Raw genomic sequence first — 288,358 nt, forward strand, 5'->3', positions numbered from 1 at the left:
AAGGTCTCTCGATTTCCCCTTTGGTTTATCTTTCTCAACACTTCTAGTACAGGTCTTCATTGCCCTGGACTACTGTAATAACTGGCTGCTGATGGACTTATCTACCTCAAGTCTCTCCCCACTCCAATCCATCCTCCGTTCAGCCACTAGAAAGATTTTTTTAAAAATATGTAGGTCTGACTGTGTCATCACCCCTATTAAATATACTCTAGTGGCTCCTTTTTTCCAGGAGCAAATACAAAATTCTCTGTGGTATTCAAAGACCTTCACAACCTATCTTTCTCCAATCTTTCCAGTCTTCTTACACCTTAATCCCCAAAATTTTCAATCTTTGAGACTGATTCAGTGACAGAGGCCTTCTGAAGTTCCACTAACAAGACCCTCTCTCTCTTGCCTCGGAGCATTCCCCCATACCTGGATTGCTCTCCTTCATCTCTCCCAGCAGCTTCTCTGGCTTCTTTTAAGTCCCAACTAAAATGCTAGTGCCTTCCCTCTCTTACTTGCTTCCTATCTGGCCTGTAGATTCTTTGTATATGTTTGAGGCTAGTGAGCAAACATTTAATATGTTCCTACTATGTGTCAGGCACTGTGTTAATGCTGAGGATACAAACACAAAAGGAAAACTTGCTTTAGAAGTTCAGTCCAAATAACTAGGTACAAACAAGTTATACACAAGATCACTTGGAAATAATCACCAAAGAAAGTTACTAGAATTCAGAGTGACTGGGAAAGGCTTCTGGTAAGTAGGATTATATCTTGAAGGAAGGCTGGAAAGTCAAGAGATGGAATGAAGGGAGAGAACATCCTATGAATGGAGAACAGACAGTGAAAATGCCCAGAGTCAAGAGATGGGGTGTCTCGTCCAAGAACAACCGAGAGGTCAATGTTGTTCATTCATCCTTCATCTTCAAAGAGGAGAAATGACATCAGAGGAGGATGTCTTGACAATGACCAATGATTAAGAAGTAAATGGCAGAGGATGAGTACGTATTCTGTAACAAAACTAGAAAGGTAGAGGGGCATTAGTTAAAAGGTCCTTGAATGCCAAAAAGAATCTTATTTTTCATCCTGGAGGTAATAGGGAGGCCAGTGGCATTTATACATACATAGACCTGAGTGTTTAATTTTAATGCCAAATGAGTAAAAGATGGACTTGGTTTGGGAGAGATTAGTGTCATTTATTAAGTGCCAATTACATGCCAGGTACCATGCTAAGGACTGGAGATACAAAGAAAGGCAAAAGATAGCTCCTGTTCCACAGGAGCTCAGTCTAATGGGGGACACAATACACAGATTATGTATGAACCAGATATGGACAGGATAAATTAGAGGGAATTTTAGAGGGAAATCAGGGAGATTAAGAGAGAGTGAGAAGGGCTCCTTGCAGAAGATGGGATGTTAACTGAGACTTGAAGGAAGCCAGGAGGCAGAGATAATGGGGAGAGAGAATACTAGGCATGGGGAGCAGCCAGAGAAAATGGCTAGCCTCGGGAAAGGGGGTATTATGTGGAAGAAGCAGCAAGGTCGCCATGTCACTGGATCTCAATGGCATTGTGACGAAATAGCAACTGGCCACCCCAGGGGCATTAGACTCTGAAATGGGTGGCATAGTTATCTTGGTCAGCAAAATCAGTCAAATATTTATTAAATAGGGACTCGGTTTAAGTGTTGAAAGGAAAAAGAAAATCCCTGTCCTCAATGAGCTAATAGTGTTGGATTAAATGGTCTCTAAATTCCCTGGATCAGAATATTGGGAAGTCAAGTTTGGTAGATTCAAGTCTTAAAGTTCTTAGAAAGTCCCTGGGAGACAAGCTTATTGTGAGAGCTTTACAAGAGGTTTAAGCTCTCACTGTTTTCAATGAATGATGTCTCCCTTTAGGCAGAATGTCCTCCATTTTCTTCTAGCAACAGTTTCACTAAGATCATTTTGCCTCAGCCTTGTCAGATAAAGGAGCAATCAACCACCAATTTTTTATTGAATATCTCCCAATTCCTACATTTGAGATACACACCTAAAACCTTTTCCATTATCTTAAAAAAAAAAAGTGACATTATGCATTGCTATGACAACATATAACTCCTCCCACCCCCAACATCTTAAGGGTGATTATAGAACCAGTGATTATAGAATGGAGGGGGGGACCTTGCATTTATAGAGTTTTAAAATTTCCAAAGTGAATGACAGCTATGATCTTATTTGATCACAACAGTCCTGTGACAAAGGTTCTTTTACTGTCCTCATTTATAGAGTCCTTATGGGGCTTAACATAGATATATGAGGCAGGATTCTTATACTTTACTGACTCCAAATGGAAGGCTTCCTTTACCTTATGCTAAGCTACTAACTGAGCTTCCTTTCCTGGGCAGGATTCCACTGGAGCATATCCCTTATAAGATGACCACCCAGTTTCCTTTTAAATACTTCCAGCAACAAGTTCACTACCTCACTTGTGGTTTCATCTGTGTAATCTGCTTTTTTGTAACTTCTGTCCTCTGCTCTAAGACACTCTGGAGCCACACAGAATAAATTTAATCCATCTTCCACAAGTCTTCCCTTTTTTTAGGCTAAACACTTCCAACAATTCTTTATATGATGGTTTCCAGACTACTCACCATCCTGTATGCACTCCATTTTATGCTACTGTCCCTCTTAAAATGTGTTATTATATTTTACATACACACACACATTCACATACATAACACATGGATTGCATACAAAAGAAATGGGTTGTGACCAGGAAGAGATTTGTCACCATGTTGCTATTAACAAAGTCTAAGAGACTTAACTTTTTTGACTTAAACATTAGGCTGACAGGCTGATAAAATCCCTAGGTCTTTTGTGTATATAAATATCTAATCATGTTTTTCCCCATCCTGCACTTCTACTGTTGACTTATTCAACCTAAGGGCAGGCCATTATATGAATTCTATTTCATTATCTTAGTTTTTATTCATCAGGGGGTCTGCTGAGATATTTTTTAATCTTCTCATTCAGTGTATTAGATATTCTTCTCAGTCATGTAATCTGAAGATGTGAGAAACATGTTTACTTTGACTTTCTTAAAATTTGACAAAAATATTGCCAGACCCCAGAATAAGCCATGAACAACCACCTTCAAGGTTGACATCATAGAATCATAAATTTGGAGTTGGAAGGTATGTTAGAAATCATCTAGTCTAAGCCTTTATTTTGAGAGACTGAGAATACAGAGAAAGTAAGTGTTTTGCCCAAAGTTCGGTGGCAGAGATAGGATTCAGGACCTGTGACTCCCATTTCAGCATTCTTACAAACTGTAATCAGCCAAAGTACATACAGTGTAAAAACTCTATCTGTCAGGCAATGATCTAAGCTCCAAGAATATTTTAAAAAGGGAAAAACATCCCCCCTCTGAAAGAGTTTACATTCTAATGGAGAAAGTTCTGTAAATAATTAATATGCTACATGTAATATATACACCTGTAAATGCATATTCATAGACACGTGTTTTTGCATATATATATATATATATATATATATATATATATATATATATATATATATATATATAAAACTTATTTATGGGAAAGGACAGGGAAGGAAAGTAAGAAAGAAAAATACTTTGGAGAGAGGGAACTTCCTAAAAAGTGGGATCTAAGGGTCTTTTCAAAAAAATAATGTTTTATTATTTTTTCTTTTCACATGGTTAAAATTTCTCCCACTATTCATTCCTCTCCACCTTGATAGTCATCCCATATAACAAAGAATATTTTTTAACAGACAAAATATCAGCAAAACTGATTACAAATATATTTCTTCCATATCCACTGACCTCTCACTCTCTATGTTGAAGCCATATTTGTTCTTTGTAATTCTCCAACATTTGATTTTTTGTGTTGGTTTTCTCCATTTATATTGTTGAAGTTACTATGTATATTGTTTTCATGTCTCTGCTTACTTCATTCTGTATCATTCCATGTAAATCCTTCTGTGCTTCTCTATATTCAATGTGACAGCTGTTTTTATAGCACAGTGACACAAGATAGTTAAGCCATTCCATCCAATCTTTGGATGTTTATTCCCAGTTCTTTGCTATCTTTGCTATATGTAGAGAAGTACTCTACATATTTTGGTATATACAGAGACTCTCTTCATATCAGTGATCTACTTAGCATATGCAATTAATAGTGAACCTTTGGGTCAAAGGGAATGGATATTTTTTTATGCTGATTCTTTTAGAAACAAAATTAGGTTCTCCCCATCTTCCCCAAGCTGGAAGTATAGGGGCTTTTTCTGGGCCCAATTCCACCACTATTCAACATGGGAATTTTGACCTGATCCATTTCTGACCTGGGCTAATTTGCCCCTCTTCAAGCCACTTATGATCTTCTACTTTCAGAAGATCACTATATTGTTGCTGGATTTAGTAAAGATACTGGTTGACATAGCCCATTGAAGCTCAAAACTGCAGAGCTCAAGAATCTGCTAGCCTCAATCTCACTGGTTATAGGGATTATAGGAGTGTGCTCTTGTGACTGGCTTTTAAACTAAGTCAAAGTAAGCCTGAGATTTGTAAGAGGTGGAGTTGAGAGAAGAGAACGTTACTGGCAAGAATAGTCAGTACAAAGAAATGGAAACTGGATGATTGTGTGAGGGAAAAGTAAGTCAGTATAACTGGACTGGAGACTGAGAAAGAGTGAGTGTGTGTGTATTGAGTGAAATAAAGCACAAAAAAAACATATGAGCGAGTTTGAAGGTCCCAGGTTGCAATGGCAAATGGGAGCCTTTATATTTGATTCTGGAGTTAATAAGGAGACAGTGAAATTTAATGTGATAGTTGACATTGTCAAGCTTACTTTAGATAAATGACTTTGGCAGCTGAGTAGAAATGAATTTGAAAAGACTTGAAGTAAGGAGACTGATTAGCAGGCTATTACAGTAGCGCAAATATATGGTGAACAAGGGAGGCGGCTTGAGCACATGGAAGAGCACCCACAAGAGATGTTGGGAAACAAGGCAAAAACAAAATTTGGCAGTGGACTAGCTGTGGACTGAGGAGAGCTGGGAGAACACTGAAGGTATGAGCTTTGGGGACCGGGGGTGGCAGTAACATCCTGATAGGAACACAGAGTCTGGAAAAGTGAAGGAGCTTGTGGAGGAAGGAGAAGAGGCAGAGAGCCCTCCTTTGGATATTCTGTGATGGAGCTACCCCCCAGTCTTAGATGTTACAGGGCAGACAGCAAGGGAGAACTACAAAAACTTTCTAGAATTCATCAGCAGAGAGATGCCAACTGAATCCACTGAAGTTGATGAGATCACTATCCCACACTGCCTCCCATCAATTCATGAATTAATGTTCTTTGGATACAGTTGCTTAACTATGAACTCACCAGACTACTCCATTTTTCTCTCTACTCTTCACATACCAAGAAAGACTGCAACGTTGAGATCAAAATATACTCTCTCATATCCCATTACAAAACATAGAATCAAACTGAGAGGCCATCGTTTCATGTTGCTATATAATAGTCCTCTGCTTCTGAAGTACTACCGAATTTTGATTCTGTTGTCCTCCTCCCCCATCTTTGATTGTTCATAGCCTTTGCTGCCATCTTGAATTATCTTGTATCTTCTATTTATGATAGTTTCATGTGAATGTCCTTTTCTTATCCCCCAAAGTTTTAAGTTTCTTGAGAGTATAAATTCTATCATTTACTTCTTTTGTAATCCCCCATAATGCTTGGCATCTAAGTACTTGATCTCTATTCAAGAGAACTGTAATTGATAGTCCTCTCCCCCATCTCAAACTGATTGCTGTATGATTAAATTTAATCTAACAGAGATAATGCCCAGTCCCCTTTGGGCAATCATTCAGATAAGATAGAATATTCACCATGCATCATAAACCATCATCTATCACAAAAGAGAATGCTAACTTCAAAGAAAATAGACCTTCACAACTCCCATTTTTCCTCTCCTCTAGGAGGGAAGCATTTTGTGCCCCCCTTCACCCAAAGCCCTGGAGATAATATCTTTGCAGCTGGTTATTATTCTGACATTTGGGCAGCACTCCTGGCCAAAGATGAATTTGAGGCTTTCACAGCAGTTGGTTTACAAAACTGTGAACAAGCTGACAGGGTCTAAGGCAAGTACTGAAACAAGGGTGTGAAATTAAGCACCTCCACAGAGCCAGTGTGAAGAATTTCACACTTGGAAGTAACAGGAAAAATAATAGCTATGTGACAACACATGAGCCTCTAGTAAGGTTTCTATAATAAAACAAAAATATTCACTCAAGATGAAATTCTTTGATTTTAAAAAAAAATCACATTTAACTTTGATTAAACTAATAAGGAAGACTTTGATAATAGCAATGATTCTAATTTTTGAGGACTGATATCTAGAACAATATTAAAGAGAACCATGTTGTCTTTGATGTACCTTTCAGGAAAAATTTTAGGCTTTCTGATTAATTCTGTTCTTAACTAAAATCAAAGTTAAAATTTCATATAGTTACCAACTAACAAGTACTTTCTTTTAGCCCAAAGTTGCTAGAGCAGGAAGGGTAAGAACCATCTCCAAATAAAAACTGAATTCATTTTCTTCAACATTAAATTATAAGTTCCTTGAGGACAAGGATTCTTAAAAAAAAAAAAAATCTGTATCTCTAGCACTTAGTATAAAGTATGACCCATAATAGGTACTTAATATTTAGTACTGACTTTTACAAAAATAACCATGAAAATTCTGCTATCTTCCCTGAAGTTATAGGAAAAAAATATTAGTCTTAGGGTCTGACTAAGGTAATGGTGCATACTACTAGAGCTATGTCTTCTCCTTTAGAAACAGAGATAAAGTTCTGGGCTTAGGTGGAAGTATTCCCTTACAAAAAGTGTTCAGCAAGCTTGGAGGCTGGGAAATATGTCCAGATGCATTTCTGTGTTTTCATGGTCTTCTCTAAATCTCAAATCATCCATTATACCACAAAGCAAATGTTTCAGCTAACATATAAGAAATGACCTAAGCAGATTGTGAAACCAAACTTAACTTGTTTCAAAACAAGCTACACAGTCATATAGTTTTCAAATAAAATTTATTTTGTTTAAAAAATAAGACATTTCTTTACCTGTGAAATCTAAAGATTTTATAGCTTGAAATTTGCTCTGTGTGTGTATGTTGAGAGAGAGACAGACAGACAGAGAGGGAGAGAGAGAGGAGAGAGCAGAGGGAGAGAGAGAGAGAGAGAGAGGGAAAAGGAGAGGGAGAGGGAGGGAAGGCGAGAAAGAGAGAGGGAGAGAGAAAATGATAGAATATGTGTCTGTTTAGTCCTCCTCTGTCAAATGGTTTGCCTTCTTCAGGTAGGCTTTAAGCTACAGCCTGATTTAAACAGGATCTTCGGATAACTCATGTGCAGAAACAAGTCACTGAGCCTGCTCTTGGCCACACAATCTCAAGGAATTGCTACTGTCCAGGAGACCTCAAGGTAAGCTATATGTTCACCTCTTGCATAACCTTACAGAGAAGCTGTTTCTCAGTTTTGGGATATGCTATTTCCTGCTGAATTAGTAGCAGTCAGCTTCGTTTTCTTCCAGGATTCCTACTGTAGCCAGTATGTCCTGCAAGAGTGACTGAGGGCTTTTCTCAATGTGGTCACTACTCTTAGCTAATGTCCCTCGAAGTCCCTCCAAATCTACTGACCTTAGGACTTGTAGCACATCATTAGGCTCTTGGCAACCATCTCTGTCTGCAACCTCACTGGGCTGACCCTGGTCCCTTTCCTTCCACTTCCTTAGAGTTGTTTCCAACCATGCAGTGTTTTGGGTTCCTAAGGATGCAGTACAAGATTCCCCACTCCCCTGAAGGCTGCCATGATAAGCCAGTTTGGCTTTCAAATACAGGAGGATATCACAGGACTTACGGGCCACTGGCCTGTCACAGTCACATAAGGCGCTAAATATAAAGTCAAACAGTTTCATATGGCAAAGCATCTGCAATGATTCAGTAAGCTGGGTAGACTGAGTCACTGAGGACATTTCTACAGCATAGGGGCACTCAGTCCCATGCTGCCCAAGGGTCTGAACAAGAAATACCAAAGCCAGTTCTAATCCTTGAACTCTGACTTCCCAATCTAAGTCACAACTCACAACCTGGAGCACTTTGGTTACAAATTGCCCCTTATCCTTTGACACATCTGTGTGACCTTCCCTCAGCCACTCAGTGAAAACCTGGATCACAGTTCTCCGAGGGAAGCCTTCTGAGTCAGTAGAGAGGATTTCTAGAAGTTCCAAGAACAGGCTTTTCTAGAGAGAGCAAATACAAGGAATAAGAAGGGCAAGACTGAGGCAAAGTATTGAATTGGATAGATAATAGAAATACACATTATCTTAATGTTAAAACTCTGTGGTGCTGAACCACTCAACTTGCCTAAAAGCAGTGAAAATTAATGCTCTTGGATTAACTCTCACTGCCACAATGTACTATCTTTTGTCAGATAAATCAGATTAACAAAATAACTACAAACAAACTGCATTCACCTAAGGTGAAGAAGTAAGGTTTCCTCCTGTCTCCTACCTTTTCATCATTTTTGCTCTCGGTGCCAATGGGGTTTGAACACAGGCCTCTGCTGGACAACTGTCCCATGGCAGTCACGGCACTTGCTCGGACGTAACTCTCTGGATCTCGGAGGAGATCCTCTGCAAGCTCTGGCACCTCCGAAGAGAGGAGAGCTTGTCTGAATCCAGCCCGCCCTGGAGACATATATTCAGCCACAAAAACAAGGCTTAATGGTTTATGCAGCCACACAGTTTCCAATGCAAACACCTTTCTGTCCTATTAACTCCCAGCTGACAGCATCCCCCATAGCCAAAGAGCCACACTGCTTCATGCTGGATCCCACCACTCAGGGTGGCCAGAACCCCCCGAGCAGCTTCATTTTCCAAACACTGAGCGAGAGGGAGTTGAGTCTTCAGGCTGAGGCAGCTGCCACACCCTGGAAGGGGTTTGTTAGGACTGGAGACCAGCCTGGTGTGCATCACAGGTTCTGTAAGGGAGCCCTGCTCAGGCGCTGCCAGGTTGAGTTTCCCTTGACACTTACCTCCCCAGTGTTTCGTTAGCTGCATAAGGAATTCCAGGGCTGAATCCCTTACTTCCCAGCAAGGGCTACACAAACGCTTCTGCAGTATTGGGAAGAGATCTGTCCAAAAATGAAAGGAAGGACACAAACCCAAAGTCAGGGTTGAAGCCCTGGGCTCCTGGGCCAATGTCCACATCTACCTCTCTTGAACACCGTTGCACAGATTATTCTTGAGTGTCCCTGGCCAATTACAATTAATGGAGAATTCATATGGGGGTGGGACAAGCCTACCAAAGATCAGTCACTCACTAAACCACTCAGTAGCTGTGGTTCCTTTTCAGCTTACACCAATAGCGACTGTTTAATTACCTCTAAGGAAATGCTGGGTTTGTGGGCAGAGGTCACTGGAGGTAGAGGTTTTGGACAAACTCAGCAGCCATTTGAGTGTGGCCTGAAATGCCTTCTTCAGAACCTGGAATAGGGCAAAGAAGACTGTAAAAATCAGGGGGGGATGCTGTACTTCCAGCCCAACTGCTAGTTAATATTGCTCCTTTAATATCTGCTACACAATGAGTTCTCAACAATGACTTAAGGATAGAGTGGGTTCCCACTCTACAAGGCAGAAGCAGTTGGATTTGCTCCTCTCCCTTAAATCATTGTGTGCTGGTCTCTTGTGTCAGACTCTGGTCCATCTAGAAGAGCTAGTTTATGGTACAGGAATATAGGGAACATACTCTATGAAATTCATCTCTAATGCCCTCATGATCATTGTATTGTAGAGTCAAGGAAAGCTAAGGTGAAAAGCTAATAATTTATAACTTGTTAACAAAAATTGGAGCCACTTTTTTCCCCCTTTTTTCCTCCATTCTGTACTTACTGTAGGACTAGAATCTGGGCTCTTGAGGTACACCAGAAGGATCTCAACTACTCCTCTTACCAATTCACTGGGGCCTAAAACAGAGACATGAGTATGAAACACAACAATACCACCTGTTCATACTTATTATTTAGCATTCTGAAGTTTACACAGGACCTTACACATAATGATTCACAAACTATTAGAGTGAGAAGTATTCTTCTACAGCATCTAATCCAACCTGTTCATTTTACATAGAAATTAACTGAGATTCACATTATTTGAACAAAGTAAAAAAATTATTAGGTAATGGGCTCCCAAAATAATGACTTCCAATCCAGTATTCCTTCTATCCAATTATTATCTCACACCAAATCAGTACCAAGAGACTCTATGTCACGCTGGTAAAATGTAAGTCTTCAGAAGAAAATTAGACTAAACATAAACCAATTCCTTAAAAGATTACAAATGGCAGAACAGAAAGAAACAAACAAAAATTTTTAAGGGGCTGCCTCGAGTCCCTTTTACAGGGAAAAGATAAAAAATTAAAAACTTTAATTTGGACTTGTGGAGCTTAGGAAAAAAGGAAACAAAATCTTACTTACTTGGCCCTTGAGAAAGGGTCCCTAAGAAATCAAGTGCTGATCTCTGAACTCTGAAGCAGCCAATCAATATCCCACAGAGCCTATCTCCAACACTGGAAGCTGGGGTAGCCAGACCACTGCAGAACCGCAATATGGTCATTACAGCACTGAGCAAAGGAACATGTGGCCAATCTATCAGTAAATGACTCTGAAAGACAAAGAAGAAAAACTCAATGACAAGTTTCTAGCACAAATACAATGATTGTCAGGGCATTAGGGATGAATTTCATAAAGCAAATTCCCTATGTTCCCATACTATAGGTTGCAGCTCTTCCAGATGGGCCAAAGTTTGACACAAGAGACCAGCACATGATGATTTAGAGGAGAGGAGGATATCAGTGATCACAGAGTCATTCACAGATTCATCCAGCAAACCTTGAGAGACAAACAAAAAATGTTTCATAAGGCAATAAAGACCACAGGAAGAGCAACATTCATAAACAAAGAAAAGTCCATGAAAAAGTCACAACATCTTCTATGCCTTCCTATACTAGTGATAACCAACCTATATCAGACCACATTTTTAAGAAGCTCCAAGTATGCTTCAGACATCATATAGTTTGAGAAACACAAATAGTTAACTACTTTACAAGTATAACAAATCAAATTGTTGAGTATGACCCATAAAAGGTCCAAGAATTAGGACCCTACTTACTCATCAGGTCCATGTACTGTTCAAGAATATTGAAATGATCAACTGTATAAGGACCAAAAACATATCAATCTTTTGAACAATGAGAGCTGCCCATCTTATTAGATGCTCACTAGTGAAGTTGATGTCATTTTAATATCAATGATATATGATACCAATACCCCATGGAACAACCTTCCCACTTCCAAAGTAGCCATTTGGGTCACTTATTAGAAACTCTTATCTTATTCAATATTATCTCTATTCAAAAACAAATGCTTCAGGGATATACCAGCACCAAGTAAAGAGGATATATATATATATGTGAAAGCCATTACCGATCCTCATTCCCATTGTTATGTTTACCCAGATAGCTGATATATTCTATAATTAAATCTTCCACATTGCCCTCCTGGACTCACAAAACCTTAATTTTCCTAGTCTTGTCCTATTCATAGTAGCATACCTGGAGATCCAGTAGGTTGAGAGGCAGCTTGCAGAACACAAGCTAGTGGCTGAAGCAGGATGTTAAAAGCCTTAGTCCTTAATGTCTGTGGGCTTTTAAAATAGAAAGAAAGAACATATATTTCCCTTCTTAACATTAAAGTGGCCTACCAACAATCCACAGAATAATAAAACTGAAAAGAACCTTAAATAGTCATCTCTTTCTTCATTCTGCCTCTAAGAAGGTGAAGGTGAACACCTTACTATCCTAAGATGAATGATTATCTAGTCTATTTTTAAAGTCTTATGGGGACAACAAATTCACAACTTCTATTGGTAGCCTATTCATGTTTTCAAGTCATGCTTAAAAGACTCAAAAAGTTTTTCTTTAAATTGAATTAAAAAATATTTTGGCATAATTTAAGTAATACTCTTCAAATGGTTCCCAGAAGGAACAAGATTCATATCCTTACAAAAGTCTTTTATAAATTTTAAGACTATTTATTATTCTTTAGCTTTATCTTATGCTAACTACTCAAATTCCTATTTTCTCTCTACAGAGGGCTTACTTTCCATCCCTTTAGTATTTCTGGGGCTCTTCTATCAATCCTCTCCAGTTTGAACCTGGCAAAAATCAAGGGACAGAATAGGAATAGGGGTTAGATCTGTGACTTCATTGATATAAGGAATTTCCCAAATGAAGAAATCCTCTACCAATGCAGATTAGCCCTTTCTCTGCAATTTATGGTCTTAGAGAAATGCCTAAAGCACAAAGTTTAACTGTTGTGTCAAGTAGTGTCAGAGATGGGACTTGAACCTAGGTCTTCCTCAATTCAAGACTAGCTCTCTCCTCACTATGTCATTTTGCTTCTGCTGGCAAAAATCAAGCTGGATGTAAAAAACAAATTTTCTTTTTTTTTTCTTCAATAGTGTTTTTCCAAGTACACATATAGTTTTTAACATTCATCTCTGTAAGACTTTGTGTTCCAAAGTTTTTCTCTCTCTCTCCTTCCCCCCTCCCCAAGATTGCAAGCAATATGATATAACACATATCTCCATATTTGTCATGTTTTGCAAGAAATGTTAGGCCCAAAGGGAAAAAAACAAAAGAAAAAAAGCGAGCAAGCAAACAAAAAAAGGTGAAAATAGTAAGCTTTGATCCACAATCAATCTCCACAGTTCTCTCTCTGGATGAGGATGGCATTTTTCTATCTCAAGTCTACTGGAATTGTTTTGGATCATTGTTTTGCTAAGTCTGTCACAGTTAATTATCCTATAATCCTGTCACTATATGCAATTTTCTCCTGGTTCTGTTTACTTCACTTAGAATCAGTTCATGCAAGTCTTTCCAGGCTTTTCACATTCATAACCATAACTTATTCAACCATTCCCCAATTAAGGGGTATCCACTCAGTTTCCATTTTCTTGCCATCATAGAAAGAACTGCTACAAACAGTTTTGTACATGTGGGCACTTTTCCCTCTTTAATGATCTCTTTGAGATAAAAGCCCATTAAAGACATTGCTGGATCAAAAGGTATGCACAGTTTTATATCCTCGTGGGCACAAAGAATAAATTTTCTAAGTTATTCTAAGCCACAGGAAATTTTGTCATTTTTCCAAACTCTAGCCTTTGCTAGTCAAGCTGATCTTGTTTCCTTAACTCTGTGTTCTAACTCACACCACTTTCCTGCCTGACCTTTCTCCCTGCCCAGCTAAATCTACCCAATCTTTCAGACCCATTCTTAGCCCTGACCAATCATGATGATTTCTCCCCTAAACTTCTGCAAAACTTCTGCAATACTTGTTTTCATTACCATTTATTTGGTCAGCATGTGATTGCCTTATAATAACTCAAATAATAATCCAATTAAAAATTCAATAAATTCAATTAAATAAAATTATATCTTACATTGTGATTTAAATTTTTTTGTCCCAATGTCTTATTTTCCCAATCAGTTTCTCAAGGGGAAGGTGTATGTTTTAGACTTCCTACATGTAATTAATAAGTATCTGACTTAAATAATATTTTTGATTGATCAAATGATAAAAATAAACCAGAATCCATACCAGTCCTTGAGATTGAGAATTCCTAAAGCTAAGGGCCCTGATTGGGTCGGGCTTAGGCGATTCAGAGCCCGTGTTGATAATATCCACAGATCACATTCCAGATGGCTGAACACAGGAGAGCTGTAAAGACAGAGAAGCAAAGAGAGGTAGTAACATCCTGCCCTACAGAGATCCCATGGATGCAGAAATAGCATAGGCAATCCCCTCTGTAATTTTATCCCCAATTTGTATCAGCGAAACATACTTTCTTTGATGCCAGGATTTTTTAAAAAACATTTTGTTTTTAATCTGTGCCTTCAATCCTTTTTCTCATTTAAAGGGAAATTCTAAGGGCAAGCTCTCTCATTCTGCAGTCTCTCACAAAGCACTTCCATAGGGAATTATTCTTTACTAATGATTCAGCCAGGGCAAAACAATCATTATCTTTATAACTTTACCGTGCCATACTAAGGAAGAGATCCACTAGTGAATGTGCAGCCAAGAGGGGTTCTTTCTCCAGTAGTGATCCCACAAATGGATTCATCCGCATCCAAAGAACTTCAGTCCAAGATTCATGGCAACGTCCAAATAATGTGGTCAGTACATTCAATGCCTGTGTGATCTGAGGGACTGTCCCTGAGCGAAGGGATTCTTCTATATGCCCTACAATCATTCGAGCACACACTGGCCAGTCACAGTCCTGAGTAGTGAGAGGCACAGCTCTCCTGGAATGCATGGTGAATCCCAAAATGTGCACAAGCAGCTGACTAGCTGTTGAAGCAACAAACAGGCTTGGATCTCCTTGTAAAGAGAAGATTACCTCAATAGCACCTGGTAAAAGTAGAGAGAAGAAAAAGACAATTCAATTTTTGAACTACAATTCAAATTTATATTTTATATATTACATTTATATTACATATAAATTCAATTCAATAAATATTTTTAAAAGGGTCTACTATGTATGGAACTGGAAGAGAAAAAAAGTTTAGATAATGAAAGGAAAAATCAAAATTTTAAGCACCTATGATGGGTCAGGCACTGTTGATACTTTTCAAATATCACATTTGACCTCCAAAATAGCCCTGGAAGGTAGGTGTTATGATGATCCCCTTTTTAAAATTGAGGAAACTGAAGTAAACTAAGGTCATATTGCTAGTATCTGAAGCTAGACTGGAACTCAGGTTTTCCTGATCCTTGTTTCAGTGCACTATCCACTGAGCAATCTGGGTTTACTGTCCAAATATGGGGAATATGACATTAAGACAGATAACTATAACAACTCTAGGTTGAAAAATAAGAGACATGACTGTCATCTATTATTTCTTCATATATGAAAATATTGGAATTTCCCTTATCAACACCCACAAATCTTGTTCAAGATCACACAATCGGTGTCAAAGACAAGATGTGAATTGAGATTTTCATGACTTAAGCTTAGCTTCATCTACAATATTGATTGCCTCTATGAAAAATTAAATATTATTATTAAAAATGAAAATGAGACAAGAACCAATATGGTAGAGTAGCAAGAAACAAGTGAACTCTTCCTACAAATAACAGTAACAACAATTAAAAATACAATTCCTTCAAAATATATCTGGAAAAAAGCAACAGTTCTAATCCTGATAGGACATCCTGTCCAGGCCAGATAATCATAGGGAGAGACAGAGAAGTCTGCAGACAATGGGGATGGGGTATGACTGCATGTATGACTATAACATATAAAACAATGCAGCAAGGACATGGGGCAAAGGAAGGCACAGATCTACACTGGGATATCACTTAAAGCGAGCAGGAATGGGTGCCAACTGGCAGCTTTGCTGATCTATTCAGTTCCAGTTTACAGATCCAGCCAAGGAGGGACTGAGAAAGGGACTGACTTCCACCCTAGATAGTGTTCCCAGTTAGAGAAGTTCCAGGTGAAAAACCAAGAAAGGAGCAGATTCAGAAACCAGTTTGTGTCTGATGTGGCTCAGACCTCAGGAGCAGAGCAGAGTCTCAGTTCCAGGTTCTAGACTAGTCTGAAGCCTGTCTTATTACCAAAGCAAAAATCCCAAACCTTGGGAAGCCTTTACTTGTGTTACTCTGAATCAGTAAGCTTTCTACCTGGCTGATAAGGACTGAGTCAAACAGAAGTCTGCTGTTGTTCATACTAAGACAGGAACTTAGAGAGCTCAGACCAGGATGGGTAGCAAGAAATTTGTCCTGGATTAAGCCATTTTAGCAGCACTGAAAGCTTACAGGTCATCAGCTTGTCCCTGAGATCTTGGAAAAATACAACACGCAATATGGAAAAAATATTAACAAGACAAAATCAGATCTTCCCTTAGAAGTGTGTGGAGCTCAGCACTAACATAAAATTAAAAGTCACAATGTAGACTGGAAGAATAAGAACACAGAACAAAATTCCACCATAAAGGAATATTGTGGTAGTGGGGTCACTTAATTAACAAACGTTGAAAAGAATGACTTAAAAATACCTACAAGCAAAGAAAGCATCAAAGAAAAATATAGTTTGGTCATATATTCTACTAGAATTCTTAGAAGAGATGAAAAAAAGTTTTTTAAAATATTTAAAATATTTTTTTATAAATGAGAGTTCTTGAGAGGAAAAAAAATGAAAAAGAAAGGAAAACCATTAAAGAAAGTATTGGAAAGGAAATAGTAAAGCAAAAGAGATATAAAACTTTGCCCAACCAACAAACTCCCAAAAGATCTGAATAGCCCAAATAGAAGTTAGTAACTTCATATGACAATGAGAAATATTAAAGTAAAATAAAGACAATAAAAGAATAGCAGAAAATGTAAAGTATCTCACAACAAAACCAACTGATCTGGAAAGTTGGTAGAGGAGAAAAAATTTGTAAAAATCACTAAATTACATAAAATACCAAGATTACCCTCCACCTCTATCACAAAAAAGAGTTTAGACATTCTATTTCTAAAAAACTGCCCAAATTTTAGAATCAGAAGGCAAAGTGAAAATAGAATATACTAGTTTTTCTTGAAAGAAATCCCAAAATGAAAACTCCCAGGAACATGATAGCCAAAAGTCAGATGTTCCATGTGAAAGAAAAATAACTGCAAGAAGCAGAAAGAAAAAAATTCAAGAATGAAGGAAACACAGTAAAGGATCACTCATGATTTAGTAGCCACTACTATAAAGCAGAAGAGGAACAAGATACTTTAAAAGACAAGACAGACTTATGGCCAAGAATAATTTACCCAGAAAAAACAGTATAATCAAAGGGGAAAATGAACTTTTATTAAAATAGAGGTCTTCTACACATTCCTCTTGAAAAGACCAAAGCTGAGTAAAAGCCTTGAAGTTCAAACACAGAAGTGGAAAGATACATTAAAAAGTAAACAAATAATCACTGGGATGAAACAAGGACAGATTGCTTACTTTCAAACATAGGGAAGATGGTACATGTGTCTCTCCTCAACTATAAAATCATCAGGGATCATGGAAGGAGTCTAATTTGACAATATCTAAAAGTTCTGGGGGCAGCTGGGTGGAGCACAGCCCTGAAGTCAAGAGGACCTGAGTTCAAATGTGACCTCAGCTACTTAACACTTCCTAGCTGTGTGACCCTGGGCAAGTCACTCAATCCCAATTGCCTCAGGGAAGAAAAAAGTGATTCTTCTGAATTATCCTAATGATCTTAAGAATGGAAAAGAGAGGAAGAGAAATATACTTGGGGGTGGGAAGAGTAGGGAAAATTATTTGACATAATTGGAGTGTTGAAGTAGATATCTATACAAATAAGAAAAATAAGAGGGAAAGAAGAGAAGGGGGAAGGAAATATGAGAGGGAGGACAGATTAATGAAGGAATTAGTCCTAAGCAAAACAAACTTTAGGTATGTACAAAAATATTTATTAGTTGTTTTTTTTTTTGAAGTGAAAAAGAATGGAAATTTGAGGGGTTGTCCATAAATTAGGGAATGCCAAACAAGTTATGGGGGATGTGTGTGTGTGTGTGTGTGTGTGTGTGTGTGTGTGTGTGTTGGAATGTTAATTACATGCTATATGAAATAATGAAGGGTACGGTTTCAGAGAAACCCTTGAAGATTTTGTATGACCTGATTCAGAGTGAATAGGCCTAATAAAATTATTAATACACAATGATAACAATAAAGACAACTCTGAAAAAATTAGGAACTCTAATTACCAAGCACAATTGCAGAGGACTAATGATGAAGCTTGATATTGAATGAAATGAATTGTGAAAGCTGTCTCACAAGATGGAGACAGTGTTCTAAAGACTAGGTGAAAGTTGGCTGGGCCCCAGGGCCAGGTTTCTTTCTCCAGAAATTAAATGGTTTACAAGGAGTGGACCTTTGTGAGACTAAGTTGGGGCCACCTTGGCACTGGAACTCCTGTATAGTAATAATCCTAAAGATGTGGTTGGGTTAAGTATTTCTTCATTTGTGACTTAGGATGTGAGGTCATTTGTCCTGGCTAATCAGGGCAAAGACCCAGTCTATAGGGAGTGTTAGCCCAGGCCCCCATATAATTCTTGTCTGTTCCCTGGGCCTCCCCTTTCCTTGCCTAACTGCTTGGGGGTGAGGGAGAGAGATGCCCTTTCTCTAGAGACTAATAAAATTCTTTTCTGCTTTTGCCTTGAGAAATCTCCTTAATTTATTTGATTTATTTGAGCTGGTGGTCTTGTCCCACACAGTACTGACTCTCCCGATAGAGATGAAGGACAAGATAAAATATAGAACAAGAAATATTTTTTAGACATGACTAATACAGAAATTTATTTTGCTTGACTATATATACGTGTGTATATAAAGATAGGTAGACAGATTTTTTTTTTTTAAATAAGGGTCTTTTTCTCCTTAGTCAACCAGGAGGATGAGAAGGCAAATTTTTGCTGATTGAAAATATATACACACACATGTAATTTTTTTTAAATGATAAGGTGAGAGTTCAAATAGTAGAAGGCATGTTTAAAATTTACAAAATTAAAAAAAAAATGGCAATTGAAACCTACCCCTTAGAAAAAGCATCATCCTCATCATCTCATACTTGGATCATTACAATAGTCTTCTGACATAAGCCTCTCCCAACTCCAGTCCACCCAGTTGTCAAAATGATTTTCAAAGTATAGATCTGACCATGTCATCTAGTTACACTCAATAAATTCTAGTAGCTCCTTATTACCTACAACAGGGATAGGGAATATCCACTTCAGGCAATATAAGGACCAAAATCATTTGCCAAGGCAATTGTAAGTAATGATGAGCTGAAAGCTAAGTACAACAACCTCCCTCTGCTCGAGTTTTTTAAGTTGTTAATTTCTGTATGGCATATGAATGATGTTACAACTATCCAAATGGTTCTTGGCAGGAAAAAGGTTCCTCACCTTGACCTACAGGATCAAATGTAAAAGTCCTTTGTAATTTGCCTCCCTCTTACATTTCCAGCCTTCTTAGCTCTTACTCTGCCTTCCTACCTGTACATCTTGCAATTCAAAGACATTGGCTTCTTTGCTATTTTTCACACAATCACACCCTGATTCCTGCATTTTCTCTGGCTGACCCATACGCCTAAAACTCACTCTCCAAATCTGTCTCCTTGGCTTCCTTTTCAAGCCTCAATTAAAATTCCACTTCCTGCACATGTAGCTTTTCTTGATCCCCTTTAATACCTTCCATCTGAATTTATATCCAATTTATCATAAGTTTGTACATATTTATTTGTGTTGTTTCTTTCATTTAGTCAATACTAAGTTCCTTGAGGGCAGGGTCTGTTTCTGCCTTTCTTTGTATCTCCAATGCTTAGGATTATACTTAGTACAAAAGGTGTTTAATAAAGACTGGTTGACTTGCCTTTTCTACTTCTGCATGTGACACATTAGGGATTAAGAGCTTAGAATTAAAATTAAAATTAGTGGTAGTTTCACTATTATTAGTATCCATTATCCTAACAGATGTTAAGGAACTGGTGATACTTTTTTTTTTTTCTTCCACTCTTTGTCTGATATCCTTTCAATTTCATCCTGAAATACTCTTAAGATAATTTTTGTATGGCATATGAATGATGTTACAAATATCCAAAAGGCCCTTGGCAGAAAAAAGTTTCTTTAATGGGCTTAACTGAATCAATCCCATGTCAAATTTTCTGCAAAGTGTTTTTGTTTGTTTGTTTGTTTCTACTATTTCCTACTGTTTTATGAGGCAATACTGTCTACACCAAGAAGTCTTACAAATGAGTTTATACTCTAAAATTACATTATGCTTGGCAGCTACATTTTACTGCTTGAAAAGAATATAAAAGAATTTGCTGATTGGGATGATTTCTTTCCTCTTTTAGTCTACTTATACAAGCAACTGCTTTACATCAGATGAATTTCTATAGAAAATAGTGATCATCTGTATAATATCTGATGCTTTATTTTCCATTTTTAAAAAGAACTTGTCAAAATGGGTTAGGATGGAACTATTTTTATTTGCATAGAATATCTTCTCATCTTTATCCTTTCTTCAAAAATGTGAAAAAAGGTACAGATTTTAATCTCCAATTTAACAAATTGATATGTATACAAATTAGGTAATTATACACAATCAGATAATTCAGACATGTCTGTCACATCACTAATAGTTGTTTCCTATCTGTTAAGAGAGTCAATTTCACATTTTTGTTAAATCTGACTCTCTTAAGAAGAAGAAAGGGCCAAAATTAGTAGAATTATGGGTAGGCCTAAAAGGGGACACCAAAAAAAAAAAAAAAAGTATTTTCTTTATTTATTCATTCTTTTAGTTTTATCTTGCCAAAGGCAAGGGATGGGGGAATAAGATTTTGCATGTTTCCTTGATAGTTATTAAATTTATAATAAAAATATATCATTTCCTGACCCACAGGATGATTTCAGCGAGGCCTGGAGAGACTTATATGAACTGATGTTGAGTGAAATGAGCATTATACATTATACATGGCAACAATAAGACTATAAAATGACCAATTCTGATGGACGTGGCTCTCTTCAACAATGAGATGATTCAAACCAATTCCAAATGTTCCGTAATGAAGAGAGCCATCTACACCCAGAGAAAGGACTGTGGGAACCAAGTGTGAATCACAACATGAAATTTTCACTCTTTCTGTTATTGTTTGCTTGCATTTTTGTTTTCCTTCTCTAGTAATTTTTTTTCTTTCTAGATCTGATTTTTCTTGTGCAGCAAGGTAACTATATAAACATGTATACATATATTGGATCTAACATATTTTCACATAGTTAAATGTATTGGACTACCTGCCATGTTGGGGAGGGGATGAGGGAAAGAAGGGGAAACTGGGAACAGAAGATTTTGTAAGTGTCAATGAAAAAATTACCCATGCATTATGTTTTATAAGTAAAAAGCTATAATTTTAAAAAGTTGTTTTACACACACACACACAAAATTTCCATTGATAATTAAGTTCTTAATTTTTTTAAAAAAGAAGTATTTATATGTAGGGATAAACCTTCTGCATGGCCTAAATTTTTGGCCTCTCCTGTATCAATTCTCCATATGACCTTCCAGTATACTTTTCCCCTCTGTCCACTTTTGGACTGAAGTCATCAAATATTAAAGCATATGTTGATATGGAAGGTCTGATATGACAATCTTTGTAGAATTTCTCTACATCATTTTCTGTAGCATATGTTGGCACATAAAGTTCAATCCTGTTATTAGTTATTGTTTTTGCTAATGCTCATACTCAGGCAAAATGACTCAGCATCCCAGAAAATGATACTACTTGTTTTCTTTCGATAAATAACACATTCAATTCCAAGGAGAACCTATAAAGCATCCTTCTTTAAAACTTTTAGTTTTGATTTGTAATAATAATGTCAATAGTGACATGATTCAGTTTCTCCACTCTTAAATTAGACAAAGATTAGTGGGTCAACAGATTAATGTTTACACATTCATGATTGTTTTAGTATCCTTCCCCTTTAACCACTGTCATAGTGTCTGTAGAAACATAAGTTGACAAGATTGAGGACCATTTGGTATTTTTCTTGGTTTCATAAATAGCTGTAGTCAAAGAACTACTGAGTCGGTGACAAGCTCCAAACTCTTTCCACTTAACTGGACCTCTGGTATAACAGACACAGCTGGGTACTGGATCCTTATTGGCACAGCCTTCAAGAACATGCGATAATTTCCATGTCACAAGACAGCAATGTAAACAGGATTTTTGTGGAAGGTTATTCTTTTAAGTGAAAAAAAATTTAATGTATAGGTATGGAAGGGAATTTAACACTGGGCAGTTCCCTGGACAGCTTATCTTGTAATCTTTTCAGGGTCTAAGCACTTATGATTTAATTTTTCAAAAACTGGGAAATTTCTCTATTATGCCAGATTAAATGAGATGATTGTTATTTCTATGCTTCTACGGATTCACATACTAATTTTTTAGTGGAACTATAGTCAATTTTTCTATAATACTTATTTTGAAAACTTGGAATTTATTCCAATGCAACTGATATATTAAAAAAATTTTTGAACCCAGCATAAATTTCAGTACATAATTTTTTTCCAAGAAACAGGGAGAATATAGAAAATAGTGCCTCTTCACAATAATTAAAAAGTTACAATTCTTCCAAGGTCCACTCCCACAAGCAAATTTCAGATCTTTTTAAAGATAAAAGGTTGTCTTTATTGGATATTTGCTGGTACAACAAGACAGTGGGCATAAGAGGGATAGTCCAAACACCACCTCACATACACCCAGATTCTGGCTATGAAGTCGAGGATTGTCAGTTTGACCACCAACTTGCCTAAAACCATCACTATTTATTTTAGTATTTATGTATTTCTAAATCCCTTAACATGTATATTGTGCTATATTTTTATGGATTTATATCTTCTATGTCATTGAAATGTTTCAGCTTTGTGCCCCTCATCCCAGTTTTCCCATAAACATTGTGGTTTTTATTGTATGATTTTGTATAACTTGGTGCTTTTGGGGAGTACAAATTATAAATTACAATAGAATTTACTATCCCAATATTAATTTAAAAGATATTTCCAAAACCACCAGCAAGCCCAGTGTTAAGTATCTTTTGGCTTATTCTATAACCTCTTGGCACTTCTGTCACTACCCAGCAACCTGTCTGTTAAGGCTTTATGGGACAGTGCTCTAAATGGAATTTCTCTTTCCTTTTATCTCCATCAAGCCAAAGCCAAAGCCAAAAAGCCAAAACTCCTGAGAAAGTTACTATCTAAGTTAGCTCTAAGGTAACTATCCAGTTAGAAAGGCTATGACTTACTAATTCATACTAAGATCACAAAAGCTGGTAAGGCTTAATGGATTATCCTCCTGAAGTTTCCACATATTATCGGAAGTCCTTATTTTTGCCTATAAGGTAAACCATCACAATGGGCTTTCTCTGAACTTGGCATGGGTGAGATGAAGAATTCCCAGCACCATCACTCCCCTACTTGCCCTGTCTCCATCTAAGATAGCCAATGGCGGAGGGCCTGAAAGCTGCTTCCTGGGAAGCTGGAGGTGCTGATACTCACCACAGTCACATAGGAACTGCACGGCCCTTTCATGCTGTACCATGCTGCCCACACCTTGGATCCAGCCGCTGCGCACAGAGGGATCCTCCCAGGCGGGCCTGCTGAGGGGCCCCGTTTCACTGAAAAGGCTGAGCAACACCTCCCCCTGCTGACTCAACAAAAAAGAAGCAGCACCGTGAGAAACTGCCAGTCAACATTTCCTACATATTAGCTGAGAGAGTAATAGCTGACATTTATATAACATTTTAAGGTTTGCAAAATGTTTCCAACATAATGTCTCATGATGATATCTTAACATCCTGCTGCTTAAATCCAATCTGAGGACTTTTTCTAGATACTATGATTTAGATGTTTTAATCAAGGTGACTGCCACTGAGAAAATCACTCTGTCGTTCTATATGTCTGAGCAAAAACACATATTTATGTCCACTTGTTCAAGGCAGCAGTTTTTTTCCCCCATAAAGTCTTAATAAAAACAGCTCCATTAGTGTTCTCTCTACCTTTAACAGAGGAAGACAAGTTTTTGTAGAAGAAACACTTCAGACTACCACATCCACAAAAAAACTATTACCTAATTAGTACATTTCCTAAAGTAATGTACTACACCAAGCCCCTCACCCAAAACTTCCAGTGGTTCTCCATGCCCAGTGGACAAGTATACACCACTAAGCCTGGAATTCAAAACCTTCCATCATCAGACTTTCCTGGACAGCTTTATTTTCTAGGACACATCCTTCCTTAAGTCACACACTTCAGTAAAACCTACTACTTTCCAATTCCTATACATGGTGCCTACCTGTCCTCATGCCTTTTCTGGCTGCTCCCTGATGAAATACTGCTTATTTCTTAAGTACTAACTCAAAATGTTGATATTTCACGAAGCCTTCACTCAATCACCTTAGAATTCTCTCTTCCTCTCCTTCACTAGTTATCTTCTGCCTAACCTTCAATCTTCAGTCTCTTCGTCTCAATTCAATTCAATAAACACTAACTGCTTTTTTCTGATACTGTAGATACAAAAACGAAAAAGGACACAGTCATTACTCTCAAAGAACTTTAAAAAAAAATAGAGGGATGAGACATGTAATGAGTTTAATATGTTTTAAAATTGGCAAGAATATACAGAGTGATCTGAGAAATGTCAAGGTATAAGAAAACACTTCTAATTGGGGGGAAAGATAGCAGGGTACAGTCCACACAAGAGTAGCACCTAATCTGGATCTCAAAGGCAGGGAAAGATATCAATAGATGAAGATGGGAAACAGTCTGCAAAGAGATAGAAGAGGGCAGAATGAGAAAGGGGAAGAGTGAGCTATCTAGACCTTCTGAAGTCTAAGTACATAAAAGAAACTATAAGAAATAAAACTGAAGTGGTATGCTGAAGCAGATGTGGAGGGCCCTGAGACAAGGCTTAGCAATTTATATTTTATTTGGCATGAGATAATAATAGTCCCCACCTCCCAGGGTTGTTGTGAGGATCAGGGAGGTAATAAATAAATAAAGTGCTAAGCATGGTGCCTGGCACAAAGTAGAAACTATACAAATGCTATCTATTACAACTGTACCTACCACTACACCTCCTCCTTCCAAAAGCAATAAAGAGACTAAAGAAGAAATGACTCTAAGAGCTATGAATCAAACAATGAAAGTCTAGAGTAGATAGAAAGGGAAGAGAGTAAGGAAAAAAAAATCCAGAAACAAAGTCCTGAAAATCAAAAACAAATCAAGCTAAAGTAAAAGATGCAAAGGAGAAATTAAGTTGACTTCTAACTAAGAAGAAAAAACAAAGGGAACAGTTTATTTTGCATTGGGTACTTCTAAAAAACAAACCCCCAAACCCAGGAATTGCAATGATGCCATCACACAAAACAAAACAAAAATATACATTTACATTGTTAGCATGAGTACATTAGGTTTTTTTATTTGTATATTTAACTTCGCTCTATATCAATTTATATCACTAGTTTTTCAGAATTACTCATATTATTTCTTATTGCACAATAATATTCCAAATACATAGTTTTTCTGGCCATTCACCAATCAATGAGTAATTATCTAATTTCTAATTCTTTGCCACTACAAAGAATTTTGGTATTTTCTGGACCCTTCTTTTTCTGTCTTTGATAAATGATCTATTTGGTTTTTAAAGTCCTTTATAACCTAGTTCCTTCTTATGCCTTTCTCTCCATGTACTGCAGCTAGGTGGTTCAGTGAATAGAGCTCTGGATCTAATAAGGAGACTTGAATTGAAAGGTGGCCTCAAGCACTTATTTATCAGCTGGGTGACCCTGGAAAATCCTGTTTAAGAGCTTGGAATTTTCCATTTTCATACTATTTTTAATTTGTCCATAGAGTTAAAAACATGAATGGAAATGACATATTGCAAGGTAAAGGTTTTCTAAGGTCAAGGGGCTCATTTATCCAGAACTATGATTACTTTGATGTAAAGAATTTCACATGAGGAGATCCCCTCTACCAGTGTAGAGCAGCACCTGTTCTAGAGCACATAGTTCTAGAGACTATAGAATCTGAGACTTGAGGCACCAGAGATAAATGACATGCCAAAGTTGCAAGGCTAATTTGGGTCAGAGGCAGGATGAGAAATTTTCCTGACTTGCTAATAATCCCCCATTGTCCACTCCTTGACCTGAATACTCCTTCTCTAGGTTATAAAATACTTATTATGAGTGACTGATACTCCTTAAAATTTTTTTTTAAATTTATAATAGCATAAACTATTGCTCAGGAACTTTAAATTTATAAAACACTTTCCCCACAACAAATCTCTGAGGTGAATAGTTTACTATCCCCTTCTATAAGAAAACTGAAGTTCAAATTGAATTTACTTGCCCAAAGTTCATACAAGTTAATAATTGGTGGGTCTGGGATTTAAAAAAACAAAACAAAACACTAAACCATTTCCTTTAAACCACACTCCCTTTAGGACCTAGCAGTCCTTCGGTGTCCATTCATAGAATCACAGTCTGGGAAGGGATTCAGAGTTTATTTAATTCAGGCCATAGTTGAACAAGAGCTCCCTCTACTTCAAAAACAACAAAGTGATATTCAGGGTTTGCTCAAAGACTTTCAGCGAAGAAGACTCCCCCCACTTCTACAATAGCCCATTCTACTTTTAGGTAATTAATTATAAACTTTGATTTTATTCAGTAAGCCTAAATTTATCTCTTTGAAGCATCTATTCTTTGTTTCTGGTTCTATCCTTTAAGGTCACAAGGTCTAACTTGAAAATATCTATCATATGGCCCCCTAAGATTTCTCATTGCCAAATTAAACATCACTAGTCCCTTTAACTGATTTCCATATGGAATATCTCAAAACCCTTCATTATCCTGGATGTTCCACTCTTAGCAATCTCTAATTTAAGAGCAATCTTCCTACAATGTGGTTCCCCCAGAACTTAAGATGTAGTCTGATCAAAACATATTCCATTATTTCTCCAGTCCAGGATTCTTTGCCTATCAATACAGTCTGTATTGTATTCTCCTTGGCTCCATTACTGATTTATACAGAGCATGCAATTCACAAAAACCCTTAAAAATCATTTTAGATGAACTGCTATCTAACCACAACTTTTCAATTTTATACTGGTGAAAATTACTTTCTCAATACCAGTGTAAGATTTTACTGTGTATTCCTATTTCATTCCATTTGATCTGACCCACTATTCTGGCCTGTTGAAATCTGTCTGAATCCTGACTTTGTTTTCCACCATTAGTCATCTATCCCAGCTTTATGTTAACTAAAACTCAATAAACATGTCACTTATACATTCATCTAATTCTTTGGTAAGAATGTTAAATAGTACATGGCTTCCTAGGACACTCCACTGGAGAACTCTCCATGTTGATATAAAATCAATAATGATTACTGGGTATTGCCATGTATCCAGGTTCAGGTCCATCTAATGATCTGTACCACCATCTAGTTTCCATCTCTACATTTTTCCCCAAGGATTTTGTCAAATGTTTTGATGTACCATCAGTCTAGGAACCAAATCTAAAGTCATGTTTTTGTAAATTATTCATAAAGTATATATAAAGTAGTAGAAGTCTCCCTTTTGGTCTTAAAATATTTTATGAATGCTAGTGCAGATACCTATAAAACAATTTTTAATCACTGTGTCATTCTCTAAAGAAAAGAAGAGAGACCAAGTTATAATTTTATAATTATAAATTTTCAAAGAGAAAACTCCCTCTATTAACCCAAGGCTGGCACTTCATCTGAGTTTATTTGACTATTGTATAGTACAGGATTGTATAGTATGTATGAGTCAGGGACTTGAACCTGGGTTAAGTGGCTTCAAATCTGCCCCTCTAGCCACACCACACATTTTAAATCAAATACAATCAATTCACTTTTGAAGAATGACAAGTTTTAAACCATACTCCAAGATAATTTATACTGAACCCAGCTAGAGGATTGAGTTTCACACAAAATCTCACTCTACTATAAAAGATACACAATAATAACTACAACTAAAGAGGTCTTTGAGTTATGTACATGCATGAATGTATATATACATTTGTATATGCATGTATGTTTTTTGTGTGTGTGTATATATATATATATATATATATATATATATATATATATATATATTCAAGGTGTTCTAAAACTCTGAATCAGTTTGAAGCTATAAAACAGCACTCAGACTTTGGGAGGCATATGTCTCAAATGAACGGCCAAAACTCTGCTTCAATCAATGTAAGAAATTTTAAAACTGAAGCTGGGCCAGCACTGCTTTAGTGACTCTCTGCTAAAGAACTTAAAGGAAAACAAAAAAGAAATGGACAAGAATTACATAGAATGAAAAGACATAGATGGGTTGAAATCTTTGTCAATGGAAGCTGTATCCATATAAATGAGAATGTATTTACTCAAGAGGGTATGTATTTTTTACATATTTTTTAACATATATTTTCAATATATGGTACACATGTCCACATATGTATTCCTGTAAATAAAACCCCACATAATTACACTAACTATCAGCCAAGTTGAATTTTATGAGCCATCATAGCATTGAAGAGATCAACACTTAACTCACCTGGAGATACTGAAAGCTGTTTTCATGGGCTGCAAATATTCCTGCAAGTCGTAGTGCAAAAGACAGGATATTGGAATTCACATCCTGTAGTTTCACCACATGAAAGAGAAGCTCTGTAAGGCAGGGATTCTCCTGTAACACCAGCAGACTAGACTCTGTGAAATAAGCATGCATCAGAAAAGAATAATTATTCCTTTATCATTTTAGAAAACAGTGGGAAATTATTTTGTATCATCTTCAGTATTAAGGTACCCATTTCCCTCAAGAAATTGTCATCCTTCCTCTTCTAAAAGCCCATCTATATTTATAACAATCATCTATTATAAACTGAAGATTCTCTTTAATTTTACTTAAACTGGAATTTAAAATACAAATAACCCTTACAATTCCCCCAATCCAACTTGCCTTCACTTCCTTAGAATCTGTTGTAAAGTATGATGGATACCAAATCCATTTATTTAGACATGTGGAGCACTGTTGAGTCATCATGTACCATGTCATAATTCTCTAAATACATCCATCAGCCTATGGGTAAACAGGGAGCATACACTACCACAATTACCTGCTTCAGTTACTGTCTTAAACCAGTCTAGTAGTTTTTCCAAACAGGTATCATCAGCCACAAACTGCTTTGGGTCTACCAAAACTGCACAGACAGAAGGTAGGAGCCGTGAACATTCAATGTCCATAGTGAATCCAGTGGGTCCTGTTAATGAAATGTGGAAAAAAAAAAAAAAAAAAAAAACCAAGAAAAAAAAACAACACTTAGAACCCAGTATTAAAAGCCAAGTAGTCACAGCAGTGTTTTGGTAGCCCCTTCAAATTATGGGATTTGGTATACTTGGCTAGAATTACTTCATCTCTTGTTTCTTCAAATATCTATAAATGCAATGGCCAGTTTGGGTAATGAGCCAGAGCTATTAACCAGTCTATGGCTGGAGTCCTGTGATTTACTTAGCTTTCCCTAATAAAATAGTGACTTGAAGCCAGGGACTGGCTAGCTTTGGTATATGTATCTTGAGGTCCTAGTACTAATATGGCACATAGTAGGCTCTTAAATAAATGTTTGCTTAATCATAATCCTAAATAGGTAGTTCCTAAGGATCATAATAAAATTTATCAAGAAAATAATATTATGGACTGACCTGGTGGAGAGGGGATATAAAACCTCTGTAACTAGTTTTATAAGGACTCTATAACTTTTTGACTATTAGTCCTTCTTTTTATCCCAGGTTGGTTTTTCCTTGTTTTTTCTTTCTTTTGGAGGAAAGAAGAGATAGAAGTATGAGGAGATAAGAATAAGCTGATTTCAAGCTTTATATTTCACAGGATCATAGATTTCCATTAGTTGGAAGAAAATTCATAAGTCCATGTATTTCAATCCTTTGCTTTAAAAATTAAGGGAACTGAGGCTCCGGGAAGTTAAGTGGTTAAACTGAAGCCTCCTAGATTACCCCACTCCTTCCGCCGTGTTAAGCATCAGAGGTGGTTCCGTGAGTCTCTTTATGTGTGCCCAGTTTCCGGGGATATTTGTGGGGTCTGTAACAGAGTCAAGTGTACGAATGGGCCAGGGGCACTTCCTATAGAGGGCAGGGATAGCCCGTTTGCCCGCGAGCACGAGATCTATCAAGATCTTAAAGTGGTATCTCTGAACTGGAGGGGGGGGGGGGAGTGCTCGGCGAAGGGAAGGTGAATGGAGAGCAGGAAGGGGGGGGGGGGAGGTGTCTACCAAACTCAGGGAGGCTTTGGATCTCCGGGCAGAGGAGGCCACTCCGAGGTCGAGCCGTCCCCAGTTATGGCTCCTCTCAAGCCTGGTTTGGGCTGAGGCCCACCCACATTCAACCCACCAGCCCCACCGCTCCCGGGAAGGAGCAACCCGTCCATTAGAGTGTGGAGCCCACCCCCGAGCCCCTCACCAGCTCGGTTACACTCCGCTCCTTCGGCACCGCCTCGCCCCGCCCCTTCCCTCGCGCTCGGTCCTCCGGCTCAGACCACCTTAGAGAGCGGTGGGGGGGAGAATAAGGAAAAAAGAAACTTCGTTGTCGAGCAAACATATCAAGATTTTTAAAATGAATATTTCGGGAAAAAAGATCTTCTTGTCTTCTGATATAGTTGGTTCTCCTCATATCTTTGCAATGACACGCAAAGAAAGAGGCATTTCACCGGACTCCCCCATCTACGCATCTAATAGTTGATGCCAAAGCTATGCGCAGTAGGCGGGACCACGTTTTAGGAAGTGGGCGTGGTTACGTGAAACGGGGGCGGGGCTTTGTCTGTCTAGGAAAGCGTGTGTCTCACCGAATCCTCAAATTGTGAGGAGGGAGAACCAAGCAAAATTCGGGGGTCAAAGAATTTAAAGCTGTAAGGGACCTTAGAGACCAGAGAATTCAACTCCGCAATTGAAATAAAAGTGGGTAAGGGAATTGTTTTTTGTGGTGTAATGGGAAGAATGCTGGGTCTGCAGGCACCAGTTTGCAGAATTTTGAGAGTTGTGGCCATATGGTCTATTCCATACAGGAAAGATGTGCCCAGCACCATTACCTCGGATGGGGATCTCATCACTTTGCGGAGGAAGGGAGGGCAATAGGAAGAAATAGCATATTCCTCTCGCAGAAAGATCCAATTGTTGGTAAATTTCTTCCGACATCAAGCCCAAATAGTGACCTCTTTGAAATAACCCTCCACTCTGACCTTTGAGATCAAACAGCAAATGAACTAGAACTAATGTCTTCCACAAATTGAAGTCCTTCAAATATTTGAACAATAAGTAGCTAGTTATGTCTCCTACTCTTTCTGTCCTCATACCCTTAGTCATTTCTTACCCAGGGTAAACAACTTCAGATTCTTCAACTGATTCTCACAAGATGGTAGATTTAGAAGATGAAATAATTTGGAGTTTATAAACCATCAAATTCAACAACTATTTTATAGATGAGGAAACTGAGGCAAATTAAAACTTGTCCAACCGCACATAGGGGATCAGAAGGCTAGCCCCCTGACTCCAGAGCGAGCCACTCTCCGACTTAATTCCTTAAACATATAATGCAATATTGCAGAAAATGTCTGATTAGGGAAGAGAAGATACAAATACTCTCTGTTCCTAGAAACTCTGCCCCTCATGATGCAGCCTAGGATTCCTATTAGCCCACTGATATTGAGCTTGGAATCCAACATCTTTTTCAGAACTGTTACCTAATTATACTACTTTACATTTATCCCTAATGAATTATAGACCTAATATTGTAGTCTGGCAAAATCCTTTGGCGTCTTGGCTCTGTCTTGCAATGTATTAGGCATCCTTCTTTTTTGATGTCGGCTGTAAATTTGATGAGCATCTCATCTCACTTATGCCTTTACCAAAGTCATTGATAAAAATGTTAAACAGGGCCAAGCACAGGTGTCTTGGTCTTGTGTTCAGTAGATCTGAACCAAAATCTAGATTGCATCATTTAGGTGATCAATAGTAACTCACTTATCCTCACTGAGCCTCAGTTTTTCCACCTGTAAAATCTTAATACATGCCTGTCTTCCTTTCTCATCTGGTTTATGAAGAATGTTCTTTTACTCATTGTTTCAATCTTAAGAAGTCTTTTTTAAAATCACATATCAGATTGCAGCTGTGGAAATTTTTAGAACTGTTAACTAGAACAGTTCAATCTTAAGAAGTCTTTTTTAAAATCACATATCAGATTGCAGCTGTGGAAATTTTTAGAACTGTTAACTAGAACAGTTTGGGAAAAAATCCTTCTGAAGAACCAACCGAAATATTTTGGGTTTTGGGTTTTTTTTTTTCAGCCCAGTAGTTTTATGGGTTTGTCTGATTGAACAGGCTTTCCTTCATATAATAAGGAAATGCAGTAACTTGTACCAAAAATATCACTTTGAAATATTTGAGACTTGTTCCAGTTGTGTCCAGTTCATGACCCATAAACCATAGCATGTTGGGCTTTTCTATCCTCCACTGTCTCCTTAACTGCAATCTCATATTAATTGCTTCCATAGTTATCTATCCACTTTGTCCTCTACCAAAGAGATATGACCAAGAATTTCTAATTTTCTTAACTATCTGCTTGTTTATGGATCCTTGGATTTTAATGTGACAATGATTTATAGTTATCATAGTAATTTTACTATAATCTTGAAAGGAATATGAATGACATTTTAAATGTAGGAATTTACGAGATTAGGGCAATCCTACAACACAAGTCAACATCTTTTCTGAAATTTGTAATAGGTATGGTGCTAGTAAAGGGAACTGTGGAATTTTTTATCCCAAGTACCTAATTCAGATTTTTGAGTTATTTGTGATCTGGGTGACCGTTAGCAAATTGTTCAACTTTTCTGGGGCTCTGAGTTTTCTCATATAAAATTTTGAGTTAAACTTTCTTTCCAACTCTAAATCTTTATTTCTCTGCTATATACTAAATAGAATGAGGGTTTTTGAAAGCAAAGACTTATTTTTTAGTTTTCATTTCCAATACCCAGTGGAATGCCTTGCTTTTAATAGTATATGACTTGAATGTTTGTTGAATTGTTGAATAGAAGTGCTTAATAAATCCCAAGAAAAATCTGAAATTTTTACAAAATAAGGAAATGACCACTGGGTGGTGCTATTATTCAATTGTCAAAGGGACCCTCATTTGTACTAAAAGATAAAGGTCTTGAGTTTAATTAACCCAATTCAACTGATTGGGTTTAATGTGATCTCTCAATAGTTTTGACACTGTTGATCACACTTTTCTGATGTTCTCCATCCTCTTTGTGTTTGTGATCTTGTCCATTCCTGGTTTTCCTATGTAGCTGATCACTTCTACTTGACTTTCTATACTGTATAATAATGTTAGCTGACTATTACATCTTGCTTATAGTTTACAAAACACACATCTTATCCTGAGGAAGTTTGGCTTTCTTACAGGGGCCTAGGGTACTTTGTGTTCTGTCCCTAGGTATGCGGTTTGGACTGTTTAGTCCTGGAGGACTCTAATGAGAGGGGGTTAGGTTTCCTTTTCTCACATTCTTCCACTTATTAAATCCCCTATCCTGGCACCCCAGAATTGATTTACTTGTATCTCAGGGTATACTTGTATCTAGGTTTTGCCAAAAGTTGTAAAACTACTCAATTTATAAGACCTGAGTATGGAATAGGTAATTTATTCCTATATATGCAAGAAATGCTAAGCAGATATATGTATATATCACAAACACAAGTTAGAACAAAATTCAGTAACTTAACTTTTATATACTGGTACAGTTAGCAGGGAGGGTAATACTCAAATATCATCAGAATATAAATCAGTCTGCAGGACTACTAATAGGTTTACATTTCTTCTTGGCACTGTCCAAACAAACTATTTTCAGTGTGTTTGCTGGTAAAACAGCCAGGTTTGGGCCAGTACTTTTGTCAGTGGCCATGCCCTCTAAAGACTAAAGTGTACTTGCTATTAGTCATCTCTAATTCCATGAGAACACAGGACCTTCAGGACCAGAGAGATAGCTCTTAAAAAAGAAAAAAAAATTGACAAAACTGAAGTGAAACATGATTATTCAGTGTTCTCCAAACAAGAGCCCTCCCATTTTTGCCAAAGCTCCATAAGTCATATCTCAATCCTGGATACATCCAACTTGAGTATGCGGATTAAGTCACCAATTTAATGAAAGGAAATAAAAAGGACAACTTAAGTAGTCTCAGCAAGGTAGTGAACTTTCACTGAGATATGCTTGTGGTCTCACCATAACTGGGTTTCCTTTCTCACTGGGATCTGACATTGCAAAGCTGGAGAAGGGAGAGGTGAGTGGGCAGGCTGTTCTCTTTTATAATATCCATTGAGTCATGTTCAGCAATTCTGGCTGCACGGTACAGCTGGAAACAGTCTCAGTCCTACTCCCTAGTCATTGCCCTTCCTCCATTTTCCATATAATCATACAGTTCTAGAAATAACAATTGAACATGTTCCATGGGGGGAAGGGATAAAGGGAGGCACACATACTTATCTTCTATGAACTTTTTAATAGCCTTGTAAGATGACAACTACAGATATCTTCATTTAACAGATGAAGAATCTTTTGTCTTTAGTCACATTATTAGTAATAACTATCAGAAACAGAATTTGTTATATAGTGAAAATAGTGCTGAATCTGTTAGTCAGGACTAGGACCTGGATTATAATCCTGCACTCGACACATACCAACTATATTGTTTTTGGCAAGTCACTTCACCTCTCTGAGCCTCTCTTTCTCACCTGTAAAATGAGTATAACAATAGTACCTATCTCTTAGGGTTGTAAGGATCAAATGAAATAAGAGGATTTTTAAAGAACTTTGAAAAAAATGCTACACAAATATTAGCTATTAAATAGAGGTTAAATTTCTATTTTCAGGAACATGCCTTAAACCAAAATCAATCTGATTCTCATTAGCCACCATTAAATAGGTGCTAGGCCAACTTCCATTTGGTCCTTGTGGGGTTATGATTCAGATTGAATGTAAATAGCAACCATTTCTGCTTTGTCTGAAAACAGAGGGTCTTCTCTCGATTTTTTGGGGGGGATTAGGTGAAATAGTTGATTCCTTGCCTCAACTGCTACCTAGCCTTAATCACTGAATGGGTGTGACCTCAGTCAAACTGAGACTTAATGAAGACTTAAACTCAAAAAGGCCAAGGTTTCCCTTTTCATCCAAGACTACCTCTATTGGTCCTGATGTAGATCTTGCCACTGGACCCAGAAGGCTCTGGAGCAGAAAGTGAGGCAGGTGACCTTGCACAGCCCTCCCTCACTTAAATCCAATTTACTTGCACATCATGGCATTACCTCCCTGATGTCATGGTCCTCTTCCAGAATGAAGGACAAACAACATCCTGACACCAAATATAGCAATCTATTTGCCACTCCATACTACTTCTCAACTTGGCACTGTTTGTTTTGAAATTAATTTTATTGCTATATTTTTTATATTATCTACATTTCTTAGTGTATCTGCTCTTCCTTCTCCTCCTATCTCTTAAAAGAAAAAAAAATTCCACAAAACTAAGGTGGATGAGTATTCAGTGTTTTCTACCGATAGCCCTCCACCTCTGCAAATAAGAGTGGAAGGTGCCTTCTCATATCTCTTTACAATTATACATGGTCATAAGGTTGAAGTATTCAGTTTCAATGGTTTATTGCTGCTGTTCTTTCCAATTTATATTACTATAATCATTGTATATATTATTTTCTTGGTTGCACATTTTTCAGTTTGCATCCATTCTTATGTCTTCCCATACTTCTCCATATTTATCATGTGGCAGCACATTTTGGCAAGGCCTAAAGAACTGGAAACAAAAAAATGCCTGTTGATGGAGGTATGGTTAAGCAAATTATGAAACATGAGTATGATGAATTTCTATTTCTTTTGCCCGTCTTTCTTACTAACTTCTCAACTTGGCTTCTCTTTTATTGAACTGCTAGCATTTTCAAAGCAGGGAAAATAGATATCCCTGATTTACTCCCATATTTATCAGAAAAGTTTTTAATAGTTTCCCCTTAAATGAAATGCTTTAGTAAACAAAAAATGCTTGGCTTTATAGATACTTGTAATATTAAAATATTCTATTCTTATTGGTAGTTTTTAAGCATGTTATATTTTGTCAAAGGCTTATTCTGAATCTTAATATAATCATGTGGTTTTGGCTATTTTTGTTTTTTAATATGATTGTATTATTTTCCCAATGTTGAATTATCCTTGGATAACTAGTATAAATTTAACCTGATGAGAGTGAATGATTTTTTGACAAGTTATTGATAGTCTTATTAGGATTTTAGGTAAAATTTTTGAATATTCATTAATGATATTGGTTTCTTAGAAAATAAGCCTTTCCCAACCAGCGAGGAAGGAAGGAACGAATCCCCAGTCTTAAGTCTCTTTCTTTGGATGATCTCAGTAAGATAGGACTTGCCCAGACAGGATTCATGAGCAGCACTGTTGACATCATTGACGTTATCTCATTTTCACTTCCTTAATGAGGATCTGCTTTCCCAGTGTCCTAATTCAGCTTCCCAAAGAATCATCTGCAGTTTCCCTCCTGTTCATCTCTCTTCCCCATTTTAGATGCTCAGAGGCAATAGTTTCTGCCCTTCCTTCCCTTCACCATAGGAAGTCTCATCTTTCAATCATGTCTGCTCCTAAAAGTCCATAGCAGACCTAATCTCTTAAGAGTTGAAAGAAACATAATGGGATTTATATCCAGACTAGCAGACATCACCACTGTGCATATCTTCTCTTTACCTGAAAAGACATTATGACAGGAAAGAATGCCCTTTTAGACAAGAATTGCTAGGAAAATAAGGAAGCAATCTAACAGAAATTAGATTTAGACCAACATCTTATACAAGATACCACAATAAACTCAAAATGGATATCTGAATATTAAATGTCACATCATTTAATAAAAATGATCAAGTAACTTTCAAATAATAATAATAAAAAGAGCTAGAAAGTGAATTCTTACTCAAATAAGAAACAGAGTCAACAAAAATAAAGTGTAATATCAATTACATAAAATTGAAAACTTTTGTATGAACAAAATAAATGCAACTTGGATAAAATACAAAGGAAGTGACTGGGAAAAATCTTTGTTACCAACTAACTTTTGATAAAGGGCTCATATAAAAGATTTATGAGCAACTAACAAAAATATATGAGGTATTTCCCAATATTGTCAAAGTATATGAACCAATAGTTTTCAAGAAAATTTCAAATTATTAACAATTATATAAAAGAATGTTCCAAATCAGTAGATTTGTGTATAATAGATGACTGTATATTATGAATAACTGTGTAATAGAATAACTTAAGAAAGCTGGCCAACAAGGGCCCAAGCAATACCTAGAACACCAATTCATTTACTTGTTCTGTTAAGTTACTTGGAGAATTTATATTATCTCCTTGCCTTGTTTCAACCTAACATATGATTAAATGTTAAAGCCCGTAGGCTGAGGAGATGAGATGCTTTGTGAAGTTTACCAATTGGCTTTAAAGCTCTGAAATTCAGTTCAGCTGGATGAGGACAGAGCCACAAGTTCTATCTCCTACTAGACCAACATGTGTATGTGAATGCATGGTGCCTATATTTCTTTTTGTCTTTTTTGTGTTTATTCTTTCCAGGTCTTAGGTGATTAACTATCTGGAAATAAAAGTTCAATGGGTTCTGACCTTGGAAGTTTTAAAAAGTTTTAAAACTATCCAAAGTCTCAACAACAACCAGAGTTGATAGCAGAAACCATTGGAAATGGGGACAGTAGTTGAGTGCAGAGAAAGAACCAATTCTAAAAAGTAACATGCTTGATCCAGCTCAAGTTGATTGACCAAGACATTGAGAAACCAATTCTTAAAGGAGCTAACCCAGTTAAGTAAGGGAGTGTGATTCAATCATCAAAAAAAATTAACATTGAGAAGCAAACTTGGTGGAGACTCCAAGAAGAGAAAATTCCCAGTGCCTTACATATGTTCTGTACCTGTTCCTCACTTAGTGTTTTTTTTAAAAAACTGTGGACTAAATTACCTTTATCAGATAGACTATTAATGCTTTTTAATAAATTTTTTATTTTTAAAAATTAATGTTCCACTTTTTTCAATTGCATTTTTTCAATGGAAAACCAAAATTTAACATTAATTTTTTAAAAATGTTGAGTTCCATTTCTTGCCCCCCTCTACTTAATCATTGAGAAGGCAAGCATTTTGATTTAGGTTATAGGCGATATATGTGAAGTTATACAAACAGTTCTACATTAATCATATTGTGAAAGAAAACACAAAAACAGTATTTGCCCATAATTTCCAGAGACCTTATTTGTATGTTCAAGGAGAGAAGGCACCCTTAAGTTTGTGAAGATTGTCTTGTAATTATCATTCTTGCAATATGTTCTTGGTATAAATTCCTTTTATAATAACTAATTGATATCAGCTAGTTGTTCTAAATTGAAGGAAGCATACTAGGAGGGGACTCAAAAAAAAAAAAAAAAGCATCAAAGATGAACCCAAAAACTTGGAGGGAAACAGTAGACACTGCCTTCTGAGAATCCAATCTATTCGTTCTATTTGGAGTTGGAAGAACATGGCAATAACTGAAATGCAAAACAAAATAATTTCATCTTCTTGGAGTTCAGAAGACCTCAAAAAGGTTGGAGTTCTACACTGGCATGGTAAAGGTATCTCAAAAGAATTTGCAGGCTTAGGTCCATCTCCAAGACAAAGGGCAAAGTTTATTATAATTGTAATGCCAATTAAAGCAGGCTACGTTCCAAAAGAAGCTAGCAAAGAATCAGGAGCCAAAGATAAAGATAACTATGAAGATAAAGTTATCTTCATAGGGAAAAACTGAGACTAGGTGCATCATGTCACTGATATGCTAATTTTAAGCTGAGAAGTAGAGCTGAGGAGTAGTCTGGTTCTGACTTTGTGGACAGGTGCAATACCCATAATTTCCTGGGCAGAACCCTGGGAGGACCTTCTGAACTTTTTTTTTTTTTAAGTTTTTTTATTTTCAAAATATATGCACAGTTTTCAATATTCACTCTTGTAAAAACCTTTCAACATTCACTCTTGTAAAACCTTGTGTTCCAAACTTTTTTTCTCCTCCCTTCCTTTTACCTGATCCCTTAGTTGATAAGTAATCCAATATATGTTAAATATATTCAATTCTTCTATACATATTTCCACAATTATCATGATGTACAAGAAAAATCAGATTAAAGAGGGAAAAATGAGGAAGAAAACAAAATGCAGCAAACAACAACAAAAAGAGTTTAAATACTATCTTGTGATCCATACTAAGTCGCCACCAGTCCTCTCTCTGGGTGCAAATGGTTCTCTCCATCACAAGATCACTGGAATTGGATTGAATCACCTCAATGTTGAAAAGAGCCATGTCCATAAGAATTGATCATTGTATAATCTTCTTGTTGTTGTGTACAATGTTATCTTGGTTCTATTCACTTCACTTAGCATCAGTTCAGGAAAGCCTCTCCAGGTCTTCTGAAATCAGCAGGATGCCATTTCTTATAGAACAATAATATTCCATAGCATTCATGTACTATAACTTATTCAGCCATCTCCCAACTGATGGGTATCCACTCACTTTCCAGTTCTTTGCCACTACAAAAAAGGCTGCCATAAATATTTTTGCACATGTCAGTCCTTTTCCCTTTTTCATGATCTCTTTGGGCATAGTTCCATATTTCCTGGAGGTGTGTTTTTAGGCCTGAAAAATCACTAGATCATGTGGTAGACATCCAATTTTGTTCTGTGCCTGCATCAACTTTAAGTACCTCTTTATCGTTGCTCATTAGTATCAGAAACTGTTATCACTCACCAACATGATGATATCTGACAGTCAGCAGTATTTGTAGCCTGGTCATATAGAATAAACTGGGACAGAATAATATGGGAAGAAATATATCATTTCCAACTACATCACTGCCAAGGCTAAGTGGCCTTAGGGTTATTGCTACATCTTCCCTAGAAGTTTAACATGTCAATTTCATACCAAGCAAATTGGCAAAATTGACAAAAGGATGAGAAGTCAAAATTTGGAGAAGTTATGGAAAGATGGGAGTAATTAATGCTTTGTTGTCGATGAAAATTGATACAATCAATGTGGGAAGAAAAAGTATATGAATAAAGTGACTAAAACATTCACAGAAAGATACTCTGACCCAGAGAGTCAATTGCTAAGCATATGTTCTAGAGAGGTCAGTAATAAAAAGAAAGATCTCATTTGCACTAAAATATTTCTAGCAGCTTTTTTCTTTATATTCATAAAGAATTGACACAAAGTCGATGCCTATCAATTGTAGAAGAACTAAGCATCTTATGTTAAAGAAATATAATGGAATATTATTGTGCTGTAAAACATGATTAATATGATTAAAGAAACATGGGAAAATATATGAACTGATGAAAAAATGAAATTAGCAAAAGCAAGAATTACTACTTTCCAAATATCTATGGCAGTATATATAAAAAAAAACAAAGCAATTGAAAATGAAGGTTGTGAAGTTACAAAGACCAAGCTTGGTGCCCCTAAAGAGATATATGGTTGTCTTTTTTTTTTTTTTTTCCTTTCTTTTTGCTGAGCTAGAAGATGACATCAGAGTCCTGAATTTCTAAAGACTCTCTGGGTGTAACCTCAGTTGCTATCATGCCCCACTTATCTTTTGATTGATACTTTGGAGCTGGGCCCTGCCTCTCATTCCTCTGGGTTATCCTACATTTAGAGGCCCAGTGAAAGCCTTGGTTACATTTTGGACATGGGGTTTGGGTTTTCTCTCACCCTGTCTTCTCATTGTATCTCTGTTTCTACATTGGGTTCTTAGATGTGCAACTTTTCCACACTAAAAATACAGGAGAAGCTGACTATGTTTCTGCCTCTCTCCCTCCCCCTTGTTCCATTCATGAAGGGTTAATTGAGGGGGGAGGGTCATGAGATGTGGAATCACCTAATTCCTCCTGCTGTGAAGTATCATACTCAGAATTGTACTTAACTCCATTGTTATCTGATTCTTGCTCTCTCTCCTGGTGTTTTTTTCTTTTTCCTTATTTTAATACTTATAAAATTTCCTAATGCCAGTTGTACTAAATTATATGTATTAAGTATGTCTTTGGAAATTGAGTTAGGCCCATTTTTATTATAGAATTGACAAAGATCCTCTCCTACCAATTTCCATTCGTTTAGATCTAATTCCTTTTCCAAAGAGAAACAAGGACATATGTGCTTTACAGTTTGTAAAAGTTCAGTGATCTGCTGTAAAATTTTAATTAAACCTTGGCTTTCCATAACTTTAACAATGCTCTCCAAACATTTTCCTTGAACAGAAACAGGCTGTTTTCTAAACATCTGTCCCATCTTAGCTGAAATTCTACTTTAACTCTTTTAACAAAATTTCTTTGTTGCACTCACCCTAATTTCTGGGTTGAAGAGTCTTTTCCACTGGATCAGGATCAGAGGCTTTTCCACTGGAATCAGGATTTTGTCATCCCTGTTCGTGCGCCAAAATGTGATCTTCTTCTTTTAAAATAAGTAGAATAGTTCTCTCTGGGAGAAAGAGCAGGTTTCTCGGGGGAGGTTTTCTGGAGGCAGCCTTAATACCAGTTCAGATCAATAATTACCCCAAATACAGCCAGCTGGTAAAAATACAAATGTTTATTTCTCCTTCCAAGTCTTGTCTCTTTCCTTGGGCCACTTACAGGCCTATCGCTCTGCTTGGTTCCAAGAGCTCCCTCCAAATGTCTCCAAATCCAAAGGTTTGTCCTTCAGGTTCTGCCTCTGATTTATTCAGCCTCCAGCCAGCTCCACTCTTCATATAATTCCGGTGAAATCTGAGAGCCTCTGTCTGTTTCTTTTATACGAGAGAGAGGAATTGTGGAATACGAGAGAGAGGGATTATGGGTTTTCTCCCATAGTGCTCTCTGGCCCCAAGAGCTTCAAGGGATGTGTGAATTCACAAAGTTACAAAGTTTACTTTGTGACTGTCCCATACTTGTGAACTCCAATGAGTAAAGGTGTAAACACAAGTATTGTATCAATTAGTTCTACTTAGTACCTTGTTTCAGGTTCTGGCCCAAAACATCTTCTTGTAAGATCAGATCAATAATCTATCAACTCTAATAAGTTAGCAGTTTGTAAAGATTCCAACATATATACATTTCATAATATTCTCTGCCTTCTCACCTTTCTTATAATAAAAACAGTAAATAAAGCTAACTGGTCAAGAAAGCAGTATTTATCTATCCATCTATCTACTTAAATCTCCATACATTTTCTACAATGAACATGTATAATTCCTGCTCTATCTACTAACAGAAAGGAGTATTTTATAACCTGGCCTCTGGAATCAGTGTTCTTCGCATTTAGCTAAGTTAAGCAACCTATTTAGGTTGTTTTCATTTATTTAACTGTTGTCATTGTGTATACAGTATTCTAGTTGTGCTTACTTCATTATTCACATCCATCGATATCTATGGGTTTCCAATTTATAGCTAGTTTTCTGACTAGTGTTCTGTTCATGCAAAAGTTTTTTATATAATAAAAGTGTTTGGGTTTTTTTGTGTGTGAGATTTGGTTAGGAAATCTCAACCTAACCATAGATCTAATTAGTTATTTAATTATTGTGATGTTTCCTTCATCTTGTGGTCTTTCATCCATTTGGAGTTTTATTTTCTGCCAAACTACTTTCCAGTTTTCCCAGCATTTCTTTTGTAATAAATTATTTCTCCAATAGTTTGTGTGGGATTGACTGAATATCATGCTGTTTTCATTTGTCTCTATACTTTGTTTAGCCTATCTCCACATTTAGTTTAGCTAGTCAATTCCACGGATTTACTTCTGTATAAATTCATTTTAGTATTTTCATTGTTATAATTAATCATGTTTTTTCCAATGTCAACATTATTTTGTCCAATTCCATAAAGTAGTCCTTCAGTAATAAGACTCAAATCTGTAAATTAAATTAGGATGTTTTGTGCATTTTTATTATATTATTTCAGTGTAGCCATGAACAATGAATATCTCTGTGTGCTTGTTGGTTTACTTCAGGTGTTTGAGCATTTTGTAATTATTTTGTATAGATTTTAAAAAATGTTTCTCCTACCTTTTACTGTTAATATACATATTTTGATATATATTGATATACAAAAAGGGCTACTGGTTTTATTTTTTAATTCTGCTTCTTTACTGAAATTATTGTTTTGACCGTGTTGAGTCTCTTAGACAGCTTAAGTAAATCAAGAAATTATTAACATTGATTAAGTACTTCTTAGGTGCTAGTGACTATGCTATTCTAAATATGCCGCCATATTATTAACAAAGGTAATATTGTTTCTTCTCTTTTAGTATATATGCTTATTATTAATATAAAATACTTAAATCTTAAATCCTTAAAATGCAAATACTATTATATTGAACATATCCTAAATACTCAAAATACATGTAAACATTTTAGTATATAATTTATATTACATCTTACACTACTTTTGTTGTTGTTCATTAGTTTTTGATTATGACCCCATTTGTGGTTTTCTTGGCAAAGATACCGGAGTAATTTGCCATTTTTTTCTATAGATAAGGAAATGGAGGCAAACAGCCAATTACTTGGCTGGGGTCACAAACCTAGTGTCTGAAGCCAAATTTGAACTCAGGTCTTCCTGACTCCAGCCCCAGCACTCTACTGACTGTGATACCTAGCTGCTCATACATGCTACACACAATAAAAATATAATAGCTCACATAATACATTATGTGTGCTATACAGAATATATCTGCCCCAACTGCCATGAAGAGTTACAGTAGGAGTTGTAGAGGGCTTGGATCTTGGGGTCAGACATCTAAGATGCCAGGTTCGTTCACGCATCCAGGGCCATGACCAGTAAGTGTTGACTTTTGTACTGGGTCTGGCCGACTCTGAAGAGATTTGAGGCTGAAGACTTGGGCAGCTCAGTCTCACTTGAATCCAATTTAAGAGCAAGTGAAGACATCATCTCGCGATAGGACCGGTCCTCTTGGGAAAGGAAGAACCAACAATATGAACATATCCATACTAGAAATACACACATTATAAACTTTGTACATTCATCAATCTGCCTACCATATAAGCATACCTAACATACTTAATCGTGTCCCACAGTCCTTTCCCTCCTCTCTCTCACCTTTCTCTCCTTTTCCCCATTTTCCAGAACCCTAGTCAATGGACAGAACTAAGAGCCTCTCTGAAGGCATTTCTTCCAGGACATTTCCTCTTCCAGTTCAAGGATGCAAACTGTGAGCGCGCTCTCAGTCAATCTAACGGCAAGCTGTTTCGCCTACATCAATTTCCTTTTTCCCAGGGAGCCCTGCGGCTCTCCTCCGGAAAGTCGCTCTTTGCTTCCGGAGCTTTTGGAGGCGGGCTTGTTGGAGCTGCGTTGGGTTGCGCCTTGCTGTTGTCATGGAGACAGCCCTCCGGAAGTGCTGGGGCCGGCCCGGGTCGTGCGCTGTTGCCTGCAGCCTACGCGGCGGGCGGCTGCGGCGGCTGCGGCGGGGGTGGGGGGCATGGCGGGCATGTGGCGCTGGGGCCCACCGATTCCGTGAACCTCTTATAGCGGGGAACCCGCCATTCCCGGCTCCCGAGAGCCCCCCACCCGGCCGCCGCTATGTTACAGGAAATCAGTGAGCAGGGCTCGGAAGCGGTAAGGGAAGGAAGCGGGCCCACTCTGAGGGGGCCTCTCCCAACATGCTCAACTGCCACCCTCTGCTCCGTGTTGCGATGCATGGTGGGCCCATGAGGAGAATGGGTGCAAAGTGGGGCATTCCGAGGACCTAGGTTTAAATTCTGCCTCTGATGCTTACTCCCTTGCTTCACTTATTTGACCTCCCAAGGCCGCCGTTTCCTCCTCTGTACGATGAAGAGGGGAGTTGAATAACCCCTGAGGGTTCTTCCAGATTTTATAATTAGAAGAAGCGGAATGTCCCAAAAGTTTTACTGTAGTTGTAAATGATTAACGTTAAGCTATGAAAGCTTGAAAAGGCACAGAATCTTTTTGGGACATGTTTTTATTTACATAAGAGTTTTTATCTTTGGTCTTGGCAAAGGAAGTGGCTCTTTCATCTATTCTTCCTTTGAAGTTATTTAAAAAAAAAAAAAGAAAGAAAAAGAATTTAGAGCTGGACAGGACCTTGGGGATCTATTGGCCTATCCAAATCTTTTATTTTTCAGAAGAGGACATTGGGGAGGGTGGCAGGGTGAGAAATGATTTTTCCCAAGGAAATAAATGGCAAAACTGAAACTTTCTGATTCAAACTGAGAACCTGGTAATCTTTCACCTCCTGTCCATATTCTAATCCAGTCCCTTCATTTTGTAAAAGCTGGTACCCAAAGTCAAGCAACCAAAAAAGTGTTAGAACCTAACATTTTAACTAGAGTTTTCACTATACCATAAGACCTCCTATTGCTTATTTTATTTAATACTGCATTATATTCTCTTTTTTATAAGTTTGTTTTGGATCTAGCCTATTCTCCTTGAGGTTAGAAATTGTATTTTAGGACTGTATTGTCAACACACGTCCCTCTCTTTTACTAAGCGTTCCATGACATTTAACTCATGTGTTTACTAAATACTTATTAGATTCTAAACTTTAGATCACTAGAGGATGATCTAGCATTTAGAAAAGACATATCTCTGTCTTCTTACTTGTACAACTTATGCACAGCATAAGTATTTTTTGTTCGGGCATTTTCAGATCTGTCTGACTCTTTGTAATCCAGTTTGGTGTTTCCTTGGCCAAGATATTGGAGTGATTTGCCATTTCCTTCTACTTATTTTACAGATGAGAAAACTGAGGCAAACAGGATTAAGTGATTTGCCCACAGTCATACAGCTACTAAGTATCTGAGGTCAGATTTGAACATTGGAAAAAGAGTCTTCCTGATTCCAGGCCCAGCACCTAGCCATTGCAATTTTAGAAAATGTTTTTAAAAAATCTCTGAGACCCCACAGATAAAGGCTTCTTCTGAGTTGCTTTTAAAGATTCAAGAGGAATTCAGTAGAAGACTATAGCTCAAGAAGATACTGTGTTTCAGAAAGTAGGAAACATTAGTTCAGATTGATTGGCATATAGGGTACCAAGAGAAGGACAGGATAAGGTAGTTCAAGATTCTGTAGGACTTTGAATGCCTAAAAAGTTTGTTTAAACTTTATTCCATTTATAATGGGGAGTCCCTGAAGGTTTTTGATCTAAGTAGTGACAAGATTTCTCACTATTTAATCTGGTAGAATGAAGAGAGAGGACTAATTAGGAGAATGAGGAAAGCTTTCTATGAGTAACTTATAGAGACTTACATTCAATGGCTTCTAAGCTGATTGAAGATTCAAAGGCTTGATTCAGCCAGAATACTCTTTCACCACCAAAGAGAGACCCAGAATAGTCTGGCCATGAGGCTATATAGTGGCACAGTACCATCTCTCTTCTGCCACCAAGACAGTTGTGATAGAAAAAGTCCTACTTCTTTATAGTTAACTAACTTCCATTTCTCTCTCTCCCTCTCTCTCCCTCTCTCTCCTTCTCTTTCCCTGTCTTTCCCTCTCTCTCCCTCTCTTTCCCTCTCTCTACTTTTCCCTCTCTCTCCCTCTCCCTCTCTCTCCCTCGCTTTCCCTCCCTCTCCCTCCTTGGTTCTGAAAGCTTGAGGTCGTGCCTGCCTTCTCTGGCTTCTGAATCTCTCCAAATGTCTCTGAATCTCTCTGGCTGAGGCTTCTAGTTTATATGCTGCACTCTGAGTATAAACCAAATCATTGTTTCACTACGAAACCATTATTTGTTGTAGGAGTAAATCAATGCTAAACTAGATTTAACTATTGTCTCCTCAATTCCACTTAGTACCTTGTTTCAAGTTCTGGCCCATAACTTCTCCTTGTAGGATTAAATCAATCATACTGAACCATCCTAAATTAGATAACTATTGTCTCTGTCAATTCCAATTAGTACCTCATAAGATTCCTTTGTTTCAATAGAGTTCTGGCCCATAACAATCATCCTTTCCAAACTCTACTATTCTCTTATTCTCCACCCTCCATTTCCCATTTCATAACTAAAAGAGCTTCCTCTTTCTACCTTCTGCAATTCTCAGAGTCGGCTTCCCTGAGATGTTACATCTGTGGCCATCTTTTCCTTTACTGGTCGCATTGCCTCTCATTTCTTCCAACACATTGGTCTTTGAGGAGAAATTGAAATACTGTTTCCTTCCCATTGCTATTTCCATACTTTCCCTCCAGTCCCATGATTTAACAACTTCTCTTTGGAAATTCACTCTTATCTAAATTCATTATCCAATGTACAATCTAGTGGTTCCCATATCATTCTTCTTCTCAAGAAAGTCAGTACTTGGCTCAAAGACTTTCTCACTGTCTCAACCCCTTCTTCTCTTATGTAAGAGGACTTAATGATTAGTTAATTAATGATATTCAAACACCTCAGATACCCAGTTTCCCAATTTCTTCCAACTCCCATTCCTCTACTTCCCCTTCCAGAATCCCCTAGGCAACCCAGCCTTCATCTCACCATCATTTCTGAGTGTTTTACTTCAGTGATAAAGAACAAGTATGCTACAAGAGAAAATTCTTTTTATCAAATCATAATCTTCTGTTATTTGCTTTGCCTTACTACTCCTAAACTGTTACCTTCACTGTGAAGGTAAACATTTTACTCCTCAGTTTATCACTTTTGCTTCAAATTTCCTTCTTTAATAATCTTGATCGTTTAAATTAAGTCTAACTCTCTACTATTCTTTCCTTCCTAGATCTTTGCTTTCGTGTCTTATGACTCTCACACCTTTGTCAAATCCCATCCTTAAATTACTTCTATCTTCTCTCTCCTCAGTACATTCTCCAGTTAGCTGCCAAAGTGCTCTTCCTAAACCACAGATGATGCTGAGTAACTATGAAATATGGAGATATGGAGAGGGCATTATGTCATTAGTCTTTTCTTTCCTTAAAAAAAATTTTTTTTGGCCCTAGTCTTTTCAATGAAGTAAGAGGTTATAATTTCCTATAAATATTAAGGATGGGGATACAGTTCATAGGATAATAGATAAGAGCTGAAAAGGATTTTAATTAGGTTGGAAGCTTGAAAGAAGAAAACATTTGGAACAATCACTGGAGAGTGTTCTAGGGGATTGAAATTGTAGCTCAAAAGATTTGTCAAGAAAGGATTAAGTTTAAGTTGTCTTGATATGTGATCTGTGATTTCATCAGTATAGAAACTCTCTCTACTAATATAGATCAGTAATGTAATACTTACAGTTGTCTGAAAACATTGAGAAGAGAAGTAACTTGTCCATTCTTCCATAACTAGTCCATGTTAGAGGCAGAATTTGAATCCAGGTCTTCCTCAGGGCTGGCTCTAACAACCACTAAACCTATTTCCTAAAATTACCTTTTATAACCATAAATTTTTAGTGGGTAAAATCAACTTAATTTAATGGTGTTTTAATAATGAAAGCTCAAGGGAGAAAGAAATGAATACGATGTGTCTGAATCATAGAATCATAGATTTAGATCTGGAACAGACTTTAGAGGCTGTTGAGTTAAACCCCTTCCTCATGTTACAGATGAAGAAATGGGCTGAGGGGTTAAATAACAGAGGACATTCTCTTAATATAGTTAACTTTCAAGCCTGCTAGGAGTTGCAGCACCAGTTTGAAATCTTGTAGTATGCATACATCCTCCAACCAATCCCCTTCTGTCCAGTTATGTTCCAGGAGAATTAAGAGGTGTCTAGTTACTTGTGTAAGGGTATATTTGTGGAGTTTCATATGTCTCACTGAATTTCTAGTTAGGAGTTTATATTTTATGTTCCTTCTTTTTATCCAGTAGTTTAAATTAAAAAGGGTTGATTAGAGTAGTTAAGTCTTGAAGTTATCTCTAGGTTAGATTGCAAAATAATGTAACTTCACAATAATGAGGTTGAGCCTTTAATTTGAACATCAAAAGGATTATTAACAGTGAAGCTGGCTTGCTTCACTGACGTCAGATTTTTTTACTCATCTTTTCTGCAAAACTGTCAAGTAAAGCTTCCAGAAATTGAAAGTAAGGGTGTAGAAATACTGTAACAGTATGCAAATACACTGGTTTTTTTTTTTTGTTTGTTTTTTGTTTTTTTTTTTTTTGGTCTTTTGTCTTCCTCCTATGAAACAACCCATCATGTCCCTGTTTAGGCATTGTGCATAGAGTTATCACAGCAGGGAGAAGAATGATTAACTGAAGAGATGTAGTAATATGTTAATAAAGGAGCTGAGTAATAACATGACAGGCATGCTACAAGGAATTCTTCCTTTGGGAAATTAAACACTGTATGTAGTACTTGTCCTTCTTCCATCTGAAATTGTGTCAATAAATGATGTCTTCCATTCTCCTCTTTTATCTCTATCCAGTAACATTTCCCTGATTCACCAGGTTCTCATTTTCATCCTTTTTAAAAAAAAACACTCTTCTAATCAAGTAGAGATGATGACCAAAAAAGACCATGAAAAGAACAGAAACACTGAAATTGACTGCAAAAGCAATAAACATAGCCTTTTATTTAGAATGTTGGAATCAGTCAGTCAATGGAAGTTTATTAAGTGTCAAGGATCTGTATTAGGTGATAAATATAATGACAAAAGATTAAACAGTCTCTGCCCTCAAGAAGCTTATTCTACTGGAATAACTTAAATATGAGATTGAGGAATCTTCTCAGCCCATTGCAGGTGCTTTCCTTTGAATAATTTGGAGTGTAGTGCATCTAGAGTCAGAAGACTTAGGTTCACATCCCGTTTTCACTTACTACTTTCAGTGTGAATAAGGAGCAGATACATTCACCTTCTTGGCCCTGGTTTTCTTCAGCTGTAAAATGAAAGAATTGAACTAGATAATCTCAGAGGTTTAGCTCTAAACCTTATGATTTGGAATCACAAAGGAAGAAGATCGTTAGAGTTATTATATTGTATCTGGAACTATTACAGCACTATGAAACATATCATAGTGTTTGATATTTGGTAACTGTTAATTAAATTTTGAACAGAAACAAGCTTTCAGAAATTATTGGGCAGATCAAAAAAAATATAATAGTTCTTAACATAATGTTTTACCTCAAAATAACTTAAATCCTCATCACATGTGAATATTTTAATACTACTCCTAGTTTCAAGCCAACTAAGTGACCATCATTCTTTCCTTGTTGGCATATGGCCACTATGAGATTTCTTTCTTATCAATTAAGGTGTAGAATTTTTAGGGATACTAGACCAAAAGCTGGGAACAGATGGATGCCCCTAGTAGATATTGTAATTACCTTATATTCTTTTCTTTGTTGAAATGTTTATACTTTATATTCTTTCCTTTGTGGAAATGTTTATGCATAATCTTCCAATCAAACATTTGCTTGGCATGGGCTGAACATTTTGACTGTTTAAGGTCAGCACTTAGTGCTGAAGATCAGATTTTACAGCAGATGTTTTTATTTCTGGACATTATCCAAATTCAAGTAATAATGAAGTGATAAAAAGTACCATTACGAATTTTTTTTTTAAAGGCACCAGGATAAATAAATTTGGGAGGGTAATAGTTGTAAAAGAATATTTTATAAAAATAGCATAATAGAGATTCAGTTTGTGGCATAAAGAAATTGTCACAGACATCCATCACAGGTTATAAAGGATTGTTATTCTAGTTACATGAAAATAGCTTCACAGGCTCAAGCAATTACAACCCAGAAGACAGTCATACTCAATGAGCAAATTGATTTGGGAAAATGCAATTTTTTAACAGTGAGTAAAGAAGTAGCTGCAAGATCTGTGGTGTAATGGGGAGAAACCAAAGGAGAGTTGGGAAGATAAAAGCAGGATAAAGGAAGAGCCAGGTCACTTCCACTTGACTGACCATGTCCAAGACCTGTCTAAAGATAAACCAATCAAATCTCAAAGGTTGTGACTGTTTTTAAAGATACTAACTAGACAGTTTCAGAGTTTGAGTTCTAGGCATTGGAGAACATAGGAGCCTATTAAAGAGTTTTGATCTCATATATTGAGTTTCACCTCTTTAGAAACAGAATAATCTAGGAGAACTAGCTTCCTTTTTGTACTTAATTATGATTGACAATAGCATGATGGGCTCCTTTTAGCATAGTTTAGGATATACATCAATAACATAATTGTCAGAAATATATAGCAACTATAAAATTGATCAGCTATAACAATTGCCACACACATCTGAATAACTTTTATAGGAAGAATAAAATTATTGTATTGTGCATGAAATATCAATAGTTAACTTAGTTGATGATTTTTTTTATCAGCTTACATACATCTGAAATGCATTAGTACTCTAATAGTATGTTATTACCTGGACTTGAATAGTACACATAAGACAAAGCATGTCTCTTGAAATATGAAAATCTATTGTAAAATCTGAATATAACATTGTTAGTCTTAAAATATAGTTGTTCTAATCTTCAGCACTTGGTGATAAAGCAATCTATTATATTCAAAAGGGATTGAAAATGTTCCATCTTCTCTATTTCTGAGAGACTGAATTAGTAGTGGGTTTATTGGCATATTCTTCCATGTGAAAAATCAGTTTTTTTTTTCCGACTTGGCAACCCAGTCTTGACAACATACTCAGCTAATATGTAATCTCTAAAGATTAGGAATGGAAAAGGACCTTCATAAATAGAAGTCTCTTGTTAAACAATGTGCTAATGTCAGTGAGTTTTTAAGAAAGAATTTTCAACAAGTATTTTAACAGAAGAGGTTCATTTGTGGCTTATCTCATCACCAAGTTCATTGAAGGAGAAAATAAGAGCAACTCTTGTTTAAAACAAAACATTTTTATTTAGAAGTAATTTAAAATCAGAACTATAAAGACTTCTAGGGTTTTCATAGACAGTTATTAGTTTATTTCATTGCCATTAAATTGCTACATGAAGCAGTTTTCTTTTTCTCTATATGATAGCAAGATTGAACAAGCTAGCAGATATTTGGCCTATGAGATTTTCTTCTTTTCAGATCAGTGTTTTGAGAGTGTGAGAGCAGAAAGAGACTGCTTTTAGAATCAGGAAGATGAACTGAGTTCAAGTCCTTTCTACCTTTAACATAGATGGCTTCTGAAACTCAAGAGGTTAATTTACTGCTCTGGGGAACTTTCTTTGCCTTTAGGATACAAATCTGTTGAATGAATGAAAAGACATTTATTTAGGGTTTATTTTTTTGAGTGCATTATACAGATATGGAAATAGTTCATCATTCTCTTAAGAAGCTTATATTCTGTTATTCACTCTTTGCAGTTGTCTTTTAGACATGTAAGACTCATTGTAACCCCATTTGGGATTTTCTTGATAGTGATTCTCAAGTGATTTGCCATTTTCTTCTTTACCTCATTTTATAGATTTTGCAGAAATCGAGGCAAAGAGACTTTTAAGTGACTTGCCCAGGATCATAGCTAGTCTGAGGCCTGATTTGAATTTAGAAAAGATGTCTTCCTGACTTCAGGCCCAGACTCTTCCATAATGCCACCTAGCTGCCCAATTTATCTTCTGATAGATAGCAATTAGAGTGGTCACCAGGAAAGGGAGTTTGACCTTGGGACACCTAGACCAGTGAGAGTCATTTCATTTCCGTATCATTTCCTGGAGAAATGGTAGTACTGATTCTCTTATTCTTCCCAGAGCAGTTTGTGGAAAGGGGAAAAGACTACTGATATCAAGAAAGGCCGGTTAGCCAGATGCATAAAGCAGAAAGTACCTTGGGATATTAAGTATGACCTGGGGCTGGCTAGTTGTATTGGGTTAGATGAGTTAAATGCAGTCTTTTATCAATCAAGATCAGCCACAGGGTGGGAATTCTTAAAAAACTGAGTATATTAGTTCTTCTTGGGAGGAGAGGGGAAAAGGGGTCTCTGGATTTCCACTCTGGATTGTGTTATTCCAGGTGAGATAGGGGTAAGGAGTGTCAGGGCCTATGGCAGGATATCAGGAATGGGTGGATGGATGGATGGATGAATGGATAACATTGGAAGAGGGAATTTGCTTATTGAAAGTTTCCTGGATTAGTGTGTGTATTCCCAGGTCTGGTTCCTTCTTTTAGTATAGTTAAGTAAACTGTTGCTAGCTTAGGAGATTTTATGAGATGGGTGCATTAGGAGCCAAGTTGGATTCATAAAATGATGGTGTACACATCTCTTTTTTCTAGGGAGATGACAGTCTATCTGCGATTACCTACGAATCAGACTTAGAGATGGTAAGTGTACACTTTCCAATCAGCTGTATGCTTCAGTACCCTGGCAAATTCACTTTTGCAAACATCTTAGACAGTTCTTTGTTCCCATTTTTTACTATGTATAGGTCAGGTTCTAAAGTAGAAATTTAAAATATTCCCTTTGAGTTTGGAAAAAAAAAATCAAGTTTGAGATGCTAAGAGGAATAATTTTTACAAATTGAATGAATAAAATTGTCAACATTTCATCTATAAGGATGAATACTTTTCATTGGCAGAGTTCAAATAAATGATAAAAGTTCATTGTCTATTAGAAAATAAGAACATTCAAATTTCAGGCAAGAAAGACTGATGTTCTCATGTCTTCATTTCTACAGCTATAGCGGGCCACTTTATTACGTTGGAAATAAAGTCTCAGAATACATTTTTTTTTTTTGCTTTTGTTGCTTCTTCATTAATAGGGCTTACACTTGCTTATAGTGGTAGTAGCTTGCTACATCAAGAGCAGTAGGAGAAGCTGCCAATTATAACTACTTAGTTATTGTGGACAAGGAGTTGTGGAGTTGTTGAGATCCTTTTTTTGGATAGCATTCTAATCTGACTTAATTCTTTTTAAGTTGTCATGCTTTCTACTTTTCCTTTGTATTATTATATATGTGTCTTTGAATTCCCATTTAGTTTTAGGATTAGGTGAGAGAACTAAATCTGATCTCCTTTTGATAGATCATTGTGTTGTAAGCCTTCTCTTTTGCTCAGTCATCTCCTTTAGGTCAGATATATCAATTGCCCATATTTTTGCAATGAGACTTCTTCTGACATATTACTGCAACTTATTCTGAACTCTTTTACAGGCCACATATTAAGTGGTTCAGTAGTGGTACTGTTTTTGTAAAAGAAAAACACATGTTTTCACATCATTTCTTCTGCCTTTCAGAAATCAAAAAAGAAAACTTTTCACAAATATCCACCAAGATCACCAAGTAAGTATGATACAGTTCTTTTCCTCTGATCATATATGTATAGAGATACCCATAAAATGTTTTACATTGGAAGTGTTGTGTGGTTTTTCTTTAAACTGTCCTTCACTAGTGATCTAGGTAGTAGATCAAAATAATTTATTTCTGCAGATAAGTGAAATCAGACAGCTCAATTAGCTGACTTATCTTCATAGTATACTCTGGAGTGAGACTTAGGCATTCATTGAATTGTATCATTTTAGAGTTTGAAGCAGTGTCAAAAGTCATCTAGTCCAACTTCTCTGGAAATCCTGATTTCCTTAACTGATTCTCCTTACCTGCTGCTATCGCATAATTCATGCTTTCATCACCCATCTCTTAAATGACTTCAATAACCTCCTTTCCCCATTCTGTCCCATTTTTTCACTTCATCTTTCCCATAGCTTTCACAATGATCTTTCCTCCTAAAGTGATGTGTTGGTCATGTCACTCCCATGTTTAGAAACATCAACGGCTACTTTGTGCCTCTAGGATGAAAATAGATACTCTTCAGCCTAGCAGTTGAGGTTATCCATGGTTTGGCCTCAGCCAACCTTTCAAATTTTATTTCATGATATTCCCCTTCACCTCATTTGTATAGTAGTTATAGAAATATAGCTACTGTATTTGTAGTAGGTTTCTGACAGAAAAATATTCTGTAACTACTGTTTCTGTGAGTACATGCTGTTACTGAGAGCTAATCTCATCTCCTGACTGCCTGTTAAAGACTAACACTTGAGTGTAGGAAACTGTGGTTATAAGTATCTTAAAACCTGTAGAAGTATTAGCTGTATTTTAGGGGCCCAAATTATGAATGTGGTTGCAAATTGTGGGAATAACCCGAGGGCATGCTATGTGTAATGTATGTAATAATTATATGTATGTGTCCATTTTGCCTGTCCCTACAGAATAGCAATTCCTTGAGGGCAGAGAATATTTTAATTGTCTTTGTATTCCAATTCCTCAGGGACAGTGCCAAAGTAATTCACCATTTGGTGGCTATATGAGCTTGTCTAATCTTGGGTAACTGGCATAACTTTTGAAAATCTTTGTATTATGATGAAGAATGATACTTTAGTATAAAATTTCCTGTCATTGAAAATTTTTTTTTAAATACTGCATTAGTGACTTTTTTCTTCACATTTTATTATTTTTCCCAGTTTACAACTAAAAATAATTTTTAATTTAATTTAAATTTAATTTAATTTAAAAATAATTCATTTTTAAAAAATTAAATTGCAAATGCTCTTCTTTCCCTTGCTGAGAAGGCAAAGCATTTTTATATAGGTCATACATGTGCAGTCATGAAAAACATTATCTTATTAATTATATTGTAAAAGGAAACACAAAACAAAAAAACATTTTTTAAAGTTTTGAAAAGTGTGTTTTGATCTGTTCTTTCTCTAGATTTTGATAGCATTTTTCTTCATAAGTCCTTTGAAATTGTCTTGAATATTAGTGTTGTTGAGGATAGCTAAGTCCTTTGATCCAGCAGTGTTTCTACTGGCCTATATTCTAAAGAGATCTTAAAGGGAGGAAAGGATCCATATGTACAAAAATGTTTGTGGCAGCTCTTTTTGTAGGGGCAAGAAACTGGAAACTCACTGGATACCCATCAGTTGGAGAATGGATGAATAAGTTGTGGCATATGAATGTTATGGAATATTATTGTTTTATAAGAAATAATCAGCAGGATTATTTCAGAGAGGCCTGGAGAGACTTACAGGAACTGATGCTAAATGAAATGAGCAGAATCAGGAGATCATTGTATACAACAAGAAGATTATACAATGATCAATTCTGATGGACATGTCTCTTTCCAACAATGAGATGATTTAGACCAGTTCCAATGATCTTGTGATGAAGAAAGCCATCTATATCCAAAGAGAGGCCTGTGGGAACTGAATGTGGATCATAACATAACATTCTCACTCTATTTGATGTTTTTAGCTTGCATCTTCTTTTCTTACTCATTTTCTTTCCTTTTTGATCTGATTTGTCTTGTGCAGCAAGATAATTGTATAAATGTTTATACATATTGGAGTTAACATTTTAACATGTATAACATATATTGGATTGCTTGCCATCTATAGGAGTGAGGGGGTGGGAAGAAGGAGAAAATCTGAAACACACGGTTTTGCCAAGGGGTCAATGTTGAAAAATTATCTGTGCATATGTTTTAAAAATAAAAAGCTTTAAAAGTTAAAAGAGAATAACTAAGTCATTTATAGTTGATCATCGTATAGTATTGCTGTTACTGTGTACATTGTTCTCCTAGTTCTGTTCATTTCACTTTGCATTATCTGTTCACATAAGTCTTTCCAGGTCATTTTTTATAGCATGTTAGTATTCCATTACAATCAGTTAGCCCAACTTGGTATTTCCTCAATTTCCAATTCTTTGCCACCACGGAAAGAACAATCACAAATATTTCTTTATATATAAAGGTTCCTGTCCATTTTTGTTTTTAATTTCTTAGGAATATAGAACTAATAGAGACATTGCTAGGTCAAAGGGTATGCATGACTTTATGGTCCTTTGGGCATAGTTCCTAATTGCTCTCCAGAATGATTGAGCTATTTGACAATTTCACCAATAAATTAGTCTCTGAGTTTTCCCACATCCTCTTCAACATTTGTCATTTGTTTTCTGTCATATTAGCTAATCTGATAGGTATGGAGTAGCACCTCTGAGTTGCTTTTCTTTGCATTTCTTCAATTGATAGTGATTTTGAGCATTTTCCCCCCAATAACTATAGATAACTTTGATTACTTCATATGAAAACTGTTTATATACTATGACCATTGACCAAATGGGGAGTGATTTGTTTTCTTATAAATTTGATTCAATACATATTTGAGAAATGAGGCGTTTATCTGGGAAACTTGCTATAAATTTTTTTTCACTGTTTTAAGTTACTAACTATATTTCCCATTATCCTATGTTTCCTTCTGTTTATCCAAATTTTCTTTCTTCTTTCACCTTGTCCATCCTTAAAGTGTTTTGCTTCTGATTATTAACCATTATAATCCACCCTCCTTTCTGTCAGCACCCTATCCTCCTCTTATCCCCTTTCCTTCTTACTTTCCTGTAGGGTAAGATAGATTTCTGTATCCAACTAAGAATGTTTGTTATTTTCAGCCATTTCCAATGAGAGTAAGATTCAAGCTCTCTGCCCTTCCCCTGAACTCTTCCCTCTTTTCTCCTTCACTGTAAAAACTCTTTTTGTGCCTCCTTTATGTGAGATAATTTACCCCATTCTATCCCTAACTACTTTCCTTCTCCCAGTGAATTCTTCTTTCTCACTCCTTAATTTAAGTTAACATTTTAAAGGTATTATCCCATCATATTCAATTCATGACCTCTGTCTGTGTATAATACTACTTGTCTATGTGTAATACTCCTTCTGACTGCCCTAATAATGATAATGTTCTTAGGAATTACAAATATCTTCCCATGGAGGAATGTAGCTTAACCTTACTGAATCCTTTTATGATTTCTCTTTCCTAGTTATCTTTTTATGCTTTTCTTGAGTTATGTATTTGAAAGTAAAATTTTCTATTTAGCTCTGATCTTTTTAATCAAGAATGTTTGAAAGTCTTCTATTTCATTAAATATAAATTTTTACTCCTGACGGATTATATGCAATTTTGCTGGGTAAATCTTGTTTGTTAGTTGTAATCCTAGTTCCTTTGCCTCTGGAGTATCAGAATTCAAGTCTTCCAGTCTTAAAATATAGAAGTTACTAAATCTTGGATTATCCTGCCTGTGACTCCATAGAATTTTTGACTGTTTGCAATATTTTCTCCTTGACTTGAGAGTTCTGGAACTTGGAATTTTCATTTTGTTAACTCTTTCAGAGATGATTGGTGGACATCTACTCAATTTCTTTCCATTTCTATTTTACCCTCTGGTTTTAGACTATCAGGATAGTTTTTCTTAATTTCTTGAAAGGTAAGCTTTAGGCTTTTTTTTTTTTTTTTTTGATCATGGCTTTTAGATAGTCCAATGTTTCTTAAATTCTTCTGAAACAATAATATAGTAACAGCAAAATTATGTGATGCTTTTCTCAGTAATACAATCATCCAAGACAATTACAAGAAACTCATAGTGGAAAATGAGCTCCATATCCAAAAAAAAAGAATAATGGTTTCTGAATGTAGCTTGAAGCATACTCTTCATGTTTTTTTGAATTTTTATGTTTTGTTTGTTTGGTTGTTTGTTTGTTTACTCATATTTTTCCCCCTTATGATCTATTTCTTCTTTCACAATATAACTAATGTGGAAATATGTTTAGCACAGTTGTACACATATAATCTATATTAGATTGCATGACATTTTGGGGGGGAGGGAGAAAATTGGAATTCTAACTCTTATTAAAAGTGATTTTGCATGTAATTGGAAAAAAAATAAAATACTGTGTGTTTTGTTTTATTTTTTTAATTATTTTTCCTGAATCTATGTTACAAATCAGTTAACTGTTTAATCCAATAAGGTATTTCACAGAGGTTTTTTTCTTTTTCTTTTTCTTTTTTTTTTTTTTAACTTTATTTTATTGTTTCTTGAAGTGTCATGGAGTCATTAGCTTAACTTACTCGGTTCTAGTTTTTAAGGAATTATTTTCCTCATTGAGCTTTTGTACTGCCTTTTCTGTTTGTCCAGTTCTACTTTTTAAGGAGTAATTTTCTTGAGTGAATTTTTGTTCATCTTTTTCCATTTGGGAAATTCTGCTTTTAAAATAGTATTCTCTTCAGTAAATTTTGTGCCTCTTTTAGCATTTGGTGTACTCTGGTTTTTTTTGAGGAGTTCTTTTCGTGTGTGTGTGTGTGTGTGTGTGTGTGTGTGTGTGTGTGTGTGTATTTGTGTATGTACCAAACTGTTAGCTTTTTTCATGATTTTCTTTACATCACTCTCATTTCTTTTCTCAGTTTTTCCTCTTCCTCCCTTTTATTTGAGATTTAAAATACTTTTTGAGTTCTTCCAGAAATTTTCTTTGAAACTGACATCAATTCACATTTTTCTTTGGGAAATGGGGTGGAAGGGATGAAGACTTTTGATATAGCAATTTTGACTCAAATATAGCAACAATTTGGATATAGTAAAATTTGACTTTCTTTACTAGCAAAAGATAAACTTTTTTCTATACTTTTTACAGCTGGGTGCGTTATCCTGCAGGAATAGAAGCCTTTTAAGGATAAAAAGGGCAAGTTAAGAAGTTGATACACTCTTTTTACCCTAAAGTTCTAGTGAATAAATTGAAGGTTGTGGAAAGAATTGTTTATTCAAAGTTGGGACTCGAATCTCTCTCTCTTACCATTCCTTTTTAAGTCTCACTGATTTGGGTCCTCACCCTCACCTCTTCTCTGTATGTCATATTTTCCTTGTCTGGGTCACTTTTTCTCTTTTTCTTTTTTTATTTCTTTGGCTTCTTCTTTTCCCCTCAGATGATAATCATTTTCCCTTTCATTCTTTTCTTTTTAAAATTTCTACTTGTAATTGTTCAAAATATGGAAGAGAATTATAGTTTTAAGTATTTGTTTTATTTTCCACATTCTTAATTTTTAAAATCAAATAAATAATTATAACTCAGATTTTAAAAAATTAAAATTAAAAAAAGCATTTTTCCACTTAGCATGCAAAGATTTTAACACTCACCCCCTGTAAGATCTTGAGTTCTTCTTTCCCCCTACTTCCCTTACCTTCTCCCTCTCCAAGACAGCAAGCAGTCTGATATAGATTATACATGTACAACCATTCCAAACATACTCCTATATTAATCATGTTGTAAAAGAAAAATCAAAAGGGAAAAACCATGAGGGAAAAAAAGCAAAAAAAAAAATAAATAAAAGGTGAAAGTAGTTTGCTTCAATCCACATTTAGTGACATTTCTCTATCTGGATGTGAATGCTATTTTTCCCCCTAAGTCTATTGGAATTGCCTTGGGTTGCTGAATTGCTGAGAAGAATTAAGTTTTATCATAGTTGATCATCACATAATCTTATTACTGTGTACAATGTTCTCCTGGTTCTGCTCACTTTACTTAGCATCTCTTCATGTATTTCCAGGCTTTTCGGAAATCAGCCTGCTCATCATTTCTTACATAATAATAATATTCTATTACAATCATATACCATAACTTATTTACTCATTCCCCAATAAATGGACATCTACTCAATTTCTAATTCTTGGCCACCACAAAAAAAGCTGCTGCAAACAGCATATGTGGGTCCTTTTCCCTCTCTTAGGATCTTTTTAGGATATAGATCCAGTAGTGACACTGCTAGATCAAAAAATATGCACAGTTTTATAGCCCTTTGTGTATAATTCTAAATTGTTCTCCAGAATAGGCGAATCATTTCACAATTCTACCCACATCCCCTCCAATATTTATCATCTTTTCCTGTCATCTTAGTCATTCTGATAGGTGTGAAATGGTACCTCAGAATTGTTTTGATTTGAATTTTTCTAATTAATAGTGATTTATAGCATTTTTTCATAAGATTTTAGATGACTTTAATTTTTTTTTTATTTTTTACAAGATATATACATAGGTAATTTTTCAGGATTGACAGTTGCAAATCCTTTTGTTCCAACTTTTTCCCTCCTTCCCTCCACCCCTTCCCCCAGATGGCAGGTTGACTAATACATGTTAAGTATATTAAAGTATAAGTTAAATACAATATATGTATACATGTCCAAACAGTTACTTTGCTGTATAAAAAGAGTCAGACTTTGAAATAGTGTACAATTAGCCTGTGAAGGAAATCAAAAATGCAGGCGGACAAAAATAGAGGAATTGGGAATTCTATGTAATGGTTCATAGTCATCTCCCAGAGCTGTTTCCCTGGGAAACAGTTCATTACTGGTTCAGTTCATTACTGATCTATTGGAACCGATTTGGTTCTAAATGACTTAAATTTTGAAGATAGTTTTCAACATTCATTTTTGCAAGATTTTAAATTCCAAATTTTTACTCTTTCCTTCCATATTGCCCTCTTTCCCAAGACATTAAACAATCTGATATGATCTATATGTACAATCATTTTAAACATAGTTTCATATTAGTCATGTTATGAAAGAAAAACCAGAGCTAAAGGGGAAATCCATAAGAACAAAAAAGTGAAAAGTGTATGGTTTAAGCCTCATTCAGTCTCCATAGTTCTTTCTCTGGATGCAGATGTCATTTTCCATTCCAAGTCTATTAGAATTGCCTTGGATCACTCTAGTGCTGAAAAGAGCTATAAGTCTGTCCTATACAGAGTCTGAGAAAAAAAAAAGGATACTAAGGGACAAATATTAAGAGGAGTACATACTTGGCATGGGGAGTAGCAGTTAAAATAGGATTGAGTGTCAGGTGTTACCAGTCACCTCGTAGTCTAATTTGGTGGGAGTACAGAGTTTATAAAAGGTGGTATGAAATGAGGCTGTGAAAGGTAAGTGGGAGTCAGATTGTAGAGAGCCTTAAAATGCCAGGCATTATATTTTGGTTCCCTAATTGTATTATGCTAACTCTAATTAGCCAAAAGTAAGTTAAAAGTTAAAAATAACTTCAGCTTCTATCACTATTTTGCCATTTCAAAAAGTGTTATAATCATCTCTTCCTAATTTCCCTGTTTTGGTTGAGGTCCACTCAGTCATCCATTTAAAATCTTGTAGTAGTCTTTGAGTTTTCCTTCTCCTTCACCCCTTCTATCAAATTAGTCATCTATTTGTGTTCTGCCTCTGAACTTTCACGTTTAGGCTTCCTTCCACTTTTACCACTACCATCTTAATTAGGGTTCTTTTTACCTTTTATCTATATTTTTGTAGTAGTTCCTAATTAACTGTTCTGCATGCCTCTAGTTTCCCTCCTTTATAGATCATATAGATCATTAATAATCTTCCTAATGTACATTTTTTATTCCGTTATTTTTCTCTTTAAAACTTTGTCTAGTGATTTTCCATTGCAAACAGTTCAGCTGTTTTCAAAACCTTCTATAATTTAGCTTTAGTCTCCTTTTCCATTATTTTTCACAATACTTCCCTTCAAGTATTCTTATGCTCCAGCTAAATGGACAGTTGACACTTTTTTAATCTCCTATTTTTATTTTTTTCTCCTAGCTCTAAGAATTTTTTCCCCATTTCTGAAGCAGACACTCTTACACATTTTGATATCTTTCTTTTGAAGGCCTAGCCCTGGACAGCTATCTCTATGAATGAAGCTTTTCCTGATTCTTTTAGCTAGAAATGTTTTCTTCTGTATTTCACAGAATCTCAAAGTTGAAAGAGACCTAGTCCAATTATTTATGAAAGGGATCTTTTATACAACTACCACTAATGCTTAACCAGTACCTGCTTAGAGTATTCTTATGTGGAGCAACCTGCTAGTTCTGGCAGTGCATTCTGCTTTTGGATAACTTTGTTCGGATTTTTTACATTATTTGAAGCCTAAATTTTCCTCCTTTCAACTTATGCCCACTACAGCACCTTGTTTGTCCTTTCATATTCATTTAATCATTTTTTGCCTTTTATCATAGTTATATATATACTTATTTGTTCCCTTCCCTGACCCTTTCTTTAGATAAGTTCTTTAAGGGGTAAGGACAAGTGTTATTTTTCATCTTTGTGTCTCCAGCACTTAATGTTGAACAATTAGTATATATAATGTGAATTGGTGATGTTTCTCTCTGTGTAGACCTCAATTGGTTTTCTCCCCACAGTGGGTCAGCCTTTAGAAGAAGAACGGGTTTCCCAATTCTTTCTGAAACTTAATATTTCTTTAACTATATTTTAATATCTAATTCTCTGACTTAAATTTTATTTTCATATATAAATAGCTTATTTTTCATGTACACATGGTGTGAATAATATTATTGGTTGTCTTAAAGCACAGCTAATCAGATAATTAGTCAGATTAATAATAGCTTCTTTATTCTCGTTCATAGCCTCTATATCATTACTGAAATAACTTGATATGCTAAAACTGTCATTCGCATATAAGTAAAAGATGTTTTTATAATCAAATTTAGAATAATATTTATGAATACATGTGATATATATTTGTCCTATTTTATATTTAATATTATCGTAAAATGCATACTACCAACTCAGTTATCTGTTTATGAATCACATACTTTGGAGTTATCTATAGTACAATTTAAATTATATTTTCACTTCCTTTTGCATCATGGTAAATTCTGTCTGGTGTGTACTTGGGGAGTACAGATTCATTTTCATATTAGCCTAAGCCAGACTTAATTAAAAAGGTAAACTACTCCCTAAAAATATGTTACATTTTAGAATCAATTTTATTTTCTTTTTTTTTTTAAATTTTATTTTCTATTATTATTTTGCATTATTCTCCATTAGCATGAATAATAAATCTGAGAGTTCTCTGTATCATTAAATAAAAAGCACATGTGAGTATGGATTTAAAATGTGCAAATATTCACATTTTTAAACTGTCTCAGTTTTGAATCATCTCTCTGAATGGTCTTTCAGCTAAAATGTTCATTTTTCTCATTATTATCCCTGAAAGAGTAAGCATTTGAGAGTGTTATGAATATTGAAGCTGGATCAAACTAGCTTTATTTGATTAGACACTACTTTTGGCTTTTGTATTTGGTCTTTATAAACATCCAAATGCAGGTTTTCAAAAGCAGTCACCTTATTGAAGATATAAAATATACTTGGTCTCTTTGAATTATGGCACTTGATATTTGACATGTAGAAAATAAAGGAAAAAAATAAGCAAACTTTTTTTTTGCTTTTTGAAGGGAAAATTGTTTTTCTGAATTTTTCTTAGCTTATTTATACATTTATAGTTCTAAATTCATATAACTATTTTGAGTAGAATAATTTTTCCTGAAGGTATTATCTTTATACAAATTTTATTTTATGCAAAACTTTTATTCCACAGCAAATTTATTGAGGGGGAAACATGGTATTTTATCACTCCAACATCATATTGTGTTTTTTAGAGTCTCCCTATCATACTAAGCCTAAACAGATTGCGTCTTGGAGATATTTAAAGGCAACAGGGACAATGCCTCTCAGTGGCAGAATGGCTTTAACCCCACAGAAACTATGGCTTGGACCCTCAAAACAAGGTATGTGACTGCTTCAGTCCATTTCTTCCCTGCTGAGAAATTCCCCTAGAGTAATTTCTGAAAATTTGGAAAATGATCTAAAAATGCAATTTATTATTAGAGGATGCAGTTCATCCTAATGGTGTAAACATTAGTTAACTTTTATTTACTCGTAAAGCATTTAGCATGTCATGACTTGTAAGATGTGATGTTCTCTCAAACTAGATGACTATACACTTTGCTTTGGGATAATATGAATTTAGGAGAATTGACACAGCTTCCCTTAACCCAGAAATTGATTGGTTAATATAGAGTAAAAGCTTGACCTATGTTGTCCTGATAGTATCACATTAAATTCATGGTGTTGTCTTCTCAGGAAAGTTGACTTGGCCTATGAAATCAAACTTAGACTTAGGACATATGTGGACTAACTTCCTTAGAATATTTGAAAAAAGTACTAGGAATTAAAAGTCAAAAGTACAAACATTCTTTAACAGTGGTGAGCTTGTCGGTGAAGATAAAAGTCACTTTTCATGAGTTAATAGAAACTTTAGATTTATTATGACCTTTGGCAAGATGAGATTTTGGCAAATAAATAATGGATACAAAAGCATGATATATCTCTGTTAAAACTTATAGGATAAGACAGGATAAACAAGAGACTACTAGTGAATGTTAAGAACAACATAAAAGATTTTTTAAGCCATTTTTTGGGGGTGAGAGAATGACTAAAGAAGGGATAGACCACTCCTCTGGGTGAATAGGAAAATAACACAATGGAGAGAAGACAGAATTATTCAACTTTTGTGTTGCTTTCATTTACTCTGCCAAGTACTATGATCTTTGGTCAATTCAAAGATTGAAAATAGTTGAAAATTGAGAGATAAAAATAATTTGTTTAATTATTTCAGCTATATCATTCTTGTGACCCCATTTGGGCAGAACTACTGGAATAGTTGGCCGTTTCTTTCTCTAGCTCATTTTACAGATGAGGAAGCTGAGGCAAACAGGGTAAAATGACTTGCTCTGTGTCCTTCAGCTAGTATCTGACTGGATTTAACTTATGAAGATGAATCTTCCTGACTTTCAGACCAAGCATTCTATCCGCTATGCCATCTAGCTGCCCTTATACATATATTGTACATACATATACATTTTTAAACAGAGAATTGAAATACAGGATAAATAAAAAGTTAATAACTCTTGAGGAGTTCAAATTACCAGCCCCAGACAAAACTATCTCCTAGAGTACTGAAAAGAACTAGTTTTTTTAAAAGTGAAAAAGATAGAAAGTATAGAAAGTAGAACTGTGAGTGACTACAATTTTTTGCAAATTCTGGAAATAGGTTTTTTTTTTTAAGTGAAAAGGATAGAATCTATAGAAAATAGAATTGTGAGTGAATATAATTTTCAACAAATTCTGGAATACTTTTTTTTTTTTTTTTTTTTTTTGCTGAGGCGTTGGGGTTAAGTGACCTGCAATTTGCCCAGGGTCACATAGCTAGGAAGCATTGCCTGAGGTCACATTTGAATTCTGGTCCTCCTGTCTTCAGGGACTGGTGCTCTATCTACTGCACCATCTAGCTGCCCCCTGGAATACTTTATTAAAAGGATGGTTTGTGAACATCTGCAAAGGGAAACCGTGATCTCAAAGAGTTAGCATGGTCTTGATCAAACACCATGCCAAATCTCATTTTCTTTTTTGGCAGCATTACTAGATTAGTAGAGAATTCTATAAAATAATCACAAGAACAATGATAGCTGATTTTATATAACACTTTGAATTCTTCAAAGTATTTTATATGCACCATTTCATATGACCCTAACAATAACTCTGTGAAGTAGGTACTACAGGTATTATTTTCCCCATTTTACAAATGAGAATACTGAGACTCAGAGATTGTAACTTTCCTGTAGTTACATGGTTAGCCCATGGCAGATGCCAAGGTGGAGATTTGACCCCAAATTCTTATGACTCTAAATTGAGCATTCTAACCACCATAGCAGTATCTTTTGTGTTCTTACTTCTGGAGTAGATGGAGAGAGAGATAGAGTAGAAGACTTCAGAGTGACACCTACTGAGAGCCAGTGAAGTAATGAAGACCAAAGAATACCCATTCATGACTTAAAGTCAAGGAAGAGGAAATTCCTGCCTTGAATAGATAGAAAATCTGTCCTCAACTCTGTTTTGTTTAAGATTTTTAACTGAGCTAAACAAATTTGCAGATGACACGTGAAGCTTAGATACATTGGTTGAGAGTAAGAATATCAAACTATTTTAACAGATGGAAATCATAGGCTGAATCTAATTAAGATGAAAAGTAAATGAAAAATCTTGTTTAGTTTGGAAAAAAATTCACAAATACAAGATTGGGGAGGCTAGTTCTTGTGAAAATAATCTGGGGTTTTTATTAGACTGAAAACTCAAGATGAATTCACAGTTCAACATAGAAGTTTAAAAAAACTCCATTAAGCCTTAAGGTGCATTAAGAGGCTTAGTACTTATGACATGGAAGATAGTAATCTTGTACTGTACATATGCAGGATGGTGCTCAGTTTGGAGCACTGTAGTAACAACCTAGAGTTCATCTAGTAGAAAGCAATCAGGATGGAGAGGTGATCATGCCAGATGAAAATGGATTGAAGAAACTGGGATGGTACACACTCAATTGGGTATAGAAATCTATCTTACCATAAAGGTAAGTAGGAGAGGAAGGGGATCTGAGAAGGGAGGAGGGTGATAAAAGGAAGGGAAGACTGTGGAAAGGAGAAGAAGTTTGAAACAAAACACTCTTGAGAAGGGACAGAATGAAAGAAGAGAAAATAGAATAACCAGAGGGGAAATAGGGTTAGCAGTAGTAATTGTGAAAAGAATTTTGAGCAAGTTTTTCTGATAAAGGCCTCAGTTATCAAACATATAGAAAACTGGGTCATATTTATAAAAAGTAAGAGCCATTCCCCAATTGACAATTAATCAAAGATATGAACAGTTTTCAGATTACGTGATCAAAGTTTTTTATAATGATATAAAAAAAATTATGTAACTCTGTTGATTGGAGAAATGGAAATTAAAACAATTCTGAAGTAATATCTCATATCTTAGATTGGCTAGTAGGCCAGAAAAGGAAAATGACAAATGTTAAAGAGAATATAGGAAAAATGAGACATTAATGGATTATTGATGGAATTACAAATTGATTCAACCATTCTATAAAGTAATTTGAAACTATGTCCAAACTAGCTATAAAAACATAAAAACCATTTCTCCTAACAATACTACTATTAAGCATATATCTTAAAAGATATTTTGTTTAAAAAGGGAAAAGTACCTATATGTACAAAAATATTTATAGCAGCTCTTTTCTCAGGGCAAAGAATTGGAAATTGAGGGGACGTCTATCAATTGGGGAATGGCTGGACAAATTGTGGTATGTGATTATGATAGAATACTATTGAGCTATAAGAAATGATGACCAGCAAAAGAAACAAATAGACAATTTTCAGATGAAGAAATTAAAACCATTTCTAATCATATGAGAAGATGCTCTAAATCACTATTGATCAGAGAAATGCAAATTAAGACAACTCTGAGATAACACTACATACCTCTCAGATTGTCTAAGATGACAGGAAAAAATAATGACAGATGTTGGAGGGGATGTGGGAAAACTGGGACACCAATGCATTGTTGGTGGAATTGTGAACAGATCCAGCCATTCTGGAGAGAATGGAGAGAGTTCTCTGGAGAGAACTATGTTTAAATAATTTTCAAATTGTGCATACCCTTTGACCCAGCAGTGTTTCTATTGGGCCTGTATCCCAAAGAGATCTTGAAGAAGGGACTCACATGTGCAAAAATGGTTGTGGTCAGTTGGAGAATGGCTGAACAAGTTTTGGTATATGAATGTTATGGAATGTTATTGTTTCTTAAGAAATGATCAGCAGTATGATTTCAGAGAGGCTAGAGAGATTTACATGAACTGATGCCAAGTGAAACGAGCAGAACTAGGAGATCATTGTACACAGCAACATCAATATTATACGACAATCAATTCTGATGAATGTGACTCTTTCCAACATTGAGATGATTGATGCTAGTTCCAATGATCTTGTGATGAAGAGAGCCATTTACATCCAGAGAGAGGACTGTGGGAACTGAATGTGGATCACAAAATAACATTCTCTTTTTGTTGTTGTTTGCTTGCATTTTGTTTTCTTACTCATTTATTTTTTTTGATCTGAATTTTCTTGTATAACAAGAGAATTATATAAATATGTTTATACATATTGGATTTAACATATTTTAACATGTTTAACATATTTTGGATTGCTTGCCATCTAGGGGAGAGAGTGGGGGGAAGGAGGAGAAAATCTGAAACAAAAGGCTATGCAAGGGTCAATGTTGTCAAATTATCCGTACATATATCTTAAAAATAAAAAAAAAAAAACTTTAAAAAAAGAAGAAAAAAAAAAGAAATGATGACCAGGATGCTCTCAGAAAAGCCTGAAAAGACTTCCATGAGCTGATGCAAGGGGAAATGTGCTGTGGACAAAGTAACGGCAATATTGTAATTGTGAATGACTTGACTATTCTTAGCAATACTGATGGTGTCTGAATACAAATTGAAGCATACTTTTTTTTTAAACTTTATTTTATTATATATTTTGGAGGATGTCGGGAGAGTTCTTATGTTTTTTCCCACATAATGACTTTTTTTTTTTTTTCCTTGCAGGAAGTTCATTTATTACATAGCACACAAATCATTTTTTTCTTAAACCAACACTCAATAAATTTACATTGACCTAATTTCGTATTATATCTGGTATCACATTGTCCAATCTTATCATTTAACTGAAAATTAGAATCAACTTTCCAGGTCCACATAATGACTTTTATGAAAATGTTTTGCTTGACTTCACATGTGCCTTCTCAGTGGAGTGGGGTGAAGAAGGAAGGGACAGAATCTGGAACTTAAAATGTTAAAAACAAATGTTAAAAATTATTTTACATGTTTTACATGTTACTAGGGGAAATAAACTACTAAGCAATGAAAGAAAAAAAAGAAATTGAAATGGTTAGCCTTAGAAGAAAAGGAAGAAAGGAAACCACCATTTATTAAGTATGTGCTAGGTGACAAGTACTGTCTTAAGTGCTTCATAATTATCTTTTTGTTTGTTTTTTGCTGAGACAATTGGGGTTAAGTGACTTGCCCAGGGTCACACAGCTAGGAAGTGTTAAGTATCTGAGACCGGATTTGAGCTCAAGTCCTTCTGACTTCAGGGCCGGGGCTCTATCTATTGGGCCACCTAGCTGCATTCTGAGGGGTAGGTACTATAATTGTCCTCATTTTACAGTTGAAAAAACTGAGACAAACAGAATAAGTTTCTGAGGTCAGATTTGAACTCAAATCTTCCTGACTCTAGGCCCAGTGTTCTACCATTGTATCATCTATTTATATGGATATGTGATGCTTGTCTTAAGTTGAAGAGTTGACATGTTAAAAAAAGAATAGAGCAAATCTAGGAGCAGTGGGTGGAGTAGGAGAACAATGTAGTTTTGATGCAAGAAAAAACTTTATAGCAGCTAATAAATAGTATATATAAAATAGTCTGTGATAGTAGAATGGGCTGCCATCAGGAGATTGTGTGTTTTCCTTCATTAGAGGTCTTCTAGAAAAGATTAAAAGATATCACTCTTGGGAAATGTTGTAAAGATATCCTTTTTCAGGTACAGGTTGGAGTAGATGGACTTTCAGGGCCCCTTACAATTATGATAGTGAAATTTTTTATTTCAGGTATTCATGTTATTCTATAGCAAATTGAAAGTAGGATATGATATGGGGTCACTGCTCACTTAGCAATTAAAGTGATTCCTGCCCAATAGAAGCTAAATTAACTATAGAGTCTTCTAGATTTATTGAGGAAAGACTTTTAATATAGTTAGTAAAATCCTTACTGAGTTTATATTTGCCTACTTCCTCAAACTTTTAATTTTTTCATTTTTTTAAATCACCACAGAATAATCACTTCAGTTTTTAAAACCTTATATAAATTCTAATTCCTCTTTATTATGTCTCATACATGAGTTACTTATTTTTTTTGGCTGTGGTAATTATATTTTAAGCTTAAATATTTTGAATATCAGCATATTATCCTGTAGAAATAAGGATTTGGGAAGCTGGATGGCATAGTAGATAAGAGTGGCCAGGTCTGAAGTCAGGAAGATTTGTCTTCCTAATCTCAGATCTTTCCTCAGATACTGTATGACCGTGGGCAAGCCACTTAATTTTGTTTGCCTCACTTTCCTTATTTATAAAATGAGCTGAAGAAGGAAGTAGCAAGCCACTAAAAATGTATTTGTCAAGAAAATCCCAAATAGGTCACAAAGAGTTGGATATGACTGAAATGACTAAACAACAAAGAAATAAGGATTCACAGTCTTTATCTTGGGAGCTTCAAATAGCAGTTTAAATTTTAAAATGTTAAACAGAGTCTAAATGTTTCATTCCTATTATAGTTTATTCTATCTTGGCTATAAATTATATATTTACATCCTCATTTTTCTTGAATTTCACTTTTTCTTTCTGTCTCTAGGAATTTGTATAATTGGTTATATGATATAATATTGATTATTTATAAAATCCTATGAATTGCTTATATTATATGAGAGAAAAAACTTTTTTCTTCTGTCTCTGAAGTATTGTGATCTTTGAAATGCTGGTTATATTAAAATTAAAGATTGTAATTCCTTTCCAAGTATTTTATAATTAATTTGCTTTTTATCTTTTTGTAGGTCATAGTCCTGGGGCCCCTGTTTATAGAGAGAAGGAAGATATGTATGATGAGATTATTGAATTGAAGAAGGTAGTATTTCTTTTTGTTCTCTACCGTTTTTGAACAATGAAAGTTTCTGGCAATGGATAAAAAAAGTTAATTCTTAATGGAACTCTTGATGGATCAGATGTAAAGTAATTTTCCATTTAAAGCTCCTAACCTTATACCTTACTCCCCTCCAGACATCTACAGTGTGGGCATACTGGTCTACTTACTGTTCCTCACAGATGACATTGCATAGTCATTTTATGTGCCTTTACATTGGCTGCTCTCCCTATACTTCAAAAACACTTCCACCTCCCTTCAATCTCTTAGAATCTCTGGTTTTCTTCAAAACTTTAGCTTTTACTAGGCAGAAATCCCCTTAAGTTCTTTAGTAGCCAGGAATCCCATTTTATATCATACATCTTTATCTGCTATGGCATAATGTACTATCTTCAACATGGGGGTTTCATTCCCCCCCGTTACCTTCCATCTACTCAGTATGTATCTCTTGGTACTTGTTTTCATACATGTCTCTTCCATTCAAATGAAATTCTAATCTACAGGAAAAGGACTGGTTTTTGCCTTGGTTTTTTATCCTCGGCATATAGCACAATGTCTAGCACAGAGTAGTGCTTAATAAATGCTTATTGGTTGATATATAATACACAAAGTGTATATTGATCCAGGAACAGACCGGAATTTTCAACTTATAGTCACCAGTAGCCACATGAGTTCATTTAGCTAAGGTGTGTATTCACTGAAATGTATTATTGATAAATTTTTTTGATAAGTTTGATAGATAATTTGATTAACATTTCACATTTTTGATAAATATATTCGTATACGAGTTAAGTGGGACTGTGAATATAGTGCCAGCTGAAATCAGGAAGACTCATCATCCTGAGTTCAAATCTGGCCTCAGACATCTGCAAGCTCTGTGATTCTAGCCAAGCCACTTTACCCTGTTTACTTTGGTTTCTTCATCTATAAAATGAGCTGGAGAAGGATATAGCACATCACTCCAGTATCTTTGCCAAGACAATCCCAAATCAGTTTACAAAGAGTCAAACATGATCAAATAACAATAAGAAAATCCCATATATTCAGAGAAGGTAGATGATGCAGTATGTAGCTTGCCAAGTCTGGAGTCATAAAGACTTATTTCCTTGAGTTCAGGGCAGCTAGATGGCACAACAACAGGTAGATGGTACAGTGGAGTAGAGTGGCACCTGGAGTCATGAAGACCTGAATTCAGCTTCAGTCTTGGACACTCCCTGTGAGACTCTGAGCACATCAGTTAATCCTGTTTGTCTCAGTTTCCTTATCTATAAAATGTGCTGGAGAAGGAAATGGCAAACTACTTTTGGTATTCTTGCTAAGAAAATTCCAAATGGAGTCATGAAGATTTGGATACAACTGAAACAATTAAAGACATATCTTAAGTTTCAGGAAAAGTAATAGTAGTAGTCCTTCTTGTCCATAATAATCCTACTTGTCCCTTTTATCTTCTCCACTTCCATCTGTAGATACTACAATCATTCTCTTTTTAAAATTTTCAGTTATTCAGTTTTTTATTAATAATAATATTAATATTATTAAAATATTCAATTATTTATGCACTGGATTTTTTTCTGTTATCTATAAACAAGTCCACATCTCTTCATCCTTTATTTGACCCTGCCATGCTCTCATAACGTCTCCCATAGTTCTCTCTTTTACAGCTGAATGCCTGTATAAAATTGTCTGAACTTATTAACTCTGCCTTGAACATATCATAGATCATAGATAAAAAGCTGAAAGGGAGATTAAAGGTAATTTAGTTCAACACCTTATTTTATTGAATATTTGAATTGAATTGAATTTGAATTGAAATATTTGAAAGAAACTAATCCAGAAAAGTTAAATGACTTGCTCAAGGTAGTATGTGGCAGAGTGAGAACTCAAATGAAGGTCTTCTAACTTCAGAGTCATTGTTATTACTATTGTATCACACTTATTTTCTTATTCCACTTCTTAACTCTTTGTATTCATAGCTTTTGTTCCTGCCACTCAATTGATATTATACTCTCCAAGATGACCAAAAAACTCTTAATAAATTCAAAGACTTTTACTCAGTTCTCATTTTTCTTGAATTTCCCTGAGGCATTTGATGTTAATTATCACTCCTTTTTAATGCTGTCATCTCTGAATGTTCCTGCCCCTACTGTCTCGTAGTTCTCTTGTCTTCCATTCCTTTTCTCTATTCTATTCTGGATCATCATCTCTGCCTTATCCACTGTGAACCCAATAGGATTCATTCCTCTGACACTATCCTGGATGGATCGAAAACTGGAATTAAGATTGCTGGGAGAAATATCTATATTCTGATATGCAGGCAATACCACTCTTATGGCAGAAATGAAGAAGAATTGATGAGGGTGAAAGAGAAAAGTATAAAATTTGGTTTGAAGTTTAATATTAAAAAACAAACAAAGATTATGGCAATCAATCTCATCGCTTCCTGGAAAATAGAGGAGAAGAAATGGAAGTAGTATCAGATTTTGTGTTCTTTAGTTCAAAGATCACTGCAAACAGTGACCGCAGCAATGAAATTAAAAGACTCTTATTATTTGGAAGGAAAGCTATGAAAAATCTGGACAACATAATAAAGAACAGAGACATAATTGTGCTGACTTATAGTCGGAGTTTTGATTTTTCCATTGAGCAGTGCATGGCTATGAGAATTAGACTGTAAGGAAAGTTGAGCACTGCAGAATCTACATTTTTGAATTGTGCTAGAGAAGGCTTTTCAGTCTTTGGGACAACAAGGAGATTAAATCAGTATTTAAAAATAATTCAGACTACTTATTTGATAAGTACTGAAGCTAAAACTTAAAAACTTTGGCTACATAGGGAGCAGACAGGACTTATTGTCCCTAACGTTGGAAAAGATGGAAGGGAAAAAGGAAAAAGGAAAAACAGAATGATATGAAGAGAGTGTCATGGAAGCAATAAATATAAGCTTGGGCAAACTTTAGGAGTTAATGGAGAGGAGAAAGAATAAGGCACACTATGGTCTAAGGGGTCATAAACAGTTAGACACATCTGAATAAATTAATGCAATTAGTGTGTTCAACATAAATATAAGATCCTTTGAGAAGAAGTGCACTAACATCTGTGAAGAAGAAAAGTTTCATGTATGAGCTACTGCTCTTGAACTCAGGTTGTGAGGATCCCCTGTATAGTGTGAAAAATATTATGTTAGTACTGGGAACCACATTTTAGGAAGAAGATTGACAAGGTGGAATATATCCAAAGGAAGATTACCAGGTGAGGAACCTTGAGACCGAGCCTTACAAGAATTATTTGAGGAAAGGGGCAGCATTTATCCTTTAAAGAGTAGATTTAAGAGGGATGTGATAATTGGCTTCATATATTTGAAGGATTGTCATGGAGAAGAGAGTTTATACTTGTCATTCTAGGCTTAGAGGGCAGAATTAGAAGCAACAAGGAAAATAAAATTCACACAGACTTCTTATTTTGCATAAAAGAATTCTTTTTCAGATGTTTTCGATTGGACATTAGAGCATCAATGCAAAATTTTTATTGTTGAACATTTTTTAAAAATAGTTATTTTAAATTTATCATCATTTATATCAGTGATGTCCAAATCAAATGGAAACATTGAGACTGCACATTTATTGACTTTGAAAACTACATATTAACATTATCTACATTGTATTATATTTTTATTCATTTTGCTAAACATTTCTTAAATACATTTCTGTTGGAATCCTTACAAACTGCTAACTAATTAAGAGTTGATCTAATCTTACAAGAAGATGTTTTGGGCAGAACCTGAAACAAGGTACTAAGTAGAACTAATTAGTACAATGCTTGTGTTTGCACCTTTACTCATTGGAGTTCACAAGTATGCTAGCTTCACAAGTATGCCTTGCCTCTGTCTCTGCTTTCTTTAGCCTCCAACCAGCACAGAGATGGAATGAATCTCTTGTCTCTTCACTTGGGGCTCGGCAGCTTTCTGGTGAGTCTTTCAGACCAGCTTGGTCTCAGTGGGGGAAGTGCAGGAGCCCAGCCACCAACTACAGTGGGGTGAGATGAAGATGAATCTGGTTGTCCACTGAACTCTCGACTCGTAGCTTTTTCCTCTGAAAACTCTTCTTCTGCCACCAGCCAGCCAAGTGGAAAATATTCTCTCTTGCCTTGCCTCGGAGAGAGGGCTTCTGGCGTAATTCCGCTGAAATCTGACCGAGAGCCTCTGTCTGTTTCTTTTATACAAGAGGGATGAATTGTGGGATACGAGAGAGAGGGATTATGGGTTTTCTCCCATAGTGCTCTCTGGCCCAAAGAGCTTCAAGGGAGGTGTGGACTCATAAAGTTACAAAGTTTACTTTGTGAAGCTGGCATACTTGTGAACTCCAATGAGTAAAGGTGCAAACACAAGCATTGTACTAATTAGTTCTACTTAGTACCTTGTTTCAGGTTCTGCCCAAAACATCTTCTTGTAAGATTAGATCAACTCTAATTAGTTAGCAGTTTGTAAGGATTCCAACACATTTCAGTCTCATTCAGATAACTATGGATAACTAGTTTGATATCTCTTATTTACTTCACCTCTGCAATTATTTGCATATAATCCTACTATCTTATCATTTTTAGCATTCTGTTTAAAAACATTGAAGATCATCCTTTTGGCTGAGTGTTCATAGGTTATGGCTTCTCAATTATCTTTCCAATGACTATGATAAATTATATTGAGCCTTCTCAATTTATTATTCAACCTCTTTTTGACACACTATCATCACTAACCAAATTTTCTGTTTTTAGGTAATTTGATAGGAGGTAAGTAAGATAGAATGGGAATGATTCTAGTTCACACCCTCATTGTCTCTCATCAATACAATTTAATAAGCCTCCTGATTGATCTCTTTGCTTCAAGTATAGCTCTGATTGTGTTATTCTTCTGATCAATAAATACCAGGAGTTCTCTTTTACCTGTAGGATCAAATGCAAATGCCTCTTTTTGACAGTTAGAGCCCTTTCCACCTAGATGCAGGAGTGTATTGGAGCTAGTTTATACAGATTCATGAGAGCTATTTGTTAAATTTTCACTGTAAATACATTTCAGAAATAGGCAAATGCTACAAATCAAGGATTTTTGTGGCTATTAATTGCCTAAAATTAAGAAAGTGATGGGAAAAAATATTTTGATAATATAGATTAAATTTAAAAGTATCTTGTGGACATTTTTTTCCCAAAAAAACTTGGTTGTTAAACCAAGCATTTCCCTACCCATATCCACCTTATCATTCAGAGTTATCATACAAGCATTCTCTTTACAAATTCCACAGTCCACTCAAACTGTTCATCTTTACATTCATCTTTCCATCTTCTATTTCTTTGTTTATGCCCAAGCTATCCCCTTAAGTTGAAGATACACTCCCTCTTTATTCCTCCTTCATGAACAAGTCATATGCATTTATGAGACCTTTCCTTATTCTCCCAACTATTGACCCAAATTATCCCTTATAAATTTATTTTATATATATCTTGTGTGTGTATATGTATGTATATATATACATATATGTATGTCTTTATATAGATATAAAGTATGTGTGTTTATATGTGTACATATTATTTTTCTCAATAGAATGTAAGTTCCTTAAGGATAGTGACTTTCATTTTTGTCTTCGTGTTGCCAGTGCCTACCAGAGTGCCTCTCACATAGTGGGCACTTAGTAAATGCTTACTTAATTGGATCAAATTCAAATTTGACTTCCTGAGCACTAGATGACTGAGCTATCTAGCCCCAAACTAGGACTGTGGGTAAGGATTAAAAACAGTATATCTTTGTATTTGATTGTGGGGTGTATTGCAACCAAAAAAAAAAAAAAAAAAGCCAAACCTGTACATTTTTTTCCTTTTAGTCATTACACTCTCAAAAAGGTGATGTGGATTTTATGAAAACAAAACTTCGACGATTAGAAGAAGAAAACAGCAGAAAGGATCGGCAGATTGAACACCTCCTGGATCCTAATCGAGTAAGTTATATAGTTTTTATTATTATAATCCCCCGGTAAGGAGTCGGTATTCACACAGATCAAAACTTGAGAGTATTGAGATCTATAGATCAAGATTAAGTTAGATTAGGTTAGTATTTTTGTGGCTACTGTCATTGAAATGCCTAAACAGACATAGTTATATGGATGTTTTGGGCAGATTGCCATTTATAATCCTCTTTGATCTATAACCTATCCATTCTGCCAGATATTGAACTTGGCCACAGAGCCATCATGAAGCCTCTTAATCATGTACCCTTACCAAGGCAGCTAGGGAGCAGGTAGATGAATGCTCATGTCCTGGAATTTTTGGAATGATATCTGCATTTATTTAGGTAGAATCAGCCATAAGGAAGCAAATTCTTCAGCCTCCCTCTTGGATTTCCCCAGGGGCTTATTTAGAATTGGAAGAGACCTTGGAGGCTGTTCTGTCTAACCCCTTCATTTTATAGATGTGGAATCTGAGGTCCTGTGACTAGTTTAAGGTTATATAGCTATTTAAGTATCAGAGGCAGGATTTGAGCTCAGTTTCTCTTGGATTTAAAATCAATACTTTTAACCATTATCTAGTACTACTTCTAGGATGTCTACTACCATCATAACGAAGACCAGGTCTTGGAATGGGCAGATCTATGATGAAATCCAAGAACATTTGTCAGTCATGATTGGGGAAGTATACAAAGGAATTTCAAAAAATTCCATTGCAGGATCCAAGCTCCACAGTTTTTCCAACCAGGTTCTTGGCTTCAGCCTTGGACCTGTTATTAATCCATATTAGGTGATATTATGGGAAACCTGAGATTTCCTTGATATCCTCTTTGTCTTTTCTCAGTGTCTTGCACAGAGTAGATTCTTTGTAAAAGAAGTTTATTAGTTGAATTGAGGTTTGGCCACCAAAAGACCTGGGTAGCCAGGTGAAAGATTTTCCATATCTTCCTGTTTAGTCAACCCATTATGGCAGAGGCAGAGGAAACAGATGACAGAAGTGAATGTACATAACCCATCAGGGATAGATTCTCTCTTTGACTTGCTAGAGGGGCTCTGGAATGGGGTAGACAAATATTCCTGAGCATCCAGAAGGACTTCCTAGATTGCTTTATCTAGGAACTCTGTGGTTTACAACTGGAGATTCTTCCTACCAAATCTCATTTTTGTCAGTACTACTAGATCTAATGGTTTGCAACCTTAGACAATGGTGACCTCTTAAAACTTTATGGGATCTTTGTCATACCATCATTGAACCTCTTTAGCAGGTCACTATTTCCAATCAAGAATACCAAGCAGCATGACCAGTAACCATAGAGTGGGAATCAAACTTTCATTTGGTTGGTGAGAAAGTCCTGTGGCTTCAGCCATAAGGAAGCAAATTCTTCAGCCTCCCTCTTGGATTTCCCCAGGGGCTTATTTGGCTGGGCAGATACTTTGGGCATGCTCAGTGTTTCCCTTTTAATATTGCCATCTCACCTTGTAAATGGTAATTTTCAAATTTTATTTCATCTAGTTGCACTTAGAAACTATTCGTTCTTTCTTTTGGAATCACCACTTTGACCAATTCAAAACCAAATCTATCATCCTTGGAAATTGTCTGCCCATGGTCCTAAGTGACTTGGCTTTCTCCATTGTTATCCTAGAATTAGGAGGAAGGGAGGTAATTATGGGATGATTCATATAAAAATGGCGCTTTTGATGAGTAGAATTACTGAGAGTTCATAATTTATCCATAATGTAATCCATAATCCATAATGTAAGCAAGCTGAATAGTATAGCCAGTGGAATCAGTTGTGGATCAGGTCTAAAGGTTACTGCACACACTTTAAGATCAGTTTAGGAATTAGATTGAGTCTCAGTAAAAATAGGATAATCTATAGTTATAACCAAGTATAAGGGTCAGCAGTTAGTTGGTGTCCTGTAGGACTAATATTACTATATTGGAGACATAGCTTATAAATGCCCAGGCCTGTTTTTAAATGCCCCTTTGCATCTATCAATACTGTATGACTTGCCCAGGGGCAACAGTAATTGGGTATATTCACTTAACTCATGGTTCAATTCTTCATTTGAAGTGTCAATCCCTAAAACTGAGGGAGCAGTAAATTTCAATTCTTCAGATTAGGTGAAATAAAAAAATAATAAAATTTGAATTGCAAAGACTATTTTTAAAAAATATTATTTTTTTGCTACAGGGCTGTGAATTTGCCCGGAGTATGGTTGACAAAAGGCCTGGTACTGGCTGGGTAAGTGTGATCTTCAGGAAGGTAAATAACTTTCCTATTGAAACCTTATTAAAATGCCAATCAACATTCAGATGAGAGCTATTCTTTCCTTAAAGAGATTACAATGATAGATGTGGAGGAAGAACAGTGAGGTACTCATTCAGAATGTGTGTGAACAGACTTTGCCCAATGAAGACTTTCTTGCTACAATTTATGAAGAGAATTAATTTCACAGTACCAGGGGTTCTGGACCCTGTTGCTTCCTTGTGGGCTGTGAGTTCATCATTCCTTAATCACTACCTAGAAGTTGGTTGTAGAATGGTCAGAAACTCCAGGATAACTTGTAGTAAATTCAGGAGATAGCACTTTTAACCAGATGATGTTTCCCACTGCTCCTGCATGATTTTGAGAACCGTTATGTTGAGAATTATTATAGGCCTTAATCTTGTCACAGGAGAAGATTTTTAGGCCTGACAATAATAATTGTATATCTGAACTACAATCAGAACCCTGAGGAAAGACAGATGGAAAGGTGTCAAAGGGACACTCCTTCCAGAGTCTTTCTGGACTATTCTTTACAGTTTGTGGTAAAGTGGATTTCTCTGAGGTACTTAATAAGAGATTAGTCAGTACCCTCCTAATATAATATATATATAATATAATATAATAATGTGTGACAGGCTGTTGAAAGGATATTGTTTAAGGAAAAGCAGTTGCTATTTCCAAAATTGATACTAACAGTGCATGGTGTACACATAGTTGCACGTTATATTTTTAATATTTAAGGCAAGTGAGGAAAAAGGTGGGGTCCTACTAGAGTATTATATATTATCAGACACAATTATTGTGTCCATTGGTTTTCTTTGACTGTTTTTCTTTGTAATTAAATGAAGGGCTTGTTTGGGGATGGGGAGTGGGGAGGGTGGTGGAGGAAATGTTAAAGAAGTATATTCAGAAATGATTGTGATTTAAAAATCAGAGGCATCAGTAACACTTACTCTTAAAATATTTAAGGCAACAGGGCTTTACCCAGCACTCTTTCAGGGAATACTTTTCAGGTAAACTAATATCTGTTATGTCTTCCCTTCCAACTCTGAAAATTGTGAATAAATTATAAAGGGTTGTTCTTTTTATTTGGCAACTGTGAACAGGATTATCCAATAAATGATTTCTAAAGAGCTGTTGCTAACTTTAAAATGTTTTAAATCTATTATCCTGTTCCTACATATTTTCTTAGAAATAATGATAAACCTGTTAAGGATTTCATTCCTATTTTGCTGTGCTGATGGCTGTCTGTAATGTTTTTTTAAATGTAACAATAGATAGAATGAAAAAGACCAAATTTCAGGAGGAGACTGATGGAATAGATATATCAGAAACCTCCAGGCTTGATATGTTTATATTCTTTTGGCAGGTCATTAATGGATTAAAACAAAGAATTATAAAGTTGGAACAGCAGTGCAAAGAAAAGGACAATACTATCACGTATGGAGACTTTTGCATTGGGCTTTTGTGTGGGTTGGTAAAAATCTTGAGAATCATCTATATCATTAGCAGAGGCTGTATTTATTTTTAAAGTTGTCATCTATCGATTTTTCTCAGACTCCAGTTTAATTTTGCATCCTCAGAATCTCTGACTCTGATTGCAGTTCTGTTGTTATCCTCCTGTTGTTATCCTCACCCAGTACTTCTCTGGGTACTATATGAATGCACTGACCTTCACCAATGTCCCTGTGTAGTATTCTACCACTTGGTTTTCACGGTTCTTTTTAAAAGTAGCCTTCCTTTTGCTAGTACCCTGAGAGTCCCCTTCACACAAACATAAATGAATATTCAAACTGAAGGAAAGGGAGGGAAAAGAATAAACATGCCTACTATGTGCCAGGCACTAAGTGCTTTACAGATTTCTCATTTGATCTTCACAAGAACTGTGCAAAGTAGATGCTGTTATCCCTATTTTACAGTTGAAGAAATTGAATCAGACGAGTTAAGAGACTTGCTCACTGTGACAGCAGGAGTTTCTTGGGCTAGATTTGAACTCATATCTTTCCAATTCCAAGCCCAATACTATCTACTCAGCTACTTAGGTTATCTAAAAATATGTAATCCATTCCATTATACCTAATACATGTCCCATTTATAGATACAAACTCTGTGGGTCACAGAGTTATATTTAATTAATGAAGATTTCGATCATGAGGCATCTCATATTATGCAATCCTTGAGTCACACTATAGTAACTCCATCCCCTTTTTTTTCTGTGTGCCATCCTCCACCCAGTATTATATTGCTCTGTACCAGCAAATGTCAAAGGATGACATGCTTATTCCTCATCTCTAGAACATTGTACTTTAGCCAGATAACTGAACAAATTATCTGGGCACTGGTGTTGACTTATTATCACTTCTGAACATTCATTCTTCCTATCTTCCGTTGGGCTACAGAAGTTCTTGGATAACTGACTTTTTAAGTCCCACTTCTAGTCTATGGATAACCTAAGGCTAATGAAATATCCTTGCCCCTAAGGGTTAGACCCTATAATTGATCTCTGTTGCCTTCAAAAATTGCCAAAGCTGGAGTTTACTAGATGTAAACCGCTCTATGACGAGGTAAAAGTCTTTCTCAGATTAAAGAAGCCCTAGCATCTTTTCCTTAATGCTTATAGTTGCTCTTAAATTCATTTGGCTTTTTATCTGAATCTTTCTTATATAGACTTTTCTCTGTCTATGGATAAATCTTCCTGGGACCTAATTTTCATGCTTTCCCACATTTCCCATTCTTTTCACTAACCTGAGTAGCTCCCTTATGGGCAGCTAATGAGTATGATACATTTCCTTTTTAGGGGTTTAATCTTTTATTGGGTCAATTCTGTAATGTAGGATTTCTAATCTCTTGAACAGCCGTATGTGGAATCATGATTTCTCCTCTAGCTGGGTTGCATAGTGGATAGAACACTAGGCCTGGAATCAGAATCAAATTTAAATCCCACCTTAGCCACTTACTAGCTGTGTGGTTCTTGAGAAAGTTACTTATCCCTGTTTTCCTCCATTTCCTCATCTATAAAATGAGCTGGAGAAGGAAATGGCAAGCTACTTCAAAGTCTTTACCAGGAAAACCCCTGATGGGGGTCTCAAAGAATTAGATATGACTGAATTGACTGAACAGTAATAAACTTTCCATTGGATCTGTTACCTTGTATTTTCTTAGGAGGGCAAGATTTCAGAGAAGAAATTTACCCCCTACTATTGCTTACTTCTCTTTCCTCAAGGAAGTAGTAGAGAAATAGCTATTCAGAAATGTTTAACCCAAAACTATATTTTAATATATCCTAGCTTTTTTCTTGTTCAAGATTTCTATAAATGTTAACTGTTTACTTCTAGTGAGAGAATGATATCTGAGGCCATAGAGTCAGGGGAAAAGAACTGTGCCAGATTGGACAGTTCTCTCTCTGGCTTAGAAATGCTTAAATGTTAGGTGAATGAAATAAAATTGTTTCTGGTAGTTGTACCTAAAACCCAGAGTATACTATTAATGTAGAGGTTTTTGGACAGCACAACTATGTAAGTCTCCTCCCTTAAAATTTGTAAGCTCTATAAGAGCATCATTTTTGATTTTGTATCAGCACAGGAGGAATTTAATAAATGCTTGTTGATTGGTCTATTCTAAGCTTCTCACATTAATTGTGAATGGTTAGAATATTCAGCTCATTCCTTCCCCTTACTGCCTGAGGTACTTTGATAGTACTCTGAACAGTCTGAGATTAATTCCAGTAAATACAAAAGCCCTAGAAATGTTGTCTATATCTAGACACACCAGGGTCCATGGTGCCTACCTTTTCAGTGATAGTGCACAGTTCTTGTGAAGATCAAATGAGAAATCTGTAAAGCACTTAGTGCCTGGCATATAATAGGCATGTTTATTCTTTTCCCTCCCTTTCCTTCAATTTGAATATTAATTTATGTTTGTGTGAAGGGGACTCTCCGGGTATTAGAAAAAAGGGGGCTACTTTTAAAAAGTGGCGACTTTTCTGGGAAATTCCAAATATATTATGCTGTAACTCTGATATGAATAGCTCTTCTCACTCATAGTGCAGAGTCTGTAGAGGGACATGCCTCAGATTTTCTTGATGAAATACCTAGTATATAATTGTTATCTGTGGATCCATTGTCTAGCATTGTGAGAAACTGTTTGTTATTGTCATCACTGTACAGGTATCCCATGTGTCTAGGTAGAAATGATCTGAGAATGCTTGCCAGGGCAGGAGTTAATTTCCTATGAGCTCTAAGAAATCCAGGCTCTGGCTCCACCTTGGCTTCCCAGTGCCAACCTGCTAGATTACTTCTGCTAATGATTATTTCTGTGCTTGAATGGGGGCATTGTATATATTCTGAAATTGTAGTAAAAATGTTGTCCAGCCCTTTTGGGGTCAAAATTAAGTAGCCATCCCCTGGTCAGCATCCTTAAACACAAGACGTGGGTCTACTAGATTTGCAGGGAAGAGTGATACCAAACAGTGGTTTAACAGATAATGCTTAATTCAGACTTCATTGGTGAGCTCTATCACGTCTTGTTTAAATCACTCTTGGTTTTGGCATATATTTGAATAAATAGCTCAGAGACCTGCAGACAAGTTGTTATATCTTCTACTAATCTCTATCTTTATACTCTACCTTTATCTCCTTTATTAACCAGATTAATTTCAAATCACTTGGAAGCTTTTGCCAGAATAATAGTTTATCATGTAGAATTCCCCTGACACTTTGGTCAACCTTGTATGGTTTATGTGTTTCCCAGTCACTATATCTTTAGTCACTGTACTTTGAAGTAATTTAAAATAAAAGAAGTAAGTAAAGAAAGATTTGGGCAAGAGAGTGGAATGATCAAATTATCTTGGCAACCGGTTAGAAGCTGGGTTGAAGAGAGAGAATCTGAGAAGTTTGGAGAGGCCAATTAGGATGTAGTTGGGTAGTCAGAAGGACTTAGCAATACAAATATCCTTTTTAAGAATAGGGAAGTTTATAGAAGAGATGGCTTTTGAGGAAAAGTAATGAGTTCCCTTTTGGATGAGTTCCATGTTGAGTTTGAGATACCTATAGTACATTTAGGTAGAGAGGGTCCAATGGACAGTTAACAAACAATATAAGGCTGAAAAACTCAGGAAGGAGATTTGTGCTAGAGACCTAGAATGATTATTGAATCTATGGGAACTGAAGAGATTGTTGAGAGAGGATATAAGAATAGAAAACACTAAAACAGAACTTTTTTAGGGGGTTAGGAGGCAGAATATGAATGTTGAACCAACAAAGAAGACAGACATAGTGGTCAGACAAGTAAGAGAACCAAGACAAAGCATTTTTTTCTTCTCTCTCTCTCTCTCTCTCTCTCTCTCCTCTTTCTCTTTTTGATTAAAGCTTTTTATTTTCAAAACATATGTATAGATAATTTTCAGCATTCATCTTTGCAAAACCTTGTGTTCCAATTTTTTTCCTTCCCTTCCTCCCACCTTCTTCCTAGATGACAAGTAATCCAATATATCTGCATTTCTTCTATACATGTTTCCACAATTATCATGCTGCACTAGAAAAATCAGATCAAAAGGAAAAAATGAAAAAGCAAAATGCAATCAAACAATAATAAAAAAGATGATCCACACTCAGTCCCCACAGTTCCTCTCTGAGTGTAGATGGCTCTCTTCATCACAAGACCATTGGAACTGGCCTGAATCACCTTGCTATTGAAAAGAGCCATGTCCAAGACAAAGCATTTTTATATAATCTGAAAGAAAAGAGAATATATTGGAGGACAATATTGATCAGCCCAGGTTTATAGCAAGGTCAAAAAGTATGAATGAGAAAAGTTTATTAAGTTAGCAGTTAAAAGATCAATTATTGCTAATATTGAAGAGAACATTTTCTTTTTTTTTGGGGGGGGGGCTGAGACATTTGGGGTTAAGTGACTTGCCTAGTCTCACGCAGCTAGGACATATTAAGTGTCTGCAGCCAAATTTGAACCCAGGTCCTCCTGATTTTAGGGCTGGTTCTCTAACCACTTTGCCATTTACCTATTTGGAAGAGCAGTAGTTATTTTTCAGAGCCACATTGCAGAACTGAGAAGTGAATGGGAAGTAAAGAAATGAAATCAAGGATAGGCAACTTTAAAAAAAAAAATTATGTTTTCTTTTGTTTTTATATTGTATCCCTCCCCACTTCCATCTCCACCCCTTTATAGAACTTACACTCCTTTTTTGAAAAGAAAAACCAAAATCAGTCAACATAGATACTAAGTCTATAATACTATGTCTATAACATTCTGTAATCTTTTACCATTTTTCTGAAAGAAAGGAAGTGTATTTGATCATTAATTTCCCAGGCTTGAAGAATAGTCACCATAGTTAATCAAACTTTGGCTATTTGTTCATTTATATTATTATAATTATTGTATGTATTCTTCTCTTAGGAGAAATCTTTTCATGTTTCTCTGAATTTTTCAAATTAAGTTTCTTGTGACACAAAAATAATCCTTTATGTTCATATTGGTACATTGTTTCCAGTTGCACTGAGCTCTGTTATTGTTACAGCATGATTTCTGTAGAAATTCCCTAATTATCAAGCATCTGTCTGGTATGTTTCCAATTTTATTTGTTCATTTTGGGTTTTTTATGCTGAAAGTGCTGCTATAGATAATGTGATATATGAGACCTTTCCCAATCCCTTTGTTCTCTTTGATGTAAATATCTAGTAAAGGAATTGAGTAGATGGTTTTTTCTAGTTTAGTTTTAAAAGGGACATGAGGTCTAAGGTCTTGGCTTGAAAAGATGGCAGAATCAAATGAAAGATTTTATAAGTGGGAGAAGTTGGTCCCTGACCAACCCCCAACCTAAGATATAATTTCAGAAAGTAAGAGGCAAATAATGAGATGATATAAGCAAAAAAGACAGTGAGTGTCCTTTCATTTCTTTACAAAATGGAAAAAATTCTCTGATTGAATTGGAAGAGGAACTTGGCCAGCGGTGAAAAAGATTAGCCATACTATACACCTCTCAGATTGACTAAGATGACAGGAAAAGATAATGATGAATGTTGGAGGGGATGTGGGAACTGGAATACTAATATATTGTTGGTGGAGTTATGAACTGATCCAACCATTCTGGAGAGCAATTTGGAATTGGGCTATTATACTGTGCATACCCTTTGATCTAGCAGTGTTTCTACCAGGTCTATATCCTAACGAGATCATAAAGGAGAGAAAAAGACCTACATATGCAAAAATGTTTGTAGCAGCCCTTTTTGTAATGGCAAGGAATTGGAAACTGAGTGAATGCCCATCAATTGGAGAATGGCTGAATAAATTGTGGTATATGAATGTTATGGAATATTATTGTTCTGTAAGAAATGACCAGCAGGATGATTTCAGAGAGGCCTGGGGAGATTGAGGTGAACTGATGCTGAGTGAAATGAGCAGAAACAGGAGATCATTGTACATGGCAACAACAAGATTATATGATGATCAATTTTGATGGATGTGGCTTTTTTTAAACAATGAGGTGATTCAGGCTAAGCCAATAGAGAGAATAGAGAGAGCCATCTATACCTACGAGAGAAGACTGTGGGTATTGTGCAGCATGATAATTGTATTGTATTGAAGAATTGTACATGTTTAACATATCTTAGATTACATGCCAGCTAGGGAAAGGGATGGGGGGAAGGCAAAGAAAAATTTAGAATACATGTTTTAAATTATCCATGTATATATTTTGAACATAAAAAAACTTTAATTAAAAAAAGAAAAAAAACCAGTGACCATGTCTGGTAGTGGCTCTTAAAGATTCATCTTGCTAGCTTTGTAAGTGACTTTAGGGTGGGAGCAAATTTGTGACTCTTTGTACCTGTGTCCTTTTTTTTGGAAGTGGAGAGGTGTGAGTGAAAAGGAGAAAAAAAAAAATGCTTGTTAATTTAAATATATAGTTTTTGTAAAAAATTTTTAAATTAAGAAATTAAAAAGAAAAGAAAAATAGGCAGAAAAACAAAACCCCATAACAAATTCATAAGGCTAAGCAAAACAAATTTCCATATGATCATGACCATAAATGTGTCTTGTTTTCACATCACCTCTGAGACAAAGGTAGGTAATAAACTTAATCATTTGAACTCTGGAATAATAAAAACTTCCTAAGTTTTTTAAAATGGTTCATTTTTACAATATTGTTATTACAGTATAACTTGTACTCCTGGTTCTACTCACTTTACTTTGCATCACTTCATAAAAGTTTTTTTATGTTTCTGTTTTTATGTTTAAAAATCATCCCTTTTGTTATTTATTAATGTATAATAATAATTCCATTCTATTCACTTATCAAAATTTGTTTAGCCATTCCTCAGGTAATGGTCATTTACTTTTTTTACAATGTTGCTATAAATATTTGTGTGCTTAGGGCTTAGGCTCCTCCTCCTATTTCTGAGGTCTAAACCTAGTAGTGGTTATCATTTTTCTCACATTTTGAAGATCAGAGCTTTTTTGGGGGGATATTTTTATTGTTGTTTTCCACACAATGATATTTGCCTTTTAAAATGTTCCAAGTATTTTATGGATATCAACATTTTCAAATGTTACCTCTTTTTTTTTTTTTTAAATAACTTTTTATTGATAGAACGCATGCCAGGGTAATTTTTTTTTACAGCATTATCCCTTGCATTCACTTCTGTTCCGATTTTTCCCCTCCCTCCCTCCACCCCCTCCCCTAGATGGCAAGCAGTCCTTTACATGTTGAATAGGTTACAGTATATCCTAGATACAATATATGTGTGCAGAACTGAACAGTTTTCTTATTGCACAGGGAGAATTGAATTCAGAAGGTAGAAATAACCCGGGAAGAAAAACAAAAATGCAAACAGTTTATATTCATTTCCCAGTGTTCTTTCTTTGGGTGTAGCTGCTTCTGTCCATCTTTGATCTGAATTAACTCTCTTTATCGAAGAGATCCACTTCCATCAGAATATATCCTCAAACAGTATTGTTGTTGAGGTATATAATGATCTCCTGGTTCTGCTCGTTTCACTTAGCATCAGTTCATGTAAATCTCGCCAGTCCTCTCTGTATTCATCCTGCTGGTCATTCCTTACAGAACAATAATATTCCATAACATTCATATACCACATTTTACTCAACCATTCTCCAATTGATGGGCATCTTTTCATTTTCCAGCTTCTAGCCACTACAAACAGGGCTGCCACAAACATTTTGGCACATACAGGTCCCTTTCCTTTCTTTAGTATCTCTTTGGGGTATAAGCCCAGGAGTAGCACTGCTGGATCAAAGGGTATGCACAGTTTGATAACTTTTTGAGCATAGTTCCAAAATGCTCTCCAGAATGGCTGGATGTGTTCACAATTCCACCAACAATGTATCAGTATCCCTGTTTTCCCACGTTGCCTCCAACATTCCGCATTATCTTTCCCTGTCATTCTAGCCAATCTGACAGGTGTGTAGTGGTATATCAGAGTTGTCTTAATTTGCATTTCTCTGATTAATAATGATTTGGAGCATATTTTCATATGTCTATAAATAGTTTCAATTTCTTCGTCTGAGAATTGTCTGTTCATATCCTTTGACCATTTATCAATTGGAGAATGGTTTGATTTCTTATAAATTAGAGTCAATTCTCTATATATTTTGGAAATGAGGCCTTTATCAGAACCTTTGATTGTAAAAATGTTTTCCCAGTTTATTGTTTCCCTTCTGATCTTGTCTGTATTTGTTTTGTTTGTACAAAAACTTTTCAATTTGATATAATCAAAATTTTCTATTTTGTGGTCAATAGTGATCTCTAGTTCTTCTTTGGTCATAAATTCCTCCCTCTTCCACAGGTCTGCGAGGTAAACTATCCTATCCTCTTCCAATTTATTTATAATTTCATTCTTTATGCCTAGGTCATAAACCCATTTTGATCTTATCTTGGTGTGCGGTGTTAAGTGTGGGTCAATGCCTAGTTTCTGCCATACTAATTTCCAATTTTCCCAGCAATTTTTGTCAAACAATGCATTCTTATCCCAGAAACTGGTGTCTTTGGGTTTGTAAATGTTACCTCTTTAAAAAAAAAAAAAACTTAATTTTTTTTCTGAATTGCATCTAAAATCAATTTTTTTAGCATTTATTTTTTAATATTTTGAGTTCTAAATTCTCTCTCTCCTTTCTTTTCTCCCTCCCTAAGATAGCACATATTTTGAGACAGGTTATGTCTGTGCAATCATGCAAAACATAGTTCCATATTAGTCATGTTGTGAAAGTAAACACAGATTAAAAAAAACATAACATACCTATATACACAAATAAAGAAAGTGAAAAATAGTGTGCTTTAATCTGCACTTCAGAGTCAGTTCTTTCTCTGGAGCTAGATAGCATTTTTCATCATAAATCCTTCAGAATTGTCATGAATCATTGTACTACTAAGAATAGTTAAGTCCTTCACAGTTGTTCATAATACAGTATCACTATTATTGTATACACTATTCTCCTGGTTCTGCTCACTTCACAGCATTAGTTCAAGTAAGTCTTTTTCATTTTTTTATTTTACTTTTAGTGCTTAGAAAAATGCAATATTCTCCCAATATCCCTATTGTTATTTCCACTCACAGAGGAAGAATCTGAGTCAAAAAGTTAAACTATGACAAAATTGCTAACAAAATCCAGTTTTATTTTCCTGTTTTTTTTTTTTTAAGATAATATGACTTCTATGAATGTTTGTGCCATATCTTGGTATCAGAGAGACCATCAGGATATTGGACTCATCTTTGCAATACCAGGACCTCCATGCTAACTTTTTGTTTGGATTTTCAGTAAACTTCAGACGGATATAAAGATGACTAATTTGGAGGAAATGAGGATTGCCATGGAGACTTATTATGAAGAGGTATTAAGCTCTTTTTCCTAATGCAATATCAAGGGAAGGGGAAGTTACAGACCATGGACAGCAAGCAATATTCTAATTACACTAAACAAAACTGAAGGGACTGTATAAGCTAGAGTCTTGATGCTGAGATCAGCATTGCTGGAATTGGGTGCTCTTACTTTGTCATGATTTTTAGGTGAAAACATATTTTGGTTTGTTATGGTCCTAAGCAATGCTCAGATCTCTCTAGTGGAAGTGTCCTCAAAGCAAACTCTTTTCGATGCTAGTGATGTGTTTTTAAAAATGCATTCTAACTTTGGTATTTTACAGATCCATCGTCTCCAGGTTCTTTTGGCAAATACTGAAACTACAGGAAAGAAGTATGTTAATTTCTTTGGGGACATATATTTTGTATATTGATTCACATTATTTAAACTGTTATAACAAAGAAAATAATCATCTAGGTACTTTTGATATCATTATTTTGAAGCATCTTGAAACACCTTTCCTTTAAAAAAAAAAAGTTAGAATTAGACTCTCACATCTAGACATCTGAGCTTCTCAAAACACAGAGATGATTCTCATTATTAGCTTTTTAATTGTTGATAATATTTTAATCAGGTCTGTTATCGAGATGCTAGTTCTTAAACTCCACCTGTTTTATTATTAATAACACTTTTACATAATGCATTAAGGTTTGCAAAGAACTTTACTTTCGATAGCTCTGAATTAAATATATCATCATCATCATCATTATCGTCTCCATTGCATAAATGAAGAAACTTGACTGTCAGGTTAAATGGCTTATCCATGGTCAGACAGTTAATTATTGGAGTCAGGATTAAAACGTAGATCTTGTGACTTCAAATCCATTGCTTTTCCCACTATGTCACATAAGCTGTCATCTTAGTACAGTTTTATTCTCTCACTTTAATTTTTCTTAGTTTATATTATCTGGAAATATACCAGACATCTATTCATTCATCTAACAAATATTAAGTGCTTATTATATGCTGTGCATCATGCTACATCTTGGGATCATAATGATAATACAACAGTTTCCATTTGAGGGGAAACAGGGAAAAAGTAGGAATACCAATAAGTGCATGTACAATATTCCCTAGGAAGAGGCATCTGAGATGAACCTTGATGACAGAAATCAGTTGTATAAATTACAGATTAGAAGAAAGTACATTTTAGTCAGGGACACATTGGTTGGAACATAAGACTAGATGGAGAAGAGTCCTAGGCAGTAAGGCTGGAAAGATAAGCTGGAACCAGACTGGCATGGACATAAAATGCCAGGCAGAAGCCCCTTCCCATGGTTCAGTAGATGTGATATCAGTTAGCATAGATTCTGTCTTAGTATAGATTTCTTCTACTTTATTGCTCTGGTTATCGTATTTTTGGATCATTGATTTGATTTAAAGTTCTCCCCTCCTTAGCACCATTTGGAGCACTGTTTCCATATTATCTGCTTCCACCTTCCATTGAATTCCACATTCCATTTGAACTTCACTATTTTTAATGTCAATTATAGTTTGTTTTTGTTTTTGTTTTTAAAGGCAAATCAGAAGGTTTCAAAGAAAGTCTTAAGAGGAATACTGTAGCTTTGGGGGTCGCTAGGTGGCACCATAGTGCACAGAATGCTGGGCCTGGAATCAGGAAGGGTCCTCTTCCTGAATTCAATTCTGGCCTCAGACAGTTATTATCTGTGTGATCCTGGACAAGTCACATAACTCTGCTTCAGGTCCTCATTGCTAAGAGTTGGAGAAGGAAAGGGCAAACCCCTCCAATATCTTTGCCAAGAAAACCAAAAATGCAGTCATGAAGAGTTGGACATGACTAAAAAAATGACTGAACAAAAGCAACTGAACAACATAGCTTTGGAACCCACTGAAGTGTTTTCAAAAACAGTGTTTCTCTCTCCACCCCTATCTCTGTGCTAGCTACCTGTATTTTAGCATGAATAAAATCTCTCTTTAAATATGAAGCCAGAGAGCTCTCTTGTGATTTTTTTTTTAAGCATAGGAAAAATAATCCCTGGGGTAAGTTTTACCTTGGATATTGGAACGATTGACTACTTGACTTGTTTTAGTTTAAATAATTTGTGAAGAAAAAAATATAATCTTTTCTCCTGATTTATGACATTAATAGTATCTGTTTAGAAATCATTTGTTTATCTTTGAGGTATTTTACTTTTTGGTTTGGTTTGTACATAGGTCCCCAACTGACAAGAAGTCAACTCAGAAAAGGCAGAAGAAATTGAGTGCTACTGTTCTCCACTTGTCTAGAAATGTTCAGGAACTTCAAGAGGAGAACCAAAGCTTAAAAGAAGATTTGGATCGTGTGCTAAGCAATTCCCCTATTTCTAATAAAGCAAAAGGTATCATCTACAAATATCATCTACAAGAGCATTTACAAATGAAGGGGGATTTAACTTCAGCTTTTCCATGAGGGTAAAGATCAAGGATGCCACAGGAATCTCAGCCTTTACTCTGCCCAGCCACATGATTTATTTTGGCATATTGCTAGTATCTGAAACAAGGCCATAAAGCTATGGGGAGAATTTATCTTTTGAAAAGTCAAAGCATACAGTTAATATGAGTCTAAATCTTTACCATTAGGCAAATGAATCTTTTTTTTTAATAACTTTTTATTTTTCCAAATACATGTGAAGATAGTTTTCAACATTTACCTTTGCAAAACCTTGTGCTCTAAATTTTTCTCTCTCCCATTAAGAAAAACCAGCAAACAGTCCAATATAGATTAAACCTATGTAATTCTTCTAAACATCAGAGTGTATAAACAGACAATTTTTAGATGTACTATAGATCTAAGTCACTATTGATTAGAGAAGTTCAAATTAAAACAACTCTGAAGTCCCACCTCATATTTCTCAGATTGGCTAAGATGACAGGAAAAGATAATGATAAATGTTAGAAGGGATGTGGGGAAACTAGAACATTAATGTATTGGTGGAGCTGTGAACTGATCCAACCATTCTGGACAACAATTTGGAACTTTGCCCAAAGGGCTATAAAACTGTGATCCAGAAGTGCCACTACTGGGTCTGTATCCCAAAGAAATCATAAAGGAGGGAAAAGGACTCACATGTGCAAAAATGTTTGTAGCAGCTCTTTATGTGGTGGCAAAGAATTGGAAAATGAGTAGATAGGAAATGGCTGAATCAGTTATGTTATATGAAAGTAATGGTATATAGTTGTTTAAAAAATAATGAACTAGCTGATTTTAGAAAGGCCTGGAAAGATTTACACGAACTGATGCTGAGCGAAATAAGCAGAAATAGGGAATACATTGTATACAGACAACAAGAATGTGCAATGATCACAGACTTGGTTCTTCTCAGCAGTTTAGTGATCCAAGACAATCCCAATAAACTTTGGATAGAAAACGCCAAGACTAAATATAAATCAACACATGCTGTGTTCATTCTTTTTCTTTTTTTTTTTTTTCTGTTTTTTTCTCTCTTGTGGTTTTTCCCTTTATTCTGATTTTTCTCTCCCAACATGATTCACAAGGAAATGTGTAAAAAATATATATATGTATGTGCAAGTAAAATCAGAAAAAAACAGTTCTTTAAAACATATTTCCGTATTCACCATATTGCTCAGGAAAAATCAGATCAAAAGATGAAAGAAAAATGAGGGAAAAAACAGCAACAAAGGTGAAAATATTTTGCTTTGCTCCACCTCTCTCTCGACGCAGAGGCTCTTTCCATGACAAGTCTATTGAAATTGTCTTGAATCAACTTGAAAAAGAACCATGTCCATCATAATTGATCTTCCTATAATCTTGTTGTCATTGTATACAACGTTTTTCTGATTCTGCTCACTGCACTTAAAATCAGTTCATAAAAAGTCTTTCCAGGCTTTTCTGAAATCATCCTGCTGATCATTTCTTATAGAATAATAATATTCCATCCCATTTATAACCATAATTTATTCAGCTGTTCCCCAGCTGTGGGATCCACTCAGTTTCCATTTCCCTGCCAATACAAAAAGGACTGCTACAAACATTTTTTCACATGTTGGTCTTTTTCCCTTTTTTGATCTCTTTGGGATTCAGACCCAATAAAGGCACTGCTGGATTAAAGGGAATGCACAGTTTGATAGCCTTTTGGCTATAGTTCCAAATAGCAATGAATCTTGACATAATTTGAAATATGCCTTCTGAATTTTAACATGGTGTAGGAGTAGTGTTTAAGGTTTCAGTGTTAAAGAATCAGCTCTTGGCACAGTGGGTGGATCACTGGACCTGGAGTCAGAAAAACTGGAGTTCAAACCCAGTCTCAGATATTTACTGATTTGTGTGACCTTGGATTAGTCACTTAACCTCTATTTGCCTCAGTTCTTTTAACTTCAAAATGGGGATAATTACTGTATAGGATTGTTGTGAGAATCCAACAAGGTAATATTTGCAAAACTCCCAGCAGAGTACCTGGCACATAGTAAGTGCTATATAAAAGCTTATTTCCTTCTGAAAGTTGAGTTTTATTTAGCCCCTTGAAATGAGTGTTTCTGTTTGTTATTCCTTCCTTTATCCCTTTTCTATATCCTATGTCTGCCAACTATCTGTCTTGCTGTTTTCCATACAAAACATCCATTTCCCACCTCTGTGCCATTGTTCTGACTGTAACTCACCCTGATAATGTAATGCACATCCCTCATTTCATTTGCTTCAACACACTACCTTAAACATGAAGCTTTTCTTTTTGGTGCTTCTATTGCCACACCTTTCTCTTCCCCCCTTTTATCTTGTATTTATTTTGTATATACTTATACATATATGGTGCCTTCTCCGAAGTGTCTACCATTTTTGACTATATCCTCACAGCCTTGCACAGTACCTGACATATAGTAGGGACTTATTAAATGCTGATTGATTGTCTATTAAAGGCATTGTTGTTCCCTTTAGGTTATAGTGAATGGAGTAAACAAAGGCTAATGAGACGAATCTCAGAGTTGGAAAAGGTGAGTGACATAATTATTTTTAAAAGTTTTTTATGCTTTTTATTTTGTATTTATATTTAATTTTTGGTTTAATTTAAACTTTTTAATTTTTAAAAGTGACATGACTTATGTTTTTAAATTTTATTTTTTAAAAACTGGCCTACTAGATGAAATATTAGTTATCTTGATAAATTTTAATTGTTTTAACATGGTCAAGATTTATAATGTCATTGGTATGAGGAACTCAAAGTGAGGAAGCTTTAGTAGTGGAGATCAGCCACTATTCTGTAGCTTAGAGCATTACTAAGAATGGGGAAACTAAGTGGCTCAGTGTACAGAGCACTGGACCTGAGTTCAAATCAAGACACAGATACTTGACTTAGCTATGTGATCCTAGGCAAATCACTTAATGCTGATTGCCTCCAAAAGAAAGAGACAAAGAGTTTCCAGAACATTGAGTCATTAAATGACTTGCAAAGAGTCAGATAGAAAACTTTTCTGCAATAGTAGGATTTGAATCTCCAAAGCTGACTCTCCAGCACATTATTAACAATAACTTATTTACTGTGTCCTCTTCTTGTCTCTTTTTATGAATTTTCATTTAATTTTTTAAAATTCTGAAACTTAAGAAACCAAATAAAATGAATACTTCCATATGTATTATTAGAACAGGAAAAGATTGTATATAAAGTTTGTTTTTCTTTAAAAATAAATAATAAATTCAATACGTAACTTTCTCTTTTTTCTATTTTTTTTATTATTATAACTTTTTATTGACAATTCATGCCTGGGTAATTTTTTTACAACATTATCCCTTGCATTCACTTCTGTTCCAGCTTTTCCCCTCCCTCCCTTCACCCCCTCCCCCAGATGGCAAGCAGTCCTTTACATGTTGAATAAGTTACAGTATATCCTAGATACAATATATGTGTGCAGAACCGAACAGTTCTCTTGTTGCACAGGAAGAATTTGATTCAGAAGGTAAAAAATAATCTGGGAAGAAAAACAAAAATGCAAACAATTTACATTCATTTCCCAGTGTTCTTTCTGTCCATCCTTGATCAGTTGAAACTGAGTTAGATCTCTTTGTCGAAGAAATCCACTTCCATCAGAATACATCCTCATACAGTATCATCGTTGAGGTATATAATGATCTGGTTCTGCTCATTTCACTTAGCATCAGTGCATGTAAGTCTCTCCAAGCCTCTCTCTATTCATCCTGCTGGTCATTTCTTACAGAACAATAATATTCCATAACATTCATATACCACAATTTACCCAACCATTTTCCAATTGATGGGTATCCATTCATTTTCCAGCTTCTAGCCACTACAAACAGGGCTGCCACAAACATTTTGGCACATACAGGTCCCTTTGCCTTCTTTAGTATCTCTTTGGGATATAAGTCCAGTAGAAACACTGCTGGATCAAAGGGTATGCACAGTTTGATAACTTTTTGGGTATAATTCCAAATTGTTCTCCAGCATGGCTAGATGTATTCACAATTCTACCAACAATGTGTCGGTGTCCCAGTTTTCCCACATTGCCTCCAACATTCCGCATTACCTTTCCCTGTCATTCTAGCCAGTCTGACAGGTATATAGTGGTATTTCAGAGTTGCCTTAATTTGCATTTCTCTGATTAATAATGACTTGGAGCATATTTTCATATGGCTAGAAATAGTTTCAATTTCTTTGTCTGATTGTCTGTTCATATCCTTTGACCATTTATCAATTGGAGAATGGCTTGATTTCTTATAAATTAGTCAGTTCTCTATATATTTTGGAAATGAGGCCTTTATCAGAACCTTTGACTGTAAAAATGTTTTCCCAGTTTATTGTTTTCCTTCTAATCTTATCTGCATTAGTTTTGTTTGTACAAAAACTTTTCCATTTGATATAATCAAAATTTTCTATTTTGTAATCAGTAATGATCTCTAGTTCTTCTTTCATAAATTCCTTCCTCTTCCACAGGTCTGAGAGGTAAACTATCCTATGCTCTTCCAATTTATTTATAATCTCATTCTTTATGCCTAGGTCATGAACCCATTTTGACCTTATCTTGGTGTGCGGTGTTAAGTGTGGGTCAGTGCCTAGTTTCTGCCATACTGATTTCCAATTTTCCCAGCAATTTTTGTCAAATAATGAGTTCTTAACAATACATAGCTTTCAAAGCTATCCAGCTATGACTCCTGGTCTTTCTTGTGGTCTGTTTTCTATTTTGGATTGTTGGCAGCAGACTTTCCTCCTCCCTCTCCCCCCGCCTCCCCCTTTTCTCCTATCTTCTCTTCCAATCTCTTTTTAATCAGTTAGTAAACAGGCAGTTCTTAAAATACCTACTATGTACCAGGTATCTATGTACTTCTTAAGTTGTGTTACTTTTGTTTTCATACTGTTAAAATGTATAAAATTTTTCTGATTCTGTTTTCTTTGTATCAATTTCCATATGCCTATATTTCTTGGTATTTATAGTTTACATTTGCATAGCAAATGTATAAAACATTTTCCTTATAATAGTCCTGTGAAAGGATAATACGAGTATTATCTTCATTTTACAGATAAGGAAAAAATTGGACCTTAAGAAAGTTAACTGATGTACTAGGATTCAAACCTAGATCTCTTAATTTTAAGTCTAGCAGCCCATGCTATATTTGTTATAGATGTAATTTTTATGTTATAATGATATTTTATTACATTGATGTAATACATTGTAATTAACCATTTTCCAACTTGAGTATATTAGCATATTTTTTCCCCTAGATTTTCACTACTATAAACAAAGTAGCAGTAAAGTTTTTAGTAATATCTATTGTTTGTCCCTAGTAGTGAGATCACTGGATCAACATTTTATTGTTTTTATTATATACTTCTAGATGACCATCTAAAATATTACATTCAAAATTCATTTTCATCAAAAATGAAAGAATGCACAGCTTTCCCTGGGCCCCCAATATTGAATTTTATTGTTTTACATTTCTTGCCAATTTAATGGATATAAGATGGTACCTCAGAATTGTTTTAAATTTGCCTTTCTCTTATTGTTAAGAGTTAAAAAACTTTCAAATGATCATTAACAGTTTATGTTTTCTCTTTTAGAAATTTTTCTGTTCATGTCTTTGGATTGCTCATATATTGGGGAATAGATTTTACTATTATAAATTTGTGTCAGTTCCCTATAGATTCCAAAAATAATTTTTTAAAAATCTGTTAGTTTGCTATATTTACAATATAGCAGGATTTTCCTGTTTCTTTTTATTTTGAATATATTGCTTTTTGATGTATAATTTTTTAAATATATTATCAGATTTACAAACTGCCTATAGTCATTTCTTCTATGTTCAAAAATGTTCAAAAGGTAGCATTTTTCTCTTTCAAAATTGAGATGATAAATTTTCTTTTAGAATTCCTTTCCCTAATGGTTTTTTATATTATTGAGTTTATAGAATGTGAATCCTATATCTGGTTCTATTTCTTTATTCCCTCTTTTGAATTATTAATAACACTTTTCTATTTTATTAAAGTTGACCCTCTTGATCAATTTCTTCTCCTATATACACTTTCCTCTCTAGATTTTCATGACACAGCTCTCTTATGGTCCTCTTCTACTTAATCTGATAGTTTCTTCTCAGTTTGTGTTACTGAATCTTCTTATCATGTTTACTGACTAGAGGAAAACACAAGGCTTGTCTTGGGCCTTCTCTTTTCTCTCAGTACTATCTCATTTAGCAATCTTGGTGCAATTATCATTTCTTATGCAAATGATTTCAAGATTTCTAGATCCAGCCCTAATGTCTTTCCTAAACTCCAGTTCTCTATCACCAATTGCCTTTTGTACATCTCTACCCATAGCATTTCAAATTAAGCATGTTTAAAACAGAATTCATTACCTTCCTTCCATATCCTCTGGAGCTTTTTTGAACTTCCTTGTTACTGTCAAGGACACTTCCAGACAACATCATTGCAATGTTCAGTTCCTTAGCCTACATATCCTGTCAGTTATCAGATCTTGTCATTTCTACCCTACCTATTCATTAAATTCTAATGATTCCTTATTACCTCCAGGATCAAATAGAAAGTTCTCTGGTATATAAAATTCTTTACAACATAGATATTTAACTTTTCCAGTGTTTTTACATTTCATTCCCCTTTATGTACTTTACAATCCAGTTATATTGGCCAATTAGCTGTTTTTACATACCATATTTCATCTCCCTTCTCTCCTTACCCTTAAATTGCCCTTCCCCTTTGCCTGAAATATTTTCCTTCTTCACCTTTGCTTCTTTGTTTCCCCATCTTCTTTCAAGACTCAGATAAAAGCTCACCTTCTCCGGGTTGCCATTCTTGGAAATTACTTTGTTTTGTTTTTTAATTTTTATTTTTCTCAGTTACATAGAAAAACAATTTTTTTTTTTTGGTTATACATGTACATTCATTTTTTTTTTACATGTTTCCTTATAAATTCTGTTGGGAGAGAAAAATCAGAACAAAATGGAAAAACCACGAGGGGGGAGAAAAAAAGGAGGGGGGGAGTGGACATAGCATATATTGATTTACATTCAGTTTACATAGTTCTCTTCCTATATGCAGATGGTGTTTTCCATCCAAAGTTTATTGAAATTGCCTTGGATCAATGAACTACTGAGATGAACCAAGTCTATCATAGTTGATCACTGCACAATCTTGCTTTTGTTGTGTACAATGTTTTCTTGGTTCTGTTTGTTTTGCTTAGCATCAGTTCATGTAAATCTTTCTAGGCCTTTCTAAAGTCAGCCTGTTTATCATTTTTTATAGAACAATAATATTCCATTACTTTTATATACGATAACTTATTCAGCCTTTCCCCAATTGATGGGTTCATTTTCCAATTGTTTGCCACCACAAAAAGAGCTGCTATAAACTTTTTTGTACATGTGGGTCCTTTTTCTTCCTTTATGATTTCTTTGGAATACATACTCAATAATGGCACCACTGGATCAAAGGGTATGAATAACTTTATAACCCCTTGAACATAGCCTGGAAATTACTTTGTGAATTTAGTTATTTAACTATAATCTTCTTCATTAGAAGATGAGCTTCTTAGGGGTAAGGGGTTGTTTTTGTCTTTCTTTCCTTAGTACTTAGCACGAAGCCTGGCATTATAGCAACTGATTAATAAATGCTTATTGACTGACCTAATAATGTATTTTCAAAATCGGGCCAAGTGAATTATTCACCTTTATAAATATTTTTCCATAATTTCCTTTGATATCCTGAACTATTTTTATACAAATGTTACTTTTATCTCATTCAGCTTTGCCTAATTGTTGTTTTGATTAATAGTGGATAAATCTATAAATAAATTTGGAGTGTATTGACATTTTTACCACTTATCTAATGTACATGTAGATTGTTTATTTTTCCTTTATTTCTATTAAAGATGTTTAAAAAATTTTTTTATCCATCCCATGTGTATCTGATGTCCTTGGACTTTTATTGTCATTTGGTAAATGATTTCCCCCATTTTATAATTTTTTTTTCTAGTTTTTTGTTAGTCATGTGAAAAATGCAGGTGATTTAGGGACAGGTTATCTTATAACTGTTAACTTTTTAAAATAATAAAACTGCAGATCCTTTTTTGTTGTTGATTCTATTGATATTTAAAGTTATATAATCATGACATTACAATCTTTTTAAAGTACTAAGAATCAACAAATCAATGTGTGATATTAAATTCTATGCCATATAAAGCTATTTTCATAAATCTTGCTGCTTGCCTCAGAGGGGCTGATAATGTTTTTTTTTGTTTGTTTTTGTTTTTTTTTTAAATTTTATTTTATTTAATAATAACTTTGTATTGACAGAATCCATGCCAGGATAATTTTTACACGACATTATCCCTTGCAATCACTTATGTTTCGTTTTTTCCCCTCCCTCCCCCCTTCCCCCCCCCCCCCAGGATGGCAAGCAGTCCTAGATATGTTAAATATGTTGCAGTATATCTAGATACAATACATATTTGCAGAACCGAACAGTTCTCTTGTTGCACAGGGAGAATTGGATTCAGAAGGTAAAAATAACTCGGGAAGAAAATCAAAAATGCAAATAGTTCACATTCATTTCCCAGTATTCCTTCTTTGGGTGTAGCTGTTTCTGTCCATCATTTCTCCAATGAAACTCAGTTAAGTCTCTTTGTCAGAGAAATCCACTTCCATCAGAATACATCCTCACACAATATCGTTGTCGAAGTGTATAATGATCTCTGGTTCTGCTCATCTCACTCAGCATCAGTCCATGTAGGTCTCTCCAAGCCTCTCTGTATTCATCCTGCTGGTCATTCCTTACAGAGCAATAATATTCCATAACATTCATATACCACAATTTACCCAGCCATTCTCCAATTGATGGGCATCCATTCATTTTCCAGTTTCTAGCCACTACAAACAGGGCTGCTACAAACATTTTGGCACATACAGGTCCCCTTCCCTTTTTTAGTATCTCTTTGGGGTATAAGCCCAATAGAAACACTGCTGGATCAAAGGGTATGCACAGTTTGATAACTTTTTGGGCATAATTCCAGATCGCTCTCCAGAATGGCTGGATTCGTTCACAACTCCACCAACAATGCATCAGTGTCCCCGTTTTCCCGCATCCAGAGGGGCTGATAATGTTGAACAAGTAACCCTAAACATGTAAAATGATTGCAATGTAGCAGACAAAAGTGTTTTTAAGCATTGGAATCATTGAACTGAAAAGAGACTTTAAAGATTATCTTGTCTAGGCCCCTTATTCTTCATATTGAGAAACAGACCATCATAAGAAAGGATAAAAGGAAAAATTTCAGAGAATTCTGGATAGTATATACTAATAAAAAAGTGGGCAAAACTAGGAGAATAATTTATACAAGTTCAGCCACATTCTGAAGAACCTGAACAATTCAATGACCAGTCATGTCTCCAGAGAACCTATGATATAGCATGTTAGTCAAAATAAAGAACTGATGAAACTCAAGATTCAAAGATATATTTTTAGGTATCGTCACTGTGTATATTGTTTTTGCTTGATTATGTTTATCTGTTGCAGGTTTTTTCCTCCTTTCTTTTTCTTGGTTTTTAATTGAGAAGGCCAAAAAAAATATAAACACAGAAGAGAAAAGTTCAGAAGGAAGAACAAACAGGACAGTAATATGTAAAATTTCTTATATGCTTTTTTTAAAAAGCAAATAGTATGAAATGGTGCAAGCCATGGTTTCATATTCTTTTTATGTTTTGCTGGACATAGGGAAATAATCTTTTAGCACAAGATTTTTGAGAAATTAAGCATCATGCCTCAGATCACTCATTGATGCAGTACAAATGCTTTTAGCATTTCTAATAGTACAGGTAGCCAATTTTATTTGGCTATTTTTGATGTGGCTTCTTAAAAATCTTATCTTTTCAAGATATAACCTCATTAATATTTATTTTCATTTAATTGTAACTTTCTTTTCTTTTTTTTTCTCTTCTGCTCATATATGCAGTATACAGTGTTATCTTGCATTTCTAAATCCTTAATACAAATATAGCAACAGAACTAATTCCTTTGGAATTTAATAGAATGTCAACACACTTTAGAGGAAAAATTTTTTCCTAACAAAGCAGATGTTTAGGATAAATGGAAAATATCTCAAAAATAATTTTTAAGATGTTTACCAAAAAAAGTGGCTATAAAATTTGGGGGGGAGGGGGTGCTGTATATGGAAATTAAAGTAAATAGTTTTAGAGAAGACGCAGTAGAAATGGAGAACTAAGGTATTTCTGGTTCACATAACTAGCAGAACAAATCTTTTTCTCTTAAATTAAAATTTTAATTTTTATAGGTTATCAGAAGGATTTTATAGGTTATCAGAAGAAAATGAGAAATAGCAAGTGATTGCATCAAAAATCCTGAAAGTTTTTGGCTTACCAGTTTACAGTTCATTTTCATAGCAGTTTTTGACTACTTTGCTAACCTTTGCCACCTATGTAGGACTCTAAGCCTGAGCTCTAATATGTCCTCTCCTGGAAGCTCCATAGTAGAATGGAAAGAGGACTCACCTTAGATTAGATAACCCAAATTCAAATTCTACTTCCCTTCTTACTAGCTGTGTATGGCTTTGTACGAGCTGTTAAACCTCTCTAAACCTCAGCCTCCTCGCTGTAAAATGAAGATAATAATACTTATACTTTCTCACAGTGTTGTTATAAGGAAAATCTCCTGTAAACTATAAAAAATTGATGTTATTAAGTGATCCAGAGTTAACTTTTGATTTGCATTTCTGTTGCTACCTTTTTGAATCTACTTTTTTTCACAAGAATTTTTCTCTTTTCCTCAATTCATAAATGATCTCAGATAACACTGCTAAAATCTCAGAATTTTTAATGAATTGCAACCTCTATTATTTTAGTAAACAATATATAACAGGCAAAGTTCCCTATGTCTTAAGACTAATTTCCTTTTGGTTTCTTGTACTTGCTCTGGGCTTGCATCAAATAATTGTATTAGTATAGAACACTGACTTTAGAATCAGAAGACTCGGATTTGAATCCCAGCATTGCTACTTAATGTAAGAACTTGGGCAGTCTATGTGCCTTCTTGAGATATCAATATGAGATCTATAGATCTAAAGGTCACTTCCAGCTGTAAAGCCTATGAAATCTAAAAATAAGAAAAATAATAGCTAAGTATTTGTGTTTGTTTTCAGAAAGTGGGTGAGCTCGAGAACACAGGATCTCATTCCCCAGAACAGGTCAGATTGGTTCCTTTGATTCAGTCAGCACCAAACACAGCACCGCAGGATCTACTGAGATCTGAGCACTCTGATGAGTGTGATCGACTTCGAGGGATAGTGAGAAAGTTGAAGGGGGACCGGAGCACTCTGCAAGCTCAGCTGTCTGATAAAGAGTACGTCTCTTTGCAACACAGCTACCCTCCTTCCACCATGTGAAAAAGTTCTTGCTTCTTCGTGTTAAACAGTTTTGCATCTGAAGTAAATCTAGTTTGGTTTGGGAGAAAACCATCTGTTTTCTAGGCCCCAAACTGACAGTGTTCAATAAAGAATTGTTTACTATGCTGAAATTTCTTAGATTTTGGCTTCAAATTCTGCTTTAGTGGTAATAAAACATTTGCTGAATTACCCCTAATGCATATAAATTACAGTATATCAATGGGTTAAATCACACTATTAGAAAAATTACTTAAAAATGCAAATTCAGGCCACATCACATTGCAGTGATTTCCAAAGGAGTTTCCAATTCTTTTTCATAATGAAATTTTATCATATGTTGCTTGAAATAAACAGGCCATTGATTGAATTGGTTCTTTGTTTGTTTGTTTTCTTACCATTATAACAGTATTTGATCCAATTTTGTATCCTTTAAACTTTTGGTTATAAGAATTTGGTAAAGCAAAAAAAAAAAAAAAGTTGAATTTTTTCCTATTCAGTTTTCTTTCTCTGGTACCTTGTTTTTTGGCTTAATTGAAATGTGGTGCCTCCTCTGGGTTTGTAATTACATACTTTTCTACTCTGTCTAGTTATAATTCTGATCAGGTCAGGATAGATCTTAAATTTTAGAGATTGAGTTTATCTGTATAGTTTCTGAGTATCATGCTATTTGTTTGGCAGTTTACTTTGGTCCTATTGATTTAGCCCACTAAGTTCTGTCTTTTTAGAAGCCAAATCCTATTATTCCCCATTGTCCTTCTATTTATAATTAAACTATATTTTGTATCAATAAAGAAACTCTTTAAATCTAAACTTGAAAAATTCACATTTAAATAGGTGGTATTTAAGGTAATTGTTTTGAGTAGCAAATAATTTCTGTAATCATTTGATTAAGCTAGATAATGATAAGTAAGAACATGTTAAATGAACACTGAAATTTCCCTCTGATCCTGTATATTCAGTTTGGAAATGAAGCAGTTACTACAGGCAAAAGCTGCTTTGGAGAAGGAGCTGAAAAAAGTGGAGGATACAGAAAAAGACAGAAAAGAGAATGAAGATACCATGAGGTAAATGGATTGAAGTGTCCTGAATTTGTAAAGAGAATGCAAAATGCATGCTGGTGTTTTTTGAATGGGGTCAAAAAAGTACACAAAGGTGAAGATCTAATCAGAAAATATTGATGAACTAAAAGCAGAAACTGAACAGAAATATTTTGTATTGAGAGTCATCACTAAGAAATTCCTGGAAATGATCAGTTGAAGAGGACAACTTGATTTGTTTGGGGTGGAGGGAGAGAAGGGAATAAATAGTACTTTTAACTTTTTTTTTTTTTTTTTAAGAAGGTGGGAATTGAAACAAATGAGGAAAGGATATATTTGCTTAAAAATAATGTTTTCTCTTTTCATCTAAAGTGATTGTAATGAGGAATTATATTTTTCCTCTTCTCATTGCTTATTACAACCATTTAACCTAATTAGGATAATACTTTATAAGGGAACCATGTAGTTCCTGCTCTCAGGCTGACATCTATTTAAGTTAATGCTAGGTCTGAGTCCAAACCAGGTTTGGTATCTGGTCCCTGTGTAATTTTCATTTTGTTTCACTAGATTTTGGGGTCAGACAAAACAAATTATTAATATCAACATGACTGTGTTATCCCCAGGTCATCCCCAATGTGTCAGGAGAACCTAATGAGTGCCTATTTCTCACTGTGGGACATTCATCAAATTCCACCATTCAAAAGAAAGATTATGATTACAAGTAATATTTGATCTTTGCCCTTACCACTTCAGAGAGGAAATTCAAAGACTTACCAAGAAGTTGCAAGAGACGGAAGTAGACCCACGAAAAATTGAAGATGACCCCATGGAGATAACACATGAGGTATAGCGTAGCTGTATTTTCCCTATCCCATGTTCAGGTCCTGAGGATTTCTCAAGCTAGTTTTAAGGGATGGTTTTAACTTTTTCTCAGATTGAAACTTTTTCTTGATTGGCTTTTCCCAAATGAATTTCTCATTTGTTATCCTAACAGGTTTCTCTGTCTTAAGATGTTATTTTATAGTTTCAAGTTTGTAATGAATGTATTGTCAGCAAGATGGCTTCTTGAATCAGTACCCTGCTCTTACTTCAAGAGGTGCTTTTGTTCTTCAGTTACATTTTTTCCTAGGATAGTACATTGGTAAGGAATTACAAGCAAGGATACATTTCACTCTGACACTTTGCTTCACTAGTGTTCTTCCAATATGCAAAAAATTTAAGATTATGGAATTTTTCAAATGAGTAATTTACTTAGAGGAGAAATGCCTTAGGATATGACTCTTAATAAGACAGGGATTTGGTTAGATTGTAAACATCTTGTTGAAAAGAAATGAGAAAATGGGAACATCTCTGTGCAGGTCTGGGAGAGCAGAAAGATGTTCATTGGGACATACTTACACCCCTTTTTCTTTTTGTTGAAAGACCTACACATATGGATTCTGAAGCAATCAAGTTAGGTGATTAGAAGCTTTCCTTTTTTTTCTGCCAGCAGGTAGCCTGGTTTGGCCCCTGTCAACCTTGACCATGTCAGAAAGGTCTGACCTTCTTCTCTTAGGCAGCATCTGTGATGGCTGGCTGATTTGCTGTATGGCACTATCAAAATCATAGCCTCTCCAAACATCCTCATTTTCTTCATCTGTAGAAGGAGGGGATTGGACTAGAGAATTTCTGAAGTCCCTTCTAGAGTTGTAACCTTCTGTTCAGGCAGAGATGGAGAGGGCAGCTAGGTGGCACAGTGAATAGAGCAGTAGCCTTGAAATCAGGAGGATCTGAGTTCAAATTTGATCTCAGACACTTAACATTTTATAGCTGTATCACTTTAACCCCAATTGCCTTGTAAGGCAGAGGTTGAACTAGATAAGCTCTGCGCTTCATGAGCCTCTGTGCTTCTTCATTATCTCCTTACTAGCTCATTCCTGCATTCTTTTAAATCTGTACCATAGAAAGCCAAAGTAGAACCCAGATCAGATTGTAAAATCCCTCAGGCTGCTACATGCTCTGAAAGAAGCATAATGTGTGCATATGACAGAGAAGGACAGTTTAAGCTGGTTTGTCACCAAAACACATACCTGAAATAGGGAAGTAGTTTATCCCACAGAATCTTTGCTTTTTTTTGGCAATACCTCCTTGTTCATTGTTGTTAGAGGAAACTGGAAGGATGAAATCAATTCTTAGCTGGTAGACTAATATCTTTGGTTTCTACCTGGCACACAAGGACCACAGATACAATATATCTTAGTTTCAGTTTATTTCTTTGAGTAAAAAACAAGTTTGTTTTTTTAAAGGCTGCATTCCTATGTAGTTTTTCTCGGGGCCTTTAAAAACTAAGGATTTAATGAGTTCAAAGTTTTCTTTGTGTATGCCATTGAATTGAATTTGAATTGAAAATTGAAATTTATTTAAATTTAATTTATATTTAGTTTTTCTTTAACAAAATTGATTCATTTATGTGCCACTTTTAGTTTTTTGGCTCCTTATCATGTAATAAGCATTGAATCTTAAGTATCTTAACTCTTGGTATAGAAGAAAAAAAAAATTTTTTACTAAGTGTTTGGAAAATCTCACTAGCACTGTTTTAATTGCAAATTTGGATAAGCCACAAACCCAACAGCTAAGCAGCAAAAATCAGGTTTTCCTATAGAGCAGGCTAATGTGACTTCTGCCTTATCTTGTTATTATTTGACAGCTGCCTGGAGAAACACCTGTTAAAGAGGTTTCATCCTTTTACTTAATTCTGTTTTAGTCCTTCCTGGAAAATATTTTTCATTAATGAATAAAGCATAATTTATACACTATATCTAAGGTGTGTTTTTGAGGCAGTTTTCCCAGTTACATATTGAATAATACACAAATACTTTTTTGGTCAACTAGAAAAATTCGTCATTTTTCAAAAGCTCCTTTGTTTGACTAAATGCTTAATTTGCTATAAAATATTTTCTAATACCAGGCAGGATCTCCAATTTGAAACAGCATAGCAGCAAAGCAGAGCTCAAAGTCCCCTATTCTATATCCTAAGAACATCAGGATCTCTAATCATATGAATGACATGGCATTATATGTAACCAAGTTGTATTTTTTTCCCCTGCTTTAGGTTACAGAGAAGGTTAATATTTAGTGTACATTTATAATTATTTTGGGAGGCATTGGAAAAAATGTTTACAAAGGGATGCTGACTTTAGGAAGATCTTTTCGAATGACATAGAGATGCCTTCCCTGCTAAAAAAACAGTATCTGTCTCCTCTGATTTCTCATAGCATCTTGTTCACACTTTTTTTTTTGTATATAACAGGTTCTGACTTATACATCTCCTCTCTACAAACATAAATACTGTGAGAGTAGGGATTGTTTTGTCTTATTTTTATTTTATCTTATACCTCATGCATTCATAAATGCTGTTGAATAAATAAGGAATTGGGGACTGTCTTGGACTTGAAAAATTTTTAGTCCTGTGAAACCCATATTTTGGTTCTCCAGTTTCCTTTAGTAAATTTGGATATTTTTTGTAGAATTTTAATCCTTTTAAAGAAAAATTCCATTTCCTTGAGGAGTTAGGATTTTCCCACATATTTGGGAATGTGTTTTCTTAGTGTCTCTTAGATTAAAGCTCATACAAATTTGGAGCTTTTCCTTAATCTCTTCCCCCATAAGATGTTCTCCAGACCATTAAAGAAAAGTAAGAGACAAACATGTCTGTCCTATTTTCTTATTATTTTGGCATGTTAACTTGGAGATTTTTGAGAAGAAATGGCTTTAATGCAATGAATGCCTGTCTTTGTACCATTGTGTAGAATCTAGAACCAGTCAGGAAAGACAGTTCTCTTGTTATATTTAAATTCTTCTTTCATTTTCTTAAGGATCTGATATTATGGCTAATTGTGTGAACTTAAAGGATACAGGTATATGTATCTAGTCCCCTTTTCATCATGAAGAGACTTCATCCTTTTACTTAATTTTGATAATTTGGCATTTAAACTCTCTTATTAGCTCAACTATAATGCTGGGATGCCTTCCTAGTTATTGTCTTGACTTCAAAGAATCCAAGTCTGTAGTCAGCGACCAAATTTTTCTTGACTAAAACTTTGAGGAAATTTTTCCAGTAGCTTTACAATTGAACTCTTGTGTTTTTCTTTTTGCCATTTTTTTTCTAAAACTGGACAGTCTCAAACTCTTGAGAATCAAATCCTATAAGAAGGTAAAAAGCTAGATAATGATATTTTTTTTACTACTCTCTTAGCTTAGATCCCTATATAGTTATATTTAAGATGTTCACAGTGGATTCTGTTTTTAGAAATTTAAGATCCCTTTGCTTCTACCAGGAGATTATCTATTGATTATTTTTTTCCTTGATAATTCCTTTCCTTTATTGAATTTACTTGCTAGAGGCTCCCATAAATAAACATTGTAAACAGATAATAGAAAATATCTCTGGAAAATAGAATAATAAAGTAATTGACATAAGAAGTTTTTATTCCAACAGCCTTTTTCTTTTCTTTCTTTTTTTTTTTTTTTTTTTAAAGCAGAGGAGCTAAGAATATTTAGTGTTGATTCAAAGAAAGGTAAAGCTATTGGGTAGAGTTTGAGTAGTCCTAAACAGGCAAGAGATAGATTTGAATAGTACTAGTCAGTGATCATTCTAAAACAGTGTAATCCAGCTTATTTACTCTGAACTTTACTTTAAGGAATTGAAATGTGTTATAATTTGAAAAATTAGAATTTGCTGCCAAGTTGCTTAAGTTGACTTGCTTTTTCTTTAGTCAAGTATGAAGTGCATTAATATATTCTAAGGGTAAAAAACCTTGCAGGCTGTTATCAGAAGGAATTGTAATTACCATTCTTTCTTATCATCATACTGCTAGTAAATTGGCAAGTTGCTCCCTTCAGTAGAGCATCATTGTCCATGAGATCATAGTACTCTGGAGAAAGGGAGAATTTAGGTTGGTGGGCTTAGCCAACAGATGTGATGCCAGCCAATTGTTCTTGACAGTATTCTGTTAAAGGACATTTGACCTAGTTATAAATTTTTCACAGTTTTCTGAATTGCTTCTTTCATGAGATCTTTTCCCAATAACTTTGTCTCTGCTGAATTTAGAGATTAGTATTTTCATTGTTAGAAATATGACATTGACATATTAACAGAAAATGTGTGCCAGAAAGCTAGTGACAATATGGAAACAATAACTATTTGAGATTGTAATGGAAAAACTTCTTTCTTCCCACTTAAATCAAAACTGATATTTACCATAGTTAATAGAAATAGAAAATATTTCTATTTATTAATGATAATTAATAAATTAATTAATAAAATCACCTAATGTACTTTGTTTATTAAATCTAAATAAAAAGGGGGGAAAGTGGCTTTTCCGATTATTATCTTTATAACATCAGAAATTTGCTTTTATTCATTCATTCTAATTTAAGATATGATTATCTTTTTAAAATCATAAACCATTTTATAGGCATAGTGACTCAGGCTTCTGGAAATAGTGGTAATGCTAAAAATGCATCTTGACTTCAGAAGGTTAATTCAAACTCAAAACTTACCCTCTTCTGCCCTAATCATAGGAAATATTTTTTTCAGCAGAAGAATTTGGCCCATCCCTTGATATTAAGTATCATTAATGTTGCCCTTGATCTGTCAGAGCACTAAATAACCCAAGAAGCAGATATTCTATGTTCTATCCTCATTGGTGCTGCTAACTTGCTTTGTGACCTCAAGCAAAATTAATAACCCTCTCTGTGTTTTAAGTGTTCTCAAGCTATAAATTAGGGATGCTGATATTTTTCACCTACTTACCTCCTTGGGGTTTGAGAAGAATTAATCATGTTTGGAAGGCTTTTTGAAACCCACCAGAAAAATATTGAAGTATTGCCATGCTGGCAGGATCACAAGTGATGTCGTGATTTTTTGTTTCTTTTTTTTTCCCCAACAAGAAGAGTGCTGCCAGAAAGAAGTTTAGAGATTTTAATGAAAAATGACTTTGAATCCATTTTACAGTTTGTACTTTGTTTCTCACCAAAGATTTTGTCAAGCTGAGCAGTGGATACAGATTTTCTCCAAATTAAAAAGCATGATCAGAATATCCTGTTATCATGTGAAGTAATATCCTGCCACCTTACCTGATAGTTATCTACCCTGCTTCTACTTATTCATTTCCTTCCATGACTCATTCTTTTCTGTCTTGAATTTCTTGCAGGCTCAGGAAGATGCCTTTATCTCCTCCAACATTACCTGTATCCAGACTCGGCAAAGTTCTGTACCGCGTTCAAGTAATGTGTCCTCTTGGCCTCCCACTTTCCAGTCTGCTACAAGAAACAAAGAGCACAGAAGAGATAAAGCTGCCAGAATTATCCAAAATCAATGGAAGATATTTAAAAGAAAGGTGATAATTTCTTGAAAAGAAATACTGTTCTTCGTAGCTGTTACCTCTTTCTTTTCTAGACTCTCTGGCTTCTTAATGAATGTTCTTTAAAAAGCACTCTCCTAGAATCATAGACTCTTAGAGCTGGAAGGGATTTAGAGAGCCCAGCCATCAATGGGTCTAGCCCTTTGTTTTTATTAGTGAAAAAACTGAGGCCTAGCCTGGTGAAATGATTTCCCCAAAGTCACATGATATTTAGCAACAGAACCTGATTCCCATTTGAGTGCTGCCCTAGACTTTCCTACTGCTGGTACATGGGTGAGTGGCATTATCCCAAAAGCCTTCCCAGTAAGAGATAGAGGAGTTTAATTCCCATATAAATTCTTAATAGACCTGGAATCTATAGTCAAAAGCTTGTGTGATGCTTTTCATTTCAACTCATGTAAAAATCACAGGACTTTTGCTTTGTCTATAGAAAAATAATGCTATTGATCCACAGTACCCAAAGGTTGAGTTATTTTTATATTTGAGTTACTTTTATAATTGAGTTACTCAATTCTTGAGTAGTTAGAATGGGTTGCTGAAACCATTCATCTACTCACCTGACGATCAGATGACTGAAATGTGATTTTTGAAATGATTAATTGGAGTTAGGGGTTCAGTCTGCCTTAACAAAACTCAGTTTTTCATGGTACAAAACTAACTGACTGATGTGTAGATCAATCCTTCTAGCCTTGGCTTCATTTGCATGGTCAACCAACTGAACTAACTTTTCCAGAACTCTTTAAGATAAAAATATCTTTAATGTATTTCTGACCATATAGTCAAGGCCTCTGATAAATGTTTCTAGAATTCTTATATCTGGAAATTTTATCTCTAATTCTATTAAAGGAATGTAGACTGGTTTTTATGGAAGAAATACGGTTTACTTGATCTACTTATATAGAAAGGTATGGGCACAGAGAAGCTAAAAATAGTTCTCTTAAGAATGCCAAAATGATTAAGCACGTGTAGGAATTATGGAAACTTATACATGATGTAAATACTAGGAATTCAAACAATCTTAAAGCTTAACTAATCTACCACAAGGGAGAATGAGAATGAAACCTTGTAATATATACATTGCTCTATTTATAACAAAGGATCTTAGAGAAAAAAATGTAATTGATTTGTTGAGTAGTCAATATTTTATTTTTGTTTTACTTTTCTAAAATGACCATGGAGTTACTTGTTTACACCAAATTTATAAGAAAGGATCTTAGAGAGAAAATATAATTGATTTGTTAAGTTGTCAGTATTTTCTTTTTTTTAAAATTTTTCTAAAATGACCATGGAGTTACCTGTTTACCTGAACGCTGATATCTGCTCCATTGCACTAGATTCCCTACTTGCGTAGTCCTCAAAGAATAGTTGTAATCCCCTTCTCCTTTTTGAAGATATGTATTACTGTTCTGGAAGTCATAGTAAGCCTTTCCATTTTGGTTGAAAAATAATGGAGTTGCTAGAGCAGTGCTGTAACCCAGAACATATACTGTCTCTATTCCCATATCCCTTAATCTTCAGTAGCCACCCAGTTCTTCACTTTCATTCAGCTTTCCTCTATTATTTACTCTGCAGATGTTAGTTGAAAAAGTTAATCAGTCTCAGCTAAAGTCCCATCTTCTACAAGAAGTCTTTCTGGATTCCCCCTTAATGCCTAATAGCTTTTCTCTATCAATTACTTCCAGTTTATACTGGATGTGTCTTGTTTGTACATAATTATTTGTGCGTTGTTTTACCCCATTAGACTGAGAGCAGGGACTGTCTTTTGCCTTTCTTTGCATCTCTTCATTGCTTAGCACAATGCCTGGCACATAGTAGGTACTTAACAAATGCTTATTGATTGACTGACTAACAAGATAGGTTGGGATTTTCCCTCTCCAGATTCTAAGACAATATTAAGAGAATTCAGATTCTGGTAACTCAATTTATTTTGCTAAAGGTGTAATGTCATGTAAATCTGATGCTATTAATATGGTCATCTGAATATAATTTGTCTGTATTGGGCATGTTTATTGTAAAACCTACGTCTTTAATCAGGTGATCAAAAAAATTCAATCTGCCTATGGAGACACCCCCTGTGCTTAGCATAGTTCCTTGCACGTAGTAAGTGCTTGACATATAAATGCTTATTATTAAGAGATAATATACCTAAGTTCAGTTCCAATGTTTGTAAAATAAGAATAGCATAAAATCATAGAATCTCTGGGTAGAATGGGCCTCCGAGATATCTGGGTCTGACCTGCATCTGAAAAGGAATACTCTTTCTAATATGACTTGAGAAGGAATCCTCTGTGACTACTACATAGAGACCTCCATAATAGAGTACTCACTGCTTCCCAAAGCAGTCCAGTATATAATCTTCCAATATTAATGCTTGTACAAAGCTCTGAGTCTATAGAAGGCATTAGATTTTCTTTTAATTTACTATATCTAATGTCCAAGCCACAACTAAACTTGAAATTAATGATTAGTTGGTCTCCACATGAGCTGCCTCTTGACTTATGTCCAGCATATATTCAAAAAGTCAGCATTTTGTAAATATTAAAGTTAGAGTGAGGAATAGTGGTGCTAAAGGTAACTACCCTTCTTAATAGTGGCAAGTGGCAAAATGGAAGTGATTTTCATCAAGTAATAATAAGCTCTTTCCAAAATTTATTATTCTTTTCTATTCTTTTCTCTGGACTGTGACAATTTGAGCAAGTTCAATAGACATATTAAGGCATTTACTCTTTCTAGAATACTCTTTTAAGATGCTGGGGAGATAAAAATGAAATAGCCCCTGCTTCAAAAGAACTTATATTCTACTGATATATTCAGAGTCTTCAGCTTTTATTCTGTAATGTGCTAAATGATCTTTTGTCCTCTATATGCCTTGGACCTCATCATTGCAACATGTACCCACTCCTTTCTCCTTCCCTTTAAAATATAGATTTATTTCCCTCCATTCCACATTATCCTGCTCTTTATCCTCATCTATTTCTTGTTTTATTGATGGACAGATCTTTTCCCTGTGATGCTTTTTATTTAGATAAGTTAGTTATTATTAAACATCAACTAGCTAATGTAATATTCATCATCAGTGACAAACACTAACAGAGAGTACTATTGCTCCAAACGGCAAATACTACTGAAACCTTTAACTTTAATTTGAGAATTTTTAGTCAGTAGACTTGCCTTCCTATTTACATTTTGCTTGGGTCAGGGGAAGTAGCTAGTATTGAAGAAAAAGTTCATTGTGCATTTAGTCCAAGGTGTGTTATATTTTTGCTTTTATCTCCACAAAAACTATGTTTTTCAGTCCCTTAGTTGATCAAATAGCAATGGTAAGAAGGAAAAATGAAATCCCCTAGGGGAAGAATGTGATTTTAAAAGGCTGCTAGACCTTCTAATGTTAATTTAGAATTTGTTTTTCTGTTTCAGAAAAAAGAGGCTAATCTGGATGAGGTAAGTGTGGGTTGTTATACCAGTAAAGTAACATGAAACATCAGGGGATGTTTTAATATTGAAGTTTACTAAATTTGTGTGGTTTTCAAAGGCGTCTCTTTAAATTCTCATTTTAATTAAAACATATTCCATTATTAAATTTAGAATGAAACAGTGACATTAACAGTGAGATTTTTAAGGTCATTTCCATTTTTTCCCCAAACATATGATTTTGATGTTTCTTGATGAATGGAAGAAGGATACAGTTCTCAAAACTACTCTTTATCTGTATGTGTATACACACACACACACACACACACACACACACACACACACACATACACACACAATAAAAGAGAAAAAGAATTCCAGAGATGTAGCACTCCTCATCTGCCTTTTTATTAAAAACCAAGTCGTCTTTTCTGGAAAAAGTAGACAGAATAGATTGATGTATGTGGGGGTTTGGGGGTTTTTTTTTGGAGTCCTGGAAATTTCCCTATTCTTCCCTCCCCTACTTTCTTACTTCCTTCTTTTCTTTTTCAGAGATATTGCTTGGGTTTCTTCTGTAGATCATCAGTTTTATTCTTAGTTCATCCAGAATGTGTGACCTTTTGGATCATTAAAAGGAGAAAGATTTCTTCTACTTGTAGAAGTTAAGCATAACTATCACAATTGCTTTACCATTAGGATCATTAAAAGGAGAAAGATTTCTTCTACTTGTAGAAGTTAAGCATAACTATCACAATTGCTTTACCATTAATCTGAGGAGTATTATCCCTCTTAATGGTGGCAAACAGGATGTTAGTAAAGAAAAGTGATTGGCCTTTGATTGTTGCCCAAGTAGCTTAGGTTAGTTCCAAAATGTATTGCTTTTATTTTTTTTTTCTTCAACCACCTATATTCAGGTACTTTTCTTTGTTGTTTTTTTACTTACATTGTATGTGACAATTTCCTCACCTTCATCAAAAATCAGTCCTGCAATCAAATAAATCTATGATCCCATGATCCTGCCTTAAATCCTGCCTTTTACTTGACAGTTATGACAAAAATATCTGGACCTGGAAAGGAATGTTAAGAGTTTGTGCTCAGTATGTCTGTCTATTGTTCGGTTAAAATGAGATGAGAGCTTCAGTTCGTTTGTCAAGCATTTGGTATTTTTAAGTAAGAATGAGGATAGGTTCATTCAGGATAAGTGTATATTAATCCCACCTCTATTCCAGAGGTAAACGAACCTATGAATCTCCATACTGACTTCCAGAAATAGAAGGGAAAAAAACAAACACCAAAACATTTTCTTTGCCATGCCAGAAGAACCTGCCAGATATTGCCTGATTTATTTGTTTGAGTAGCCAGAGCCTTTGGATAAATAGATTCTAACATGAAAACATTAGCACATGCCTTGAGCTGTCAAATATGGGTCAGAAATAAGCAGTTAGAATGTAATTGCATTGACAAGTACCATCATTTTTAGATTTTCAGGATTTAATTTGATCATTGGGTCAAGAATCAATGAGTTTATTCTCAGTGTGGATTGGGATCTTTCTGATTGCAGTAGATTTTGTGAGTGAGGGGGAGAAAAGTACTTTTTAAATATTTCTGTGAATATGCAATAGTAAGGGAATATGTTTTCTTTGCAGTGCTACCTTTTCTCTCTTGAATCTGCTTTAATTTGTAGCTGCCAGCTTTCCAGGGAATTAACATCCATTTCTCTCTTTCTCCCTGCTAGGCGGCTGCTGTGCTGCAGGCAGTTTTCAGGGGACATTTAGCACGGGAGAAGCTGTTTTCGAGCGATACATTTGGTTCAGAATCTCCCAGCATGCCCAGCTTTCCAAATAAGGTAGCCATCAAGACAGCTGGACACAGACTCAATATGTCACTCTCTATTTCTTCTTTTGGTGCAATTTGTCAACTAGGGGAAATACTAGATATTTTTTAACTTAGTCTTGAAAAGAATTCTCACCCAATGGGCTTAATCTAATGCTCCAGGATGTAATATATTTTCAGACCTCACTAATTTTGCCTCTAGCCCAGCCAAAGAAAATCTAGATTTGAGGTTAGATTGCTATTTGGGAGCCAGAGAATAAAGCAGCATATCTTACCTTATTACTCAGATATAAGAACCCCTATCTAAGTTATTATATCCCATAAGAAAAGACTTGTGTCTTTCAGAGTATAAGAATCTATAATCAGGTGGTTGCTCACTTAATAGCATCACCCAAGGAAGGAGATCTTGCTTTTTGTCTATCTTGTTTCCAGGGTGGTAAACCTTAACTTTATTGTGAAAGGTTTGATGTCAAACCTTTACTTTGCTCCTTTGATATCATTACATTGTAGAGATCCAACACATCCCGCTGTCATAGTTCCTCAATTTTGGTGGCTGATAACAAGGAGGAAGACGAGGAGGCTATTGCAGTCATCCAATCGATTTTCAGGGCACACTCAACACGGATGGGATACCAGTAAGTCAGAAGCAGCTGGTTCAAAGTGTGATTTGGATTTTTTTGTTAGGCCTATTTCTGATGTATTAAGAGGAGATCTAAGACTCAAAGGGAGAAAAGGTGCCACTGTCACAGTCACCCAAGAATAACACCTGATAGCATTTAGACATTAGACAGTGTGTTGCAGCAGGTTAACATGTCAGCTATTTAAGAACAAAAGCCACAGTTTGGGGTTTTTTGTTTTTTGTTTTTTCCAATTGATGAACAGGTAGTAATACATGGTGGACATGTGGTAAGCCTTAACTTGATCAGATTTGAAGAGCCTTTGGGATCATCATCTCATCCCATAATCACTTTGCTTTTTTTGTTCTGGAGGAAAATATATAGATAATATTTTGGTCACCTCTTGGTCCAGGTAACCATGAATCTATAGACTTCCTGTCTTATTGTTTTTTTTTTTTAATGTGTAATTCTGGTATTTAACAGATGAAATATCCCAAAAGGCCCAGAATAGATTCCTTCTTTCATTGCACAGACTTTTTTCAACAGTAGTCCCATCATCTGATCTCTACCCGGGCTTTATGGGTGACTCTGTCCATTCTCACTTCCTCCTACCTTTGCTCTACAGTGCTCTCCCTGACCTTTGCAAAGCCTTGGGGCTACCTAAAGACATAATGCACCAAAAGACAAGAAGGGGGGAAAGGATGGTTTAAAAAGCCTTTTTACAAAATCTCAACAGGCTGGGCCTCCATTTCCTCCTTTGTACAGTGAGGTGTTAGCCTAGATGATCTGTGAGGTACCTTCCAGCTCTGAACATTCTATGAATCTATAAACAAGCCTTTATAGCCTTTTTGCTAAAGTTTGAATTGTTTCATTGATTATGACTGTATTTTTCTCCAGATTTCTTCTCTTCATCCTCACAGGCAAAATAATGAGCCCTGCTTTGGGCCTCAAACCACTATAATATGTCTTTTAAAAAACTTTTTAATGTTTTTTTTTCCCCAGTGCAAAAACAGGCTTTGATTCTCCCATAAATGAAAAGAATCCTATTTCAGCAGTATGCAAGAAATCAACTTCTCTAGTCTCTGCACCATCTTCTCTTGGTAATCTCATTTTTTTAAAAAATTAGATTATAAGGGAGTGTTTATTTTTAGCCAAGAGGATAGTTTTTCTAAGTTCCTTTTTATACAGTAAAATAACAAAGCCTAAATAATTCTTTAAACACTATACCTTGACTGAGATTTATCTTTGATACCATTTCAGATCATCACAGTTCATCCCATCCCTTTTTAAAATGTATGCAGGAGGAAAAAACCCCAACTTATTCCCATAGGTTATAGGTTATACTATATATGTAGGTTACTTAGGTTATAGGAATATTTTGATATTAGTTATCAGGGTATCTTGTTTATTACTAACTTAATCTAGTGTGTCCCTCTTTTTTTGTTGTTGCATTTTTAGACCTACTTCTCACCAGAAGAGAATGATTTCTCTACTTGATTAATGGCTTTTTTTGTTTGATTTTTAAGGAAAATATCTCTTTTAATTTCCATTTCTATTTTACTAAAGCTCAAAGTAGTTCATACTACAATTAGTTATATTTACCATCTTAACTACATAATCCTGAGAATCCTTTCCAAAAATCTGTGAATGAAGCACAGACTTCTTTCTGCCCACTGAGGAGCAATAATAGAGTTCCTTCACTTGCTGTTTTTGATGTGAATAGCAGAAAAATGCTTTCCAAAAACAATGAGGAACTATTTGATTTTGTAAGTGAAGCTTTTGAGATTTTGAGATCCCATTAAATCACAAAATATAGTCTTGATCACTGAGGGCAAACAAGGGATCTTCTGGTATGATGGCATTTTAGACAAATAGTCCTATTCTCATTTAGTGCTGTTCAGAGTCGGTCATAGACTTTACTATAGCTTCTTCTAATCTAAGAGATGGCATCACCCGGGGGCTGGAGGTGGGCAGGGACAGGTAGAAATGAAATTTCCTAAACTAGTAAAATCAAAATGTTCAGAGGAAGAGATGAAATACATTATAAATACAAGAGTTTTATTTGCTTTTATTGATGTACATTTGTTGATGTACATCTTTGAAGTTTCTGACTTTTGAGTTATTCCAGGTAAAGAAGATAGTGAAGTTAGTAGCGAAGAGGCTGCAGAAGAATTACCAGCTGATGATGATGAGAGTATGCAACCCAAAGACCTGAAGTCACTGGCTCATCAACAAGCCTCTTGTGGTAAGTGTCCAGATACATTCAGTGAATCTCAGGAAAGAAGCCTGAGCAGTCTCTTCTTTCACAAATAGTCAAGAGTTTCTCTGGCGATTGAGTTGTCTCTTTGCTTGCTGACTGGAAAACATCCACCTGGCAGAAAGAACAGTCAAGACAGTTTGGGTGAGAGGGTAGGACAGAACAGCTTACTCACTTGTCTGAGCGCACTGGTGTTATGATCAGTCCTTTTAGTAGTTGAGTTCCTCATCTGCTCTTCTTGGCTGACTTGCCATAAGGTCCCAGAAAGTAAACTCAGGATAGCTTTCATGGAGATCACTGCCTTTTAGGTCATACTCCTGTTCATTTGCACCAGTGTTCCAGCTCTTGTAAAACTGAATTCTGAGACTCTTAAATCGACCAAATTGTCCAAGCCTTATGGTCTAGTGAAGAAAGCACTGGATTTGGAATAAGGAGACCAGGATTTGATTTCTGGCTCTGACCTTTACTGACTGTGTAACCGTGGGGAAGTCATTCAGTCTATCTGAGCTTTTGTTTCCCCATCTGTAAAGTGGGGATCACAATACTTGCACTTAACTCCCTCACAGAGTTGGTGTGAGAAAAGCTTTGTGAATCACAAATTGCTATAGAAATGTCAGTTGTTTTAATTAATTAATATATTCAGGGTGTAGTAGACAGAGGGCCAGCCTTGAATAGCACAATAACCATGGACATGTCACTGAAACTGCCAGTGACCCAAACATAGTCTAAATCACAACTTTCTTTCTATTTCTTTCTCTGTCTCTCTCTCTCTCTACTTATTTCTCATACACATACAGTCACATACATATGCATAAGAATTTTTTTAAAAGGGTACAAAGGTACTTAAGGTACAAAAAAGCTCTGTTGGTTTCCAGTGTACCAGAATGTTGAGAATGCCTTTCAGTAACTTTCAGATTTCTAAATAGGTTTGAGTAGCATAGCTTTGTTGTGCCACAGTTCTTTTTTAATGTCCTGACTCAGTTTCCCTAATTGTCCTATTTAGTTATTCTGCCTCAGGTTATAACCATTTCCTCTTAATGTTTGATAGGATAAAGGTCTTAAATCTTAGGCCTTAGACTATACTTATTCCCTCTTAATGTTTGATGGATAAAGATCTTTATCCATTTTAGACATCATTAGAATATCAGGAGCTCTCCTGTATCTCCCTCCACTGTGTCATCCTAGGTGCCTGTCTCCATTAAGTCATCTTCATCCTATGTTCCTCCCCCCATTAAGTCAGCCCCATCCAGGTACCTCCCCCATTATGTCATTGTTCTTGTTACCCTATAAAAGAATCTTATATCTGACATTTACTGCATGGATCCATTTGGTCCCAGTAGATTTCTCCCTTTTAAATAAACTCTTAAATTGTTCTCTAATTTCTGTCTAGCTCAGTTTCTCTGGCATTACAGCTTCTTGTTGACTTTTTATGTCCCTTAGAATTTTTTTAAAAGTCAGTGCAAAATTTTTGTGAAAGAATATAATTGTGCTCCCCATTAGTCTTCTTGTTTAGAGTTGGTTTAAACTCAAGATTTATTCTTATGCCTAAAATTAATGTGTATTCATGTGATTCAGATACTTTTATCATTCTGTTTTCACTTAAGAAATGAGTCGGTGTCAGAGAGAGAGAGAGAGAATGAGAATAAATAAAATATCTGAGGCAGGATTCAATTATAATTTTCTTCTCTGTATCTCAAACATCATAGCTGCCATAACCAAAGAATTCATCACCAAGTGGTCTGTCTGTGATGAACTTCTGTGTAATTGGTCCTCAGAAAGCCATACTCATATCTCAATTAAGTGTCTAATTATCTTAATCCTTAAATCTTTATGAACCTATTTTCTTGGTGTGTGGAGAGTACACCTTTTTTTCAAACAATTATATCATCTAAACTATTAAATTTGAATAGTAATTATGTTGGTTTTTTAAGAGTCATAGTATTGATGGAGTTGTCAAAAGTAGTGTTTCAGAATGCCCTTCTTATTAGTTCTGTAGAATTGTTTTCTGAGAATAGCTGAAAAGTTTTGAACATAATACAGATGAGAAGAAAAATAGTTATAATTACAATTTAGAGTATTTGGAGAGATGACTTACATCTTTATGAATCATCTTTTCTTTTTTTCATTTTATTTAAGTATGACTATATTGAAAAGACTCTTTAAAAATACACATACTAGATCTTATGCTTCCAAATGAATACAATCGTTTTCAGAGCAGTCACTGTATTTCACTGTCTTTTCAGTTTATTGAAAATAAGTTTACACTTCTTCTATGGGAGTTGGCTTTGGAATTTTTTTGCCTTTTTTTTTTTTTTTTTTACATTTTTATTGATTTGTCTTGTTTTTACATATCTTTATTTTTAAATATATCCCTCTCCCTCCCCAAGCTAGAGATCCATCCTTTATTAATAAAGAATAAAAAGAGCGGGGGTTGGAGGGAGGAAAGAGGGAGAAGCAGAATTCAGCACAACTATCCAACACATTAATCAAGTCTTGTAATTTATGAAACGTTCCATTCCTAGTCCCTCACATCTGCAACAGAGAAATTTTTCATCTCTTCTTCAGAGTCAAGCTGTTATTATAAGTATTTGGCACTAAATTTCATTTCTTTTGTTCTTTCCCTTTTCATTGCTATAACTATTATGTGTTTATTTTTCTAGTTCTGTTCACTTTATTTGGGATCAGTTCACATAAGTCTTCCAAGTTTTTCTGAATTCTTCAAATACATTTCTCATGGTGTAATAATATTCCATTATGTTCACATACCACAGTTTGTTTAGCTATTCCTCATGAATCTGTTTCGTTTCCTGTTATTTGTTACCAAAAAAAGGTGACAAGTTTATTTTTTGAATAGTTTTGGTGATCGCAAACTTAACTGTTCAAGTATGTATTTAATTCATTAAAATAGCTCAAAGCATTTGGAGCCAAGTCTGGTAAATAAGGTGGGTGATGAAGTTGACCTCTTTTCTGCCTATTGTTGCTGAAGGTTGTGCATTTTTAAAGGTGTGATGATATTGCAAATCAGCTTACTCTCGTCCTCAGTTTTCTCCTTCTGTAAATTGAGGGGTTCAGACAGATGATTCCTAAAGTTTCTTCTAATTCTAAACTTGAGGTCCTTTAAAGTACAAAATTGATTTTCTTGTATGCCTCACAGCCTGGTTTTGAAGACAGTTCTTAAGAACTAAAGATTTAAAGCTGCAAGGGACCTTAGCAATCTTCTGGTTCAACTCCCTCATTTTACAGATGAGGAAACTGAAACTAAGAGAGAGTAAATGACAATCTTGATCCAAGATCACATGAGTAATAAGTAGTCAGCCTACTTCCTGGGCGTCCTAGTGCAACACTTTCAGCTGTGCACAGCACTTGTTTTGTTGTATACATTCTTATACAGTTGTAATCTTAAAGACACTTTTGTTCCTTAGTCAGGCCTCAACCTGGAAGGGACTAAAACATCCCATTTTGACTTTGCCTGTTTTTCACTGGATCCATTTTCCCCATTGAGACACAGTTCTGGTGTTTCAGCTCCATATTCCTTCATTTGGGAGTAGTATTTGTAATGATTTGAGAAGACTTCTTGATAAAACCAATTAATCCTGGCCAATGATCTATGCTGTACTGCTCTTTTACTCCTGCCTGTAGGGGGAGAGCTGATAATGTTGGTATGTCTCAAATGGGTCCCTTTTGTTCTGGAAGTTCAGTTGCCTGGAGAGAATTGTTTCTTTGAGGAGCTTATATGGTGTTATTGAATCTCATTTTCTTTGTGGTTAATTTCAGCTGTTTCCTCCCACACCCGGTTGCAGTCCATTGTTGCTCCACCGGTGGATGAAGTAAGCTCCGACGATTCCGATGATATTGTCATCTCTCCATCTCTGCCCATGAAGAAAAAAAACTCTCCCCATGTTAGCTCTAGGCTCTTGTAACTACCCACAGGAACGGCCCTACACATACAGCTGCTCTTTATTCCTGGATGAGGTTAAGGCTAAAAGCATAGAGGACTTCTTGAGCCTTTATTCTCTAATGCTGGAAGAGCAGTTGGATTGGTAGGGAAATGACATCTATTTACTCTTCTTAGAGATTTAAGGCACAAGCTAGCCACAATGCAAAAGTTATGGCGAGTGGTAGAGGATCAAAGAAAGCTTCAAGTAGAGTCCAGGGTAGTTTTTCCCTTTTTTTTTTTTTTTTTTGAAAGCATCATTATCAGCATTCTTAACAGCTGAGAGCTATATTTCAATGAACAAAAGCTGAATTTCAGTTTCTTGTAGTAAAGCTCTTGTGGACATGATACTTCCCATATTTCTGGGCATATCTACAACCTGCTTTAGAGCTCTGTACTGAGCAACACTACAACTCTTTAGAGCGGAGCTGGGTGATTATGCTACTGGGGAGGAAAAAAAGTAAAAAACACAAAATTACAAACTGAAGAAATTACATTAAAATTATTTTTGAAAATGTATTAGATTGAATTATAAACTGAAGAAGCTACATTAAAATTATTTTTGAAAATGTATTAGATTGGCTTAGCAAGGTGGCCTTACAAAGTCCAGCTACTGGTGTGGCAGGTTGAGGAGAGGAAAAGTCCCTGATGACAAAGTGAAAATGAAGTCATCCTATTCTGATATTTTAAAAACTCTTGGTTCTCATCATCATTTGTTTTGTTCCTGCTACATATTGAAGACTACCCTTAAACCTTGGATGGCTCTAACACTTGTAAAAGCTATAATTAACAGTAGGCCAACTGCTGAATTCTTCCAGAATCCAGCTGCCCCAAATGGAAAGAGTGGCCATGCTTGGAAGGAACAGTTGAAACCTTGGGGGTTACATGTGTCAGAAGAGCACCTCATCTTCTATTAGGAATATTTTTTTTTCTCTTAGAAAATCACAGATGAGTCCTTTCTTTAAAAATACACACACAGACCTAGTTTCCTCTTAAATTGTTATGTGTTAGGATTTGAAAGGGATGAAACTTCACAATGCCCCTTGATCAGAAGAGATGTAATGAATTTTTAGAAAACAAGATCAAACTGTTACATTGATACCCAGTTTTCTAGAATCTTATTCTAGAATCCCAGTATAAACTCCTTGTTCTGCATTTCCTTGTAGCATAAAGTGTGAGCACTGGCATCAGGGATGCAAGCAGGTGAGATTGATTTACATGGAGATTCTATCTAATGACCAGATAAACTGTCTCCAATACTCTGACCATACAAATTCTGTCTTCCTCATAAGTGTGACAGAATCAAGTCAACTCAGTATTTAGAGTCTTCTGCAGTCATCATTCAGTTGGGCAGTTTTTATAGAACTAGTTCAAAAGTGAAAAGATTCATTCAAACACCCAAATCTTTTTGCATTGTTATTAATTTTCATGGTATCAAATTTTTTTGACTGGTGGCGTGATTGAACTATATGATGGTTTTCGCATTTAGGGAATTCAGCCTTAAATTTATTTCTTTGTGATCTCCTTTCTTTCACTAGCTTCCAGAACTAATCTATTCAATGAGGTATAAGTACCAGGAGGATTCAGTTAAATCCAAGAAATCCTTGTCTGTAACTACTCAGATTAAAAATTAGAGCTTAAAAATTAAAATTTCTATTTACTACTGCCCCACTTAAAAAAATATTCAATTGCTTTTTTGTGTCTGCTTTTTAATTCTTGGGAATTAATGATCCAAGAAGTTATTTATAACTTCCTGAGGAAGAGGGGAGAGTAATAGCCTTCCTTTTCCTTTTAGGATATTTGGTTGTATCTTCTTTTGAGCCCAAAGCTTCTTTTCTAGATAAGGCTGTGGAGGGTGACTGGATAACAGGCAACTGTCAACCCAAACAGTGGTTACCAGAGCAAACAAGCTAACATGCCTCTGTCAAGTCAGAAAAGTTTGTTTATTCTCTAGAATGTCAAGAATGAAACTGGAAGAAAGTACAAATGGCCTTTATAATGTAATCTGGAGGTGAGAAAGCACAACCCATTTTCTTCAGCATTTCTAACACGATAAAAAGAATTATTTTTGTTGGTAGGCTTATGTTTTCAAGTGGATACCACTAGGAATTGTAAATATGATCATTTTTTCTGTATGTTATATTTAAATACTGAATTTAAGAGTTTTTTTTTTTTGAGGGGAAAAGGTAAATATATATTTATTCCTTCTGTTACCTAAACTTCATTTTCAAAGAGATTTCTAAGGGAGCAAGTGCGCTTTGCATTTCTGTTAGAACAAGAAAATCCCATTTAGCAGAAGAGGGGTATGTACTACTCTTGTGTCCTTAAATGCCTATGCTTGGGGATTCCTATAGTTCTTTTCCTGGAGAAAACCATAGGCTGTTTTCAGCTTCTGGTGTGTCTTACGGGTGCCCTTCTATGTATGGTCTTTTCTGTTGTGTGCCACATAAATTAAAATTGGCAGAAAAAACTGCTAGGGTGTTTGGCAGAAAGAGAAAATGTGCCAAATCCAAGTGTGACTTGTGGATATGAAGAGAAAAGGAAGCTTCTCGGGCTGACATGCCTAGCTGAAGAAAATAGGCCTCTTTCTCCAGATTGTGCATTTTCCTTCAGTTGAAACAGAATCTCTTAATATTTTACTGCCTAGAGTATGTCCCCCTCCATGATCTATCTATATACTTGCACCTTTATTTGAGTATCTTAGAAAATTGTCCATTTGCCTGAGCAGAAAACAGTTGCATTTATTGAAAGGACCTCAGAAGAAAACCAAGTGCCTGTATGAGTGTTTCTGGATTAGTCTATAGGTGAAGATTTTTGAAGTGAGAATTCTCACTGTTTGTGGAATAAACTAGGACTTTTATTCTAAAAATCATGTTTTCACATTACAAAAGCCTAATTATACTCTGATAGTCTCTATGGGTAGGCTGAGACTCAGACCACCTCCCTGAAGATGGTGACTCATACCTTTGAAGGGAGGACTTGTATTGCTATCTTCTGTATCTTCTCTTGGAGAAGGAAATGGCAAAACATTCCAGTATCGTTGCCAAGAAAACCCCAAATGGGGTAATGAGGATTTTGACATGCTTGAAAAATGACAACTGAACCTCTGGATAAATAGGACTGCAGGTCATAGGCCTATTTGCTTAAACATTTTTCACCCCAATACCACGGCATTCCTTTGAAAACTACATAAGAAAAGAAGATGTTACTGTTTTTAGAATGTAAAAAGTTTAATTTTGAAGGAAAAAAACCCTAAATTCTCAATTTCAGATATTTTAGAAGTGATCCATGAATAGAAAGCTTAATTTTAGTTATGGAACTTTTCATCATTTTTTTTCCCAAACGTGTTTGTTTATTTTTTTAATGTCAGCAACCATTGAATTTAGTGAACTGAGAGGACTTTTTATTTGTGGCTTATAGCTCACATCAGCATTCTCAGCCAAAGGAAACTGAGTGGCTACTTCACAATGGCTTCCATTTTGTCCCCTCAGTGGAAATACTGTCTGAGCAGTTTCTATGGGCTGCCGCCAAGAACCCTCCATCCCCACCACTGCCTGTTCTGTGGAACCAACCTTCCTCACTGGATGTATTACTACTCCTGCTGAGCTTTCATAACCATAATTGTTCTCTTCTATAGGGACTGGGGGAGAGAGGAGAGAAATACCCTTCTCAGGAGCTAGGAATAGGTTGCTCAATTAGCTTTTTTGAAGATGCCTTTAGAGCTACATGGGAGTGACTTCTACTTAATCTAAGTGGTGGTACCTCTGTATAAATCACTTGCTTCAGATTCACCCACTGGACTTGGGGATACTGGGAAAAGGAAGTGGGGGCATGTGGAATAGACAGATGTCGAGGCCAGAGTGATGTAGCTTCATAAGTCTTTTCTGGGTTAGAGAGTGTTTAGATAATGCAAACCATTAAAAGGGGACTTCATTACTGAATTAGACAGCAATGCAAAACTTAGCAAACCACATTAGAATCCAATATAAGGACATACAGTTTTAAAAAACTGAATTGTAAAATGTTTTAAATGGAGTTAAATCTAAAACACTGGAAGTGTTTGTTTCTTAAACCCAGAGAAAGTGAAACTATTGCAGTGGAAGGTGTAGATTGATTCCTTGGTATCAGAAAAAGGGATTTGCCAGCAAAGGGAAGAAGTGCCCACTTAAGAGGGTCAAACCAAACAGTGTCTGAACAGAACATATCTTCCAGCAGACTATGAAATACAATAGGTATAAAACTGCTTAGACTTGATGATAAAAAGCAGGGTAGAGAGATATAAGGGGAAGAAGCTTAAGATGTTAGAAATGTTTACATTTCTTATACCATTCTTGTTAAAGAAACATTGCAAAAAGAAATGAATGATTCTAATTAAAAAGATTTCATTTGACATCCACTCACCATTACTCCCAAAAAGAAAAATGGAAGAAGTATCACCTTGGTTCAACCCAAATGGGTCAGAGTCCATTCTCCCTTTTCCTCTTTCCCAATGACAAAACCAATTATTTAGGAAAAAGACCATCTTGGCTTGAATCTATCAACACAGGTCCAGCCAAGGCTTATGTCCAAGAAATAAATGTTCTCTGCAGAAAAGACCAATGACCTTGTAAAGTCTTCAAGGTACAAATGAAAATTAAATTGCACTATAACTTGTCTAATTGCAAAGGCTACATTTTTTGGTTATGGAAGCTCAGCTTGCATGTTGCTCTTCTATAATCTATAGCAATTTACATTAGGCTTGAGGAAGCAAGAGTGTGATGCAGCATGTACAACAGCATGATGCCATGACAAATTCTGAACTTACATTTTTCATATTGTCCCATCTTCAAGTGCCTAAAACCTAATAAATGTGGTATACTATTTTACCCGGTCCTTTACTGATCATGGTTAAATAATATTTTTTAAGTTAGAAAAATTAGGAAAATTCTGAAAAGAATGAATTGTAAAACTATTAACTTGAATTGCCAGAAAGAGCATTGCTTTTAATGGTTTCTTAAATTTTTTTATTTAGAACTATTCTAATCTTGTCAATAATTTATATGTAAATCTCTTGGAATGGGAAAGATTTTTACTTTGCCTCATCATTATTCTTTGTAAATAAAAGTTGTTTTGCAGAATAATTGTCTTGATTGCCATATAAATGTTGTTTTTTTTTTTTTAAATTACTTCCAGGTGTGCCATTACTTTAATTCACATGGCACAACTTTAGAAATCCCATTTTTTGGAATTACATAGTTTTGTTCTTGTCATAAACATGGGTCCTGAAACTCAGAAGCAGGCAGGATATCGGTGGATCTCCTTGCCAACATAAAGAGGTCTACTTCAACTGGTGGCTCCTTGCTCCATCTTTTAATCTTCTATTTAGTGCACACAAAGGAGGAGAGGAGCTGTAAGAAACTGAAAAGTCCAGGAGTATTTCTGTTAATTTGACTGAATATTTGTTTCTGGAGCAATTAAGAAACTTTTCCTTGGAATTCAAACAATATTCAAATATGTCCAAACAAAAAAAAAACTTGATGGGTTTAATTTTTGTATTTGTTTTCCTTCGTTTGATTGCAAAGAATAGTTGCAACAAGATTTCAGATTAAATTTTTTATATTCCCTTCTAACCTCAACCCCTTAAATCTTAGGTCTATGTTGTTTAATCCCTTCAAGATTACCTTGTAAATTGTCCCTGGTGTTAGAAAGCTGGGCAGTATCCTTGTTCCCTTTAGTGTTATCTGATGGCTATTTGCTCATTTGGAAAGTTTTGTGATTTGCCTCAAAGAAAGAAAAATCTGCAGGATTCTGCATTAACTGGTGGAAAGAATGGCATTCTAGACTCAGAGCTTAATGCCTCAACCCTATTATCTTCCCAAAGAGTTCCTTTATTTTAATGAGACTTGTATTTATTAGCAGAAAGTCATATTCTACATTGTGAGTATTCTGCACTGGATTTGTAGAGGGTGGGACCACCCACTCTTAGCATGCATTTAGCCATTTAGAGATGACTTAGCAATTGTACTTTCAGGGTTCCCACAATGAAGAATTTCCATTCTTGCTCTAGACTGTTCTCCAGATGGGAAAGCAAAAACCCATTGTGATGCAGCCCATGTACCTCTGGGAACATTCTTTCCTACTAGTATGTTCATTCCAAAGATTGATGGAATTCCTCAAATTATCCCCAAATTCCATTTTTTAAGAGTACATTAGAATGTAGGAGCCCCTCAGATATCTAAGGAAAAAGTACTTCCTTACCTTTCCATTTTTTTCTGGATTTCCAAAAAAAGCCAGTTTTATAGTAGAAGGAGCCTTAGGTCTGAGGTTAGAAAATCTCTAATTCAGCCATTGAATTGTGGGCATTATAACCTCTCCATGTGTCAGATTTCTCACCCATAAAATGATGCTACTGCTTGGACTCTGTGTATGCAATGGATGTTCTCTTGCATTTCTTAAACAACTATATTTGACATCTATGCAATTAAGCATTTTCTAACTTGTTTATAGTTATTTGTATAGATGTTTTATCCCTCCTAGACTATATTGTAAGGTACTATGTAAATGTGAACTGTTATTTTTAGAGGGTTCAGAACTTTGACAATTAAGGTGTAAGGAGAGTGGGGGAAGAGGTCTTGAATCTTTTCCTTTCATGTTATGGCTCTTTGCCAAAAGCTCTCTCCCCCCTCAACCTGTCAAGGTGAAGGTAGCTGCTTTAATATCTTATTTGATCTGGCCCAATTTAAGCTTTGAGTGGCATGTCTGTTAGACATTGCTGACCTAAGGAATATCAGAAAGTTTAGTTTTCTGAGTGTCCTTGTTTCCATGGTACTAGTCTCAATTGGAGAAAGGCGGAGGGTGGAGTAGAAGAATCATGACCTGTATATTAATTAGCCAGCAGCATAATAGTTTGAGGTTCAAAGGAAAAGCTCAAATTCATGCCCACTGTAAGAAGCAGTGTTCCAATCCAAGGTAGGAAGCAAAGCCAGCCATTCACCTTAATGCAGTCCTTAAACCATTTTTCTAGCCACAACTCACTTTGTCACCCTTGTCAGTGAACTGAAGTAAAAGGCTTTCTTATTCAAAAGAAGCAGGCAGTGAGCCCCACACACCAATGAGGCTGGAAAGGCTTGCAAGATGGGGAGAGATCTTAGAGTGACCACCTTGAAAAGAGAAAAAGCATCCACGAGGCTTGCAGAAGTGCTGCTGGAAAAGAGGAAAGAAGAATGCTTACAGCTGTGATAATAGCTGCACTATCAGAAGAGCCCAGATGTGAGATGAGCATCTGAATTGGCAGATTTTCACTCCGCCCACCGCCACCCCACACCCATAGTCTTGGATCCTTACAAGTCTCACTATCATCAACTACTTTGATGCCCCCAGATTCCACAAGGAATCTGGATTATGGGGAATGTGTAATGCAAACAAATTAAGAGAAAATGTAGCTGGTATGTACATGACTCAGTTGGGTCGTATGGAGTGCCTGAAAATATAGACACCTAGCACCAGTGAACTACCCTAGAGCCAGCTAGTTCCTTTCAATTGTGAGGGATCCTCACTGTTTTATACTATTCTACTCTGGTTTTCTCAACTGGTTATCAATGTAAGAAGTGAGAGACTAGGGCAGGAATAAAAATAACTTGAACTTCCCTTGTGCTCATCTCTTTTAAGTGATTTGCCTAGGATTATACAGCTACAGATTAGATTTGAATTTAGGTCCTCCTGATTGCAGGGCCCGTTCTCTATCCACTGCACTACCTCTATTTCCTTAGTACAGGACCCTGAGCAGGCTGGCGAGAGTGGGACTTGATTGTGTTTCCAAGCTAGCTTCTAAATGCTTCCTATCCTTCCCTAATATTACAAAATCTTAGTTTTAGGGAAGGAATCTTGGAGGTTGTCTCACCTAAGACTTCTATGAAGCATATATCTAAAATTACCGGAATAAAGAGTCATTTAACATGTACTTGAAGACTTTTAGAAACAGAAAACTCACTATCTTGGGGCAGTCGTTTCATTTTTATATAACTGTTAGTCTCCTATATTGAGTAGAAACCTACTTCCTTGAGACTTCCACCCATGGGTCCTACTTCTGCTCACTCTAGTCAAGCAAACCCCTTATGCACGTGAAAATCTTTCAGATACTTGAAAAAACACATACTTGACTTCCCCAGCCTGACTTAGTATTCTCTAAATAGCATTAATTCCTTTAAATTGCCAACCACTGTGCTAGGTATTAGGGATAAAGAGAGACCCTTGAGGACCTTTTACAGATGAGAAACTAAAGGATTTGTCCAGGATCACATAATTAATAGCCTGTTTGACATTTGAACCCAGGTCCTTTGACTCCACATCCAGCAGTATTTGTACCACATAGCCTCTCATGTAATATGTGTAGATGGATGGATGGATGAATGGATGTGTAGATATGTATGTGTGTGTATATGGCCTGAATTCAAAGGCTCTGAGGGAAGGGAGTTGTGATGTATGTGTATATGTATAAATGTGTAATGATGTGCCAAGTGCTGAATGAGTAATACAATGATTGCCTTAGAAGAGACAGATCACTGTGGGAGGAAATTGAAGAACTGGGAAAATTTGGCTATGGAGGAGATTAGAGAAGTTACATTTGATTTGAGTTCAATGAATACAAAATGAAATGTTCACTAGAGCTGCCTCCTTATGAAAACAACCTTGCTACTCAGAGAGAAGAGATCAGGAGTTTAAGCAGTCTATCTCAGTAGTCAAATTGTAATTGATTTTTAATGTCATAAAAAGGAATTTAGTCATGTCCCTGCATTGTACTATGGTGCTTACAGGGATTAATTAGCCTGATGACAGAGGTACCTTCCCTTTACAATGTGTAGTTTATAGATGGAGTAAGAAAAATGAACCTTTACATAATTAAGTCCTGGACAATGAGATCTGGAAACAATGTAACTGAAGTTCTCCCTAGTGCAGTACAAGGAGGACTTTGGGTAGGTCACACTGTCCCCTTTTGCTCTTCCCTCCCTTCTCTCCTTTTTACCCTGATGAAATCAGATGAATCCCAAGAATAGCTTTAAAATAGCTTTAAAGACGCAAAAATATAGAACATGGGTATAGAGTTGGAGAGGAGAGTGGAGAGGGAGAGGGATAGTCTCTCCTGATTTTACTTTAGTAAGGGATAACATTTTATGGAATTGGTTATTGGTAGCTGAACCTTAGATTTCATAGAACTAAAAACCATAAAGGACCTTAGAGATCATTGTCTGATCTCTTCAATAATAACTACTCCCATTTCTATAGCATTTAAGTTTACGGAGCACTTTCTTAACCAACAATACCATGAGTTATTTAATGCAAGGGTTATTATCATTCATTCTGTTTTTATGAATGAGGAACGAGGTCCAAAGAGTGACTCAGCCCATGGTCACACAGCTGGTTAGTGTTGGAGTGGGACATAGACCTAGGTCTCCAGATTCATCCAGTACCATACCATGCTGTCTTCTTTTAGGTTTTTTTTAAGGATCAGCTCAAGGAACCCTCTTCTCATTTGGTTGGCTGCCTAAGTCATTCACTCCCTACCTAGTAGTCAAGTATTATTGCTGGGGGTTGGGGGGTGTCCTACCTCTGGGAGGGAGGCAGCAGAATGGAGTAGGGATTGCCTTGGATGTAACCCACCCTGAAATAGTATATTGCTGTAGAGAGGTAAAGTTCTCATTGACTACTTTTTCCTATCCTATTGTTTGCCTTCGTCTCCCAGGGTCCCAGGCATTGGATCTGTTGCCGTATAGCTAAGTCAGTTATCAGTTTTATTTTGATTGTCTCTTCACATGTCTTTTTTTTCTCCTTGAGCTGGGAGGAACTGGCAAGAACAGCAGGAAGAGGAGGAAGTGATCACCGGAAACTCCTCAGTCTCCAAGACCCTTCTGGCCGCTGCTGAGCAGGAATTTTACAAATTCATTACAGAATTTTGAGGATAAGAACCATATTTTTTTTCCTTTTTATGCTTTCCTGAATTCTGGCACTTGTGACTGGCTGCCAGGAAGATACAATATGGATTTTATGTGTTACCAGTCACCAGCCTGCTTCCATGCTCATCTCCTTCCTTGTAATGGAGACTCTCAGGCCAAATCCAGCTTCAGTAAAGCCTGCGTTGTGCAACATCTTCAGGGGAATGAGCTGTTCCACATAAGTAATTTGCAATATAAAAGAAGCTTGCCCCTTTAAACGCCAAAATTTGTTTTGTTTTAAACCATTTTGGATGAAAATTTCTCTAAAATGTAATATATTTTCATAAGCAGAGTAGAGTGAACAGAACTGATGCGGTAAAAAGATTTGGAATCAGATTAGGTGTTTAAAATCCTGAATCTGCTACTCGCTATCCATTTAACTTTGGGCAACTCACCTGTGCCTTATTGTATTAACTGATCTCTTAGCTCCCTTCCTAGGGCAGCTAGATAGCTCAATGGATAGAGTGCTAGGCTGGAGTCAGATTCATCTTCCTGAGTTCAAATCCAGCCGCAGACATTTACCAGCTGTGTGACCCTGGACAAGTCACTTAACCTTGTTTGCCTCTGTTTCCTCATCTGTAAAATGACCTAGAGAAGGAAAGGGCAAATTACTCTAGTATCTTTTTTAAGAAACACCACTGAAATGATGAAACAACAATAGGTCCCTTCCAGGTCTAAATTTATGATTTTATGCTCCCATGACTTTGAGAAAGTAACTTCATAATGCCTGGGTGGGGGAAAGGGGCAGGGAAGGAACACATTAAATAATCGGTAGGGCTTTGAGGCAATAACAACTGATAGTGGTTCCTTCAATGAAGACACATCTGTTTTAATTCAGCTTCAGGGAGGGATAAAGTAGAGGAAGAATAATTATAGGTCAGTCTCACAAGAATATTGATACTGAAATGTAAAAATTTAAATAGAAATTATAGCAATCTGTACAAAAATTAATCATTATAACCAAGTTGAATTTATGCTAGTGATATAGGAAGAATTCAACACTAATAAAACAATTAGCATAAAAACAAACAAAAAATATAATTGTTTCAATAAGAAAAAACAATCTTTGACAAAATATAGTTCTCATATCAAAAAAATCCCAAAAGTATAGGCTTGAGGAGGGATCCTTCTTAAACTAGATTAGATGGCCACTGAAGCCCCTTCCAACTCTCAAATTCTATGATTGTGTTTCTTTAAACTGACAAAAAGCCTATCTAAAACCAAGTGTATCATTTGCATGATACAAACACTCAAAATTTTCTTAAGTGTAGAGTGCCTCTTTTCCTCTAGACAATTCTAGAAATAATATGTTAACAAGTTGAAAAATATAACTTTTAAGTTATAGCACTTTCAAAGATAAAAATATCTTATTGCAAATTATATGATTATTTACTTAAAAAGCCCCACAGAATCAATGGAGAAACTAATCAAGATGATTAATAAGTTCAGCAAAATCACAATATACTAAATCCACAAACATAAGCATTTCTATACAGGATTAGCATATAGTAGGAGGCAATTATTCTTTTCAAGATGACTACAAAATTCATAAAATATTGAGGAGATATTACCAAAACACAGGAATTAATATAACTACAATTTCAAAATACTGCAAAAATAAAAAAAATTGTAATTGAAGAGGCCATACCAACATATTTTACAGGCTTAGGGTTATATCAAACCGGATAAAGTAATAATTTAAAAAAACAAAAGGAAAAGGATTTTCAAGAGAAATAATCACACTGAACCTTAGCTTTATTAGAACTCTTTATTGAGCTCTAATCATAAAGTGGTAATCATATAAACTCTTTAGTATTAATTTAAAAACTGAAAATCAGATCAGTGGAATAGGAATTGACCAGGCAAGGCCCAGAAGTAACTGAATACTGAAGCTTAGTGTATGATAAATACAAGCTACTCAAAGAAAGATTCTCTACTTAACAAGTGTTTAAGTGTTTAGGGGGAAACTGGTAACCAATTTGATGGAAATTAGGCTTCATCCAGCATTTCATACCACTAGCCATAATAATCTCCAAATGGAGAGGTTACTTAAATCTAAAAGATCACATTATTTAATATAATTTGTAATGCTAAATGAAGCTTGATGCCATTAAACCCTAGAAGGGATTGGCCTGGTTATAACTTTTTTCTTTACATCTATTTATCTCGGCTTCCTCATCTGAAAAGGAGTAGTGCTTTCTGACTCTGACAGTATATGCTTCCATAGCTATTTGGAATATCTTCTGTAAATATGCTGTTCAATAATAAAGAGATGCCCTTAGACCTTACTGAGGTTGTCACAGAATTAATTGCCTTAAATTCCTGGGACTTTTTTGGCCCAGTATTGGCTTCTTGTGGATTTTTCTATTTCTTTTTTTCCTGTCAGCTCTCATTTCTGATTGTCATATCTGCTTCTGGCATTTTCTTCCCAGAGCCCTTTCTCATTTGCTGTTTCTAGTCTGTTATATAATGAAATAAATAAGTTTGTTAGGATAGTGTGTAAAATAGAAGTAAATGGACATTGAGGGAGGGATTTGGGGCTGAGTAAACCACATATTGGATGGACTTTGTAACATCTCATTTTGCCTGTGTTTCTCCCACTTTCTTCCTGGTAGTTGACTATAATCTAGGGAAAGGAGGCTGCTGGAGCAGTCACCTCCAGATAATTGAAGGTTTTCTATCCTTGAAGCATAGAATAAGAGAAAGGGTATTGGACCCAAAAGCAGAGAAACTTGGGTTTAAGTTTAGTCTCTGTTACTAACCTGGCCCCTTGGGTCTTGGTTCCTTCATTTTGGCGAGATAATTTCATAAAGTCCTTTTTCATGTCTAACATTTCTGTAACTCCATCATTTGACCACCTCACCTCAACTCTAGGCAATATCAGTATTAATACTTAATCTTTTACTCCATTCTGTGCAAGATGCTTGAAATCCTCCCATAGTTTCTTCCAGCCATTAATAGCACTGGGCTTATTTATATTACAAGCAGATTGAAAACTGTTCATGGGTGATTTACATCAGCTCTATCCAGCCAGGTCTCTGTGTTATTTCAAGTGTTTGCTGCAGCTGTCAGCCCTCCAAGCTCAGTTTAGTGCTGACAAAAGCTAGAGAACTGAAGAAAAAAAAAAACACAAAACCTCAGCACCTCTGTAGAGACTGAAGGCTTGCTCACTTGTTCTTTACTCTCCATACAGGGATCTGTTGGAGCAGAAACATCTGGGGAGTGGCCTGCATCCAAGTATAGCTGAGCTCTTAATTACTTTAGCACCCTCCTCCCTACTCTCATGTCCCCCAGTATAAGGGTATTTTTGGCTCTGGCTTTAGTTCACAGAGGAACTTGTCACCCTTTCTTTGTGAAGACTAGGACGATTGTATGCTTTAGAAATGAGCTCTCAGTGAATAATTTCCAGTGTAGCCCTGGGAAAATCTATGGGAGATGTCTGGGCTAAGAGTGGAAAAACCAAGCAGAATCTCTCTGAACCACAATTCAAATTCACTCACAAAGCTAGAGATATCGGTGGATATATCTTTTGTTGGATTTACCATGGAGGAAAAAAAAGTTGCCAACCTTCCTGTTTGTCATTGGCAATGAATTTGGTGTTTTGATAAGCTTTCAGTAATAACAGTAACATTTACATAGCATGTTAATGTTTGTAAGGTACTTTACAAATATTTCATTTTATCCTCACAACAACCTGAGGTGTAGGTGCTATTATTATCCCCAATTTATAGGTAAGAAAACAGGCAATGAGTGGGTAAGTGACTTGCCCAGAGTTAGCCAGCTACTGAGTGACTGATGCTGGATTTGAATTCAGATCTTCCTGACCCTAGGTTCAGTGTGTCACCCTAGATTTCTGTACACATAAGGTTTGATTTTTCTGAAAAAAAAGTCTTGCGGTACTTGACTAGGAATTATAAGAACTGAGTTTTGGGCCCAGCTCTCTTTCTGATTAACCTCTCATTCTGCTTCTCTAACTGTAATATAATTAGGCTAGATTATAGAGAATCTTGAAATTCCCTTCTAGTTCCTGAACAAAATTTATCACAGAACTAAAGAGTAAAACTTGAAAATGTGAAAGGAAGAGTCACTTCAGCTGGTCATCCAGTTGTTGCTTGAAGGCTTCTGGTGACAATGAAGCAGGCTTGTGCTGGTAAATATCAAAGAGCTCACCACCAAAAAAAAAAAAAAAGTATAACATACTTTTATTTTTTACTTTTTCTTTCATTTATTTAGTATTTTATATTTCCCCAGTTACATGTAAGAAGTTTTAATATAAATTTTTAAAACTATTGAGTTCCAGATTCTCTCCTTATCTCCCTCCTTTCCCTTTTATTGAGAAGACTAGCAACTCAATAGATGTTATACATGTGTAGTCATGAAAAACATTTCCATAAAAGTCATGTTGTAAAAGAAAACATAAACCAAAAAAAAAAAAAAAAAACCCTCAAGAAAAATAAAGCAAAAAAAAAAAAAGTATATTTCAATATGTATTCAGATGCCATTGGTTCTTTCTTTCTCTGGGTATGGATAGTATTTTTCATTATAAGTCCTTAAGAATTGCATGACACCTTTTTAATCGTTGTCTGTATTATTCACATTTTCTCCATCACTTTCTTAAGCTTAGACAATCAACAATAATAAGTCAAGCTCTGATTTGTGGTATTTGCTGGTTTCCTTTCCAAGGTACAATTGCTCACACTGAAAATTTCACAATTAAGTCTGCTCTCCCTGGCAAAGCATATCTCTTTAAGGAAGCTACTTTTTTTGTGTGGCAGTTCATTCTATTTTGGGGGACAGCTTGAATTTTTAGAAAACTTCTGATGTCCTGCTGAACTATACCTTCCATGCCTTGTTCCTACTTCTACCCTCCAAGATCAAGTAGAAAAGTTCCTTTCTTCATGAAGAGAGAATTCCTTCATATACATGAAGACTACTGTCCTATCCCTACTAAGTCTCCTCTTCTTCAAGATAAACTTTCCTAGTTCTTTCAATCTACCTATGGCATGGTTTCTAAACTTTACGCTTACGGTTGTTTTCTTTTGGACATATTCCATTTTGCCAACATCCTAAAGTATAGTGCATGGAACTATACACATATTCTAGATGTAACTGACTGGAATTGAGTAGAGCAGAACACTCACATGCGTCTTCCCCCAATCTACTTCACCTCTATCATTCAGGGACATTATCCTTCCTTCCCTTAGTACAGACTATGATTATATTAGCTTTTTTGACTTCCACATCACATTGTTGATTTATCTAGAACACTTGGTGTCCATTAGGACCTCCAGATTTTTTTCCCACAAAAAACCAATTGTCTAGCTGCACCTCCTTTTCCTCTATACATATGAAGTTAATTTTTTAAACTCAAATGTGGAACTATAAATATTTGTCCCTATTAAAAGCTATCATTGATTCATTATTTAACCAACATCTTTGGGAATCTTGTGCTTTCTAATGCATTAACTAGCTTTGCTAATTGGGGGCAGCTACAAGTTTTTATAAGCATGCTATCTATATCTTCATCCAAGTCATTAATTTAAAATGTTGAACAGAGTAGGCCAAAGGGCAGATTTCTTGGGCAATCCACTGGAGACTTTTCTGCAACTTGATTGATGATCGTACTCTTTAGACTTAGTTATTCAACCAATTCTTAATCCACCAAATGATATTATTTTCCAGTCTACATTTCTCCTGTAATTCTAATAAAATGACCCCTGCTTAAAGAGGGACTTCTGCTTAAAGCTTAAAGAAAGCTTTAAGACAAGGCTTCTCTTCCTGGCAAAGTTCTATAGCGTATTATGATAACTTGTGAGCATTTATAAAGGGCTGCACTGATCACTCCCAGCCAGGTAGTTTCATCAAAAACAAAATCATGTTGGACAAACTTAATTTCATTTTTTGTTGTTCCCTATTTCCCTCCCCCTTTTCCCTCCTTGCCCTCCTTTCATTCCTTCTTTATTTTTCATTCTCCTTTTCTCCCTTTTCCTCTTCTTTCCTTTCTTCCTTCTTGTCTTCTTTCCTCCCTTCTTTTCTTTATTTATTCCTCCCTCCCTTCCTTTCCTTCTTTCTTTTCATCACAGCGCCTGGCATATAATGAGCACTTAATGTTTGTTGATTGATTCTCTAAATGCTAAATGAATGGAATATTTAGTTTTTAACAAAATATTTGACACAGTCATCTATGCTCCCCTTAGGGACAAGATGAGAAAATGTCTCTAAATGATTATATAGTTAAATAGATTTAGGACTTTTTAGAATGACTTGATCAAAAGAGTAATCATTAATAAGTCAATGGCTACTTGAAAGAAGCCACTTTAATGGAATACTCCAGGGACATGTTCTTGACCTTGTGCTGTTCAATATTTTTATCAGTGACTTGGATGAAGTCACAGATGGTATACTTGCCAGATTTATAGGTGATTAATGCTGGGAGGGCTACTAACCCAATGAACTGAGATCCAAAAAGATGCAGACAGGCTAGAAAAATCAGTTGAATAAGAAAAATTTCATAAGAATGAATGTTAAGTTCAACAATTGCAGATTTAGAGTTGGGTGGGATCTAACCCATCTAACCCAATCACATAATTTTACAGAGAAGAAAACAGACCCCAGAATGTTACAGAACTTGCTCAAGGCCAGGTAGATAATAAGGGACAAAGCTGGGATTTGTAATCTGATTTCCTTGACTCTGGAGCCAGCATCTTTTCCCTTTCACCACTCTGCTGGTCTTCTCCTCCCCACCCCATCAAAAAATCAATACAAGATGGAGGAAAAAGTGTGGCTAGAGAGTAGTTTCTGTGAATAAGAGCTAGGGATTTTAATAGGTTGCAAATGAAAATGAATCCACAGTATGAATTACAGCCTTTAAAAAAATAAGCAAATAAAACCCACCAATATAATAAAAAACAGAGTTGTCCATTTTGAAGGAAATCATCTCCAGAGTATTGCATTCTGGGCCCATTTTTAGGAAACACAAAGACAAGCTGGAGCTTGTCCAGAAGAGGTCAGCTTAGGATGGTGAGAAGACTAGAAACCATACTGTACATAGATCAGTTGAAAGAACTGGGAATCTTTAGCCTGGAGAAGAGGAGGAGGTCAGAGATGGTGTGAGACATTATAACTGTCTTCATATATTTGAAGAGATATCATATGGAAGAGGATTATTCTTGCTCTGCTTCATATCCCAGAGAACAGGACTTTAAAAAATGAATGGAAATTGCCCAAAACCAGATTAACCTTAGTATAAAGCAGAAGTTCTTAACAGCTAACCTTCTCCAAAGGTAAATTATACTGGTTTTTCCCCTCCCTGGAAATCTTTGAGTGTAGGCTAGTCGACCACATGTTAGTGATATTTTAGAAGGGATGCTTGATTAGGTACAGGTTAGACTGAGTGAGGATTTGAGGTCCTTTACATTTCTCTTCTGTGAAGATGTTTTGGTCAGTGCTAGCCTCTATCCTTGATCCCTTAAGAAATGTAAAATCCTCAATTTAAGTTCTCAGGACATTTACTTGAGGCAGCTAGGTGGTACAGTGAATAAATACTTTGGCACAGTGAATAAGTACTTATCCTAAAGTCAAAAAGCCCTAGTTCAAATCTGGCCTCAACACTTACCAGCTCTGTGACCCAAGGGAAGTCAATATCTCTCTGCCTCAGTTTCCTCATCTGTAAAACAGGGATAATAATAGCACTTATCTCCCAGAGTGGCTGTGAGAATTAAATGAGGCAATAATTGTAAAGTTATTTGCACATAGCAAGTTCTATATAAATGTTAAATATTACTTTTATGTCCTGCTAATTCAAAAAAAATTTTCAGAGAAGTCTTGTATTTGTTTATTGAAATCTTCATACCTTCAGAGGTTTCTTTTTTAATAGTTTATTGCTGTTTTTCTTTTCTTTTTAAATTGTTTTTTTCTGGTTATACATGTACATTAATTTTTTAAATACACAATTCTTTATAAATCATGTTGAGTGCTGTTTTTATTTTCAACATTACTGTCACTTCCTAATGACTCCCCTTTGAGCTCCAATAGAACTTTCTTTATGGCAAAGAAACATAGTTCAAGAAAATGAATGGACACATGGGCTGTGCTGAAAATGTATGCCCCACTCCACACTTACAGTCCATCACCTCCCTGCCAAGATGGGAAGCATCCTTCACCACCAATCCAAGAAGTTTCTTCATCTATAATTTTGATAGCACTGCTAGGGTCAGATCTTGAATTCCCCCTCGTACAATTTGTTGAACAACCATTAGCCCTGCGTGAAGGGGCCATTCCTTTCCTTTGGGGAATATACACACTAGGCTGGCTTCACTTTCCTTTTGAGTGTGTTTGGCCTTGGCTGTACTGTACTGCACCTTTTATCAGCAGCTCTACCGCAATACTGTGGAAACACATTTCTAAGCTGTCACAGACAATTGGAGCTGGAAATAATACCCAGCAAGGGCAAAGTGCAGTCTGAGTGCTTATAAACACAGTTTTCCTAGTGAGCAATTGCAAGATCTGAGCGTATGAATTGGCTCAGCTTGGACAGAGCACAATTACCCACAGACATTCTTGTCACATGAGAACATCAGCCTGAAGCTTCTGGATATTTTCCCTCTGTCTCCATCACTCTGTATTGCTGTCTCTTCCTGTCTCTATGTGTATGTGTCTCTTTGTATCTCTGTCTCTGTTACTGACTTTGTCTTTGTATTTGTATCCCTCTCTTCTTTATCTCTTGCTGAGACCTGTTAAAAACCTTTACTTAAAAAGACCCAGGTATCCCACTGCATCCAGGGCCATCTCTAGTCATCCTGATCTATGTCTGCCCACTGGACTCAGATGACTTGGAGGAGAAAGTGAGGCAGGTGATCTTGCCCAGCCCTCCCTCCCTCAGATCCACTTCATTCGCATGTTATGGAATCACCTCCTTGATGTCATGGTCTTCTTTGAGAATGAAGGACAGGCAACATGTATATATAAAATCTTTTTCTCTCCATCTCTTTCTCTCTCCATATATATACATATAATATTATATATGTACATATATGAAATATGTCTCTGTCTCTACATATATCTCTCTGCCTTTTGTCCCTCCCTCCTGTCTCCCTTTATCTCTGTCTGCTTTCTTCTTCCTACTCCCAAATTTAAACTTCATAGCAAATATGAACTCCACTGGAATGGGCCCAAATGCAGTGAATTTGCTTTCTCTGTTGCTTCGACTCCCACTGTAATGCTCAGGTTGGTGGTTGGTAACTGGTCCTGACTTGTTTTTCAGATGGACTCTATAGGATGTGTAATCTTGCCAAATCTAGAAGGATTGTTATTGAGGATTGATCAAAATGTTTTCTTTCTTGTCCTGGAGAGCCCCAAAGAAAAAGCACATAGCAGGTTTCTTCTATCACAAAAGGCTACTCTTGAAAATGTAATTCCCTTTTGTCTCAGTGAACCTTTTTGACACTGAATTTATTCTATCCCTGATCCAGCACCACCTCCCTGATACAATTGAACCTAGTTTTCCAATTTTGCCCAGTAAATTTATGTAAAGCTCTATTCTACCATCAACTCTGTAGCACTGTTTCCCCCCAGCAAACTCCTTGTCATTCTCCTGTTAATTATGACACAGAGGTTTTAGTGTAAAGACTGTATTCTCCGTCTCTTCCACCCAACATCTTGCTTGGATGGCACACTTACGTGTATAAGGGGCAATGCCCCTCCTTGACGCACACATATTGCTTAATCAGTCACTCTTTATACCCTTATTCTATAACCTATTTTTGATCTTCTAGTTAATAATCATAATCATATAGCAAATATTTATATGTGGTACTATGAAGTATGTACAGTTTTTTTCATAATCACATTTGATGCTCACAACAACTTTGTGTGGAATGTGTGGTCCCATTTTCTTGTTCATTTATTTCAATCATGTCCAACTCTTCATGACCCAATTTGGGGTTCTTTCGGCAAAGATATTGGAATGGTTTGTCATTTCCTATTCCATTTTACAAATGAAAATATAGTCTCAGAAAAAATTCAGTAACTTACTTGTGATGATACCAGTATAAGAGGCAAGATTTTAACTCCAGTCTCTCAAACCACTATATTAATGGCCAAAAGTCCCTTGGTATTGTGAATAATAGTCATGATACAAATTTTATCAACTCATTTCTGGGCTAATCAATGATCATTTATTTCATGCTCTCTATGTACCTGCTGCTATATTAAACAGTCCAAACAAGCTGAAAAAGATCTCAAAGACACAAATTTTGCAGTTTAGAGAACTCAGGCCCAAGAGATTCCATGACTTGTTAATTAGAATTTAGACACTCAGCTCCCATTCGGTAGTTCCCTTCGTGTTGCCCATCAGTACACATCTTATAAACAAAACAAAAGAACAAAAAACTCAGCCTCTTTTCAAGCTATGACCCTCTCTTTCAAAACCAAATTCCTAGGGGGAAAAAAAGCTGTCCATTCTCATTATTGACTCCACTTTCACTTCTCAGCTTTGCATTCTGCCTTCCAAACTAAACTGTCTTAAACTGAAATTGTTCTCTTCAAATTTATTAATAATCTCTTAATATTTGCAGCCTTTAACACTAGTTACTACCCACTTTTCTTCTCTTTGGGTTTCTACCACATTTTCCTTTCTCCAGGTTCTCCTCTCTTTTCTAATTCAGTCTCCAAACATCTGCCCAAGTGTTTTTCCTGTAGCCCAAATCAGGCTACCACCCAATAAACTCCAGAAGCTTTTTACCTCTAGGATCAAATACAAACTCCCTTAGAAAAATTTGGAACACAAGGTTTTGCAAGAGTGAATGTTGAAAACTATCTTCGCATGTATTTTGAAACTAAAAAGTTATTGTTAAAATTTTAAATAAAATAAAATACCCCCCTACTTGTTATTTAAAGCCCTTTGCAACCTGGTGCCAGCATGCTTTTAAAGCCTTTATACATTATTCTCCTTCATGTACTGTTATGATCAGATCGACCTTACTATCTGTATATCCAATCTTCCATCTCTGTTTGACCTGAGCCAAATCATTTCACTTCCCTGGGCCTCAGGTTCAACATGTATAAAATAATCTGGCTAAATTATTTAAGTCTAAGGTCTTTTCTAACTCTAACTCTATGATCTTATGGCCCTATTAATTCCCTAAATCTTTGCATTGGATGTCCCCAGTGCCTAAAATGCTATCTCACCTCTCTCTTAGAAGTGTCCTTCAAAGTTCAGCTCAAGTACAAATTCTACCTGAAGTTTTACATGATTTCCCCAGTTGTTAGCACCTTCCTCCCCCAAATTGCATTGCCTTTATTTTTTTACATTGTATTCCCTGATATGAGTACACGAATTATTTACCTGATAGACTATAAACTCCTTGAGGGCAGGAGCCATTTCAGGTTTTCTTTGTGTCTCCAGCACTTAGCATAATGCCTAGCATATAGTAGGTGATTGATAAATACCTATTTATTATTGATTGTCACAACTAAAGAGCCTTGAATGCCACCATTATTTGGGACTTATATCTTTTCTTAGCACCGCTGGTGGATATTCATCAAATTGAACTCTGAAGGAACAATAAACGTGGTCCAAATGGGAAGAGGAGATGAATGAAAGATGGCTTTCTATACCTTTTACTGGTTAAATGAATACCAGAGTATTTTTTTGGATTTTTGTATAGTAACCTTGCTGTCTTTCAGGGGTCCAAATATTTGGTATTTTAATATTTACTCCACCAGGGGGTGATGTATTCCATTAGGAGAGGATATCCTCAATGACAGTTTCTTTTGTGCTTGGGATCCTGCCAAGCACACCAGACTGCTCTTACTCATCTTCCAGTACCCATGTCAGCACCAGCTATTTGCCAAAGTAGAGAGATGAAATTTGAGAAAGAGAAGGTGAGATTTCTGGGGATACTTAACTGGCTACCAGAATTTTAGGGGATATATGCAAAGTGGATGCCTTGCACTGGGGAGCATCCTATTTCCAAAAAGGATCTGCAATGGTTTATTGGCTCTGAAGTGTTCTCCTACTGCCTTATCTTTAAATTCCCCATTAATGGTGCCTCTCCCTAACTCACTGAAGCATCCCAAGGCTTTCTAGTACATCCCAGAGTTAGAAGGTACATATAATAATCAGAAAAATCAGTTCCTATCTTGATATATACTCAGATCCTCAGAAACATTAGCCAAGAGACTAGCATATCCGATGTTGACATCATAGGTCACTGCCCTGTACTTCTGCAGAATAAAACTATATAGATTAGAAAAAGAAATTCATTAAAGCTCCATTTGAAGTTTGGAGGTATCATCCTTGAAGGCAAGGGGCCATTATTACCATCAGAATCTTAAGCATCTTCAGATCACTCAGCAACTCAGTTGAGATCAGGTCCAGTGGCCATTACTTTTTTTTTTTTTCAATAAGTTGAACTCACTCTCAGCTATTGTTCATAGACATTAAAATCTGTAGGCAAGCATCTATTGAGGAAAGGCTGAGCAAGTCGTTGTATATGATTGTGATGGAATAATATACAAGGTGGTTTCAGAAAAGATCTGAAAAGACCTGTATGAACTGATGTAAAGTGAACTGGTGAGTAGAACCAGAACATTGTACACAGGAACAGCAACACTAAGGATAATCAACTGAGAATGACTTAGCTACTAATTTTTTGCATGACTGTACATATATAATCTATATATTTCTGGCCTTGGAGGAAGGAAAGGTGAGAGGGAGAAAATTTGGAACACAAATTTTTTTAATAGATGTTAAAAATTGTTTTTACAATTGTTTTTATTTGAAAAAACCCCACAAATTTTCACTTTAAAAAATATGTGGGCAAGTTTACTGATTTAAAAACTCAGATCTGGATACCTACTAGGCAGTCACCCAGATAAGCCCATTTACTGACTATAAACTTTGCAGCCCCTGCTACCATTCTGAGTAAGTAGGTTGATGTGTCCACTCATACATAGTTAGATCCAGACTCCACTCTCCAAGCAAGCTCAGAGGCTGTGGAGGGTCAACCCAAGAAGCTTCTATTTATGCCAAAAGAGAGGTGCTGGTTCACCTGTTCCATTTCAACTAGTCAACAAGTATTTGGGGAGGGGGGAATGGGCCCAAGATGGAGGAAAGCAGACTCGACACTCTGTGACCTCCTCTGACCTTCTCTCAAACCAACAGCAGAGTAAGCCTCTAAACTGGTTATGAAATCAAAGAATCCACAAATATTTGGAGTACAACACATTTCTGGAAGACGATACCTTCAAAGAACTTCAGAACAGATCTGTTTCAAATGGACAAGGGAACAGTCTACAGAGCCCAGACCACAGCACAGGGAGACTGGGCAAGGAGCTGGAGCTGGGAGTCAGATCATTGCAGCTTCCACGCACTTGGGAATCTTCTGTGCACCTCTTCCAGGGGTCCTCAAACTATGCCCGCGGGCCAGATGCGGCAGCTGAGGACGATTATCCCCCTCACCCAGGGCTATGAAGTTTATTTAAAGGCCCACAAAACAAAGTTTTTGTTTTTACTATAATCCAGCCCTCCAATAGTCTGAGGGACAGTGAACTGGCCCCCTATTTAAAAAGTTTGAGGACCCCTGATAGGCTATTCTGTTCTAGTTGCAAGCAGGTGGTTTGGCAGATCTGCCTTTGGTAAAAGACAAATTCTAAACCACTGAACCCTGGAAGAATGAGGGACCTACTCCCATTACCCAGCACTGGAAATCAATCAGCAGAACTGTCCCAGGGCAAATTAAAACAGCTGTTGCTCCTTTTGCATTGAGCAGACCTCAAGTCTTTAAAAAAATGAATAAGAAACAAAAAAGAACTCTCACCATAGGCAGTTTTTAATGGAGAGAGAGAACAGACCTCAAATCCTGAGGTTCCTAAAGGCAAAGCTACTCCAGGAGAAGCCCCAAAGACAGATATGTGCTGGTCCCCATTTCACAAGGCTTTCTTTGAAGACCACATAAAGGATCTTAAAAAAGAGAAGAAAAATGGAGAAATGAAATGAGGTCATTGCAAGAAGGAATGGAAAAAATGGAAAAAGAATGCAATGAACAGAAAAATTTAATTGGCCAATTGCAAAAAGAACTGAAAAAAGGTAAATGAAGAAAATACACTAAAAATTAGAATTGAACAAATGGAAGTGAATGACTCAATAAGACTTCAAGAATCAGTCAAACAAAACAAAAAATGAAAAAATAGAAGAAGAAAATAAGAAATATCTCCTAGGAAAAACAACTGACCTGGAAAACAGATCTAGGAGAGACAATTTAAGAGTTATTGGCCTTCCTGAAAGCCATGATTGAAAGAAAGAACCTAGACATTATCTTACAGGAAATCATAGAAGAAAACCGCCCTGACATTTTTTAGAATCAGAAGGTAAAATAGCCATGAAAAGAATCCACCGATGACCTCCTGAAAGAATTAAATCCCCAAGGAATATCATGACTAAACTTCAGAACTATAGTACCAAGGAAAATATATTGCAAGCAGCCAGAAAGAAACAATTTAAATACTGAAGAGCCACAATTAGGATTACCCAGGACTAACAGCTTCCACTTTAAAGAATCAAAGAGCCTGGAATCTGATAATCTGAAAAGCAAAGGAACTGGGATTATAGGCAAGAAGAAACTATCAGGCTAAAATGAGCATTATTTCAGGGAAGAAGATGAACATTCAATGATATAAGTGAATTTCATATATTTTTAATGAAAAGACCAGAACTGAACAAAAATTTGATCTCCAAACACAGAATTCAAGAGAAACATAAAAAGATATAAAGGAAAGAACTCTTGAAAACTATATTTCTGTTATGGGTATACTTAGAGAATGCAAGTATGATTTGATTTTATTATGATAATATGAAAAAGAAATGAGGTAGAAAGGCAATAATACTGGAAGAAGAGGAAAAAGGAAGTAAAATAAGAGAAATTATATCCCACAAAGAGGCAAAGAAAACCTATTATAATTGAGGGAAAAAAGGGAGAGGGATGAGCATTGTGTGAATCTTACTCTCATCAGTTTTGGCTCTAAGAGAGAATATCAGACATATTTGATATCATAAAAAAAAAAAAAACAACCTTGTCTCCCCTTATAGGGAAGTAGGAGGGAAAGAGGGAAAAGAAAGGAAAAGACTAATAGAAGGGAAAACAGAAGAATTAGGGGAAAGGTGTAAAAAAGGGGGAGGGACTCTAAAGAGTGAGAACTCTTGAAGGAGATGGTCATCAAAAGCAAAATACTGGGGAAGAGGGGGGGATAAGAAAGAGAAAAGTATAACCTAGGATAAATAAGATGGCAGGAAATATAGAATTTGTTATTTTAACTATGAATGTGAATGGGATAAACTCCCCCATAAGATGGAAGTGCATAGCATATACTGGATTGAAAGCCAGAATCCTACAATATGTTGTTTACAAGAAACACATTTAAAGCATAGTAATACATACATAGTGAAGGTAAAGGGCTGGAGCAGAATATATTATGCTTCAGGTGAGGGAAAAAAAAAACAGGGGTGGCAATCCTGATCACAGAGCAAGTAAAAGCAAAAATAGATCTAATTAAAAGAAATAAGTAAGGAAACTATATCTTACTAAAGGGTACCATAGATAATGAAGCAATATCAATACTAAGCATATATGCACCAAGTGGTATAACATCGAAATTCTTAGAGGAGAAGTTAAGAGAGCTGCAAGAAGAAATAGACAGCAAAGCGATACTAGTGAGGATATCTCAACCTTGCTCTCTCAGAAATAGATAAATTGAAACACAAACTAAATAAGAAAGAAGTTAAGGAGGTAAACACAATGTTAGAAAAGTTAAATATGATAGATCTTTGGAGAAAATTAAATGGAGACAGAAAGGAGTTTACTTTTTTCTCCATGGTTCATGGAAATTAAACAAAAATTGACCATGTGTTCAGGGCATAAAAACCTCAAAATCAAATGCAGAAAAGCAGAAATAGTAAATGTATTTTAGCTCATAATGCAATAAAAATCACATACAATAGAAAACCAGGAGAAAATAGATCAAAAGTTAATTGGAAATTAAATAATCTAATCCTAAACAATGACTAGATGAAACAGCAAATTATAGATACAATCAATAATTTCATCCAAGAGAATGACAATAATGAAACAACATACCAAAATTTGTGGGACATAGCCAAAGTGGTTATAAAAAGAAATTTTATATCTCTAGATGCTTACTTGCATAAAATAGAGAAAGAAAAGATCAATGAATTGGACTACAAGTAAAAAAGCTAGAAAAAGAACAAATTAAAGACTCTTATCACTCTCTAATCACTCCACATTCCATAGTTCTTTTAGTAGGACATATTTCACAGGCATTCAACAATGAGGTCAGCACAAGGGCTCTGTAAACCTTTAGTTGGATAGTCAGTCAAATATCTCTCCTCTCTCACACTTTCCTGTTGGAGTTTCCCAAACACTGAGCTAACTCTGACAATGAATGTATCCACATCTTTATCAATGTGTACATTTCTGGAAAGTATATTGCCAAGGTAAGTGAACTTATCCACAGCATTCAAAACTTCTCCATTAGTTAAAGCCAATGGTTCCATATATGGCTGTGCTGATTTCATTTTTGTAAGCTTGTGTATCCTCGACAGTATACTATCACCAGACCAGGAAACCGAATTGCTCCCATTTGAATTATCTTAAGAAGATTATGAAGGTCAGTTGGCAGGATAAGATATCAAACACTGAAGTCCTTTCTCTAACTAAACTGCCAAGCATTCCAACTCTACTGTAAAGAGCACAACTCTATTGGGCTGGCCACATTGTTTGAATGTCAAATGTATGACTGCCAAAAAGACTATCTTATGGAAAACTTATACAGAGCAAGTGCTCATAAGGTCATCAGAAAAAGCCATACAAGGACACTCTCAAGGTTTCTCTTAAGAATCCCAGAAATGATTGTATGACATGGGAGACTGCCTCAGGATCACTCAGAATGGTATGCCCTTATCAGAGAAGGTGTTGTGCTTTATGAGCAGAGCAGAATTGAATTAACCCAGAAGAATGTGAGATGTGCAAAGTTAGAGAATCTACCCCAAATGTTCATAGGGACTATTTGTGTCAACCTGAAGCAGAGCATTCTAGTCTTGTGTTAGTCTGATCAGTCACAGTTGAACACTCTAACTTTAATATAGTGATATTATTTTGATTCTCTTCGAGAATGAAGGACAGTAACCAATTAAGGAAGATTCACCTTGAATCTAGATTACAACCTTAAGTCCTTATCCACCACAGAAAATGAAGAATGGTCAGGTAAAATACATTATTCAAAGTGGAACTGTGGATGTGGATAGTATGGAAATTGGTTTTGCTTAATGATGCATATTTGTACAGGAGTTTTGTTTTTCTTTTTTTCCTCCAATGTGGAGAGGTAGAAAGGAAAGCAAATAAATTTTATTCACTAAAAAAACATTTTTGAACTAAGGAAACCAAAAATCACAGACATACATGATAAATTTTGATTAGTTGATTAAAGAAAAAAAGGATACATCATTCAAAATATCTTCAATTCCTGGGGATTATAGGTTTACATCTAGTAGCTAGTGGACTATCAGTAGATAATTATGAAAATAAGAGAGCTAGTTTAGAATGTTCACAGCCAAGAATTAATGGAGACTTTCCACCACTGCCATTCTAACAGGCCATGGCTAGGAGATCTAGGGAAACATTTGGAAAGGGAAAATAGATGGAGTTTAAGTACATAATCTTATAGGAATCCCTGAAGTAGGACATGGAAAACCCTGTTTGTGACTGTATGTAGGGATGAGGAAATTAATCAACTACTGAACCAGACAATAATCCAGTCTCCCAAGACACAAAGGCAAAAAAAAAAAAAAAAAAAAGAAAAAGAAAAAGAAACAGTCTCTGCTCACAAAGAACATACTTTCTACTGAAGAAACAATGTATACCCATAAAAGTGATTACAGAGAAATACAAGGTAATTTTGGTGAAGAGAAAGATCTGTCATTTAGAAGGTAGCATTTGGGCTGAATTTTAAAGCTAAACAAGGGATTCCAAAAAATAGAAATGAGGAGGAATTGAAGTCTAGACATGAGATATAACCAGAGCAAATGCATGGAGGCAGGAGATGAAGAAGGTTATATAGGGGAAAGGAATAAGCATTTACATAGTATCTGAGACACTGAGCTAAGCGCTTTTTGATAAATATTCTCTTTTAATCATAAAGAAGGCAAATTTGACAATGTATGAGGAATCTTGCATATAATAAGACTAGAAAAGTAGATTTGGGTCAGATTATGATGGGATTTAAATGCCAAATCAATTTATATTTCATCCTAGAAGCATTATAGAACCTTGGGAAGTTACTGAATAAGAGAGCAACTTGGTCACACTTACACTTTAAGAATATCATATGACAGGCTGATTTCAGAAAATCGGGAAAAGCTTTATACAAACTGATGTTGAGTAAAATGAGCAGAACCAGGAGAACATTGTAAACAGTAACAACAAGATTATGTGATGATAGACTATGATGGATTTGGCTTTTTTCAACAATGAAATGATTCAAGGCAATTCTAATAGACTTGGGATGGCCATGTATGTCCAAAGAGAACTGTGGAAATTGAATGTAGATTGAGGCACAGTATTTTCACTGTTTTTATTTGTTTTTTTCTCTTTTGGTCTGATTTTTCTTGCACAACATATATGAAAATGTTTAATATTTAACCTATATCAGATTACTTGGGGAGGAGGGAGAAAAAAATCAGCAGAACACAAAATCTTACAAAAATGAATGTTGAAAACTATCTTTTTATGTATTGGGAAAAATAAAATACTATTGAAAATTAAAAACAAAAGAATGTCATATAGTAATTGAATAAAAGATAGACTTGGGAGGAGAGAGTTCAATTAAGAGGCTATTGCAAAGACGACTAGGAAGACCTGAATTCAAATATAGTCTCAGATACTTATTAGTTGGGCAAGTCACTTACCTGCTATTTGTCTCAGTTTTCTCATCTATAAAATTGGATAATAACATCTGCTCCCAGGGTTGCTGTGAGGATTAAAGTTGATAATATTTATAAAATGCTTAGTATAGTGCCTGATACATTGTAAGTGTAAATGTTATCTATCATCATCATCATTATTATTGTTAATAATATTATTATGAGTTCAGCATGAAATGATGAGAACCTGAGTAGAGAGAATACAATAGAGAGAGATGACAAATGATGAGAAGGCAGAAAAGGTAACATCCTGCAATTGATAGGACATGGGATGAAGGAAAGGGAAACCCAGGTGATTGGAAGAATGGTGGTGCCTTCAACAAAAATAGGGAAATTTATAAAAGAAGGGTAGATTTGCCCGCAAAAAACAATGAATTGTTAGCAACTCTGTGTGTGTGTGTGTGTGTGTCTGTGTGTGTGTGTGTGAGAGAGAGAGAGAGAGAGAGAGAGAGACTGGAGAGAGAGACGTCAAAGAATTGGAAACTGAAGGGGATGCCTATCAATTAGGAATAGATGAACAAACATATTATAAAATGCAATGGAATACTATTGTGCTGTAAGAAATGATGAAAAGGATGGTTTCTAAGAGATCTGGGAAGACCCATATGAAGGTGAACAGAATCAGAAGAACACTTTACACAATAACAGCGATATTGTAAGAAAAATCAACTATGTAAGTCTTAGTAACTCTGATTAATAAAATGATCTACGATAATTCTAAAGGACTCATGGTAAATATGTGATCTTCCAGAGAGAGAGAATAGATTCAGAGTGACAACAAATATAACAGCCTTTTTTCTATCTTCATTCTCTTTGACCCCTTTCTTTTTCCTTCTTTTTATTTCTCTGCTGGTCACTCCTCTTTGATACTCTTTTCTCTCTAGATTTTTCCAACAGATCCTACTCTTTCTGTTCTTTCTCTATCCCTTTTATTAGATTCTCTTCCAGATCACATCTTCTAACTGTAGGTATCCCTCAAGATTCTTTCTTTAGTCATCTTCTCCATCTATTTAATTACTCTCTATATGCTGATTAATCTATAATCTCTCAGATGACTGCCAATTTTTCATCTCTATGTCTCTCAAACTGATTGTTTAGTAGACATTTTAAACTCATTATGTCCAAAATAGAACTGAGTATCAGTCCTTAAGGATCACAATCTAAGAATCAGCCTGGACTCTTTGCTCTCTCCTTACCTTCATCCCATATCTAAGCTGTTGCCTAGGCCTTTGGACTTTATATTTACAATCTTTCTTAAATACTCCTTCTCTCCTTTGACATTGCCACCACTCAAGTGTATCAACTCATGCAATGGCCAGCTGGTGCATCTGCCTTTCTCAAATCTCTTTTTAGTCCAATTCATCCTTTATTCAGCCACTAAAATTATTTTCCTAACTCCAGTTCTGATCATTACTCAAAAACAAAACCAAAAAAACCCTCCAATGGCTCCCTATTGCCTCCAGGATCAAATACAAAATCCTGTTTGGCATCCAAAGCCTTTCCTAACCTAGCCTCCTCCTAACTTTCCAGTTTTCTTGCTCCCCAACATATATTTTTAAATCTAGTGATGTTGTCCTATCCCGTGAAAAGACACTATCTCTGGGCCTTTTCTCTGGCTGTCCCCCATACTTGGGATGTTCTTTCTCCTCAGCTCCAACTACTGATCTCCCTGGATTCCTTTTAAGTCCCAACTAAAATCCCACCTTGTTCAGAAAGCCTTCTGCAATCCCTCTCAATTCCAGTGCCTTCCTATTTCCTATTTATCCTGTAAATAGTTTTAAAAATATATATTTATTTACACATTTTCTCCCCTATTGGATTTTAAGCTCCTTGAGGCTGTTTTTTTTTTTTTTTTTAAACATCTTTTTGTATTCCCAGAATTTGACATGGGCACACTGTAGGCACTTAATACATGCTCTCTGACTGATTGATTGATTTGATTGTAGATACTGTGACAGCTCCAGGTCATCACTCTTGCTCTGTCTTCTGCTGCTGAGCCTAAACTCCTAGTCCTCTGTTCCTTCTTTTTGGAACCTAGCCCTTCTACGTGCTTTTCCTTTACCCATTCACTTTTATTGTCTGTGTAGAAATGTGGAGTTTTGTGCCTTGTCCACGTGGGATTTACGCAGCAGTTTATTAGACTCACACTTTGAGATGACTTTATAGGTTTGCAGCTCAAGTTCTGTTTGGAGCATTTAAGTGCCAAGGCTCTAAAGCCATACAAACTAGTAAATAAATCATTCCCAATTCTCATTAATCCTAACCATTGTAAATTAAAAGACAACTGGGCAGGTGGCCTATAAATGGGGAATTTGAACTTTGCCTAACATTTTCTTTAGTTCTGGCCAATCATTAATGATTCCAAATTTCACTTTCTTTGCCTATAGAAAAGAAAAATAAAATTCACTTACCTCAAAGATAGAAATCTAATACTGACTAGGATGGGGACAGCTAAGTAGCACAATAAATAGGGACTTGAAATCAGGAAGACTCATCTTCTTGAGTTCAAATCTGCCCTCCGACACTTATTAGCTGTTTGACTCCGGGCAAGTCACTTGACCCTATTTGCCTCTGTTTCCTCATCTGTAAAATGAATTGAAAAATAAAATTTTATCATTGCCAAGAAAACCTTACAATTTCCCTCCTCTCACAATGATTAATCCTTGACTTTTCACAAGATCATAGATTCAGTCACGAGAATTTTTCCAACTCCTGATGTTTTCATTAGTTGTTCCCCATTTCTAAAATACCTTCCTTCCTCATCTTTGTCATCTGGTTTCCTTTAAGTCCCAGCTAAAATGCTAGCCCTTTCTGGTCCTCCTTAACTCTAGTACCTTCTCTCTGGTGACTATTTCCATTTGATCCTATATGTGGTTTATTTGTAGATAATTGTTTACATGTTTACACCTTGACTGTCCTATTAGACTATGAGTTCCTTGAGAACAAGGCAGCTAGCTAAGTGGTACAGTGGGGAGCGTGACAGGCTAGGAGTCATGAAGACTCATTTTCCCGAGTTCAGATCTATCCTCTGATACTAGCTTGTGTGACTCTGGATAAGTTATTTCATTCTGTTTGCCTCAGTTTCCTCATTTGTAAAATGAAAGCACTAGATTTTGTTATTCTTCTATAAGAAAAGATCAGCAGGATGATTTCAGAGAGGCCTGGAGAGACTTACAGGAACTGATGCTAAATGAAATGAGCAAAACCAGGAGATCATTATACATGGCAACAACAAGATTATACTATGATCAGATATGGACATGGCTCTTTTCAACAATGAGATGATTCAGGCCAGTCCCAATAGTCTTGTGAGAAAGAGAGCCATCTGCTCCCAGAGAGAGGATTATGGGAACTGACTGTGGATCATAATATGGTATTTTCCCTCTTTTTGCTGTTGTTTGCTTGCATTTTGTTTTCTTTCTCATTTTTTCCTTTTTGATCTGATTTTTCTTGTACAGCATGATAAATGTGGAAATATGATAAATGTGGAAATATGTATAGAAGAATCGCACATGTTTAACGTATATTGGATTACTTGCCATCTGGGGGAGGGGGTGAGGGGAATGGAGGGAAAAATTTTGGAACACAAGGTTTTGCATGGGTGAATGTTGGAAATTATCTAAGCACATGTTTTGAAAATAAAAAGCTTTAATTAAAAAAAATAAGGGATTCATGGACTTCACCAGACAACCAAAGATCTCTAGCTTTGGAGAGCCAATTATAAAATTTTCAGTGCGAGCATTTCTATCTCTGAAATCAGCAAAAGCTACAAATCAGGACTTGATTTATTGTTGTATTGATCATTCATTCAAGTAAATGATAGATAAAATGTTAATAATGCAGATTAAATTTGAAAGTGCGACTTACAATATATATGTATGTATGTATTTTTTTTCTTCTTCTGAAGAACTGTTTGTTAAACATTTGTGAGCTTATCACTGGACATCCATGACATAAAAAGAGTTAAGAACCCTTGGTTTAGAGTCTTTACCAAAAGAAGAAAAGAATCAGGGGACTGAAATCTTATATTTGGAATTAGAGTAGGCAAGAAACAGATGGTGGGACAGAGAGAAATCTCTCTAGTGATACCATCAGGGAAAGTGAGGGATTGTGATAATGACAGATTTGGAAGATAGCAGTTAGGCTGTGGGATAGTTAGATAGTGCAGTAGACAGAGTACTGGCCCTGGAATCAGGAAAACCTGAGTTCAAATTTGACCTTAGACTTATTAGCTCTATGACTCTGAACAAGTTATTTAATCCTGTTTGCCTTGGTTTCCTCATCTGTAAAATGAGCTGGAAAAAGAAATGATAAACCCTTTCAGTAGATTTACAAAGAAAACCCCAAATGAGATCATGAAGAATTGGACATGACTGAAAAAAATGGTTGACAGAAAATGACAGTGGGGTGAACTTTGACAAAGGTGTGAAGAAAGCACTTTGTAAATCATAAAATGTAATATGAGCTCTTAGGGAGAGAAGCTGATCTGCAGCCCAAAGCACTTCCAAAGTCAGTGACACCTTTCCCTTCTGTAGAGAGTACAGAACTTCACAAGCACTTTGGGGAAAAGATCCCAAAAGAGATTTGGGGGAAGGGAAAATGCAAAAAAAACAGAGTTGGAAAGCCCATGACTCAGAAAATGGGATGAACAGAAATAGAACATGGCAGTGACTAATACCAGACTAGAAAGCTTAAGGCTTTGAAAAATCCCCAGCAGGGACTACTAACCAGAACTGATGCACAGACAAGGTCCCAGGGGTGTGGCTTATGATGATAATAACAGTCATAATACCTTATCTTTATTTTTTACTTCAGAAGATTGTAATTTCATGGAGTATGGATGTTCCTTCTACCCAGGCAGGTTATAACCTCTCCATATCTTAGTAGACCTTTATGAGTTACTGTGGCCTAAAAAATATTATTATCCTGGTGGTCAACCATCTACTAAATGAGCTATTCTGTATTAGGCTGGTCATCTAGGGATTAATATAGGATCAGGTCACTTCAACACTCTTGGTTTTTCTCATCTGTAAAATGGAGTTAAAAATCTTTTGAGATCTCTCAGTCTTAGGAGTTATATAGGAGTAGGTGATCCTTTTTTGGCATCTCGATGAAAATCTTTGAATTCCTTTTCTGTGAAATCTGGGCTAGTTCCCTGGAGGCCTCAGGAACAGCCGGAGTCAGGATAAGCAAAAGTTCTTGGTCTTTAGGGGGAGAAGTGAAAGGGATCGACAAAACTGCCACAAACTCTCCACCAACCTCCCTTCTCGTTGTCTTCCTCCAAAGTGACTCTGGCTAGTCTCACTCCACCCCCTAATCCCTCCTATGATTATCTGTATACACCAAAAGATTGAGCCAGCACAGAATATTTTTCCAAGCATATGCTAATAGAGTGTTGTCCAATTGGTAGTCTTAAATGCTTGGTTGTCTGATTCCAGTGCACCTATTCAGAGATTCAGCCCTTTACACTTCTCAAAAATAATATTTCAAATAGTTGAAGGAAAAGGTTCATTTCAGTTAGAAATTAGTGAAAATAAAACTATTTTTTAAACCATTCGTCCAATCTGATGAAATCTATCCAGAGATAAGGACTTTTAAATATAGATATAGATATAGATATTTAGATATAGACTTAAAAAATAGATCAAGAAATATTTATTAAGCATTTACTATTAAAGCATTTATTAAGCTTTACTAAGCTTGCTAAGTGGCTCAGGAGAAAGAGAACCAGTTCTGGAATCAGGAGATTCCTCTTCCTGAGTTCAAATCTTGCGTCTTACTGTGTGATCCTGGGCAAGTCACTTAGCCCTATTTGCCTCAGCTTCCTCATCTATAAAAATAAGCTGAAGAAAGAAATAGCTAACCACTCCACTATCTTTGTCAAGAAAAAATGAAATGTAGTTTCAAAGAGTTGGACACAATATATAGCTTTTAAATTTATTTAATAATGAGAACTATCATTTACATAGCACTTTTGCTAAGCACATTACAAATATTATATTACAACTTTAGGAAGAGGTGATATTATCTCCACTTTACAGATGAGGAAACTGAGGCAAACAGAATTAAATTATTTGCTTAAGTCATACAGCTAGTGTTTTGGATCATATATGAATTTATCTTCCTGACTCCGAGCTAAATAATTTCCCTATTGTGTCACCTATCTGCATATTACGCCATTTTATTATTTCCCTGTGAGTTAGGCAGGACAGGCTGTATTGATCATCTCTATTTGGCAGGTGAGACAAGGGAGGGTAATAATGGCAGAGCACGGACTAGAACTCAGACCTCTTGACTACGAGTCTATATCATTATCACCAAAAAAGAAACAAACCCCTCAAGCTTGATTATTGCATCTGTCTTCTTGGGCCCTCCCAGACTGGTCCTTCCTAGGTTAGCAGGATGACTGAGCCCTCCAGGGGCTCTAGGGGCTGACAGCCTGACGTACTGACCCCAGGAGGCTGCGGTCAGGCGGGTGGGAGCCATTTAATGAACTCAGACAAAACCGGACATACAGCGTGAAGATTAAATGTTTACATTGCTTTGTGTTCAGCTAAAGTCAGCTTCTTGGAAAGAAGCCACTATGGATATACTACATAGTCCATAGTCCTCGAAATCCCATTTCCCAAGAGACTGACCTCCGTCTCAGCAACACCCGCCCACGGGCACGGCGTAGGTTTTTAATAACACTCACCAATTCCAGGAGGATTGTATTGAATTTGGGAATGGGAATTGGAAAATGGGAATTTGGGAAAAGCAGCAGCGGGTCTTGGGGGGAAAAGAGGGCGCGTCCCATAAGCGGGAGGGGGCGTGGCTCCGAGGAAGCGGGACCAATGGAGGCTAAGGGGGCGCGGCGGGTGGAAGGGGGGGTGGGGTGGGGGCGGACTGGGGGTGGGGAGGCGGGGAGCTTCAGCTCTCGCCGCGGCGGTGGTGGTGGCAGTGGTTGCGAACAAAGAGCAGGCAGTGGGGAGGAGAGGATCGGAGAGCAGCGCAGCGGAGTGCAGCGCAGCACGTCGGGGGCGCTCAGGCTGCTGGCTCGTTTGCAGACCGGCGATGCGGGAAGCGGGCAGAATGCCGTCCGGGCAGCGGGGGACCCTGGCCCCCTAACCCTCCCCTCATCAGCCCTCCTGCCCGGGAGCTCCGAGACAAGTAGAAGCCGGATGGCAGCCGGGGCCCCACGCGGCTGAGCCTAGAGCCAGGGCCGGGGAGCCAGGGGAGGCGGAGGAAGAGGAGGGAGGGAGGGAGAGGCGGCCAGGAGGCAGGCATCTCCCCCCACTTTTTTCCACCCCCACCCCCAGCCGTCCACCCCCCACCCCTCGGAATCCCCCGCGGACAGCCGGGCCCATGGCCGGGGTCAGCTACTCCGCGCCCTGGTGGGTGAATCTCTTGCACCGGCTGCCCCATTTCAACCTGCAGTGGGAGACGACGAGCAGCCAGTTCCGGCCCGAGGACACGGAATACCAGCAGGTGAGTGTCACCTCCCCCATCCCCCACGGGTGTCTGTGTTCGTGCGGGGTAATTGGGCAGCCTCCCCAATGCTCCTCCGCTCCGCCTCCAGTGGCACCCACGGTGGGGTGGGGAGGCTAGAACTGACTAAGGACTGCGGAGAACTCTTCCATTTTAGACACTTTGGTTTGGGAAGAATATTGCTATCTGGGTTCCTCTTAGCCAGAGTGGGGCCTTTCCAGAGAATACGGTGGTTGGGTATTGATGAAGAAGGGGGTATAGAATCTGACTTGGTAAACACGGGACAGAAAAATCCCCCATGTCCAGTTTTAGGGATCATAATTTAATGCAAAGCTTGAGGGCAGCTTGGGAAGATGAAAATATGCCCCATTCTATCTCATTTCTTCCTCCATACCTCTCATCCCTTCCTTTACAGTCCACCTCCGCTGATCTCCCCCCTCCCGCCTCCCATCACAGGAACGGACTCCCCTGGAGGGCTTGAAAAGGGGCCAGCTCCTAGCTCTTTCAGGAATCACCTCTGAGCCTTTCCCCTCAAATCCTCCCCACCTAACCCCCGGCTTTGGACTCCATCAGGTGGATTACCTTTTTCCTCCCCCCCATCCCAAGGTAGCAGAACTCCTGGACATGGTCTCCTTCTTGTGGTTCTGGAGGTTTTGTTTTCCTCCCTGAGACTGTGGTGAGGACAGCTTCTAATCAGTGTAAACAAAGTGCCCTGGCAAAAGAGAAAGGTGGAAGGTAATAATAGTTAAAGCTGCGTGAGAACCTGGTCTCTGCAGAACAGTCTATGTCTCTTGGCCTGGTATTAACACTGACCAGCTGTCTCCTTGAAACCACATTATGGTGCCTGGGGCCCTGTCTCTTCTCAGGGCTTGGAAGGAGCTGCAGTGATTTGTGTTGGCTTATTGAGATGTGTTCCTTCCTTGGTTGAACACCATTTTTGCCTTCTTGGGTACTCTCTGCACAAGATGCACAAGTGTTTGTATAGATTAACCATGGACCTGGTCGTGACTCTAAACTGATGGTGAATTCCATTTTAATCTCTGTAGGCATCGGAACAAAGTCACCCTAAAATGCCTCCCCTTTGGACCTGAGGCTTGACTAGTCTTGCACCCAAGACAAACCTTGAGTTTATCATTGACCCAGTCCCAGAAGCTCAAATGACTTTTCAATTGCAAAGCCAACTTTTTCCCCCTTGCAAGAAGTGGCCAATGGGGAGTGTGGTTGGGATTTTTTTCTTGAAGACAGTTGTGTTCACATTTGTTCATGGTGTCCAATTTCAGTAGCTCTGGGAGGTTAAGGCTATTCTGGATTTTATCGGTTATTTCTTGTAGGAGTCACCATCTCCTCTGGGTCTTATGGTTATTAGTTGGTTAGTATGGTTGCCTGGATCATAATAGATGCTTAATAAGTGTTGATTGATTGATTATATCATTCTTTATGGGTTTGTTAATCCGTTTCATGGGACTGTTTTGGAGAGAGAAGTCTAAAAAGTAAGCTGGACATCCTTCTTGCCCTGGGTGGTATATACACCTGTCAATTGCTGTTCTGTCTTTCCTGGCCAGAATTCAGGCATCTATGGGGGAGTGACTGACAGGCATCTATCCAGAAGGCAGACTTGCCTTGTATACTCACAACGGTCATACCACTTGAGGGCTGTGTGTGGTTTGTGGTTAGTCAAGAAAGTTGGCAGTAGTGCTGATAAACTTAGGGCACAGCCAGACTCCCTTGTTTCAGGGAGCTGTGTGTATAGCCCTCTTATAGGAATTCCTGTTTTCCGTTGTTCTGGTCTCTCGACTAGATTTGAGAAACATTACCATTCCCTTACTTCCCATCCTCTTTGCAAATGATGACATTCTTTCTTGCCTTTTCCCTTATAAAAATTATTTTTGCTTTTATAGGTAGCTTTTGCTTTTATATCATCTTCACTTCTGAATATATTTCTCCTATTTCCTTTCCCCATAAGCCAATTCAACAAAATAATAAACACATTAATTGTTTGATGGTATGTACAATATTCCCCACCCATATGCACCTCCCTCTGCTAAGGAAGGAGGAAAGTATATATATTTTTTCCTGGGTTCTGCTTCTTTTAAATGCATAGGATCATGGAGTTAAATCTGAAAGAGACTTTAGAGATGATCTAATTCAACCTCCTAGATTTTCAGATCAGAAAACAGATGTCTGTTCTAATAAGTAGCATAGCAGACTTTGAATCCTGGTCTTCTGACTGCCAACCATGTTGAATGTTGAAATGTGAATGAAGAACTGGGCCTGGAATCAGGAAGATCTGAATTCAAATGTGGCCTCAGATATCAACTAGCTGGTGATTCTGCCCAAATCACTTAACCTCTCTCTGCCTCTCTTATGAAATGGAGATCATAATAATACCAACATAATAACTCCTGGGGTGTTTTGAGGATTAAATGAGGTAATATTTGTAAAACACTTAGCATAGTGCCTGACACATAATAAATGCTCAATAAATGCTTGTTTTCTTCCTTTCCCTCCCTTTTATCTCTGTCTCTGTCCTAAATCATAGTCTCACAGAATCACAGAATGCTAGAATTGGAAGGGCTCCTAGAGATCATTTAGTCAGAATCCCCTCATTAAATAAGAGGAATAAACTGAGGCCTCGGAAGTTCCAAGACAGAAGCTCTCCCTTGGTGAAATATTAGGGCTTGAGCATTTATTAATTTCTTATTTTAATACTGGCAACTTTAAGGATCTTGGCTCTGCTTTGTGGATTGTGTGGATTGGAGGTGGTTTCCTATTTAGAGTGAGTAGGGAGCTGGTACCAAAAAATGAATGAGTGCAGGGTTTAGAGAGAATCTGGACTGTCCGCTGAGAGCCATCAAAGATTCCTCCATTTGACACTGGAACAGCCAGTTAGCTGAACTCCAGTAAAACAGTCATAAACAAAAGAAGGAAGGAGGTTATTTAAATTTAGTCATGCTAGCATGGCAAGGAAAATGATTCCTTCGCTTTCGGGGAGCTGAAGGCTTGACTGTTCAGTTTGTCCAAACCTGAGAGTCCCACTTTTCTGAGAAAATAGGCATCCGAGGTTTGGGATGAGTCAAGAGGCCTTGGAGTTTCTGCAAAATTGAGGAGAAGGCTTCTGCAATGAGGCTGTGCTGATGCACATCGGGCCTGTGGCAAATGTCCCATGGAATAAGCTGTCTTCGATCTGGTACCCTCTCACGTCAAAAGGGGGCATTACAAGTAATGGTCTTTAGTGCTTTGCCGGGGTATGTTAGCCTCCCTTAGGGAGGGAGTTGCATCCTTTGTTGCTTGTGATTTATGGGTGCTTTTCTTAGGAGGAGGCCTGATTAGTATCTCCTCTGCCTGGAGACAGCTGTATGGGGTTGTGTACCCACTCGGTCCGCTGGGGGCAGCTGCCTTTGTCTGAAGTGTCCAGGAGAGAAAGCTACTAGTGATGACAGCTGCATTTTAGCAGAGGTCCTGGGGGGTGGTCATCAGAGGCAGTGGTGGGTGGGATGAAAGCTCTGAATATGTGGCTTGATTTGGCATTAGGTCCTCCTTGACAGACTCTCTGTGTGTGTATGTATAGGAGTGTGTAGGTATGCATTCATGATACATATGTATCCAGCTACTTTAAGGTCCAATGCTCTCTGAAGAGGAATCAACTTTAGGGACACAGGCGTTGTTAGATATTCTTCATCTTAGGTTTCTCCTGGGGGCTCACTGCTTCCTGATTTTTGCACAATCCTGCATTGGCTTTTGGTCCAGACTCAGTCTTTTTTGCAGGAGATTATGGGTACAAGCTCAGGAGGGGGAAGTTGTGAGCTATGCCCCAGTAATCACTCTAGATGATAAAGTCGGAGTGGATATCTGTAGTAAGCTGATGATGGATCACAGATTCTAGGCCATGTTCACCCCGGGAATATTTGTGTGGGTCCTGATACTGCCCTTTGGAGCTCCAGGAAAGTACTTTCTGGTCCTGGCTGAATTCTCCCAGAAAAAAGGGAGTTGTATCTGGAGATGGAAACGGACTTCATCTGAGTCATACTGCAGTGCTCAGCTAAGAGTTCTTATTGTTTGGGGAGAGATAAGCCCGAGTGAGGGGGAGGGAATGGGGAAGCCAGCTTATCCTTTCTATTTTTTCCTTTCTCTGTGCTTCCCTTTTTCCTAAGGGTAGGGACATGCTGCACAGTTGGGTTAGAGGCTGTCAAGGCCTTCCCTCCAAGCCTTGATTGGTCTCTTTCTGGGCGTTGAGCTGCACAAAAATCTTAAGAAACATTTTTTAAAATCAATCAGCAAGCATTTATTAAAGATCTCCTAAATTCCATCACTTTGTAAGGCACTGGGGCTGCAAAGATAAAATAAATCTTCCTCACCTTCATCTATGCATTTTTTAAACTTTCTTTCAAAATTGTTCAAATCCTACCTTCTGCAAGTCTTTCCTGTACCTCTCTATTACAAGAGTCTTTCCTCTGGGATTACCTTTCAGTTGTAGTTGTTCAGTCATTTAAGTTGTATCTTATTACACCATCTGGGGTTTTCTTGGCAAAGATGCTGGAATGGTTTGCCATCTTGTTCTCTAGTTCATTTTACAATCGAGTGAAGTGACTTGCCCAGGATCACACAGCTACTAAACGTTTGAAGCTAAATTTGAACTCAGACTCCAGGCCTGCCATTCTACCCATTAAGCCACTTATTTGCCCTTTAATTTACATTGTACATATCTAGTTGTTCACAATCCCCATTAGATTGTTTTTCTTGAGGAGGAGGACTATGGTTTTTTTTTTTTTTTTCCTTGCATCTTTGTTATACAAATAAGCCTTAAGAAATGCTTTTGTTTTATTATTTATATTTATATTTGTTATATTTGTAATTGTTTTTTTTTCCGCAGTTACAGTTAATATAATTTTTTACATTTGTTTTTAAAACTTTGAGTTCCCGATTCTCTCCTTTAGTACATAAGAAATGCTTTTTTGATCAATAAAACATGGCTGAAATCCTGACTTGTAACTCAGTGGTGTAAATCAGAGACTTCTTCTAAGATACGTAAGAATCAGGGATCATTAGTCTTAGCTGATGCTGCTGAGATATCTCTCTGTGGTTCCTTGTGCAGCTTTAGTGTATCTAGAACTCTGTGTGTTCCATACTTTTTAAATTGTTCTCAAAAAAGACCTCAGAAGACTGTTGTCTTGACTTGCAAGTGAATTGGATTTAATTGAGGCAGCTGCTCAAAGTCATCAGCCCCACTCTTTTCTTTAGAGTTATTCCAGTCCAGTGGCAAGATACAGATCAGGAGCCCTGGAGATGGCCTGGATGCAATGGGAGATGACCTTTTTTTCACCTTTTACGAAGTCTGAAGATTCTCCTGATCTAGATAAATTGCACCTATGGTTTAGAAGCAGTGGTCAGGGATGTCTTCTCTGTGGTCATGTTTTGGTTATCAGGGAACAGCAATGGAAGATTTTGCTCTATCTTTTCACTATCCCATGAAGCAGCCATGCTCATTCCTGTCTTTATGTTATTTTACTTTTTAGCTCTTGCCACCTTCGTTGGCCTTTTCTACCTTTTCAAATCATACTTCTCCTGGTTTTGTCCTACCTTCTCCATGAAACCTTTTTTGGTAACTTCAGTCTTTATTCATCTTCTTCTCTGAACTCCTTTGGAACTATTTTTAGTGCTTAATACGGAATTATTTTATCTTTATGAATTTCAGTTTCCTCAGCTGCAAAATGAGGAAAATACTACACACACACACACACACACACACACACACACACACACACCCCTCTAACTCTAAGATATATATATATATATGCACCTCTTAGGTGTATATATATGTTTGTTTTGTTTTATTTATATATGTTATACACACACACACACACCACACACACACACACCCCTTAGAGGATCTGTAAGCCTCAAATGAAGACATAAAGTGCTTTGTGAACTTTAAAGTTTTCTATAAAAACCAATTATTTGGACTCAAAGTCTAGTGTTTTTACCCTAGGATTGAACACCAGGGAGCTGCCCAGTTTATCCTCTTTGGCTAATGGATTTGGATGGACAGCCAGCCGTTGATTTGGTCTTCTTAGCAATGTGTCCTTTGGGCCAGGAGTTGTACGGATTAGACTCTAGAGCTAAGGCTTACCCTTCCAAAGCCATGCGTCTTTCTGTTGTCTCTACTGTACTGGCTCTCACCAAGTCCCATAGGCTTGGCACCTCTCTCCTGCATATTGGAAGCATGTGTGCCCGTGCACGTCCGGGATGACGTGTTCTTGTCCTGCTCCCAGCTGGCTCAGAGTCATGGTGTAGTTTTGGCTTTTACAGGGTTTGAGTTGTGTGCTTTGTTTCCTACCAGGTCTGTTTCTGTTTCTAGGCTCTTTTCAAAGCAATGATCTGTTCTTGGGGATGGGGGTAGGGTGGGGTCTTTGGATGCAGAGAGTCTCTTTATAAGCAATAGAACTAAGAGCTATGGGAATACTATCTAATGGCCAACATCTGAGGGCTTATTTTATAGATGATGATGATGTCATTTTGTGTATGGTATTCAAATCTGTTCAATGTGTGTTCTCATATTATCTCAAATTTTATCCTCTCAATTATTCTGTGAAATGCATAGAGAAGGGCGTGGTATCCCGGATTTACTAATCTGAACATTGAAGAGAAGAAAGGTTGAACATCTCATTTTAGTCACATAACTATTTAATGACAGAGTTGAGACCAGAACATCTCTTTTAATTTTTCCCCTTCAGAATTCTCATAAAGGGAGGCTGGTGAAGAGAATCAATGTTGGTTTCTCCCTTCTGCCTGTTGGATTTTAATAGCTGTTAACATCTGTATACTTCTGATGGCCTCTGGACTTATCCCAGAAAGAGTCTGTGGAGATTTCCAAGTTTTATCCTGATTCAGTCAGTAATGCTAGTTAGACCTATATAAATGGTGGTTCCTCTGTTATGGGTGGGGGAGGAAGGTGAGAGCAGTTTTGTGTTAAGCAGCTTTGTTTATGGGTGGTATAAAAAAGGAGGTGGTAGCTCCTGTTGGGAACTATGAGCGTTTCTTGTTTGTTATTGGTCAGTTTGTTATTCAGGCGTGTCTAAATCTTTGTGACCCCATGCACTGTATCATGCCGTATTGGCCATGTTTTGTTTTGGTTTTTTGCTGCAGGGAAGGAGGAGGGAGATTGGCTTGGAGAAAAGGGGCAAAGATACCGAGGTGGTTTGCCATTTTGCCTTCTCCAGTAGAATAAGGCAAACAGGTTAAGTGAGTTGCCCAGCATCACACAATTCGTAAGTGTCTGAGGCTACATTTGAACTCAGGTCTTCCTATACCGCTCTATCCACTGAGCCACCGCTGCCTTGTGAGTTTCTTCAGAGTCTACTTAATTCTTCCTCTGAAGACTGAGGTGTCAAAAAGGAGAAACACAAATCAGAATGTATTGTTAGGATCATAAAGTGAGAGGAAGTCTTGTATTTTGTGTTCAATAAATACTGAAAGATTTTCTACTTTGTATCATCTCTGCTGCCTAGGACACTGTTGCACATAAGTGCTTAATAAATGAATGTCAAATGCAAAAAGACAACACCTTGCTACTCAGAGAAGAAAGATTTTGGATTTGGGAAAGAAAGATGTAGGAATGCTGCTTTATTGTGTATATTCCTTATATGACCCTAGGGAACCCACAGTTTTTTCATTTGGAAAAAGAGGATATTGGATTAAATTCTCTCTATATATAGTCCTTTGCAATTCTACATCCTATGAGGACTGAGTTGAATGAATGAAGGGTATATTAGAAGATCCATACTTTACCTAGAGCAGTGGATAGAACTTGAAGGCAGGAAGACCTGAGTTTAAATCTAGTCTTAGATACTTCCTAGCTGTGTGACCCTGGGCAAGTCACTTTACTCTGTTTGCCTCAGTTTCTTCATTTATAATGAGCTGGAGAAGAAAATGACAAACCACTCTAATACCTTTGCCATGGAAACCACAAAAAGGGATTACAGAGAGTTGGACATAACTGAAAATGGTTAAACAACAATAAATATTTCAACCTCTACTTGTTAATCCTCTGATGAACTGCTACTAAGTTTAATAGGAGGAAGGATGAGGAATGGGCTAGATATAGACTTTTAAATGTCTATTTTCTGAGACCATTCAGCTTCTTAGGTAGATAGCTCCAAGGAATTGTTATGGTGATTTAAAAGCAGAATGAGAAAAAAAAATAACAAGTATCTAATCAGCCCCTGGACTTCCCCCTGGATCTTGTTATTTCTCAACTGAACCCCTTCATTCCCCTGGAGCCAGTCACCCTTACCCATATCCCAGCTGTTAGTGAGAGAAACAGGGAGTCTGAGGGAATAGAGTGGAAAATAGTGTATGTGATCTCAGCCTTCCCTGGGGAGGATAAGTCATTCTGTATGGACATCCTTTTCTCTGTCCCTTAACATTTTGATGGAGGTCAAATGTCTGTTGAAATGAATGAAATAACCTTGAGAAAGGAGGGAATATTGGCTGTGGGTAAGGTAAATACATAGACTGAAATTGGGGGGGGGGTTGGTTTGCTTTTTTAATATTAGCTGTCCAAGTCAATTCCTTTTTCTCCTTCATTCCCTCCACCCCTCCAGCCATCTGGAACCGCTCCCAAAGTCCAGAGCCCAGAACAATTGCCTTGGTTTACTATACCATAGGGATGAGTTTGTGTGTGTTTTAACAATTTAGGCAGATGTCAGAATAAAATAAAGTAAAACCTTTCACCTCACCTGCTGTAGGATTTAATAGTCAGCTTTCCTCCTGGCTTTTGGAATTCACCCTCCTGCAAGCAGTCATGGCCCTGCTTGTGACAGGTGTTGGAAGAAAGCAGAAATACTCACAAATATGTCAGGAAGTTCCTCCATTTGAACCCACAACCCATCTTTGAAAGGAGAAATTGATCCAAAGCTTGAAAGCCGGGTCATTTCCAATCCTGCTATCATCAAATATCATCAAATCCTTTTGCCTTTCAAGATAGTAGGTAGAACCTGGCAGCCCTTACTTTAACTGTTATAGCTATTCTATACAGAATCATGGCTAAATATTCTGTTTATTAAAATGCTGTTCCTCTCTAGCTCAGAAACCTTCAACGGCTCCCCGTCACTTACAGTCTTCATCTTAATGTTCTAAAACTTTCAAATTTAGATTCTTCTTTAGATGCAATTATATCTCTCACTGTTCCCCTAAAGTAACACTCTGCTCTAATCAGGTTTATCTCTTCACTTCCTGCTCATTCTCATCTTGACTTTGGTTCATCTGTCCGTCAATAAACATTTATTAAGTACCTGCACATTCCAGAACTATGCTTATGACTGAGGATACCAAAAACAAACAACAACAACAACAAAAAACCCAAAACAAAAAGACCAAAACAGCCCCAGCTATTCACGTGCACACAATCTAATATTACCTGCCTAAAGTCTTCTTTACTTATATTAAAGCCCAATTGAGGCTGCCTCCTCCTTCATGAATCATTCCCTGACTACTGTTGCCAATATTTACCACAATCCAAATTCAAAAACATTTATTCAACTCTTATTAAGTGCAAGGAACTGTAGCAGTTCAGGGTCCCTATTTTTAAGGTGTATATGGGTAAGAAGGTAGAGGGAAGGACAAATCTACAAATCATTATAATGCAAGACAAATAAAAGGTTAGGAGAAATTTGAGGAAGGTCATATCACTTTCAATTAGTAGTCAGAAAAAGTGTCATGGAAGAGGTAGTACCTGAGATATCTTGAAGGAAGGAAGGTAGATTGAGATATGGGAGGAGGCTATTCAAGAAGAAGTTACAATGAGCTAAACTTTAGATGGGAGAGACCTGGATGAGAAAGGTAGTTGGGGATGGGGATACTGTCATTATTTGTCTGGGGCATAGATTGCATAAAGGGGAAAAGTGAAAGATGAGGTTTAAAAGGTAAGTTGGGGGGCAGCTAGGTGTCACAGTGGATAGAGGACCAATCCTGAAGTCAGGAAGACCTGAGTTCAAATCTGGTCTAAGACACTTAACACTTCCTAGCTGTGTGACCCTGAGCAAGTCACTTAACCCTAATTGCCTCAGCAAAAAAAAAAAAAAAAAAAAGGTAGGTTGGAACCAATCTGTGGAGAATTTTGAGTTCTAGAGATCGGTTTTTGAATTCCACCTTCCATAAACTAGCATTTCCTGTTACTTGCTCTCTGCTGTGTTAGGTTTATTTTTCTAATAAGATAGTAAGCTTCTTAAAGCCAAAAATTTGTATCTCGTATTTGAACCACCCCTGGCACCTGTTGTGATGTGTTTCTTTTGAAGAAACCTGTTGAGTTGTTTGGAAAGGAGATGGACAAGCAGAAGAATGAAGTGGGATGAATTCTCAACAAACAAGACCTCTTCTAGATAGCTGGATGATGTGGGACTGTCATGAGGAGAAGCAGTTGCTTCATTCCTTTCATCCTGCCTCATTCCTTTTTACTTCAGCACTGGGACTAAAGGATCCTGTTCTTGCTTTCATTATACCTTGTGGGAAACTTAAAAATTTGTTGAGAAGAGAAGAGAATGTCCTGCAAAGCCAGAGTCTCATCCTGTGGAGGGAGAACCAATGGAAAATCGTAACCTTCAGCTCCTCTTTTTTAGGAAGCCTGGAAACTGGAGAAAGCCAGAGAAGTGTCTGGGAATTGTGTCTGGGAATACTAGATAATCTGAAGCTGCTTCTCAGAAGTAATGATAAGGTGTGGTTTGGGGTTCTTGAGGGTTTTTGGAATGACTTGAAAGAGATGAGCTACTATCCTGCTCCTTGAGAGCTGTTTCCTGTAGATATTAGCTCCGTATTCACTTGGGTTATCAGAGGGCACATGTTTGGGAGACTACACTATATTGTAAGTAGTTCCCTCCTATCATTGTGTACTTCTGCATCTCCCTCCACTCCTCTTTCCTGTTTGGATTAAAAAAAACACACCCTTTCACATAGTTGTCTGGTACCAGGTTATTGCTTTAAAATGTGCATTTTGATCTGTTCATAATGAAGGGGGGGCAGACAGATTACTGTTGGAGTTTGGGATGTGTGTGTCTGTGTGTGTGGTCTCCAGAGATCAGAGATCCTAATAGATCAAGAATATCATTTCTTTATTAATCTTGACATAAGAAATCAAGAATAGCTATCTGTGTGGCTTTGCTCTCATGTTTGAAGTGTGAGTTTAAGGCACTTTGCATGGGAGTAGTGTAAGACCCCACTTTTGGAACCAGGTTTTGTTTATAGGTTGGAGATAAGGATTGGAGCTATCATTTTCATATATTTATATGTATGTGTGTATATATATGTATGTGTACATGCATATATACATACACTTATTTGTATATACATATATATCCATACTATATATGTATGTATGTATGTATCTATCTATCTGAACTTCTGGATAAGGAGATTACCTTTACTAATGTAAGTTGACACCTTATTTGCAACTTATAGGCTTAGGGTTGTCTAAAGTATTTTAAATGGCTTGGACAGGATTACACAGCCACTATGTGTTCAAAGAAGCATGAAATGAACTCTAGGGCATTAGCTCTCCTCTAGATGCATGGAAGATCTTGATGTACACTCCTCACTATAACCCTGACTTTTGTCTCTTACTTTGAAGTTTCTTTTATTTGCACCAAGTGTGTGTCTCTCTCCAGAACACCTGTGTGACAGTTGGACCCTGAACTCTCATCCATCATAAGACTTTCCAAGAAGCAGATCTTGCCCTGGGATTCATTTTGACCTTCATTACTGAGGGCCAGTGAAAAGGAGGATAGGATACTGAGAAAGGGAAATTACTTAAACCTCACTGAAGAATAACTCTTTAGCTCTAGGTTTCATAGTTATAGAACTTGAGTGCTGAAAGAAACTCAACATTATCCAATCCACTTGCTTCCCTGTTTGAGGGTGTTCCTTGAGCATTGGTAAATTAATACTGCGTTAAAAAAAATTCCATATTCTCTTTTTCACCAGCAGAACACCTGTGAACTGTTCTTTTTCTTCTTCTTTGCTGTGGGGAATAAGTAGGTGGAAGCTGTTTTTCTATTTCTTATTTCTTCCCCCACACTCTCAGCCACACATTCACTTTCAGAAGTAGGGTGGAACAACCTCCCTGAGCAGGCTGAGGCAATCTTCACATTCAAGCCATTAGCCAGATTTTCCAGGGTGTCAGGCTATATGTGTGTATTTGGAGGTAGATGTATGTGTGTGTACTCTGTGAAAGAGGGAAACATTTTTAAGTCAACAATGTATTTGTTTCTTTTTCTTTTCCTCTCCTCTTCTCTTCTTTCTTCTGCTTTGCTTTGTTTTCCTTTCCTCTTTCCCTCTTCCCTTTCCTTTCCTGTCCTCTCCTTTCCTCTGTTTTGCTTTGCTTTCCTTTCCTCTCCTGTCCTGTCCTGACCCTGTCTTTTCCTTGCCCTGTCCTTTTCCCTGAGAAGCTAGCTAAGCTTTTTGCTCCCAGGAGAAAAATTAGTCCCACATAGAGAGCTCATTCTCTCACCACTGCTAGCCTCCATTTCCTAGGCTCTATCAAAGCAGCTCATAAGGAACAAAGAGGTCCTGGGAAAAAAAACCTGAGGAATTGATTCCCAAAACACAACTCTGGGGTCAGCTATGTCATAGGCATCATGCAGTCTTCTCCAGAAAGTCTCTTATTCGAGTTCTGGGCTCACTTACAGACCAGCAATTCTATGCAGATTTTTTTTTTTTTTTTAAGAGATCATAGGGAAAGAAATGTGGGATTGGGAAGGGGGAAAGAAATCTAGACATATTTCCTTGGAATCTTGGGTATTAGTTTCATAGAATCATAAAACCTGAATAATGTGAGGGTTCTTTAGAAATTTTGTCCAACTCCTCAGAGCCCCTCAGTGATTAAAATTGAGCGCAAAATTTTTCTAATATAATTCTTTTTCTTTAGGTATTATCTCAAGATTTAGAAGCATTGCAAAATATTTTCTATATGAATGTATTAAAGTAATACTAGTGATCCTGAGATGTAAAAGGGACCTTGGGCCATCAGGAACCTTTAATTCCACAAATGAGAAAACTGAATCATTGTTAAGTGACCTGCCAAAAGTCACATAGCTAATAAGTGTCCTCAGTCAGATTTATTTGCTAGGTCTTACCCACTTCATGTCCAATTGTTATGCCATGTCTTCTCTTTAATTTGACATTACTACTTATGTATTCCTTTCAACTAATACCAAATACTTATTCTTTTTTTTTTTAAATAACTTTTTATTGACAGAACCCATGCCAGGGTAATTTTTTACAGCATTATCCCTTGCACTCACTTCTGTTCCGATTTTTCCCCTCTCTCCCTCCACCCCCTCCCCCAGATGGCAAGCAGTCCTTTACATGTTAAATAGGTTACAGTATATCCTAGAAACAATATATGTGTGCAGAACCGAACAGTTTTCTTGTTGCACAGGGAGAATTGGATTCAGAAGGTATAAATAACCTGGGAAGAAAAACAAAAATGCAAGCAGTTTATATTCATTTCCCAGTGTTCTTTCTTTGTGTGTAGCTGCTTCTGTCCATCCTTGATCAGTTGAAACTGTATTAGCTCTCTTTATCGAAGAGATCCACTTCCATCAGAATACATCCTCAAACAGTATCATTGTTGAGTTATATAATGATCTAGTTCTGCTCATTTCACTTAGCACCAAATACTTATTCAATGCAGAATGAGAGATTGGAGCATTTTTTAGATAAGGAGCCATATATCAAAGAAATCATAGGTCTAGCTTGGTGGATGAGATATGAGTTGCTAAAACCTGAAAGCAGTCTCTTTCCTCAAGAAGCTTGATTCACTATTTGAGCACAAGTAGGGTAGAAAAGCATGACTGTGAGCATCTTGTTAAAAGACCTTTGTGTTGGAGTAATTAGATGGTGCAGTGGGTAGAGCATCAGCTCTGGAGTCAGGAGGACCTGAGTTCAAAATCTAGCCTTAGGAATGCAAATTAAGACAATTCTGAGATACCACTACACACCGGTCAGATTGGCCAAGATGACAGGAAACGATAATGATGAATGTTGGAGGGTTATGAGAAAACTGGGACATTGATGCATTGTTGGGGAAGTTGTGAACAAATCCAACCATTTTGGAGAGTAATCTGGAATTATGCCCAAAAAGTTATCAAACTGTGCATACCCTTTGACACAGCAGTGTTACTACTGGGCTTATATCCCAAAGAGATCTTAAAGGAGGGAAAGGAACCCACATGTGCAAAAATGTTTGTGGCTGCCCTTTTCATAGTGGCAAGAAACTGGAAACTGAGTGGATGCCCATCAATTGGAGAGTGGATGAATAAATTATGGTATATGAATGCTATGGAATATTATTGTTCTCTAATAAACGACCAGCAGGATGATTTCAGAGTCCTGGAGAGACCTACATGAACTGATGCTGAGTGAAATGAGCAGTACCAAAAAATAATTGTACATGACAACAAGAAGACTATACAATGATCAACTCTGATAGATGTAGCTCTCTTCAACAATGAGATGATTCAAATCAGTTCCACTTGTGCAGTGATGAAGAGAGTCATCTACACCCAGAGAGAGGACTGTAGGGCCTGAGTGTGGACCACAACATAAGCATTTTCACTCTGTTGATGTTTGCTTGCATTTTGTTTTCCTTCTCAGATTTTTTTTTTTCTTTCTAGATCTGATTTTTCTTGTGCAGCAAGATAACTATAAATATGTATACATATATTGAATTTAGCATATATTTTAACATATTTAACATGTATGGGACTATGTACCATCTAGGGGAAGGGGTGGGGGAAAGGAGGGAAAAATTTGGGAAAGAAAATTTTGCAAGGGTCAAGTTGTAAAATTATCCATGCATAATGTTTTGTAAATAAAAAGCTTTAATAAAAAAAAAAATCTAGTCTCAGACACTTAATGCTAGTTGTTTGACTCTGGGCAAGTCATTTAACTTCAATTGCCTCACATACACATACACACATGCAGAAAAGATATATAGTAGAAGACCTTTGTGTTATCTAAAACCCCTTTTCTATTGTCTTAGGACAAAATTAATTCTTCTGGAAATAACGTACATACTCAATAGAGGTAATGGAAATTTATCTTATCCTGCAGGAAAATAGGAGGGGAATGGAATATGGGAAGAAGGGAGGGTGATAAAAGAGAAGGCTTATTGGAGGATGGAGTGGTCAGTAGCAAAACATTTTTGAAGAGGGACAGGGTGAAAGTAAAGAGAGAATAAATGGGGGAAAATACAATTAGCAATAGTAATTGTAAAAAAAATTTTCAAAGCAAGTTTCTCTGATGGAACATTATTATTCTTTGGGAAATGATGAGTAAGATGCTTTCAGGGGCAAAAAAAACCCCAACACCTGGAAAGTCCTCCATGAACAAAATGAAATATATTGTATACAAAGTAATAGCAATGTTCTGGCATGACCAGCTATAAACGACTTTGTTAATCTAAGTAGTATAATCATCCTCTTCTACTCTGAAACTGATGATAAAAAAATCCTATCCATACCTAGAAAAGGAACTGATTGTTTCTAAATATAGATGGAAGCATTTGTCTCTCTATCTCTGTCTTTATTTTAAACTTACTTTTTCTTGAAAGTTTTTATTTTCATTAGGGTGGGAGATGTATGTTTTCTTTTACAACTTTTATGGAAATGTTTTATATAATTTCACATGTAGTTTCTTAATTGTGGGTGGGGATAAAGGAGAGAACCTAGAAGTCAAAAATCTTAAAAACAAATTGTTTTAAATGTAACTGGGGGAAAATATCAAATAAATAAATAAATTTTAAAATTAATTCCTCTGGATATTCAGGTAGATAGAGGTCATTGGTCTTTGGGGCAACCTATTCTGGATTTTTCCTATACTTAGCAATGTCTCCAGTGACACCAGGCATAAGTAATATGAAGATGTTAAATATTAGTGTGCTGGGTTATATGTTTATTTAATCAATCAGTTCACTCGAATTTATTAAATACCTACTATGTTCCAGACTCTGTTTTAACCATTAGAAGGACAAAGGCAAAAGACAATTTCTGTTTTCTAAAAAGCAGTTTATAGTAGAGATGCATTTGTGACCCACTTTTCTCCCAAAGGCGTTGTGAACCAGATTAAAATGTAATTGGAAAATAGTTAACAAAATAAATAAAAGTCCCAATAAAATATAGATAATGATAATAAGTTGTTTTCTTGCTCAATATGTAGCCTGAAGGGATCCTTATATATGGCTCAGTGGACCCTCCTTCTCTTTGGGTTTGACACCATTGGTTTACAGTCTAAGGGTTAACTTATATGCTGTACAGTTTCTTTGAGACCAACCCTGATTTCTGTTAGGCGAGGGGTCTATGTTAGCTTGCCTTGTGTGCATTCCTGAATACCTTCCTAACATCTCTGATTCTTCTTCATCCCATTTTTAGAAGACTGTGGGTGGACAATTCCAAATGCTAACGAATATTTTGTGTAGCTCCCAGGGTTGGTTTGAAACCTCTCCCGTGTGCTGGGTGGGTGGCTTTATTTCTGATGTCTTGGGCTGACTCTCCAATTTTTGGCACCTCATCTAGTTCTTTCCCAGCTGTAGTTGGGTCCCATCTGTAGATCAAAAAAACCCTATTTTTTTTTGTTCTTTTTCCTCCAAGATTTGCTCCTTGATAGATGGTGGCAATATACTTGTTCCCTAAGCCATTTTGATACCACTAAGTGGCTAGGCTGTTGTGATAGTCTAGATGCTCTTAGAACCCTTTTAGTGCTTTTTCCTAAAAGAGCAAAAGGAGAGCCAGGAAGAATCATAGACAAATAGGATAGATTTGAAAGTTGCATGTTTAATTTATGTATATTTTAAAAGAAAAGCCAGCTATCCATAAATCCAGATTTTCATGTAAATTCTTTTTTTTTTCATTATATACATGGAAATACCCATTTTATTTGGTTGTGTTAAGTTTAAAATAAGATTTTTAAAATTTTCATAATACATTTTTACTTTTCAAAATATATGCAAAGATAATTTTCAACATTCGCCCTTGCAAAACCTAGTGTTTCTTTTTTTTCTTCTTTTTCCTTTTCCTCCCTCCTCTAGATAGCAAGCAATCCAATGTAAATTAAACATGTTTAATTCTTAAGAAGAAAATTTTAAAAATAATTCTCCTAATCCTCCTAACAAAGCACAGGCTTTGCTGTTTGTAAATATAAGATAATACATTTAGGAGTTAGATATAAATCTTGATTCCTTGTTTGTGCCCTTATGAAAATGGGAGTTTGGGAGTTTTGTTTTGTTTTGGGGTTAGCTAAAAAAAATCTGCCTCATTTCTTACCCAACCTTAATCATTAAATGGGTGTTGCCTCAGTCAGATCTGTTAAAGCCCTTAGCTTAAAAAGGCGAGTTCTCCCATTGCATCCAAGGTCATTTTGTTCTGATCTATATCTGGTGACTGGCTCTGGAGGGGAAAGTGAGGCTAGTGACTTTGCCCAGCCCTCGCTCCCTTCAGTCCAATTCACTTCCCTAATATCATGGTCCTCTTTGAGAACGAAGAACAAACAGGAGCAAAGACATATAGTAACAGATGACATTCATATAGTGCTTTAAGTTTGCACAATGCTTTACATATATGATTTTATTTGATCCTCCTCCTAACAACCAATAACCTTGTGAAGTTAGTCTTAGTCTCCAAGCCTTAGTTTTGGGATTCAAGTGTTGCACACCCAATAGAATGGCTGGAGTAAGAAGGAACCTGAAAGGTTATCTATACAGTGTATTGAACTTTTAATCTTGAAGAAATCTCTTAACCTTTCTTTCTTTATATAATGATGAGACTTATTCAGAGTCATAGGTCATTGGCAGAGAAGAGGCTATGTGGTACATTGAAAAAAATTGTTGGAGGCAGTTTTCAGAGGAAAAGGTCTAGGCTATAACTAATAATGCAAATTAAAATGCAGTTTAAATACAAATTTAAGAGTAATTTTTAAAAACCTCTAAGTTATCACTTCACACCAATCAGATTGGCCAAGTCAATAAAAATGAAAAATGAAAAATGTTGAAGAACTGTGACAAAACAAGTACAATAATACACTGTTTTACTATTCTGGAAAGCAATTTGGAGCTTTGTCCAAGAGATATTAAACTGTGCTGTAATGGGCTGAGGCTTAAGTTGATGCACTGAGGTCCCAAGCACATGAGGCTAAATAGTAATTGGACCATACTCTATTAATAGATAAGCTTGGAGAGAGAATGGCCCCCACCCACTCTTTGTGCAAGTCCTGATGTGTTGTATAGGAAATGACGATTTTGGTGGGTGGAGGCAGGGGAGTGGAAAAGGAAGGGGAAGAGAGACTTTTGGGACGGCCATTGCCACGGTTGGCTCAGCTCACATCTCTCTCTGTTAGCTGATTTGTTTCTCTTCTTCTTTTTGCTTTTGCAGCTTTCGACAACTTTTTCTGTTTGTTAAGTGTCTGAGGCTGGATTTGAACTCAGGTCCTCTTGACTTCAAAGCTGGTGCTCTATCCACTGAGCCATCTCCTCCCCTTCTCTTGACCGCGTATTTAAAGTCAGCCGGAGTCAGGAATTCAGGTTAAGGGAAAAATCTTCAATATTTATTGAAGTGAAGAGGTGAATAAAGATTGCTATAGCAAATATAGGCAAGAAAGATTGCGATAGCAAATATAGGCAGTTGCGACAGGAAGCCAGCTAAGAGAGAGCGACGCGAGCCAAGCCAACAGTGGAGCCAACAGTGGAGGCAACCGTGGCAATGGCCGTCCCAAAAGTCTCTCTTCCCCTTCCTTTTCCACTCCCCTGCCTCCACCCACCAAAATCGTCATTTCCTATACAACACATCAGGACTTGCACAAAGAGTGGGTGGGGGCCATTCTCTCTCCAAGCTTATCTATTAATAGAGTATGGTCCAATTACTATTTAGCCTCATGTGCTTGGGACCTCAGTGCATCAACTCAAGCCTCAGCCCATTACACTGTGCATATCCTTTGATCAGTGATACCATGACTAGCTTATGCTTCTAAGGGAATCAAAGAGGAAAAGGATCCATATATACAAAAATAATTAGGGCAGCATTTTGGCAAAGAATTGGAAATCGAGGATTTGTTATTTGTGGTTTGCTATTGTTGTTGGATACTGGAGTGATTTATCATTTACTTCTTCATCTCATTTTACAAGTGAGGAATTGAGGCAGAGTAAGTGACTTGCTTGTAGTTACACTGCTAATACATATGTGATGTCAGATTTGAACTCAGGAAGATTCATAGACTCCTTGATTCCAAGCCTAGTGCTTTATCCATTGTGCCACCTAATTGTCCCCAGGCTAAACAGATTAAATTATGATACATTTTTCTTTCTTTTTTTTTAATCTTTTTATGTACAAAATATATGCATGGGTAATTTTTCAGCACTGACCCTTGCAAAACCTTTTGTTCCAAATTTTCCCCTCCTTCCCCCACCCCCTGCCCTAGATGACAGGTAGTCCAGTACATGTTAAATATGTTAAAATATATGTTAAATCCAATATATGTATACATATTTATACAGTATCTTGCTGCACAAGAAAAATCAGATCAAGAAGCAAAAAAAAAAACAAAACTGAGAAAGAAAACAAAATGCAAGCAAACAGCATGAAAAGCTGTGAAAATGCTATGTTGTGTTCCACATTCAGTTCCCACAGTCCTCTCTCTGGGTGTAGATAGCCCTCTTCCTCACAGGCTTATTGAAACTGATCTGAATCATATGATATTTTTTTCTTTTTCTTTTTCTTTTGTAAGGCAAATGGGGTCAAGCGATTTGCCCAGGGTCACATAGGTAGGAAGTATTGAATGTCTGAGGCCAGATTTGAACTCGGGTTCTCTTGACTCCAGGGCCTGTGCTCTATCCACACTGCACCTGGTATCTGCCCTAAATTACAATATATGAATGTAATGTAATACTATTGTGCTGTAATAAATGATGAAATGGATGGCTTCACAGAAAAATGAGACGACCTAAATGAATTGTTGCAAAATGAAGTGAGCAGAACCAAGGGAACAATTTTCACCTTAGCAACCATTTGTAAAGACAAACAACTTTGAAAGACTTAAGAACTTTGGTCAATACAATGACCCACCTTTTTTCCAGAGGACACATGAGCAATCCTACCCAACTCTTCATAAATGTCATAAACTCTGAGTACAGAGACATTTGTTATGTATATGACCAATGTGATTTTGTTTTTCTTTCTCAACAAGAGAGAGAAGATAGGTGGCAGGGATATACATTGATTTTTTAAAAATTAAATATATTTTTACAAAAACCTAGGAAAGAGTGTTGAATTATGTACCAGAAGACCTAAATTTAAATTTTAGCTTTGCTCTTTGTGACTCCAGTATCTTAGGTGTGATCACTTAGCTTCTTTGAGCCTGTTTCCTCATCTATAAAAAGATGGAGGTCATATGTCTCAGAGTTCTTGCCCACTCTGAATCTATAGTTCTAAGAAGTCAACCCTAATTTGTTTAACACTCAGTTCATGAGTAAATATCCCTCAGCTGGGAAATGGCTGAATAAGTTATGGTATATGAATATAATGGAATATTATTGTTGTATAAGAAATGACCAACAGGATGATTTCAGAAAGGAGATTTACATGAACTGATGCTAAGTGAAGTGAGCAGAACCAAAAGAACATTATACAGAGCGACAACAAAATAATGTGATGTTCCATTGTAATGAACTTGGCCCTTTTCAACAATGAAGTGATTCAGGCCAATTCCAATTGATCTGGGATAGAGAGAGCCATCTGCACCCAGAGAGAGGACAGTAGGGACTGAATGTGGATCATAACATAGTATTTTTCATTTGTTTTTATTGTTGTGTGTTTGTTTGATTTTTTTCTCATTTTTTCCCTTTTGATCTGATTTTTCTTGTGCAGCATGATAAATGTGGAAATAAGTTAGAAGAATTGTATATGTTTAATCGATATTGGATTACTTGCTATCTAGGGAGAGGGGAAATGGGGAGATAGAGAGAAAAATTTGGAACACAAGGTTTTGTAAGGGTGAATGTTGAAAACTATCTTTGTATATATTTTGAAAAAACAAAAAGCTATTATCATATGATACTCAGTTTAATACCTTTTCACCCCCTGTGATCCCTCTACAGACATGTGAAATGTTCCCCTGGACAATTGGTTCTTTGAACCAATGCTCCCCCAACACCATGTTCTGTTCCAACTTAACATTTGGAAAAGATGTTACTAACAAAGCTGCAAACATTATCTTGCTTGTTCTAAGACATATCTCCCCTCATCTCCAGACTTTGTAAACTTCATTTACATTATATCTCTTCTTCCCCTTTATCTTTCCAGACTAGAGTCCTAATCTTTTTTTTATCTTTGTGCATATATAGTAGATACATAGTTTATGAGAATTGTCTAGAGCTAAAGTTCTCAAACGGGGGTTTGTACAATTAAAAAAAAAATTTAATATATTTTGGTATAATAGCTTTCCTTTGTAATCCTGCGTATTTTGCTTTATGTGTTTACAAACATTCTGAGAAGCGATCCATGCATGGACTTCCCTAAATTGACAAGGGGTTCCTTGGCAAAAAGAAATTTAAAAATTAAAAAAAAAAATCACAGAAGGTTAGAGCTAGAAGGGACTGTCTCTGCCTGTCTCCAGGAAACCCCATTTCCCTCTGATGTAATACTCAATAAAACAGAATCTGCCCTCTAAAGACAGACTGAAAAAAATCATGACCCTATAATCTAGAAGAGTAGAGGCTAGAAGAGAGAGGATATAATTGAGGTCTATAAAACCACGAAGGATACAAATGAGGTAAATACAGACTTGTTGGATAATTCTTATCTGCCAGACTCAGAGAGCATCCTTTAAAACTGAAACAGGGTAAATTCAGGCCAAATTAAAGGAAATGAGGCATAGTGGATAGAGAGCCAGTCTCAGAGCCTGCAGGATTTAGGTCTTCCTACCTCCAACACAAATGGGCTTTGTGCCTGAGAAAAATCACTTAATCTTTCAGTAAGATTCAGTAAGGCAAGGAAGTTGAAAAGCAGTTGTGAATCTGCATTGATAGAGAGGGTTTTGTTTCAAGGAATTTTATATACCTATAAAATAACATGCCCAAATCAAAAAGAAAAAGGCTTCTTATAGTTAATTAACTCATTACTTCAATTTTTCAGTCTGAAAAAATTAAATAAACTCTTGTCTCAATGTGTTTCTCTCTTTCTGTCTTGGTCTATTATAATTGTTGACTATGGGCTAATAAAAGAAAAAGGATTTTATCACATCCTCCTCAAAGGGTGAAGGAAAGATAACCAATCATATGTTTCTGAGTTCTTCTTTCATAGACAGATTCCTGGGCTAAATGGACCATGGGATTAACCCAGTAATATAAAAGTGTGTGTATGTGTGTATGTGTGTGTATTTCTTATTCTATTCCAGAGCTGAGGTGTTCACAGACTTCATAAATTCATGTTCACAATTCATCTTCCAAGTAAGGTGTTCTCATGCTCTATGAGATACAAGACTTAATGGACTACTCATCCTCATTGACCAATCCTTCCTATTTTTTTAATTGAAGATTTTTATTTTCAAAACACATGCAAGGGTAATTTTTCAACATTGACCCTTGTGTTCCAATTTTCACCTTCTTTCTCCCCTAGATGGCATGTAATCCAATATATGTTAAACATAGTAAAAATATATGTTAAATTCAATATATGTATACATATTTATACAATTATCTTGCTGCACAAGAAAAATCAGATCAAAAAGCATAAAAAATGAGAAAGAAAATAAAATTCAAATTGAACTAGCCTCAATCATCTCATTGTTGAGAAGAGCCACGTCCATTAGACTAGATTATTGTATAATCTTGTTGTTTCCATGTACAATGATCTCCTGGTTCTGCTCATTTCATTCAGCATCAGTTCGTGTAAGTCTCTCCCAGGCCTCTCTGAAATCATCCTGTTGGTCGTTTCTTACAGAGCAATACTATTCTATTACATTCATATACCACAATTTATTCAGCCATTCCCTAACTGATGGGCACCCATGCAGTTTCCAGTTTCTTGCCACTACAAAAAGAGTTGCCATGACCAATCCTTTTTTAATCTAGAGCCAAGTTTCTGGCTTTCCTTAACATGATTCTGCTCATGTTGATTCTGAACTTTTCCATGAACAGTTATTTCTAATAGTTATAAGAAAGTATTCAGACATGGAGCCAAAAGGCAAAGCAGAAAATAGAGCTATGTCTGTTTTGTTATAATCAGAATATTTTCAGTAAGTTCTCCAGGGACTTATCCTTCCCTCAGCTGTTACCTCTGCCCTGAAATCCTCCTCACCTGATTGGTATATCTCTCCTAAGTGACCACCATTTTAGGAAGGACACAAGCTTCACTTCACTCATGCCAGTGTCCATACTTCTCCTTACCTGCCACCTTGATCCTCCAAACTTTCATCTCTTCCCCATTAGAGTATAAATTCCCTGAGAGTAGGAACTGTCTAGCTTATTTGTATTTGAATTCCTAGCGCAGTGCCAGGCTGCCTAAAAGCTTTCCTTCTCTCCTTTCCCATTTTCTCTTAGTTCAAACAGATGCGCAATTTATTCTTAGTGCTATACAATGAATATATAAGCATTCATGACTCATCTTTCTTACTTGCCACCTTGACCCACAATCCTTTTATATGTCATCTTCCCTCATTAGGATGCAAGCTAGCTCCATGAAGGTAGGGATGATCTTATTTGCTTGTATTTGTATCTCCAGTACACTGCTTGGCTTAATTAGTGCCTTTATCTGTCTCTTAGCAACTCATGAAGATCTTCCACTAAAGAGTTGGAGGACTTTTGACCTGTGACAATGGAAGAAGTGATTACATCAAAAAAAAAATCATGAATCTTTTTAAAATAGTATTTATTTTTCCAAATATATGTAAAGATAGTTTTCAACATTTATTTTTGTAAAACTATATTCCAAACTTTTCTTCCTCCCACCCTAATTGCTCATAGCACTCAGAGACATTCCTAGACCCAATCTTTGCCTCTGGAGCTTGAAATCCAAGACAGCATCACTTTATAACAGACAGTTTGATCATTATCAATGGCATTTATTAGTGTTTTAAAGCTTGCAAAATTCTTTCCATATATTATCTCAGTTGTGCCTTAAAACAAACCTATAGAATAGACACCATAGTTATTATTATACTATGTGTAGAGACAACTAGATGATGCATTGGGTAGAACACGGGGGCCAGAATCAAGAAGATCAGAATTTAAATCTAGTCTTAGACATTTACTAGCTGTGTGGTCCTGGACAAATCACTTAACTTCCCAGTTTCCTCATCTGTAAAACGGGGATAATAATAGCAGTTACCTCCCATGGTTGATGTGAGGATCAAATAATGTAATAATTGTAAAGTGTAGGTACAGTGTCAGGGACATAGTAGGTTCTGTATAAATATTAGTTACTCTTAGTATTTTTTTTTTTCTTTTACTACTTTTCAGGTGAGGAAACTGAGACTCAGAGAATTTAAATTTCTTGCCCAATATCCATAACAATTATATTAGTGAAAGGATTTGAATCCAGACAGATCTCTGTGACTTCAGGTCTAGGTACTATAATCACCATGTCAGATTCCCTTTTAAAGTAAATCTACAATAATGTTGGTCCCTAGTCTAGACTAGGCAGCTGGGTGGTGCAGTGAACAGACCACCAGACTTGGAGCCAGGAAAATCAAAGTTCAAATTCAGTCTCAGACACTTACTAACTATGTGACTCTGGAAAAGTCACTTAATCCTATTTGCCTCAGTTTTCTCATCTGCAAAATGAGCAGAATATGGTCAAACTCTAGTAACTTTGTCAAAAAAAATCACAAAAAGGGTTACAGTCACACAATTTAAAACAATTGAACATAAACAAGAAGCCTAATCTAATGGCTTCAGTCATATTTCTGACTTGACACACCAATGTAAACTAATAAATAAAGCCACCATTTCTGAGTTTTTCTTGAGAACTATTAGAGAAGTGTTAAGTGTTGGAAGAAAAATTAAGAGCTGGTTCTAGTTCTAAAGTGTAGAGTTATGAAGGTCTCCTCTAGGTGTTTGGAATAAACAAGGGGCACCTTAACTTGAATACATCCTGGTATTTTTTCCCCTGCATTTCTGCAGGCCTAAAGGAAGGGAGAAGAAGGCTTTCATGGCAATGGAAAGTATGCATTGGCTTTTGTGGTCAGAAGAACTGGGTTTGAATAGAAGCAGGCTTCGACATGTTCTGTTTGGCCCTAGAGGACCAAAGTAGGAACATTGAGTAGAAGCTGCAAAGACCCAGCTCCAAGGCTTGGTGTAAGGAAGACATTTCCCATGGATTAGAGTGGTCCAAAAATGCCACCTGAGAAGAAAAGAATTAGCTCACTAAGCTGAAGGTTGATGATCCTTCCAGAGAAGAATTATTGTTTGACTTGACTTAGATGGCTAGTTACAACCTCAAGCCAGGTCCAGTCTTGGGGCCTTAGTTTCCTTATGCTTATAATGAAACCATTGTAGAGCATCTTTTGGGCTCCTAATAGCTCTGAATGAATGAGCTTATGATTTGGAGTTGCTGGCTCAGAGATGCTGTTTCTGCTCTTCCCAAAAAAATCCCCTGGAGAATCCAAATCTTGTTTGGAAGGTTCACAAGTTGAAGACAATGAGAACTACTGTGTGAAATGTATCTCTCTGTTCTTATCTCCCCAGGCATTCAAATATACAGGAGACCTGATTTTATGATGACATTCTGATCAAAGTTTGTAGGCATTGCCGCTTACAAATGACAAGTATTGAATTCATATCCCTGGCTTCTGTGTAATACATTATGAATATTAGGCATCCAGTTTTTCCACAGTAAATCCTTCTCCAGTATGACTGTATAATTTTTTATTAGTGTATATTCTAGTAGATAGCATGTTAGGCTTGGGGTCAGGAAGATCTAAATTCAAATTCTGCCTCAGACACTGCTCTGTCACCTTAAACTCACTCAGCCTCAGTTTCCTCATTTATAAATGAAAACAGCACCCACCTCACAAGGTTGATGTAAAGATTAAATGAGTTAACATATGTGAAGACCTTTGCAAATGGAATAGCTAGGGGAAGTCCTCTGGTAGATCGTTTGTGGAGAATTTATGAAAGTACTAGGACAAGAATTATATTGGAAGAAAAGGTGTGAATGGCATGCAATCTGTAGGAAGTGTCAACACTGATGAGTTCTTGGATCCATTAAAACATAAAATGCTAGTAGTTGTTATTGATGTTATTATAATTACTATTATTATTTTTCCTTTTGGAGAAACCTGATTTCAGGCACTGCCATATATATATAGAATCAGTCTATAGTTAAATAAACATAATACCCGTCTTCTTGGTTGTAAGGAAACTAGAGCTGTGTCCTTTGGCTGGAAATGCAACAAGTCAGTTACATTTCTTGCTGGATTTTGGTTCCATTTAAATTGTATGGCACTCCAGAAACTGGAAAATGAATGGATGCCCATCAATTGGAGAATGGCTGGGTAAATTGTGGTATATGAATGTTATGGAATATTATTGTTCTGTAAGAAATGACCAGCAGGATGAATACAGAGAGGACTGGCGAGACTTACATGAACTGATGCTAAGTGAAATGAGCAGAACCAGGAGATCATTATACACTTCGACAACGATATTGTATGAGGACATATTTTGATGGAAGTGGATTTCTTTGACAAAGAGACCTGAGTTTCAATTGATAAATGACGGACAAAAACAGCTACACCCAAAGAAAGAACACTGGGAAACGAATGTGAACTATCTGCATTTTTGATTTTCTTCCCGGGTTATTTATACCTTCTGAATCCAATTCTCCCTATGCAACAAGAGAACTGTTCGGTTCTGCAAACATATGTTGTATCTAGGATATACTGCAACATATCCAACATATAAAGGACTGCTTGCTATCTAGGGGAGGGGGTGGAGGGAGGGAGGGAAAAAAAAATCGGAACAGAAACGAGTGTCAATATAAAATAATTATTAAATAAAAATTAAAAAAAAAATAAATTGTATGGCACTCACTTTCTAGGTTCCCCTAGAGGTCCCTGGGTTCAGTGTATCTTTGTGTTACTACTCTAATTTGAGCTTTCATTATCATCCCAGTATGTTTCTATAGCATTTGTTTTTGATTGCTGACATGGAGCTCTCCCTTAGAAGTCTGGATTCCCTTTTGAAGTGGGATTATATAAAGTACCTTTGACCTTCCATCTAATGTTCTTAGCTCCTCTTGGGCCTTCATGGATCTAACCATGGAACATTGCTTCTTCAGTTTCCTGGGAATACTAGTTTCACCTGGGGTTGGAGAACTGAGGCAGATTCATGAGAAGCTTCTTGGAGGAGAGAACTAATTCAATTTCAGGACCATTATTTAGTAAGCATTTTGTATCTTGCAGGTAACATTTGATTTGCCCACTCACCATGCCTTTATTTATATGATATGGTGCTTTTCCAATCATATATACCTCTTTAATAAGGTCTGTCAACGAGCATTTGATCAAATACCTACTATTTTCCAGGCACTGGAGAGAGAAAGAAAAGCAAAAACATGCTCTTTGTCCTCAAGGAGCATATTGCTAATGGAGGAAACAAGTGAAAAAAAAAGTACATATAAGCTGCATAATGTAAGAGGAAGGTTATCTCAGAAATAAGGCAGTGACAAAAGGGAGGATGAGTTTTGAAGGAAGGCAGGAGGTGTAGGTAAAGAGGGAGAGCATTCCAAGCATGAATGACAGGCAATACAGAGACAGGAGTGTTGTGTGGGAGGAACAACAAGATCCATTGTTGCTGCCAGATTTGTAACCTCAGTCATCATCTGCTCCTCTCTCCTCACATAGCCAATCCATTGTCAATCCATTATCTCTTGCTAATTCTGCCATGTCTTAACATCTATCTCCTGTTCACTCACATAGCAGGCAGCCTAGTTCAGACCCTTTTATTTCTTACCTGGCCTATTATTGCAGTAGCATCCTAAATGGTCTCCATCTCAAGTCTCTGCTCTCTCTGTCTCACTTCCACACAGATGCCAAAATGATATTACTAAAACACAATCTGAGCATGTCATTTCCCATTTCACTAACCTCTACTAGTAACTCCCTCTGGCTACTGGGATTAAATATAAACTCTACAGGGTGATTATTATTTTTTTTTTTTTTTAAATTTTTTATTTAATAATTACATTATATTGACACTCATTTCTGTTCCGATTTTTTTTTCCCCTCCCTCCCTCCACCCCCTCCCCTAGATGGCAAGCAGTCCTTTATATGTTGGATATGTTGCAGTATATCCTAGATACAATATATGTTTGCAGAACCGAACAGTTCTCTTGTTGCGTAGGGAGAATTGGATTCAGAAGGTATAAATAATCCGGGAAGAAAAACAAAAATGCAGATAGTTCACATTCGTTTCCCAGTGTTCTTTCTTTGGGTGTAGCTGCTTTTGTCCATCATTTATCAATTGAAACTCAGGTCTCTTTGTCAAAGAAATCCACTTCCATCAAAATATGTCCTCATACAATATCGTTGTCGAAGTGTATAATGATCTCCTGGTTCTGCTCATTTCACTTAGCATCAGTTCATGTAGGTCTCTCCAAGCCTCTCTGTATTCATCCTGCTGGTCATTTCTTACAGAACAATAATATTCCATAACATTCATATACCACAATTTACCCAGCCATTCTCCAATTGATGGGCATCCATTCATTTTCCAGTTTCTAGCCACTACAAACAGGGCTGCTACAAACATTTTGGCACATACAGGTCCCTTTCCCTTCTTTAGTATTTCTTTGGGATATAAGCCCAATAGAAACACTGCTGGATCAAAGGATATGCACATTTTGATAATTTTTTGGGCATAATTCCAGATTGCTCTCCAGAATGGTTGGATTCGTTCACAACTCCACCAACAATGCATTAGTGTCCCAGTTTTCCCGCATCCCTACAGGGTGATTATTAAAGCCCATGTTAGCGTGGATATAGCTTACCTTCCCAGGCTTATTACATGCCTACCTTGATGTATTGTATAGTCCAACCAGTCTTATTTTCTTGCTGTTCTTCACATATGCTGGTCTATATCCTCCTGGCTGTTTGAAATGCATTCCCCTTTCACTTCTTTTAGAATCCTTAGCATCCTTCAAGACAGCCAGATGGTGCAGTGGAGAAAGTCCGCCTAACTGTGTGACCCTGGCCAAGTTATTTAACTCTGTTTGCCTCATCTATAAAATGAACTAGAGAAGGAAATGGCAAACCACTCTAGTATCTTTGCCGAGGAAACCCTAAATGGGATCATGCAGAGTCAGTCATGACAGAAACAACTGAGCAACAGCAACAAAAGCATCCTTCAAACTCAACTTGAACACCATTTTGTATATGAGATCTTTTTTATCCCCCCTATGATTTTCTGTATGCATACACATATATTTGTTTTTTTATTATTATTATAGCTTTTTATTTATAAGTTATATGCTTGAGTAATTTTACAGCATTGACAATTGCAAAACCTTTTGTTCCAATTTTTCCCTCCTTCCCTCCACCTCCTCCCCAAGATGGCAGGTTGACCAATACATGTTAAATATGTTAAAGTATAAGTTAATTACAATATAAGTATACACATACACATATATTTGTTTGTGTGTGTGTGTGTTTGTGTGTGTGTGTGTGTGTGTGTGTGTGTGTCTATGCAGTTTCCTCTTATGGAATGTGAACCCCTGAAGGGTAGGAACTGTTTTTGTTTTTCTTTGAATATCTAGGGTCTGACACATAGTTAGTGCTCAATAAATGCTTGTTGATTAATTACTATTACTATCTTTTGTACCATATTTCACACATAAATCATTATTGACAATATGCTTCTGGCCATTGACATATTTTACATACACACACACACACACACACACTTGACCTCTTGCAGTCACTTGCAGTGATTTGAAGCCATATACCGCCATTGTGAGAATATCACTATTCAAAATGGTTCTTATAGCAGAGAGCAGCTTGGTTCTTTGTAAATGTTATGCTTTCTCCCAAATTTGGCCTAGCCTTTTCTCTTTTTTCCAGTTTAGTTCTTTGCTTGCATCATTATCCATCTGTAGCACCTATCTAATAAATAGGCATTAAAGGACTAGGGTAGTGGGTCATGTGTTATTCACAGGACACAATTTAATTCTCCACATTCCACTCGTATCTGCAGAATATTAACAAGGAGATGTCCAGGAGATGTCCTCTGGCACACGGGATAGATCCTCCCTAGAGGAGCTAAGGAAGTACAAAAACAAGGATTGAATAGGAAGAGAAGGTGTGAGTGGAGAGCAATCAGGAAGGAGGACTAACACTGATGCGTTCATAGATTCATTATGGCATAAATATGTGCTGACAACTAAGCGTAGAGATCAGAGCTTCTGGAAAAGCAAGGTCAAGGTGAACTGAGAAAACTGATTAAGCCCAGAAATGTACCTGAGAGACTAGGAGAAGGCAAGAACAGGCATATACCACCCTACAAAAGTTAATTAGTTTTACATATGTTAGGTGAAACGGTGATCTAGCCAACTAGTTTTATAAAAATATTGTCAGAGGGGAAAAGGTCCCTTCCAGTTTAAGTGTGTGATTCTATAATCCCATGACCTAGTCCTGCCCTAATTCTGCTGCCGCTGTTCAATTTGAGGACAATTGTGGTGTTAAATTGCCAAATCCAAATTCCCTGGAGAGAGATCGTACCCTACCAGTTGTCTTTTCTTAGATTTCCATAACACAGAATTTGGACAATCTCAGCCCTAGTAGATTGTTGAGATTTAACATTCTTCCTTGCTTACACCATAAGACAATCTCAGCCCTTCCTTCCTCCTGCCCCCTTCCCCCAATTGTTAAATTGGCAGTTTGGGCCCTCAATGGGTGAGAGGCAATGCTGATTCAGCCATTGTGCTTGGATAAGTGTAGGTGGAGATATGACTCGAAATTGTGCCAGTGGAGAGATTGCCCAGATCAGATAAAATTTTTTAAAAGATGGTGGTAGGAGGAACCTTATAAATCTGTGAAGAGAGGGGGATTTTGGAATACTGGAACATGAGGGTCTTTGGTTACTCCCTACTTTCTCTGGCCATCTCTGCCTCTCACTTTGCACTTTTGTTTTTAGGTGTGTTAATGGGTCTTTGCCTTGAACTAATATAGATTTAGGGATTCACTTCATTCTAGTCAATAGCTCCCCTTCCCCTGGCCTCTCCTAATTCCCCAGCCTGCTTGAGTGGCCTTTTTGTGTGTAAGATCCCAAGAACTCGTGATTATAGAGGCCTCTGCAGGGTTGAGCCCTAAGGGAAACCTAGCAAAGCCAGGGTTCAAGTCCAAACAGGCCTTGTAGGAAACATGGGAGAAAAGGCAAAACAGGTTTGACCACTCATTACCCAGAACTCCTAGGTGGTAGGCCGAGAGACTTGGCCCCCCTGACCTGGTCTGCTAGGTGGTCTCTACCATTGGTGATAACGATTCAAAAAAAGAATTTGTTATAAAATGAAAAAGGTTTAATTTTTCTTTTTAAATTCACACCCTAGGAGACATGTTAAAATGAGGAATTAAAATAGATACATTTAAAATACACCAAGTGAAGTTAATGTCTTGAAGTTTTCTATCTTCACGGGTTGTAAATAGAGGTGGAGACTGGGAGTGGGATGGGATGTAACACTATTGGATGGTGCAGATTTCTTCCTTTTCTAATTCTGTATATCTAGGACTTCTGGGCTGTTTGGGTAATATGTAAAGAGCTCTGGGTTCTCCTCTTTCAACCAACCAACAGTCCAGAGAATATCACCTGAATCCTGATTGGTGAAGGGGACCAAAGGGTGGGATGTGAGCCTGGGGAGCTATTCAATTCTAGCTACGTGACTAGGGCCATTAATCTGAGATTGGGCCTAAAGGAAAAGGCCCTTCTATCTACAATGGAGTTAAGGATGATAAAATGTCCCAAATACTTTACAAGAAGAAATGTGTGGTATAGTACATAGAGAACCACTTGGGTTCAAGTTCTTTTTCAGACACATATTGGCTGTGTGACTTTGGACAGCTCACTTAATGTCTGTGCTCTGGGCAACTCTTTTAAAATTATAAACAACTGAAGGAGACAATTTGGACTTGCCTTGATAAAGAGAACTTCCTCATGAGAGTGTTCCTTATACCAGTAAATAAAGTCTGGTTCCTCTTCCTTTTCACACATGTATTATCTGTTTTGATTCAACAAATATATTAAGCTTTGCAAAGCATTATGCTAAAACCTGAGAGTAAAAAAAGCAAAATGAGCTACACAGCTTTTGGTCCTCCAGGAGCTTATATATTGATGCTTCTATCATTCCTATGAAATAGGTTATTATCCATATTCTATGGATGAAGAAACTAAGGTTCAGAGATGGGAAATTACCTGTCCATGTGACCAATTAGTTTCAGTTCAATGCTCTTTCAGTCATTTTACACAGAACTCTTACCCACCCAGGATCCATGAAGTTTTTTGCAGAACTTGAACTTCCCTTTTGAAGTTTTGACCTGGATACATAGGTACTAGAAAAACAAAAGCCATCTCAATTCCCTTTGTAACCAGGTGATTCCTGATTACTGGACACTAATAATTTGGAAGAAAGTTTCTTGGTTGGGTCTTGGTAGGCATTCATCAACCGTGGTTCCTCCTTTGGGTGGGAGAGAGATTCCTGGGGCTTCAAGTCCTGGTTTCCAGGACATTGGTGAGGAAGAAGATTAGATGTAATAGTAAAAGGCAAAATCCCTTTTGTTTTTCCTTTCTCTTGTCCTTCCCTTCTTTTTTCATTCCCTTTCCCCACTCCCCTTTTAGTATTCGCTCCAGGAAATGCTGAGAGAGCTCAGAGTAATGGAATTCATGAAACCCAATCCTGGGTTTAGTGGAAATCTGTTTTCAATTTCTGACCATTCTTTGAGAGCCTCAGACTGAACTGTAATTGTTGGGGGGAGGGGAGAAAACTGGGTGAAAGAGAGCTGCCGACTCAGCATTCTGGAGAGCCCAGTTTCCACTCTGCACAGCTGGCCTTCCCTCAAGCTGAGCCTTATTGGTCGGGCATCCTTTTGGGGGGAATGAGAGAGGATGTGTGTGGGCATACTGGGAAAAAAATTGGTTCTTGCCTTTCCCTGGACAGTTGAACTTGGCTCTGGGTACCCTAGTCCCATGGCTAATGGGATATTGGTCAAATGGGGCAATTTCTTTCACACTCTCTTAGTCGTTCAGGTCCTTGAAGAGCCTGGGCCATGCTCAGAATACAATGGAAAAACTTTCACCTTATTCTGTCAGGCAGCAAAATGAGTCATTTTCCAGAGTTCTTGGGAAAGCCCCCTGGAATATAAAAGTTTTCTGGAGTTCATATCTATTAAGGGAAGATAATGTGCCCTTTTTTCCCTCTCTACGATTGTGGAAGGCCGGACGTGGACAATGAGATCATTTAGGCCAGTGCTTTGGCAGACTTAATAGCAATTGCAAATATAAAGCTTGATTTTCTAGAAGGGGGGAAGTTATTTCAAATGCATTATAAAAGATACTTTATTTCAAATAACTCAAAGTATTTAACTATCTGACTCCATTTCATTTATTCCGGTCCTATCCTGATCTCACCTAAGGTTTTCCATGTGTAAAATGGAGTTAATGACACTTGTGCTACCTACCTCCTACTCTCCTTCTTCCCCCACTCTGGGATTTGGTGGGAAGAATGTACTTTATAAATCTTTGTAAACCTCAGACTGCCAAATTCTCTTTTCACCTTTTCTCCACTCCTTTAGTGGCGACGCCTTGGAGAATGGACTTGCTACTTAAACTCATTTTTTGTTTTGTTTTGTTTTTCTTACTTAACCTAAACTGTATTATCTACCGATTTGAGTCAGTGATTGAAGGAGGGGAGGGGGAACCAGTGTTATAGTGGAAAGGGTCTCTGAGTTTGTTAAAATATCTGACTTTTATTTCCAGCTCTTCACATTTAGTGTGTAGTGTGATTTAGACAAATCATCTGCTTTCTTTGAAACTTAGTTATCTCACCTTTAAAATGGGGAAAGTATGTTGTGCAGCAGGGACAGTGCTTTCCGTATGTTATAAAATATTCTGTAAATGAGCTGCTTTACTCTCTGATCTGTGCCTTCCTTCCAGGCTTGCTGCATTTTCTTCTCCCCTTTTCAGCTGGAGCTCCTGTTTTTGCAGGGTTTTATTCCTCTCCTGGAAGCCTGTTGTCTCATGGGGCAGCTTAGGGAGAGAGGGGGAAGGCAGCTAGCTTTCTTGCTTTCAGTAGCTCTAGGGAGGAGGAGGGGAGTTGTGAAGGGGAAGTTTATGGAGTGGTGACCTCAGCCTTAGATTCTTTAGTCACTCTCTCCTCCCTCGGCATGCACTCCTCCTCTACCCTAGGCCATCTCCTTCCCCAATGCTTTCCTACTAGTAAAGAAATGGTCCTAAAGGAGGGTCCAGGTGGTAAATACCTTGGAACAACAGCATCTAGGCTGAGGGTTCGAGAGCCTATTGAAAAATCTATCGATAAAAGATACCCCTGTGACCAACTAGCAGCTATTTAGAATCGCATCACGCCGTCATCCTTTTTTATGGATCACCATCCCCACTCCCACCATCCCTTTCTGGGCCTGTTCCAATCAGAAAGCCTTTCCCCAGAAACCTGTTACTTGATCTGTTGAGATTCATAGACTGTTTTGGCCCTTGTAATTTAATGATCGTTGACATATATATAGCAACTTTATGGCTTACAAATCACTCTATTCATTATGTCACATAATAGCTCCGGCCTTGTTGTTCCTATTTTGTAGGTGGAAACTAAGACCCAGAGAGATTTATCCAAAGTTGCATAGGAACTGAAAGGGAAAGATAGGAATGTAGAGATTTATTCTTGCTTCCTGCTCCAGTCAAGAAGGTTACAATAGACAAACATTAATGATTGACCCAAATTTTTATAAACCTGACTGTCTGTGAGTATGAAACTTGTCTGTATGCTTTTCTTTGCCCCCACCCTCACCAGAACTGAGTGCCTGGTAACAAAATAAGTGATCAAATAAATGCTTGTGGAGTAATATAGAAATAAAAGCAACTGAGTCCAACCTGTATCGAATAAGAATTTCTTTCTAAAATCTACTTGGAAACATGATCATTCAGCTTGTGTTTGAAGCCTTCTAGTGAGGAGGAATCCACTATTACTTAAGGCGGCCTATTTCCCTTTTTACTGAAAATATTCTATGACAGGTGGTAGCAAGAATGGTAGCAAGAATCCCTAGGGAAAGGTAGCTGAAATTTTTGTATGTTTGTTTTGTTTTGATCATCTTATTCATCTATTTTGGTGATATTTTCTCATATTTCTTAAAGTTTTCTAAGAAAGTAGTGGAGTGTTTGGGACAAGATATAGATAAATAGTTAGTATTTAAGACCTTCTATTTGACTTTCCTAACTCTCCCTCTAGCTATATTTCATACTATTTCACTTTATATGTTCTGATTAAGCCAAACTGCACTATTTTCTCCCCAATTCTTTTCGAAACTGTCAACTTAGGGTCTTTGCTTAGGACCCTAACTTTAGAGACTAGAATGGACTCTGAAAAGTCTGAAAGCCTTAATATCTGTTGAAACTTCTCCTTTCTTCCTTCAAATCCATCTCTGGTAACATCATCCTTTCAATGAAGTCTTTCCTGATTCTCTCTCCTTCTCTTCCTTCATTCCTATCTCCAAGCTGAAAGTGATCTTTTTGAATTCTCATATTTTCTATATGAGAAAAATAGCTCTTATGTTTTTTTCTGGAACTCTCTTTTGCCATCATCTCTCTCTTTTGTATTATAGTTTTTATATTAATATCTTTTCCCCATTAAATTGGAAGATTCCTGAGTCCCTGGGGTCAGTTAGTCATTTTTATTTGTAACCCTAGTGCCTGGCCTAGGGAAATCTTTATTAATTGTTTATTCAGTTGAATTCTTGGGATGAGGAGAGATCCATGGTAACCTGAGCGTTGGAAACTCTTTTGGCACTATGATATCCCATATCAAGGCTTCATCTGACCCCGTCCCCCCTTCTCCTGATCCAAGACGCAGCATCACTTCAAATAACACCATTGCCAGTGTCTATTTTAGGCCGTTCTGAGTAAGGTCATGGCTTGGCTCTCGTTCTTCTTGCTTTATGCCATGCATGATGGAGTAGGCTTTGGGTATTTGCCGTTTTACTTTTTTAAAATTTTTTTTTTAATCAGTAATGTACTCTGGAATCCCTAAAATATTAACATAGAATCGTGGGTTAGCCATATTTGTTCCTTTTGTATGGACCAGAGCCAACATTCCATTGCATAAGCTCATTTTTCAGCCTGAGAGGGCAGTGATAGTCTTTCTGGGCCACAGACATGGGACCCCTTCCCGTGGCTAAAACGGTATTCCTCAGGAGCAACTGGGATATGCCTGATAGATCCAGCAGTTCAACAGCTATTTGCTAAGCTTTGGGCAGTGTCTCTAGTCTTGAGTTAGGCTTTGCTGGGAATACAAAGATGAAGAAGACAAGGGGTAATAGTCTAGTAGGAACTTATGTATTTATAGAAATAGGGAGGAGGTGATGGTGGTCTTGCCATTCCATGGGGGAGCTGGCTCATGGTCAAGAACTCTGGGGATTTGTCTAGGTTCAATCTTATCCATGCTTTAAGTTTCAAGTCTAGTTCCACCTCTTATCATGCAAGTTCCTCAGTATTTTCCTGAGTACTCCAATTTACGTCTGTCTCTCCCTTATCTGGAAACTCACAGCATTTATTGTTGATGTTTTCATATTATTTTATATTTGATGTTTTATCTTTTGAATATGGTTGTCTTATCTCCTCCTCCAAAATAAAATTTAGTAAGCATTTATTATGCATCTTCTATTTGCCAGGCACTGGGCTAAGTCCTGGGGATACAAAAAGAAGTAAAGGATGGCTCCTGAATGATTGTTCTGGAGTCGAGATGACCTGAGTCCAAATATAATCTCTGATAGTTACTAGCTGTGTGACCTTAGACAATTCACATACTCTTCCTTACCTCAGTTTCCTCATGATTGTAAATCTCTTTGCAAATCTTAAAACACCATATAAATTCTAGATAGTAAGCATTATTATTTCAGAAATAATATTTCCCTTGAATTTTCCATAGTACCTAGCACAGGATTGGGAATGTAGACTAATAGTAATCTCTCCCTTCTCTTTATAGCATTTATTACAGAATTTCAGTCTGGGAAGGACCTAATCAATTATCTAGTCTAGTCTTCTATTTTAGCAGAAAAAGAAACTGAATCTATAAAACTTATTTGGGCAAGATTAGCACATATAAGCTGGTAAAACAAAACAAAAATACTGTCACATAATAGTAATTATTATTATTATATAACTAGCATTTACAGTTTGCAAAACCTTAGTCATATATTATCTCCTTCGAGCATTACAGTCATCTCATGATGTAGATGCTATTTATTATCCCCATTTTACAGATGAGGAAACTAAAACTGAGGATTAAATGACCTATCCGAGTCTGGTACCATGTCTGAGAGTTTCTCTCTCTATTGTATTGCCTCGTGATAGATCTAGCTCCAAAAGGGGCTTCAGAACATTCAGAAAACACTTCATTTTGTAGGTGATGAAACTGAGGTGCAAGGAGATTCACTGACCTTCCCATGGTGACACAGGTAATAAGTATCAGAGACAAGATATGAAACCAGTTCTTCTGACTTTCGAGTTGGCATTTTCTATCATATAGGCAGTCTCCTGACATAGTTAATTTCCTCATCCCTAAAATAGTGCAAGGCCTGGGACATAATAGGTACTTAAGGAATGTTTATTGATGGATTGACTGAGAGCTTCTGAGATCCCTTTCAGTTCTACACCCATGAAAGCCAAGGATTGTCTCCTAATTTTTGTGTCCCTGTGGGTCGATTCTGAGCATGCAAGAGCCATTCAGTGTTTTCTGTTGACTTGATTTTAGACTAGCCAACCCTAATGTACTTTTTAAAAAATTACGTTTCTCCTAGTTTTTGAAAGATACAACCATAGGGATCATACTTCAAGTTGAAAAGGCCCTGGAGGTCATCTAGTCCAACCCCCTCATTTCATGAATGAGGAAATTGAGGCTGAAGGAGGTGAGAGTGACTTGTTCCGTATTGTATAGGAATAAATGTCAGAGATAAAATGTGAAGCCAGGTACTCTGACTCCCTGAGTAATAGTCTTTCTATGATCCCATACAACTTCCTCATATAGGAATCAAAAGAAGACACAGTAATGTTCTTCTAATCCTGGCTTTGCCACCAATTGGACCATATGCAAGCCATTTCCTTTTTTTTCTGTCTCATATTTCCTTTTCTGATAAACTGAGGGTGTTGGATTAAATGATTTTCAGAGGTCCTTCCAGCTCCAGCATTTTGGGAATTCTGTCATGTTTGTAAAGGCAGATTAGTATTACTGTTACTTGATCTGTTATTAACTGAATGGGTGTTGCTTCTGACAAATTAAGGCTTGGAAAATACCTTAGCTTTAAAAAGTCTCCTACCATATCTAGAGCCATCTTTAGTCATCCTGATCCTTATTGTGCCACTGAGCTCTGATAACTCTAGAGGAAAAAGTGAGGTGGATGATTTTGCCCAGCCCTACCTCACTTAAATCCAATTCCCTTACAAGTCAAGAAGTCATCCTTCTGATCTCATTGACCCTCTTTTAAGGAAGGATGAACAACAATAACAAAGTCAGACGTTGACAACTCTCATTTCAAGGACATTAAGATGTATAATTTGTGGAGTAGGGAAGAGATTGGATAGTGCAGAAGGAGCAGCCTCTTCTTTTTTATTAGAGGGAGGGGAAAACTCTTAAGTCTACCTTAGTGATTTACTCCAGAGTTTAGCTGTCTGAACTTATTCTTTTTTTTGGTTTGTTTGTTTAAACTTATTCTTTAGTATTCTTGGCAGCTTTTTCCTTCTTGTTTAGGATGCAAAGCTCAATAGAGAAAGATACACTAGATAGAATTTTATTGTTCACATCCTACTTAAGCCACTTACCAGTTGTGACTCTGGGTAAATCACTTAACCTCTGCTTATCTCTGTTTCCCCATCTGTAAAATGGGTACAATTATATCACCATCCTGGTAGTTGTGAGGAGCAAATGAAACAATATATGAAACATGCTTTGCAAACCTTAAAATATCCTATATAAATACTAGCTCTGATAATTATAAAAGAGACTGGCAAAACATTTAATTCAGAGAAATGTTTGTCTTGTGGTTGTCATGTGGTGTTCTCAGTAGTTTTCTGTTCCTGGAGTTCAGACAGCTTCTTTCCAGTATCCATTGTTTGTTACCCTCCCCTCCTCACCTTTCCATGAAGTGGGGCTGTACTTTGGTGGTGACAGAATGTCCCCAGGACAGGTGTGAGCCTTCTGGATATTTGGTACAGTGCCAGTTTTCGGAGTGATTCTTCTGCTTAAGTGGAGAGAATAGAAGACACATTCTCAGGCATGAAATGTCTCAAGTCTAACTTTCTTTGAATTTTCTTAGTGAAGTTTTTTTTTTTTAATTAAAGCTTTTTATTTTCAAAATATATACATGAAAAAATTACATGGATAATTTTCAACATTCACTCTTACAAAACCCTATGTTCTAATTTTTCCCTTCCTTTCTCCCATCTCTTCCCCTCAATGGCAAGTGATATATGTTAACCATGTGCAATTCTATACATATTTCACAAATATAATGCTGCTCCAGAAAAATCAGATCAAAAAGGAAAAAAATGAGAAAGAAAACAAAATGCAAGCAAACAACAAAAAGAGTAAAATACTATGTTGTGGTCCATATTCAGTTCCCACTATCCTCTCTCTGAGTGCAGATGGCTTTTGTATTTTTTTTCTTTAAAGTTAACTATGTACCAGCTAAGAAACAGAGTAGTTGATCAGTGGAATAGGTTAGGTTCACAGAACAAAATAATCAATGATTTTAGCAATCTAGTGTTTGACAAACTCAAAGACCCCAGCTTTTAGGATAAGAATTCACTATTTGACAAAAGCTGCTGGGAAAATTGGAAACTAGTATAGCAGAAGTTAGGCATTAACTCACACATAACACCGTATACCAAGATAAGGTTGAAATGGGTTCATGATCTAGAATAGTATTATAAACAAATTAGAAAAACATAGGATAGTTTACCTCTCAGATCTGTGAAACAGGAAAGAATTTAAGACCAAAGAAGAACTAGAGATCATTATTGATCACAAAATAGGTAATTTTGATTATATTAAGTTAAAATATTTTTGTACAAACAAAACTAATAAAGACAAGATTAGAAGGGAAAAAAACTAAACTGGGAAAACATTTTTATTCAAAGGTTCTGATAAAGGCCTCATTTCTAAAATCTATAGAGAATTGACTCAAATTTATAAGAATTCAAGCCATTCTCCAGTTGATAAATGGCCAAAGGATATAAGCAGATAATTTTCAGATGAAGAAATTGAAACTATTTGTTGTCATATGAAAAGGTGTTCCAAATCACTATTGATCAGAGAAATGCAAATCAAGACAACTCTGAGATACCATTACATCCCTCTCAGATTGGCTAAGATGACAGGAAAAATAATGATGAATATTAAAGGAGATGCAGGAAAACTGGGACACTGATGAATTGTTGGTCGAGTTGTGAATAGAGCCAGCCATTCTGGAGAGCAGTTTGGAACTATGCTCAAAAAGTTATCAAACTGTGTATACCCTTTGACCCAAAAGTGTTTTTACTGGGATTATATCCCAAAGAAATCATAAAGGAGGGAAAGGGAGCCACGTGTACAAAAATGTTTGTGGCAGCCCTTTTTGTAGTGGCAAGAAATTGGAAACTGAGTGGATGCCCATCAGGTGGAGAATGGCTGAATAAGTTATGCTTTATGAATGTAATGGGATATTATTGTTCTGTAAGAAACGATCAGCAGGATGATTTCAGAAAGGCCTGGAGAGATTTATGTGAATTGACACTAAGTGAAATGAGCAGAACCAGGAGATCATTATACATGGCAACAACCAGACTATACTATGATCAGTTCTGATGGACGTGGCTCTCTTCAACAATGAGATGATTCAAACCAGTTCTAATTGTTCAGTGATGAAGAGAGTCTTCTACACCCAGAGAGAAGTCTGTGGGAATTGAGTGTGGAACATAACATAACATTCTTACTCTCTCTGTTGTTATTTGCTTGTATTTTTTTCTTTCTCAGTTTTTTTCCTTCCTTTTTGATCCGATTTTTCTTGTGCAGCAAGATAATTATATAAACATGTGTACGTATATTGGATTTAACATATATTTTTAACATGTATTGGACTACCTGCCATCTGGGGGGGGGGCGGTGAAGAGAAGAAGGGGATAATTTGGAACAGAATGCTTTGCAAAGATCAATATCCAAAAATTACCCATGCATATATTTTGTAAATAAAAAGCTTTAATAAAAAAAAAATAAAGTTAACTATAATTCAGAGTTTCTCCTGGATATAAGAAGAGGCAATATTGAAATGGTTCCATAGCTGTTCAGGTTTTAGCTTTCTCCTTTACAAATCTTGCCCCCTTTGTTCTGTGTAGAATGTTTACTTGACTGGGGATCACTTGACTTTATGCCCAAGAAAGCACAGCCTGAAAGTCGATCAATGCAGGTGATGAACTCTGATTACAAGAGGAGGGAGAGGGGAAGGATCTTAGCCTCTCTTACCTCCGCAAACTCTTACCCCACAGTGGCTGCATAGGAGAGTTTGCAACATTGTAAACAAACCTCCAAAGAATAGTAGCTAGATGGTACAATAGTTTTTCAGTGAATTGTATTCATTTCTGATGTACTGTATCCATCATTTATATTTCTTAAGTCTGGAAGAGATAAGTTCAAATGTGAAATGTGACCTCAGACACTTACTAGCTGTGTAATTCTGAGCAAGTCATTTAACCCCTGCCTGCCTTAATTCTCTCATCTGTAAAATGGGAATAATAGCATTACCTACCTCCTAGGGTTGTAGTAAGGATAAAATGAGATAGTTTTTGCAAAATGCTTTGAAAATCTTGATGCACTATATACATACTAGCTATTATTAATGTATTCTTACTAGGAACATGCATTCTTTTTTTTAAAATAAAGCTTTTTATTTTCAAAATACCTGCATAGATATTTTCAGCATTCACCCTTGCAAGACTTTGTGTTCCATTTTTTTCTCTCTTCCTCTCCCCCAGAGAGCTCGTAATCTATGTTAAACTGTGCAATTCTTCTATACATATTTCCATGTTGCACAAGAAAAATCAGATCAAAAAGAAAAAAATAGAAAGAAGACAAAATGCAAGCAAACAACGATAACAAAAGTGAATATACTATGACATGATCCACACTCAGTTCCCACAGTCCTCTCTCTAAATGCAGTTGGTTCTCTCCATCACAAGATCATTGGAACTGGCCTGAATCACTTTGCTGTTGAAAAGAGCCCCATCCATCAGAATTGATCATTGTATGAACTTGCTGTGTACAATGGTTCTATTCACTTCTTAGCATCAGTTCATGTAAGTCTCACCAGGTCTTTCTGAAATCATACTGCTGATCGTTTCTTATAGAATAATAGTATTCCATAACATTCATATACTATAACTTATTCAGCCATTTTCCAACTGATGGGCATCCACTCAGTTTCCAATTTTTTTCTTTGTTCTTTAGATCCATCATTTCCCAGGTGCCTTAAAACCCAGGCCTGGGTTTGGAGTACGATAAAAGGAAGGCTGAGAGAAGGAACCAGAGAAGAAATGTATTAAAATTGGTTTAATTTAAAGTATCTCATTTAAAACTCTGTTCCTGTCTTGACAAATCCAGTAGTGATGGCTGATTAAACTGTTTGCTAAAGAAGGCCTACAATGAAAATGAACCTTCTCTCCTAGTTTTCCAAACCAGGAAACAAATTGGGAGGAGAAAAATACCTGTGAGAGAAAGAATGATAAAAAGAATAGTCTCTCCCTGACCTGGAAATCCTTTCTCAGATGTTTGTGTGCCTGCTGTTCTGTAAAGCTCTGGACAAGATGGGAGGTGGGGGCGGGGAGGGGAGGAGGGAAAGATGATCAAAGAAATAGGTAAGAGTCCCTGATCTCAGTGATCTTCCTAGACTTAGAATTTGATTGGGAAATGGGCCTTTGAAAGGATATGATAAACATAAAGCACACAACAACACCCAGCACAGTTTAGGAACTCAAAATATAAGATGTCTCCAAAGTGTTAGTCTTCATTTGGGACTTTCTGTATTGTTCGAAAGTTTCACTAGATACCATTCTAAGAGTTGGGATATGGAGAAAAAGCAAAAGACAGCCTCTGCCTTTAAAGAGGCTCACAATCTAGTGAGAGAAATGACATAAACAAATACATAAAAACTAGTCTCATATGGGAAAAATTGGAGATAATCTACAGAGGGAATCAGCTAGCAGTAAGGGAGATCAGGTAAGGCTTCTCATAGATGGTAACATTTTAGCTGGAACTTGTTGGTAACATACAGAAATGTCAATGATGTATGTGGGTTTATTTTGGATCTTACAACTCTGCTAAAGTTATAATTGTTTCTAGTAGCTTTTTAGTTGATTTTCTAGGATTCTTTAAGCATATTACCATATCATCTGCAAAGAGTGATAATTTTGTTTCCTCTACTTTAATTCCTTCAATTTCTTTTTGTATTGCTATAGCTACCAGTTTTAGGACAATATTGAATAGTAGTGGTGATAGAGAGCAACCTTATTTCACCCTTGATTTTTTAGATAGAACTTGAAGGAAGGAAGGGAGCAGAAATGTGGAAGGAGAATATTTTAGGTCTGGGGGAAAAACAGCCAGTGGAAATCCCTGAAGTCTGGAAATGGATTGTCTTTACTAATTTAAACTGGGTCTATAGGACTCCAAAGTCATCAAGTCATCTCTATGTGGAAACTTAACATGTAGAAAAAAGATGTTGAGTTAAATTAGAATTTTGTAACCTGTATTTCCAAGGGTCTGTGAGCTTGGATGGAATTTTTACAAAATTACATCTCTATTTTCTCTAATCTCACTAAATTGAGCATTTCCTTCCATTAGAAATTAAAAAACAAAACATTGTTCTGAGAAGGAGTTTGTAGGCCTTACTATTCTTGCAAACATGATCTTTGGCTCTTAAAAGGTTAAAAACACATGGGAGAGCCTTCAATTCTGATTCCATATGTGCTATCAGGGCTGGTTTAATCAGGGAAAACTTTGGGGGAAAGGGTGTGGAGTATGGTAGGGGAATAGGAGGGGTTGCTTCTTGAGCAGGATGAGGCAGGACCCTACCTACAATGACAGGGGAACTTTCATTCAGAAATGTGAACCTTCCAGATTGCTCACACTCTCCACTCAGATTCTAGATGTCTCAGAGAAAAGAGTGCCATGGGAGATGCCTATAATAATCCTGATGTGAACAATTATTATCATTGAGTCAGACAGGGATATAGACCAGGTTGTAGGGCTTTCTTGTCAGAATACCCCAGGCCTCTGTATCTGTCTTCAAAGCTTCTCCTTGGCCAGGAGTAGCAGAACCAGCATTCTGAGCACGTAGCTGGGTTAATCATGCAGTTCTAAGGGCCCGTCACTCAGATCTGAAGCAGTCTGTTTCTCTCCAGCTCTCCACCATAGCAAAGGAGGATATTCTAACAAAGGATGTTTTCAGGCACGGGGTTTATGAATTAAAAATTCTTAGGGACTTGTGGTCTCCTCTGCATGTAAGATTTGAGCCTGAGGCATTGGTTGTCATTGTCCCTTTGGACTTGAGGTAAAGGACTACCAGGAACTTAGGTGCTGAGTACCTGCTGGCACAGCAAAAACATGCTGGCTGATTGTGAAATTTTTTAGTGTGAGCCTTTATGCTTTGGAAATTAGCAAGTTCTTCAAATTAGGGCTTGATTTATTGTTTTGTCGACTGTCTAGACTTAAGAAAGTAATGGAGAAAATAATAATGAAAATTAAACTCATTGTTTTGCTGTTTTACATATATATAATTTGTTGAGTCTTTTTGGAAAGCTGACTGTTATACATTTATTAGCATATCTCTGTAGGAGGGAACAAAGGAGTTGTAATGGATAGTGCACTAGGCTTGGAGTCAGGAAGAACCTGGGTTCAAATCTTCCTCCCTTCCCCTCACCCACTTAGTAGCTGCATCCTGTAACTTCTGTGCTTTAATTTCTTTATCTGAAAATGAAGGGGTTAAACTCTGATTTCTAAGGGCTCTTCCAGCTCTTAAATCTGTGTTCTTGTGAGCCCAGTGCTATATGGTAGCTTCATATAGGACTTCATGTGGGCACAGCTGTTAGCAGGATTGTGTACTTTAAAATAAACTTCAGTTCCTTAACTCCCTAAAAACATGTTGATCAGACTGGTACCCTCAGTTTCTTCCATTGTTGTTTTTTCTCTTCATGTTTACTTGGTTGTGATGTCACAAACGGGATTGTGACAAAGGAAAGGCAAAGAGAGCAAGCTGATGCTAAAACAAAGGGTAGAGCATATTCATTTTCATGCAGGGCTGTTTGTTATAAGGAGGAAGGTGGGAGTCAGAAAACTCTGCCCTCAACGTGGGCTTAGCCCCCTTTTACACTTGGAGGCTCAGAAATCCTCATTCTGCTGAATTTAATAACCCTATAGTTGGATCTGTGTGGCTTGGCAATGGAAGGAGCTGCATGTCGTTGGTTTGACAAGAGCCCTTGAAAAAAACTCCACCTCCAAACCAACCTGTATTTTAGCATCCTTGTTTGTGGGCAGCAAACTAGGAAGGAACAGTCCTCGGGTTGGAAAGGGGTGTTCAAACTGTGAGCCCAAGGCTTCTGGAATCATGTGTCATCTGTTCAGCAGCCGCACTAGTGTGTTTTTACATCAGTGAGATACGTGTTTATATATAGGGCATTCAGATGGCATGCCAGCTAGATGTGCCAGTTGCTAAATTTCCACCATCATCTTTTGCCAAGAGCTGTGTATTTTCCAAAGTGCTTGATGGTTTTTTCTGCTCCCATCCTTGATTCCCTTGTCACCCCTGTTGCTCAATGCACATTTTAGGTCTTTTGTATGTGTGAGAAAGCATGTTCGAGCTAAGATACTAATGCTCAAAATTCATTACCAAGTACTCCCTTACACTGTTAGATTTCAACCTTTGCTTACATGGTGCAGCTTACAAAATGGGAAAATCATTTTTATTTAATGCTCGTTGAACTATTGAATAAATATATCAGACACCCATTATGTGCACAGAACTGAGCTAAAGGTGCTGGTGGGAGTTTGAGATATGTGAGATAATTCCCACCCTTTAGGTACTTACCTGATATTGAACCAATATATGTATATATAGAAAGATAATACAGTGGAGGTAAATGTAAAAGGAAAGGTTTGGTCAGGTAGTATGGGAAAGTAGAACTTGAGTTTCACCTTTGTCCCAACTATATTAAGGTTATTTCATTGAATAACTTGAAAAACAGTTTAGAAGTAATAGAGAGTGGGCTCTGGAGTCAGCAGCATTTCTGACACTAACTTGACCTTTTCATATCCAAGGCGACTCTTAAGGATAAGGATTTTTATTCTGAGGTTTATGGAGCTCAAGGCATATGTGGGTAGATTTGAGGGATGCAGGTTTTTTTAAGATTAAAATTTTTAGAAAATATTTTTATAATTTTTTCAATGTAATTTGGTTTCCTAATCTTATGTATTTTATTTTACACACACACACACACACACACACACACACACACACACACACACACAGATTTCACCAGACTGTCAAAAGGATCTAAGACACAAAAATATTAAGAACTTCTACTTTAAGACTATAAATTACTGATGAATTGCCAGTTTGCTTCTGGGATGGAATGGAATGGGGAGTTTCCAAATTGGAGCTTCCTATATGAATGAACTTGTAGGACTGAACTAAAAAGAGAGAAAGAAAAAGAACTTGGGCCTAATTGAGTAAAAATCTGCTGAGAGCATTGGCAAGATGGGATTTTTCAACCCTTCAAAATTGCAAGTCTCATTCTCACTCAGCAGAAAAGAAGTGCCATGGAACTATCATCGTCATCATTACCACCATCATCACCATTTCTTCCACTTTGCATGGACAGTTGGTATGTAGTAAATGCATTATTCTCTTGGCAATCAGAATGTAACTTAATAACCTTATTATCTGGTGTTCTCATCCCCTCAATTGGACTTTAGAGTTGCAAGAGATGGTCCCAACTGCTTCGGAGCCATCTCCAGTTATCCTGATCTCTATCTGGTCACTGGAGGATTAAAGACTTGTCCAGATTCTTAGAACTAGTAAGTGGCTGAAGCAGGATTTGGTCTCAGGTGTTCCTGACTCCAACTCGAGGGCGCTATCTACTATACCATGCTGCCTCTAAGGGAGGGGTTCTTAACCTGGAGTCTGTGGGGTCCATAAGTTTTCCTGCCTAAGGGGTTTAGACCAAAAAAAATGATTGAATCACTAAAATTATTGTTGTTGTTTATCCTTTGTTTCTGAGAGGACCATGACATCAGGGGAGTAAATGCCATGACATGCAAGGGAATTGGATTTGAGTGAGTGGGCAAGGTCATCTGCCTCAGTTTCCCCATCAGAACCATGGTAAGATATAGATCAAGACAACTTGGAATTATTATCAGTCAGTCAACAAATATTTATTAAGTGCCTACTATGTATAAGACACTAGGCTATGAATTCAGGATACAAGGAAAGTCAAAAGACAATTCCTATTCTCGATGAGTTCACAACCTAATAGGAGAGAGACATAATGTGCGAACTACTGCATACAAGCAGAGAGGGTAAACTAGAGAAAGTCAATGAAGGAAGGCATCAAAAGTAAGGGGGATTGGGGAAGGCATCCTATAGAGGGTGGGATTTGGCTGGGTGACAGTAAGTATAAGGAAACTAGATGGGGAGGGTTTTAAAAAGGGCACATGTGATAATATATGTAAAAAGTATTTGGCAAACTTACAAGTATGAGCTATTCTTTGACTCTTATCTTCAGGTGATATAGTCCACCTCATTAGTCTGCCAAATGGATATTTCTAAAACAGATTTGACCATGCCATACCCACCCCACTCAGAAATCTTTAGTGGCTCTATGGTACCTCTAGAACAAAACTTCTTAGCCTGATATTTAGAGCCTTCTACATTGAGACTCCCAGCCTAGCCTTGGGGTCTTTTTTCTCAGGACTCCTTTATTCTCCATTCCAAACCGATCTGCTCGCTGTTGCTCATATGTGCAATTCCATTCCCATTTCTTTATCTTTGCCTTGAGGAATCCTGAGCTTATTTCAGAGCGTGGCTCAGGTGCTGCTGCCTACACGAGGCGTTTCTCAATCTGTTCAATGGGAATAATAATAGTACCTACCATTATAGGATTGAAATGGCAGTCAAAAGACATAATCAGTATAAAACACTCTGCAAACTTTAAAATCTGATATAAATGTCTCATTTTGATGTCCTCAGTTAATTCCCTTTTCCTTTAAAATTCCTTGTATGTATTCTGTATCTACTTAACCATGTATATGTTTTATCTGTCCCCTTCCCCCAACAGAATGGAAGTTCCTTTTATTCAAGGGCTATTGGGGATTTTGTCATTGTATCTCATCATTGTATCTCCAGTACCTCAGTTAGGTGGCAGGGTAGATAAAGTGTATAACATCTGAAATGAGGTACAGCTGAGTTCAAATCCAGCCACAGACAGTTACTAGCTGTGTGACCCTTGACAAGTCACTTAATGCTTCTCTGCCTGAGTTTCCTTAATTTAAAGTAGGGATAATTATAGCATCTGCTTTCCAGGGTTTTTGTGAGAATCAAATGAGATAAGATTGTAAAGTGTTTAGCACTTGAAAGGTGCTTAAGAAATGTTTATTTCATTTTACTTAGTAACATCAATATTGTAAGATCATCAATTGTGAATGATTTAGGTGTTTTCAACAATATTGTGATCTAAGACAACTCTGAAGGACTTCCGATGAAAAATGATATCCATCCTCAGAAAAAGAACTATGAAATCTGAATAAGATCGAAGCATAATTTTTTCTTTTACTTTATTTTTCTTGGGTTTTTATTTTAATCTGTGTTTTCTTTAGAAACATGACTAATATACAAATGTGTTTTATATGACTACACATATATAACATATCAAATTGTTTGCCTTAATGAAGAGGATAGGAAAGAAGTAAAAGAATTTAGAACTCACTTTTCAAAATGAATGTTGAAAATTGTTTTTACATGTAATTGGAAAAACAAAATACCAAATAAAAAATTAAAACAAATAAAAATGCTTGTTCCTTCTCTCCCCCCCATAAATGTTGAATTAAGTAAATGTTGTCATTGTTGTAAGAGGTACAGTTAGTTGATATCCTCAAGGAATTAATAGCCTAATAAAAGACTTCTTTGGTTCTACTTTACATGAAAACATTGTGCTAATCAATAACATTTTAAAATATCATTAAGATATTATAACCAGACTCTACTATAACATCATGAGACATTTCTGTAATGTTTTTCAGCCAACTTTTCAAGTCTGTGATCATCTGATCTAATGTTTAACTCCTCTGGAGCATTTACTATTACCTTACTACTTGTATACATGAACATCTTTCTTATAGAATTCTCTGATTTCTGTAATACTGTTTTGCCTAGTGTATTATTTGTGATAGATATTAGGTGGATATGCCTAAAAACAACATTTATGTGTATAAATGTGATGAATGTCACATATTGTGTTACCCTGAATGGAACAAAGTGATGTCTCAGAGGAGAAGTCATCATCCCTTCCAACCAACATATTAAGGAATGTTTCTTGGAGGAAGTGATATGTAAACTTGACTTTTGATAGATTGGATGGATGATTAACATGTGAAGCTCCCAGAAGGATAAAAGAAAGATCATTCTCTATAAAGAAAAAGATGTGAACAGAGGTCCAGAGACTAAAGATAGAAGCTGTTCATTTGCTCTTTATGTCTTAGAGCAGGGCTTCTTAAACTTTTCCCACTTGTGACCCCTTTTCACATGAAAAATTTTTACATGTCCCTGGGTATATAGGCATATAAAACAGATACACAAATCACTTATTAACTGATAATAAATCATGATTTCCTGACCTCCTCCCCTTACATTCATATAGGGTCATGACCCACAGTTTAAGGAGTTGGGTCCTAAAGTATCTAATTTTAAGTTTTCTGAGTCTGTAGTTGAGGATCGAGGGTGGGGAAAGAATTTAAAGATTAGGGGTTTATATATTTTGAAAGCTATCATGATGATACCAAGGTGTTCATCTTTATAGAGTAGAGTAGTAAAAATCTGTTTCCCTTTGAGAGGCATTGTGTCTCTAACGCAAGGATGGGTTTAAAAGGCTTGGGAAAAATGTAGGAATGGGAAAAAGGAAGGGAAGGAAAATAGCACTCCTTTGTTGCCTGTGAGTGAGATGGTCTTTGTGTGGATAGCCTTCTTCCTATGTCATTACTTTCCCTTTTTCACTGGATTTCCATCTTTACTTCAGAGACTTTCTCAGTATCCCCATTACCTATATATCCCCTTATTTAAGAGCTATGGATAAGCAGTCAACATTGATGTCTGTCAGATCTTCATTTTATGACCTCTCTGAAAATGTCTTTTCCCTTTGAATAATAAAGGTGTGAAATGTGGTGTGTTTCCTCTGTAATCTCATATTCTTTAGTTCTGGAGTAGAGGAATTTCATAATACTTAGGATACCTTAATCTGGCATTTAAGGCCCTCTATTTACCTGGTTCTGAGGAAGCTAAATGGCACAGTGTACAGGGTACTGAGTGTGGAGTCTGGAAGATCTGAGTTCCAATCTAGACTCAGACCCTTATTAGCTTTGTGCCCTAAATAAGTCATTTCACCTGTTTGCCTCAATTTACTCTTCTGTAAAATGAGCTAGAGAAGGAAATGATCAATCATCCCAGTATCTTTTGCCAAGAGAACCCAAATGGAGTCACAAAGAATCACACATAATCAACTGACTAAATAATCACCAACAAAACAAGAGGCCAAATCTGGCTCTCTTTTTGTTGCAACAGAATAGAATTCAGGTCTCCTGACTTGAAAATCAGTATTCTTTACCACGTCTGGTAAAATGGCACAGTCCCTGCTCTCTGGGATCCAGAAGCTGGGGAAATCTCTCAGGACATGGCATCTGGCTTAAGACCCTTCCAACACTGGAAGTGGAGATGGATAATGGGAATGAGTGATCCTTAGAGCAATCAGTTTTAGTGTAGACTTTTCCTCTAGAATATATTATCAGTCTGATATTGAGTGGGAGCAAGATTGTCTTCCCCATCAGCGCAAAAGGAACTTATGTGGATTCTGTTGGGGAAGGCAGTGGAAAAGCTAGTCACATACAAAATAGAGATTTTGGACAAAGGAGCAGGAAATTGCCTGTCAGGAATAAATAAATTATTGGTATCTTGAGGCTTTGGGAGAAACTAGGAACTCCTGGATTCTGTTTATATTATATCTCTCTTCATGTCCTATCTTCCTCTTGGACAAGGGGTGGGCTTGGGGAGCAGAATGAACAAAACGGGAGGAATGAAGAGTTAGGCTTTCAGGATTTTAAAAGCATGTGTGTATGTGTGTATACATGTGTTCATGCATGCACGTGCATGTGCCCAAGGTTTAGTCCATCTTCCACATAGTTAATCAAATGCAAGGATTGGAAAATATCATGCAGAGAAAGAGAAAGCCAGCTGTTTCAGCCAGTTGGAGACAGGGATAATGTGATGTCTTTTTAAGGGCTGGGTAGATAGGAGTCAAGTTAAGTGCTTAGCTCTTTTTGGAATAGAACATTGATAATGAATTTATAGTTAGTTCATCAGGGTCCTGAGGGATTGGACTATATTTCCTGTTTCTTTTCTTTGAGAAGGATTATGGAATGAACTAGAAAGAGGATTGAAGTCAGGAGTCAGGAGAGCCATATTCTACTTCTGGCTATGTCATTAACTAGCTGTGAAACTTGGAGAAGGACATTTTACTTCTTATAGACTGAGTTTCCTCATTAAAAATGAGATGACTTCTAAAATTTCTTCTACTTCTTAAAGTTTGATATCAACCTGACAATTCAGCAAACATTTATTTATTTATTTGCTTGTTTTATTATAGCTTTTTATTTACAAAACATATGCATGGGTAATTTTTCAACAACGACCCTTGCAAAACCTTCTGTTCCAACTTTTCCCCATGTTCCCACCCCCCACCCCCAAATGGCAGGGAGTCCAATACATGTTAAATACAATATATGTATACATATTTATACAGTTACCTTGCTGCACAAGACAAATCGGATTTAGAAAGAAGGTGAAAATAACCTGAGAAGGAAAACAAAAATGCAAGCACACAATAACAGAAGGCGTGGAAATGCTATCTTGTGGTCCACATTCATTTTCCATAGTTCTCTCTCTGAATGTAGCTTGTTTTCTTCATTACTGAAAAAATGGAACTGATTTGGATCATCTCATTTTTGAAGAGGGCCACGTCTATCAAAATTGATCATCATATAGTACTGTTATTGAAGTATATAATGATCTCCTGTTCCTGCTCATTTCACTCAGCATCAGTTCATGTAAGTCTCTCCAGGCCTCTCTGAAATCATCCTGCTGGTCATTTCTCATAGAACAAAAATATTTCATAATATTCATATACCACAATTTATTCAGCCATTCTCCAATTGATGGGCATCCCCTCAGTTTCCAGTTTCTGGCCACTACAAAGAGAACTGCCACAAACATTTTGGCACATACAGGTCCCTTTCCTTTCTTTAATATCTCTTCAACAAACATTTATTAAGATACCTACTATGTGCAAAACATTATATGAGGTCCTGGGAATACAAAGACAAAAAACCCCAGACAGCTAGAAACATTTTCTTCCCTCAAACAAGGGTGAGAATTTGTTTCAGTGAGAGGATAGGGAGATATAATTAGTACTTAGATGAAGAAATGCTTATGTTTAATCGAAACATGGAAAATTTGTATGAATTGTTGCAGAGTAAAGTGTGTAGAACCAGAAGAACAATTTATACAATAACAATAAATTTATAAATACAAATAACTTGGAATTATTTCTTGAATTATTGAAGTAATGTTGGTCATTCTGGAGAACTGAGGATAAAACAAGCTATCTACTTCCTGACCCAGGGTGATGCACTCAGGGCATGGAACAATATGGCTATAGCATGGCAAAACAGGAATTAATTTCATTGTCAATGCATATTTCTTTTTTTTTTTTTTAGTATTTTAAAATTTTTATTTATTTAATATTTTCCTCTAGTTCCATTGAAAACAAAAAAAAAATTACATGTTTTAAATCTTTTTCAGTTCTAGGTTCTCTCCCCTATGCCCATGCATAATTAAGAAACCATGTGTGAAATTATGCAAAATTCAATGCATATTTCTTAGAAAGTTTGGAGGAATTTTTTTTTTTTTAATGTGGAAGGAAAAAAAAAGAAATAAATACCCTGAAAAAAAATAAACATCTTACACATTGAGGACAAAAAAAAAAAAAAATTGGATAGCCTGTTAACATTTAGGGAGTTTTTATTTCCATATAGAGAATATGAACACACCCCTTTGGCTTGTCATGGAAGATGGGTCTCAATGACTTTATGTGACCTAATTGACTTGGATTATTTTGGGAGGAGCCGTTCCATTTTTATTAGCTTTTAAGATGGAATTTTCTTTTCTTTTCTTTTCTTTTTTTTTTTTAATTATTATACCTTTTTATTTACAAGTTATATGCATGGGTAATTTTACAGCATTGACAATTGCCAAACCTTTTGTTCCAATTTTTCTTCTCCTTCCCTCCATCCCCTCTGCCAGATGGCAGGTTGACCAATACATGTTAAATATGTTAAAGTATAAATTAAATACAAAATAAGTATACATGACTAAACAGTTATTTTGCTGTACAAAAAGAATCAGACTTTGAAATAGTGTACTATTAACCTGTGAAGGAAATCAAAAATGCAGGTGGACAAAAATAGAGGGATTGGGAATTCTATGTAGTGGTTCATAGTCATCTCCCAGAGTTCTTTCACTGGGTGTAGCTAGTTCAATTCATTACTGCTCTATTGGAACTGATTTGGTTTATCTCATTTCTGGACATGGCTATGTCCATCAGAATTGATCATAAGATGGAATTTTCAATGAAAAATTTGACCTTTTCCCTTCCTTCTCTTTTTTCCTCTCTCCATTCACCTTCTCCTCCTTTTTGGAAGACAGATCAGTGTATAGCAGAGTTAGGACTAGACTTGGATCTGAGATGGAGGTTGTACTCTTCTTCCTACTCCATATATATTAGCAACTGCTAATGGTTATCATGGGGCAGACACATGTGAACTGGATGTTTCTTTAGACAGGAAGTTCAAGAGAAAAATTCTTAGACCTCAGTTCTTAGTCTTTGATTTTGGGGAAGCAGTGACATAACCCTTTAGATCTAGAGATCATCCCAGCATTCTGAAGGAGAATAGAGTTGCAAATCATTTGAAAAGAGGAAGGGGAGTTCCTGAATTACTCAATAATTACTTACTATGTGCAAGATACTATGCTAAAATCTGGAGATACAATGGGGTATCAAAAGACACCTCATTCTTTCAAAGAGTTCACATGCCTAAATTTAGCCTTCTAGTAAGGATGTACTTTGTATGTAGCACCATCCTTAATGTCAAAGAAAAAATATTTATACAGTGTTTCTGTGTTTTAGATACAAGTTTTCTGTAAACAGTTTTAACATATTTATCATTATTCTAAATTCGGGCATTTCTAACTTAGAGAAATATCCAAAAACATTGCATTGTTGCCCTCATGCCTTGTGAGATGAGTCTAACATGAGACATTTTGAAGTGACGTCTAGGAATCTTGTATAATTTCACAATATGACAAAGTTTAGTTACCTAATGTAATGTTAACATTCTACTTGGGAAAGTCACTTAATCTTTTGGGAATATCCTAGGAGCATCATCCTCCTAAAATTACCTAATCCCTTTTATAATCACTCTCCCTGCTAGGCTTCTCTGCACTTCCCCCATCTTAAAGCAGATAACTGAAGTAATCAGATCTACTCCTTTACTCAAATGCCTTCAGGGATTAGGGGAAGGAAGGTGCTGCTCACAGATGAGTCATTACTCTAATTTTTTCAGGAGATAGGGAAATACCTAGATCTTAACTAGATCTAAGATATTTCTTCTTCTAAATTTGATTACGCCCTTAACATATCTTCCTGATACTTCACTTTTCTTTTAGACACTTTCCTTAAAGAAAGAGATAAGACATAAACTAGGGATTTATAACTTGGGTTTATGAATTTCTTTTTTAAAATAACATGTATTGAACTACCTGTCAGCTAGGGGAGTGTGTGGGGAAGGGGAACAGAAGGTTTTGCAAGAGTCAGTGTTGAAAAATTACCCATGCATATGTTTTGTAAATAAAAAGCTATGATAATAATAAAAGCTATTTCTATGATTATTGTTAAAATAAACTTTTATTGATCACTTTGCTTTTTAAAAAAAAAAATATATATATATATATATGCAAAGATAATTTTCAACACTCACCCTTGCAAAACCTTATGTTCCAAATTTTTCTACCTCTCTTACCCTACCCCTTTCCCTAGATAACAAGTAATTCAATATATGTTAACCATGTGCAATTCTTCTACACATTTCCACCTTTATCGTGTTGTACAAGAAAAATCAGATCAAAAGGGGGGGAGGGGGAGGAGAAAGAAAGTAAAATGCAAGCAAACAACAACAAAAAGAGTGAAAATGAAGTGTTGTGAACCACATTCAGTTCCCACAGTTCTCTCTCAGGATGTAGGTGGCACTTTCCATCACAAGTCTATTAAAATTGGCCTAAATCACATCATTATTGAAAAGTACCATGTTCATCAGAATTGATCATCATATAATCTTCTTGTTGCCCTGTATAATGTTCTGTTGGTTCTATTCACTTCATTCAGCATCAGTTCATGTAAGTCTCTCTAGGCCTTTTTGAAATCATCCTGCTGATCGTTTCTTATAGAACAATAATATTCCATAACATTCACATACCATAGCTTATACAGACATTCCCCAATTGATGGGTACCCAATCAGTTTCCAGTTTCTTGCCACTACAAAATGAGCTGCTACAAACATTTTTGCACATGTGGGTCCTTTACCCTTTTTTAAAATGATCTTGGGATACAGACCCAGTAAAGACACTGCTGGGTCAAGAGGTATGCACAGTTTGATAGCCCTTTGGGCATAGTTCCAAATTGCTGTCCAGAATGGTTGGACCAGTTGTGAATTTATTTTAAAAATATTTTGATAACTGTATTTTAATATCATTGGCTAGACTGCTGACTCTAGAGTCAAGAAGAACTGAGTTCAAATCTAAACTCGGATACTCCCAAATGTGTGACCCTGGGCAAATTACTTAATCTGTTTGTCTTGATTTTTTTTTTTTTGTCTGCAAAATGGAGATAATAATAGAATGTATCTCACAAAATTGTTGTGATGTATGAGATCATAATCTTGATATGCTGAAAGTTTTCAGTGTTGAAATTTGAACCAAGGCCCCTTTAAATCAAATCTAGTGCTTTTTCCATTATACTAGCATTTCAGTAGATTGATAGACTTTTCCTCAGTGAGAAAGATCAGAAATCACTAACATGTATCATAATCACAGACCTTCTGATATTTGGGGGATTGGGAGAGGGAGCAAAAGAGGAAGATATTTGGTGGTTCTCTTGTTCTTGGCGTCATCCTCAGTCATGAGACAGAAGAGGAAGAATGCCTTTTCCTTAGTCTAACCTTGCTTCTACATTTTTGCCATTGAGCTTCTCTTCCCTTAAGACTAAAATATTTTGGACCCAGTAGGTTGGTCAATAAATGTCTGATATGCAATTACTATGTATCAGGCGCAATGCTAAATGCTCGACCTGCTAGACTCCTGTGGTAGGCTCCTCTCTCCACTGAAATCATTTTATTTATATCATAGGTATTGTGCTAGTTGGGAAGGCAAAGATAAAAATATAACCAGCTTTGTCCAGGAGGAATTTACAATCTAGGATTGTTGGGGGAGATAGATGGATTAAATATAATCATTTCTACATTCACACAAAAACATATATGCAGAACACACTATATAGTGTATTATATATCATGTGCACACATACATGTGTGCATAGCAATTATGAATTTTATACACATATAGCTATATATGTGTAATACACAAACAAATCAATATATTTGGGATTGGGAAAGTACTTGCGTCTGGTAGGATTTAACTCTAAATCTGGTAGAATTTAGACTCTAAATCTAGAATTCTTTCCATTGTAATATGTCTATCTCTCTTTCCACTAATGAAACCAATCTTGAGTTTGATTCCCCTTAGAGAGGCTTGCTCTGGCTAGGAATGATTGCCTCCTTGGATCTGTAGTCTCACTCAGACCTCTCCTAGACTGGAAGGTGAGGAGAGTGTCATTCATATTTTTTATTTTTGGTTAGAGCACTAGACTGGGATTCAGAAGCACTAAATTCAAATTGTACCTCAGACAACAACTTACTTAGCTATGTATTTCTTGCCACTACAAAAAGAGCTGCTACAAACATTTTTGCATATGTGGTTCCTTTATCCTTTTTTTTTTTTTTTTTTTTTTTTTAAATGATCTCCTTGGGATACAGACCCAGGCACTGGGCTGGTCATTTAATGTTTTTTAGCCTCAGTTTCTTTATCTGTAAAAATGGAATTAAGGAAATCCTCTGCATCACAAATGTAGGTGAGAATCAAATGAGATAACATGTAAAGCATTATGTAAACCTTTAAGAACTATGTCAATGTTAGTCCTCCTCTTTTTCCTCTTCTTTTTTCTTCTTTTCTTCCTCTTCTTCTGTCTTCTCATTCTCTTCCTCTTTTTTCTTCTTCCTTTCTCCTCTTTTGTCCCTAGTATCTAGTACAGTAAGTGCTGTGCAAAAGGTGGGTGCTGAAAGAAACAGTTATTAAATCACCCTGGTTGGTGGCTGGGATCTGAGGTAAGGAAAACTGATTTGGGATTGAGGTATTTCTGCTTTTCCAGGAAGTTGGTTTCAGGGTTTGTGTGGCATATTCTGAAGGAATAGTCTAGCATCAGTGTGTGGGAGCCACACCATCAACCCTTCTTATCAATATGTCAGGGGCAGGAGTTTGAAAGCTTAAGCCTTGTGTCATCCTGGTAAGTCCAGTTCCCTTGCTATCACTCAAGCTTTCCCTGGCCTCGTGAGCACTAAATTTGCCTTCCTTTAAGAAAAAATGAATTTAAGCATAAATCTTGGAACCAGCCCCACCCTTGCAGCACATCTTTTAATCTAGGATCTTTGGTCTTGTGATTCCTCAAATCAGCAGTTTCCTTTCTGCCCAGCAGACATGGGTTGCATCAGGTCTGGGCCACTGCTTATTCCTTCCTCCCAGAGCCAGAGGCATCTAGAGAAATATTGATATGTAAGAGATGGGAGACATCTGATTAGAGGCTTGTGTACTGAGTGGTTTGAGGTTGGCTGGATAGAACAAGAGGGGCGGTAGAAACTGTTTCTTATGAAATTGATACCTGTGCAGCTTTAAGGAAATGGCTTATGTTATCAAGTTTAAAACAACTGTAGGGCCAGAAGAGCTGTCACTCAAAGGCTTTTTTCCCCCACTTGCCTGCAGTCTGTTGTCTAAGGCATGGGGAGCAGAACTTTCCAGTGATATGGTTCCCATTCTCCTTCCACCCCCATTTTTTGGGTGGGACTCATTTCATTCAACAAGTCTTTGAACACTGTGCACTCAGCTTTGTCATGCTAGAAAGACAAGACCAAGTCCCAATCCTTAAGGAGTCTCATTAAGGAGACAAGACACACATGAAATAATTAGCAGACAGTATATAATTAAGATTGTAGTACAAGGGGAATCAAGAAAGGAAAGTTTTTTTTTGTTTTGTTTTGTTTTGTTTTGTTTTTTTAGGCAATAAGGATTCAATGACTTGCCCAGGATCACACAGCTTGTAAATGTCTGAGACCAGATTTAAAGTTGGGTCTTCCTGACTTCAAGATCTATTCATTATGTCACCTAGCTTCCCTTAGAAGGGAAAGATTAATGTGGATTTTAAAGGAAGCTGAGTGACAGAGAGATGGCATTATTGTTGTTCAGTCTTCATGACCCCATTTGGAGTTTTCTTGGCAAACATACTAGAATGTTTTTCCTTTTCCAGATCATTTTACAGATGAGCCAAATGGGGTTAAGAGACTTACCCAGGGTCACACAGTACTTGTCTGAAGTCAGATTTGAACTCAGATTTTCTTGGTTTCAAGCCCAGAACTCTGTCTACTACACCACATAGCTGTTGCCACCATCGCTACCAACAACAGTGACAGAGAGGGTAAGAACCAATTTTCCCCTGGTGTCACAGTTCTGTTAGACTATAAATTTCATGAAAACAAAATTGGAGTTATTTAAATTTTATATCTTATTCTGTTCTTGGTATTATGCCCTACACAGAGTAGGCACATGGTGTCTTTTATATTGCTCACAGAGTAAGGTAGGTGCTCAGTATCTATTGGTTAGAATGAATAAATGAATTTAGCAAGGTGATTTAGCAAGTGAGGGTCAGGGCCCGAGACCATGGAAGGTTCAATGACCAGATAAAGCAGATGAATGAGAGAAATGTCATCACAAGAAGAAAAATTCTCCTTCCACCTGGCAGGATGGCAATGATTGGAACTTGCTGATGCATTGGAGTGACTGGAAGAAAACTCACTGGACAGAAAGATGGAAACCTTGTGTAGCTAGAGACACTAGGAAGCTGTTGCTCTTGGTCACTTGTCTTTGATATTTTTGGAGATATTTCTGGTCTAAATTTCTTTCTGAAAGATACAAGTTATTAGTAGTGTGTGTGTGTGTGTGTGTGTGTGTGTGTGTGTGTGTGTGTAGGGGTTAGGGAGGTAAATAGAGACAGAGCAACAGAGAAGGGGGAGAGAGAGAAGGGGGATGGAGGGGAGGGGAGGGAAAGAGGGAGGGAGGAAACGGGAGAGAGAAAAAAGAGAGAGAAATGGAGGGAGGGAAGGAAGGAGGGAAAAGAGAGGGGGAGAGAGACAGAGAGATATAGAGAAAGACAGAGTGGGGGGAAGGGAAGGGGAGAGAGAGAGAGAGAGAGAGAGAGAGAGAGAGAGAGAGAGAGAGAGAGAGAGAGAGAGAGAGAGAGAAAAGGAGAGGGAGAGGGAGGGAAGGCGAGAGGGAAAAGAGAGGGGAGACAAAGACAGACAGAGACATAGAGAAAGTGAGAGAGACAAAGACAAAGACAGAAAAAGAGAGAGAGAGAAAGAGGGAAGGAAAGAGAGAGGGCAGACAGACAGAGAAACAGAGCAGAGAGAAACAGAGAGAGCAAGAGAGAAAGAGACAGAAAGAGACAGAGAGAGACACATAGTGAGAGATAGAATTAGAGAGAGGGGAGGGAGAGATAGGGAGAAAGAGAAAGAGAGAGGAAGGAGAAAGAGGAGGAGAAGTAAGAGACAGAAGAAGAGAAAATGAATCCTATAGCCTGGACTGGTTTGTGTTGGGGCAAGAGGTTGAGATCGAGGAGTGGGGAACATGCCCACCAGGGAAGTTTGGGTTTATTTTAGAATTCCAGCTTGCCTTAACCTCATTGTTGCCTTAGGGAAGGAGTCGGGGGTTGGGAGGGGGAGAAGATGTGACCCTTGGAGTCCACATTCTGCTGGATGTTTATGAAATGATCAAACATTAACACCTCGTGTGTGTGTGTGTGTGTGTGTGTGTGTGTGTGTGTGTGTAAACACTCATATGTGTGTGTTTAGAAAGAATCAGATCAATACACTTAGAAAGAATGCCATCTGTTATCAGTCATATAAGCTTCAATTCTCTGGGTTCCTCTTCTGTAAAATAGGGATTGAAAGCTAAAACAAATCAGACCTGCAATATCCTACAAAGTAGTTGGGAGAAGGATAATTTTGTTTACTCTAAAATGTTACATAAGCTTGAGCTGTTATCATTATTATATAGGAAGGCCATGTTCACTACATCCAGCCCTGGGAGATGATGCCTCTGCAGAGTATTGGGGGAGTCTGAATAGTTCAGCATGATAAGGCAAAGGCATCTCATTCACCTTCACTGGACTTGCAGATCAACTGAACCACAGATGGAAAATTCCATTCGGTTACAGCCCAGATGTCAGTCCAAGTCTCTTCCCTGTCTACAAATGGAATGAGTAAAGAATCAAAAGGGAGGGAGATAGGGGGAGTCAGAAGTGGAAGGAAAGGAGCACCAGGTCAGCAGTAATAGAATATATGGAACCTTTAGATCTTAGGATCTGAAATGAAGACTTTCTGGAGACTGATATTCTGAGTAATGTGAAGGTTTTCCTCTTGGAAAAGTGCTAAGAATAGGTGAGGGTAGTGATATCTTACACCTGCATGAGCAGGATCTCCCTGGGCAGACCTGGCTGGCTCATCCATTTAACCACACAGGCAAGTTTAGACAATCCTCGGAAAGAGTTGTGTGCCTTGTGAATTCTCAGAGAATTGACTTTTTAGGGGACAAAAAGAGTAACTGGGGTCCTTTGTCTGTCTCAGCATCTTCATCTCTAAAATGAGAGTAATAACAGCATCTACCTCCAGGATTGTTGTGAGAATATAATGAGATAATCTTTGTTAAATTCTTTACATATCTTAACTACAAATAAAATGCTATTGTTATTATTAATTATTATTGTCACTATCCCCCAAAACTGACTGGCCTGGTCCCACACTGCCTAGTATAGTGTCTTGGCCATAGTATGTGCTCTATACATTTGTAGAACAAAATGGTTCTTAGAAAATATATGCTTTCTGAGAATCCTCTCACAGCAGCAGCAAAAGCAGCACCTCTTATGCTCAGGGCTCTCCTGACTATGTCTGACTACCTCTGCAACTTGCTCACTGCCTAAAAAGGTTTGCTGTATATCTTGATAAATAAGATGCTATTCCAAGCAGTAGTGCTCTAATCTATCTTTTTTCCCTTCTGCTACCATGTACCACATACCCTCATTATTGACCATCTGGACTACTACTAAAGTCTCGGTATTCTTTTCCTGTTTTTCACACTCCATTCTCCCCTGCATACTGTGGTCAAAGGATATTCTTCATTGTCAGTCAACAAGCAGTGAATGAGTACATGCTATGTGCTAGGTGTTGTGTTAAGCACTGGGGGTACAAAGAAAGGCAAAAGCACTCTTTGCCCACAAGGAGCTCACAGTCTAATGGAAAAGTCAACATCCAAAAAAATTAGGTCTATGTAAGTTGTGTATGGAGTAAATGGAAGGCAGTCTCTGAGGAGAAAATACAAGAGTTCTTCACCTAGAGTCCATCCACATATGACCAAGGGATCCATGGATACATTACAAGAGGTCTGTGAACTCACATGGGGAGAATATTAGACCTTTATTTCAATAGTCAGTCAACATTTATTAAGAGCTGACTGGTGAGTGAGCAGTTTGGAATCAGAAAGATTTGAGTTGAAGATGAGTTGTTATAGATGAGTTAGTCACAGTCTCATGTGAAATGATGAAATGGCTTCCCGGAACCCCCTCCTTAAATGTAGCTTCTAGGAGAGGATCTGAAATTATTTATTGACTTTTGATTATCCAAGGGTAGTCTAGATTTGAACTCTGGCTCAGAGACCTCAGATGTAGCATTCTTTCCTTGCCATTATGTGCATATCTTGTACATGTCTTATCTTTTCCTGCACTGTCCTAAACTAATTTTATGTTTGATGTACTGCTGACCGATCATTAACTATAATTCGAAGACAGAGATCATATCTTAAATATCTTTAGATATCCCCTAGCTTGTCAACATGTTGCACATAGCAGGAGCTCAGTAAATGGCTATTAAGTGAAGGAATGATATGGAATGTAATTAAAGTTCTACTGAGATCCTAGGGTTTGAATGGGAGTGATTATGGTCAGTTAATCAATCAATAAGCATTTATTAATAGTCTATCATTTCTTAGGAACTATACTGGGGAAAGATTCAACAGAATAAGCATTTATTAAGTGCCTTCTTACTATATACCAGGCACTATGGTAAGTGCTTTACAAATATTATCTCTTTTGATACTTAAAACAACCCTGGAAGGCAGGTACTACTGTTGTTCCCATTTTACAGTTGGAGAAACTGAGGCAGATGAAATTTGAGTGACCTATTCACAGTATTACCTAGCTGCCTCTTTGTAACTACAAAGATGCAAAAATACGGTCTCTGCTCTCAAAGAGCTTATATTCTGATAAGGGAAACAAGATACAAATAACTATGTACCTATGAGATATATCCAGAGTAGATGGAAAGCAGATTTGGAGAGAATGTGAGGGAGGAGCATCAAGAGTGAGTGAGGTGTCAGGGGAGAGGAAGACTTCTTGCAAAAGCTGGGATTGATACTGTGTTTTGAAGAAAGTTGGGAGGTAGACAAAGATTGAGAGAGAGCATTTCAAACACTGAGGACAACCAGTGCAAAGGCACATTGTCATTATAGCAAGTAGCTCAGTTTAGTGGGACTGTAGAATATGTGAGGGGAATAAAATATAAGAAGACTGAGATGGGAGGAAGAAGTCAGATTGTGAAGGCATTGAATTCCAACCAGAGGATTTTATATTTGATCCAGGAGATAATACAGAGTCATTGGAGTTTATGGAGCAGGGACTGGCATGGTCAGACCTGCACTTTAGAAAAATTATTTTGGCAGCTGAAGGGAGGATTAGAAAGGGCAGAGGCTTGAAGAGAGGGGAGTGATTTAGAAGGCCACTGCAATCATCCAGGCAAAAGGTGACAATTTTCTCTCCTAAGGAGATGACCTGGCTTTATAAGCAGAGAGAAGATATTTAGGGAGTTTGTGAAGGTAGAAGAGGCAATATTTTGACAACAGACTGGTTATGTGGGGTGAGAGTGAATGAGGAGTTGAAAATGACACTAGTATTGCTTGTCTGTGTAGTTGTGATAATGGGCCCATTTTGGTGAAAGGGAAAGAACCATTTGGGCTCTCAGAGGTTGGGGGGAAAGAATCACAAAGGGTAGTGGGCAGTTCTTTGATTTATATAGTTAATTAGACACCTACTATGTGGTTAGTCTAATACTAGATGTAGTGAAGAACATAGAGAAGTAGAAGGCATAGATACTTCTTCCCTCAAGGAATTTAGAATTCTATTAGGCAATAAAATGATTTAATATTTTGTTGTTGAGTGATTTCAGTCATAGCCAATTCTCCATGACTGCCTTGGCAGTTTTTTTGGCAAAGATACTGGAATGGTTTGCCATTTTCTTCTCCAGCTCATTTTATAGATGAGGAAACTGAGGCAAACAGGGCAAAGTGATTTGACTAGGTTACTCAGCCAGTAAGTGCTTGAAGCCAGATTTGAACTCAGAAAGATGAGTCTGGCACTCTGTTCACTTCATCTCCTAGCTGCATTCTTCTCCATCCCCAATTTTGCCTCTCCTTCCCTAACTCAATTTCCCTTAGGCATGAAAATTAGGGCTCTGGGGTAATAATAATAGCTAGTATATTGCTTTTAAGTTTGCAAAGTATTTTGCATATTTTATCTCTTTTGATCTTCACAATAACTCTGAGAAATAAGTGATACTGTTATACGTATTTTGTAGATAAGGAAATTATGATTGAAAGAGGTTAAGTGACTTTCGGGAAGCCACACAGCCAGTAAATGATTGAGGTAACATCTGAACTCAGATGGGACTAAGTGAGTTGGATACCTACTATAGAGTGTTGGGCCTAAAAGACTCATCTTCCTGAGATCGAATCCAGCCTTAGTTTTGTGACCCTGGACAAATCACTTAACTCTGTCTCCATGTGTAAATGTTTGTTCATGTGTAAAATGATCTGAAAAAAGAAATGACAACTCACTCCAGTATCTTTGCCAAGGAAAGTCCAAATGGGGTCATCAAGAGTGAGACATGACTGAATAGCAAAAATAAGTCCACCGAACCACCTAGGTATTATAGACTATTTTAAAAAATAATAACTTTTTATTTTCAAAATACATGCAAAGATAGTTTTCAACTTTAAGCTGTGCAAAACCTTGTGTTCCAAATTTTTCTCTCATTTTTCTCCTCAACCCCCTCTCCTAGACAACAAGTAATCCAATATAGGTTAAACATGTGCAATTCTTCTAAACATATTTCCACATTTATCATGCTGCACATGCTGTACAAGAAAAATCAGTTCAAAAAAGAAAAAAAAAATAAGAGAAAAAAACAAGCAAGTAAACAACAACAACAAAGGTAAAAATGCTATGTTGTGATCCACATTCAATTCCCATAGTCCTCTTTCTGGATGCAGACGGATCTCTCCATCACAAGTCTATTGGAATTGGCCTGAATTGTCTCATTGTTGAAAAGAGTCCATCACAGTTGATCATTACTGTTATAGACCATTAATGCTATAGGAGTTCAGGGCAAGGAGATTAATGCCAGCTATAGCAATCTAGGAAAGTTTCATGAAAGAAGTAATCCTTGACTTGGGTCCTGAAGGGCGCATAAAATTCAGATGGACTTTCCAGTCAGGGAAAATTTGTCTGCCAAATGGAACAGTCCTGTTCTTGGACAGTGAGCAACCTGATTGCCTGGAGAATGATGGATAATAGAAAAATATGTGAGAGAAAAAAACCCACAGGATCTTGGATGGGGAGAGACTCCATTCTGTAGAGTGGCTCCTGCCCTAATTGTGATTGAGGCAGCCTTTGTCTGTGGTTGTTGCCATTATTTCCAGGGTGGTTGTGACTGTTTGTGGGTTAATTAGGTTTTTGAAGCAGTCCTAAAGGCTTTAGATTGCAAAGATTTAGGCCTTTTGAAGAGAGTGTGTTTTGAAGAGCAGACTCTTGGTCAGATCCCAAGAAGGTAGAGCCTCCTCTTCATTAAGTAATGAAATCTAATTAGGAATAATTATGAGATCTTGGTTGTAGATACTGTATAAGTGGGTTAAAAGCTCTAGGACCACACTGCTTTTTCACCAAGAGCCAAGATAATAACTTGAGTGATGGTGACTCCAGTCATCTAGACTTTTGATGATGGTTCTCCATCAAGACAATCCATATAACCTTTTCATACAGCTCCAGTTGTTAGGGAATGAGGCAGCATATTGTAATAGAAAGAACACTGAATTTGGAGTCAGATCTGGTACCTATATTTAAATCCCATTTCTCACTATTCATGCTCTCTTGGGAAAATCCCTTCATCTCTCTGGTTCTCAGTTTTTTCATCTGTAAAATGAATTGGAGAAGGATATCACAAAGCACTCCAGTATCTTTGCCAAGAAAACCCCAGAAATGGGATTGTGAAGAGTTGGACACAATTCAACAATGACAATAACAATAAAATGAAGTAATTAGACTAGATGCCCTATAAGATTTCTTCCAACTTTTTATCTTTGTCTTATTCATGGCACTACCTGGGTGTACTTGTGTTTCCTTCCGTCTATAAGCCTTTCATTGACCACCTTGGACCCATTTCATGGAAGGGAGGTAATGAGATCCTGAAAGAGTGTGTTTGCCCATACCAAGTCACGAAGTAGTATTGGCAAAGCTATCCTAACTTCAGCTCAAAGTTCGTTTCATATGACCCACATCTCTGAGTAGGAAATTTGTGTAGCTTAAAATAAATCAAGTAGCTCAAACCTGTGGTTTCTGTATTAGGGAGCTCAGGTTATTCTTTAAGTTTTTCATTTCATTTTCATTTCTCACTTTTTCCCCTTTTCCCAGCTTCTGCTAAGCAGCAATTTTAAATGTGTTATTTTTAGTCTCAAGCACAGGTCACAGCTTAGATACTTATTAAAGTGAAACCAGTTGTGTTCTTACATTTTCTTACAAATGCCACTTTGAGGTTTTTGAATGTATTTTCAAAGGAGGTTTTCTTTGATGACCCTTTAGTTCCTGTTGGTTTTTCTTATCTCCCCTTATAGGGTTTTTTTTTTTTTTTTTAATCCTAAAGTCTCAAAATGAAGTCATGGGAGCTAGCCAGAAGGGAGGTTTTTCTTTTCTTTCTGTGAGGTCCAGTCTGCTATTTCCTCAAAAACATGGAGGCTGAACCTGGAAATGGAGAGAAGTTGGGGAGAGAACTGGTGGATGTAGGGATTTCACTGAGGCTGCTGTGGGCTTCTTGGTCCCTGGTAAAATGTAAACTCTCTGAAGGCAAGGATGACCTCAGTTATATATTTGTATTTTCAGAGCCTGGCACATAGTAGGTACTAAATAAATTGAATCATATCATTTTGTGAGGCATTATTGACTTTCCCATCCCAGATCTGAACTCTTTCTCTTCCCATCTCCTTCTCCCTAACCCCTGTGCCTTTGCTCAGACTGTATCTAAAATATCTACTTTACCTTTGTTGAATATTTTGAAACCCAACTTAGATACCAAGTTCTTCATGGAACCTTTCCTCATCCCCCTGATTTGTAAAGTTCTCACCTCTTACATATACACCTTAGTTTTGTGACTCTAATTTGGACCAATGGTAATATTGTGTCTTATAGTTTTGTTTTTGTCTCATTCCCCAGAGATTATATTTTATCTCTACTTTATATCTCCCCTCTGCATACAGTAGATATTGAAGTATCTTTCACTGTTTGTTCTTAGGGCTCAGTCTTGAAGACTTCTTTCATCCTGGAGTTCTCCAGACCTGTCTCCTAGAATCTGGAGCTAGGGAGAGGCCAGAAAAATAGGGTGGGGAGAAGTGACTAAATAATTAGATTGAGAAACTTGAGGGTTGGGACTCTTGCCCTGTGGCTAATGCTTATCTTCTTCTCCCTCAGCTTTCTCATCTGAAAAATGGAGGGTAGAGGGGTAGTTAGCTTTATGGAGCTCTATTAATGATTACGAAGAGTTTGCTGAGTTCTTTGATGTAGCTTGATGAAAGACCTTATTAAATTGTTAAGCATCTTTAATGTTGATTCCCTCAGGTTATTGACATAGGGTCTGGGCTGGGCTATTTCTCTCTCTTCCCTCCCTTTATCCCTCTATCTGCTCCAGAGGAGGGAAGCTTTGGTTGGCTTGACTGCCAGTGCATCAGAGGGGGAGGGTAAGCATCATTCCCATGACTTCATGGGAACAATGACTTTAGTTTTGTTTTGAATTGCCCTCTCCTATGTTGAGATGGAGGTCTAAAAGTGCCAGACTAATTTCCCGAGGCTTTTGGTAGGGTCAGGTAAAGTGGAATGGAGAAGAACTGCATCTTAGTGTGGAGGAAGGAAAATTAAAATAGGAAATAGAAAACCTGGGTTTAAGACCTATCATTGACACTTACTAACCATACAACTACAGGCAAGTTGTCTTTCTTACCTCGACCTTCCCTTTTCCGTGGTGCAGGCACTTTCTAAGGGAAAGAGTGCTGCATTTGAATTTTGAAGAAGTGGATTTTAATCTTTTTTGGTAAGAGTTTTAGGTTTTTTATTATTAATATTTTATTTTTCCAAATACATGCAAAGATAGTTTTCATCATTAACCTTTGTAAAACATGATGTTCCAAGTTTTTCTCCCTCTCTCTCCCCTTCCAACCTTTCCTGGACAGCAAGCAATCCAATATAAGTTAAACTTTCTTCTAAACATATTAACATATTTGTTATGCTGCACAAGAAAGATCAGATCAAAAGGGAACAAAAAAGAAGGAAAAATACACAAGCAAACCAAAAAGAGCAACAGAGAAAAAAGGTGAAAATACTATGCTTTGATCTACATTGAGTCTCCATAGTTCTCTCTCTGGATGTGATTGGCATTTTCCATCACAAATCTATTGGAATTTCCTTGAATCACCTCTTTGTTGAGAAGAGTTAAATCTATTACACTTAATCATTAAATAATCTTCTTGTTACTGTGGACAATATTCTCTTGGTTCTGGTTACTTAGCATCAGTTCATGTAAGTTTTTCCAGGTTTTTCTGAAATTAGCCTGCTCATCATTTCTTACAGAACAATAATATTTCTTCTTTTTTTTAATTATAGCTTTTTATTTACAAAACACATGCAAAACTCCCCCAAAACAAATAGTTACTACCCTCAAGGAGTTTACAATCTAAATTTTACAGAGGAGGAAATTGAGACTTAAATAGGCTAACCATAGATCTTTTAAGTGACTAAGCAGGGAGAGAAGCCTGGCCTCCTAAGTCCAAATCTAGCTTTCTTGGCACTTTTCCAGCAAAAGATGAGATCCTGTTCTAAAAAAAGCTTAGTGTCCTTGGTAAGGAGTTGGGCTTAGGGACCAAGGGGACCAAAATGAAATAATTGAAAGAAAATAGGAGACGGTATTTAATGATCTGTGTAAATGGACTGGAAGTTCAGAGAACCAATCAATGAGAAAATATTTATTTAGTGTTCTCTGTGGACCTAGCAGTGTGTTGGCCACACAGGAAAGGAAGTCTTGTCAGGGAAGAATTTATAAAAGAGGCTAGATTCTGGTCAAGTCAATAAGCATTTATGAAGTATTTACTGTATATCAGCCTCTGTGCAAAGCATTGGGGGTCCAAAAAAAGGCAAAAACGTGCCTGAACACTGGACTGGGAGTCACCAGTGTTTGGGATCTATTGTTTTTGATTGATGGGAGGAAGAGAATGCTGTCCCTCTGAGATAATTTTGGGGAAGGCACCAAGGTTATAGAGAACTAAGACGGCTTCTTGAAGAACATGGCATTTAATTAAGACTTGATAATCAGTCAAGGAGACAGAGATTACATGCATGGGGTCAGCCAGTGAAAATGCCCAGAATGGGGAGATGGAGCATCATGTGGCAGGAGCACATGTCCAGTGTCATTGGGAAAAAATAAGATATAAGAAGATTGGAAAAGTAGGAAGGGGTCAGCTTACAAATTAAAAGACAAATAGGATTATATATTTGAGCCTGGAAATAATATGCAATAAGGAGCCACTGGTGTATATTAAGTAGGGAAACAGTCTGATCTGCCCTAAAGGATGATCACTTTGAGAACTAAGTCGAGGATAGACTAGAGAGGAGACTTGAAGCAGAAATACCAATTAGGAGGCTATTGCTATAGTCAATAAGATAGGTGATGAGTTCAGGAGATGGAGGATCTTATGCTAGTAACATAGAGGATGACATAAGACAGAAAGGAAGCATATAAAAAGATATTGGGAAAATAGAAACAAAAGCACTTAGATATGGGAGAAGTGATGAGAGGGAGTGAAAAGTTGAGGGTAACACATAAGTTTTGAGGCTAGGTGATCCAGAGGAGGGCAGTATTCTTAACAGTAATAGGGAAGTTAGAAAAGAGAGATGGTTTTGGGGAGAGATAATGAGTTCTGTTTTGGACATGTTGAATTTAATATGTCTGTGAGATATCAAGGACAACTGGGTGGTGAAGTGGCTAGAAGACTCATCTTCCTGACCTCAAATACTTACTAGCTACGTGACCCTGGATAAATCACTTAATCCTTTTTGCCTCAGTTCTTCATCTGTAAAATGAACTGGAGAAGAAAATGGCAATCCATTCCAGTATCCTTATTAAGAAAATCCCAAATGGTGTCACAAAGAGTTGGATATGACTGGAATAACTAAACCACAACAGAGACATCTAGTTTGAGCCATCCAATAGACACTTGGAGGTGCCCTGAAAAATATATAGAATATCTTTCTACATATAGAATATATGTAGACACATATATAGATAAGTACAGAAGAGTATGTGAAGAATGCTTTCTGTATAGACTGGGCTGGGGGAAACAAGGAGTCAATGAAGTTGTATAGATAAGTTGAAGGTATTCTTTTTTTTAGGTGCTGAGTTTTTAGCTTCTTTAGTGAGCTAATACTTGACTTCACCTGCCCTCAGGTGTAGTCATTTAGAGAAACCTAAAGCATACTACTTTTCACTTTTTTTTTGGTTTGAATCTTTTTGTACAATATGGAAATGTTTTACCTGATTGTACAAGTGTAACTCATATATAATTGCTTCTTGTTTCAGGGAGAGAGGAGAGGATGAAGGGAAGGGTAGAATTTGGAACTCAAAACTTAAAAAAAATATTTGAACATTTCATTAGGGGAAAAATATTCAAAGAATTTTGCTAATGTTTTGTGTGTAGGTGTAGGTGATCTCTTCCACCATTAAAGAGAATCTAGTCTTTTATCCAAAAATGGCATCACTCTGGGGGATCATCAGTCCACTAGGCTTCCTACAGAATCACCTCTTTAATCAGGTAACAGCATGGCCCCAGGTTTGGAGGAGGCATCCCCAGGAACACTCAAACATCTGATCAGTAACCACTTATTTATACTTCACTCCATCTGAGTGAAGCATTGTCTTAAGGGGAACTCAGAGAAATTCCATGTCTCTACTTTATGAATCTGTTCACATGCAAGAGAAGGTGGAGAAGGCTACTTCTCACTGCTTGGGCAGGAATTTATCCAATTTCCATTGTTCTTTAGCTTCTTTTTTGACTTGGAAAAATGGTAGAGTCTGTGACCTGTAGAGAGGCAGCTTGGTATGGTGGAAAGAACATTGAATTGAGAGTTTGGAGATTAATAGGGTAGTTCTTAGATAGTTGCTTAACTTTGCAGAATCTCAACTTCCTCTTCTGTTTACAGAAATTCACTAGACACAGGGCAGAGTTTGGATCTTCCAGTGTAAATGATGATAATGCAGATAACAAATATTTTACGTTTAAATAGCATTTATATAGCTCTATAAAGCACAGCAAGCACTTTCCATATTATCTCATTTGATCCTCACAAGCATCCCATGATGTAGGGGCTCTTATTATCCCCATTGTCCAGATGAGGGGCCGGAACCCATGAAAACTAAAGTAACTTGTTTAATTTCATATAACCCATAAGTGTCCAAGGCAGGATTTGAATCCAGTCCAGGGTTTTGTTAAATATAACTTGTATATTACAATTGTATATAACCTTTTGTATAATAGAACTTCACAATTTCATGTATGATCTTTTTTTAAAAATATTGAAATGTTCACATTTGTCATTAGTTAAGTTCATAATAACAGACCAATAAAGTGAACTGGATGATCCTTCCCAGCTTTAACATTTTCGGATACTTTTGTTGAGTGTGTTATTTATGTTTTTAGTCTCCTTGACATCCCCAGGCTTGGATTGCTTCAGTCCCTCTGCCTTTCTCACTAGGATTTTCACCAACATGAAAAAGATCCATATGTCTCCTATGGATGGGAAACCAAAACTTCAGCTATGTATCCAAGGTCCCTGTCAGCCAGCATTTATTAAGCAGGCACTATATGTGTGGCACTTTGCCAGGCACAGGGATGCAGAAACATCAATAAAATAGTCCCCTTTCAAGGAGCTCACATTCATCGGGGAAAGATCACCTGTACTCTGACTCCCTCCTACCTGCTGCTAACCTGTGCCGAATCTATATCAATAGAGGGAGTTTCCGTACTGGTATTCCCTAAAGTAATGAAGTCATGGCTTTCAATGAAAAACAGACGCATTCACATATAGGTATCATCAAATTCAAGTCACACCTATCCTTTAGGAGAATCACTATGGCAGCCGTGTGGAGGATGGATTGTCCTCATCAGTTCTGTGAAAGCAGGGGCAATCAGCTTTCCGGAGCTGAGCTCCCAGTGCATATGGCTAGATGGTAAGCTGAGGTGTGAGGGAGATTTTTTCCTTTCCATCAGACCCCTGAAGGCCCTGTAGGAAAGAGCAATGTCTCCCGCCCACTGGGAATGAAGGAAACAGGGTAAATAGACTTCATTTTCGCCACTAAAGGTATCACAGACTTCCCTGGCCAGCAGCAGCCAGCGTTTAAGCTAGTGCCTTCCATTTCCCTATCCACTGAGTGGGCTTCAGTGGGGAGAGATGGCAAATACAAAATAAGCCCTTTCCGAGGAGGAATACAGGAATGGCCCTGATTGTGTTTCTTCCACCCACCTTTCTCCCTCCCACTCACACACCTCATTGAGATTGCATGTTGCTATGCAGCTGTAAAATCAGGCAGCCAATCATGGGCCAGAAGACAAGAGACAGGGAGACAGGCAGCTTCAGGGCAGCTCAGACATGCCTGGATATCCAGCTGAAACCTAGGGATCATGGACTCCTAGAATGTCAGAGCTGGAAGGGAGCTCGGAGATCATCTAGTATAGGCCCCCCAGAAAGGCAGACCCTGAGAGAGTCCTGCTCAAGGGCATGTGACAATTAGTGGCTGAGCTGGGACTGGAATCTGTGGCTCCTGAGATTTTTGGTCCCTTCTGTTTCCATAACATTCTTTTCCCCTAATGCTGTCTGCTGGTAGCTTGGTTTTTGAGTAAGGTTTGGCAGTTGGTTCTGTTGTCTATGTGTCTGTGTGTCTGTCTGTCTATCACTTATTTTTAAGGCACTGCCCTGCCCAGTCGACTAGAATTATTCTTATTGTTGGCATCCCCAATTGCCTTTCAGACATCTCAAACTGAATGTCCAGTAGACATCTGAAATTCAATATGTCCAAAACAGAACTCATTATCTTTCTCCCAAATCCTCCTTCTCCACCTCCTATCTTCCTTATTTCTGTTGCCTTCTTGCCCCTCAAGCTCATGCTGGACTTCTTACTCTCCTTTGCTCCCTGTTATTGCTGAGACCTGTTTATTTCATTTTTGCAATATCTAAATACATCCCTTTCTGTCCTCTGACAATGGCACCATTTTGGTGTAAGTCCTCATCACCTTACTCCTCTATTATTGTATTAGCTTCTTGGTGAGTCTAATTACCTCAAATCTCCCCTCCCCTAATCCCATCCTCCATTTAGCCACTAAAGTGATATTCCTAAACACATATTTGGTCATGTAACCTCCCCTACTCATTAACTCCAGTGGCTTCTTGTCACCTCCAGGATCAATACAAAATGCTCTGTTTAGGATTCAAAGTTCTTTATAACCTTGCACACTTCTTCTTTTCCATTTCTTCTTACATCTCATTTCCCAACATGGATTCTAATCCAGGAACAGATACCGGCCTCTCAGCTGTTCCAAGAAAAAGACACTCCATCTCTCCACTCCAAGCATTCTTTCTGGCTACCTCTCATACCTTGAATATTTCCCTTCCTCCACTCTGACTTCTAACCTTCTTGGCTTCCTTTAAGGTCTCCCCTAACATCCAAGAAGCCTTCTCTAATCTTTTAGTTCCCGTGCATTCTGTTAATTATTTCCTATTTGTCCTATATGTAAGCTAGTTTTGCATGTATTTGTTTGCATGTCTTCCCCTTTAGACTGTCAGTTCCTTGAGGTCTTTTGCCCCTTTTTGTATCCCCAGAGTTTAACACAGTGCCTGGTACTGTGTAGGGGCTTAACAAATGTTTATTGAATTGAATTGAATTGTATATTATCAGTTTTTCTATGTCATGGACCCCTTGAACAGTCTGGGGAAGCCTAGGGATCACTTCTCAAAATTTTGTTTTTAAATGCATAAAGTAAAATACAAAAGAAATCAATTTTATTAGGAAGAGCTTAATTTTTTTTAAAACTTGGTCTATAATTTCATTGCTCTGGGAACTCCCAATGAGGAAACTCTTTCTACCAATCCAATTGGATTGGTAGTGCTGGTTGGCACTTGCTCTACAATTTAGTCTTTTTTTTTTTTTTTTTTTGCTTAATAAACTCACATTAAATAGTCAATTTTCTTTGACTAGAACAGAGAACTTAGTCCTAAGAGAGTTGCCTGGAAGAAGTGAGAGGTTGAATAACTTACTCAAGCCAATGTATTTCAACAATAGCACTTGAATCCAAGTTTTCCTGACTCCAAGCCCCACTACCTCTTGATATTGAATATAGCGAATTTTAAAATAATATAATAATAATAGTTAACATTTATATAGCTTTTTAAGGTTTGCAGAATGCTTTATAAATATTATCTCAATTTGTGCTCACAACTACCCTGAAAATTAAGTTTTATTTGAAAACTGGGGAAACTGAGGCAGTTTAAATGACTTGTCCAGAATCACACAGGAGGTTGAAGATATAGAAAAGGGGAGGATCAATGGTAATTCACCAAACTGAGGCAGAGCTAATGGAAAATAAGGTTTCTGCCTAGCAGCAGCTGGAAGAAATCATAGTATCTTTGATATCACCTGGTGAAATTATCCTTGGTTTGGGCTAATTGCTGTGGACCTGCTGCCTAGCAAATTCTCTTCCAGATAAACAGTTGGCCTCTTCTCTTAGAGCTTTTCTCTGGGCCCCAGTTGCCTGCTCTTCTGTCCTTTGAAGACCTCCATCTCTACTCCAGAGTGTCTGCTGGTTGAGCTGGCATTTAGCCTGCAGGCTGCAGAGTGCATGGCCAGTGTTTCCCAGAGCTCTGCAGATTGGAACCAGCTACCTCTGCATTGCTCCTCATTGTGTAAGAGAGGACATTCCTCTTGGAGTTTGTGAACTTGGATTTTGGCTCTTACACTTCCTTCAGCATGATCATTCGATTTCTCTGTGCCTCAGTGCTTATTGCTGTCCATAACAAAGAAGTAATTCTTTCTGAACTTACCTCTTGGAGTTGTGAAAAAGTTCTTTGGAGACTTGAAAGCCACATTGATGTATCAGTTGTTATATCTGTTTGGGACATCTCGGGACAAAAAAGGAGGGAGTTTGTAGTGGAAAGGGGTCTAGATTTGGTACCAGATGACCTGGTTTTGAATCCTGACTCTGACACTGACTATGTAACCTTGAGTACCACCTTCTACTTCAAACTTTCCTGATTTACCTTGCTACTCGTATCCATCTCCTTCATTTACTTTGTATGTATTTATATATGTCTACACTGTATCTCTCTCTAATCCTTCTAGCTCCTTATGTATTTCATCTTTGTTTCCATGTCCTTAGAGTGTGGCACATAGTAGATGGCTTAATAAAGAACATTATTTGCCTTGAATTTTGAACTGGTGTCAAGAAGTAATTATAATTTATTAAGGGACTCCTGTGTATAAAACACTGTGAGAAAACAATACATTTAGATTCAAAACAGCCCTTGCCCTTCTGGAGCTTACAATCTAAAAGACTTTGGAAAACATTAAGTTCCATTTCTTCATTTTACCAATGGGGATGCTGAAGATCCGAGAGGTGAGCTACATAATTAATTAGCTAGTTAATGGAAGTGAGGCTAGATCTGAGGTCTATTCATTGTTCTTTCTCCTCCCTCACGTGTGGTACATCTCATATTTGCTGCTATTCTCCTGATTGTAATTGTCCTTGAAATAGAATCTCTCAGGCAAGTAGGGGCAGTCCCATCAGTAGAAACAACCCTTCTGCCTTCTCTGTTCTATTCACTGGAGAAAAAGAAGTGGATTGAGAGTAAAAGGACCCAAGTTCAGATGCTACTTTGGGCCTTTATAACCTTCATGATCTTTGGCAAATCACTTAATCCCACTAGACCTTAGTTTTCTTATTTCTAAAATGAAGGAGTTGGACTGGGTGGTCTCTGAAATTCCTTCTAGCCTAAAAGCTATGATCATATGTATAGACCTTACTTCCAAAATGGAAACCCATTCATGGGTCTAAAAAAATAACAATACTTGCATAATATTTTCACCTTTTTGTTGTTGTTTTTTTCTTTCTTGTAGCTTTTTTCCCCTTTTGGTCTGATTTTTCTTGCATCCTGACAAATATGGAAATATGTTTAAAAGGACTGTACATATTTAACTTATATCAGTTTGCTTGCTGTCTTGGGGAGGGGGAAGGTAAGACAGAAAAATTTAGAGCACAAAGTTTTGCCAAAAATGTTGAAAACTATGTTTTTATATATTAAAAAATAAAATACTGTTAAAAATTGTGATACTTAGCATTTATATAAACTTTTAAGGTATGCAGAGCAATTTATATATATTATTTCATTTCATTTTCTCAAAGGTGCTATGCTATTATTATTTTCATTTTACAAATGAGAAGACTGAGATTTACAGGAGTTAAGTGACTTGCTCAGGATCTCTGAGTTAGTAGATAGCTATCTGAGGCAGGATTTGAACTCAAATCAAAGTCTTAAGTCCATTGTTTTACCCATCACAACTCCTGGCTGTCTTGATTTTAATCCTTTTTGGAATAAGTCTATATACTAGGTAGTTTGGTGGGAAGAGCCCCGAGTGTGAGGAGTGAGTGGTCAGAAGACTTGAGTTCTAATCACAGTTTGACCATTAACTATCTCTGTTTCCCCCACACGCTCCCCTCCCCCTCACTCCCCTCTTCATGTAATTTTTTTGGGGTCTCACTTTCTTCTGTAAAAAAGGGAATACTGTCAGCTCTACCCTCATCACACAGGATAGCTAAGGTATCTCCTTGAGAAGTATGTAAGTACTGGAAAAGGGTTAGGAATTGTTTTTGTCTTTGGGAAGAACTTCTACAAGGGAGTGTGGTGTCCTTATATTGGTGGAGAGAAGCAGCTATTGGTATTTCTGTTCCTTCTGTTCCCCACCCACCAAATTCAAGTCTTGGCTCAGACTGTGGTGGGTCTTGCTCCCTGTCTTTGATTGTTTTTTGATCTCACTGCTTCCTGTATGTTCCAGACAGCAGGGAAAAGTTGTTCTGGTTTTAAAACTGAAGTATCAGCAGTCACTATCTCCCTACTTGGATGAGGAGGAGATTATACAATTGTCCTGGGGGGTGGAGGTAGGGCTGTGATGGGGGAGTGATAATAGTGGGACTATGTGGGTGGGAAAAGAGGAATGAGGTGGTATGAGAAGGGAAGCAGAGAATTCTTTAGGCTTCTCCTTCCTGTCAAAGCCTTTGTATTTTTTCCAATTATGCAAATTTCTCCCAGCCCATGTGAGCAGAAAATTCAGCTTTTCACTTCATTGTATAGCCTTCTGGGGGGCTGAGGCCAGTATGTCTTAAGTTGAAGACACGACAAAATTCTTTAGCCCTACATGGCCACATAGTAACATGGAAAGAACACTGGTTCTGGGACACTTAGTGCCTATGTGATCTTTCACTTTCTGAGTCTCAGTTTCCTTTTCTATAAAATAAGAGGATTGGATTTTAATGCAGATTGTGTCAAAGCCTGGCCTTGGTGAAGCTCATATTTGTCACATCTACTCTCTGGTCTCCTTCCTTTGTTCCTTCCTTCTTTCCTTTCCTTTAAACTTTTTTTGGAGGATGGATGGAATGGGGAATGGGTTGGGATAGTGAGGGAGCAATTCACATTAAATCTTATTCAGACACATGGATTTGGGGATTTCATCACCATGCATCTCTTGTCTTCACAACAATTTTTTCCTTTCTCTTGGTTGTTCTTTTGGGGCCATCATCTTTAGTTTGCATTACTTTCCTCCTTTCAACTTCAACAGAAGTTCCCCTTAGTTGCCTTTCTGAGCTTAATGTCTCTGCCATCAGGGATTCCCTCTCTTAGGCATAGTGCTGATCCAGAACTCCTCTAAGGAATTTGGCTCCTCTGTCTTAGAGGGGTTGTCTTGTTGTTCTTTGTTATACCCTTGGGAAGGAAGGTCCTTTGGCAGACAAGCCTTGGCTCTTTTTCCATAGGGGGAAAAACTGAGGCAGTAAGTGGATTTTGTGACTCACTTTTCCCTGTGGAATGGATCCCTTGGCTTTTGTCTACTATTCTTTTTACTGGGAAAGTGGTACGTAATGTGGCATTTGTATTTTTTTTTTTAGGTCTGTGATAAATCTGTGAATACCATTCTGCTCTTCTTGATCTATCCATGTGATTCAGGAGAAATGATCTACTTCATGTCTCTTGTCATAAGTGTCTCTGAGGGTGTGTGTGTGTGTGTGTGTGTGTGTGTGTGTGTGTGTGTGTGTATAAAGCTGCCTGATAGCTCATATAGATAATTATACTTAAGAGGGAAGAGAAACTGATTGGGGTGTATTTTTCAGTTGTTTTTTGTTATGTTTGAGTCTTCATGATCCCATTTGGGGTTTTCTTGGCAAAAATATTGAAGGGGTTTGCTGTTTCCTTCTCCAGATTATTTTTCTGATGAGGAAGCCCAGGATTAAATGACTTGCCTAGGCTCATATAGTTAATAAGTATCTGAGGCCAATTTCGATCTCTAGAAAATGAGTGTTTCTGACTCCAGGCTTAGCTACTCTATCTTCTTTGCCACCTAGTTGTCCCACCTAGAATTTAGTAGGCACCTAATAAATGTTCATTGATCAACACTATGTTTAATAACTTGTTATTGTTAAGTAACATATATAGTTGATCTGCTAGTAAGTGTTGGAGCTGGGACTCAAACTCGTGCCTTCTGAATTCAGAATCATCCTTTTTACCATTACATCATATAGCCCAGTGGAGAAACAGTATTTTAGAGTCTCTAGTTTTAGAGGTTGATATAGGATACTAGGATAGTATGGACAGAAGGAAAGGAGACATCAGGTCTGCACAGTCCTAAATAGGTCCCTGAAGATCACTAGAGCATCATTTAGGTGGGTCAGTCTCCCTCCAGAGTGCTCTTTGCTTTATCTCTGCCCCCACCCCCATAACATGTTACTACTTGTTAATCAAATTTCCCTCTTCCCCAGGCTCAGAACTATTTGATTTTTTAAGTTGAGCCTTGAATATCAGTTTCTCAGGAGTGGTCTCCTCATGGTCCCATTATCATCCATGACCTTGACTTGAGAAAAATGAATGTCTTATGGAGAAACTTATCTATTCAGCATTCAGGAAATTTCTCCAATTATTCTTCCCTCTGAGTGAGAAAGTAAAACTTTTCATTTTAGTAACTTCTACTACTTAAATCAGCGGGAATTACTTAGGCACTGTGAAGGGCATATAAGAAAAATAGATGATAAGTCTTCCTTGGAGAAGGGGTTCTTATCTTTCAAGGGGGGAACCATCAACTTGGAAAGAATTTAATTGTCTTTCCTTTGGAATCCTCTATGTTTTATTGGAGGCATTTAAAAACCTTATTCTGAGAAAGGGATCCTATACTTTGCCAGTCTGCCAAAAGGGTCCATGACACACAAAAAAGGTTAAGAACCCTTTATCTAGTCGCACAGTCTAGCTAAGAAGACAAAATTCATTCACTTGAAATGGATAACAAAACAATCTATTCTTAAGTAATAAAATATATGGTAGGGGGCAGGTAGATGGTGAAGTGGATAGTGAAACAGCCCTGAAGTCAGGAAGACCTGAGTTCAAATTTGGCCTCAGTCACTTAACATGATACTATAATATCGTGCTATCAGTAGCCAGGAAAGTATTCAGTTTTAGCTACATTAATCAGACATAACTTCCTGGAGGAAGTGCGCTTTAAGTGGGCCATTAAAAGGATCCCATTCCTTTTTTTGTCCACTCTTAGCTCTGTCCTTCACCTCCCAGCACATCCAGTAAAAGTCAAGACTGTGATTATGATGTGCAGAGAATGCTGAATTTTGAGTTATAATGATGAGTTCTTTTTTTTTTTTTCCTGGAAAAGTTTTTTTTTTTTAATTTTATTTTATTAAAGCTTTTTATTTACAAAACATATCCATGGATAATTTATAATGATGGGTTCTAATGCTTCCCACTATTCCTCCCAATATCCACTATTAAACTTTTTAGAGCTCTTAGTTTCTCCATCTGTAAGATGAGGTCATTGGATAAGATAACCCCAGAAATTGGCTCTAGTTTGAATCTCTTGACCTTGACATCTCAGAAAAATTCGTTTTCTCAAAACAACAACATAATTTGTATGAATTGATATAGGGTGAAGTAAGCAGAGCTAAAAGAACCATTTGTACATCAACAAAAACATTGCCAAAAGAAGCAACTTTGAAAAACTTAAGCACTCTGGTTGATGCAATAACTAACCATTATTCTAGAGGATTAATGATGAAACATGCTGCCCACCTTGAGTCAGAGAGGTCATGGATTCAGGATATAGAATGAAACATACATGTGAGTATACGTATGTATATATTTGACATGACCATCATGGGAATTTGTTTTATTTGACTGGCATATTTGTTGCAAAATTTTCAGGTTTTTTCTCATGAGAATGAGGAACAGAGTAAGAAAAAAAAGAGAGTTTGTTAGAGAAATATAAAAGAAAATAAAAGAAGTAAATTTGTATTCTCTCATCAGTCATAGGATCATAAATTCCAAGCTAGATGGGATGCTTAGGGATTATTGAGTACAACTCTTACTTTACAGATATTATGTGACCTGCTCAGATCAAGGCAGCTACTTTATGCCTATGTCCAAGGGAGCTCAAATCTAGGTCTTCCTGATTCCAAGATCAGAACTCCAATAATGATGACACAAATAGTTAATGTTTATATAATGGTCCTTATAATATTGTGTTGTTATTACCCCTATTTTCCAGATGAGAAAATGAAGCAAAGAGAGGTTAAATGACATATTCAGTTATGTTAGTTTCTAAGGAAGAATTTGAATTCAGGTTTTCCTAAGGACAAGGCTAATGTTCCATTTCTTATGCTACCTAACTGTGATCTTTCCCTAACGTGACTTCTTTTGGAAGATCATCTTCTAAGTAATGGAACATCCCATCTTCCAGGCACCTCTCTGTTTGCCTATGATCTCACACTCTATGGGGAGAGGCTGACCTTGCTCAAAGTTCACAGGGGAAAGGAAGAACAGCCTCTTGGGAGCTGAAGTCACTGAGAGGCTTCTCTTTCTTAAGCAATTTCAGAAATAAGCACATCCCTTTGCATCCTGTCCAGAAGACAGGCTCTTCCCCAGTCAGGAAATCCTACTGAACGATTGCATAGAGGGAAGCTAAAGGGTTTGTGTCCAATGTTTCCAGCTGTCCATTCAGTATAAATATTTCTTCCCTTGTATCAGATTGTGTCTCAACTGAAGAGAAAAGAAAATGCTTCTTGATTCTTTTACCAATAGCTAGTTGGCTGGTTGCCCTTCCTCTTTGCTTCCTGTTGTCTTTGTTTCCTTTCCTGGCTTCCCCATCACCAAACCCTGATGAGGTCATCATCCAGATTTCTCCCCACCATAGGGCCCTTTGCCCTAATGTCTCTTAGAAGTGCTTTGGATTTTTAGTTTTACCTCAGATCTTGGGGGTTAAAGGCAAATAGAGTTTGGGAGAAGGTTCCCAGACATCTCCTTACCCTGTTCCTCAAGAAAATTTATACAATAACAACATTGTAAAGATGCGCAACTTTGAAAGATTTAAGAACTCTGACAGGTACAACAATTACTCATGATTCCAGAGGGACAGTGAAGAATGTTACCCACTTCATGACAAAGAAGTGCTGAACTCAAGATGCAGAATGAGGCATATTTTTGGATGCGACTGATTTGAGAATTCATTTTGCTTGATTATGCATATTTGTTAGAAGAGTTTTTAAATTGTTTCAGTGGAAGGGAGGATGATGGGAAGGAGAAAAAGAAATGCTTGCTAACTGAAAAAACGCATATTTCAAAAAAAGAAAGAGGGAGAGAAAGAAGTATACAAAAAAGAACAAAAATTAAACCCACCGACCTATGTATGAATGCCTAACCAGGTAAATGCCATATAAAGGGGAATAGGAGGGGCTGGTCTTGCCAAAAAGGGGAGAAAAAAAGCTATTAGTAGCATCCCTCTCCCACCTTACTATCCAATGGCTTACTTTTTTCATACATTTTATTAAGCATGTAAATTCCCTGGGAGTAAGGATTTGGGATGGAGATTTATATCACATAGTATGGTGCCTGACACATAGTAATAGTTTAATAAATGCTTATTGTTATGATTTGTAAGCCACATGATGGAGGTAACCCCACCCAACTTGGATGCAGCTGATCAGAGCGATGGTATTTTTTCCAGTCATCCCACCCTCATGAAAGTGGAATGGGGTGGAGAGACCCAATATCATCTATGTTTGTATCACTTTCAGCTTGGCTGCCTTAGCCTGTGAAGAGATAGAAATTCCAGCCCCACCAGGGAAGGATGATTACAATGGAGGGACACATATGAATCACCCTCCTCCCTCCCCCTCCAATCTTTTGTTCTTCCCAGACATGACTACACATTAAGGTAGAGGGATATGAACTGAACCTGTAATTTTATTGCTAAGAGGAACTCCCAAATAAAGAAGCTCCTTCTGCCAATGTAGGTGGTAGATGGTACCTCCTTCTCTGCAACTTATACTGTTAAGAAATTGCAGCATTCCCAAGCTATGGATGAGAGGTGAGACTTGGTTCTTATTGGTTCTGAGGTCAACTTTTTAGCCATCATGCCACAGTGACTCTAAATATACAAGGCTCAGGGACCCTGAGCAATCATTTAACCCAGATTGCTTCCAAAAAAATACACATACAAAGCTCATTCTTGATTTATCCTGGATTAGGTGACATCTGGGAACTCTCCTAACTAATAGTTAGAAGATTCCTTGACTTTTTTCATTGTGAGAACTAGCATTAACAATAGCAGAAACAGCACAGGAGAGTTAAGAGCTGTTCCTTCTAAGAATCAGAGAGCTTCATCTACTCATTATCTGCTCCAAGGAGTTAAATCAGTTCCTTGGCCTTTGTAGCCCATTTGTAGGTACCATCATGCTCCCATCCCGCCTCCTAACACAGAGGCCAAACAGGACTATAAGGACTCATATCTCTTCCTGCTCAAGGGCAAAATGAACTCTGGGAATTTACTCTTGAATACCAGAGGATGCCAATCCTGGAAAGAATGACAGCTTTAGTTTCTATCCCCGCTTTGTTGCTGTCTCTTGAGGCCTGGGGCGCCTTTCCCTCCCTTTCTCCCATACAATCTGTTAAGTTAGAATCTTACAAGGCTGGGTTACAGCCAGATCCAATCCTGTTTCCAACAAAGAGCTATGTGTGTGTGTGTGGCCTGTGAAACTAGTAATCTTTGGACGTTGGTTCTGGCCTTGATTAGGGGACAAAAATGAGTGAGATGGGAAGAGGGGAAGTAAATGGAAGGGGAGGTGTTGTTACCCATTTTTGCACATCTCAGCTCCTCCCCCAACAACCCTCTATTCCCATCATTGTTATCCATCTCCATTTGGGGGACTGAATTCTCGCCTCCTAATTTGGGATTCCCTCCAGACAGTACCCTATTACTGCTTGTCTTGTTAATCACAAATGTATTTATTAGGTATTATCCTGATGATAATGATAGCTGTCACTGGGATTATAAATAAAGCTGACATGAAATATAAGGAATGTATAATTCTTGGTAGAAGGAATTTCATAGTTTCCAAGCTGGAATTTAAATAACTCTCTGGGAGACAACAGAAGGGGAGAAAAGAAAAAACAGTGTATCAATAATAAACAAGTCTGTAACAGAGAAAGCTTAGTTTCATACTAAGCAATCAGAAATGAGCCAGGGAACATGAGTTCAGTCTCATGGAGAGAGAGAGGGGACCAGAATACTTACCTGGGACAGAAAGGAACCAAAGAGGAAGAAAAAGGGATCTGACCTGCTCAACCTTGCATTTAAATTTAAGGTCCCCAGACAAAAAACACTGAGATTGACCGTGTTTCTTAATTTCTTAAAGGTCTAGCTTTGGGGAAGTTATGAATTTCTCAAAGAGACAACTGAATTAACCCCTTTTCAGGAACGTACTAACAAGTGTCAGCACTTGACCACAATTTCACGGAATTGTAGAAACTTACCTCCAAGCCTATCCAATTACACTTATACCAGCATGGTATAGAGAAAGAAGTGCTGAAGTTGGAGTCCAGTTTGGATTTGAGCCCTATGCAAGGGACTTTACTGCCTCTATGAACTTTAGGCAAGCCATTTCTTTTTTCAAGACCTCAGTTTCATCCTCTGTAAAATGGGAGGGTCAAATGCAATGATTTCTGGAAATTTATCTGGTTCCAAGTCCTATAGATCTGTTTATGATTTCTTAAAGTGGAGTAGCGTGACCTTGGGATTCTGCCAAAATTACTAGAAAAGCCTCCAAATTTGGAGCATGAGAAGGAAGAGATCATGTAAGAGCCACATGTGTATAATTTTGAGGCTGGAAGAGAATATAAAGATTATCTTCTCTGACTCTCATTTTACATTTGAGGAGGTTGAGACACACTCAGGCCCAGAGAAGTTAACTTGGTTGAACTTCTAAAGTGTTGTCTAATTCCAGTTAAGACAAATCACATAGTATGTTAGGGCCATATTTAGATATGTGTGTTATGTGTGTGTCTGTGATTTCATCAATTGACAGAACTACCAGTGACTAGTAGTCATCTAGAATACCATCATCTAAACCACTGCTTGAGAGGCAGCACAGTATACAGTGGAAAAATCGATGGCTACTAACTTTGTGATCGTGGGTAGTCATTTGTTTCTCTGGACCTCAGTCTTCTTTTTTGTAAAATGAGAGGGTTGGACTAGATCAGTGGTTCTCAAAGTATGGTCTGTCCTGGGGATCTCTGAAACCCTTTTAGAGGGTCTACAAATTTAAAAAATAGTTTTTATTTCCAATATGGTAAATGTCTATAAATATAACCCAGATAAACAAAAACTCTTTGGGGAGATCCTCAATAATTTTTAATAGGATAAAGATACTGAAAATAAAAGTTTGAGAAACACTGGGATGCTCTCTAAGATCCCATGCCTTCTAATTCAACATCTGTAAACCTTCTATCCTTATAGTCTTTGTTGCCCAGGCAACTGAGAGCTTTAAGTCTCTTCTTGTTGAGCTATTTCAGTCATCTCCAGTTTAAATTACCTTAATCTTAGTTATTTCATCTAATCTTTGAATGGCTTAATCTTAGAGTCTCTCACTTGCTTGGTTGCTCTCCTCTGCATGCTTTCAAGCCTGTCAAATTTCCTCCTTAAATTTTGATACCAAGAAATGAACAAAATATACCCCAGATGTGGCTTGACCAGGACATAGGTTAGTCGAACTGTTCTGTTGTTGTTATTGTTCAATCATTTCAGTCATGACCGACTCTTCATAACTCCATTTGGGGTTTTCTTGGCAAAGATACTAGAGTGGTTGGAGTTTTTCCCCCTGCATTCTGTTTTACAGACGAAGAAACGGAGGCAAACAGCATTAAGTGACTTGCCTAGGAAGTTTCTGAGGTCAGATTTGAATTTAGGAGGGTGAGTCTTTCTGATTCCAGGTCCAGTGTTCTGTGCATTACTATGCTATCTAGCTGCTTTCCTTAAATCTCTCACCAAATACCAAGTAGCTAGTATGTGTCAGAGCTACGATTTAACCCCATATCTTAGTGACTCTTCGGCTGGGTCTTTTCTAGTATGCCTGGTTTTGTGTGTGTGTATGTGTGTATGACACTTAGACACAAAGATCAAGACCAAGTCCACAGTAGGGATTCCCAAGATCATCAAATGAAGGTCAGAAAGTGTTTGTCCCAGTTTTGAATTAGTCTTCTAGAAAATAATAATGACTATTCACTTCTATCTTTTGTTTTAAGATCTACAAAATGTTTTCCTTCTAATCACCTTGTGAGGTAGGCAGTATAAGTATTAGTCTCTTAAAAATTAGGAGATTGAAGCTCAGAGAGATTGACTTACCTATATTCATCAGCTAGCAATTCTAAGAGGCAAGATTCAAATGCAGATGATGATGATGATATCACCATCACCACCACCACCTTTACTACTATAATAATAGACTTTGTATAACGTTTTAAGGTTTGCACATACTTTACAAATATTGTTTATTTGATTCTTATAACAACTCTGTGAAATAGATATTGATTTTACATATGGGGACATTGAGGCAAACAGAAGCTATGTAATTTGCTTAGGATTACACAGCTAGTCAGTGCTTGAGGCAGAATGCAAACATGTCTAGCCCACTTTCCACTACAAGATGCTGTTTTTGAATTGTGCCAGACGCTTCCTTCTTAACATTTGTCCTCTTGGAAACACTAGCAGCTACTCCTTGCTGATCCCACAGAAGGGCTAGAAAGGGGAGTTTGGAAGTAATTTTTGGCTTGCTAGGCCATGTGGCAGCCTTCCATCACCTCCTAGATCTCATGTGCCCACAGCATATTGGAGGGGGTTCCAAAATGGAAGAGTTGAGTGTCTGGGGGAGCCTCCATTGGATTTAAACGAACAGGAACTTGCAAAGGCTCAGGAAGGAAAATCTGCCTTTTTACCGAGACTGTCCATTTGACAAGCTGCCAGTTTTGTGCTAAGCCTCATTTAATAAAGATTTAGTCTGTGGGGACCTGTCAGTTGAAGCTGAGTTAAGAGAAAGAAAGAGAACCACAAGGAAAAAGTGGGAGGAGGGGAAAATTGCTGAAAGACTCTTTCTTTTCATCACCATGGTGGTTGGAGTATCCAACTAGACTTACCCTGAAGTCTAGACAAAGAGTGAGGACCTAGATTCTACTTTAGGTGTGGGAGAATTCTTGGTCTTCAGATGGAGAATGATAGAACTTTGAATACTAGTCTAGTATAATCAAGACCCTCCCTTAGCTGGATGTAACTCCTATCTCTTTCATCTATTCACTTGCTGTGTGATGTTGGACAAGTCACTTACCCCCTCTGAAATCTCTTTTCTCATTTACAAATGGAGTCAATAATAAATAGTGCCCATCTCAGGGACTAGTTGTTAAGAAATTGTTTTGTCACTATTACAAAGGGTCACAAATTAGTCATGTCAGTGACCATCAACAAGCATATATTAAAAGCCTATTATATGAATATAAAAACAAACATGAAACCATTTCTGACCTCAAAGAGCTTATAACATGAACAAAGATTAGTGTGTACAAAGTCTATGTAACAAATAAAAGTAATTTCTCTGAGAGTGGATTGAATACATATATTTATATGCATAAAAATGATTGCTAGACCCTCTGAGAACCATATCTGAATCAAACCCTGATTAGTTGTGTGATCCTGGCCAAAACACTTAACCGTATTTGCCTCAGTTTCCTTGTCTGTAAAAATGAGCCAGAGAAGGAAATGGCAAACCATTCTAGTATCTTTGCCAAGAAAACCCCAAATGGGTTCATGGAGAATAGAGTATGATCGAAACAACTGAACAACAATAAAAATGGAGGAAATAACAGTATCTACTTTGCGGTGTTATTATGAAAATCAAATAAGATGATAACTGTAAAATTTTTAGCACAGTATCTGGCATGTGCTATAGAAATGCTCCCATCTCCCTTCCCCTTGCTGCCAAGTTTCATCCCAAAATCAGTGAAGAGCACTAGGGCAAATCATAATGAATATTCCATCTTCTGCCATATTGAATTTAGGTCAAATCAAGTTAAAATGAACAACAAAGATATTTTCAAAGGGGAAAAGATATTACAAATGGGCAATTTAGCCTTGTATTTGGAGCAGAATGTTTATGAAAAGTGAGGAGGGACCATAGGAAGTAGATTGTGTCTCATATGAACAGTTTTCAGATCACAGTTAAATGCAAAGATTATCACCAGAAAATTGACCACCAAATGACTAATTTTTTGGCCATAGTAACATATGAAGAGCCATTTATTAAAAGCCCAGGGGGATGACTCTCTGAATCTGTGGCATGAATAAGCATACCAATGAAATTATAAATCTTTTTTTTTTTTTTTTATTGCAAACAGGGAAGTTCTGTTGGTTAAGAGAAATATACTCCATTTTGGATGCTACCATGACACTGAGTAGATTTATTTGTATCTTTTCTATTTAGTCTTCAAAGAGGAAAGCCTAGTGAAGTTTTCCATTGTTTAGGAATAACTTCTGAGGAACTACATCTGTCATGAACAGTGATGAGTTTGAGTTAGAGATAGAATCTGGATGAATAGCTTAGTCTTGATTTTCACTGGTTTCTCCACAGTTATTTTTTTATTGGGATTTTCCTTATTTTTCTCTCAGTTCTCCACTATCACCAAGCATTGGCTCTCTTTCACCGAACACAACAGGAACACAAGCAACATGGTAGGAAATTCTTAATAGTCTAGGGAGGATTGTCAAGAAGATTGTCGAGTTTCCACTTTGATTTCAGTCCTGAGTGGCTTTAGGGCATAGGTGAGCATCTAGCATGCAATGCCTCATGGGAAATTCTTTGAGAATTGAAGGTACAATAGATAGCAGTATCACACCATTGTAGATATCTAGTTCCCCCAACTTCTGTATGTGGTTGGTGAAACGGAAATATACTAGTTTTTTATAGGGAGGGCTTTGATAAACTGTAAGTATTTAACTTTTAAAACCCATCATTGTATTAGGCCAAAACTTCTCTTTTCCCTGAGGTACCTCCCAACAGGTGGCAGATTCCTATGGATTACAAAGGGAGATTTGGAACTGTTGGAGTGACTTTAGCATCAACTAGCAGTGGAGAATTATCTATAGTGCAGGAGGAAGAATAGTTACTAAAAGTTGATAAATCCAACTGATGCTAATTTTGCTATATGATTCCCTCTCTGAGTCATCTGAGACTCACCTCAGATGAAATCCCTAATATGAGTCCAAGACTTTACTAATATTGGCCTGAAATCTTATCTGTATCACTCTTTTCCCTGAAGATATGGTATCTCTTTTCTTCTTTTTTCATTAAAGTTAAATAACTTTACAGAAAAAAAAAATGGCACAGTTAAAATTCAAATAACTTAACAGAACATAGACATACTTAAACCAAGAAATGTCAGCTTATCAATTGTTCATTAAATTCTCTTCTAGTCTTTATGACATTTATATCACCTAAATGTTTTTTCTTACACAAACAACAACAACAATCTATAAGCAAAATCAAAATGTTCTATTACTTTCATTTGGCAAAATTTCTTAGTGAGAGGTAGGGTGGTATATTGACTAGAGAGCTGGCCTAAATGCCAGGAAGAAATCCGAGTTCAAGTGTTGCCTGTGGGAACCTGGCTATATTACTACACTTTGCTCTAGGCAACTATTTAAGACTATAAGTTTCAGAGAAAGTACTGACCTACATTGATAAAAGGGATTTCACCTTTTGAGCACAGGTCTAGTCTCTATCTCTATTTTTTTTTTTTTGTCTACATATTTCTCTATTTCCCCAATTTTTACATCATGTTTGAGCATTTTCTTGTAGCCCAGGCTGGATCTATGACTGCTATCAAAAAGAAGGTTAAAAGGTTGTGGGGGGCTTTGGAGAGAGAAGGGAAGAGATATTGCTGAGATTGAGTATTGGTTGAGAGGTAGCTCAATCTCAAGATTTCTGCTTAAGTGGAAATCTTGAACTCTTCAGTAATCTTTCCCCTACCTATCCCAGTGGAACAATGTATATTAATACTCATGTCTAGTTTCCTGATCTGACTCTCTCTGTGTGGCTCTTGTGATTCAGAATTCTATCCCAATGTCAGTGAGTGAACAAGGACCCTTTGGGTGTGGCCAGACTAGGGCCCCAAATGATCCTTCACCCAAAGAGGTTTTGCCATTGTATTTTCTATTATAGATTAAAATTTTACTTTGAAAATTCTCAATTCTGAGGATTATTTAACATTGTTGCCACAATAATGGTTTATTTCTCTCCAGGAAGTTTCATAGATGTGTGTGTGTATGTGTGTGTGTGTGTGTGTGTGTGTGTGTATGTTTGATGAACAAAAAGGCAAATGATCCTTTGGAACTATTGATTGACCATAAAAAATTAAGGCCCCAGGAATTGCAAAAAGATTCTTTTGGCTCCTGTCATCTTAAATCCCCAACGTACACTACAATGACCTAGTTGGACTCATATCTCCAAAACTAAAATGGTGATTATTTTCAAGATCACTACCACAAGTATGAATGGTATGACTGCTATAGTCTGAATTTTGATGATGATGATTATTTTTTTTTGGCTATTAGTCTGAGTGTCCTGAACTCTTCTCTCCCTTCCACCATCAGAGAAGGGGATATGAGGACAAGGGATGGCGGGGAGAAGGACTAAAGAGATAAGGGCCAGGATAGCACAGCTGGGAATTATTATTAGTCTGGGGGACCAAACTTAGGGTCATTCCAAATGATTTCAGGAAGTCATCTGGACAATGGAAATTTAGTGCATCCCAAGAAGGGAATATAGTTTATCTTAAACTTTAAAGCAGGAAGCTTTTCTGATTTTTCTTTAACAGATTCTTTTCTTGGCTACTCTTCACATTTCCTGGGCTATCTCTGATTTATTTCTACTACTCTTTCTGGCTCTCAACTAGATTTTTTGAAGTTGGCAGAAAGTGAAGTCAGATTTCCCCCTTCCTCCTCCCCCCTTTCCCCCCCAGACTTCCCTTCTCATAGTCACTACAGATCTGATCCTGGGGGGAGATGGGGGTGGCAGAGATTATTTTCTATCCTTGACTGCCCTTTTTATGTTTTAATTCATTAAAAGAGTCAGAGTATTGTGTTAGATTATGGGTACTACATTTTAGGAAAGAAATTAACAGTGCAATAATTCTAGAGTGAAGGCAACTAAGATAGTGAGGAGATTTTAAACTAGACCATATGAGGATTGGTTAAAAGAACTAGGAAGTTCTCTTCTTGGAGAAGAGAAGAGTAGGGGGAAGGGGAAACATGATAGCTTTCTTTAAGTATTTGAAGAATTATCACACAGAAGAGAGATTACACGTATTCTGTTTGGTCCCATAGGACAGAACTGAGGAGAAATGGGTGGAAGATGGAGAGAAATGATTTTTGGCTTAATGTTAGAAAATATTTCTCAACAATTGTTATTCAGTTGTTTTTCAGTCATGTCTGACTCTTCATGATCACATTTGGGATTTTCTTGGCCAAGATTCCAGAGTGATTTGCCATTTCCTTTTCCAATTCATTTTACAGAGAAGGAAACTGAGATAACTAGGGTTATGAAGTGAATTGCCTAGGATCACTCAGATTAGATTTGAGCTTAGGAAAGTGAGTCTTCTTGTCTCCAAATCTGGTACTCTATTCTATATAACTCTATTCCATATTTATGGAACAAATAGCTGTCCCCCTCCAATTCCCAATATTTAGAGTTATTCAAAAGTAGAATGACTACAGAACAGAAATATCCCATCACTAAAGCATTTCCAGTAGAAGTTGATTGATTAATCATTGGAGACATCATAGAAGGCATTTCTGTTCAGGAATGTATTTTGATGTGTCAAATAAAAAAAAAAATACCAATACTATACTCTGCATTAAAGGCACAAGTCTGCCAGAAACAATGTTTATTGGTTTAACATTAATCTAAATTCAGGCATTGTCTTGCTTGAGAGAGAAATGCCCAAACATGCTCTGAGATATATCTGTAAGAGAAAACATTTTGAAGTTTGAGTTTCTTTCCAATTTACGCTATTTTATACATATATATTTAATTATTTGCATATTGAATTCTCCATTAGAATGTGAGCTCTTTGAGGCAGGGTCTGCCTTAACTTTTTCTTTGTGCCCCCAGCCTTCAATATCGTGTCTGACATTCCCTTACTCATTGCCACAGTCTCCTTGGTTTCCTTCAAGTCTTAACTAAAGTCTTACCTTTAATAATTCTTTCCTACACTTCCTAAGGGCAGCTAGATGGCACAGTGGATAGAGTGCTGGATATGGATTCAGGATGACTCCTCTACATGAGTTTAAATCTGGCCTCAGACACTAGCTATGTGACCCTGGGCAACTCACTTAACTTTGTTTACCTCAGTTTATTCATCTGTAAAACGAACCCGAGAGAAAAATGGCAGATTACTCCCATATCTTTGATTTACCAAAGAGTGATTGAAGTGAACAAAGAGAAATGACTGAACAACAACAAATTAAATTTATCTTGAGGGTTTTTTATTTTTAATTCATGAAATAAAGCAAACATTTCTATAACATAGTACAATAAAAACGATGATTTACATGAAATTGCAAATCTACTATGCACAACTTGCTATTCCTTTCAAATATACAACAAAATTATCACATAAATTTTCTTCCCTCCCCCTCACCCCAGAGATGGCTACCATTATATGTAAAATTATAATATACATACTTACGATTATCAGTTCTTTCTCTGGATGTAGATAGCATCTTTCTTCATATGTCCTTTATAGTTAATTTGGGTATTTATAATAGATAAAATAACTTGTTTGTTCAAAGTTGCTCATAAAACAATATTGCTGTTACTGTGCACAGTATTCTTTTATTATGCCCAAAGGGCATAGGTGTTTTAATAACTCTTTGGGCATAATTTCAGATTGCTTTACAAAATGCGTACAAAATTTTACAATTCCACAGACAGTGAATTAATGTTCCATTTTTTTCATATCCTCTCCAACATTTGTCACTTTCTCCTTCTATCATTTTAGCCAATCTGGTAAGTATAAAATGATCTCTGAAGGTTGTTTTAATCTGCATCTCTCTAATCAATAATGATTTAGAGCATTTTTATGACTATAAATTGTTTTGGTTTCTTCATTGGAAAACTGCCTGTTCATGTCTTTTGACCATTTATCAAGGGGGGAATGGTTTGTATTCTCATAGATTTGAAAAAGTTCTAATTACTATTAATGAATTTCCTTCCATCTTATTTTTTCTGTTTTCTTTTTTATTTTCTCTTTTTACCCTATCTCTATTATGTTATCTTTTCCCCTTGCTCTCTTATACCTTATTTTACTCACCCCTTTAAAATTCCCTCCTTTATCTTCTCCTCCCATCTACTTGAGCAACTCATTTACTTCTGGTACCTCTTTTTTGTGACCCCAAAGGTCATCTCATTTAAACTGATCCCTTAATAGAAAAACCCTTTACAGCACCTAGTCTTGATTGAAGGTCTCTAGGGATGGAAATCTTGCTCCATCCTGCAGTAGTCTGTTCCACTTAATTTGGGGGGAAGTGAGGGGTGTGTGTGTGTGTGTGTGTGTGTGTGTGTGTGTGTGTGGTGTGTTTTTCCCTTACATGAACCAAAATCTTCCAATTGACATCTTCCACCTGTCTTTCCAGTTGTGATGTGTGGGGCCAAGCAGAACAAAAATAACTCCATCAATCTGTTTTCTTCTTAACTAATAGGCTTTGATTCCAAAGAAAGAGGAAGGAACAGATCAGTGGGAAATGTCAAAGAGGGGAATGGTGGTGAAGGAGGCAGATGGGGGAATGAGTGGGAAGGGAGCAGGAGTGTGGTTTTACTCCCTCATACCTACTCAAGGACGTAGGACCTCATCTGATTCTAAATAGCTGGTATTTGACCACTGAAGTCAGCTGTTCCCCTATCTCTCCTTCCTCACCCCAGGGCCAGTTGTAAGGAAAATGGAAATAACTAATTGCAGGACAGTGACTTCTTTCCCATGAAGCTGGCAGAAGAACTGAGCCTTTGAAACAAGTCACGCCTCTTGCTGCTTTCCAGGGATTCCTAAAGGATCTGGCTTTCTGAAAGCAAAGGGTCCCTTGCTGTTGTGCTTTAAGCCATTCTCCCAGACCCAGCTGCTCTGCCTTCCGATGAGCAGCTGCTCATTGGCAGGAGTTGGCTTTCCCCCATGCCAGCACATGGGATGAACTACCCTTCCTGTCTGGGAATAGGGGAAAAGAAGGGCACTTTATGAGAGAAGAAGGCAGGTAGAGCTCCCAACCCGATCATGGGAGGAGGAGAAGGACCTAAGAAGGTGAATATTGGGATGGGGAGGAAGAAGACTAATTGGGGGGGGGGGGGACTATTGGACACTTATTTGAAAGAGAAGAAGCACTATAAGGACCTGTTGAGGAAGGGTGATTTGGATTCAGAGCAAATGAGTTTAGGTCCCAGTCTTGCCATTGGTATGATCTTGGGCAAGCACATAGTAAGCACGTAATAAATGTTTACTGAATTGAATTGAACTTTATCCCTATGAATGAATGGATAAGTATTAAAATACCTACAATGTAAATATAGTTATCATTAAGTATCTAAGTACTTAAAATAAATAAGTGCCAGATTTATGCAAGGCACACTGTTAAGCATCAAGGATGGCCATTGGTGACTGAAAAGATCACTTTTCAGAATCCGAGGTTCCTGAGGTGGGAATGGGGGATAACACTGAGCTTTGGTTGGAGGTGGAGGAACAGAATTATTCTAGCACTACTCTGGACTTTAGTTTCCTCCTCCAAAATATGAAAGAAGGAGAGAAACAGGCTGATCAATAAGAGAGTTGGTTTCTGAAGTCAAGAAGACTTGATTTTAAGTCCCCACCCTGAACTAATGAGACCCAAGGCAAACCATGTGTCCCTAGTAACTCTCTTATACCAATGAAATCAGTTTGGGTAGGAAAAAAAAAGAGGGAGTGGTATGGACTCAGTCTGCCATTCTGTGATCTGTCTCCTCTCTCACTGACTTCCTTCTCTCTACTTCCCATTTGGGTTAGTAGTGTAGATTCTATGACAAGTGGTGTGGTATAAAAGAGTATAGGACCTAAACATGGAATCAGGAGGTAGGACTCATCCCATTTACCACTAGCTTGCTACACGATTTCCTGGCAAGTCAGGTCATTTTTCTGGGTTTTAATTTTCTCACATGTCAAATGGCATGACTAAGCCTGCTCTGTGCATCTCTGGGGATGTCATGACACTCTATTGACATCATGGATAGGAAATTTCTCAGAAAATGCCCCTTGAAAGCACAAACTGATAGTTCTTATTCATTATAGCATTAATAATAAAAATTCTATTATCATTGATAATTGATTAATTATTATGATTGATATTGATAATTGAATTATCTTCCACTGAAGTCTTATTCTGATGTTTGGCTTGACTCCGTGTTCTGAAGGACTATGTCACTCTAGCAGGGGTTCTTAAGCCTTTTTTTGTGGCCTGATCCCCTTTGAGGTCTAGTGAAACCTATAGATAGACCCCTTACCAGATTGTTTTTAAATACATAAAATAAAATATCCTGGATCACAAAGGAAATCAATTATACTGAAATATAGTTATCAGATATTTTGAATATACAAATAGCTACCATTTACATAGTACTTTAATGTTTGTAAATCTCTTAAAAATTCTGTATTCATTCTCACAACAACTCTGATAGTTCGATTATGTTTCAATCATGTTTAACTCTTTGTGGCCCTATTTGGGTTTTTCTTGGCAAGGATATTGGAGTGGTTTGTCATTTTCTTCTCCAGCTCAGTTTACAGATAAGGAAACTGAGGCAAACAGGTCACCCAGCTAATAAGTAATAGCTCTTTGGCTTAATTTAACAGACATTTATGAGACACCTACTCTGCACAAAGCTATATACTAAGTTAGGGAAAAAAACAACCACAATAACAGCCCAATTAAAGAGAGGCTCCTGCCCCTTACATTCTCTTTTGTGTATAATATGCCCTAAATAAATCAATAGAATAATTAACAGAGTCCTTTCCAGAGGGAGAAAGTGTTATTACTTGGGAGGTTGGGGGGAGGTGTAATCATAAATGACCCTGTTATTCCTTGAAGAAAGCTTGGAGGTCCTACTAGACAAGTGTGAGGTGAGGAGAGAATATACTCCACAAATAGGGGACTTATATCTTTCATGAAGGCAGAAAAAGGAACATAGTCTACATAGGGCTGGGAGATAGTCTCTGTTCCTCCCTGTGGGTTTCCACTGCTGTGTCCTTTTGGTGCCCTTCAGGGGTCCATGGGAGCATTTTGAGAGCTGAATCCTGATTGACATATTTCAGTGACCCAGAGGCCCCTGGAGGGAAAAAGAAGGGGTGGGGGCAGTTTGCTTAATTTCCTGAGAACCCTGAAGCCTCAGAGAGTTAATGTTGTGGAATAAAATAACTGTCTGGTTGTATCAAGTTTGGTCCTTGTCCAAATCTCACCGTTTCATCTTAGCAAACTTCTAGAAAGTTGAACTTTCATTTTGGCTTTCCGTCTATTTATTGGTCTTCAGTGGGATGAATAATTATAGAGGAAGGAGGAAGAATTGTGCTTTTATTTGTTTACCTTGCAGAGATATAGAGGATCTCTAAAATCATACGTAGAAGGTCCCTAACAAACTATTACTCCCTTAAAAATGTAGGATAATGTCCATACTCTTTGACTTTGAGATCCCACTATTGAGTGAAAAGAAAGGAAAAAAAGCTAGAAAGATAGATTTGCAGCAAAATAGTGATAGCAAAACTTTTCCTGGTAGCAAAGAACTGGAAAGTTCATACCCTTCAATTGGGGAATGTCTAAAAAAAATTGTGGAACCTTAATGAAATGGAATTTTGGTATGCTATAAGAAATGATAAGATATGAATAATTCAGAAAAGCTTGAGAAGACTAATAAACTGGTGCAGAATAAAGTGACTAGAATCAAAAAAACAATATGTATAACGACTATAAAGTAAGTGGGGAAAAAAACTCCAAAAAAATCTGAAAGCCGTGAAATTTTGATAGCTAATTTGTTGCTGGGTCATTCAATTGTGTTTAATACTTCATATCCCCCATGACATAGCATACCAGGCCCTTCTATCCTATCTTTCAAAGTCTGTCCAAAATTCATTATTTCCATGGCACTATCTATCCAGTTCATCTCTGCTTTCCCCTTTCCTTTTCACCTTCAATCTTTCCCAAGATCAAAGTCTTTTCTAATTAGTCCTGTATTCTCATTATGTAAACAAAATAGTTAAGCTTTCAGCTTCACTTTTTGACCTTCCAGTGAGTAGTCTGAAATATTTTCTTTAAATATTGACTTATTTGGTCTCCTTGATGATTTTCTTTAAATATTAGATATATACCTTCTTTAAATCTTGTTTTTGTTTTTTTGGTGATGCATTTGGGGTTAAATGACTTGCCCAGGATCACACAGTTAGTGAATGTTAATTGAGTGAATTTAAACTCAGGTCCTCCTCACTCCAGGGCAGTGTTCTATCTACCCATGCCATCTAGCTGCCCCTCCTTCTGATTTGACTGATTTGAGTCTTCCTTGACACCTTACTTCAAAAATGTTGATTTGATGCCATTTAACTTACCTTATAGTTTAGCTTTCACAGCCATACATTACTAGTGGAAAAATAATAACTTTGACTATATGGATCTTTGTTGGAAAGGTGGTGTTTCTGTTTTTTTTTTTTTTTTTTTTTTTGGTATTTTTTAGATTTGTTATGGCTTTCCTTTCAAGAGGCAAGTGTCTTTTAATTTCGTAGCAGCAGTTGCCATCTGCAGTGATCTTTGAACCCAAGAATTATAACTAAGCTTGTCCCCAAAGAAAAGATCAGAAAATTAACCTTCCTTCTTTGCAGAGACAGGGGACTATATATGCATTAAACATAGCATAGACTGCCCAGATTGGTTGATTTGTTGGTTACTTTTGCTGAACTGCTTTTTTCCTATTCCCTTCTTTTTTCTTTTTTGTTGTGGGATAAGGTTCACTGAATTGGAAGGGCGTGCTATATTTGAAAGTCAAAGTGATGTAAAAACAAAAACTATCACAATATTTTCTAAACAAAGGAAATAGATGGTAGAAATGGCTTAACGAATTACGGTACCTTCATGACAGATTATTATTTTGCCGTAAGGTAAAAATGACTGAAGAATTTAAAGCATGGGAAGAGTTTTATGAACGGTTGCAAAGTGAATTGTGTGGGTGGAAATGAACTTGTCCCTGGAAAATGATTTTTCTTCTTCAGGAGTTACCATTTGAAACATCTTTTACTACTAACTATTCCCACATTCCCCCCTCCCCTCCCCAAAAAGCAACCTTTCACAACTTTGTGGGTAGATAAGAATCTGGGAAGCAAAAGGCAAGAGTGGAAGGTGAGTGTATGCATCACAATTCAATTACTTGAGATCAGCCCTTGTCTGTCGTAATTTTGGGAAGTGATTGGCAGCACAAGTGAACAGAGGCTAATTCTGAACCAAAGAGATTTTGGAGGGAAAGGACAGAGGGACTCAAAAAGATTCATTTCCTAGTTGATGAAGAGATTTTCTCCTTAACTAAGAAACTACAGAATCTGGAAAGGGACTGCCTGCCCCTTATTCTCAGCCCCACTTTTTCCTTGCATTTTCTTCTAGCCACTATTTACAGTCTCAGATACTTATTAGTAGTGTGATGCTGGCCAAATCATTTAACTTCTGTTTGCCTCAGTTTCTCCAACTGTAAAAAGTAGCAGTAAGCATACCAATAGTACCTAGTACAATATGGTATGTATAATGGTCCCTACTTTGCAAGATTGTGAGGTTCAAAGGAGAGAAAGCTTACCACAGTGCCTGGCACAGAGTATGTGCTATAGAAATGTTTGTTCCCTTCTTTCTCCCATTCTTCAATTAGGCTTCCTTTTTTTTTTTTTTTTTTTTCTAATCTAAAGCCTGACTTAGAAAGATTCTTGTTCCCAGAAGTCAGGCCTTCTGCCTGCTTAGGGAATAACATGGTCCTGCCAGCATTGGGAAGCTGGAGCCAACAGAGCTCCTTTGATCGACTGTGAAAGGTTGGTTTGCTTTGAGCCAAGACCTTGTTTGTGGCTGACTGATTATATAATGTTAATTATTTACAATGGTACTTTATAATTTTTTAGTGTCTTAGGCTGTCTTTTCTAACTTTAAGGTTGTTGTTTTTCCTTCATTCTTGAAAAGGACCATGACATGGGGAAGTGATGCTATGACATGTAAGTGAATTGGATTTAAGTGAGGGGCGGCTGTGCGAGGGTCACGAGCCTCACTTTCTCCTCCAGAGCTATTCAGATCCAGGGGACAGATAGAGATCAGGACCACTGGAGATGGGGGGTGGGGGTGGATTTAACTTTATTTTTTTAATAAAAAAATTTTTTTTTGCACCTAGCTTTAAAGAAAATCTTTATCAAGTTATCAAGTAGTTTGTTTCTTTTGCTCTCCTTATTGTCCCAGTCGGGGGCAGGGGGGTGGAGCACAAAACACCACCATCATTTTAGTAAACCCTTACCTTCTAATCACTGTTTAGTTAGGATATGGCCAGAGGCTAAGCAGCAGGTTGGTGAATGTGGTAGGAGAAGTTTTTCTGTGTTAGATTGAAAGTGATTCTGCTTTGGGGCCAAAGCATCACAGGGTTAACTCTGTCATTGGAGACCCTTGTGAGCTTTGCCAGCGTTACTCTTTAATCTTCAGGATGTATTGTCTGAAGCACCTATTTGGCAGCTAGCATATAAAAAGTTCTTTTTCAGGTTGTAAGTCTCATAGAGCCAGGTTCATTCATTATCTTATATCTCTTTGTATCTTAGCACTTAGCTCAATGCTTTGTACATGTACACTAAATGCAATAATCTCATGATCCATCATATCAGTGATTTGGGAAGAACACTGACACCCTAGTCCTTCTGGGCAGTGAGAAAGAAACCTACTGGTCTACCCTTCCAATATTCTCTGAGAGGAGAAAGACCCCAGGTAGCAAGGTTTGTGATCCACCTACAAAATTGGAAAGGGATGTGCCTTCTCAGGAGAGTTGGCTACAATGGGAGGTTTCCCCCTCCCCTACAATGGGAGGAAGGGAGAAGTGATATCTGTAAGAAAGGCAATCTTGGAAACTCTGCTAGCAGTTTTGAGTTTCCCTGATAAGTCTTAGGCTGTTTTTCTCTGCTTGGCAGGTTTTGAAGAGGGCTGGGACAGGAGGGCTAAAATTGTACAAAGAATCAACAAGCATTTGTTAAGTATTTCTATCTGCCAGGTACTCTGCTGCTAAGTTCTTGTGCTTCTAAGAGAAGCAAAAATAGCCCGTACCTTAAAGGAGCTTACAAGTTTCTAATGGGGGAGAAGATGACAAAAAAGAGGAAGATACTGGATTCATACAAAATAGGTGAAATGCAGCCCTATTGAGCAAGACTCTAACAGTTGAGAGAAAAAAAAAAGACCTAATGCTTCTAGAAGATATTGTTGGAGCTGAGTTTTGACGGAAGCCCTGGGATCTTAAAAGACCAATCAGGTAGGGATAGTGGGGAAAGTCAGTGAAAAGACATGGAAACGGAAGATGGGAATGTCTCATACAAAGAACAACAAATAATTCTATATCTGGCTGGACTATAATTGGGGGATAGATGGGAAGTGCAAAATGTAAGCCCAGAAAGATAGTAAGGGTTCAGGTTGTAAAGCACTTGTGTAAATCATATCCTGGTGGTAATGTGCTATCAGAATTTATTGAGTAGGGAGTGAGATATGGTTAGACTTATGCCTTAGGAAAAAATTTTTGGCAGTTGTATGAAAACCGTTAACCCTGGAATGGGAGCCAGTGGAAAAGCTGAATCTTTCCCAAGCATTTACTATAAGACAGTCTAACAATGGGCTTTCACAAGCTCTGTGGGAGTGTCCTACTTCTCAGCTTGGGTGATTCATTGTTATTTCTTTGTGGTTAGGAGGATAGGTAGCGTTGAGATCACTATCATTATCTGAATGTCAGATTCCCTCTTAGCTTAGAGGGACTAGGGGTTGGGAAGGATGAGTGATGAGTTTTGGAGAAACAAGGGATGTTCTGATGAGAATTATCTTTCATTTCTCTTACCTTTGGAAGGATGGATAGAGAGCTGGCAATTCATCTCCCTCTGAGCTAGTGTGATCTGTGCTAAAGTGCAGGCAAATGCTTTGTCTTGTAAACTTCATCAGCAATAGGAAATCTTACTAAGGTGCTATTATGTGTGACCTTGTGCTGGATGCCATATAGAAGGAGTCTGTACCACCCTCAAAAGCATAGCTCCACAGTTCACTTGGAAACAAAAAGGGGGATTCCCAAGGAAGTGAGGTAGAGAAGAGACAGCCTAGAAAAAAGATTGGTAATAGACTATAAGTTCCTAGAAGGCAGGAACTGGGTCACCTGTTCGGTACCCACACACATACACCATTATGCCAAAGAACCTTGATTTCTTTGGTATGGATTTCCCTGTCCATCCATGCAAATCACTTCGCCACACTTTTAAGTAGGTAGTCTTTCTGAAATAACCCTTTGGCCAGTCTTCTGAGAGTGACTTTCTCTGTATTCAGCTTTTCCACAGATGACACACAATCTGTTACTAAGCCCATACAGGAACCAAGTTCCAATCTGGAAAGACCTGTTAGAGTTGTGCCCTGCTGGCTATAGCCTTTGGGAAATACTCTCATGCCATGATATGGCACTGCAACAGGCAAGTTACAAATTTGTATGAAATAAATGAACACTAAGCACACAGTGAGAGGAGCAGGGTGTTAAGAGATTAGGGAGAGAGGTAATATGAAGGCTGGCAATCAGTTAGTGGTCCACTGAATACCTTCTCTCACTCTCTCTCTCTCTCTCTCTCTCTCTCTCTTTTTCTCTTTCTGTCGCTCTCTGTCTCTGTCTCTCTCTTTGTCTCTGTCTCTGTCCCTTTTCTCTCTTCTCTTCTCTCTTCCTCTCTATAGTTCTCTTCCTCTCCCCATTTCTCAATTCTTCTTCCACTTTGTCTATTTCTATCTCTCTTTTCTGTATGTCTTCCCTTCCTCTTCTCCTGACCTTCCTTTCTTTTTTCTCTCTTCTTCTTCCTTAATCCCTCCTTTACCTATTTCCCCTTCCCCACTCTCACCCCCATCTCCCAAGGCCTGCCAGTGGTACTGACATCACTGAAAAAACTGTCAAGGAAGGTGGGAAAACAATATGGCAATCTTTCAGGAAGCTAGTTTTATTTATATCATATCAGTTCTCTGTAGAATGCTAGCTTTCCCCAGACACTTACAGTTCAGTTGGAGGGAGGCGGGGCTATCTGGAAATAAGAAGGAGGGGTTTGTTTGCAGATGGCCTAGAGTTGGATTAATTAATGATTCTGGAACACTTTGCACATAGGCAGAGCTGCTTGTGTGTTCAATATTAATTATTGGTTTGCTCTTGGCATCTTTCTTTGAAGGAAATAGGCCAGTGGGCCAGGCTGTTTATATCTAAATCACTATGTCATCAGCTTTGTACCAACCTGTTCTCCTTCCCTCCTTCCTATTATAGTCTTTCTTCTTAGCTCTTACCTCCATTTCTGATCTTTAATGGCTTGGGGGTGAGGAGGATATTATCTTCCAGTTTGTCCCTTTCCCTAAGTATACATGGTATAATATTTAGGAACTACATGGTATAATGTTATTAAGCACCTACAAAGTTCCAAGCATTGTTCTAGGAACATAGTAGGTACTTAATAGATTTTTCTTGACTAACAAATGAAGTACTGGGTTTGGAGTCAGAAAGACCTGAGTTCCAATTCTGTATAACATACTTACCACGGACAAATCACTTAATTCCTCCTAAGTCCTCTTGTCCTCATTTGTGAAATCCAGAGGTTGACCTTGATGGCCGGTGATTTTCTAACATCTCCCACCTCTCTCTCTCTTCATAGGCCCTGTTGCTGCTGGGTAGTGTAGCCCTATCTTGCCTGGCTCTGGACCTCCTCTTCCTCCTCTTCTACTCCTTCTGGCTGTGTTGTCGCCATCGGAAAAGTGAGGAACATCTCGATGCTGATTGTTGCTGTACAGCCTGGTGTGTCATTATCGCTACTCTGGTCTGCAGGTGAGCTCTTGTCTTGGCCCTCCCTCCTTTCTCCGTCTCTGCCCTTCTCTCATTTGACATGTACAAATTGCCTTCTCTGTGCCAAGTGCAGGGCTTGGCTCTGTGGGAGTTACAAAGATAGATCTCTGGCCTTTGAACTCAAGGTTTTAGGCCTAGGGAGTGGTGATGTTGATGGGTTGGATGGGACATGGTGTGGGGAAGGTTCTCATAGAGTAGCCTCCTTTTTATTTTTATTTTTTTTTCTGGAGATTTGCTAAAACAGGGAACACATTCGTTTTGACTCTTAAGCTATAACACACTGGTTCAGGTGTCAGATTATGCCTTGGATGCTTATTATCTGTTTAACAGTAGACAATCATTTTTGCTATTTGGCCCTCAGTTTCCTCATCTGTGTGGGTTGGATGAAATGGCTTGTGAAAGCAAAACCAAATGTCCTGTAATGCATGAATAATCCCCTTCATATACTTTGTAATCTAGAGATACTGGCCTCCTTACAATCTGTAACTAACCAGTGCCTTCAACTCTCTCCCTCCTCATTTCTTCTCCTAACTCCCCTAGATCTTCCCCTAATTTATCCCACCTATATCTTGTTCATACATAGTTGTTTGCATATTCTTACTCATTAGTCCGTGATCTCTTTGAGAACAGGGACTCCTTTTTCCCTTTCTTTATATCTCTAACTCTTAGCATAGTGTCTGGCACATAGCAGGTGCTTAAGAAATGATTGTTGACTTGATATATTAGTTCCTAAACTCATGTCTAGACCCAAATTAGGATCACTGGAGATGTTTAGAAGGATCCAGTTGTGCCAAGGAGCATATCTGGGTACTTATTATGCCATCTGTATATAGGTGGAACCCAATTAATCAACAAGTAATTATTAAGCGGGCAGCTAGGTGGTGTAGTGAATACAGTGCTGGGCCTGAAGTCAAGAATATTCATTCATCTTCCTGAATTCAAATCTGGCTTTGACACTTACTAGCTGTGTGACCTTGGGAAAGTCACTTAATTCTAATTGCTTTCCAAAAATAGAAAAAAGGAAAGAAAAAAGAAATTAATTGGCTCCCTGGAATGCAGAATTTGTGGGTCCCTGTGATAAAGAACTTCCAGTTTTATTGTCCAGTAGATACTCAGGTGACTTATTTTTAATTTATTAATATTCCTTTTACCTAGGAGAAACTGTCATTCAGAGCATGGTGACTAGTGTTGGTCCTTTCTGTTTTCTGCAGAACAAGAGAGTTCAGCTTTAAGCTCCTGCATCATGAGAAACTTGGGGTTAGACGTAAAGCAAGCTTGTCTGATGGCTTTTAAGCTTTAGCATGGATGATTTAAGTTTTCTTTTCCTGAAAACCTCAGAAAAGTCAGGGAATCTCAGCAGTCTAGGTATTTGGCTCTTCTTGGAGTGTGGGCATAGGGATGGACTAAATGGCTCCTCCAGACACCTTCAGCTCAGAGAGCATCTTATCACCTATTTACTCAGCATAGACTAAACTGTGTTTTGTTATTGGTTCAAGAACAATATTTTGTTATGTGATGTATTTAAAATCAGCTGGAATCAGGAATTCAGGTTAAGGGGAAAATTTTCAATCTTTATTGAAGTGAAGAGGTGAATAAGGATTGCGGTAGCAATATGGGCAAGAAAGATTGCGATAGCAATATGGGCAGCTGCGACAGGAAGCCAGCTAACAAAGGGGGATCTGAGCTGAAAAGCCGTCGCAATGGCAATGCAAGCAGTCTCTCCTTCCCCTTCCTTTTCCACTCCCCTGCCTCCAACCACTAAAATCGTCATTTCCTCTACAACAGATCAGGACTTGCACAAAGAGTGGGCGGGGGCCATTCTTTCTCCAAGCGTATATATTAATAGAGTATGGTCCAATTACTATTTAGCCTCATGTGCTTGGGACCTCAGTGCATCAACTCAAGCCTCAGCCCATTATATTGTTGTTCTAAAGGCAAGTGACCTCCTGGATAAATATATGTGTGTTGGGGGGAGGGTTGAGAGGGAAGAACTGTTCCCCCACTCATTAGTCTTGCAGGTAAATCCCCCATCTGTGTGCTAGCTTCCTTTAGGACTATTTTTAACCAGGGATCCATCTTTTCCAAGGAATCTGTGGATAGATTTCAAGGGTGACTGTGAAGTTGGTTGAGAAAAAGAAATCGTTATTTCAATATAATTGTTGTTGTTGTTGTTTTGCAATCTCGTGCATTTTATTTCATGCATTTTAAAGACCATTATTCAGAGAAGGGGGCCATAGGGCTTCACCAGACTGCTAAAGGATCCTGTGACACAAACTAGGTTAAGGATGCCTGCTTTCGGGGATGTGTTAATGACAAAAAAAGAGGAGGCTAAGAAGGAATAGGTCCCTTCCCAGATTCATTGCCTGCAATGTGACTGTTGATAGGTTACCCTGGATTTTGAGGAGTGCTCATTAGGGACAAAGCCAGGCTGCTCTGCTTGAGGTTAGCTCTGATCATTTGGGTATTTTCGGTCCTCCTTTGCACAACGCACTGTCAAAGGCAACAGGGAGCCCCCTGTCCCCCCATCCCTTTGCAGGAACAGTTGCTGAGACACCACGCGAATCCGTAGCACGGAGGAGCAGCAAAATCCAGAGATGGATCAGCCTCTGGAGGCCCAGGATCCCTGATTTTGGGGGGTGGGGGTGGGAGTGGCAGCTTCTCTGACCTAGCCTGCTGCTTCTAGGATGCCCCACCTAGTACTGCCATGGCTAAGGTTAGAGAAGGCAGAGCTGCAGGAAGAGAGAATTCCCACGCTCTCCACCCTTGCCAGAACTGAAGGGTTTTCCTCTAGCTAGTGAGCATCAGCTGCCACGAGAGCTAATCCTGATCCTTTGCAGGTGCCATAGTTCCTCACCCTTTCTTCCAGGAGGCCTCCCCACTTCTATTTTTAGCCTGATGGTTGGTGGTAGCAGTGTCTTGGAGACTGCTGCTGTTGCTATCCTGCCTGCAGACTCCCAAAGCTATTGTTAACATGGAATGAGTGTCCTAGGGAGACCCCAGCCTAAAGGAGGCAGGGGTACTGTTTGCTGGCCATGGCAAGAGAATGGTCCAGGATTCAGGGATAGGTAAGACATGAGAGTGTTTCAGAACTATGCAGGTGAAAGCAATAGCTGATTCCTTCCTCTGCACCATCATCATTCTTGCTTGCCACTGGGAATATATGCTACTGGTGTCAAACTCAAATAGTAGTTGTGGCCACTAATCCACATATGGGGTAACTAGAGGGTGCAATAGGTAAAGTACCAGATCTGGAGTCAGGAAGATTCCTTTTCCCGATTTCAAATCTAATCTTAGACCCTTATTAACTATGTGACCCTGGGAAAGACTCTTAATTCTGTTTGCCTCAGTTTTCTCATCAGTAAAATGAGCTGGGAAAGAAAATGGCAAATTGGTTTAAGTATTTTTGCCAAAAAAACAAAAAACAAAACCCAAATGGGGTCATGAAGAGTTGGATACAACTGAAGTGACTCAGTGGCTACAAAAATCCCTACAAACTGCACATTGAGTTTCAAAATGTAATATTACATTATATATGTTTTATTGTATTTGTGTTTGTTTTGTTAAACATTTCCCAATTGCATTTTAATCTGGCCTCAGGGTGTTAGACATTTCCAGTGTACACAAAAGGTAAAATGAGGAGCCAGTTTCCCTTTACTCTACCTTTATCAATTCCTCATCAGTCTTTGGGGTCCTCGTCCCTACTTGTTTTGTCGTAATAAGATTAGATGATCTGTTTAGCTCAAGAAGCACTCTTAAGTGTAATGACCTAGCAATCTACATGATGATGAGTATGATAGGGACTGGACTTGTGATTTCACTGATTTAAGGAAACTCCCAGGTAAGAAAACTCCCTCAACTGATGCAGGTCAGAACCTTCTTTGCAACTTTATTTTCTTTTAGGTTTTAGGTTAGTTAAATGACTTTCCCAGTATTTTCCAGAGAGAGAATTTGAATCCGGGTTTTCTTGGCATCTATGCTAGCTTTCATTTACTGCACTGTACTGCCTTTCCTGATGGTGAGTCTCATTTATATGATGGTCTTTGGATTTTCAAATACTTTCCCTAAACCAGCCCTATGAGGTTAGGTAGTGAATTATTATTATCATTATCATTTTAGAGAGAAGGAAACTGAGTCTCAGAAAGTTTGTGACTTGCCTGTGGTTACACAGTTAATAATAAGGGACAGATCAGGAACTTCAGGTCAAAGCTTTAAATCTGGAAGGAGTACTCCATAGATTTTTTTGTCCCATTCTGCTAATGGGTTTGTCTCTAAACACTGTTCTCACTGCCCCTCCCCCTAACCCCTGTCTTTATCTCTGTCTTGACATTGCTACCCCTCAGCACAGTTTCTTCCCTCTCTCTGATAATGGCCTCCAGTGGTTCTCCTCTTCAGGAGTCCTCAGAGGCCCATTATTGCTGCTAAGTGCTTCCACAGTAAGCATTAGGATCTATTTGATCTGCTCTGGTGGAAATGGACGGCACCTCAGGGTCCATTTCTTTGCCCCTGCCTGGCTCATTCGTGGCAAACTTCCCTTTGTGTCAGTAGGAGGGTTGGTTCCCCAGTCTGCTACCAGGGCCTCAGGGGGAGCCCACCAGGAGTTTTCTGGAAACCCCTTCCTTTCTCCCCTCCTTGTTCTTAGGCTTCTTACTTTCTTAGTCTTTCTCCATATAGAACTAAGTTCATCCAAGTAGAACTGGAGGATTTTTGCCCCTAAAACTAAGCCCCTCTTCCAAAGACTTTTGATTTTGTAAAATAAGGAAATCTAGGTGTAGAAGAGATTTGAATCATTATTAAGTCTTATTTAAGTCTCTTATTTAAAATGAAGAAACTAAGGGATAGTAAGAGTTATGTGCTGTATCCAAAGTATTACAAAGTTGTCACAACACAAAGTCTTTAAAAAAATTAAAAGCTGAAAACTATTTTTATATGTATTTGGAAAAATAAAATACTATTTTAAAAAGTTGCCACAAAAGTATTAAATGACAGAGACTGGAGTCGAACTCACATTTTGTTACTCCAAATTTAGTGGATTTCCCACTATGCTATGCTGCTTTACTTGCCAGTCCCTTCATTTGGTCATAATCTCTTTTCTATCTCTGATGCTGTCAGTCTTCATCTCTGATACATAGTATAATGCAGTAGATGAAAGCTGACATAGATGCCAGGAAATTTTGGGTTTAAATTCCACCTCTGGAAAATACTGGGAAAGTCATTTAACCTTTTAGTGCTCTAGGAAACAATAACATTGTGTTAGGATCAACAAAGTATCTCTGCCACTTTGCTTATTTCAATCCCTCTCTCTGTTGTTCTGTCTCACTTATTTATTAATATCTTGGTCATCTTCACGAGTCATGAAATAATTTGACAAAGATTTTTGTGCCTAGGAATGGAGTTAGTTCAGAGAAGGTTCTGAATCTGGAGTCTGTGATCATTTTTATTTATATCTATATACTCCAGAGCCATCTCCAGTCATTCCTGATCGATACCTGTCCCCTGGACCCAGATGGCTCTGAAGGAGAAAGTGAGGGAGGTAATCTTTAACAGCCTTCTCTCATTTAAATCCAATTCACTTGCACCTCATGGCGTCACCTCCCTGATGTCATGGTCATCTTCGAGAAGGAAGGACAAGCAATAATATGTATGTGTCTCCCTGTGTGTATCATATATATGTACACATGTAAAACTGCATTTCAATATAATTTTTTCCTTTATAATCTTATGTCTTTTATGCATTTAAAAATAATCTCCTGAGGAATTACAAACTGTCAAAGGTCTCTATGACACAAAAGAAATCAAGAAATCTATAGTCTTCTACCATTAAATTTGGCTCTCTACTGGGCCTTGAGAGAGGCACTGGGACTGTAGTGGAGAGGGCATTGGATTGGAGTCAGACTTGCTTTCCAGCTTCAGCTCTGCTCCTTTCTATCCCTTTTATCCTAGACAACATACAGCATCTCATAATTTCCACTCCATCTATAAAATGAGAGAAACTGGATTGAATGATCTCTAAGGTTTCTTTCAGTACTCAACATTTTGTGATTCTGAGTTGGGATTTTTAGGGTGGAGCAGGGCATGATGGAGAAAAAATTTAGTTACATGATAATAATTAAAAGTCAGTTCCACCCCTCAAAGAGTTTACAATCTGGTTGGGGGAGTTAAAGTATACATATACCCATGAAACAATTTTTTAAAGTAAATTTTTTTTTAATGAACAAAAAAAAAAATTTGTTTTTTTCCCCTCCTACTTTCTCTCTCCCCTTTGGAAAAACAAGTCCCCCCCTTTAAAGCAGTTTAAAATAGACAAAAAACAAATTCTTACATTAATTATGTCCAAAAAATAGGTCATTCTGCACCTGGTATCCATCACTTCTTTGTCAGGATGTGCCTAGCATGCTTCGTCATTAGGCCTCTGAAATAAACCTATGAAACACCTTAGAAAATCATAATAATATTGCAGCTAGATGGCACGGTTGATAGAGCATTGGCCCTAGAGTCAGAAGGATCTGAGTTCAATCTAGCCTCAGACAATTAACACTTATTAGTTATGTGATCCTGAACAAGTCACTTAACTTCAATTGTCTAGCAAAAAACCCTCAAAACAGTGCCCTCTGATTGTTAGTGGAGTTGTGAACTGATCCAGCTATTCTGGAGAGCAATATGGAGCTATGCCCAAACGAAAATCAAACTGTGCATATCCTTTGATCCAGCCATACCACTATACTAGGTCTGTGTGCCAAAGAGATAATAAAAAAGGGAAAAGAACTTAACAAGTACAAAAATATTTATATCACTTCTTTTTGTTGTGGAAAAGAATTGGAAGTTGGTGGGATGTCCATCAATTGGGGAATAACTGAACAAATTATAATATAATATACTATTGTGTTATAAGAAATGGCAAGCAGGATTCTTTCAGAAAAATCTGGAAAGATTTATATGAACTGATGCAAAGTGAAGTGAGCAGAACCAGGAGAACATTGTACACAGGAAAGTAAACATTGTGTTAGAATAAACTATGATTCCCTTGGTTCTCAGCAATGCAATGATCCAAGACAATTCCAAAAGACTCATGATAGAAAAGACTCTTTACATTTAGAGAAAGAACTGATAGAGTCTGAGTACATATAGAAACATATTATTTTTACCTTCTTGATTTTTGTTTTGGCCTGTTTCTTCTTTCACAATATGACTAATATGAAAATATGTTTTACATGATTGAACATATGTAACCTTTATCAGATTGCTTATCATCTTAGGGAGGAAGGAGATGAAAGATGGAGGAAAAACATTTGAAGCTCAAAATCTTATTAAAAAACGAATGTTTAAAATTGTCTTTACATGCAATTAGAGAAAACAAAATGCTATTAAAAACAAAAGTAAAAAACAACACACAAACAAAAATGCCCTCTGCCTAGTGACAGACACGTACAGTTCATAGACCATTTTAGCTAACTTTGGAGAGACTCATAGCCAGATGGGTCACAGTGATAGAGTTTTCAAGTATAGGAACTCACATTGCCTCTCTACTAAGACAGAATTATAATGCCCTGCAAGTCCCTCCAAATACACATTTTGAGTAATTGGTTACCCATGCTGATTTAACTCAACTTCTGAAGTATCAAAACAACATTTTGACAAATAATAGATGGCCTAAGTATCATTGAAATCCTTAACAATAGAGAGATCACATATTACTAGAGTCGAGGAGGGCTTCTTGGAGGTAGTTACATTTTGAGTTGGCCCCTCAGATTGTTCTATTGTACCAATAATTGACTTCAGGGCTATAACCACTGGCTGAAAAGGAAAACAAGCTAGAAATATTTTCCTACTTCAGCCTCCCATCCCTTCCAGTATCATTGACATTGGGCAAAACCTTATTTGCCTCAAGCCAGTCAGAATTCTAGACTGAAGGATTATACTGTATGAGTAGTAAGTGGACATCAAAGATGACTGAAACCTTGTGGTCTATGACAGCTGCATATTACACTTAAAATCCAGAGAACTAGAGGCAGCCTCTGTGGAGAATCTCACTCATTCTGTGTCTTCTTTAAATTGCCTTTCCTTTGAGCCATGGAAAAAAAACCTAGATATGTAAATAATTTTGTTTAATGACATCATTTTACAGATAAAGAAAATTAACTCTAATTAGGGGAAATGATCAGCTCAGGATCACACATCAGTGACAGAGCTAGGGCTAGAGTACAGAGCTCCTAATGCCCAGCCCAGCAAGTGATCCTTTAAGTGTTCATAATGAGGTCTAAACAAAGTGCTTCCAGGAATCAGAGGAAAGATTACCGATTTGGTGTCGTAGACAGGAATGGCAGAAGACTTTATGACAAAGACATTTGAATGAATCCTTGGTAGTATTTCAGCAGGGTTTTGTTTGGAAAATGGTGAGTTTGAATGGCTAGGTTGACATATTGTACACCTGAAGTAGAAATAATATGAGGCAGGATTTAAGGGTAAGTTGGAACCAGATCATGAAAGATTTTGAATGGAAGGCTAAAGAATTTGGACATTATTCAATAGACAATGGAAAGTCTTCACCTTTTCCTATCTTTAGTGCTTCTCCTTTTTGTACCTAATAAATTATTAAATAAATTAGGTAGTGCCATGATCAGGGAGTTGGACCTGGAACCAGGGAAACCCAAATTCAAATCCTATCTTGCTGGCTCTATGATCCTGGGTAAGTCACTTAAGCTTTGTCTTCCTCATCTCCATATCTGTGAAATGGGGATAATTCCAGCACCTGCTTCTGAGCGTTGAGGCTTATCACAGTGCTTGAGTACCTAATTGGTACTTCATAAACACTTATTTGTTAAAAATGAAATATTTGTAAAGGACTTTGCAAACCTTAAGCACTTATAAATGCTAGGTAGTATTATTATAATTGTTACTATTATTAATTCTGCAAGTTTTATAGCATGCCTCTAACAATTCTGTTTGGGAATATAGAGATGGGATGCAAAAAATGTAAAGGATGATGGTGGACTTAGTTCCCCAAATTCTAATTTAACGATTAGGAGGTTATTCTCTTTGAACTCCAAAAAAAAAAAAAATGAATTTAGAACAATATAAAAGGAAAGATGTCATTTTATATAATGAAGAATAAACTTATAAAACTTTTAACTCTGAGGTAAAATATTTTGGAGAATATATGGAGAATAGTTTCAAGGAAGATTTAGAGAAAATGATGGAAGGCAATGTTGTAATGAGTTATAAAACATTGGGTTACAGCTAATATATAAGGCATAATAATAAAATAATATGATATGTAAGCACTATAGTGCTTTAGGGTTTGCAAAGAGTTTTATATATGTTATGATCTCATTAACAGCCCTGTGAGATAGATGCTAAAATTATTCCCATTTTATAGATAAACTGAGGCTGAGAGTAATGGAGTAACTTGTCCAAAGTTAGACAATCAGTGAGGGTGTGAGGCAGGGTATAAACTCAGATTTTCCTGACCCTGAGTCTAGAACTCTATCTATATTATTAAAAACTATTGGGAATATTTAGGAAGATGGGGAGATTTCCTGCCTTTTTAGATTGTTGCCAGGGAGGACATTTTGACCTAGTTTCTCCATAAGAGAAGGGGTTCTTTATTGAGAGTCAGGAGACCTGGGTTCAAATATTATGATGGAACGTTGGGCAAACTAAGTTTCTTCTTCCCTATCATGTGGGGACCAAATCTCTATGATTCTCAGTGGCTGGGTGGACCCTAGGGCAAAAGGCAACCCTTACTTTTATCACAGTAATTTTAAGGTATGGAGTGTCAAAGATATGAAGCTCCACTTGTCAGTATATAGTAGTAATCCAACTAAAAGGAAATAGAATTGGGAGGGAGAATTGGGGAGGGGCAGAGCTAGTGAGACAGGGTTTTCCAAAATAGTGTCTCTCCTCTCCTCCTGGAGTTTTAAGGTGGTAATTACACAGGCAAATTAGCTAATGCTTCTCCTGAGAATTGGAGGGCTTTGAAGGCCTCCAGCCTTAAAAGTTCTATAATTAAGGATGTGTTGGTGTTGCTTGATTCTTTAGGTCAAAAGAGGGGAGGGAAGAAGGTGGGATTGGCCAGATTAGATTGATCTTTGGGTCACAGTTTCTATCTCTGTAAAATGAGGGAATTTAACTACCAGACATTTTAACCTGGTATCCTTGAACTTAAAACAACTTTTTTAAACATGCATTTCAATATAATTGGTGTCCTTTATTTTATTTTTATATGTATATTTATATATAAATCTGTATTTCATACATATGCTTTATATATAAATATATATTTTATATCCTTTATATTTATGTCCTTTATACTAGAAAAACAATCTGAATAGGGGTCTGTGATACATACAAAAAGGTTAAGGACCCTGAGATGAGATGATTTTCTGAGATTGTTTCTTATTCAAAGAAGCTATTACTTTGTGAATCAATAGCACTTCCTTCTCACTTCCTGTCCAAAGAGGTTGGATGGCACATAGGATAGAGCACCAGTCCTGGAGTCAAGAAAAAAATTTCCTCAGTTCAAATCTGACTTCAGATACTTACTTTGGGAAAGTCATTTAATTGTTTACCTTCAGTTCCTCATCTGTAAAATGACATAGAGAAGAAAATGGCCAATCATTCCAATAGCTCTGCAAAGAAAACTCCAAAAAGGATGCTGAAGACTTGAGCATGATTGAAAAATGATTGAACAAAAAAAATCAAGTCAGTAAATATTTATTAAGCTACTATGTATTGAGCACTATGCTAAACACCAGGGACACAAAGAAAACAAAAGACAGTCCCCACCCTCACAATCCAATGGGGGAAGACAACTATATAGAAACACAGAGAGGAGGAGGGAGATTACTCCACGTGTCCAAGAGAGCCTAGGAATATGCCCAGAATTAGGAGATGGGATCTCAACTTCAAGGAGCAGCAAGCACTGGATTGAAGAATATGTAGGGATAGGAAAGGTATGGCTACAGGATAAATTTTAAATCCAAAGAGACTCCTGTGCCTTGATTTCATAGCTTAGTTCTCATTCCCAGAGAGTTGGCAGATTGGATCAGTGTGAAGAAATTGTTGTGATTCTGAGTTGGGGTTTGTTGGGATGGAGCAGGACAGGATAGAGAAAAAGTTTAGTTATAGAGTTATGATTTAGTTATGATTACAGAGGGATTTTTGATGCAGGCAATACAATGGGAAGAGCACTATCTATAAAGTCAACCTGAGTTGAAATGTTACTCCTTAATGGTTAGTATTTGTATGACAGATTGATCTCATGTTTCCTCTAAAATAAGAAGTCTTGAGATTCAGGCAATTCCAAATAGACGTGTAATGGAGAGAGCCATCTGCATCCAGAGAGAGAATTATGGGGACTGTTTATGAATCACAATATAGTATTTTTATCTTTTTTTGTTGTTTTTTGCTTGCTTTTTGTTTTCTTTCTCAATGTTTTCCCTTTTTGATCCGATTTTTCTTGTGCGGCATGATAATTACAGAAATATGTTTAGAAGAATTGCCCATGTTTAACATATATTGTATGATTTGCTATCTAGGGAAGGAGGTGGGAAAAAGGGAGGGAGAAAAAAATTGAAAAACAAGGTTTTGCAAGGATGAATGTTGAAAATATTTTTGTATATATTTTGAAAATAAAAGGCTATTATTTAAAAAATAAAATAAGAGGTCTTAATTTTCTTTAAAATAAGAAGGTTAGACTCAATGATCCTTAGATAGCCCTGGGGGTAGGGAGCTAGATGGTTCCGTAGATAGAAGTTTAGGCCTGTATAATCCTGGGCAAGTCACTTAACCCTGTTTACCTCAGTTTTCTTTTCTGAAAAATAACCTGGATTGACAATACAATGCCCAGTTCACTTTATAGCTTGCTTCCTCTATTGTAGGTCAATTTAAATTCAGCCCAACTTTCAGGTTCCATCTTTGATGGAATCTTCTGATTCCAACCCCTAGCCTATGGCCATCATAGAGATGATCTATTTCTACCCCCCTCCTTCCAATGTGACCCTGAGTGAGTCACTTAATCTCAGTTTCCTCATCTACATAATGAAGGATTGGATTCCACTTTGAAATCTATGATCTCATGCTCCTTTTGCTGTGTTCTGTGCTGTGTTCTTGCCCTTAAGAAGCTAACTAACTCACAGAACAAACAGGGATATACCAAGTATTAACAAAATAAATATAAGATAATGGGAGGGAAGAGGCCCTTACTATTCAAAAGATCAGAACCAAGAGATTAAGAGTCAAATCATTTAACCTCTTTTTGAACCTTAGTATCTCCATTTCTCTTAAGTGGGAATAATTTGATTGAGTGCACTTAGTGCTTGTTGATAATTTGATTGTTGTGAGAAATAAATCAATACTATTATAATTGTAAATCAATACTAATTAGTTGATTATTGATATTAATATTAATGATATATTGTCTTCCCCATTAGAATCTAAGCTTTTTATGAGCAGGAGCTGTTTATGTGTTTTCATTCCCAGCTCTTCCTCAGTGCCTGGCACAAAAGTAGCGTGTAATGAAAGCTTGTTGACTATGTAACATATTTTGTAGACTTTTAAAATACTCTACAAAATATCATTTAATTTGTTTTATGTTTTGCAAATTCCCTACCACTTTGGCCCTTTGCATTTAGTGGACTATCAATAAATATTTGTTATTTGATTGATTTAAATTTCTTCCCTTTTGGATATTTGTAGTTCCTGTTACCTGGAAGTGAAGTCAGTTGGTCCCTCTAGAAGGCTGGGGAGTCTTACCTTGGCTTCCTCTGTTTTCTTAACTGTATTTTCAGCTCATATGACAGGAAGGCTATTCCTGGTGGAAGAGAGAAAAAGAGAGCTTGTCAATTCTTGGGTGAATAGCATTTTCCTAACCAGCTCCTCAACTTCTTCTTAGTGCTGGCATCGCAGTGGGATTCTATGGCAATGGAGAGACCAGTGACGGCATTCACCGGGTCACATATTCGCTTCGCCATGCAAACCGCACTGTGGCTGGAGTCCAGGATCGGGTAAGTTAGGGGAAGAATGGGCCTGGGAACTAGCTGTAGGGTTGGTGGGAGAGCCAAGAGAAGACATCTCTTTGAAGGCCGTTCAGCTCATCTCTCTCCATTCTGGCCTTCAGAATGAGAGTTGCCATGGCCTTGGTGAGAGAGAGAGTTTGCTGTTTTCTTTCTTCCCATTCCCAAGAAACCTCATGCTGAGAGTCCTGCAGTTTGCCAATCAAAGGATATGTTTCACTGACTGTGTGTGTGTGTGTAAGGGGGAGATGTAGAGAAGAGAGTATTTATGGGTAAGACTAGTGGAAGATTTAGTTTTATGTACGAAAAAATGTGTGTGTGTGTGTGTGTGTGTGTGTGTGTGTGTGTGTGTGTAATGGAAAGACTGGGATGGAAATCATTATTATATAATAATCGCATAGTTATTATATAAGAATGTAATTATCATTATGGAATTGATAAAATATAATATATAGCCTATAACATAGATTAAATGTTATAACATATACTATGTTATATAATAATATAATTATAATGGAAAATATAATGGAAAAAACATTGACTCTGAAATTCAGGAAGGGAGTTCAAATTCCATCTTTGATTCTTTCTACCCATGTGACTTTGGACAAATCATTTAATCTCTATAAGCCTCAGTTTCCTTACTGTAAAACAAAAGGATTAGATTAAATGATACTCAGAGGTAGCTCCAGTTCCATGATCCTCTGATCTGTGAAGAAAGACAAAGGCAGATTGGGAGAGATAGAGACAGATTTGCATAAATAGGAGAAGGGGGGGAGGGATGGATGGATGTGTAAAAGAGAGGTGGCAATTGTAGAAGTGAGAGGGAAAGGTGGGTTTTGTAGGAGTGTGAGAGAGAAAAGAGGAGGTGTGTGAATAGGATGGCTAACACTCCTGAGAAAAGCAACGACCAGATTTTTACCTTTTCAATAGTCAGGAAAGACTCTTTAATGAGTGGTTTTGTTCAAGTGACATATTTAATGTTAACTGAATAGCAGATCTTTGTAGTTCCTGACTTGGGGTGGGCATAGAGAATTTCCATTTTGCCTTATTCCTGACCTCTAGATGAAGCAAGTGATCACTCCCTTCTTCTCCCAGGGACCTCTGAATAGAAGAATGTTAAATGTTGGACAGAAAAGAATACTGATCCTGGAGTCAAAGGAGCTATATTCAAGTCCAGATTCTGATATATGCTTCATGTATGATGTTAGACAGTTGATTTAACTTAAGCCTCAGTTTCCTTATCTGTAAAATGAAGGGGTTGGATCAAATGGTCACCTTCAAGGTCCCTTTTAATTCTAACCTATAATCTGATGACCTGAGTTCAAGTCCTATCTCTGATAATTATTACTTCTGTGACTTTGGGCAAGTCAGCCTCTCTGAACTTCAGGTGTCGTTCAGTCATTTTTCAGTCATGTCCAGTTCTTCATTATCCCATTTGGATTTTTTTGTCAAAGATATTGGAGTGATTTGCCCTCTCCCCTCCCCAAAACAGCAATCTGATATAGATTAAACATATGTAATTCTTCTAAACTATGTTTATGGCTTTAGGTAATCCATTTTATTTTCCTCAGCCTTAATTTTTCTGCCTTCAAAATGGGGGAGAGTCTTGTACTCAATGGCCTCTAAGGTGCCTTTCATCTCTCTCATCTTATGCCTTCAAGATTATCTAAAGTAGCCCCCTCACATAAGCTATATCTTGGGGAGAAGTGATTTACTCAGAAGCATAAAATCCAGCACTCTTCCCACCATTAACTAATAATAGCAAACATTTATATAGTGGCTTAAGAATTGTCAAGCTCTTCAAATATGATATCATTTTCTCTTCACAACCCAGGAAGTAGATGCTATTATTGTCTCTGTTTTATACATGAAGCATACTTGCTCAAGGTGACCCAGCTAGTAAGTATCTGAGGTCAGATTTGAATTCAGGTCGAACTGTGTTAAGTGACTTGTTCAAGGCTGTAGTTAGTGTATGAGGCTAAATTTGAAGTCAAATTTTCTTGGCTCCAATTCCAGCACTCTATTTACTTCTTCACCCAATTGCCTTGTTCCAACCCCATTTTTTTCATAGAGTAAGAGATATCAATTTCCCAGTTTTTCAAATTGACTTCCCTAGTCCCCCAACAAAACTATTGGTATTCTGTTTCTAAATAAAAATACCTTCTTGAGGTGGTAAGTTTCTAAAACTTGCCTCAGGACCAGCTCTACCCTTGCCCCTCTCCATTGCTTACCCAGACAGAACTTATCATCTGTCCTGTCTCTTCCTAATCTCTTTGCCCCGATTTCTCCTTCTCAGGTGACAGACACCACAATGGCCCTCAATCAGACAGTGGAGACCAGCCTTCAGACCCTGGAGAAGCTCTACACGAAGCATACTGATTATCTGCACATTGTCCAGAAGCTCCAGGGGCTTCTGTATGACTTGGTGCGGCAGACCACAGAGATCCCCTTCTGGAAGAACAGCGCAGTATCCCTGGAGGATCTGGCTGTGCAGGTTGACCTCTATGATTGGTACAGGTAAGAACAGCTTTCTCTTAAGCTCTGGCTCAGAGGGGCTGGGAAGTTAGAGCAGTTGCCCTCTGAGGTCTATTTTCCTCTACCAGGCTGGTTTTGGGCACCAGTAACATAGATGTTTGTCTTTTCTTGTCCTTGGTTTATTGAGTGGGGGCTAGGAAAAAAATTCTGGATGGATAGAAGCAGAGAGTTAAGAGAGAGTGGGACCAGAGAGAGGGGGGGCAGGAAGAGCATTGACTCCAGCAGCCTCAGGGTGGGCATGGGAATGGAGTAGCTACATTGGAAGGAGATGGAGGCTTTGGGGATGGAGCCAGGGAGGAGATCTGCTTTTTTGTTTTTTTGGTTTCTCTGTTCTGAGCACTGCTTACCCATATTTGCCCACTCCAGTTCTCTTCTACCTTAGTATGTTGGACATGACAGTGATAGAGGATGAGATCAATTCTAGGGGACCTCTAGCTTGGTTGGAGTACCAGCCTCTATGATTTCTACCTGGTTCTTTATCTTTTAATGGAAGTTGTTTCTCTACTGAAAGTGTTGGGCCTCAGGGTAGACCCTAAGTCCTGGGAAGATCAGGCCATTTCAGATTTCCTTGTGTTTTAATCACTTGAAAATTCAAAATATTTTGCTATCAGAGGTTGGTTCTTGGTAAAGGATCTGCTAACAAAGATCTCTCCCACTGAAGCCCAAAATTCACTTAAATTTTTTTTTTTTTTTGAATTTAACACATACCAAATATAATGGACATTTCCAAATACATTTTGTTTTTCAATAGTTTTTTACTCATGTCTGACTATTTATGAGCCATTTAGTTGTAGTCTCTAGCTTCTCCTTCTCCACCTCATTTTATAGATAAGGAACTGAGGCAAGCAGGGTGAAGTGACTTGCCCAGGATCACACAGCTAGGAAGTGTCTGAGGTCAGATTTGAACTCAGGAAAATGATTCCTCAACTCAGGCCCTTTCAGGCACAGTAAAATAGAAAAAGAAAATATAGTACATAAGACTACAGATCCCTCTTGTGTACAATTGCCTTTTTTTTTTTTTTTTTTTTTTGTGGTAAATACAGAAATTCAAGGGCAGCTGGATGGCAAAATTAGAATTTTCCTGAGTTCAAATCTGGCCTCAGACATTTCCTAGTTGTGTGACCCTGAGGTGAGGCATTTAACTCTGTTTGCCTTATCTGTAAAATGAGCCAGAGAGGGAAATGTCAAACTTTACCAAGAAAACCCAAAAATGGGGTCATGAAAAGTTGCACATGTTATTGTTAACCAATAACAACAACAAGAAATTCAAACCTATAAGTTTCAAAGCTGGCCTACTTTTGGCTTTTTTTCTGTCCTTTTCTCTGCATGGAAATTTGCTATTTAGACCAAGTGTTCTTAACTCTCAGTCTGTAGACTCCTAAGGAGTCTGTGGATAAATTTCAGTGGGTCCTTGAAATTGGATTGCAAAAAAAAGATTGCATTTTTAATATTCTTGGTTTCTTTTGTTATTCTATGTATTTTATTTATTTAAAAGCATTAATATGAGAAAGGATTTATAGACTTCATTAGACTATCAAAAAAGTCCAGGTTATTAAAAAAATTGGTTATGAACCCCCAATTAAGGAAGTCATTCCTTAGGATGAAGAAAACTACTGATATACTCTTTTAAAATAAAAATACTTCCTTGAAAAGGAGTAACATACTAGATTTCCAAAACTTTATTATAAAATTAAGATTGCTAACTTTTTCTCCTATAACTGGAGATAGAGATCTAGAAGGAATAGGAATCGGAAAAGGGAAAGTGGGGAAGGGAAATTTTAATTTTGGAACAAGGGTGGGAATGCTCCATGTTGAGACAGAAAAATGAAAAGAAATGCAATCAGTCTCTCTTGAGGCTGACATATTTATCCTGGCTGATACAGGCAGTGGGCAGCCTCTGTCTCAGCAGTACTGGTATTCTCAGAAAGCCTGTATCTGTCTGTTTCCTTGTTCTCAGGTGGCTGGGGTACCTGGGCCTCCTCCTTTTTGATGTCTTGATCTGTTTGCTCGTGTTATTTGGACTCATCCGGAATTCCAAGGCCATCCTTGTAGGGTATGTCCTGGGGAGCTTGACTAACGCTCAGCATATTTGGGAATGGGAAGGTGTCTGCTGGTGGGTGAAGGGAAGGCTGTGGATTGCTTTGATCTCACCAGTCAATTAATTTTCATCAGGCCCTAGGATGATCCCAGCTATTAATGGGACTGACTTTAGATTCCTAGCACCCAGAAAGATTATAAAAAAGAAATTCCAATAAAGCTATTCTCTAGGGACTTGGTTGGGTTTTAAATTTGGAAAAAAAAAAAATTCTCCTATGGGCAGAGGTTCCCTAACCTAGAATTTGTGAACCTGTTTTTTAAAATCTTTTTATAACTATCTCAATATAATCGATTACCTTTGTAATCTATAGTAACAACTTAAAACCCCACAACTTTGGTTCTTCAGCGGAGATTGGTTAAACTGGGAAAGATGATTTATCAATCTGGAATCATAAATGTCAGAACAAGAAGAAACCTTGGAGTTCATCTATTTATTGCAGAGCTTCTTAAACTTTTTACACTCTTGAGCCCTTTTCAGCTGAGAAATTAATATATGACCCTGGATATATAGGTATATAAAATAGATATACAGATCAAACATTCACTAGTTAATAATTTATGAAATTATATGATTTGTAAATCATACTTTTTGTGAGCCCCACGTGCAATTACACAATCCCATATGGGGTCGTAATCCACAGTTTAAGAAGCTTTATTCTAAGTACCACTTCCTGTTTTAAAATAATATTTTTGTTGATACCTTTTTGTTTTTATACCTTCCCTTAATTTATTAAAATGTTCCTGCCCCACAACCTGTCAGATCTTCCCTTTGAGCAGAAATGAAATAAGAAAAGGGTGGGGAGGAGGGGAAGTCGGGTCAGCAAAACCAACTAGTAAAGCTCAACTTTGTCTGACAGTAAAGATCTTACTTCATACATGCTGTCTCAGGTCTCATTAAAGCAGTAACCCCCTGTTATTTTTCAAAAAAGGAAACAGACCAAGTGAGATTGTGGGTCTCCACAGTGCTGTGTATTCTTCCTGTCCCACAGGTTTAGATATCAACATGTTTGTGAACCCACAGTTCTAAACATTTTGTTGGAAAGGACAGAAAAATCTCTTGCACATGAGTCTATTATACAAGACACAGTGAAATAGAAGTTTTTTGCTTTAAGCTCCTATTCCTGGCTCAAGTATAATTGGGTTTTTTAAAAATTTGTTTTGTTCTTTAACTAAGAAACCAACACTATCTGCCTGAAATGACTGACATGTTTATAAAGCACTTTTCACATCTCTTAATTTATTTGATCCTCACAATGTTCTTAGAAAGGACAGGGATAGACTAGACCCGAGATTTCACTGGTATCTAGAACTAACTCCTAGAAAACTCCTCCTTTCTATTTATATAGTATAAATTGGCATCTTTGCAATTTGTTGACTAAGAGTTGCCTCAGACACTTGGAGATTAAGTGGCTTGCCTTTGTCACATAGCCAGTAACTGTCACAGGAGGTCCCAAGACTGGCTCTATCTTCTGAGCTTAAATGACCTCTCTAATTTGCCAGAGGAACTCCAAGAATCCAACCCCAAGCTCCTTCTACCATATTTTCCTGTTTCTTCTTTCAATAGTATGTAAGCTCCATGAGGCCATGTATGATATATACATACATACATATATGTGTGTATATATGTACACACGCACATATATATATATTTGTGTGTGTGTGTATTTTTTTTTTTTTAAATATGGAATACTTGGTTTTTGTCTTTGTAGACCCTAGCACAATGCTAGGGCCTCTTAATATTTGAAATGATTGCAACTGAAAATTCTTGTTGGATCCCTCTTCTTTTCCATGCTTTAATGGGTACCTGTAAAATAGGGCTGGAAGCTTTGAATGCTATGCCCCTGGGGAACCCTAGCTGTAGAAGAGAAAGACACCTATAGAAATGATAGCTTATGCCTTTGTTCATACCGTCTCCTGTCCTTCTCACCTCACATTAAAATTGGTATTCACCATAGGGGAAGTAAATGAAATATATGGAGGTCTTAGCCAGGTCTGGAGAGAGACTCATCATTTTGGCTCTCTCCTTTTTCCACGCCACGTATGTGCAGTCCTGTACTCAGCAGCATTTCCTTTTTGGCTGAATGCTTCCAAATAGTCAATCATTCTGCTAGCTGCTTTGTAAGCAAGCAGAGTTTGTGCAGCTGTTTTGGCAAAAACCAAGATTTTGCCTTGGGGGTTGAAAAGGGTATGTCTCGTGCACACCCCAATTGCCCCCAACAATGGGAAATGAGGGCTTTTTGAGGGTAGGTTAACTTTTTAAAAAGGGAGTGACTTGAATGGGAGTAAGAGCAAAATTCTGGCCACTCCCACTTCCTCCAAGTCATATAGTCTGTGCTGGAACCTGGCCCAGCTGTGGACAACTGGAATATGTACAACTGGCTGGGATAAATGGGGGAATACCTTCCCCACCCCCAGAGCAGAAGGCTTCTTAAGCTAGGTTTATTTGTGGGAGTTGGCAAGTAGGACTGAGCACAGAGGAAAAGCTAGCTTCTCTGAACCAGGCCCTGGTTTTATCTATGCCCAGACGTTATTTACCATGTGAACATTCTTAGTGAAGACAAATATGATCTGATTCTCTAACAAATAAAGCTCCCATTCCCCATTCCCCAGCTTCTACCAGGAATCAGATTTTATTTCTCGCCAAATTTGGGAAATCATCCCACTTGGAGTAGCTGGGTAGGGAACTATAGCTGCCACTGGGGAACTGGGATATGGGACCCTCCTGACATATCTTGTCTTTCTCTTTAGGGTGTGTTTGCTGGGTGTGTTAGCCTTGGTGATCAGCTGGGGATCCTTAGGGCTTGAGCTTGCAGTCTCTGTGGTAAGTGATCTGATGCTAAAGTCATCTTTTTCCCTAAATGGTCACTCTGAGGCTGACTACAATGGTGGAAAATCTTTTTTTTTCCTTAATTTTTATTTTCCCCAGTTACATGTAAAACAACATTTTTTTGTTATACATGTACATTCATTTTTACATATTTCCATATGAATAATTTTGGGAGAGAAAAATTAGAACAAAAGGGAAAAACCATGAGAAAAAAACATGAAAAAAAAAGTGAACATAGCATGTGTTGATTAACATTCAATCTCCATAATTCTCTGTCTACATGTGAATGGCATTTTCCATCCAAAGTTTATTGGGATTGCCTTGGATCACTGAACCACTGAGAAGAACCTAGTCTGTCAATAGTCAATAGGTTTTAGCCCAATCTTGCTTTTACTATATACAGTGTTTTCCTGGTTCTGCTTATTTCACTCAGTTCATGTAAATCTTTCCAGGCCTTTCTAAAATGTGCCTGTTCATCATTTTTATAGAACAATAATATTCCATTACTTTCATACACCATAATTTATTCAGCCATTCCCTAATTGATTGGCATCTATTCATTTTCCAATTCTTTGCCACACAAAAAGGGCTCCTGCAAACATTTTTGCACGTTTGGGTCCTTTTCCTTTCTTTAGGATACAGACCCAATAAAGGCACTGTTGGATAAAAAGGTATACACAGTTTTATAGCTCTCTGGGCATAGTTCAAATTGCTCTCCAGAATCATTTGGTTGGATCATTTCACAACTTGGCAGAAAGTCTTGGAAACGGCCTGCCTACCCTCAGATTTTTCCAGCTATCTGTCAAAAGGTCTGAAATTGTGCCATTTGTGAATCATTGCTTTGGGTGGCCCTTCACACATCCCCAAGAGGGATATGGGCACTTATACATATGCATGCGCCTTTATACATATTACAGTGTGAATTCATGTAGCAAGTTGCTTTCTTTCCAGGGACAGCTTAGTAAAATCTGGGCCTGGGATGTAGGGACCCTTATTTCCAAGGCCCCTGTTCCATTTTTCATGGCCATCTTTTAACATCTTCATTACCTTCCTTCCCCTCACTCTAGGGTTCCAGTGACTTTTGTGTGGACCCTGATACCTATGTGACTAAGATGGTGGACGATCACTCAGTACTTAGTGCAGGTAAGCTGATTCCATTCCTGTCAATACCCTCATAGGTATTAATTATCCAGGTGGAGAAAGGAACAAAAGAAGCTGAGACACAGTAACTGCCCATGGTAGGCTTAGCCCAGAGTTTACATGAAAGTCTTTGTATTAGGATGATCAATTCTGATGGACTTGGCTCTTTTCAGTTATGAAATGATTCAGATCCGTTCAGTGATCCTATGAGGAAGAGAGTCATCCAGACAGAGCTGTGGGAACTGAGTGTGGATCACAACATAGTATTTTCACTCTTTCTGTTATTATTTGCTTGCATTTTTCTTTTCTTTTTCAGTTTATTTTTTTTCTTCTTGATCTGATTTTTCTTGTGCAGCATGATAATTGTGAAAATATATTAGATTTAACATATTTTAACATATTTAGCATATATTGGATTACCTGGCATATAGGGGAGGTAGGGGTGGGGAAGAGGAGAAATTTTGGAACACAAAGCCTTGCAAGGGTCATTATTGAAAAATTATTCATGCATATGTTTTGTAAATAAAAAGCTTTAATAAAAAAAAAAAAAAAAAAAAGAAAGCCTTTGTATTAGAGTGCCTGGTCTTGCCAATGAGGAATGCTCCTTGGTAGCTTGTTAAGGTTCTAGAGGAAGGATGGGAGTTGGAATGTGTCATGATGTTTAAACTGACAAATCTTTGGCATTTTTTGAATTTTAGTGAGCTAGTATGACAGGGAAGAGGCAATGTGATATATAGTAAAAGACCTGACTTCAATGCTTAGAAAGACTTGGGGTTCAAGTCTTGTCTCTGATACATACTGGCTTTCTGACCCCCTCAGTTTTCAAAAAAACTCTGTTATTTTTTAAACTATTTTGTGTATGTTATAGAATCCTTTGGTTGAAATGAATGAATGCTTCGAAGCCTATGGACTTTGTCTTAGAATAATGTTATTAAATGTATAAAAGACCATAGATCTCAGGTTAAAGACTCTCTATAAAAAAAGACAAAAACTATCCTTTTCTAAAATTTTCAGTTGCAGAGAAGTTGTATATTGGTAATAGACACACACACACACACACACACACACACACACACACACACACACAGCATCGGTAAAACTGAGTTGCCTATTGAAAAGAAATTCTATGTCCATCCATTTTCTGAGTCTCTGTTGTGTTGGAAGGAAGGGGGAAAATTGAGCAAGATTGGTGCCCTACTCTTGAGCAGTATGTTGTCTATTTTCAGAATACCTAAAACTACATGTATTCATAATAATGTGTAATGAAGTCCCCCATTGTTCAATTCTGAATGTGATAGTTCTAAGGGCCTCCAAGAGGAGAGGTCATTGTGACCTGGGATTTAACAGGCAAGGAGTGAAGAAAGCAATTGAAATCATCACCTGAAAACATCCCGAAAACACTTTTATAATCGTTTATCTTGTTTGATTCTCACAATATTCCTATTTCTGTAGGGCTAAGCAAGTACCTCCATTTTACAGATGAGGAAACCAAGGTCTGCAGGGATGAAATAGTTTCAAATTAATGTTGGAGTGAGAGGATGGGAACGCAGGCCCAGACTCCTCGTACTAGATTAATTTGCTTCTTCTCTCCTCTTCCCCTTCTGTCCCATTTCTAGAACTAGCTCTGGAAACTTATTTAGAAGCCATTTACTATAATTTCCTTATTTTACAAATGAGAATGAAGTCAGAAAGGTTAAGTGATTTTGCTCACACAGGAGTGAGCTTTAGAGGTAGAATTTGAATATGTCCTCTAATTCCAGGGCCAGGGCACTTATTATTGTATCTAACTGCCTACCTCATTTATTAATTATCACCTGACAACTAGGCTTGGAGGCATTATAAAAAGAAACAAGTATTTATTAAATCTTACTACATTACAGGAACTGTGCTAAACACTTTACAAATATTAACTTATGTAATCCATGCAAGAATCCTGGAGGGCAGGTGATGTTATTTTATCCCCATTATACAATTGAGGAAACTAAGGCAGGCAGAAATTGATTGGCCTTGTAAGAATGTGGGATCAGATTTGAATTCAAATGCAGTCCCGTAATCACTTCAACATCTAGCTGCCTCATTTCATCTGAGTCTTTATATTTGGGGTAGAATCTATCTAAGAAGACAGGTATGGGATTAGAGAGAGCACACTAGGCAGAAGGATTATCATGAGTTCACAGCCATAGAAACCATGTTTGTAGGATCTCAGGCCCAAATGTTGCTAACTTGCTATTTGTGTGATTTTAGGCAAGTAATTTAGCTTTCAGCATTTTCATCTGTAAAATGGACCTTAGTTAAAATGGAAAACTTAGACTGGATGCTAATTCAAGGTCTCTTTCATGTCTGAATTCTATGATATGCCTAGAAACTCAGTGTGATGAGGAAGGAAGGACATCTGTGCTCTGAAGGATGCTGTCTCTCTTCGCAGTGTCACAAGGGAAAGGGCCATATGGTACCATGGAACTCTCTTCACTGCATTTTGGCAGGAGTGAGACCAATATTTCCTCACCATTGTGGGAATGACAGCTGGAATCCCAGAGCTCTGAGCAGTCACTAGAACTCTGAATGAACCTCGATTTCAGGTTTTCCAGTCCAGAAATGACCCAACTGAGATTAAGTCCCCTGGGCACAGAGGGTGGAAATGGAGAACTGGTCTTTAAGAAGTCCAATCTGGAGAATCTGTGTTCCTGGTGAGGGAAAAGATGGGGTGGGGGAAGGGGAAGGCTTCAGGAGGGCATTTGGCAAGATATCTGGGCCTTGAGGCTCTAGTGTCCTGGTAGATGAATGAATGTGTGAGATAAGACTAAAAATCAATATTGATGTCTCTGGGCTCCTGCTTACTCTGGAAGTTTTATCTAACCTTGATATTAAATATCCTATATTTTACCTATGGTAACATGCTTTCTAAGTTACATGCTGGAAGCTAAAGTAGGACACTGGTTGTTTTGTAGAAAGGGCATTAGTGTTAGGATTCAGTGATACTGAGCCTGGTCTATAGGGGATAAAGCAAGAGATAATCAGAAAACCGTATATTGAGAAAAAAAAAAAAGGGAATAGCTTCTGAAAAAAGGAAGAGGCAACCAAGAAAACACCAAATTAAAAAATCACAGGAGCTGAGTATCTCTTCCCAGTTTTATTGCCTGGATGTACTTTCCTTTGTTCATTTAGACCTTAGTTTTCTCATTTATAAAAATGGGGAGATTTGCCAGATCATAGCTAGAATCCCTTTCCTTTCTTTCTTTCTTTCTTTTTTTTTAAATCCCTTTCCTTTCTAATATTTTATGATTCTAAGATTTTTTTTTTTTGGGGGGGGGGATTATACCACATCTATAATTGCCCATTGCAACTTTAAATACAATAAATATACAAAGATATGCCTATTACCAGTTTATTTATACACCTAAAAGTCATTGTGTACTATTGGATTTAAATGCAGATGTTTTCACATTCTCAAAACCTATTTCTACTCTCCTGCTATGCTAATCCCACCAAGTTTTTTTTAAATTAAATATTTTAAGAATACCTTGACTTTTCTTTTTTTTTTTTTTTTAATTTAATTTTATTTAATAATAACTTTGTATTGACAGAATCCATGCCAGGATAATTTTTACACAGCATTATCCCTTGCAATCACTTATGT

General features: G+C 37.1%; 3 protein-coding genes and 1 long non-coding RNA gene across 6 annotated transcripts in view; 2 read left to right on the top strand and 2 right to left on the bottom strand.

Moving 5' to 3' along the window:
• Positions 1-7,053: 7,053 nt before the first annotated feature.
• Positions 7,054-30,403, bottom strand: BRAT1 (BRCA1 associated ATM activator 1). The gene is made up of 14 exons (XM_052000086.1): positions 30,181-30,403; positions 28,827-28,970; positions 28,265-28,419; positions 23,197-23,344; positions 14,132-14,504; positions 13,695-13,814; positions 11,648-11,739; positions 10,807-10,925; positions 10,512-10,698; positions 9,928-10,001; positions 9,420-9,522; positions 9,072-9,170; positions 8,549-8,724; positions 7,054-8,277 (listed from the first exon to the last, which is right to left on the bottom strand). The coding sequence occupies exons 2-14, from the start codon at positions 28,951-28,953 to the stop codon at positions 7,540-7,542; spliced, it is 2,511 nt and encodes an 836-aa protein (XP_051856046.1). The 5' UTR covers positions 28,954-28,970; positions 30,181-30,403; the 3' UTR covers positions 7,054-7,539.
• Positions 28,835-138,019, top strand: IQCE (IQ motif containing E). Of its 3 annotated transcripts, none has more exons than XM_052000089.1 (22): positions 28,835-28,925; positions 52,987-53,034; positions 53,945-53,990; positions 63,965-64,093; positions 70,866-70,936; positions 76,819-76,932; positions 79,134-79,184; positions 80,578-80,648; positions 89,997-90,069; positions 90,379-90,428; positions 92,271-92,434; positions 94,987-95,042; positions 103,719-103,918; positions 104,921-105,025; positions 105,752-105,842; positions 111,193-111,378; positions 114,820-114,843; positions 116,549-116,659; positions 117,157-117,281; positions 118,266-118,363; positions 119,392-119,508; positions 123,295-128,574. In XM_052000089.1, exons 2-22 carry the CDS (start codon positions 53,032-53,034, stop codon positions 123,438-123,440), a joined length of 2,031 nt encoding a protein of 676 aa, XP_051856049.1. In that variant the 5' UTR covers positions 28,835-28,925; positions 52,987-53,031; the 3' UTR covers positions 123,441-128,574. The 3 variants fall into 3 exon arrangements, with proteins under 3 accessions (XP_051856049.1, XP_051856048.1, XP_051856047.1); XM_052000088.1 differs by lacking the exons at positions 28,835-28,925; positions 123,295-128,574 and adding exons at positions 44,252-44,458; positions 133,265-138,019; XM_052000087.1 differs by lacking the exon at positions 28,835-28,925 and adding an exon at positions 44,252-44,458.
• On the bottom strand, positions 35,406-44,199 carry LOC127563785 (uncharacterized). The gene is made up of 2 exons (XR_007954149.1): positions 43,943-44,199; positions 35,406-35,573 (listed from the first exon to the last, which is right to left on the bottom strand). It is a non-coding gene; the product is annotated as an uncharacterized LOC127563785 (long non-coding RNA).
• Positions 138,020-159,339: 21,320 nt separating the features above from the next.
• TTYH3 (tweety family member 3) overlaps positions 159,340-288,358 on the top strand; it is a 181,110-nt gene continuing 52,091 nt past the window's right edge. The window contains exons 1-7 of the mRNA XM_052000090.1: positions 159,340-159,883; positions 262,925-263,094; positions 276,002-276,113; positions 278,419-278,639; positions 280,615-280,710; positions 283,503-283,575; positions 284,649-284,724. Coding sequence (XP_051856050.1) covers positions 159,761-159,883; positions 262,925-263,094; positions 276,002-276,113; positions 278,419-278,639; positions 280,615-280,710; positions 283,503-283,575; positions 284,649-284,724 — 871 coding nt within the window. The 5' untranslated portion in view covers positions 159,340-159,760. The remainder of the gene's footprint in view (positions 159,884-262,924; positions 263,095-276,001; positions 276,114-278,418; positions 278,640-280,614; positions 280,711-283,502; positions 283,576-284,648; positions 284,725-288,358) is intronic.

The sequence above is a fragment of the Antechinus flavipes genome, chromosome 1 (assembly GCF_016432865.1).
Source record: "Antechinus flavipes isolate AdamAnt ecotype Samford, QLD, Australia chromosome 1, AdamAnt_v2, whole genome shotgun sequence".
NCBI lineage: Eukaryota > Metazoa > Chordata > Mammalia > Dasyuromorphia > Dasyuridae > Antechinus > Antechinus flavipes.

Bases quoted from the DNA above. Each gene is read 5' to 3' on its own strand.
- BRAT1 (XM_052000086.1), bottom strand. From the start codon at position 28,953: ATGGACATTGAATGTTCACGGCTCCTACCTTCTGTCTGTGCAGTTTTG. The intron at 13,815-14,131 runs GTAAAGTTATAA...CTGTCTTTACAG, and splicing joins CTCTTCCTTAGTATGGCACG to CTCTCCTGTGTTCAGCCATC. The intron at 9,523-9,927 runs GTAAGTACAGAA...GCCCTATTCCAG, and splicing joins GCCCAGATTCTAGTCCTACA to GTTCTGAAGAAGGCATTTCA.
- IQCE (XM_052000087.1), top strand. From the start codon at position 44,423: ATGTTACAGGAAATCAGTGAGCAGGGCTCGGAAGCG. The intron at 105,026-105,751 runs GTAAATGGATTG...TTACCACTTCAG, and splicing joins GAGAATGAAGATACCATGAG to AGAGGAAATTCAAAGACTTA. The intron at 114,844-116,548 runs GTAAGTGTGGGT...TCTCCCTGCTAG, and splicing joins AAGAGGCTAATCTGGATGAG to GCGGCTGCTGTGCTGCAGGC.